Below are 203,903 nucleotides of genomic sequence, written 5' to 3' on the forward strand. Positions count from 1 at the left end.
TTCTCTCTCTCTCTCTCTCTCTCTCTCTCTCTCTCTCTCTCTCTCTCTCTCTCTCTCTCTCTCTCTCTGTCTGTCGTGCAGGTCGATGCTAGCGGCTCTGGTTGTATTAACCCTGATGACAATTGCCAACTACACTGCTTTGTTCTTCTGTTGCTCTGCCACAGATTACTATGGACTCTGGTTACAGACATACCATCGCAAAGACCTGTACTGTCTAAGAATACTGGTATGGCAGAGAGTGTGTGTGTGTGTGTGTGTGTGTGTGTGTGTGTGTGTGTGTGTGGACACTGTTGGTAGACTGTGTGCTCTTTATTCACTGTATTGCTGATGAGTCTCACTTTTTAAGAACGTCCCCTGTGAATGATGTCATTTTTGTGCTCGTAAATGCTCATATGCTCAGGTCCAGAATGGTTTGGCTCTCTACACCACATGGACTTCCATCGCTTCTCTGATCAACTTTTCATTGGTTCTCCACCTGTGGGGTGTGGCCAGGAGCACAGCAGCAACAGCTTCTCTATGCATCCTGTTTGCAGAGGTAGTGGGATGGTAAGCTTTGATTGGATGAGGCATTTGACAAGTAGAAGAGTGATCGATGTGATACTATGAGAGTATTAGCTTTAGTTCTGACACTGCTGTAATCGTGAGTCTGTCACTTAAAATGACTACAAAAATTTGAATTGATTTCGGTGGTCCCAGTGGAGAAGGGCTCGGAGCTCTCTACCTTCCGCCAGAGCTCGGCCTGCTGGTCCAAAGTGGCAGCGTAGCTGGATTTGGGTCTGTCTGCGGCAGAGGGCGGGGGGGCACTGTAAAACCATCACTGCACTCCATTACATTGTACAGGTGGCTGAGCATTGCGTTGTCTGTGTGTGCAGGTTCATCCTTGAGAACTGGGTGCTGGACCGTTGGGTGCGTAACATCCTGACCGTGTACCCCGTTGTGATCGTGGCTCTGCTTGGAAACGTCTTCAAACATTTTAACCCAGCTGATCCCACTCCAAACTCTGTGTTTATGGGTGAGTTTAACACTGGATCACTACAACTGTGACTTCACCAGCCCCACTCCCATCTTTATAGCACAGCCTCACAAGCTAAATAAGTGGCTGCTTTTCATCTGACATTCACAGTATATGAATACTGGATGAACAGATTCTGAACAGAACAGACAGGCACAAACAAATAAAGTCCACACGCACCGTATCAATGTCATTTGCCTACAGTTCTATCAACAATGTCAGAAAACAAGATTATTTTAGGAGGAGGCCAGCTCGACAGCTGCTTCCAGATATAATGTGATTTATATTTACAAAAAAATCATAGTGTGCTGCCTTCCTGTACTCGCTAAAATGATATCCATCTTTAAACTTGGAGGTTCATTTAAGTTCTGCTGGCTAACCCAATCACACACTGTTTCATTTCCTCACTTCTTTTGTGTCCGATCAGTTGCACTGCTGGTGTTGGCGTGTGTCCTGCTGGTTTCCCGACTCTGCACCGTCATCTGGAGAAACAGTAGGCGGCCTCTCCACTCCCCAGGCTCAGCACGGCTTATGGTATCGCCCCTTGATGGCAGAAAATTCATGATTTTTACTTAAACAGGAACCTTTTCAGTACTTCCTGTCCCTCTGCAGCCTTTAAACTGTCAGCCTACTCTTAGTTAGATTTTCAAGTGTTAATGTAATGGGAAGCCAGGTAATCCTCTCTCCTTCACTCCTCTTTTGTCCCTTAACTGCAATCAAGACAATGGGAAACGCTAATTACCTACTACGACTGTTAACCATTACTTACCATTAATATTGTCTGTATGTTATGTTCTTTTAAACAAATGCATGCAAGTGATTTCATTATGTTTTATAATGCTATTTTAAAGCAGTTTTATTGTTGCATTTATGGCTTTTTTTTATATTGTGTGTATCCATTCAGCGACAATAGACCATCAAACTACAGCATGTTGACCTTTTATACAATATAAGTTCAATAGAATACTAAAAAGCTTTGTTGAATTAATTCTGCTTTGCCAATTAAAGCATTGTTTTTCACATCTAGCGCATGTCTGAGTTCCTGAAAGTGTAAAATCAGTTGCAGAAAAAACAATTTAGCTGATATGCACATTATTCACATTATTCCCCACCATGAAAATGCAGCTAATGAAGACGGTTTGTTCATAAAACTTTGAACAGTATATATATACATATAATATGTATATGTATATATATGTGTATATATATATATATATATGAAAAAATATATATGTGTGTGTGTGTGTGTGTGTGTGTGTGTGTGTGTGTGTGTGTGTGTGTGTGTGTGTATATATATATATATGTGTGTGTGTATATATATATATATATATATGTATGTATATATATATATATATATATATACATACATACATACATACATACATACATACATACATACATACATACATACATACATACATACATTTCTTTGGGCTCCGGAGCTTAAAACCCCTTAAAAAATGCCTTGCCAATTCAGGGCTTCAAACTCTCACACACTGAATGTGAAACACATTCACGCTCTCTCACGACACATGCCATTTTCCCACGCAACAAACAACTGCATAACTGATAACTTCCAAGACATGGTGTCCTCTTCAGGGGTCATCGAGTGTTGTTTGTGTTGCCTTCGGCAGTGTCTACATGCTGAAGGAGACTTATTACACAAATAAATATACTGCTGTTATTTCAGTCTTCTACCCTTTGAGATCAGCTTCAGCCTCAGCTTGATCCACACAGCTATGTATTCACCCAACAGAAAGCAGTTATAGGCTCAAGTTGAAATGTATTTGCCATGCAGCCAACTATGTAACTATCACTAATGGATTAACACCTTGCTTTGACTGTCATACATCCCCTCTTAGCTTTTTGTTGAGACTGGACAGCATAACAGATGTAGAAAGCAACATAATACAAACGTTTTTGAAAACCTTTAAGATATAAACAGGCATGCATACAGCAGGGGACTCACAAAGTGCCGTAAAAAAACCTATTGTGAATGAGCTGTATACATGTCCAAACAATGCCCCTAAAACCTGAATAACACCAGCATATCCTGTATGTCTTAATCTGTAATATGATGTTTACTCAAGCCATATCAGATTTGGAATATTGTAATAATATTGTAAATGTAGTGAGACAGGACAACCAGGGGTAATAGTGGGGATAGTGGAGGTATGTCACTTTGCATGAGAGCTGCTCCATCTCAGCGGCTTTGTTCTGCTGATCAGGTGAACTAGCTTGAAGTCCTTCTTTCTGAACTCCAATAAGTCGTGAACAAGGTACATATTTTTTAACAAGACAAATCGGTATAAAGGTCTGTCAGCACTAACAGCAGCTGTGGATTTGTTTATGATCCCTTTAGCTTTGCATTCAGCTCATGCAATAGTACACGGAAGAGTAACTGGACCCTTCAGAAGATCCCAACATATACAACAAAGTGTCATCCGGCTAAATGTTGCTTACTTTACTTGCTGTTATTTCCCCTCTCAGTGATGAGTGTCAGACAATTTCACTTCCTCACAACAGATAGATAGTTATGCCATCCAAATCAAAACTCTTCCTTCTGTTCATGCTCACTTCCCGATCTGCGTCTTTTTGCAGTTCTGTGAAAGAGGAACCAGACAATATGTGGACGAGACGGATCTATCGTTGTGTTTGATTGCAGAAGTATATGGAGGACGCTATCAGGTTCTGCTTCATTAAAAGGACCTTCAACTGCCAGAGTGTGTTTAACTTTAATTTATAGAATGACGCAAAGAATGTGTCAGTTAGGGCTGGCTCAGGGTTATAGTTAGGGCTGGCTCAGGTTTATAGTTAGGGCTGGCTCAGGTTTATAGTTAGGGCTGGCTCAGGGTTATAGTTAGGGCTGGCTCAGGTTTATAGTTAGGGCTGGCTCAGGGTTATAGTTAGGGCTGGCTCAGGTATATAGTTAGGGCTGGCTCAGGTTTATAGTTAGGGCTGGCTCAGGTTTATAGTTAGGGCTGGCTCAGGTTTATAGTTAGGGCTGGCTCAGCGTTATAGTTAGGGCTGGCTCAGGTTTATAGTTAGGGCTGGCTCAGGTTTATAGTTAGGGCTGGCTCAGGTTTATAGTTAGGGCTGGCTCAGGTTTATAGTTAGGGCTGGCTCAGGTTTATAGTTAGGGCTGACTCAGGTTTATAGTTAGGGCTGGCTCAGGTTTATAGTTAGGGCTGGCTCAGGTTTATAGTTAGGGCTGGCTCAGGTTTGCCTTGGACCAGCCCCTAGATATGCTGCTATAGGCTGAGGCTGCCCGGGAGACTTCCTAGGATACACTGAGCTCCTCTCTCCTCTTCTTCTGTATGAATTCATGTCCCATTAATGCACATTACGAACTTTGCTTCTTCCCCGGAGTCTTTGCTTTCTTACCTCACAGGTTTCCATAGATCGTGGTTTTATCTGGACCCTGGTCCTGTCTGACACCCACTGCTATTATCTTTATTATTAGTAGTCACATTGCTTGCTATTGCCGATACCATTACTTATTTTATTATCATTATTATTCTACTATATCCACTGCTGCTGTTATTACTAGTAGTCGTAATTTTTCCGTCATTATTCTGCTTATTACTCTCATTATGACATCTATCACACTTTTGTCCATCCTGGGAGAGGATTCCTCCTCTGTTGCTCTCACTAAGGTTTCTTCCTTTTTTTCCACTTGGGGGAGTTTTTCCTGTACTGATGTGAGGGTCCCGGGACAGAGGATATCGTATGTGTACAGATTATAATATTATATTTGTGATTTGTGATTTTGGGCTATACAAAAATAAATAGAATTTGACTTTTCATTAAAAAAATAAACAATGTGTTATTTCCAAAATGTACATAGTCTCGGTTTAAATAAAAATAATTATGACCAAAATATGTTTGAGGTTCCTGCAAGCAATTAGATTACTTATGCCTCGAGCCAGTCAAGTTTTTAATGCATAGTGTGCACTGTGTGGTGCAGTTTACAGTTTACTAAAGAAGGTTAACAAGAACACAAAAACAATTGTAAACGAGGATTAGACAAAGTATAGAAACAGGAGTGTGTAGGTGATGGAACTTGTGACAGGGAGCAGAAATGGTTGTGACAGGGTGATATCAGGATTTCCACTGAGTTTTGATGTATATATATATATATATATATATATATATATATATATATATATATATATATATATATATATACATACATAGTATATACTATGTATATATATATAGTATATACTGTATATATAGTGCTTTGATGAGGTCAACAGTAGACTAGCATTTGTTGCAAGTTGGGGGGACGTTCCTTTTCATTATAGGCATAGGTGCATAGAAATTCATATTTAACTTTATTGTTTAAACTAGACTTTTTTGGTTCCATTTCTTTATGTAAACATAGCTTACATTAACAGTATGTAAACCCAAAACGGCCCATGCCACAGGTACATATAGAAAGTAATATATATATATATATATATATATATATACATTTTTTTGGGCTCCGGGGCCTAAACCCCTTAAAAAATGCCATGACATCCCAGTTTTGGACAATCTAATTCAGGGCTTCAAACTCTCACACTCTGACCGTGAAACACATTTCACATGCTCTCACGACACATGCCATGCATTTTCCCACGCAACAAACAACTGCATTACTGATAACTTCCAAAATCTTCTTCTAAAATCTTACAAAGAAATACTTTTAGCTTTCAGAAGAGTTAAGAGTATGCTTACATATTGGAGCAGCAGGGTAATTGCTTTGGCTAAAACAGAGAAACACAGACTGGAGTGTTGTAATCCCCCTACCCCTATTAGTAGTCTTCCCCCCTGGCTACTCCCAAGACCTGAAATAGACCTATAACATAATGGAATTAAAGAGAGAATGTACACCCTCAATGAATATTAACATAGGAAAAAGAATACCTGATCAGCTGTTTATACAGCAGAAATGATGGTGTTGATCATAGTCCTGCAGTGGGTGGAAGAAGTAAGATCACATAGAGTGGGACGCTGTGTTGACTCTGTAGCAGTCTCTCTCAGTATGCAAACTATGGAATCTAATAGGAAATAAACAACGTTTATTCAAATTTAACAGGCTTGGGGTGGAAGTGCGCTTCTGCTGCGTACCAACTCATGTAGGCATAAAAAGGAAGGAAGGAGCAGAGAAAACATGAAAGCAAAGAGGATTAAAGATGAGATAGATATACCTGCACACGACAGAAACAATGACGAAATGGCAGGACAGATGGGACAGGGATAACAATGGAAGACAATATTACACCGTGCAGAAAACCATTCATTCACAAAGTGTTTAATGGAAACAGAAGCTTTGACCACACAGGATTAAAGAAAACATTGTTGCTGCTTGGGAAAAGTTTACGAGAATGTGGAACATGTGCTCATGCACTGCCGGAAACACAGGGACAATAAAACGTGCTGGAAACATTTTTAAGGCAGGAACCATGAGGCTATTCTTGGAACAGCAGGAGATGGGTACAGGATACACAGAAAGAAGTTGTGGAATATTTCAAGGAGAAAGGAATGTATCATAGAATGTAATGTGTGTTTTTATATTTCTTAATATATAGTAGTATTAATACTGTCATTTATTATTACTTTATTTACCTAATTATATAAAGTTATCCAGGGACAAAATCTGGAGTTTAGTTCTCCAGTACAGTAGGTGGCGGTATGCACCAACGGTTGCAACCCACCATTTAAGTAGAAGAAGAAATTGTGACGCAGAAGAACAGGAAGTGAAGCTGTGTAGTACAGCTGCTAGTGTCTGCTGTCAAAAACGCTCGTCTTTAGGTTGAACAGTCTCTACTATCGTTCCAAAGATGTCTAAGAATACAGTTTCCGACCGGTTTAGAAAAGTAGACGTTGATGAATACGACGAGAATAAGTTTGTGGACGAGGAAGACGGAGGAGAGAGCCAGGGTGGTCCGGACGACGCAGAAGTAGACGCTCTGCTCAGACAATATCCTTTACCTTCAGGTGAACGTCTTCTCAAACAACTGGGACGTTAACTCCACTCAGGGCTCTCAACACACCCGTTGTGTTACAACGGCCGAGGGCTGAACGAGTTAAGTTGACGTTACACTTCCGCAGTGTATTGTGATTTTTCCTAAATATATAATTCTAAATGTCTAAATTGCACTCGTGTTCGTATATGACACATGGGTGACATTTATTTAGCATAACGTGTGCAGTTGGCAGAGCATTTCTGTGGAGGAACAGTCAAAGTAGCATTTCCGGGTGTAGGTTCCCAGGAGGGCGTGGTCAGTAAAGCGAGTTGATGGGTAACTTTAGTGTTTTTAAATCAGAAGGTAACACGTGCTCACTCCTCCATGCCTCAACTTTTTTGACATACAAATATATTGCATTAAGTTATAGGAAAATAGGAAGGATCTTAAGTATACATACATAAAGTTTAAACAGTCTTCTAAAGAAGTTATGTCAAATTCCAATATGGAGAATATATATATATATATATATATATATATATATATATATATATATATATATATATATATATATATATTAACATTTTACAAATACAATATCTGGGCTCCGGATGGGAGTCCACCCATTTCTTCTCTTACCTTACCATATCTCACCTTCAAAATATACTTATGAATATGTATTTATCTGGAAATACCTTGGCTCAGCTTCCCTTATTAAATAATGTCTAACATCCCCCCAAATAGTCTGGTATACATACAGCAATAAACCAAATGACAGGTTTCTTCTAGTTCACAGAAACTGCAGGATTATTTAATATCAATTCATAATCTCTGTAATGTCTTTTTTGTTGGGTATATTTATTTAAAGCAGACTGCTCTTTCACTATACGCTGCGGTAAACTAGGGTTGTAGTTAGTAGTGTAATGGTCGATGATGAGGTGGCTGTACTAGGTAGATGGGTAGGTTACTGATTATCTATCTATCTATCTATCTATCTATCTATCTATCTATCTATCACTGCTGATAGGTCTCATTCAGCTTGTATTGCTGTAAAGCAGCCATCATACATGAACGGTGGTGAAATGAGGAACCAAACAAGCCTAGCTCAATGTTCTCTGATTTATAAAATATTAACATTAAACCACCATCCTTGTAGTCAACAGCCTTCCTCCTCGCTCACTGTGCTACGGCCGCCCAGTTAGTTGAATGAAGTAATGCACATGTATGGGTCCTGTGGAACGGTGTAGTCCTTGACTGTTGTTTTGCAAGGGGAACATGAATGCGGCTCTCCTTGCCGTGCTGAAGAATCCTCCAATCAACACCAAGAACCAGACTGCCAAGGTAGAGTTTTCTTTGCTCAGTGCTATTGTGTTGAAGGAAGAAATGCCTCTCCACTTTTAGCGGGGACATCCTTCACCTTCTGCTTGTATCACCGGATATGGCAGTGATACAAGACAGTGAACTTATTTCAAGCATTAATCAGCTGTTTGTTTTTTTTCTGCATGTATAGATTATTTTCGTGTGGAAAGGGTGTATCCTAATGTGCCATTTATGAATCATTTTATGGAAAGTGATAGCACAAGCAAAATATCCAGTCACATAATGCATCAGCAGACGTTACAGCATGATGTATAAAGGCTGTACATGAGGAGAAGGGAATGGACGAGGGAAGAACACTCAGCAACAGTATGTGAGGAGGGAAATGGCTCTTTCTATAAATGTATTAATCGTCGGTTGCAGTGGCTCGTCTATTGATGGAAGATTGTAAAGTGGCACATTGACAATAATACAAAAAATGCTTTGAAGGAAGTTACTGCAGGGTCCATATGAGTTTCGACATTAATATAAGTCAATATGTTTCACTTGTTTTGGGCTCCAGACCCAGACGGCAACCTCCGGTTTTGAAAAGTGAAGCTGATGCTTCATGTTTTAAAGCTGCATTCTCTCACTGTCCACCAGGGGGCGAATCCTCTGGTTGTATAGAAGTCTATGAGAAAATGACTCTACTTCTCTCTTGATTTATTCCCTCAGTAAACATTGTAAACATGAGTTTATGGTCTCAATCTCTAGTTTCAAGTCTTCTTCAATACAGCATGATGTTCATTTAGTAAATGATGGTCCATTTAGAGTCAAACAGACCATAAAGCAGGTTATACTTTAGGGCGGGGCTACTGTGATTGACAGACTGCCACCACGGCGTTGTCCGGTCTGGGAGTTGCCTGTGTTTTCATCTTAGATCTCTAACCCTTTCCAATGTGTTCTTAGTGCATGAAGTTTTATTTGGTCAACATTTTGGTCGCCTTGTTCGGTTGTACTTGGCTCCACCCTCTTGTGTCAGTTCTGGTTGCAAAAAACCAAGATGGCGATGGCCAACATTCCAAAATTCAAGGCTTCAAAGCTGTGGTCCACAAACCAACGGGTAAAGTCCCGATTACTACATCCACTTCTCATGCTGCGTTCTCCACAACTCGAAAAAAATACAATTGGATGAAAAGATCGTCAGCTGACAAAATGTTTTGCATGCTGTATTGCTAAAATGACACGACTGGGCTTAATCTACAAAGAAAACACAAAATGTTGCAGATGTTTCTGGAATATCTATGTTTTGGTCCTGCAGTCTGCAGAGTTCCAACATATTTAGATCTGAAAAAGGCTTTAGCTTAGAGGGAAAGCTAAGTCATCCAGCTACTTGTTGGTCAACGTGTGTGTGTGTGTGTGTGTGTGTGTGTGTGTGTGTGTGTGTGTGTGTGTGTGTGTGTGTGTGTGTGTGTGTGTGTGTGTGTGTGTGTGTGTGTGTGTGTGTGTGTGTGTGTGTGTGTGTGTGTGTGTGTGTAGGAGAGAGCAGAGCTGCTGGTGCTCAAGGTGCTGAGCAGTTTTAAGAGCAGTGACATAGAGAAGGCTGTGGGCTCACTGGACCACGCTGGAGTGGACCTGCTGATGAAATACATCTACAGAGGCTTTGAGAACCCCAATGACAACAGCAGTGCTGTGTTGCTGCAGTGGCACGAAAAGGTATGTAGTTAGTAATAATACAATATAAACTAGTTCCAAATGAAAAGCATTTTTTAGATTAACTAAATAGCATATTGTGTCATATAAGGAAGGTTACAATACCACTCATTACAAATCTGTGTAATTGTACACATACACCTCAAATGTTTTTTTTGTTTTCATTGCTCTTGTCAACAAAGCCATGACAACGTGTCTTCCTGTTCATGGCCAGCATTACATTTTAGGACACAGAGAAAGATGAATACATATTTATATAGGCCTCTTGTGTGCAGTTTAGAGCATGGAGCACTGTGGTAAGAACAGAAGGTAAAATTTGAACGATGAACTCATTGTTCAAAACTTTTCTTTTTCCACTTAACCCTTCACCCCCAAAATGACCAGTTGTATAACCTTTTCTCACCATGCATGACCCTGAATTCTTGAGGAAAACTTGAAGTAAATGACGAGCATGAAACTCTATCAAACTGTCCGTTTACAATACATCACACAGCTCAAGCAGTATATTCCAAGCCTCATTTATGTAGTTGTATGCTCACTAGTTCACAAACGCATGCATCTTCATTAAACCTTCATTAAAGGCTCACTGATGTGTTTGTAACAACAATGGAGGAAGAAGATATGTGAGGCTTTGATACAGACACTCTTATTCTTAGTAGATCCATGAAGTGTTGAGGGGGATCTAAAGTATCCTTTAATTGTAACATGGGGGAGCTGGTTTCCCATGTTACTGTTTCCTCAAAACTCTCTTTATGGTCAGCTGTTGCCTTATGATCCGTTCAGACCAAACACGTCGGGTGTGAATGCACCTTTAGAGCTTAATTTGTAAATAGAAATATTTTGATCAGGCACTCCACCTGACGTGTGTGTGTGTGTGTGTGTGTGTGTGTGTGTGTGTGTGTGTGTGTGTGTGTGTGTGTGTGTGTGTGTGTGTGTGTGTGTGTGTGTGTGTGTGTGTGTGTGTGTGTGTGTGTGTGTGTGTGTGTGTGTGTGTGTGTGTGTGTGTGTGTCCCCACAGGCTCTGGCAGTGGGAGGAGTCGGCTCTATAGTTAGAGTCCTGACTTCCAGGAAGACCGTCTGATCCTTCCAGAACCCACAGAGTCCATCTGCAACACAAGATCACCAGACCTGAGTACAGCGTTCTGTTTTTGAACACGATTCCTGTTTATTTTTTTAAGCTGAGCGCCCTCCTCATGCAGTTCTTTCCTTGGTTTCTCTGCATTCACTGTTTTCAATCACACATCTGGAATCTGGCAGTGCTGGAAGTCGGGCAGGGAGGTGCTGGCACCTCCCACCATGCAGAGAGGAAAGACACGTTGAGACGCTTCACTCGAACACATTCACTCCTTGAAAATGCCTCGCTGCGGCTCTGATGCCTCTGCTGGCTCACTGTCACCTCCTCCTACGTGTCTGGAGCCTCAGAGTCACAAAGATTGAGGAGAAGATTGTTCTTGGATGGACCATCTTAGACTGGTGACCTGTCCAGGATGTTTCCCTGCCTTTTGCCCAGTGCATGCTGGGATTGTAGTTATCTTATTTTACCATATCATTCTAACTTTATTAACGTTTTTGTTTTTCAACTGTTTTTTTTTCTACTTGCACCACATTGTTGTGTGCAGCCTGGCTATTGTTTTTTATATCTAAAGTAAGCAACCAAATAAAGTAATGAACCTGAATATTTACTGGTTATACTTTCATGTCTTAAAATGCCGGGGCTCTAATAAGCCTTTACTGTTCACTTCAGGCAATAAATGTAACCGTGTCTTATTTTCTAATGTCTGCTTTATTAAAGACATTTCATGCCCAAGCTACCAGCTAGCCAAGATGTTGTATAACATTTTGCCTGGCGTAGAACAGCAAGATTAGTCAATTAATTCAGTCAGTTGACACAAACATTAAATGGCAGCTATATTCATAATCAATTCTAATTTTCAAGCAGAAATATCCCAAACGTTATGCTCCAGACTCTCAAACGTGTCCGCTGTTATAATAAACACAATGTTTAGGGTTTTCAACAAAAGACATTTGGGCTCATCTTGTCATGTTTTCTGATGTTTTACTGGCTAAACAATGAAGGAAATGGTTGGCCTGGTGATGCCTTTTATCTATCTAACAACAACTAATACAGCAACGCTTACCTATGGTGTCTCCTGGAATCAACCCGCCCCATCATTCCTTGTTGCATTAAATGTGTTATTCTGAACTAGCAAAGACATTGAATAGACCTGTAGATTCTGCTGCTGTTGGAATGATGACTAAAAAGACTTAATAATCTTCGGTAATAATCTTGCTCTTAGTTCACGCAATAAAATTTAATTGTTGCATTGAAGACAACTAACAAGTACCCAAAATCCCTAACTGTGGTTATGGATGGAGTATAAGATTGATTGACTCTTAGCTGGAAGTTTGTAACCAGTTTAAAAATTCTAATAGTAACTGTGAGCACGATAAGGAAATGGATTTTAGCTGACTGATGACCTGCTCTAGTTTGGTAGTCTGAAACTTTAGCCCAAACAAACACTTCTTCAGTTCCATACTGTATCTCCATGAATTGAGCATTCTGTTAATTTTCACAGTATTTATTTACAACTTAGACGTGTTTTATAATAAAGACATCTTTTTACAAGATAGGACCTTAAAACTAATTTAATTAACTAATTAATGACAAAGTCTTCCATTGAACTAGAGAATTATAACTGAAATGTCATCAGGGGACACTTTCAAAATGAAAAAAACAAAGTTGTTTACCTGTGTTTTAATGTATTGTCATTACAGCTTGTGTCCATGTACGCATTTGATGTGGAACTGTGGCAGTTTTCATGTTTGATACTGTAATTTAGTTTACTCATATGTATGCAACTGAACACACACATCACAGACTGACCTGTACATGTGTCTTGTCCAAAATATCCAGAATTAAGGACACATTGTCCAGGATGGACCTACCAGGCACACAGTAGGTCTAGTCTTAGTAGATCACCTGGGCCATCACCTCTCAGTCGGTTTGCCAGGGCTTTGAACAAGATGTTATCGTCCGATCAGAAAAGGGACTCAGGTTATTGTTGCTCTCCTGCAACTGAGAGGCAGCAACATGTTTTTAAAAAACACATTAAAAACAGTTAAAAGATCTTTAGCCATCTCGCTCCAGAACTTTTTGAAGAACTCTACAGGAATCCCGTCAATACTCCATGCCCTGCAGAGCCCATTCTTCTTCTTCTTCTTCTCCAGGCCAAAGAAGAACTTGGAGGGTGCGTCCATCAGTGCTGCACTCAGGAAACGTGACTTGACCAGCGCCCTGAGCCTTAGTGCCCAGCAGGTCTGTAAGAGCAGACTTTTTAGACTTGAGATCTTTAATGTGATCTCAATTTCCAGTGGATTCTGCTAAGCTCTGCAGCGTCACAATTGCACTCTCCAGATCCTTCATAGATTTGGTAATGTCCCGTGTGACATTGAGAGTGTACTGCTGACAGAGCTGCTTTATCTCTGTCTTCCCACAATTACACCACTGTTTTAAAGACTTGTTTTCTGCCCTTAAAACCGCTCCAAAAAAACTTTAGAACATCAATTCACTAACAAGGACCGCGGCAATAACAAAATTAGTTTTGAGAGGTTTATTGCATGATGGAATGATTGTTAGATTTAGGAAGCGGAAGAGGTAGCGGAAGGGATGTAGGGTAGGGGTTGAGGTAGAGGGATGAAGGGATGTAGGGGTCGAGGTAGAGGGATGAAGGGATGTAGGGGTCGAGGTAGAGGGATCAAGGGATGTAGGGGTCGAGGTAGAGGGATGTAGGGTAGGGATTGGGGTAGAGGGATGAAGGGATGTAGGGGTCGAGGTAGAGGGATGAAGGGATGTAGGGGTCGAGGTAGAGGGATCAAGGGATGTAGGGGTCGAGGTAGAGGGATGTAGGGTAGGGATTGGGGTAGAGGGATGAAGGGATGTAGGGGTCGAGGTAGAGGGATGAAGGGATGTAGGGGTCGAGGTAGAGGGATCAAGGGATGTAGGGGTCGAGGTAGAGGGATGTAGGGTAGGGATTGGGGTAGAGGGATGAAGGGATGTAGGGGTCGAGGTAGAGGGATGAAGGGATGTAGGGGTCGAGGTAGAGGGATGTAGGGTAGGGATTGGGGTAGAGGGATGAAGGGATGTAAGGGTGTAGGGAAGAAGAAACGAGGAGGGTAGAGAGGGTTGTAGAAAAGTGGTTGGGCGAGCGATGGGGGTTTGTTTGTGTCCGGCGGCTGGAGGGAATGGAGACGTAGAGTGGAGGCCGTCTCTTTGGAAGCTCTGGTGGTGCAGAGTCCCCCATTGTTCCTGTAAACCTGCAAGAGGGAGAGAGAAAAAAAATAGAAAGACAAAATCGGGGTTCGGAGGAAGGGATGTGAAAACTGAGTCGAAGAGGAAGTGAACAGGTTCGTTGTGCTTAAATACTTTGTGTGGTCCCTGTTCCTGAACTAAGCTTATAAAACTCAATTTAAAATTTGCATCACATAAAAGAGCCGTGTTAAAATGCCAGTATGCACTTTTACACTTTAAGTTAGTGATGAAAATGTTGCAAATAACCAGAATGTGATCAGTAAAACCAACAGGCAACATGCTGCACTTTAAAACATGTTAAAATGGTGTTTAAAACAATAAAACCTGTGAGCCGAAGTATACTGTCTCTTATCTCCACACATCGACTACATGATGTTCTTCTAACAGCTGCCTCGGTGCACGCTGTGATGGACTGTGAGGCTCCAAGTGATTCATGTCTATAGAGTCATTTTCAGTGCAGTTAAAATCTCCTCCAAAAAATAAAAAATCCTCCACATTCACTCTGCATAAAACGCTGCTTAAAACCTGTAAAAACACACTCGGTCAGGTCCAGAAACAGGAGCATAAACATTTATGAAAACCAAAATTAAAATGCTCAAACTTTGCCCTCACCGTCAGCAGTCTGCCCTCCACCACCTGCTCCACCTCCAAAGACTCTTTGAGAAGAGGATGGTTTGTAAAGAACCCCCCAAACTCCACTGTCCACATCCAGTTTCTGTTTCCAAACTGTGTCAGCTCTCCTGTTTAGTTCATTTGTTCAGCCATTTCACACAATGTGTAGTTCGGACTTCACCATGTGGGGGACACAAACAGAGAGGCCTACATGTAAAAATGTAAGCCTAAACTGTGAAACCACGCTGAACCCCCATCAAGCGTTAAAATCTCACCTGAGATTAGGTTTAAAAAAATTTTAAAAATAAAATATCACATCACCGTTGATCAAGTCATCACGTGTGTAACCTGTGTACAGTATGCTTCACATATCATGGCACCATCTTGTGGTTAAAAAAAAAATACAACAAGTTGAATCCAAACTAAATAGTAACAGTTGAACTTAACATATGAGGATTCATCTCAAGTCAGAAATCTTTGTGGACTCACACATGAAGAAGCTGCTGAACGCTTTGCCCTCCTACATACAAGACTCCACTGACAAGCTGCTGAAGAGCACTGATGTCATTGATGAGAAGGATTTACTAGTAACCATAGATGTGAATTCATTCTGTTCCTCATGAGGACGCTGTGAATGCTTTCAGATACGTTCTGTCCATTGATGTGAACCAAATGTTTTGATGAGTCCTTTTTTCATGGATTGTATTCAACACTATAACCTCTGTGGTCAATACATCAGTTTGTGATACGTTGATGATATTTGTCTTGGGTTCGGTGGTGAGTTAGAAAAGCTGGAAGAATTCAAAATGTATTTGAACAGTTTGATGCAAACTCTCCCTTTTGACACACATTTCAGTTCTGGATCGATCAAATTTTTAGATGGAAAATAAATCAAAAATGGTGAAAAACTACAAACAAGTATTCCCACTAAACCCACTGACAGAAACAATCTGATGACTGCAAGCAGTTTTAATCCAAGAGCACAGCGAGAAGGTCTTCCTTTAAGACAACTACGGATTGTGAAGAATTGAGAGAGACTTTGATATGAAATCAGTGGATCTAGTTCTAAAAAAGCAGGTTTTTCTTCTGACCGGACTGATTGCTCTTTCTCCAGAGAAAGAATGAAACCAGCAAGAAAAAAAACATCTTAAAGACGTTCTGGTTTCTTCAGATTTGGTCTCAGGTGTCGAGTTAATGCAGGAGATACATGTGATGACTTGATACCACTGATGAGATTCTCCTATAGAATGGCTTGTTATAAAGCCTAATAGATACATTATAATGTGTTACGATTGTGCTTGTAAAGCATTATAGACATGACCTTTATATAAAGTGTTACAGGATTCTTTATTTATGATTTATTAAATATTATTCTGGTTGACTGACAGGCTTTAACTGATGGCTTATGTGAAATTGAGAAACTCAAGACTGTTTATTATTGACTACTAACATTTATAACTGCTGACATGATGATTTATCTTTACAAAGTGAGACACACAAGCATTTTTAACCAATTAATAATTATTATGAAATCATTTATCAGAGAGTAAAACATAAGTAAATATATCTGCTAACAAACTGAAATAAAAAAGATTTACACAAAAAAAACCTGACTAGGATCTCTGATATGAATGTGTCTGTTAGATGTGAACTCTTGTGGACTCAAACGACTGATCTGATGACTGCAGAGAATGATGGACTTTAATGAGCAACAGAGCAAAGGCCTACCAGAGCCAACTAACTGGCTGAGGCTCTAAAGTCTCAGGTGGAGCATCATTGCATCCTTCAGACTTCCATCCATCTGGCGGTGGTGGAACTGAGACAGGGAGGGTGCTCTGAGTTTGGGAGAGGAGCAGCAGGAGTCGATGGATCGTCCTCATCGGCTCTGGATCAACTCCTGGTAAATCTGGAAGTCCGTGAAGTCAACAGGGTCTGGAGGAAACCACAAAGAAAATGAGTTGTGTTCAAATAACACGCATCGCCAGACCTCCATTAAAACAATCAGATTAAATGAAGAAGCACAGCTACACACTGAGACACTACCAAATATCTCACACTGCTGAACATCAGCCTGATCAACTGTACTTTGAGGTCAGACTAGCAGGAGGAAGAAGAGCACTCTCTGGTCCATGAAGTTCAGCATCACAGTCAGTCAACGTGTGGAAATAGCTGTGAGGAGAAAGAGATGGTGTAAACAGAATGTAAAGACAAAGGCAGCTTTACTTCATCAGTCCAGACATGTTATTATTACACAGCTATGTTTCTGTTATCTGAGAGGTGATATTTATGAGTGTGTCTCTGGTCCCTGCTCTTCCTCTTAGGTCTTCACATGGCGGTAGGAGAGGAGGCAGTGGTGCAGGTTGATGGAGGAGGCTGCAGGTGGAGCTACAGTCGTCTGGCTGAGTCTTCAGGTGGAGGTTGAGGTCGATGGCTGCAGGTGGAGGTTCAGGAGGCAGGTGTCTGCGAGGATCTACAGGTGGAGGAGACACCTCCAGGTTTCTGGTAGAGGCTGTGAAGTCAAGCGTATTAGTAATATTCCAAACATTACATTACGTTATGTTAATATAGAATTTTATTTTATAATAGTTTGGTGCAACATTCATATTAATATTTACCTTTTATATGAGAGGGTTCACTCGCCCTCCACCTCCTCTCCTCTCCTCTCCTCTTGTAGTCTCTTAATACTTACATCTAATACAACTTAATACAAACTAATACAACTTAATACAAACTAATATAACTTAATACAACTTATTACAAACTAATATAACTTAATACAATTTAAACTAAACAATTCCACACTCATGTAAATCATTTTACTCTAAATAAGTAATTTCAAAATCAGCTAAATTTAATTCAAATGAATAAAGGTGTTTAGCTGGATCATGGTGCTGAACGTTACCTGGAGGGTCTGTGTCCTTTTGCACCACCAGCCGTCAAACTGGTCTCTCCTCTCCAGATAAAGACCCACGTTCCTCGCCCACTCCGGTTCAGGGTGGTCCCATAACGGGTGACGCTCAACGGGTCCCTGAGGTGGTTTTTGGGGACTTACCTTTACAGGCTCACCGGATCCCTGAGGTGGTTTAGCGGCACTTACCTTTATGGACCCACTTTGTTCCTGGTGCTGAACCTGACCTGGAGGTCCAGTGGCCTTGTTGCTCCACCAGTTGTTGAACTGGTTCCTCCACTCCGGATTAAGCCTCCTGTTCCTCGGACTTACCTTCAAAGGCTCACTGGGTCCCTGAGGTGGATTAGAGGAGCTTTGGAAAAACAACAAAACAAGTTATCATAACTATGCAGTTGACACACAATGTTACATAACCACATCACCAGGGGACTATTGTCCAGTACGAGAAAAACTGACAAAGACAAAAGTGAGGTAGTTGTTTTGAAGCCAAGGAGGAACAATTAGAAGTCAGTGCTCTGCTTAGATTGACAATGTTGAAAACCAGAAACTCAGCCAGAAATCTAGGTGTAGCTATGGACTCTGAATTTCAACAGCCACATGAAGACAATTACAAAGTCAGCCTATTAGCACCTTAAGAATATATCAAGGATTAAAGGATTTATGTCTCAGCAGGATTCATAAAAACTTGTTTATGCACCATTTATCTGGAATAAACTCCCAGAAAACTGCAGGTCGGTGTGTTGTGGCAGAAACACTACCATCAGGTTGTGGCTGAAATGAAGAGACTCAGTTCTTGGAGTAGCAACCAGCAGGAAGTGTTTTAATGCGCACACGGCAACATCCAACAAGTCCAAAGTATTAGTTGTTACAACTTACTCTTATAGTCTAAAGTCAGCCCCCTTACGTCACCTTCCACCTATCAAACCAATCGGTTGAACCACAAACAAAGCACATCTGGCCTCCTCATTATGTCATGCTCTCATGTCTTCGTCTGGGTCAAGATAACCTTTTGGCCGAACACACGATTCATGTACGGGAAATGTTTGGAACCAAATTGGAGTGATATATTATAATTTGTCTGCTCTCTAGGAATGTTTTTTTGAAACCAAATGTGTTCAACATAACAAGTTATATAAACCATTTTAAGCATAGTTATATGATGTTTTTCTTCAACAGGTGACAACTATCACTTCTTTTAAACCAAGGCTGAAATCCGCTGAAGGTAAAAAAAAAATACTACCCAAAATTGACATATTTACTTTAAGTGTATCAGGCGAGTTTTACACTCGCAATTGAATCTACGCTGATGTGTGCATCAGCTCGGTGCAGGCCTGCGTCTCAGCTCCATCTTATGGACGTAACCGAGACTTGAAGCTCTTATTTAGGCTACAAGTCTATTTTTCTTTGACAATACGGAAGTAAACTGTTGATGCCCGATAAAATGACACAGAATAACTTTGTCTCCGTCAGCAGAGACAGTGTAGTTCTGTTAGTTGTTAGCCAAACACACTGTCCAAAAACAGTAAAAGTGAGCACACTGTTTTCCCTGTAGACATACAGTCTATGCCCCCCACCCACTGCATCTCCGGCCACAGATGGGGTTCGGGTCATTTTACACTATTATTCCAAATATGACATTATTCCTAATTTGATACGGCTCATATAAACATATTCCGATTGTATATTCTGCCTTATTCCCAATGATTCATTTTCAGATGAAAACGTGGGATATGCCGGTATTATTCGGGTTTTAGGAGCATTCTTTGGACGTATAGCACATTCGTAATATGAGTCTCAATCGGGGTTTTTACGACACTTTGCGACACACAACCTCTTTCCTTTACGACCAGCTCTGTGCATTGAACATAAACCAACTAGCCAATAGTTTGGATAGTTGGAGTAGAGATATTAACTGTTTTTTGGATTTACGCAAAAATCGCAACGCCGACCTTTTCAGGAAGGCGGTTAACAGAGTGAAGGAGGGAGGCTGTGTTCACACGGTCTAACAAGTCCTCCACTGGTGGAAAACTTTGAAATAAAACAATTTTGATGCAAAGAAGCTAAATGGCGCAAGCGTCTCCTGCCGGTCCATTCTCTCATATTTTGACGTGATAAACGACATTTTAGGGCATCGACCCCTCAAACACAGCTGAGAATGACGGCGACGTGGGATCACTGGTGATGAGGATGTGTCATGGGGTCGTTACACGTTGATCAGAATATGCACGGCTGCATGTGAACAGGAATATTGGTGAAATATTAATTTACATTAGCCATGTAAACAGCTTACTAGGATTATTATCTGATTCAGAGTAAGGGCATAAAACTGAATATTTGGTGCATGTAAACATAGTCATTGTTGTTACTGCAGGAGGCCTTCTGTAGCTCTACATGCTGCTGGTATCAAACCCATGAACACAGTCACCACTGATACAGTTTCATTGAACACAACACAGTTTACTGTCACATGATTAAAATGACACCTGACCTGATATTCACAACACCATTTTGTTTTCACAATTCATCAGCATATAAAGGATTAGGCTGTATAATGTACTGATTTCTGTCAGCTGTTTATTCTAAACAGTAGTGTGTGTGTGTGTCCACGTAAGCTCATACACTGCATCAGTATAACCTGCACATGGCACCTCTGTTAATATGTAATATGTGGGATATTCTTTAAAATACTTTGGCAACAACATGTTTTTGTTCATGTCAAGAGAGAAAAAAGAGAGAGACATATATGGGCATATCTTGCTGCCCAATATATATTAACATGCCACAACCTGAGGGACAGTGAGTGACCTACAAACACACACACACACACACACACACACACACACACACACACACACACACACACACACACTGTATATATATATATATATATATATATATATATATATTATATAATAATCAATCTGGATGTTATATTAATGTGATTGTGTATTGTATGTTTAATTTTCAATACTGTTTCTAAACTGTCATGCCATAAAGCAAAATTGAATTGAATTAAATTGAGAGAGAGAGAGAGAGACACAGAGAGAGAGAGAGAGAGAGAGATAGAGAGAGACACACACAGAGAGAGAGAGAGAGAGAGAGAGAGAGAGAGAGAGAGAGAGAGAGAGAGAGAGAGAGAGAGCATTATCCCCTATAGGACTGGCATGATTCTACCGGCCCAGAATCTATTCGTGACAACAGAGCCGAAGAACAGTTGACACAGATCACAGTACTGTGAGGGAATACAGGAAGTACAGGATCTCTGCCATGAAGACATTATGAGGATCAGACCACAGGTCAGTCTCACTCTTCTCTCTCTCACTCCGTTTACATGTTCTGGGGACCTAAATTCTGTGAAACAGAAGAAGTTTATAAACTTGGGTTCCTACGGAACAAACCAGCCGGCAGTAAGGTACTGAAGAGTCCGGCACAAATAAGGATTCAGTGTTAAGAAGCACATCGCAGCAGGACAATGGACCAACACAGGAAGAAGTTTTTCTTCTCACGGCGTCTCACTTATTTTTCAATCATAATGATCGTTGCCACTCACATTGAATTTAACCACATAACCTTCAGCACTGTAAATACAGCTGATAGAATACTTCTGTTTGGACACTTGAAAGACTAGCAGTCCTGCTAACAGTAGTTTACAATTCACCTCAATAGTGAAAGCATGACAAAAAGGCAGCTTTCACACTCTAAATAGAAAGTTGTGTGCGCATTGTGGACAGAAGGTGCCAGATAATATTATGGGTGTTATTTATTTTACTATTTCTAGTCATTTGGGGTATTTTGTGACAGTTTAACTTTAAATCAGAAACTTCATAAAAGCCTTTCTTTTTATTATTCTCACCAGTGTGGAAAGGTTCTGAAAGACCTTTTTTTATTCTTATGAACAGACCCCCATAAGACTAAACCCAACAATGCATTTGTGCGTCTCCCATTACTTTCTGTCTAACCTAATTTCCTAAAACAGCTGTAGTTTTTTGGAACCATTGTTAGCAGCAAATTATTCACATTTAGTGTGAGTATTTGGACCAGCAGGACGATGTAAGTTGGATAAAATGTATTGATTCTGGCAATAAACAGTTTCTGATTCTGATAAAATACAGTGCAGTGTGTGTGTGTGTGTGTGTGTGCGTGTGTGTGTGTGTGTTCGTGGTAATGATGTCCCCCAGTGCAAGAGTGTGGCTCACTGCTTTGTTCTTAATAGTTTTTGGAAACAATGGAGCTTTACGTCACAGAGGAATAAGATATCATGCAATAGATCAGATTAATACATTAATCAAACTGCATAATAATCATACATGTCAGAAGAGGACAACAGCACCGAAGTCCGACCTTAAACAAAAGTGCACAATAACCATCAAATTTGACAGCAAAGTGTGGATGATTATGGATGGGGATCATTATTAATTCACCACGTATTGTCAGTTTATTGATGCAAGATGTGGACTACCAGTACTCAACCTGTTTTAAACACAGAGCTTCATGTAAAGTATGTGCAATGACTGTTGATCAGCAGCATCGGTGTCCAACACAAACCCAGCATCAAACCAGAGTCCAACTTTATTATAACCTAATATCACAAAGCCTGCCTCAGACGGCTGTACATCTGTTTTTCACACCTACCGACATGTAGAACAATAGGAACATGAAAACCACATTCAGTCTTGTTGTATCTTTTTGCAAAACAGGGGTTCATATCTTCCAGCTGGCGTAAAGCCTGTCACGTTGTTGCCAGAAGGGATTTATTCATATTTGATAAATAATTAAATATAATTCGACGGTGTTCCTCCCACTTCCACACACACATTGACATTTGTCAACAATTAGCCAGGCAGTTGTACTACATTCTGCAGCCATTTTGTTGCTATTCTATCACAAAAAACACCATAGTTAACTGTAATAGCATGCTACTGTTACTGGTGCTATTATGCTAATATTATGCTAGAGTTAGCTAGACTGTATTTAGTCAGGGAGTCTCTTTGACAAGAAAGACGTGAGAGCAGGTGACATACACAGTATACAACAAGACAACCCAGTCACACAAAGCAAGTCCTCACACACACACACACACACACACACACACACACACACACACACACACACACACACACACACACACACACACACACACACAGGCCCTAATTGCAAAATGTACAAGCATGTTAAACCTAAAAGTACCAATGAGCACAGCTTTGTAGTCCCCCATAGGAAAGAGTGTCTCTTACTTCAGTTTGTGTGCAGGTACTGGACACCAGTTCATCCCAGTTCAGAGTTGGTATGAGGAACTTTTAAACCTGCAATAAGTGATTATTTTTTGGGCCACTTGGGGGCAGCAGAAACAAGCTGGGAACACAACATTGACATATCATCACCTTTTTATGTCAATAGGGTGAATTTGTTAGCAATTTGTTGCTTTCTGTATTTACTTTTCTTGTAATCGAATGGAGTCCACAACAACTGTTCCTATGGGGATATTAATAGCATGTCATGTCTTGTCTTATCTTATCTTTACTTTGCATTACTTATTTCATATTATCTTATCAGACACAGAGGAACATTGTCATTCATTAGCAGCTGGGTTTGTGTCCACCTGAGGATTTTATGTCCAATACTCACTCTCCTTTTACCTCTGTGTTTGGTCTATACCAACTCCTGCAGGAAACACGGGTCTCTCTGGCTGCTGAATGCTCCACTATGTTGTCAGTCGGGGAGCTACAGCCAATGAGAGCACAGGGGTCTCAGTTGCATTTGCAACACAAACCTAATTTGTTGCTGTTGCACGCAGGGTGTTGGATGTTTTCATGAATAAACAGTTATAAAGACATGTGGAAACAGGCTATTATGTGAACACTTGCCAACGACATCAACAAGCATGACTCCTGTGTCCCTTCTGGCTTGTGTTTCCGGGACAAAGCGTAGTTTGGAGACCTCATCAGAGACTCCTCCTGGTGAATGATCTCGTAGTATGTGACCCTGTCACCAGTTAGTCAGGTATGACTAACGATTACAAGACAGCAAGTTGTGTAGTGTGAACAGTGCAGCAGTCTGACCACCTGAAGGTCTTGTAGTGTGATCATGGCTTAAAGGTGTGGACCGGACACCTAACTCAGCAGATTTAATCAGAGATAATTCTCTTTAGGTTCATCACTTAGAGCTTCTACGTTTTTTGTACCGTGTGTTATTCTTATTTTGGGATTTTTTTACTTTTTTCATGGAAGACATTTTGACAGGTCACAGCAGGAAAAGCACATGTGTAAATAGTGAAATGAATAATGGCTGGATTCCATTTAGAAGCTTCAGGTTCAGCGACCTGCAGACGTTTTGAGTCGTCAAGCAGTAAAAGCACAGGTGTTACTGCTAACTATGCTTCTGTTCTGTTCAAGTGTTGTATTCAAGTGAAAAAGGACATAGGCAATATTTGGCAAGTCTTTGAAGTTAAGATATTATGATTTTAGAAGTGGATTTTCTCATTTCTAAGCCCTGACTTGTTTAGCTTTGAGAAAGTGAGAAAACAACTGTGACATAAGTTGTTTTCTCTACCGTCTTTATGACTTAAGGACAGGTAAAAAACTGGTTTGTTTCATTTAGAACATTGGGTAGGGCACTTTAGCCTCTTTCGGATGAAATGAGAAACGGTAAAAAAGAAACGCACATGCCAGTGACCATCGGGATGAGTGCTGGATCTATAGAGAGTGGAATCAAAAGATCTGCTCAAAAGATCTGCTCCTGCAAGGATTTTAATGCTGTGTTATGTTTCCAGCTCCAAGTTATTTATATAAATCATATACAATGGTATTATATCAAGGCACTATATATTCCATACAAAAAAGGTACGTAGAAGATTATGGTATACAAGCTAAAATACCCGTATATAAACAAAACATGTACTGCTTATGGGTAGGTACTCCATAAAAGGCCCATAGCAGGTCATGGGTATTAAATATTACAAGCATGTGATATACCTCCTCTGTTTCAAATTATTAGTCAACATGTATGTCGAAAATGCATTAAGCTCATACACAAATCTATGCAAAGGAAATTAACAAAACGCTTCAGACCTCTCAGACTTCCGTTTGTTTAAATGTAGTAATGCTGATCAAATTAGATACAGGTCAAGTAAATACATATACGTTTGTATAGATTAAAAATGAAAACACAGTGATTTATCTCTTTAAAATAAATAGTTTATAGTTTGTTTCAAGTACCTTACGCTCTCAGTTTACATCGGCCATTTTAACCTAATGACACCTCTGATGTACCTTCATGACAGTGTCGAGGTGAGGGGGGTTGATAGGACTGATCACGTGTATGGTAGCAGTCTAGCAACACACTGACAACATATTGCAGGCAGTGGCCTGAGGCCGCAACATGGCACGGTGCTTTCTGCCCGTGTGTCCTGAAGGCTGAGTGCCCCACATATCAGCACCAGTACGGCTCTGTTGTGCTAAAGGGGGGCGTTCACACACACACACACACACACACACACACACACACACACACACACACACACACACACACACACACACACATGCGCGCTACTCGTGCGGAAAATAGGTTTTTAGCACACTTGTGACATCACGCCCATCGATCGGTTTTGGTTTTCCTCCAAAGATTATATAATGAGAAGATGAATCACTCTGTCGGTGAAATCCAGGCCAAGAAACAGTAAAAACAATCTACTAGTGATATCTAGCTACGCAGGGAGTTTTGGGCTTTTTATCCACATTACAGGCTAATGGAGAATGTATATTAGTGGTTCTCAGCATGGGGGCCGGTCCAGGAAGGATCATAAAACCTTTTTCTAATACAAACACTGGATGCTATTACCGCTGCAAAAATACTTCTAAGAGAACAACAATTAATTGAATTATTCTTTTTTTGCTTAACTTTTACTAATTTAACAAAACAAAAGTTCACAAATGTTAAATGTAGCCAAATCTCAACACAAGCAACGCCACAAGAACTTTGCCGAGAACTGAAAATGGTAATAATGAAATAAAATAAATAAAATCATTATTTGACACAGTAAATATTTTATTAAAGAATAACTGAACAAGATAAACATCGGAACAAGTGTGCAACAGACACATTTCAGTTAATTCCCCAAAAAATATGTAGGTTTCTTACCTAGACTTTGTCAGCCCCCAAAAAATAGAGGTGAATGGAATTGAGGTTTTCTTTTCTTTTCTCTATGTAACAACCGTTAGTAAGGAAAGGAAGCTAGGAAACGTTATCTTGCTTGTTTTGATTAATTAGAGGACAATAGGCTACTGTGGGCCTACGTCAAAACAACAGCCAACACTGTTTAACAATCCGCTGCTGGTCCTAGACCCAACTCTCAACAGACTAGCAGGACAACAACAAAGACATCCCACCTCACTCTCTCTGACAATCAGGTACACTCACTTGTGCCACCCACCCCTATAGGTAGCTAGAATGATTCTAGCATATCTAGAATGATTAAAGATTCTACAATCCTTAATCTTTTCTTCTTTCCTTCCAAATTCCCCAGTAGCAGACCTCTGGATGAACTACTATGAACAATTTACAAAGAGAACAATTTACTTCAGCATGAATAGTTCACAGAGAGGTCTGTGGATCTTATATGGCTCAAATTACTGAAAATACAGTATGCCTAATTGGGTGCAGAGTGAGACGTCATTAAGTGCACCTCTTCTTATTTATCTCCTCCACTGCTAGTTGCCTTGGCACCTGCTGATGCGTCAAGTTGACGAAAGTGAGCCGCTATAGACCAGATGTGGTTATAATTTTTTGTAGTATATTCTACTATTAAATCTAAAGCAAAATTTCTCTGTAAATAACAGTAACATTACAAAGTTTTGCCAAAATGTTGTTTAGAATTCCAATGGCAATTATTGATTAAATAAGAAACTGTGCTGAGAAATTGTTAAATGGATTTACTCTGAAAATCCTGACAGGAAACACTATTGTTTACTGTGGATAACTTAACGACGGTCCCCTGCTGGCTGCAGCAGAGCTGGAGGAGAGTGAGTGGAGAAGCATCAGAGTAACGCGGGGGTGACAGGAGTAATCCTCTCCTCTGAACACCGTATGCATTTCCAGGATGAATTTTAATGTCAGCACACAGGGCGAACAGATTTGGGGGAGACAATGCCAGTCCTGCGCCGGCACCATTTTTGAAGCCCAAAAACCGCAATTTTAGAGGCGTCCACGGACAAATCACATTAGCAGGCATCGACACTTCCAGCTCACCTCGTCGGGCGATGGAGGTCTGCCTTTAAGGGCTTGGGGGAACCGGAGTCCGTCGGAATTTCGCCAAAATTACGACGGGAATCAAATACAGCTCCCTGTCTCCCGGCAACGGGAGAGACCACCGGCCGCTCGTTATGTCTCGTGCCAAGGAGCGACTGAAAGGCGGGAATGAGACCAAGGACAGCGTCACTCTGCTGCCGTGCTTTTATTTTGTAGAGGTGAAATATCTATCTATCTATCTATCTATCTATCTATCTATCTATCTATCTATCTATCTATCTATCTATCTATCTATCTATCTATCTATCTATCTAACAAAACCAAACAACCAGTCTGTCTGTCTGTCTACCTATCTATCTTTTTATCTATCTATCACATCAGCGGTACAACTGGAACTGACTGTTGTCAGGCTGCTGTCTGTTTGATATATTGCATGGTTCACTGACTGTTCAGCTGGTCTAAGGAAGCAAGCAACCACACTGACTACTCCAATTAGGTTATGTTGCTAATAAATATGAAGTTATCACTATAGACCATATGTATACTGTTGAGATGACACATGACAATGAGCCGGACGGTCTGTAATCCTGGTATGAAGCCCATGCAGTTTGAGAGCAGTGATACCGAGAATCTGTATTCACCTCGCTCCTGTTTACACTGTTCTTCTTCTGCAGCCAGTGACGCTGCAGTCTCAACAGGGCATCATGATTCCTCGTGTATACGTTACAGCAATGTTGTGGGGCAGGATGCAACGATTTGTACAGCTTGATTCATGCAAGATTGCTCATCATCCGTGTATCATCCATCAATACACCTTGATAGGAAAAGACTGAAGAGACCCACGGTGTTCATAGACGACTGTGAATGACATCAACTGTCCAAATATGAACATATACTTCGATATCATGCCACACTAACGCCATTTAGACAGAATTTGAACATCAGTATGATGAAATGCCCGTACCCGTCACATCACTGTGTTCCACTGTCTCTGTCACAGTCATTGTTCCTCGCCCCTACAGCCGACAGTGATGCTGCATTTAGTTCCTACGCCCTCAGACTGTGGAGCAGCCGTCCTGAAGGCTCCACAATGTGCACTTCTTTTACATTCAAAATGATTATTCACATTATTACTAGCACAGTAGTAGTTGTGGTGGTGGCCTTTAAGGATGACTTTTGTTTGGACATAACCTACATTTCGATTTTCATATTGAAATATGAACACAGGAACACTGCATTGTCTCTGACAGGCCCTGATGAATGAGGGCCAGTTACTTGTTGTGGTTTTGCAGTATTTTCCTAGTCAGAGAAAGTCATAGTTCCATTACTATTGCTCTGTGTTACTTAAAGGACCATTTAAATTAGTGTCAGCCTAATTTTGATGTACCTGCCATGGACTGAATGCTTGCACATTGTATTACAGAACATAACTCGGTGGCAGCCGTGCTCCGTTCACCACTTGAATTCTCCACCTGATGAAGCAGTTAACCACGGGCTGATCGGCAACAAGACAGTCATGTTTTGCCAGAGTCTGGCTTCTGAATTTCTGGTGTGAAAGATTGAAATGGTAGGACTGATCAAAGGTGTTGGGGCTCTATTGAGCTGCTTGCTGCTGCTGAGCCCCTGCTTGCATCTTCAGGTGTTGAATTTGGGGTCAGAGTGGCTTAATAGAGTCTTTGACCAACAGAGTGTACTGGCAGGTCATACTGCAACAAATACAGACAATATCTTTACTTACTTACAATTAACTGAATTACCAGGCAACCTAAATTGCTGTAGTATGTATAAATGAAGGCATTTATATGGTACACAGTGACCATAACTTAGTCACGTAAAAAAATAATGTTCACGTCATTAAGTATTGTATTTCCATAAAGTTCGATGACAGATAAAAAAAAAAAAAAGAATGGGCCTAGTTCAGCAGAAGCTGAGATTACCTGACATTTAGTCCTTAATATAGGGCAAGCTCCTACACGACTGGACCTTAAGTTCCCGTAATGCAACTCAATAGCACCTTTACAGAGTGCTGCAGTAATGAGTCCTAAAACCCCAAAATTAGTCAGCATTGTACACTTCCGGTTTCCTGGTCTCGAAGTCTATGGGATTTTTGAACTTTTGGTTAGATGCCTGAAATAAGGTCTGTGGTTAACACAAGCTTTGGAGATTCTAAGGTTTTCTTGTACAACGCAAAATATGTCAGAAAATATCCCACAATTTTTGAAGTTTTTACGTGTCTTTATGAAGGTGTGTGCTAGCAAGTGACCATAGGAGACTTAAAAACGTCATCATCTAGCTTAGTGGTGGTGACATGATGTCATGCGATCGTGGTGTAGTTTGCTACCATAGCCTAATGTAGTGTTCATTTGTGAAGATTATCATACTGAACAAAACTTGTAAGTATCAAACGTTTGTTTGCATAATTTTTCCAAAATCCGATGGAAAATCCCATTACCTTTTTGTCGAGGGAACCAGTTCGATGCTAACTTCCAGGTTAGCCTACACAAATACGTCATCCCTGCAGCACTCTATTTGACCATACTGTATGTAGAACACCTTGGTCTGTGTAACTTTATATCATGGATATTCATATCATTTGGAATATAGTGCATTTAGTGAAAACTCAATTGAGAGACCATTTACAGTGAAATAACCAGATGGGAATATCTGCTTTTACCTAATCCAGTAAATAAAATATGCTACAATCCAGTATATTGCATAATGCCATAAAGCAGTTTCACTCATTGATTTGCAACATTGCCCACAACTGTCCACCAGATATTAAATGAAAATCTATCTCAGTGTTAGAGATATAAAACAAATTCTGGGGGTTGACAAATTTCTATTATATCATCCAACTCTATCTTAATGCCTAGTCTTTCAGACTCCTCCCCCTTGGTTTGCAGTGTAGACTGGAAGTTGGTCTCCGAGGCCAAGCCTATTAGTCTACGAGCTAGAAAACAATAGTAAAATGGAGGGTTGATTTTCCCCTAGATGGCATTACAATGCTTCCTATCACATGCTCTATTACTTGGGGTGAAGCTGTAAAGCATTGCCACCTTTGGAGAGAGAAGGCTGTTGCCACCCTCATGAACATGCATGGCTATTATTTGCTGCTGCTGTCTGAGTGGATGATGGTTCACCTTTCTTTGGTGTGCCACCAGGAACCACCAGAAAAACAAGAGCTAATATTCCTGGATTGTATGTCCACCTCTGGACTAGTAAACAATGTGTATTATATCAGTAAGCTAAACATTCTATATTGATCGTTTCATTTGGCTAACTAGAGTTGGCTAGAATTTTGGTTTTGCCGGTCTGGTACGGTGTAGGCTTAAACCGGTTTGATTTGATTTAACCGGTATTTGTCGTTGTTCCACCTTCTGGCTAATTAAAACGTAGCCTACATCAACAACCTGTGCCATCTGTGTCACAGTTTTTTAATTTTTTCATTATTAATGAGCAATATGACGCAATAACGTGACATAATATCATGTGTATTTATAAACAGATAAAAGGAGTCATGACGATCAAAAGAGAGTAAGAGGATGTGATCGAGACGGTGAGTATTAAGTTAGCCGTAATGTTACATGCCTATGAATGTTGCTCAGTGGTACATGAAGCAAAAAGTGTTGGACTGCCAAGTACAGAATTACCCAGATCATCCAGCGATTGTCCTCATCCATTGGGCCCATAGAGCATGCACACTAGCATTTTCTTAGCCCCGCCTCCCAGCCCTCGGTCCAGCCTCGTTTATGGGCTCATTCAAACGAACGGAGGGAGGAAAGTAACTCTGCGTTCACTCATTAGTGCATTTTACAACTTTTTGGACTCTCTTTCCCAATGTAAGTTTATGGGGAAAAGTATTTTTGGGCCCAGTGGCGTCACGTGATGGACCAGGAAGTTGTAATTCCACACTTCGGCCAATATATAAAATTTGCTTCAAATCTCTGCACTCTTCTACGGGGCTGAAGGGGTTAGCCCCAAAGTTAGAAACAGCTTCGGCCCAGGCTCTCTTAAGGTAGGCTGACCTTTAAGGTGGACCGCCTATTCTCATTCTAGTGGCAGACTGCTCCTCTGAGTTTTGGTGGACTGGCTGCTGAATCAAGTGCAACACCTAGTAGTAAAATTCTGTATACCGGTCTGGTCTGGTCTGGTGTTTGACTTCATCTCAAACCGGTTTGACATTTTTTACAAGGCACAACTCTATTGCTAACACTTTCCTCTATTTTAAGCTACAACCCACTCTATGTGGCTACGTGATGAGATTAGAGTAGGTAGATTTAGCAGCAACTTGTAGAGTATGCTTCTATTGCCCTCACTGTGTGTGTAGGTGCACAGCTATGCATTGAGTGAAACACACTCAAGGTTGAAGACAGCAGATGGCCAACAAATTGAATAATGACTTTATTAAGAATCATAAAATATTCAATAAACAAGAGTTAGACCAAAGGCCTGGTAAAAATGAGTAACAAGGAAACTGAATTCAGTACAGACGAGTTGTCAAATTAGCTGCGTTGTGCTTCATGCCAGGAAGACAAAGTATCACTAGTGACGCTCAAGTCCCCATAGGAAGCACAGCACAGTAAATATTCATAAAGTGTCCACAGGAGCGAAATACATATCAGGGATTTACATATCCCAGGGATTTACAACAGTATTTCAGCAGTTACTCACTGTGTGTCAGTGGTAATCTGCTTTAGACAAACTAAATAAACGAACTGTCACTGAACAGCTGATCAGGTAAGGCTTAGACAAAGGCATGTTGGGGAGTTAAAGGTTTGTATCAATATTTGCTCGGAAACATATCTGACAAAAGGCTGTATGTATGCTAACAATTTCAGGCAAGCTGGGAGGCTCATGAGCCTAAGCATCAAGAATGTTTTTAAAATGCCTTTTTAAGAGGCGCTTTAAACTAAATGTGTTATACAAGTTGTTAACTCCTTTAAGGAATAACTCATTGTGTAGGTTGTGTGCATAATGTTAGCGAGTGTGCGGTCGAGAGAGTGTGTGTGACTGACGTCAGTATGAAGTTAGCATTAACGATATAGCAGTTTAGGCTATTTGGCTCTTTGGCATTTGAATAAATGCCACAAATGCTCAATAGCCAAACAGTGATTCATGGGTTGCGGGACGCATATTTTTTATTTATTAAAGTGAAGGAGGTTAGCCACAACTTCGGCCCGGGCTCACTGACCTAAAAACAAGACACTTGGCAGCCAGGCCTAACAACCTTTTTAGTGGAAACCCCGAACAGCAGCTGCAATAGGGGCGATCACTGTGCTAGCAACAGAACACCCAACTGAAGTCAACTGCTGGTGGCAGAATAACTGTACGTGTTTGGTTATAGTATAAGATGTACCAGTGGGGGTGAAGTTGTGCCCTACTGCCGCCTATTGAAAATGCAGAACACTGGGTGACAGGTGCAGCCGTATCAGCTCTGTTTGGAAGCACGTTTGATATTTAGATGACATGATTTAATTGTGTGGCTATCCTGAGTTGTATTCATAAATGTGCAGAAACTGCAGCAGCATGCAGGGAAGAGAAGTGGAACTGGAGTTTCTGGAAAGTTTGGAAATCAAACTCCTGCCACATACAGAGTTGTTACTTGACGTTATAGCAAATGTAGGTCAGGGACTTGTGGCTATAAGACTGCAACAACAAAACCAGTGGTCAAAGCTTGTGTAGTGGGATGGAGGGTAGAGAGAACCCTGACATTCTTCTCCCACTCCACACCACTTGGCCAGTGTGGAAACCAGTTGACGGTTGGCAGATTGGCGGTTCAATCCCGCCTCCTCTGGTCCAGTGTGAATGGGTAAAGGTTGACATGCAGTGTGCCCACCAAGCAGGCGTTGTGTGTGGACGCACATAACAGGCTGATATCTTGTCTTGTTGGCCAGACCTCCAGTGACGTCCAGCATTAGCATTAGTTGATGAATGACGTTTCGACAAAAAGATGTAGAAACGTTTAGTTAAAACTCATGTACCATTACAGAGTCCGCCTGATGTGTCGGTATGGAATGTTTCCCTGTCTACTGCCCACTGTGGGCCAGTTTCCAAACCAATCTTCGAATGGAGAATATGATCAAACTGTGCTCCGACCAAGCTATAGGCAATCCTGTATATTAAGTGTTTGGCACACTGAATAATGGATGAATGACTAATGAGGAAAAAGCCTGTTGGTACGTAGTTTTGCAGATTTTATGCTTCTCTTGAAATGTTGCCATGTTAACTGTAAACAGAGCGCGTGATCAAGGATAGTTTCAGCTTGGCCTCTTTTTGCAGAATTAACAATTTTGTGAAGTCTGTCAAGATCCCAAAATTGCACATCAGTATATATATACTGTATATGTGTTTGGTGAGAGGGCTGACATTTCTTGGCTTTTAGTTAAAAAAACAATCTGAATTTATCATAATTATTGTTCTCCTTACTCTCCCTGACAGAGCTGCTCTGTTTCTCCTACATTTTCTATCTCACACACTGTCACACCATCCTACCCACCAACTGGCTGCTAGGCAACATGGCCCTCTGAATGGGGTGTATTTTTACATCTGTGTGTTCAGGGCTAGAGACTTTAAGAGGAGAAAAACATCCCTACTGCAGCCTGGTTTCCTCTGTGTGCACAGTGGCTACTAAGGCTTTGGTTGACTATGGGTCTCAAAAATGATCATTATTGTACTCCCTTCATCAGATATGCATGATATAGTACACACTGGGGGATTTACAGCCCAAAGGTTTATAATTGCACCAGTGACAGCCGTGGCTGGGGGCATTATGTTTTCTGGTTATCTGTCCGTCTGATCCATTATCATGAACACAATATCCCGGGAACGCCTGCAGGGAATTTTTTCCAGTTGGGCACCATTTTCAGTTTTCAGTAAAAGAATCTGAAGAGGCCTTCAGAATTACAAGTGAATTATTTTGCAGTTTAAGTAAATGGGGACGATATTGTTGATTGTCATTGTCTTCAATCAATCAGATTTTTAGTTTGACATGTTGGGCGTATTCTTTGACATGACAGAGCCTTCTAGCTGGCCTACAAGTACGTCAGCATTAACGTGCGGCTTGATTGGTCAGTGGGCTAGCGTGACTGTTGTGGAATTAGCTAGCTAGTAGTAAGAGTTCAAGGTATAATATCTACTGCCTTTGTCAAGCAGACATTTTCAGCGCTGAAACGCATTAAAACATATTCAAGAAGTACAACTGGGGAGGCTCCACTGTCATCACTGGCGTCCATGAATCGAGAAGGACCTCTTACTGGAACTGAACCGCACCGATGTACTGTACAACCGTACAACCGTATCATTGAACTCTTTGTAATCAAAGAAAGGAGGATGGACTTTGTCTTTAAATAGTGAACAGCAGCTTTGGTAAGTGCACTGCTTTTGTTTTTTTACATCTGCAGTAGCGTTGATACTGTGTTCATTTTTCTATCGTGTCGTTTTTATGATATGGTTAATATTGTTCCCTCTGATGTGAATAATACATGAATGGTGCTCTTGAGTGTGTTTTGCAGTTTTGCTGAAATGTGCAGAGGCCTGTTGAATCGTGTTATTTGGGTTTTATGTTATTCTACCTGCTTTGTCGTCATATAAATATATGTGACTGGTTCTTGTGAGTTTGTTCTTGTCATTGTGTTAATTATATTGAGTTTGACTATATGCATTGTCCGTTAATGACGAAGCATCCCGTCATGCTGCATCATAGTGACAGACCTGCATCCTTTATAGTTTTGCGCGTATTCATGTATCTGCAATCTGCAGTTATTGTATTTGTAGGTGTTGAGCTTCATGTTCATTTTATTTCACTTGTCAAATGTTGCAGTGTTATGTAAATATGCGTTTTTTACACAAAACAAATAATAACTTGTAGCTGTGGCTTCATAATAAGGTTATTAAGAGGTGCTTCAACTGTAGTAGGACAGCACTGACGGTCCAGGTATAAAATACACGGCCCGCCACTGATATCACTTTTACACAACATTTAACCATGACTAGCTCCAAATCTAGTAAACCAGCCTAAAAATATTTATTTTCATTTTTATCATTCCTAAAAACAAATCACAATCCTTTGCACACTCAATATGCTCAATATGGGGTTAGATGGCCATGGCCAAGGCGATGTTTGGTTTCCGCTTCGCAACCTTTACCTTTTCTACTCGGTTCACTGGGGGATTACATCCATGCAAACCTATAGCGCCAACTACTGAGAGTATTTGCTACAAACTAGTTGACAGAAATTACTCTGAAATGACCTCATTTTGTATTTCACTTTGTTCATTTTTTGGCAACATTTCAAAAGTTTGCTTTAAAATTTGCATAACAAATGACATCAAACCTATCTTTGATAGATCTGTTAATTTCTTACTGGCTGACAGATTACAGATATATAAGTGATAATTGTCCACTATATTGGGCTCCTATGTTAAACAGTATGTAACATACTGACAATGTCACCTCTGAGGTTGATTTGGTCAGGGACAATGATGATTCAGTATTCTCAGTTCAGCTTGAGGATTCAGTGTTTGAGATATTGATGTTTTGATAAACGTATTGATAACATAGAGCAACCTGATAACAGCAGGGAAGTCTGCTGTATTAATGAATGCTTTTCTGTTGGCTTGTTGTTGGTGCACACATCTGCTGCCCCACTTCCAGGGTAGCTTCCCACGAGCTTCAGTTTTTAATGTTTTTTTCAGAAAGGGTTTTTTATCTTTCCCTGCTCTTTCTAAAAAGTTAGTTTCACATGCTAACCATGCAAAATGCTATTTAGATACAGATTTTAAGGGTGTTATATTTCCATGAAGAAATGATAAGTATGAAGTTCTTCCCCAGACTTTTCACAGCCAGAGTATTGCAAATCTCGTAGGTGGGTGAGCAGCTCCTTAGGGCAGTTAGCAGGTACTATTGACTGACACCCATGAAATTGTTTTAGTAAACCCTCCTACACTAAATGATTTGTTTCATTTCTCACCTGGAATAAATACAGAAATGATTCCTGCAGGCAGGGAATCATCAATATAATGTTTTAGAGTGGGAGTTACACTTTACAAAAAAAAATAAAAATCTGTACCAATGTACCAGCATATTATTCTAACCCTAGATTACAGATTGGGATTTTGAGAAAAGTGAGTAATTGTAATGCACTGAACTACTGAATATAATGATGGCTATCATGATGTCATATGTGATTGGTTAAATATGGTGGCAGACATTCAGGAGCATTTGGGCTTCCTTGTGATTTTTATCCTTAAAGTCAAACTCATGGCTTTATGGATGGCCATGTCTGTTGGGTCCATCACTTTGGTCCAGATTGAAATATCCCAACTATTGGATGGATTGCAATCAAATTTTGTACGTTTATGTTCCCAGGAGGATGAATCGGAATTACTTTGATGATCTCTCCTTTATAATTTTGAGTGAAATATCTGACAACTATTGAATTGATTGCCATAACATTTGGTATGGACGTGCTTGTTCCTCGCAATAATTTGTGATAACTTTAATGAACCTCCAATTTTTTATTCAGCGCCATCATGATGTCAACATTTGTCACTGAGTGTTCTCCAGCCATAAATGCACCGCAGACTTACATTTTAGATAGTTATTATTTACATAGTTTGAGACATTAGTAATTCTCCACTCCAAGAAAAAAAACAACGCATTTCTCATGGCCATAGTGTTAGAAAATGTGGGCTAGCACTTAATTGACTCGGTGAACAGCTGATTTTTCAGCAAGCTTACAAGAGGTATTCGTGTCATATCTTGTCTGACCTGTTTTCAGTTTATTTCTTCCCACAAAAGCTATCCTTCAAAAATATACAACGCAACACTATCAGCTTTGTCCATGATACAAGACAGACAACCAGGAAAGAAAAGAAGTCAACTGGTACTTAAACTTACTTAACAATTTGGCATTCTCTCTTCCAAATAATCCAGCCATTTAACAATCAATGTTAAATGGCTGTGTCATGAAATGGAATCCCACACTTTTTAGGATACTCCTTAACCCAGAAATATGTATGAACAGTAATGGTTTGTAAGAGTGGCATTTACCAATGTAACAGGATGCGCAACAGGAGGAATCCTGGTCAGTCATAAACCACAGAACAACGTATAAAAAATCCACCATCAGTAGAACATGGTTGACATTATACCTGCTAAAAATCAGCATGTTAATAAATCCTCTTGAACCCTAACCATATTTTTAGGCCTCTGCTCGAAAATTGCATACCCATACTAAAAATAGTTTATCTTTGCAACCACAAGGTCTATTTGAATACTTTCGGTGTTATAATAAAGGGAACACTTGTGAGATTTGTTCAGATGTGTAAATATCAGTATATATGTTACTGGTTAAGAGTAAATGAAGATGGCACACAGCACAAATTGAAAATGTTCAGATTCGCCTAAAAGAAAAGCACTTTCAGGATGATTATTTCTTTGGAATGATGTGGCTTGAAAGTTTAAACCTCACCCAAATCATAGCACAATATGTGAACAGTCTCTCTGCAAAGTCTGACTTTGATAAAGTGAAGCAGAACAAAATTAGGGAGGTTTTAGTACAGAGTTCAGGCGAGGTCTCCAAATTGCTCCTTTTGGCACAATGTGTGCCATTTTAATTTTCTCATGTACCAAACAATTTTTTTCACTTGTATGTCACTAATGGTGTTCAATACATTCAAATACAGCAGTTTTGGTTTTATTTGAAGGCCAGAATCCTCTCTGAGCCCTGTCTGTGTGTCTCTGAATAATGGATTTGTTTTTTTTATTTGAGCCCATTGTGTGTATTCAAGGCTGTATCTTAGCCACCCATTGGTCGATTTCAGTGATAGACAAAATCTCTCGAGTGAGACACAGGATATCCGGTGAGCATAAACTAGGCGAAAATGCAGCGGATTATTGCTTTTTCCTCTGCAAAACGACAAAAGTAAGGTGTATTTTCTGATCATAATCGATAAAGCGATTTGTGTTGCTGGTGTCTGTTGGCTCATATCTCGGTGAGGTTTGCTGTAGCGGAATAATGTGATGTGTGTAATCCTCAGATTACTGGCTTTCATTTGAGCTATCATGTGTGCGTATTGCATAAATACCACAGCGGTAGAGCCAGAAATGTGGCGAGTGGGTTGCCTAGGTGACGCTATATGGATTTTGATATTTGGTAATAACTTTAGTTGGCTGTTTGAGTTTTGTTAAGAGCATGTAAAAACGGCTTGCATAGTGTTGTAGCCCAGGCTCTGCGGTTTAACCAGAACTATAACATCATTATATTCATTATTTATAAGTGCATTCTTATTCACTCTGTACTCTTAACATTGTACGCTAAAAGGGGGACCCTCGGGTTTAACAGGTTTTAACATTGTTACTATGAGCATTTTTCCATGCTGATGTTTGCATTTAGCTCAAATCATTGCTGTGCCTTGGTACAGCCTTAGAGCTGCTAGCATGACTGTAGACTCGTTTGACTCTAATTATTAGTGAATGCAGTGACGTGCGGTGAGGTTCGTGGCTGGTGAGGCACTGACACTACATAAGTCAGATTTACAAATATATGAACCCAATAGAGAAGCTTAAATCACCATTCAATTGGCAGCTTGCACATTGACTACTGGTTGTTTTTCATATCAGCATTATTTACACACACATAGGTAAGGTACATATTTGATTCCACCGGGAGCGTGTGCGCCGCGACCTGCCCCACCGATCTGCCCCACCGGGAGCGTTTCAGAAGCGGAGCGCTCGCGGGCACCACCTGCGAAAATCGTGAGATTCCGCGATAATCTGTGTAACAACCACGGATGTAGAAAGAGAACAACAAACACATAAAAGGTTACTTTACCTGTCCGACGTTGAATTGCTGTTGATTTGTTCATATTTATCTGTTTTTTGAGACATTTTTAAGCTTGGATATAGAATCTTACATTTTTGTGGTCAAAGCAAAATATAAGAAGAAGAAGAGAAGTGTAGAAGAAGAGCAACGACAGAACAAGCATAAACCCGACCCGTGGGCTCTCGCTCGCTCTCTTCTTTGAGGCAGAGATACTGTTTGCCTCCTCTGTGCTTTTTCACTGCGGTTTCTGTCAGATCAGCAACACTAAATATGTTCTACACAGACGTGAAATACTTTACATATTCTATGTAAAGAAAGGACATACAATAAAAGTGTCTACAAATATTACAGTGGTGACAAACAATGAGAAAGCACTGGCTCAACCCAGTTTGTGAGTGATTGCGCAATCTGAGGTGAGGCACAGCTCGTCGCTGCCTCACCTCACGTGTCTCCTCTCTGTTTGAACAGGACATGCGCTAATTCAGCGATTTTGATTATAAAAATGCTTGAAATGATTGGAATCATACAGAAATTACATGTATAGCACAGATCAGTAGAGAAATATTAATATTTATTTTATTTTAGCATTATTTGTTTTTTACTTGTCATGCTCTGCCTCACTTGCCTCCCCTGACTGCATGTCCCTTGGTGAATGTGTAATTCTAGTATTCACAAACTACTGGTGGGTATCCTGGTTTGCAGGCCGTGGGAACAGAGAGCATTTCACAGCCAATGACAGGTCTTTACATAACTCTTGCAGTCAGAAATGTGTGCACCTCAGACAAAAAGGCAGATCATGGAGTTGATAATTTGAAGAGTATGGAAGCAAGGCATGATCCAGCCACTAGCTCACGTTTAGGCAGTATACATCATCTAGCAATTTTTAGTCTTGCTAGTACAAAGCAGCAAAGTGACAATGACAATTCAGGGTTGCTATGATCATCTGTGCAGGGGTCTAGGGAAGATAAAATAATCAAGTAATCAGTCTGCTTCCGTTGCAGTTGAAGCATAACCTAACAATAGTTTTCTTTATAAATGAATGTAGCAATGTTTGTTGTTTTAATTTTTACTAGTTTAGTCAATACAGTGTCAAATAGTAACTGGATTCCCGCAATATCACAAAATCACATGAGAATTGTCCCTCAATAGTGCTTTTCTAGTCCTACGATCACTCTTATGTCCTACACTTTAATACTACATGTCACACCCATCATACACTGACGGCAGGGGTTAAGTGTCTTGCCCAAGGACACATCGACATAGACTAGAGCAGAGGACCGAACCCCCGCTCCTCTGATTGCAGGACGACCCGACGAAAAATATCTTTTAAACTCACATCCTTTGCAAATGATGTCCCTTGATGAACATTTCTTGGAAAGGATAGGGAGCAGTGTTCCTATGCCAAAATTGGCTTACATTTATTTGATGCTAATGCTTTTCATCAGACTTGGCATTATCTTGAATATGTTCTGAAACACAGATTAAAGTGCAGTGAGTAAAATGATTTCTGCTCGTTTCCAGTGTGAATGATTGGCCTTGTGCAAAGAGTTGTTCCATTCTATTTGGTTTTGATAATCTTCTATCTGCAGGTTTGTGTCTTTGTGTGTGTATATGGCTTACCTGACAAGTAATGGTTAATAAAAGCAAAGAGAGGAGTGTTATTCCTCTTGACCGTCTGTCACTCACACACTTCAGTACAAAGCTTTGGTAAAAATCTCTGAGAGCAACAAACCATTTACCTCCATCTATTCCTGCATGTTTGTGTCTGTATATTTGTGCGTATTGTAGCCATAACTGGTAGTGGTGTAACGGGCCGTGGTTGATCCAGTTAAATCATAACACAAGTTACCTTGAGAAACCTTTCATGTAGAGCTGGTCTAAACCGTACTCTATAATTTACATTTCCCCATTAGCAAACATTGGGTGACAGTGGCAAGAAAAAAGGTTAATATTTGACGAAATAAATAAATACAACTCGACTATATTTTTAAAACTATTTTCTCACTTATATTATGTTGTTGTTTCTTTACTGCAGCTCCCTATTCTGGCCTCCTCTGTTGTCAGTCTTTATTTCCTGGAGCTGACGGATATATTCCAGCCGGTGCATTCTGGGTACAGTTGCAATGACCGCAGTCTGTCTCTGCCCTACATCCTGCCCAGACAGGAAGTCTGCACACTGCCTCTGCTCTTCAGCTTGGCCTTCGCCGTTCCCACCGCAACAGTAAGTAATCCCCCAACACTGGACCTCACATTAATATCTACATGTGGCTAACAGGGTCTGTGATTATACATGTAGGGAGGAGCTGTTGTGGGAGGTAAGAGAAAAACGCAACAAACATGAAAAACCTCAAATTCCATTTAAATAATTTGATGACTTCAAAGAGATTGCAGAATCTAGTATACAACTATGCCTTAAACTTAAATTGTGTTAAACAATTGCTGACTGCTAGTACAGGCCAACCAATACTATTTTTTTCTACCAGCAATATCGTATATCCGTACACAACTGGCATTAGTGTATCAGGCAATCATTGTTCTGTATACACACAGTACAAAACTGGATCAGGCTAAGGAGGCAATTTCCAATAGCTGAAAAGTGAAGCCAATGAGGAAGTGTCACTTGTATTCTCTCTACTGGCCATCAGGGGGCGACTCCTCTGGTTGCAAAAAGAAGTGAGATTGTACAGAAGTCTATGAAAAAATGACCCTACTTAAACATTGTATACATGAGTTTATGGTCTCAATCTCTAGTTTCAAGTCTTCTTCAATACAGCATGATGTTCATTTAGTACATTATGGTCCATTTAGAGTCAAATAGACCATAAAGGAGGGTATGCTTCAGGGCGAGGCTACCTTGTGATTGACAGGTCATTACCAGAGCCCTATACCTACCTCGGCGTGTCTACCGCGGCGTCACTCCTCCGCAGTCCAAATAGGTCACTTCAGTTTACTGGTTGCAAAAAACCAAGATGGCCATGGACTCGGCAACGGGTGACGTCCTGACAACTACGTCTACTTTTTATATACAGGCTATGATCAAGCTACAGTGCTAGCACAACAACCATTGCCACCTTTCCCATCATTATGACGGTGCCATAAGTCTTTTTGCCATTTTCTGGTATGTGTGTGATGAGATGACCCAGCAGTACAGACTGTAACGTTACTGCCTCTCAAAACCACATGTGTCAATGAGTGAAGAGGACATAAAGTTCACAATCTGTCACAGCTGCACGTCCAAAATAGGTTGTTGAGGAACAACCTTAAACAATTTGGAATACCTAACTTAATCAGACACTTATTATATTGTAATTTATTCCCATCATGCTGCTCAGAGTATTCACAGTGACTGGCTGATTTGCCAATAGCACTGAGCTAAACAGCTAATGAAGTTTTACTCAGTAAAAATTAGTACTGGGCCAAGGTAAATTATAACACTGTCATGATGTGTTCAAATGTCTTGTAAATTGTAAGTTTTGGTGAGAAATTTGAATAAATACAATTGTTTGAAGAACATAAATAGATACTGGAGAGGGAATAATGACCTGTTTAACACTAGCTCTAAGCAGCTTTTGATACATCATTAAAACTACTAATGACAAGTTATTTTTTTTTATCAAAGAAAGTATTTCAATTAAAATATAATAATTTATTCCTATTCATTGGAATTGCCACTATAGGGACAATAACAAAGTAAAAAGATAGCATTTTGAATTTTTGAAGGTTTACATTGACTTTGGGACGGTCAAAATGATTGATCAGTAAACTTGTTAGTGACCACTGGTAGACAGACAGTTGACTGGTAGACAGACAGTTGACTGATAGACAGACAGTTGACTGGTAGACAGACAGTTGACTGATAGACAGACAGTTGACTGGCAGACAGACAGTTGAGTGGTAGACAGACAGTTGACTGGCAGACAGACAGTTGAGTGGTAGACAGACAGTTGACTGATAGACAGACAGTTGACTGGTAGACAGACAGTTGAGTGGTAGACAGACAGTTGAGTGGCAGACAGACAGTTGACTGGTAGACAGACAGTTGACTGATAGACAGACAGTTGACTGGTAGACAGACAGTTGAGTGGTAGACAGACAGTTGAGTGGCAGACAGACAGTTGACTGATAGACAGACAGTTGACTGGTAGACAGACAGTTGACTGATAGACAGACAGTTGAGTGGTAGACAGACAGTTGACTGGTAGACAGACAGTTGAGTGGCAGACAGACAGTTGACTGGTAGACAGACAGTTGAGTGGTAGACAGACAGTTGAGTGGCAGACAGACAGTTGACTGGTAGACAGACAGTTGACTGATAGACAGACAGTTGAGTGGTAGACAGACAGTTGACTGGTAGACAGACAGTTGAGTGGTAGACAGACAGTTGACTGGTAGACAGACAGTTGAGTGGTAGACAGACAGTTGAGTGGCAGACAGACAGTTGACTGGTAGACAGACAGTTGACTGGTAGACAGACAGTTGAGTGGTACACAGACAGTTGACTGGTAGACAGACAGTTGAGTGGTAGACAGACAGTTGAGTGGTACACAGACAGTTGACTGGTAGACAGACAGTTGAGTGGTAGACAGACAGTTGAGTGGTAGACAGACAGTTGACTGGTAGACAGACAGTTGAGTGGTAGACAGACAGTTGAGTGGCAGACAGACAGTTGACTGGTAGACAGACAGTTGACTGATAGACAGACAGTTGACTGGTAGACAGACAGTTGACTGGTAGACAGACAGTTGAGTGGTAGACAGACAGTTGACTGATTGATAAATGATCTCAAACATATCTTTGACATTTCTAAACCACAATTTCATGTTGTTCTTCAGCCAACACGTGCAATAAGATATTTGCTGATGAATTCATGTACACGTACAGTATAACAGCACTGTTGATTGCTTCATTGTTGTTGCTCGTTATCTTCTCATCACAAAAGGGCAATGACCCAACTGTTTGTCCAAATCTTTTGCTGCTTCTGCTGCTTTTGATCCGTTCCACATTGCAGTGTTGCTGCTGCTGCTGCTTGCTGTGTCAATTGACAAATCTGTATCATGTCTTACATGAAAATTGTGACTTATTTGTCACTCGAGCTTCACTACTCTACTAAAAATAGAAAATATACATGAAACAAATAGAAATGATTTCCACATGGTTTTCCAGTGCATGAGGTTTGACTGGAGCTCTTTTGATGAAGTAATCTATCTTGTTGTGTTCTCTTCTTCTACCACAGTGTAATGGCATTCGACCAGAGAATTAGTGCCACCAACTGTTCATCTCGATGCGCCCAACTCTTCTCTTTTTTCAGTCTTACTTGTCTGGGATTGAAATCTCTTTTTTGCATTTCATCTTCCATTTAAAGTCTAAATAAATAAACAAAACCATAAACTCTGTCTAATTCAGGCATCAGTTATGACAGTGGGATATTAACAATAATAAATGGCCCAATAATATTTTATGTATTTGGGGATATAAAATCTGCATTGCCAACAATCTCTTCTTTGTCTTTGTCTGTGTGTAGATTCTTATAGGAGAGGCCATTCTGTACTGCTATCTCTCCAGGAGGTCATCAGCCACACAGACGGAGGCCAACATCAACGCTGCAGGCTGTAATTTCAACTCCTACATCCGCAGGGCTGTACGCTTCATAGGTGGGAGGACACATGCTTTCTGCACACAACTGATTATATGCGTGTTTTCAGTAACTGAACAACAGAAACAGAAAAAAAAAAAAAACGACAACAGCAACAGCTCGAACAGTACCATAAAGTTACATGTTCTACTAATCCTGTGTTTGCTGTTGCTTTTCCCAGGTGTCCATATTTTCGGCCTGTGTGTGACAGCACTGATAACTGATATTCTCCAGCTGTCCACTGGTCAACACACACCCTATTGGTTGGATGTGTGTAAACCCAACTTGACCCACATTAACATGTCCACCTGTGATGAAGCTTTTATTCTGGAGGATATCTGCTCTGGACAAGATGCTGGACTCATCAATGCTGGGAGGTAAGGCTTAGTTTTACCAAGCGACTGACTGTGGGAGAGTGTGGGAGTGATATAGTGAGTGTGTCAGAGGATGTGTGTGGGTGAGTGGGTCCTTTTTAATGTTTAGTTTTAGCACACTCACACATAAACAGGCTATAATCTTCTTGTAGCTGGCAGTCCTGGACTCATTTTCTCTGTTGTTATGGTTACAGATCTGCTGTTCAAACATAGAAAATATGGGCTAAATAGTAGGACTCTGTACATCATCACTGCCAAGGTCATGTGCTACAACATGGACTGGTGACAACATGGCTGTTTTACTGTGACAAAATTATAAATGACATATATTAAGCCAACATGTATCTCACTTAAAGCACCTACACACCCATCTGTACAGTGTGGTGGAAGAAAAACTATTCAATAGTACCGAGTGAGTCCAATAAACACTGAATACTGAAACAAGAAACATTGAGGAAAGAAGTTTGTCTTTAAAGTATTTATTCTCTGGCCAGAGAAGGCTTCACCGTCATACAGACTGCAGTTCAGTCTGCAGAGGATGAGCCAAGAGTTCAGTTTGTCTCCTGCTCTTAAGCATCTCAGCACACAGTATGGGGGAACCTCTGGCATTTACATTAGATACAATTGATCAACAGTTTCAAGCTCCCCATTGAACCCTCCAGTCTTCCCCTTCCTCTTCTGAGCCTTCTCACACAAAGAATGTGTCTTTATTACCTTTGCCTATCTCTGAGAATCTTCACACCTCAACATTCTCTGGTTAAACTGCAACCCCCATTTGGTCGCTCCCTCTTATCAAAGCAAAAGGCCTGAGATACCCCATATGGTCTTGTTACCACTCTCTTAGGTACACAATCATATGTCACATATATAGTTTTGTTAGTGAGTAAGGCACATAAACTAAATCACAGTAGAAATGTACTAGCACAACTACATTTTCTATCACAATAGCCCCACAGATGTTCCACTTATTGGCTGGTCCACCAAAAACTGCGGTTTGTCAATAAAATGAGAATTGCTGGTCCACCTTGAGATCAGCCAACTTAAGTGAGCCTGGGCTGTGGTTGTGTCTAACAACCCCCCTCACTTTAATCAGCAATTTGCAAACAAGATACATGAACTTGGCTTGGGGCTTGAGGAGTTGTAGCAGTTCACCGACAGCCTGCACTGCTACATTCACAGTTACTGCTAACTTCATACTCACATACTAACCTAATATTATAGGCTGATGTGATGCAGCACAACCCTATCATGGTTCACAATCACAGTTTATTGTGCAATATAAGGGGTTCTTTTGATCAAAAGGAATTATAATGGAACCTGTAGTCTTACAAAGAACCCTTGAAAAACATTTTTTTTGCTGAAGTAAATGGTTCTGGATAGGATCTCAGCCCTTCAGGAGGAACCCTTCTGGAGCCCTTATTTCTAAGTATGTATATTTTTGGTCTTTTTTCAGCATTAAACACAGCTCCTAAGTCACTGAGGAGTTAGAGGTAGTCCAGCAGACTTCTAAGACTGCCCTGTCTGCATTTTAAGTGTCCTTGAGCAAGACACTAAACCCCATATGGCTCCTAACAAGTTGTTATAAGAAATCAAAATATTTTATCAGATCATTTTTGTCAGTTCCGCAGAAAGAAAAAACACCGGTTCAACTGTTCAACCGATGTTGTATGTTGCCCAGAGGCTGCACAATGCTCTACATGCATATTCAAACTTTTATTTGTAGCAGTTGCTAGCTGCTGTCACTCATTAAGTCTCTCAAGCAATGAAGGAAGCATGAGGTGAATTGTTGGAAACACGGTGGTTAAGGATAACTGTGTTTGCTCCACGCGTTCCACCATGTCAGTTACATTGCATGTTAAAGCTGAAGGCCGCTGTCATTATGCAGCTCTCACTAGACTGCAAATACCACCTCAACTGTGGAGACCACAGTTTCTCTGCCCACTCCATCGTCAGCTTCAGCTGCAGCTCAGCAGCCCATGGCTTCTGGTCCCTTCCTCACCACATGCATACACTGAGAATGCAGGGAGCTGTGACTCACTTAATTAACATTAAACACAATAAGCGCACTCGAGTTGCCAAGTTGCAATCAGTTGATTAGCTCAGTGAATGACAGTGATGCAGGTAACGTCAGTATAGTTTTGTCATTTGTGCAGCGTTATCTTGATAGAGTTTGCCATACAATAAGAGCAGGTCTGTGCTGAGTAAACAGTTAGCTTAATGCGGGTTATTGAAGAGACAGCTGTTTGTGCTTCCCCCCAGATTCTCCATCCATTATCTATCCACAATTTTCTCTTCCAGCTATCACAGGGCTGACACGTACAGTACATACAGACAACCATTCACACTCACATTCCCAAACAGGGGCAATTGAGAGCCCCCCATTCACCTAACCTGCATGTCTTTGGGCAGTGGGAAGAAATGTGAACATATAGAGGAAACCCACACAGGCGAGGAGACAGTGTCACCCCCTCGGATCTTCTTCTTATCTGTGATAGATCAGACGTAAGCTTGTGATCATTTTGCCTAAAGCTTGAGAGCTCAGATGGAGCAAGTTGCTGGCTGGGTCTCATCTATTTTCCATTTGTGCAGAGTGGACATTTGAAGACACGGTTTGCGGCTTTGAGGAGGGCAAAGTACATGAAACGGAGGACTTTCATTTTGTTATGTATGCTTATTTTGTTCTGCACAACTATTGTTCCAGTAGAAACTAAAATGAACAAAAGCTTAAATGCTCTCCAGTACGACAGAGACTTCCAGCCACCTGGCAGATCCATGAGTGTGAGAACAGAATGAGACTTGATTTGTAACTGTTCATTTTTAAAGTAAATCTAATGTGTGTGTGAGAGACAAAGATAGAGCAAGACCTGCAGCCTTGTAATTACGTTTGAAAAATACAACTTTTTATTTTCGCAAAATTTGTCAGTTTGAGTGGGAGGATCTTAAATATCAAATAAAACCTTTTATTATAGGAAGTACAGTAACACACCGTTGTATTTTCCGTTACTAAGCAGCAACCAATTTGATAATCTGCTTCCTGTTTACATCGGTAAGCGCATGTCCAGTGTACGTGAATGGTTATGCAGTGATATGCATTTATAGGCGCGTTATTATGGACGATTATAGACAGAGATTATATAGACAGAATATCTAGTTTATCTACCACCATTTGCTTAATATTAGATCGGCAAGTTGTTGCCATGTTTTTTTAGTTTAAATTTTTTGTACAACTGACAACCATGTGACAACACAGGGCAGAGTTGTTTTCATTTGCATGTTGGCTTATTTTGTGGCTTCAGATGACCTATTTGTAATATGGTGCTACGGCTGAGTTTGTGCATCAAGTAGCACTGGGCAGTTTTGTCACCCATTGTTGCTTGTATTAGCAGCTGCTAAATGATCTCTTATCGTGAAGTGGCATTAGATGGCCGAGGCACACACACAGACCTCTCTGAAATCTCATTAATGTAACGTTTTACCAAAAGGCTGCACACTGGCGCCTCCATTAAACCTTCTGACAGCAGCAGCAGGCTTCAGCAAAATACGATACAGAATGTTCTGGCCTCTCTGAACACCACACTGGTGAGCTGTTCCACACAGATTCTTAGTTTACACAGGGAAATTATCTGGAGTATAGCAGGCGTTCTCAGGATGCATCCTGAGCTCCTTCAAAAATCTCAGGATATTTTTTTTAATTGACTCTCAAAACACCATGTCCGCTGCATAATTAAAACATTATCTTATCTGTAAACAGTATTATTATAGGGAAATGTGTTTATGCAAATGTGTCAACAGATTAAACAGACCATTGCTTTTCTCTTAATATATTTTCAGTTGTGACATTATTGTGCATACAGTATGTAGATAGATATGACTTACTGAACAAAACAATGGGCATCAAAGAAAACAATATATTATTGTGCTGCAAGTTACTAGGGCTGTGTATTGGCAAGAATCTGGCAATATGATACGTATCATGATAAAGGTTATGATTCAATATATTGCTCTATATGTACTGTAAGCAAGGAGATATGTTGTGATTCTTTAAAAAATAAAATGTTAACTTTTTTATGCAATCACAACAGTTGGATCTCTATGCATTTACTACAGTCAGTGTAACATCCAACATCCCAACACAAAATGAACCACTGTCTGCCACCAATCTTTGCATGTAAAATATTAGTTAAATCAATATTGTATCACAAAACAGTATTTGACAAATACATTAATGAAGATCTATGTATTTGGTAACATATTTGTGGAGTTATATATTTATGTAGACATCTTAAGAAATTCAAGACTACCAACAGTGTCAATGTATCAATTAATGCTTTATAATAATGAATAATTAGAAACACTTAATAACACACACTGCATCTGTGTAAATAGTTGCATGATACCAGGATTGTTTGTAATATTTAGGCGACGAAATAGCAAATCACACATCAGAGGTCTAGAGTGGTTGCCCTCCTTTTGTCCTTCATACACTGCATTTATTAAACACCTGCCGAGCTACCACCACACACACACACACACACACACACACACACACACACACACACATACACACACACACACACACACACACACACACACACACACACACGCACACACACATGTCCAAGTTTCTTTGAAAGTCACTTCCCTGTTGCAGATGAATATTCAGCATTGTCCTCAGCTGTCTGTACATGATCATTTTGTAGAAGGAACACTCTGTCTTTCTTTTGTTCTTTATAGGAAGTCTTTCCCCTCCCAGCATGCAACTCTAGCTGCCTTTGCTGCTGTCTACATCTCAGTAAGTGGTTCATCTACACTCTCTTATGTAGACTGAGACTTGTAGCTGACGATCCCACCTAAAATCTAGCCACAGAAACATTGAAAATATATCTATTGTGGGTCTTTTACAAATGGCTTGATATTTAAATAGATCTAATTTAATCACAGGTGGGAATTGAACACAGTCTCACTAATCAGAGTTGACAATCACAGGTTTGGGATTATCTGTTTTTATATTAACATTTAAAAGATCTTGATTGGCTCATGTGAAATATTTGTGTTTCAGATGTACTTTAACGCAGTGCTGACGGACTCTGCCAAGCTGCTGAAGCCTCTCCTGGTTTTCTCTTTCGTCATGCTGGCCATCCTGGCCGGGCTGACGAGGATCATCCAGTTCAGAAACCATCCTGTCGACGTCTACTGTGGATGGTTACTGGGATCTGCCATTGCTGTTTATCTGGTAACACTTTGAAGCAGTCACAACCATTTTGAGATATAGATAGAAGTTTCCTGTGTAGCTTAAAGGGTGTGTAGTATTTGTGGGCATCTAGCGGTGAGGGTGCAGATTACAACCAACTGAAACTTCTCCCGTGCACCAATTGTGTAGGAGAACTACTTTGGCCGCCGCCGTTTGGTTTGTCCGTTCTTGGCTACTGTAGAAACATGGTTCTGTGAAGAGGACCCGCTCCGATTGTAGATAGAAACGGCATGTACTAATGTAACGAAAACACGATTTCTAATTTTTAGGTGATTATACACTAAAGAATACATACTTAATTTGATTATATTCCATTTCTGCCAATAGATCCACGTAAATGCTACACACTGTATTTTAAACCTTATTTGTCTACCTTGTAGCCTAAATGATTTATTGTTTCAATATTGTTTAATAGTTTTATTTTATACTGAAGTGATAACCAACTTAAAGCCGATCAGTGCTCACCTGCCAATATTCTTTCCGAATGAACGAGCCACCAAAGCTGTTGCAACTCTTGCAGTTATCTTATAAACAAAACGATTAGGCTATTTAATAGTACCAACATCTTGAAATATGCCAATTCTGTTCACACTCAAAGCAGATCAGGTAGTAATGCGCAGGTCAGGCTTTTCTAATATCTGCGCCCACCCGACCTGTTACGCACCGCCCAACCTGCACAAATATGTGTTAAGCAACGAATCCCGAACCGCAAACCTCCAACTCAATGATTTATTTGCATGTTCCATTATTATGCATACAATCCCTAAAAATGTTTGAACTTGTCTGTATATGACGATTGTTTTAAGTATAAGTCTTAATATGATAAATACTGTATGAGAGATAGCGGGCCAGAACGAGCTTGAAAGCCATGCAAGAAGTATGGCGTGCGACTGAAGGCACCCTTTTAAGCAGAGCTGCTTCTACCCTTGTACATCACAGCCTTCAAAACAGCTCTGCCACAAGAGCAAGATGTTTGACACTGAAACGTCTTCCAACTCTCTGTGTAGGAGTGTGGACTGAACGGCCTTAATGACTAAGTGAACGTTTTTTTAGGGCTGGCTTTACAATCCTATTAAGCCTGGTTGGCCGAGGATTCCAGATGGGAAAAGACAGCTCGAGGCAAACTTACAGTAAAATCGTTCGACATCTCCAACATGAGGGAGGCCGCAATTGTAAGCCATACGCAATGGCAAAAACACAGTGGTCTTGTCACAGCATCATTCGCATCCAGAGTCACAAAATCACATAGTTTGAAAATCTACAGTGAAGTTTGGAATTTGAGTCTGAGAAAGTATGGAATTTTAAAATGTAATTGTGTTGGAACCCTGTAAAATGGAAATATGATTGCTGTGTAAAAATATACTATTTTAATGAATGCCTATCAGCCAAGAAGAGTATATTACATCCATGATGTATTTTTGGCTGATTTTGTGCTAGTTTGTATTTGAAAGAGATAGCAAGCTCCTACAGCAGGCATTTTATGCAGATTTCATGTACTGGCATTGGTTCATTGGTTCATTGCATTATTCAGTACAGTTTTATGGGCTGAAAGTAGACAATAATGTTCAACTCTTGTGCATAAACTGGTGGATATTTGCACAGTATATTTCATACCTCCCACACGGCTTCACCCTCCAGCCCACACACACTCGGATAAACATGTCCAGCATACACTCTAACAGACATGAGCGGTACTGAAGCAGTTTCACTTGTGAGCAGACACACACACACACACACACTACCCTGTTCAGCTGCCTACATCTTTGTTTTTCTGCCTTCTCCTGCAGGAAGAAACATTGGCTACCGATATGTGAGGTTGTGCTCTTGAACATCAACTCATCAGTCATTTAACACAATTCAAACTAAATATATTTCATTAGCGGAGGTCCTTTATTTTATGCAAAAAGAGAATTATTAACCTGGAAAAAGATCTTTGTAATTAACTTAAGTTGCAAGATGTTTATCCTCCCTTTATGTGGCTCTACACCTTGTAGAGATGATGATTACTCATATGTGTTCTCAAGGCAATCATTTTGCACAGTGCAGGCTTCACAGGGCTATTTTAGGGTTCTTTGTTTGGCATTGCATCATCTATCATCAGAGTAGAAATTAAAAGACAAGTAGATAAATTAAAGCTGATTGGCAGCCTCCACTTGTTTCTGTGCTGCAGTGCATCAGTACTGCACTGGGTTTTTATTCCAGTTACACAGCATGTTTTGAACTACATGTAAATCTACCTACATCAGCTGCTTTTTGAGATTTGTTGGTTTTGTCCCTGCTTTGACTGGTGAGGTAGGTGTGGTGTGGTGTGTGCCTGTGTGGTGCATTGGACGAGGGTAACTGAGTATTCAGATTCTTTACTTAAATAAAAGTACCACAATTGATGTCACATATGGTATCGCAATATGCTGCCATTTCAATCAGGAGAGACAAGGTAGATAAAGATAAGATCATTGTTTTCTTATTAACAGATGATATGTGATGATAAGTCTTGAGAGAGTCTTTGGTGCTTGGACTCTACAGGGAGATTTGTAATGGAGGGGCGTCTGCCCTGAGCAGCTCCCCCCCGTGGAGTCCAGACACTGGTGGAGGTGGTGGCTGATGAGGCCGATAGAAAGATGAGTTGATGAAGGTGATGAATCTGCGAAGACTGGGCAGAGATGGGGAGGTGGAGGGGTGCGTAACAGCACCATGAACGTATTGAAGGTAGAGAGACAATCATTTTTAAAAAGAGACAGCAGCAAGATGATAGGCTAACCATGTCATTGTTTTGTTGTGCTACTGGACTCGCCCCTTCAAAGGAGTCCCGTACGGTGGGTTTTTGTTTGCATGTTTGACTATGTGGACGCTGATGGGCGGAAACCATGCTGGAACCATGCTGTAGTAGTGAATCTTTGATACACTGCCCACTAGAGTTTGGGAGAACACCAGTTTGCCTCGAGGAGAAACCCACAACTGAGTATAAAACATCCAAAAGTTTCCTCATCACAATTCCATGTCAGCTCAAGTCTGTGCAACTTTCCGAGCAGAAAGCATAACTGGGGCTTCACCTTCCCTCTCCTGGTCTATTGGGGCAAGTGAGGGAGCTGTATGTGGAGGCTACTAGTCCTCTGCAGCTCACTTGCTCCATATCTCTCATGATATTACTAGGGATGCACCGATCCACGTTTTTCACTTCCGATACCGATACAGATATCTGAGGTTTAGTATCGGCCGATACCGATCTGATACCGATCTAATAGAGAAAAACAGTGCTGAATTGATTTAAAAAACGCAGCCGATGCTACGCGCCCCCAGGTTGTCCATCGCTTTTCTCATGTTGCTGGCGTTGTCCCTCAGAATCACGTGGATTTTGCTCAACTGAATTTGCCACTTGTCAAACATTTCCTTCAGGCTAGCTGCTATCGCTTCGCTGGTGTGTGACCCACGAAAGTTTGTTGCATTTAATATTGCACTGTGTGGCACAAAAGTTTCATCCAGCCAGTGTGCTGTTAAACTTAAAAGTGACACAGGGGAAACGTCGGAGCTCCAGATGTCTGTCGTGAAACTTATCGATTTGACATCTTTTATCTCCTTCAATATGCGTTTGCACACTTTACCGTGCAGTTCAGGTAGCGCCGTCTCCAACAAATATTTTCGGCTTACCATGTCGTAGCGTGGTTCCAGGTGGTTAACTAGCAGCCGGAATCCCTTATCCCCGACAACTGAGAACGGCTGCCCGGTTCCAGATGGCTGATCCTTTCGCTCGCTCCATTTTGAAAACAATCTATGCGGCCAGTTCGCTAGCGCATGACGTTACGCAGAGCACAACGCATATAATTGGACTGAATAGATTTGCCTTTATGGATTGGTCACATTGTCACCGATACCCGATCTAGAATTTTTTCCTATATCGGGACCGATACAGATATTGATATCGGATCGGTGCATCTCTAGATATTACTACTGGTCTGTATTGCATCGCCATATTTGCTAAGTCATTGCTTTGGAGCGATCCAGTCATTTAAGGGATTTTATTTAAATCCCTCAAGAAATTAAAGTCTAAATTAAATCACATCACATCACTGAAGATTAGGTCACTATAACTTCCTTTTCACTGTGGCTTTAGTTAAGGCTTAGGGACAGAGGAGCTGACATGGCTGCCACCTGAAACCACCTGGATTTGACAAACTCCTTTTTTATGCTTATGTCTTTACTGCATGCTCCTCTGTGTCTCACTATATGTGTCTGTTTGTATGCAGGGTGTCTATGCAGTGGGGAATTTTCAGCCCAGCGAGGATCGGTCCAGAAGTCGAGCACCTACCCCCACCCTTAGAGAGCCCCCCCTCTCCTCCCTACCCAATGTCAGTCAATCTGCGATTAGCAACAGCCACCAAGGTAAAACTATGCCTGCAACGTGTCTCTTAGAATTACAGATTACATCACCCTGTGATGGCAACTACAACCATACATTTCCATGAAAAGAAAAGAAAAGTCCCAGAAGTTTGGGCATGTTAATGAGCATAGTTACACTTAAATATGTAAATATTTGCCCGTAGCACAGACACATACAATTGTAGGAATTTGCTGTAAATCATTTATTCTGACTAAACCTAAAATCTATCATGGCAGGTATGGGCTAGCAAAGTATGTATATGTAACAGTAGTATAGTCATTGTCTCTTTAAGCATAGGGTGATGCTGGTATAGGTGAAGATGTGGACATCTCTATGGAGTTTTAATCTTGGCTCACTTACTTCACTTCAAGTGTAGAACTCATTTTTAATTATTTTAATTAGCCATTTAATTATTTTCAGTGCAGCAGGCATACTCATATGTCTTTGTTTTCATTGGAAATTATATGTTTATTGTTGATAAAATCTTATTTAGAATGCATATTTGTATTCGTTAATATAGTACTTAAGGATGGTATTGATAAACTTTGGGGACTTGCTTGAGATAGTTGTCAGTGGAGCCCCTATCCCTTCAGTGCTGGAGAAGCCGTGAAGGACCAGGGGAAGGTATTTACATGCTCCGTTGAGGATAAAGCCTCGACCCAGGAAACATGTCAGGCTCTGAAATCATGGTGAACATCTGTGGACAAATCAGATTTACCTGGCAGGTTCAAAGCATGGATCTACCAACATGACATTGCGGGCAACTGTGGCTTAGTGGAGAGCAGAGTCGTCCTTCAATCAAAGAATCGGCGGTTTCATCCCCGGCTCCACTGGTCGCATGTCAATGTGTCCTTGGGTAAGACACTTAACCCCAAAAGAGGAGCGTTAGTCACCACCTCCACAGATGGCTGGGCCTTGCCTGAAGTCTCAACAAAGGTGCCTTCTACTGCCAAAAGACCAAGCACATGCTGTCTTTCAGCAGCTTGAGCGAAGAGTTCATGGTGGCCAGAGGAGAAGTGCTCCAGTAGAGCGACTCTAACGACCCCAGAGTCTCACAAGCAAGTATTGAGGTGAGAAAGCGGAAGAAGTTAAGGGCTGGAAAGCAGTAGACCAGTCAAATTCTGCAGAACGGGGTTCTCACGCTGTGGCAAGAGTAAGATCTGGGCAAGGCAGTGGTATGACTGGGCCCAAGGCCAGGAGTGTCGAAAAATTGTACAGGAGGAGGTGCAGAAAGGAGTCAAAGAGGTACAAGCCAGCAGGACTGTTGGCATGAGTTAGCAAGAAGCATGGACTCAGTGGAAAGTAGCAATGCTGCGTAAGGTTGCATCGCCCAAACCGTTGAAAGCATGCCTCGCCACATCAGCTTACTGGTCTGTGCCACCTGTGATGTATAGCCAAGTCCATCCAACCTCTTCACCTGGAGCAAACACCTGCTAGCCCGCTGTGCCAAGGGATTGGGATGTTCAAGCGCATCCTCAGCTGCTGCCCTAAAGCCCTGGGAGAAGGCAAGGCAGACCTAGGGAAACAGCTAAAATGTCCACTGCCGATCACTGAGATCACCCTCAGACCTGACATTGTCATGTTTTCAGTGTAAAGTGATCATGCCTAAGTTCACTATTCCCTGAGAAGACCAGACAAAGAAGCCAAGTAGGAAGACATGGTGGAGGAGTGTAGCTGTTAGGGGTGAGGCGCTATACAATGGAAGAGGGATGCAGGGGATTTGCAGTCTCCTGGGAATAACAGGGTATTTAAACAAAAGCTATTAGGAATGCGACCAAGGCTGTAGAAAAATCCTCTAGATCTGTCATCAACAAAATAAGCTGCGGAGTGTAAGTCACTTGGACAGAAGCCAAGGCTTCATCAACCCTGGTTGGGTAGCCTGGGTGAAGGTGTCTGAAGACCAGAAACACAAGATTGGTTAAATTACAGATCATGTGTCCCAGTGCATCCGAAGATGCTACATAAAGAATGGTCCAAATTGAAGTTGGAGAAGCTGAGATTCCCTGATGTTAAGTCCCCCTTAAGGGTTAAGCTCAAAAACTGGTGGATTCTACACTTCCTACAAAGCATAGCAAATATTAATCAAATCAAAAAAATTCTGTGTATACCAAGAAATTCAGAATTCACTACAGAGGTTACACCTACTCCGGAAGCTTTATGACTTCTGGGTGACCCAGAATATTCTTGAAATGGTCTACAAGAATCTGGTGGAAAGCATCTTTACTTTTGACATGGTCACTTGGTAAAGATACTCGAATGTCCATTGTAAAGGGAAACTGTCAAGAGTGGTTAACACTGCCAGTAAAATTATAGGGAAATCACAGTGCAACTAAGCGGCAGGCATGTACCGAATACCAAACAAGTCCCATCCATTGTACCCAAAACTTGAATTACTTTCCTAAGGAAGTGGCCTTAGACTGCCACGAGCAACCAAAAGTGTCTTATTTTTATTTTTGTCTTTTCAAAGATGACAAATCATCCCCCTTTTAACTTTACATTAGCAGTTTGACCTCTCCCTGTTATCCATTTACAGGTCACCACACCTTGGCTCCCAGCCAACCAGAGCCCATCATCACGAGGACCTCCTCCCACACATTGTCCCCCAACCAAGCAGAGCCTATGCTGACGCGAAGCGCCTCCTACCGAGAGCCGTCTCTGTCCAATCTGAAGCGAGCCAGTGCTGAGGTGGAGGTGATAACCCCATCCAGTCCCCTGGGCAACCATGACAACATGATGACCTTTAGCAGCAGCACACTGCCAAGGTAAATGTTTTTGGTGGAGTCTTTATCCACAGGTTTGAGAAGTTGAGAATCAGATCAAACGTAAATGTCTTGTACTTCAAGAGCGACTAGCTCACTAGGCTATGAGGGTTGTCTGGGAACCGGAGGGTTGGCAGTTCGATCCTTGGCTGGGGCGTGAGCTGAGTTGAAGTGTGAGCTAAGTGATTAGGATGACTCCTTTTAGTCAACCTCCTCATTCAGCAGCAATATCCCACACAGTGACTAAGTCAACCTACATTGGCTATTGCACAGCTACAAATTGTGACTGAGCAGCTTGTTTGGTTGCAGCTGTCAGTCCTCTGTCAAATCATGAGAGAAATATCATAATGAATGTCTTTATTAAGCTATACAACCACAACATTTATCAGAGTAGCTAATTTATTGTTTCACATAATAATCAAGTCTACATATGTATTAAATCATTATATTGATCATTTGTTATTTAACACAACTGACTCAGTCTGACCATGAGGAAGTGATAGCCGTGACCAAAAGCATTTTGTTTTCAGTTCATCTCGTGAACACGATATCTCAGAAATGCCTGAAGGGAATTTCATTGCATCTGGCACAAACATTCGCTTGGACTCAAGGATTAACTGATTAGACTTTGATAGTCAAAGGTCACTGAGACCTCACAAAACCCATTTTGGGCCATAACTCAATAATTCATATTGTAATTATGACAATTTGATACAAATGTCTAATAGGATAAAATGATAACGTGATGACATTGGATGTAAACTGTAACTTGACTGGTTGGTGGAGGCATATACTCTTTTCTTGTTCTCTAAATTATATTTGGAATATAAAAACAATTTGCATGTGTTATATTTCTCCAGCTTTTTCAGCTCTTCTATTAGTATAAGTAATCTGTCTGTTCTCCTGTCATCTTTGTCTGTGGTAGAAACATTGAGGGAACAGAAAAAGTGATTATAGATGTGATAGAATTGTTCATCTGAAAAAGAAGCATAAAGGTCTCTGTGGGCGTAATTGAGAAGACAACTAATGAAATACTTGCAAAAGCACCACACTGATGGAAACACGCATGGCTCTGTGGAGCATGGCAGGATTTCTGGCATCCTGGAGCACACACAGACATTAAAGTTATCAACATAGACCTGAGTACATCCAATTCAAAAAGAGAGGGACATGTGCCATGTTACACAACTTGAGAGTTGTTGACATGGCTTTATCGTCAACTCCTGCCAGTAATTGTTTGTGGTGATTGGCGGGTGGATGCCATACCTCATGTAGGCAAACTGTCTGTAGATCTGTTTGGCTCCTCATCTATTATTTTCATTATTTGAAAGACAGAAAGAATCAGTGGAAATGGCTTTTGGTACATTTTAAAAAGAGGGCAGGAGGGGATTTGATTTGTCGTGACTGGCGTTCTGCCACACTCCAGAATCCCACTTTGTTTCCAACTGTGTTATCCTTGCCACTGACCCCAACATTTCCAAAAGTCAGTCCCAATTCATCCACTCACAGCATGAATGCTATCTACTAGCTCTGCACAGACAGTAACAAATTCAGATTTGCAACTGGACTTGACAACAGCATGTTTGTTGAAAAGATTGTGCCCAGAAATTACTTAATTTTTGCTCTCACATAAATTACTTAAACATAAATTACCTATATTTTTACCTATAAGATTGACGTATCAAAGAAAAAACAGAGGAAGAGCTATCCGGTGTCAGCCACACTATATAAGACTATGTAAGAACGGAATAAGTCAGTCATTTTCTCCAGAATGACTCGGGTTGTGTTTTTTGCTTAAAGAATAAACTCTATTGCATCAAACTGTCTGATTCCAGTGCATTCTTCAAAGATCATCAGGATATATAGGTATTTAAGTGTAGAATAAGAAGAGAGTTGGGGAACAGTAGTTTAGACTTCATCAACTGGCCTGCTCTGAACTTCTTTTCCACGACAATATGTCAAGGTCACTTTGACCTCAAATCCATCCCATTCTTGTGATCACTATATCTCTGGAACGTCTTGATGGAATTTCATTACATCTGGCACATACATTTACTCAAGAAAACTGATTAGAATTAGTTGGTCAAATGTCTAATATAAGAAAATGATGAAGCGATGACATTTTGGATAGACATGGATGTAAACTGCAACTTGACTGGTTGGCGGAGGCATATAAACACAAGGTGGTAATTCTAGTTTAGAGGTATGTTTAAGGATAAAAGTACTAAAATGTTTACTGAGATTTATTTCAGAGCACAAATCAACAACTGGTGCATTATTTCCGCAATCTTCTTTCTTGTTGTTCACAAAGTTTCTTTGCCCCTTCTTCCAGGTCCCACGGAGGCTCCTCATTGGAGGAGGGTCGCATTCCACGCCGTCACGCCTCCATCCATACATCAATGGACTCAACCCGATCCAAACAGCTGCTCAGCCAATGGAAGAATAAAAATGACAACAGGAAGCTATCCTTGCAGGTGATGGATGGAATAAGACCGGCCTCCTCCTCCTCTCCTCAGAGGAACATGGAACTGCGCTGCTCCTCTGAACCTTCTGCCATGGGCCTGGAGGAGCACCGAGGTGGAATACACCTGCCTTCACTTATTGCTTTTCAGGAAACAGAGCTCCGTGCTGGGGCCCACATCCCAGCTCAGTACATGAAACTAGCAGCAAGTTCTGTTCCTATGGCCAATCATAATCACCTGAGCCATAATGGCAGTACCGGATTGACTGGTGGGGCCAGAGTGTCTATCCAATCCCGACCTGGATCCTCCCAGCTGGTTCACATTCCTGAGGAGGAAAATCTCACCAGCAAGGATCAGGAAAGTGAATCAGAGGACAGTATTATGGATGGGGGCGGGTCAGTGAGAGAAAAGTGGCTCAGAGTGGCTGAGAAGACCACCATCCCCTGCAGGCCGCTAAGTGCTGGAGGACAGCCTCGTCTTATGCAGGTTAATCATTCTTTTTCTGCACCAACTGTACCTTTCCTGATCTATCTGTTGTGAATCTACAGCAAGTCAAGTGCTTGTTAGATTATATTACATGACATTCATTTGGAAGAGGCTTTTGTCCAAAGTGACAAAGTTTCAAACAAAGGAACAAAAACATGTTCACAGTACTAGAGTTCAAAGACTCATCTTTTCTTTTTTATTCTAAGAAAGTGTTAGAATGAGGGTGTCGAGGTGAACATGAACAGGTCTTAGCCAGGGCATCCTTTCCCCTGAAAGAACACAGGCTTGTCCAGGTTGAGCTTTAGGGGATGCCTTGACATCCACTCTGAGATTTCTGCCGTGCAGCAGTGAGTGTCAGAAGGGGGATCTGAGAAGAATAAGAATTGTCAGCAAAGCAGTGGTAGGAGAAGCCACACGAGGGATTGACAGCACCAAGAGATAACAGGAAATAAACATGGACCCAATCTGTTGTCTAGCAATGGCGTTGTAAATTCCATTGAAACAGTTTGGAACATTAAAGCGCGTAAACATGTCTAGTAGAAAGAATAAAGTACAAACCTGGAAATGAGCATATATCTCCTTTAAGTTAAAATTTGCCCAATTGAAACAAATTCCTAAACACCACTCTCCATTTTTCTCCCATAGAGGGGTTAGATGGCCAAGGCCACTTGTTTTCTTTGCAGTTTACAACCTCTACTTCGTCTACTGTTTACCACCTCCTTCTGACTAAATTACGTTGCCAATTTAAATCACTCCGGTTGATGAAAATTGCTTAATTCTTTCTTTTCCTTTTTTGCGACATGTCAAATGGAAATTTGCTTGACATTTGAATGGAAACACGGCTAATGTGCTGCAAAAGCTTCTTTAATATAATTTCAATGCAGGCTGTATGTTTTGTGGACAGCTGCAGTTATTGCCTTTATGTTAAAAAGTTCCTAGTTGTAGCAGTGGCATTCCACCTACAAGAAGAGAAGGTTGTTAGTCGCTAATGAGTATGTATCACAGCAGCCAGCCAAAAAGCTCACATGCACTGTTCTCCTATTTCAGGTGATAGCCTTATCTAAACAGCAGGGTCTGCTTCACTCTCCTCGGTCTGAGGATGGTGGCAGCACCGTCAGCTGCACCGGATCCATTCGGTACCGAGCCCTGACAGACCAGGACCCATCACCACCGGCCTCCACCACCGGAGCAATGGGAGGAGGAGGTCTGTACTGCTAATACAGTAATGTGTATATAATATATATATATATATATATATATATATATATATATATATATATATATATATATATATATACATTTCCTGCTTTTCTACATTTATGGCAGATTAAATTAGATATAGATGACAGAAATAAATTGAGATTGAAATGCCTCTTTGGGTGATTATTTTTTTCGCAAATCCACATAAGATTAAAAAAAACAACAACACTGAATGTGTCTACAAGTGTGTATTGATCCATGGTATGTATATCTTCTTCATAGAGCTCCATTGGTGTCCATAAACTATTACCTGCACATCATCGAGCCACACTGTTGCACTCAGTGACATGTTCCTTCATTACCATGAATTCATTACACTTCTGTTTTAGTCTTAACCCTACATACACAGTCCTGCTGCCCCAAATCCCAGCACCAAATGTGGATTAATCCCATGCTGAAAGGAGTCCACAAGAAATGCAATATTTCCTTTGGTTTGAGTAATGCTAGAAACTAGTGACCAGCTGTTTAAGAAAATAAATTTAAAAAATGTAACTATATGTTTGTTTGGGATAGGTCAGGAAATCAGAAAGTATTTGAGAGACACACTATGGCATTATGGCACTATGACATTTTTGATTTTTGTTTTTCATGGGATTTCTTGGCAGTAACAAAAATAAAGAATTTTGCCTACCTCAACCTTTAAGGGAATAGTTAAGCATTCAGGGAAACACATTTGTTACTTTTCCCAGAATTAGACGATTGATGAATATCAATTTCATCTCTGTGCCTCCAGCACGGTTATACATCTAGGAATTATTTACTTTGGCTTGTTGAGAAAGGATCTTGCTTAGTTCTGTACTTTATTCCCAGCATAAGACTGATTAAGGTGTCGAAAGTAAGAAGAATGGCAAGGACTGGGACCTTATGTATCAAATACTGGACTCTTTTGCTTTGTGGCAGTCACAGCAGTGTGAGCACTGTGCCTTTAGCTATATGGATTTGAACATTGAAGATGCTGATTATTATTGTTAATAGTATAATTAATTATTGATCATCTGTCTTGTTCTGTTAGGAGGTTTGGAAAGAAGTGGCAGTATAGTCCGTGTTGAGGCCCACCCAGAATCCAGATCAAACAAACCTGTGGTGAAACCTCCGAGCACCGACGGAAGTGGCTCCTGGCGATGGAAACCACCAGATCAACGCGCTTCACTCCGACAGTCAGCTTTCGCTCTCAACGACTTGAACAGACACACAGACAGCTGTGATTCGCTGAGGGATGGAGAGTCAGTGGATGGGCGGAGGAGCGTGACAGGAACCGAAAGTGAGAGCGAAGGGGGAGGAGAAGGAGGGGGAGGAGGAATAGGAATGGGTGGTGGGGGAGGTGTATACACAAACCACCCACATGTTGTACACCCTTTACATCCTTTACATCCCAATAACCCCAACAACTACCAGAACCCCAATTTTAACCCCAACAATCCCAACTTTAATAACGCCCACTTTAACTTCAACCCCAACTCTGTCAACTTCAACCCCGATTCTGCCAACTCTGCCAACTTCAACCCCAACTCTGCTAACTTCAACCCCAACTCTGCCAACTTCAACCCCAACTCTGCCAACTTCAACCCCAACTCCACCAACTTCAACCCCAACTCTGCTAACTTCAACCCCAACTCCGCCAACTTCAACCCCAACTCTGCTAACTTCAACCCCAACTCCACCAACTTTAACCCAAACTCTACCAACTTCAACCCCAATTCTACCAACTTCAACCCCAACACAACCAACTCCAACATGCCGTTTACCCCCACTGCCACCTTTGCTCCTCCCTTCCACCCCCACCCTCAGGCCATCACCACCATCAGGGTCACCCCAGTGGAGGTAACGGCAGCCAGCAGCGACGGTGGCTCTGACTGCCAGTCGGTTGCTTCGTCCAGCCGTGAGTCCACCCTGCGGAGGAAGAGTGGCTCCCAGTACGGCCACGCCCCCGATCGAGGGCCCACCCCCGACCTCCACAATAACCACCGCCTCTGTGACGACAGTAACCGCCTCGACAATGAAAGCAGCAACCGGTTCCATGAAAACCTTCGAAGTTTTCAAGAAAACCCCATCCACCCTAATCACCCCAATCACCCCAACAGGCAGTTGCAGGGGATGTTTGGCCGTCCCAGCCCAACCCCTCCCCCTACCTTACCACGCCCCATCCTGAGTCACACTCCGCCTCCTACTCTGGGGTTGGCCTATAAAGAATGACACGCCCAGTGTTAAATTGATTCATCTTTACCTGTGATAGAAAATGTGTCCATGGCCAGTACAGCATTTCAATGGTGATGCTGCATGGGCCATTCAGAACTTTAGATTGGGGCAAAAATTAAAGGAGATTTGGATACTCTGTCCATCATCATGGGTAAGCCAACAGGGGATGGCCAAAAACGTGTTGGTCCCTACCACAACATCTCACCTGGCCAATTAGAGTACATTATATAGCACCCCAGCTGGTTTAGTACCCAATCGAATAAATATTATGTCTTACAAGGAGATGTACTGTAAGCTTATTAAAACTTATTAGCAAGAGGTTCATGATCCTCCTTGGGTCAAAAGCCATTGAGAGCACTACAAATTGACCTTGCCCAAGATCTCCAACTGGTCAATAAGAAAGGACTATAGTCGGGGCCCAACATAAGAGGAGGGAGCTTGATTAAACATTCTTTCTTGTGTTTATTTTTTTATCTGGATGATTTTGTAAATGTAATATGAGTAAAATGAGTGCACTTGCTCCATAGGCACAAGGATAATGGGCTAAATAAACTGCTGAGCCTTTGACTTACTCAGAGGGAGAGACTCCAGCCCCCTCGGTCTGTCCAATTTTTGGCAGTGAGGATAGACTCAGCCTAATGACTCTCACCCTCTTTCCTCTGACTGCTAGGTCAGTTGTCATTGGGGTAACATTCTTATCACAATATTTATACATACGGTATATTCTTAGCTCTTATCTTTTATTAAAACACAGATAACAATATCGATACATAAAGTTTACAATGTAACCACATGCCATTAGATGGAAATTTGCATTCAAAGCCCATAACTGTGCTGTGTTTGTACATATGAATGTGGGTGGCCACAGTGGAAATTAAACCCACAGTCTTAATTGTGTCTGGGCTACTTGGAGTCCCTTTTGGGCAATAACAGTATCTCTTAGTTCATGGTGGAATTGTGTTTGTGTTGGATAAGAACAATATCACAGGACATACCTTTTGTTAAAATATAGTTAAACAATCATTCTATTTTTTACATGCTGTGATTTAATTGATGTACAGTATATGAATTATTCTGACTGTGTAGTAGCTGTTCTGCACACTGGCACATTTGGCATGTGAGTCATCTGAACAAACTTGGGCCGTACACAGTCCAAAGACTGAAGGCAGTAAAAACAAATGTTTTCTTTGTTTGGTTCATTTTATCAGCTCATTATGTCTCCAGTATTACAGTATGGGTGTAAGTACCAATGAGTTTTATGGCAACTGTTGGGGAAAAAGAAATCTAATATTTTTAGCATAAAGTTGTGATATTCTTTGAGAAAAAGGTTACAATATGACCAGATAAAGTTGTAGTTCTATGCGAAAAAAAGTCATGTTATCTGATGAGTATTGTCATAATTTGGCAAAATATTACAATAATAAAATATAATAGAACAAGAACTTACAATACAATACAATACAATGCAATACAATATTTGATGAATACAGTCAACATTTTACAACAAATGTTTGTAATTTTGAGAAAACAAAGGCATAATATTGAAATAATAAAAGTAAAATAAATGAAAAGGCATTACAGTACAAAAAGGTCAAAATGTAACATGAATAAAGTGTAATTTTGCAAAAATTAACAATACAATACAAATTTCCAAAAGACTATTTTTAAAGAAAAATTACAGTTATTTATTCAAATTTTTTAACAACAAAATCATATTACTACAAGAATAATGTCTTTATTTTAGTTTTTTAATACTTTAAAATGTCATATCTGGAGAAAAACTAAATGTGGCATGTATTAAGGCTCCACAATCAATCGAAATTTTATCAAAATCCCAATGTGGCCTACTATAATTTTCCGAATCCCTAGTGGTGCAATATTTAAAGGAAAAATATGAGTCAAATTACCATTTTTGAATCAAATAATGTTAACTTTTTTTTCATAATATTGTGAATTCTCTTCTGGTAAAAGTAAAACTTTCTTCAAATGTAGATCTTTTTTGTGAACAGGGACTTAATTATCATACTATAAGAACTTTTTTTCTTGTACACTTACAACTTTATTTTTAACATAATTACTTTTTGCTCACTAATTTATTCTTGAAATCAGTATTTCCCCTAAACAGACACCCTATATCTCAGCCACAGTGTAATATACCACGCTTTTACAATTTTGCTTTTGTACTTTACATGTGTGTTTGAATTCATGAAGTAGAAAATTCTGATATTTCTACACCATGAATATACCAGCATTTTAATTTGCGGCTTACTGATGACCAGAAACAACACAGTCCTGTCTGGACTTTTCATCCAACATAATTAATGATTTTCTTGCCCAGTGTTTACATTCCTTTTTAACTTAGTGCCCAAGTGCCATCAAAAGAAAAGTCATGTGGCTGTGGGCTAGTCACATAGAGTTAGTGCAGGACTGGAATGACTCTCAGCAGTGTTTTGATGGAAATCTGCCTGAAGCAAAGATCCTGAAGTTTGGATCATGTAGAATTTTAGAAAGCACAATTACTTAGCTTGATGACAGTGTCAACAGATTTATTGCTGTGTACATATTTATATATTTCTGTAAACTCCCACTTCTGGTCAGATGTCCTTTATTACATTTGTAGTTGCGGATCTGTGATTAAGATTTAGGTGATGATGTTGCTGGAGATGATGGTACTGCTGCTAACGGTCAACATTTATTATAGGGAGTATTTATTTAAACAAGCTGATATATCAAATGTATATGGTTGTATGTGACAGTCACTACTCAACTCCTTTACATTTGTCTTTTCGACCTAACAATAAAGAATGGACACAACTGAATAAGATGTAGAGTTTGCAAGCAAGTGCCCTGATTGGTCAACTATTAACACTGACTGTGATTGATGAAAGGGATTCAAGAAGGTTTCTGTGTCCATTCTGGTAATCAATGATCTTATTCTATGTTTTTTTGGTTTTGTTGCAGTCATTTTTAATTTTATCTTGAAGTTTTGAAAAAGAACAGGCAGTAGCTGTTGTGAACATATAGAGTGGTATAAAAGTTGTAGAGGGGACGAGCCACAGCACCATATTACCTGTGAACATTGTAATGAACACTGTCATTGCTGATTTCACAAGGCAGCATGATAAGATTTCCTGAAATAGATGTTGCTTAGGTTAAATTAATATAGAAATATAATCTTTGAAAGAGAAGGAGAACATTGCAATTTTTTAAGGGTTTAACAACAGCGGAGCCATTGTACATTCATATTACAGCCGAAATAGCTTAATATTGAGTTTGTTGGACAGTAACTCTCCTCTTTTAGGAAGGCACGACGAAATGGCCTTTTTATACAGTCTTGGTGAATATGTACCTGACAGTCAACATTAGTTAAGGAAGATTGTAAACAGCTATGTATTGAGTTATGGAGACAATATTTTGATATAGATGGAAGAGGATATTTTACGGCAAATAAAATTGTGGCTGTTTGCCACCATAAAAATATATACTTGCCAAAATCATAGTGATTATGCCACTATAGAGCAGCACAGTCTTATTCAAGTTTTAAGTGTAAGTTTATGTATGTACAGTAGTGGCTGAGGGCAATCTTATAGTGCTAGTACAGACCAAGAAATATTTGGGCTGAATACTAAATTAAAGTGTACACAAGACCATGAATGTTAGCCAAGTCCCTCCCCTTTTCTCTTGGCGCTCCAAGTTGAGCAAGCTTGGATGGCGGCAGAACCTCGGTCAACTTCCCCCTCTCCTGCTATGCCCCTTTCATACAGTTCTGCACCCAAAGTTCAACCGAGTTGAACATATATTGGTTATGTTCATGTAGAAACAATAAGATCATGTTTATACCTGCAATTTAAATTGTAGTGGCAATCAGAGTTTTAACTGCAGCACATATGTAGAGGAAGCACAACTAGTTTACCACAGGATACTAAGGTTAATTGGTAAATTGCCATGGCCAGGTGGATGTACATTTGCTTTCAGCCCCGAGAACCTGGCGTCACAAATGTTTTTTAGCCAAGATTTCATATACAGGACATTTTTAACAGTTTAGATTGTCTGCACATAACCCACCCCTTAACCAAAGCTGCTTTACCTGCCTAAACCTGTTGCAAATAGTTTCTCACGACAAAGGATACAGGATACAGTTGTGCTATTATTGTAACACAATCAAGAGGAATGTAATGAATAGAATACTCCCATGAAAGTTCAATATTTTTGCATACAAATCTTTGCATACACACATTTTGTGAAGCCTATTCATTTCTGTAACATGTTTCCAGCTTACTCATTTCATGAATTTACTGTGATCAAGTTAAACAGTCGGTGTAAAAAGAAATAATCGCGTACATAAATGTGTTTTCCTTTTGTATAGTCTTGGACGACAGAGAAGTATATTTTGATATGATAGATGTTGTGCAATGTGGTTTGTAATCAAACGCAAGAAATGTTATCCAATTTGATGTAAAAGGCATGTCAGTGGATTATCATTTCAGTTAGATACGCTACCCGTAAATATTTTAAAGTGAATATTGTACATTTGAGTATAGTTTTATGTGCTTCTAGCGAGAACAACAAAGTAATGTTTTGGTGGAAAAGATGAATTTAAGAGGGTGTAGTGGAAATGACAAATTGATTTGGAATACTGATGTGTGTTTGAAGGGAAACCCTTGGATTATAGTTTATTAAGAAAGGCGTACAATCAATAGTCAAAGTTTTGGCTTAATAACCTCAACTGGTTTATGTTCATAACTTAAGATATCTTTAAACTCTGAGTTATATTTGTCATGTGAATTCCTATTTTTAGTATTCTGATGTAGTATTGTTCCAATCAAGAAGCGACATTGTGACTTGATGACAGTTTCTGCATTGGTAAATTTAAAGTCATGGTTTTGCTAAGAGACTTGTTTTCTTTGAGAGCCCTGTGAGAACCGATTGAAGCCCCATACTCATTCCAGAAGGCCTGCATCTGTGCCAAAATATGGTTAGAGTAGGAGGAGGTGGTACATTGTAATCTCAGTGTCCAAGCAACTTGTAGACACCTAAATGGAATTGTTTCAAATATGTGATTACATTGTCATGGTGAGCCCAACAATTAGCATCTTACTGAAAGAATGTCAGTGGGTCCGATCATTACAGCGACAAAAGTAGAGCCAAGAGCTGAAATCAGAGACCAAACTGACCCAATACTTAGGCTTTTAACTGTAATGCGATGTTTGCAAGTCATTCTAGTTGTGGTAGGATTTAATATTACAGAAGTAAATATTCTATGAATCAGATGATATTTAGACATCTCTGAAGCCCTTCTCACAATGTGGTTACTTATTAACTTAACAAAAAGCTTGGAGCATTCAATGAAAACTTGTTTGCAGCCTTAACAATCAAATTTCTGTTTATCCCTTGATACTATTATATGAAATGATCATATGAAATCGATATGAAAACGGGTTGAACTGGCTGATGATTAAGTGTCTTTAGTTTGGGAACAATAGGCTACTGGTAATAAGCTAGTAAAAATGTGTTTATAACAGTTTATTAGCTCACTTGCATACAAAGGGTACTTGGGTTGTTGTTGGTTGTTATGCTAGCAGCTACAAAGCTAGCCTTCATACTACCTATTGTTACGCAATTACTGGCATCCTGGTTACAATACATATGTTCATAGATTTAACCAGCTGGTAAAAGTTTCTTATAAAAATTATGAATCAGATTGACTGAATGTGAATTATCCACAGATACTTAGTTAATACTTATGTCATATTTATAATGATCAGTTCTTTTTGTCTTTTTCTTTCTTTTAAACTCTATTGATATTATATATATACATATACAGATATTTTTGATTAGTGTATGTGAAAGAGAATTTTTTTATATCTGCTTGTCAAATTTGTTGCTAATTACCATGGCAACCATCTTCACTCATGTGAGTGCATGGTTGTTATACCTTACAGTTAGCCCTATAAGCAGCCAAGACGGAAATCTTATTTGAACACGTCTGAAATCTGTTGTGTTTTGCAACTGTCTCTTGAGGATCCTGAAAGCAGCCAAATATAATTGCATTTCTACTGTAAGTCAGCCAGTAAATTCATTTTCTATGACTTTCTGTGACTCACCGCTGTTGCCTCACAGCAGACGGGTCAGATCAGCATGCTCTTAAAACCTACTGATACAACAGAAAACACTGCTCATCAGACACAGGAATCCGGTACTACAAAGTGGTTTTCAATAGACTAATTGCTTGCTCAATCTTGGTTGCTGACAATACATTATATATGTATGTAAAAATAAATGTGTAGTTTAGCATTTGTGGAAATACACTTCATTTCTTTCTTTAAGAGAATAATCTGAGAAGATGTCAATCTCAGTTCTGCACATAAAGCACAGAGCTGGAGTCAGGTTAGCCTAGCTTAGCATAAAGACTTGAATCAGGAGCAACAAGCCCATCTGCTTCTGTCTGGAGTTCAAAAATACAACTAGCAACAACTCTATACACGACAAGAGAAATGTACACATGACAGTTTGTAGTTTCTTGAAGAGTTACACACTTGAACAGTTCTCTGGAAAAGAAATCAGATTAGTGTATTTCCCACGTTTCACTATTAGTTTAATATGATTAAGACAGTTGACTGTCAAAACTGTCAAGCAGGACTGTTACCATTTTACTGAAATGTAAAACAACGCTATTACGTAATATGTTATGTCAATCCAATAGGATCCAAAGTGAGTGGATGCATAATGTTATACAGGACCGATTCCTATTAGAGACTTGATGTAGGTTTTGGTTTGTTGTTGTTTTTTTTCTGTCAGATTTATAATCAGTCATATGAGCTACTAGCTATTTATAACGACCAACAACGGTGATGGTTTGCTGTTTCTATTGCTGTACATAGACATTTGTATCTTTATACTCATCAGTATATTCTGTGTGTAAACCCAGCCTGATGGTCTGGGTTGTTAGCTCGGTAAAAAATGCTAATGTTTAGCATAGACTAAAAGACGTTTTCAGCCAGGCCTGGAGCCAATCCACTTGCAAGTCCATCCATCCGCAACCTGAACAGACAAGAGTGTTCACTCTATAGCCTACTTTTTACGTAATGTTTGGTTGGCTAGAAGACAGAAATGTTACTGTCCTTTTAAAACTCCATTGCTAACTTTCAATGGATTGAACCCATGCCTCACGTCCGTTTGGTACACTACAAGAGCTCTGACATAATAATAGAAAGTGTTTGTGAAAAAGTGGCTGCCATATGAATACCTTGGAAATTCAGTGTAGGAGATCTTCCACAAACACATTTTGCGGATAATGTAGGAAGCATCTGCACCAGCTGGATTTATAGTTTAGACCCAACTATGAGACATAATGGTAGCTATCAGTTAAATGAGGTAAAGGACAGGACCTTCACCCAGGAGACCGTTGCTTATGTCTCGTGTAAAACCAAAAGGGAAAACACATTTCCCTTGAAATGAAATTGAGGAGGCAGTTTAGTCGTATTCAAACGTATTTTTGTAGGGGACAGGGAAGCAAAATGTGTGTATAAGCTAGCTAGCAGAAAAAAATCTCTAAATTTCTTTTGTTGCACATTGCAACCAACTGAATTCCTCCACCATTCACTCCTCCCTTTCCAAAACTGCAGTAACACGAGCCAGCCAACTGCAAAACGTTGTTAACGCTGTTTGCCTAGCTCAGAGGTCATCCTTACCATAATGACACTAATTTAGAGGCAACGGAAGGCGGCTGGTGGTACGTTTTTGCCTTCTATGGCTCATAATAGAGGTTAAACCGTCTAGACCTGTACTGGGATGCAAGTCTGTATCCAAATAATGTGTACATGTTAAGATAGCTACTGAAATGTCTCACACATTCTGTGACTGTAACACTCTACGCTTTACATGAATCCACAGTCCGACTCTTTTCTCTCCCTTCTCCAGAGACTGGGCACATGTGAACTGATTGATGGATTGTTTTTCTAAAACACGCTGGAAAAGTTGCCTTGCATTAGGACTATTATTTGTTGAGGGCTAATTGCAGTGTGGATGACTGAACTGTTATATTTGAAATGACTCTGTGAACATGTACAACAGTGACAGTGGACTGATAATGACAGACATCCTTAAGTTTCTGTTTTCCAGTGGTGTCTCTGTAATAAAATAAAAGTTTGATATCAAATGTGTCCGTCACAGTTTGTACCTTTTTCTTTGCCTTTTTTATCGCTGGCACCTGGTTGTGTTTCTGCCTGTATGAATAGTTGTCTGGAGAAAGAAAGTTAAGTTGAAGGATAGAAAGGTTCGGAAATGAGAGAGGCGTGCAAATTAAAGACAAGAGAAATGACAGAGTAAGCCTAGAAATGTCATTGTAGTACATTTAGTAGTATAATAGTTCACCTACATTTCCAATGTTCAATAAAGCAATAAAGCATCCATACTTCCATCCATCCATTCATTCATCCATCCATCCATCCATCCAGCCCTGCGTCCGTCCATCCATCCATCCATCCATCTATCCATTCATCCGTCCATCCATTCATCCATCATCCATCCATCCATCCATTCATCCATCCATCCATTCATCCATCCATTCGTCCATCCATCTATCCATCCACCCATTCATCCATCGTCCATCCATCCTCCAGCCATCCATCCATCCATCCATCCATCCATTCATCCATCCATTCATCCATTCGTCCATCCATCTATCCATCCATCCACCCATTCATCCATCCTCCATCCAGCCTCCATCCATCCTCCATCCATTCTCCATCCATCGTCCATCCATCCATCCGTCCATCCACACAATCACAAAAACAGATTTTTATATATTTTTTATGCAATGAAGTAATACAACCTGTATAATAGTTTCTTGCGGCCACTGGTTCCTTTCAAAGTGCAGCTTTAATGTCACTTTGAAGTTGCCAAGTCAGAAAATCATCACAAGGAAGGAGGACGATTGAGGAAAAGAAGTGGATATGTTAACAGGAACAGCAATTCAGACTATTAATAGCATATTGAGTGACAGTGGTGAGACCTAGTTATAACATTATAGGGTCATTTAAATCTGGATCACTCTTGATCACTAGAGGGAGGGATGTTTACTAAAGCTAAACACATATTTAGTCACATTGTGGGTGGAAGCAATGCAACATCATCAGGGGTTTTTTGGTAGGGGAAGAGAAGCATAAAGGGGAAAATACAACAGACAGGAAGGAACAGAGACTTATTAAAGACAGATACATGATGACCTGAATACAGAGACTCAAGAAAATATAGACACTGAAAGAAAGGGATGGAGCTGTGATGTTGTAATGATGACTAAGCTTTTCACTGGTTTGTTGATTTAATAGATATTACATACCCTTTATAATATTCGTAATAATCTCTTTTTACCCCAATTTACCTCCTCTGTCTCTACCTTGCTCATTCACCCTCTATCTCGAGCTTACCCTTCTTCCCCTCACTGCTGCTGCAACCCTGCAATCTCAGTTGAGTTTCCATGGCAATAACACGAAGGAAAGCCTAGAGACCAAGCAGACTGGGGGTGGGTGGTAGATTGAGAGGAGGGAGACAGATATGTGCTTTCTTACACATATTTGAGAAGAAACACATTATCTGTGTGTTTATGCCGTGTGTGTCTTTATTTAGTATGTGTTTGTGCACACAATGCAGACAAAGCTTTGATTGGCTGGTCAGAAATTCACCATGGCAACTATGGCAGAGAGCTCAGTATGAGTTCAGCACAGTGGAGCACGCACACACACACAAAATGGAAATGATCCAGTCAGGAGTCAGGACAGCAAAACAACCAATCAGTGTTCAGTCCTCACTGCCGAATTCAGAGGATGCTGTGCTGGCTGCACAGACCCTCTGAAGGGCAGGGGGCAAACATGAGGAAGGGGCACCTCTTTCTTAATTGAATAACTGTTTGTTTACCTTAAACATGCATTGATATATTTTTGGCCACTTGGTGGCAATGCAACAAGCTACATTGACATATTATTACCACATGGAGTTGTGGCAGAGAATGTGTTGGAAAACAAAATTATCGTTTATTTGCATCATGTTTGTATCAAACATTGACTTTTTTTTTTTAAGTTTTAAGTCACCCGGCCAGGATAGCCTGTCGCAATCTGCTGCTAACATAGCCCGGCTTGTTTTTAGCATCGGAGCTAGCTAGTCAACGGGGACTAAAGATACTATCACCGCTGTTTTTCTGCTATCTCCACCAACAATACCAACCATCACATCCATCACAGCAGGCCGAGGCTTTGGGACTGTGCTTCCAGTATGACCTCCTGTGTGTAACATTAACATTACAACTCTACACAACATTTACCCCTGTTACAACTCCTTCTACTGGCCATAGCTGCATAGCTGCATTGGACAGGACCAGACAGAGGGACCATTGGACCCAGCAATCTCCCTCTCCCTGTCTTTCCTGATTTCTTGATCAATGACGACCCAAAGTCATGCAGTTGGTTCCATATCTGAAAGAGGGGATGTTAGAATGTTACTTCAACAACACTACAAGCAGTTGTTGAAGTTGTTGTGGAATGCAGGTGGTGACTAATCAGAGACTAATGTTCTGTAGCGTGGGATAGAATTATGTTATTTAAGTTGACAGTATGCATCATAGTCCTTTTATAGTGGCTGTGTATTGCTTCCAATATCATCGTCCAGAAAGCTCCCATTGGTCCCATTGGCTCCCAAGCTTTTATTTTCCTTTGGAAATACCTCCTAGAATCTGTGTCGGTGTCCGGAAATTGTTGAGTCAAGATAGGTAATAAGGTATTCTTCATTACTTCAACTAGAGACCATCTTGTAAATTGGGACAGCTCATCCTTTCAGGTGGGAAATTAATTTGACTTGACCCAGTCATTTTTAGCCCATAGGAGATGGCAGTTGATATTAACTTATTAGCTATCACCAGTCTGACAGTCTTAAAATAGTAACATTATTAAATGAAACCAAAATTAATGCATGCTATCCATCATATTCATATAGTTTTTAATGTTTCTACATTTTGCTTTTGTGAATAAATGACAGCTTAACCTAATATAGAGGTTCAAAATAGGTATATTTTAGATAGAGGCTCAACATGTACACATTAATGATTACGTTTTGAAAGAAACTTAAATGTAAACATATTGTACTTTATATTCCTTCATAATTTGTTTCCAAGATCATAAGCTCATTTAGTGGTTAAAATAAGTGGATGAGCACTAAAATAAACATCTCAATAGATAGAAGAATTAAATGAAACTTAAATTAATCTTTATTTACTTTCATATTCAGTTCTTCTTACAGTATTTCCAAAACAAAAATGTGTTTGTAAGTGATAGGTTAATCAATGAAGTGGTCAAATTAAATGTATCTGAGCAAAAGAACGTCAAAAAGAACATGCTGTCTCTAGACAATGTGTCAAAGAAAACTCAAAAGAAATCGTGTTGTCCTTCATACTCATACACACGTTTTAATGTAGAAATGTGTTGGAGCATCTAGGTATAAACATCAGTTACAACCTAATTTAAACATTAAAAATCATTGGATTAAAATTGACCCTGTTACTTTACCCAGTACCCGCTGGTAGAAAACCACAAAAGACAAGGGTTTGTGAGTGTTACATTCACATTTTATTTATTTATATATATATATATATATATATATATATATATATACATATATATATTTGCAGTTTTGAATGCCATATGCATCATTTTGTTAGATTTGTGACCATTTTAAGGTAAAATGTACACTTTCTGTGTCTAATACTGGGTTGATTGAATGGGTTGAATTTGAGTAAATAACTAACAGTAATATAAAAGAAATACTTGGTCAAATTTAACCCAGTGATTTTAAGTGTACAGTAACAGTTAAACCATGTTTGTGCAAATTACATTGTTGATCATTTTACACATCTCTTAATTATCTTCAATTGAAGAAAATAATTTAAATGTAACTTTAAGTTTAAGTTCACATAAACAACCAAATATTGACATAAATAATAACATAAATCAGTGACATATATTGCTTTTCATGTTTAGTTTCTATTAATCCCATCTGAGGACCAACGAGTGGCATGACACAAAAAGAAAACTTACCAATAATTAACATTAAACAAAAGTTAAACAACTAAATATTAAATACAGCATCCATAGCTTTGTCCCAATCTGTATCTCTACTTTTTTTCAACAAATACATAATATATATATATATAAACATAATTGTGGTATCGGTTGAGAAGACTAAACTTCTAAACAGCTTAAGTTTCCTATTGTGGATTCTGAAGGTTGTTTAAACTTCATGTGTGTCCAGCTGATGAAGCAGCTCAGGAAGAACTTGTAGAAGCTCTGGAAAAAAAAGTGTATAAATAGAGGTGACAATAAAATCACATAAATACAACTCACACAAGGTTTGGATGCTTCTGTTGAAAACCACATTGAAGTAAATGCATTCAGTTACTCTGGATAGCACTGCCTGACAAATACAGGCCAACAATGACACAGATCGACAAAGACACAGGTTTGATTCTTTACAACACAGTTTTAGAGGTTAATAGGATCAAATGTTAAAACATCAAATCAAATTACAGACCAAACTTCTCTACCTGTTCTGCAGGAAACCATAGTATCCAGCTATAAACGAAGGAAGACACATTTCATAATAATAGTCCTCAAATCCAGAAAAAGTTTGAACCAGTGGCCATTTTGAATTCATTCAAATGCTTAACAGACCATCAATAACAATAACTGATCTATGAATGTAAAAAAACAAGCAGTAAAATCTTTGATGTTCCCGTACATTTAAAACAAATTCCCCAGCGTTCCCTTAAAGTCCTTCAACATCATCATATAATTTATCAGCTCCTTTACACTACACAGCAACAACAACACGTGTCACTCACTACCCGATCTCTACATCCTGCCTGATCGGTACTGTACATGTGCAACTCTCACCAGAGATGAGAACGAAGCAAGATGGCTGACTCCTTGGCAACTTCTGTCATCAGCTCCAGAAAAATAAAAAAGATTGCTGCGAAAATCAATGTTGGATGTTGCTAACGAGTGAGCTATCTCGCTTCTTTCTCGTCGCCCTTGAGAGTTGCACAGGCGCAGTACCGATCGGGCAGGTGCTAGCGGAGAGTGTAACATTAGCCAGAAGCGAGCAAAATGTCAGCAATCTTGCTATAATTTTACTGGAAAATAACTCCATAATAAATAAAGTTCTATGGCATTCTTTCTTTGTATGTCTTACAAAGGGTTTAACCTGAGCCAGGCCATTCACCATATCACATTCATAAAGGGTTAATAGTATACAGATGTTAAAAAAATCTAAAAAATAACAGATATTATTGTTTTTAGCACACTGTTATTGGATCAGTACTTGGTATTGACCAATACGCAAGTTCAGGTATCAGAATCAGTATCAGGAAGGAAAAAAAGCAATTTATAATTTATACTGTGTGAGGAAATAAACTAGGACCGAAGGACTAGAAACATAACTGTGCCAGTTACAGAAATTAGGAAACACATAAACCATATTAATAGAAGTTTACTAATAGTGTTACTCACTGGATCTACTCTAACACTACAGTATTTGTTTGGTATTTCTTATTTTCTAACTCCATTCACTATATTACACATGTGTTCCTTCTTCAACTCCACACCGGTGCCAAACCAGCCTGTTCTCCTAAAGAAGTGACATTCCCATACAACGAAACTGCATTGTCAATAATGATATTGTACGTATTTGTTTTTGATGTATCACAAATTGTGTCTTTTCATTTATTTCAATCATTTCCGATCATAGTCTGCGGATTCCACTAATCGTGTCCTGTGTGAAACCAAAATTCAACGTTCTCATATTTTAGATTACGTCACTGACTTCAGTAAAGTTCCAAACTGACTTATTTTAAGCCAAACCATGATGTTTTACTAAACTTAACCAATTGGTTTTGTTGCATTTCTGTTTTGTTTCAATTTCAAACACGTATTTAAAACTGCGACTGTAATCTACCGCAAAATACGTTTTCCATGAAACATAACTGAGAATGCAGCTTAGCTGTATGGGAATGTAATTTTGAAGGAGTCAGCGTTGGCCACAAATGCCTGGCAGGAGATTTGTGACCCAACTGCAAAGTCCCTACGTGCACTGCACTCAGCATAACATCTTTCAGTTCCTGTATTCTAAATTAGAGTTGTCGTTACCCCGTTAGTATGACATACAACTCTTCTAGAAAGTGAAAAAGATAGAGAAGCAGGCTTCTGACCGTAAAGTCCTTGGTCCGATTCCCAGCAATGGCAGGATCAATCCAAGTGGGAAAGTGAGTTTAACCTGTAACCCCAGGTGCTCCAGTGGAGCTGCTCAGTGACCAACAGGTCAGACTGTGGTTGTACCAGGCAGCCTCAGCTGTGAATGTGTGGGCAGAACCTTCCTGAGAAAGAGAGCAAGGCTCTCAATGAAACATTTCTGGTCAAATAAAGGTCAAGGAATAGCAGCCAGCTTTGAAAAACAATGTCAGCCAGAGAAAAATGGAAATAAATGTGTTTTTACACTGGGGTCATGAATAGAAAAATGCCTAATTTTTTGCAGGTGAACTTTATTTTATCACCAGACCAAACCACCGCTAAAAGGAGGACTATCTCAAACTAACTCTATCAAAACAAAGGGCATGTGGGTTTGATCCGTGAACCTTTTTGTTCATTCTTTGTGATCTACTATATCATGTAAATGACCTTACAGAAGCATGCTCACAAAGTTCAGCTGACTCTCTGCAGTGTGGCGACACGCCAAACCTCTTCATCACTAACCGTTAACTTCCTGGGTTTGAACTGTAGTCAGTCTGAGTCAGCTAGCTGCTGTCCAATGATCCCGGCATCGACAGGCGCCGCTGGCTCCCATGCGGCTCCGACGCTGCTTCTGTATCGGGTTGAGCAGATGAGAGCAGCGGGCCCCGTTCTGACTGGTTGATTCCACTCTGGAGGAGAAGCTCTGACTGACTGATGGTGGGAGGACAGGGACTGTCTTCTGGCTGAAGCAGTTGTTGTGTGTCAACCGATGGGCGTTTGGAGGACTGGACCTCACAATCTGAGACCAGATCCTGACATGGAGAGACATACTGTTACTTCTGGAGTCTACAGAAGACTGTGTTTCATGCGGGTTTGATTTAAATTATGAACATAACAGACATTTTTCTTTACTAAGCTATAAGAGGGACAAAATGACAGGTGTCTGGGTGGGGTCCTTCTTTACAGCATATTGGTAGACTAGCCATGACAAACAGAACCAATTAATAAAATGATGGGCACTTTGGTGACAGAAAAAATAGTAAGATAAATTAGAGAGTGATGACGGAGACTGGATGAATGGATAAGCTGGATGGATGGATCAAACGTAGGACTTTCACCAAGGAGACAACTGTTAGTGTCCCGTGTAAAACCAAAACTCAACACGTTGACATATTTGAACTACTGTATGTTACGTACTTTACTTATGTACGTAAGGAAAGGTACGTAACAAACATACTCAGATTATCACTTTCCTTTCAGCCTGTATCATTGGCATCTTTTATCACTGAGGAATTCTGAGGAAAAACAAGACTTCTGATAAGAAATCAGAATTCTGAGACTGACCTGAACATCTTTTTTACACTGTCCCATTTTCCTCTGAAAGTTAAGAGACTGTGCTACTAAAAGGTGTACCATACCTGTGGGACAGAGGCGGAGCTCTGTGTCCTAACAGGAAGGACTGGTTGATCAAGCCTCTCTGGCCACTGAGGATTCAGGGTGCTGAGGGGTGAGGGTCGGGACAACGAATGAGACACACACTGACTTCCTGTCTGAGGAAAGACAGAGGAGGAAGACTGGATAGAAGTTTGGGATCGGGGTGGGGAGGTGAAGGTGTCCTGGGGGAAGTTGGGGGAAGACAACAGTGACTGATATGAAGTGTGAAGGGGTGAGGTGTGGATGAGATGGGGGGAGGCAGCAAGATGGAAGACAGAGGAACCGAAATCCAGAGAGTTAGATTCTGGTTGTTGATCTTGGTTTTCATTGGACAGTTGCTGCTGGGGGTTGGTGATTGGTGACTTGTCAGTGGGGGAGGAGAGAGCGTTGGATGTTGGTGTCAGGGTGCTGTAGGAAGGTGGGATCATTGGCATTTGCCTCTGCAGCAGCTGCATGATGGCCCCGATGTGTGCTGACATATGAGACTCCAACCTGGAAAACATGCACACGCACGCACACACACACACACACGCACACGCACACGCACACGCACACACACACACACACACACGCACACGCACACACACACACACACACAGAGCCAAACAGAAAGAGCTACTTGTGTTACAGAAATACACCATTGAGATATACCAGACAGTCAGTTCTAGGGAAAACGTTCATTACACAAAAAAGAAGAGTTGTATGCCGCCTTTATTACACTGTGCTTTACCCAAGAAAATATTCTGTACATAAATATTGATATTGCAATGATGGATATGCTGGGACGTATAGTTACTGTATATTAAAGTAACACTTTCTATGACGACCATGTCTATAATGCATCATAAACATATAGTGAGTTACAATCTGCTTATAGCACTGTACAATTACAGTTATAAGGACACCTACCTACTCATAATGCTTTATAATATGCATAACACATTATGAAGCATATCTATAAAAATAATAACGCACAAAGCCTTGTAAAATTGTTTTTTTTACTTTACTTAAAGCAAACAATTACCACTAAGAGTAATGTATTACGATATATTGTTATAATGTATTATACAAAAGATTGTAATATATTACAATCATGGAAATGATGATACACTGGGATCCTTGCAAAGAATGTCACCAACATTTTTAAGTATTATGATCGATGACCTTGCCATCATAAAATATAATATGTTATTATTATAGTTATTAAGTATTCTGAATAGTTATGAGTGGTAATGACTATACTTATGCAGTGGTATCAAAAGATCATAACCCATTATAAGTCTGTTTAGAATGCATTATTGAAAGTGTTTCCAAAAGTATAATTTTAAACAAATAAACTTGGATTTCAAACATTTAAAAAAAAAAATTGTAAACATTTTTTAAAACATTTTTTTAAACATATAAAAAAAACAATTTGAAACATTGTTCACTTTACAGGTGTGCCGTGTAAAACACTTCATTGTTGCAAATCCCCCCATTTTTCATAACTTAGTGGGGATAAATGCATGAACCAGTTTCTCAGAATCAAACTGTAAGTAAAAAGCATGTTTATAACACAAAGTCAAATGGTTTAACTTGTCTTCTATGTAAATACCGTCATGATATAATAGTGCGGCGATCATACTGGACTGGTTATCTTATTCTTTTGACGTACCTACTCTTCTTTTACAGTAATGGACTACTGCTCCAGTCGCTGCCCCCCTCCACTCATAACGCTTTGCATGTTACTTCACTTGGATGTTTGCGCTTCACTGTGCACAATGATGGAGGCCTGTGTGCAGAGTTTGACACCAGCAGGCTGGGGGAAGTTTCTCTGGGCTTAAATCTCAGTTTAACACATGGACTCACAGTGTCAGCAGGATTTTGTGACATCAATGTGGAGCCAATCATGATCTGGTAAGTTTGATGTCAAAGTCTGAAGCCACCAGTGCACATACACTGAGCATTGTCATGTCAGTGACAGAGGTGACATTTTGGCTCTAGTTAAACGGACAATGCTTTTATATGTCTTCAAATATTTGTAGATGGTCTTTTTTTGTCAAAGAGAAAAAAAGTATTTGGCTGGCATTGTGTATTTAACCTGAAACCTGACGTACATGTAACGTTATCCCCACTACTGATGAAGACACTGACCAAGCCCTGCTGTGACCCACCTGGCTATCTGTCTCTGCAGTGCCTCCAGCCTCTTCTCTAAGTCCACCTTCTTCCTCCGAGGGATGGCGGACGAAAGAGCAGAAGTGCTGGAGGGACAGTGGGAGGAGGAGGGCAGGTCAAAGAGGTCCAGGGAGGGAGGCTGAGGAGGAGGTGAGGGGAGGCTGTGGGAGCAGGGCACCTCCTGGTATCTCTGCTCCTCTCGACTCTCTGAGCCCCAGAAGGTGAAGATGTTGGACGCTCCTGAGAACGCATCTGGTCCACACATACAGACGACAATGTGACACACGCAGAGCCAGGTGGAGCTGTCACCGCCACACACAGTCTTTTGTTTGTATCTCATGTGCCTTGAATGCATCTCTACACTTGCCTGTTAAAGGGTTACAGGTGTTCTCTCGCATATCAGTGTCGGGGCACCCCGTGGCGTTTGTGGCAGCAGCAGGACCGGCGGAGGTCTGAGCGGGGCGGGTCTCCTCAGAGTCCTCCCCTTCATCGTCACTGGAAAACACAGGGCCATATCTACAGAGGCAATGAGTTCACTCTGCTTTTGTAGTGAATGAATGTATGCTTTACAGGAGGGAAACAAAATAGCAGGTCTTACAACGTATGTTTATGATCTTCTCTGTTGCTGCCTGCACGCTGCTCACAGCTGCTGTGTTGTCTTGTACACCCGACTCTCTCTCTCCCTGCTGAGATGGCGTCACCTGACAGGGACACACAAACAATCACTGTGAGTTTGTGTGATTTCCACTAATGTGTTGCCACATTTGTGTGAATGTAACTATTTGGTTTTATTGTGCTGCTGCATTTTCTTTATTCTTTATGCGACTAATCTGGTATTTTGACCAAGTCAGTGCACTCGCTGTACTACTTTTTTGACAATAGGTGGCAGTGTGAGACTGAGGGACGTGTGATTTGACCCTGGGGTTGTAGTGAGTAAGCTCATGATCGTGGGAGAATTCACCAAAGGCAAGCCACGTCTCCCTGTCTCATAACTTCTTTCCTGTATTTCAGGTAAGTAATGTGTCAACACCAAGAGGAACAATCTTGTTTCAAGTGAGAGAGTAAAATGAACGGGGAAAGGCTTGTTTGTTTCTTATACAAATGTAACTTGGGTCACACAAGTGAAGTGTAAGAACTACTTCTGTCCTGTTAAGAACTGTGTTGGAAACTGTTTCAGGATAGCATTTTGTCAATATGTTTGTTTACTGGTACTGATACTAGAATATATATGTGTGCATCTATGATGCAATTATAGCCAAAATGTATAAAGAATGTTAAATGTGAAGACAAAATGTTTATTGTATTGTAAACCTGTTTTATGAACATAGAAAATGTGTCTAGTAATACTCAGTAAGGCTTCAATACTGAACCTTATATACAGGCTTTTTTCCATGTTGAAGCCTGGAAAAAAGGTCAATGCACACAGTAAACTGTGTGTGCTGTGTGAATGAATAGCAGTGGAGAATCCAGCGAAGGTAAACCACGTTTCCCTGCCTCATCATTTCTGTCAGGATAGCTGTTTATGAGTGCTGCAGCCTGGAACCTGGAACATTTGCACCCTCAAGAAATTAACAAATTGCACAGAGGCTGAGTATGAATAAATACAAATAATGTTGCAAGCAGCACAAAACAGACGGTAAGTCAAAGTAAATCTCTTCGCTGTAAAGTTCAAGTTCAAGTTCTAAACTTGGGGGGGGGGGGGGGGGGGGACTATAACTGTGGTAATTAGAATAAGAGTACAAAATAAGAATTAGAAAAAATCAAATGGGATGAAACATTTTGTATTAACAATTATATTTAAAAAGTAGACTGACAGAACAGAACACAGAGGTCTGTTAACTCTGTCCACCCTCATGAACTCCATCAGAGCTCATCCTTCCTTAAAGAAATGGCTGGTCAGAGGTACAGGGGGCCAATCATCTCTGTGATCTGATCAACCGTGACTTCTGTCTGTTCTTGCAAGCTGTTTGTATGTGTGAAGCTTCACCTGTGTGAGTGGAAGACAGTTTGTGTTTCCTGAGTGGTCTGCTGAATCCCTCACAGTCAGAGTCTTCTCCACTCACGTCTGCAGCTTCATCCTTCACCTGCAGACAGAGAGGGGGAGGGGAGCATGTGTGAAGGTTAAAGACAGGAAGAATTGTGTGCTATAGATGAAGTTACATTTCATTCAACATTTTTTTTCTGCCGCTGTTTGTTGTGTTGGAGTACAGAAGGCGCAGCCGTTATCGAAAATATTTTCAATGTTATTACTGAATATTAAAATGATTTAGACAATGGGGATGAGGTCTTTGAATTCAATGGCCGACTGTATTTATTTATTAGAGTCAGAGATTACTGATGAAGAGCTCCTCCTTCATATCGAAGAACAGACAAGGAGAGAGAGAGGGAGGTGCAACAGGCAGAGGAGGGTGAACCGGCTGCTGAGTGGTGGTGTTCCTGTGGGCGCTGTGACCACAGAGGAAGAATGCTGTAAAGTATCAACGTCCCTCTTTTAGGCGCCAGTATACTCCATCAGAATTGCCCCCCACACCTTTCTGTGTCCGTCGTTTTCTTTAAATATTCAACTCCAACACTCCGACATTCACACCTACTTCACGCAGTCACCGGTCAGCTGTGTGGAGGTGAGAAAGCAAGCAGGTTTTGAACGTCTCTCTCAGCTCTCTGTCTTCATTCTTTACCCATGTATTCTGCCACTTTCACATTTACAACCTGGTGCAACATGATGAAAGTCTTACAGGAGAGACTGTCTGTACATTGTCATTATTGTCATCATCCCCCTCGGCCGTCATGAGACAGCACATTGTGAGAACCAGCTTGCATAACCCAGATCTTTATTTCCAGATAGAGATACACTGGGTTCACATTCATTTTGATCAGCTATAGCTTTACAGTATTTACATAACAAACTTCATGTATTATAATTAATTTATGGAGAAAAGTAACATGTTGGTAATTGTATTTTGAAAATCAAATGTTTTCATATAAGACATCTTTAATTACATTGTGACTGTAAGGTTGAAGTTATGCTTTTGCCTTTAAAGTGTATTGAACCTCCAGTTAAAATCCCACATGAATTTTAGAAATCCCTATTTGAATTACTCAAGTCAATTCAAGTCAAAACTCAAATTCAAGATGTCGCCATTGTAGTTTTATCAAGTCATATTTTCAATAAATAGAGGAGCTGTAACATGAGTAACATACTTCTCTGAGATTGAAGGTGATCTCCAAGTTGGACCAGAAATATTCACAAAATTCAGGATACATGCCCAGAACCTGCAAACACAAATAACAGTAAATCAGCATTAAAAACATTAAAAAGTAAAAAAATATATAGCACAAATACAAAACTGATACATGTTTTGAGAAAAAAGAAAAACTGTGAATACACTTCTGGTTTTCGATTCATTTGGATTATACTGTATTTATCACATTGACTGACTAACACCTGCTCAGTTATCAGCCGTTCAATGACGCCCCCAGAACCTGGATGGTTATAAATGAAAACATAAAAACATGTGATACCTCCAGCATATCCTCTCTTTGTATCTTGTGCAGATCACAGTAAGTCAGAGCTCTGACATCCGCACTGGATTTTCCTGGCAGAGCAAACAGATTAATGGGCTCCCCAAAGATATCGTTCTTCCCTGGAGGAGAAAAAACATGTAGTCAGGATATGAATAAAGGTATCTTTATTGGTTTGTTCATTTATTCATATAGGAGACATTACTGACTCTACGTGAGTCTTCCTTGGGCCATCATGCATGCACCTTACCCAGTATAGCTATCACCACGTCTCCTTTGAGGATCTCTATGGATCCTCTAGAGATGAAGTACAGAGCTGATATCAGGTCTCCAGCGTGGACTAGGGTGTCACCAGGAGGAGCGTGGGTGTTCTTAAACCTCATGGCCAGGGCCCTGAGACAGCCCTTAGTAGATCCTAGACCACATAGCAAATACATGGTAAATGGTAAATGGTCTGTATTTGTATAGTTCTTTTCTAGTCTTCCGACCACTCAAAGCGATTTATCACTACATGTCATCATTCACCCATTCACACACTGATGTCAGGGGCTACCATGCAAGGAGCCATTAGGACTATCTAACATTCAACAAGTGCCAAAGCAGGCAGGTGTCCTTGTTAACCATTTCATGAGACATTGAGCTGCTCTTTAAAATTGTCATGAGAGTCTTTTCAGAGCTTTATTATTTTGGAAACAATGATTACTGTGTGTCAGTGTGTGTCTCCGTCTCCCTGTTCCTCCTCTGTAGCACATTCCCTATACCCCAGACACCTTCATGGACATTTTCCATTCATCCACCAGATGCCCTCAGACTTTCCTTTCTCTCTCCTGAAGCACTTATACAAGCCTCTTTTCCCCAATCAGTATCACATCATTGAAGTTTCTTTGTTGCAAAGTTGCTATGCACGTTTTGTCTTTGCATTCAAGCCACCTGTACCTGCCTGCCTGTCTACCTGCTAACCTCCAGTCTGCTAGTAACCAACCTTCCCTCTGACCAGATGGTCATCTTTTTAAATGAACTCGCCTTGCTAATTTCATGGGGTACCGTAGAGTCACCAGAGGACGGTGTGGTTCCCGTGGCTCCTGATATGGATGGCTCTCTCGGCTGCTCAGCGCCACAGAGACCCAGCTGCCCAGCTCCATGAACCTCAATCGTTTGCCAACTACTTGCCTGAATCGCAGTCAGCTGTCCCTGCCAATGGCATTCCAGATCTCCAGTCTGCTGCTGACACCCAGCCACACCACCCAGATCTCTGAGATTTTCTGATCCGCTTCGGGCCTGCTCCCAGGCTGTCCGCCTGAGGCCTCCTGCTCTACCCCCGTCTGCCTGTGGTGCCCAGCTATTCTTCAGCTCCCAGGCCACCTGCCCCTGAACTGTGACTGTAAGCTGTATTTTCTAACTTGATGGCTAAATGGAATTTTTCTGGAGCAGTGGTTCTCAACTGGTCTGGCTGCGGGACCCACCATCACCCCTTAATGACAAGCCGCGACCCAAAAGTTCAACTTCTCAAATGTATTTAATGAAAAGATGCAGTTTGAACCTGAGCTGAAAATGTCCTCTGCAGTCATAGTAGTAGGGAGCTCTCTTGTTCAGAGGAATTGTTCCCGTCAGTCCCCGTCCCACACATGAGTAAAACTGCTTTGTTTGTTATGTCTGTAGATTCGGCCATTTGTAATGCAAAATGACCACTTGCCTTAATTCGAGCTGTGGTCTGTTTGATGTCATCCGACATGTCTTCAGTCACCTAATTACAGTGTCATTTGACGGAGGTATAGTTTTCAGTTTATCCGCTGCAGATTGATCCAACAAACGCCGCTTCAGTTTTGACGGCTTCATGCTTTCTTGTGCCAGAACCTCGCTGCAGAAAACACTCTAAGGTTTTTGTCCTCAATGTAAGAAAATCCAAACCTCATGTAGTCGGTGTCCTACTTGAGCTTAGCTCATTTAGCATGAAAACAAACTGTGTAGGTGTTCTTCTATTAGTATTACCAGGCATTAACGCCAAATACTGTTAAGGAGTGTGAATAACTACGCTGCATAAAAAAATCCCCTTCAAAATAAAAGCACAAGATTTTTAATTTTTTAATTTTTATTTTTTAAAAACAAAGGTCCGCGACCCACTGAAAACGGGTGGGTCGCCACCAGTTGAGAATCACTGTTCTGGAGGATAAGTATTTTGGAAGCTGAGGATCAAATTGTAATTTTTGTGGAGGGAACCTACAGGTCTGTTTCTCCAAACAGTTTACTTCTAATTTGGTTTACACATTTAACTTTGAACAATGTTCACATTTACTCTGCTCTGTTACAGGAAGTTAGTAATACTAACAAATGAGTCACTGTATACCCTTATTAAACATAAAAGTAATTTGATCAGTGAGGCATTTTGATGTAGCCGGTGGAGGTATGGCAAATTATCAATGTAAAGTATAAAGTAAAGCATAAAAATTGTCAAAATTGTACTTTTCATGGGTAATGCAAGTAAGTAAGTATTACCTTTAAAAGCCTTAAAGTCTTGCAGCAGGGACCTGTTGAGGTGGAGACAAATATCTGCCTGGAGACACTCTGGGAAACCTTTTAAAACCTGGGGGACAAGAAGAGATTGGGACACAGAGAGAGGACACCCTGGATTACTAATTTAGCTGCAAGTAGCACGCAGACAGTAAATATATTCCATTAAAAAGGTAGATATACAAAGCCCACATACCATATAAGCCCACTTGCAACTTCATCATTTTTTGCTCTATAATGTTTCTTCCAATGAAGCTGTTTGTGAATAAATGACTTTTTACTTTTTTACTGAAAGTCAATCAGATATGTTGATATTGAGTTGTCGATGCACATGTGTGACATGTTCCTGCTGATTCCCCAAAAACGTTGATAATTTGAAAAATCGAAATATGAGTTTTAGAACGCAAGCAAACAGGCCATATGCTGCATCTATATATAAAATGGAAATATTATATATGTTGTAAGGGTCCTTTTTGACTATTTCTATAAAAGTCAACATTATAATTTTAGTATCTTTGTAAACTTTTAGTTAGTTACAAGCAAAACAAGATCCAAAGACCTGAGGACTCACAATACAGCCTAAAGTCTCCCATACTCACAGCGTTCATATCTATTCCATTAGTGTATGACCAAGCGTGTTGGAAGTATTCCTCCAGCCGCTGTCTCAAAGGGTTGGGGATCTGGTGGAAGCGGATGAACTCTCGAACTCTCATCATCTGGGCATGGTAGCGTGCCGTACCAGAGTACAGCCGCTGGATAATGGCTGACACGTTACCGAAAATACTGGCATACATCAGAGCTGGAGAGGAGAGTAAATCAGAGACCTGTATCATTGACCTTTTAACTCAAACAAAGAGTTTAATAGAATAATTAGAATGTCTAGTTCATAAGGGCACTGAGAACAAGAGACCAATGAAAACAATCATAAAAATAATTAAAGAAATTACTCAATACAAAGCACGCTGGCATGTATTCCAATATCTTATCTGTTCACATTCAAAATTCTCAGTGCATAAACACTTTGCTTTTCCACTGGGGGCCAGATTTATTAATTTATTTGCTAAATGTTTGGTATTACTTTTCCAAGCAAAAACCTTGTCGCTACTTGGATTCTTGGAGGGTGTTTTCATCTGAACTTAATATTGAACCATTCATTAAAAACTGTCATTTACTTGACATAAGTGTCTGTAACTAAACAATGTTACCATATTAAGTCAAAAATAATTCGTACTGCCATCAGAAACAGTTCTAATTTTAAACAAAACTGCTGTTATTTTAGCTTCACTAGTTTTTCTGACATTTCCAAACATGACATTTGTTGAACTCACCTCCAATAAGCATGACGCAGATGGAGAAGATCTTCTCAGAGTTGGTGTTTGGGGAGACGTTCCCGAAGCCTACGCTGGTCAGACTACTGAAGGTGAAGTACAGAGCTGTGACATATTTATCTCTGATGGAAGGACCTGAGCCGATGATGGAGTCATTGTACGGCCTCCCAAGCTGCTCACCCAGATTGTCCAACCAGCCAATCCCAGCCGAGCTGGACCGCTCCACATTCCCTATGGCATACCTGGGGTTACAAAACTAGTCAAATGCACCTTCTATACATGAGATGCAACATTTTCAACACTAGCTCCTAGGCCTGAAATAAAAGCTTTAATGTTAAAATTATCATTTTCAACATAGATTCTCTCATGATGTCATTTATAAAAGAAGTCAATGGAAGAAAACAGTATTTGAAAGTTCCCAAACCCTTTTGAATTTGTTTTTTTTCAATGGAAGCCATCAAATTAAAAATGTTATGGAACTATGATGTAATAAAAACACCACAACAGCAAAATTATGTTTTGTCCACAATGTATTTCCCCACCAAACTGTTATATGCATAATGACTATATCGTATTTGCTCGAATACTTTCCTATTACATAAAAAAAATATCAAGTTGTAATAAATATTATTCCTTGTGGAAAATGGCATTTTCAGTGACACAAATCTAAAAACCTTAACTTTTATATGGGAATGGAATAAAAGCCATTATACATTTTTTTTAAAAGGAAAATTACTCTAGTCCACCACCAGGATCTATTTTTTTCTGATATTGTCAAATATCATGGCATCCTCCATACAGATTTGTTCTACTTGACAAATTAAGAGAAGGACAGTACGCTACAAAATTGTGTATAATATACAGTTTATACCATCAACTCACATGTCAAGATTTGTAGTTGTGATTTTTTTGTTAAGATGAAGACACAAAGTTTCTGGTTTTCTGAGTGCTCATTTATAAAAAGCATTCAGGGGAAAACTACAAATCAAAGAAACCATACAGTTAGGTTTGAAGCACATTTTATTATTTTATGAAAAAAAATCTGTTAACTGCTAACTTACTTATTTTATTGTATAAGTTTCATATACACAAATCAAATCTACAGACTTTGGAAATGACATTGCGGCTGTTAAAACTATCGATCTATAATAGGAAATGTGTGCATACAATTAGTCTGCTTCAGGAATTAAGGCGATTGTTTTTTGTATATTCTTCCGTACATCAAAGTAATTAATGTGCTTACCTTTATTAAGCACATAAATAGCATTACTATATAAACTAGTATCATATTAACTGTATTATTAATGGTGCTACATATTGTGTTATAATGATTTTTCCTTTCTCTTTTTTATTTGTCTCTAGTCTTTCTTTTTTTACACTTCATGTCTTAATTTAGCTTAACATGAGGAAATGGATGTCTGTTTTTTATTTATACACAGTATAAATCTGATCAGATTCATGTCAAAAGACTTCTTTTAAGGCCAAAACCATCCATTTGTGGTGCTTCTCTTTTAACTTGATCTACTGCCTGCATAGGCTACGTAAGGTACGTTTGGACGTGATACTGCAGGATAAAGTAGAGTAACGTACCAGATGCAGGCCAGCCAGTGGGCGATGAGGGCGAAGGTGCACATGAGGAGGAAGAGGACAGCTGCACCGTACTCTGAGTACCGGTCCAACTTCCTGGCTACACGAACCAATCGCAGTAACCGAGCTGTCTTCAGTAGGCCAATCAGTGTGGTGGTCTGTTAGGAGGAGGAGACAGAGAGCAGCAATGTGACTATGTGACTGGATCAAAATATGTCAGTGAACAAATGATAAATAACAATATCAAATAAATTATATTCCTCCATGCTGTTGGAGTTTCTAGCTTCCAGATGTTATTTTTGTTCCTCCTATTTCTCTTGTGCTTCCTACCATCTACCACATTTTTACCCAAACCTCCATTCCCCCCCACCCTTATCTGTCTTCTTCTTTCCCTCCCTCCTCCCTACCTCTCCCTCTCCACCTCCCCTAACCACCTCCTCTCCTGAGCGGTAGATGAGGAGGTCAAAGGGAATGGCTGCCACCATGTCAATGAGGAACCACCCTTTGAAGTAGTGGACTGCAATCCGAGAAGACTGGCTCACCACCTGAGGAGAATAAAAACAATTAACAGCTCACAGTAGATTTAACTCAATATTCCACAACCTTGTCAAATGACAAAGATATGGATGTATTAACTTGTTTTGTTCATAACTCAAGAATTCATGTGACGATTGACCCTGAAACTACAAAATAGAGCAAGTGGGTCAATTAGTCACTCACACAAAGAAAGTTACATTACAGTCATTTAGCAGACGCTTTTATCCAAAGCAACTTACAATTCAGATTCTATCACACCGTAGGCACAGCTACGGGAGCAATTTTGGGGTTAAGTGTCTTGCTCAAGGACTCTTCGACATGCGACTAGTGGAGCCAGAGCCGAGGTTCAAACCACCAACCGTCTGATTGATGGACAGCCCTGCTCTCCACTTAGCCACAGTCCCCCAGTTAGCTAGTTAGTCGCTTAATCAGCAACCCAGTCGCCAGAATAAAATGTTGGCATTGTACTGTTCTGCAGATCACGAAAACTAAATCATCCCTCTTCTACTTTAGTTTAAAGCGTGATAGAATATTGCTCGTACAAAGTAGTTTTTGTTTATCTTTGATGGAGTCAGCTGTGAGTGAGGTCTTCCATAGCAGAAATGTATGTCTTTGCGTTTATGACTTCGGGAAGGCTAAAAAATAGCCACTCTAAAGTCTAAACTTACAAGGTTAAAAGGTTTTTAGGGTTGCACAACGAAAATAAGATTGTAGTCCCAATTTAGTACATAGGAAATAGCAAAAAAGAGGAAGGATATTGGAAAAGCGAAGCGAACCTTGACACATCACTGCCCACAGCATCTTTCAGACTACCCAGCCGGTGGACAGTGGCCATTCACTGGTCTCCTGGGATAAAGTACTGTGGTAGACACCCAACCCCACCTCCTCTCTATGCAGACTTATGTCCACTCTGATTTGATATATTTGTGATAGGTCAAATACAAACGTGATTCTGGGGGAAAAGTGTAATTGCCGATGCTGTTTTGTTGTATGGGAACATAATATTTAGACCATCAAGGCTGTAGTCAGACAATCACATCAGTTCACCTCATCATTGGAGTTAACATATGTGGTCCTGAAGTTGATGATGATGTCAACAATGAACATAATGTCCACTATAAGATCCACCACGTTGAGGGGAGAACAGGAGTAACCACAGGTCTGCATGGCTGCCTCCTCCTGGTCACTAAAGAGAAATGCATCAATAAAGGAATGAAGGGGTTTTGCTCCAAAAGAGAATGAAACATCCACTGAAAAAAAACACAACAGCAACAGTACAAATTAGTAGGACATTAGTAGGTACCTGAGACCTTAAGACACATTTACAGACTTGCACAGCAACAAATGTATAAATTCATCTTCAACATGAAAACACGTTTGCATGTTTGAGTCTCTAATCTAAGTCTAATGTTTGGACGTACAAATAATTCTGATATTCTTTGAGCTTTGTGACGCCAAAAAAGTTTGTCCTGTGTGTGGCAGAGGAAAAGTCATGGGGTCATTTCAGGTTTCATCTCCAGAGTAGAGTCGAGATTGTCTGATATCAGACAGAATTGTTAATTGTCTGACATTGCCTCCACTCTAATAGATTTCCATTGGGAGGTGCTGATTTTCGGAAAACCAATCACCAGAGGCCTGAATCTAATGTAATTTTAAGTCGACGGGTGATGTGTTGCCATGACAACATACAAGTTTAAAGACAACAACATACCTATGATGTCGGGTGATATAGATATGTCAGGGTAAAACAGTACCACGGAGGTAAATAGGCCGAATATATTTTCCCCAGACATCCGAGCCCAGTTAGATACTTTTAATCAATTTAGAACAGCCTCAATATCAGCGTCAATGCTGCTGTAGCGGCCTCCATTGTTTTTATTATTACTTCTTGGTTCCAACAAACAAATGACAACGTTCAACAACAACAACTTGAAAACGGCTTGTCAACAACGGCATTACCCCCATTGCCATATCCAAAGTTTGGTTAAGGTAACGAGTGTCATGGTCATTCTTATTTCTGCTGAGATGTTGAGACAATGTCCCTCCAAAAAAAGCCAGCTGGTTAACAGTATCAACCTTCATCAGCCCTGTTAGTTCTAGCAGTAGTAGTGGTAATAATCAACTCATGCAGGTCAGGTGAGCTGTGCTGTGTCAATTTCCACCAACCTCAGTAGAAATGTAGCGGAATAAGGAGTGAATATGGCTGTATAAATGACTAAGAGCAAAATGACCCAGTCCCACACAGCTTTGAAAGGACTGTAGTGAAGGATGGTCCACTTCTGGATCCTGGGAGTCTGCAGTTTATACTCAGGTAACACATCAGCACCCAGAGACAGCACCTAGGGGAAAGAGAGACAGAGAGATCTGTCAGTCAGTTCATCCACTCTTTCATCAGTATTTACAGCTCTGTGGCCCTGCAATGCTTTCATTTTTCTTATTTATTCAGGTTTTTCCTCAGTCCCCTCCCCTCTGTGTTGGACTGTTGAGGACTGCACACTACCATACTGTAAGCAACTGGAGAGGAGAACCTAAGCTGGTGCCAGTGAGAGTGAGCAACCGTTGTGCCCACTCTGCTCTGACTTTGCTTTACTTTTTTTTGCACAATTGTATTCCACTATTTTGCACCAATCCCTTTAGCTTTCATTATACATGATATACAGACACTTTTGGATTCAGACAACAAACACATTGATTTCCTCCGACTACCCTACTTGGCCCAGTGCAATCCGAAGGAGGGACGACAACAAAGAACATGCCCGGCTGGAAGACTCAAGGAAGCCACCAAGGGAAACGATCTGGAGTCAGGAACAGGCTGAGGACCCGGGCACATTGTCCACCCTGTCCCAATATAACACGAGCCAATGTCCAGTCTCTAGAGAACAAGCTGGATAAACTCAGGGCTGCAAAAACTATTTGACTTAGGGCACTGTAACATCCTCTGCCCCACAGAAACATGGCTGACCAACCAACGGAGACCCTCCTAGTTCACTGCATGCTCATCGGACAATGAAAAATCAAGGGGAGGGGGAGAATATCTATGACAAATAACAAGTGGTGTGATAGCAAGAATATCGTGTCTCTCATGAGCTCCTGTTCATCCAACCGGGAGCTACTGACCCCTCCTGACCGGAGCCCTATCTATCTTACCATGGAGCTCACTTATGTTGGGTGTTGCCAAACATCACATGCCTGACCAGGGGTGAACAGACTCTGGATCACCACACACAGAACAAATGGAAGATGAACTTGTACTTGTTTGTGCTTTTCTAGTCTTCCGAGCACTCAAAGAGCATTCACACCCATTCATACACTGATGGCAGGGGCCACCATCCAAAGTGCCACCTGCCCCATCAGCTGGAGTAGTTTGTGGTTAAGTGTCTGGCCCAAGTACACATCAACATGGACGAGTCTGGGATGGAACCACTGATCCTCTCATTGAACATCACTCGAACACTGAGCCCCACCCACCGTGACGCTCTGAAGGCTTCTACAGCCACATACACCAGATGAACGGCTACAAAGCTGCACAATCCAACATCCATAGCAAAGCAACACAACAAACTTTATTTTTGAAACTCTTTCTCAACGAGTGTTCAGTACTACAACTTCAAACTTGGAAGCTTTGCCACTTCATGTTGTTTCACTGTTTAAACATTTTAAAAGTCAACGTTAGCGTCTCTAACGCCTCTAGCACTGATTGTAGGCTACTGAAATAGACTGTGTGAATGTTAAGCCTCATATGGAACCAGTGAAGTAATGATAGTAGTAGATTGGGTTTGGGGCTAATCTCTAAAAACAGATTCTGCATTCATATGCAAGCTTTTGGTATTTGAAGCGTTCTGAATTCTGTTTGTAGTCTGAGAAATATTGACCAATCACATTTGAGCGGGCTTTGGTTGAATGCAGTTAAACAGTCTGTGTGGAGAGCATTACAGGCAGAACGCATTGGCCGAAATGAAATCTCAGAACCCAGTAGCTATTGTCTGATGATGATTTCAATTTGGATTGATTTACAATCAGCAGTATACCAGAATAGCATAGACGGAATTCTGAGATCCCCAAGGTGCGCCTTGGAATCCTAAAAAAACACTAAAGGATTGGCGACACGCTCACTGGAAACGTGTTTGAAACAAAACGGCATCAAAGAGCAGTGACAGGACACTATCTTCCCCCCCACTGCACCTTGGGATCCTACCATTAAAGGATTGGTGACCCTAGAGAGATCAAAACATGTTTGACTTTGGGCTGAGTATATGGGCACAGCTCTCACTTTGGTTATACAAAAAACAGATGGCTTATAGCAACAACCCCAGTATTCCCAGCATGCCTAAAATACCCCCCATAGGACTCTCTGGGGGACACAGTCAGAAGCCTTCTCCAAGTCCACAAAACACATTGGAAGGGCAAACTCCCATGACCCTTCCTATCGACTGGTCCACTGATCCACGGCCAGGACGGAATCCAAATGGCTCCTCCTGAATCTAAAGTTTTGCATAAGTCAGCGCCTCTATTCCAGCACCCTCAAATAAACTTTCCCAGAGAAGCTGAGCAGTGTGATGACTCCATAATTGGAGCACACACCATGGTCCTCCTTTTTAAAATATGGGAACCGCCACCCTTTAACTGCTACTCCACAGGCACTGACCCCACCCTCCACATGACACTGAAGAGGCATAACAGCCAAGACAGTCCAAAGTGTTTTTTTCCCTAAATGATTATCATATAAACAGTAAGTATTACTTACAGCAGTAATGCTACTTACTGGTAACTTACTAAGCAAACTCTTATCCCTGCTCACATCTATCAACCTTTGTGTCAGTAAAGTAAAGAACACTTCATTTATTTTCTCTCTTGTCCCATGACATGACATGAGGACAACTTGGCAGTAGCAAAGGTGACATTTAACCGTCACCACACTGGGATGCTTCATCCGTACACCTGCTATCTCATGACGACAGTCTCTATGGATTGTCTACAGATAAGTGACCTTGTACCTATACAGCAGTTTGTCAACTCTGATGACAGTGATGAATTACTTGATAAACCATGAAGGACATTTCTAAAAATCCTATCTAGGGCAACAACACTATTTAGGATTATGATGACAGCATTATACATATATACACATAAATGTAATACCTACATTTAGCTTTAGGTCTCTGAGAAGTTTTTAATTAATTATGGTAAAATAAATTAATAAATTGGGACTGGAAATTAATGGAGTTACTGGCAACCTAATTATTGGTGTGAACAGTTGACACAACAGAAAAACAACATTCATTATAGATGAATGCTGTTTTTTGCACCTGTGCCTATGGACCAACATGAAAGTGGGTCTGTGCTCTGTTGTGGTACATCAGATTAAATACACACACACACACACACACACACACACACACACACACACACACACACACACACATGTGGACTCTAGGGAGGGATCTGTGAACGGTGTAATTAATCAGCAGCATCTGAACTCCTCTGGGATCTAACATGAGCCTGGGGTAGGCGCTACACAGCAGCACTCTGGGCAAGCAGTCAAGGACTAGTGCTTTGACAGATGGAGGACTGGGAGGTGGAAATGACACTCTTTATAGACCTTTTTAATGCTGAAGTAATTATTCTCGTATTATCACAGCATTAGCCGGAAGGCAATTCAAAAGAGTTAAACACAAATCACCTCAGAGTAGTAGGTCAAAGTTACACATTGAAAATGTCATCTTGCTTTGTTAATTTTCTCTCTTCTGAAATGCTTCGTTGATATTGTAAAACTCTTTTTTTGACTGACTTTTTGGTTTCTTTGCACTGTCAGCAGGATAGGTCAGGACAGGATAGATCTTTAAAAGTATTATTATAAGCCCTATTTTATATTTGTTATCTCAGTTTGTCATTTATATTAGAAAACAGTGACTCTACCTACAGCAAAGGGTTTAAAGTTTGTTGCAACTTGGGTTTTGTCTTCACAGTTTTCATAGTAGATAATAACACTGTATTCGTCTTTAGTTAATTGCTGAGATGTAGGAACATGGTGACATTGCTACAGTGAAGCTGTTTGTCCAGATTATCTAAACCACTTTATATATATAAAAAATCCTAAACACACAGGGGAACTGTATACACAGAGATACAGTAAATACAGTTGAAGTAGGATATACTTTTAATTGTAAATGTATATATATATAAAGTGAATGAATATAACAGTTTTCATTATGAAAGTGTGGCTTGTGCTACTGGAATACATAAACTTGGTTAATTCCAATTACATTTTTGTATTTTTCTTTTATATGATAAATAAATAAATAAAAAAGTTTTAAATGGACTTGAATATTTTATATAAAACCTTTTCATGTTTCATCTTAGAGTTTCCGCATTGTTTTGCTTTGTTTTAATCTTTGTCCACACCTTTAAGTTACAGGGAGGAACTTTTACCTGGTTATGAAACTGTCTGAATTTAATTCTGATGCCTCTACATTACGTACACAAGTAAACGAGACTATTAACAAGAAGATTGTTTGTTTCTATGAAGTTATTGTTCATGCTTGTCATCCGTGCCACCAGGTTGGATTCCGCGCAAAAGTAGAGGAAATCGTGCAGGTTCACCAGGAACTCCTTCAGCTCAGAACCCAGCGGGTCCTCCAGCAGAAACCAGTCCTCCAGATCCGGCTTCGCTGCAGCCTTCAACCTCCAGCAGGAAGGAGAGCTCTGCACCTGGCAGCAGCATCTCCTCCTCCGGCCACGAGCAGAGATTCACCTCCCTGCTCTGCCGGTCCCTGCTCACGCCGTATTGCTGGAGGAAAGGAAGGCACGTCAGAACCAGAACCAGGACTGCACAGGGCAGACTGTCAGACCCTGGTGCAGTAGAATGAGAGGTTTCCTAAATGGACTCTGGTCCTCTGAAACACTACCACTTTCGTCCTAGCTTCTTCTTGCTTAGTTTACATAGCCAGGCCGGCTGCGCGTGCTTTTAATGCATGTTCGTGCATGTGAGAGTTTCCCACTGGTTAGCTCACGGCCCCCACCGCTCTCATATGGCGGCTACAGCTGATAACACCATCCCGATCGACAGCGTCGTCGTGGAAGTGTAGCACCCACCCTCCAGTTCCCCCTCCGGTAAGCAATGCTGTAAACGGCTCAGGAGTCGCCATGTTTACTTTAATTGTTAAATGTTACCTTTTAAATTGTTTTTCATTTTTCACTTTTTGAAATGCAAATTGAGAAATCACTTTATGCAGTCATTGCTGTATTCACTTTGATACAGTAAACTATGATAACAAACCACTGAAAACATCTGTGACTATGGCTGTACCCTCCACATATAGACACCCAAGATGATTGTATTGTTCATAAAATACCTGCTGAATAGCAGTAATTATGGTGATGGTTTTCCAATAACATACCAGGTTATATTCAATCAATTCTACTGTAAACATAGAATCAATTAAACTTCACACACACAAACACACACACACACACACACACACTGTTATACTCACCTCATGAGCTATTGAGGAGATGCGGGCAGCTCTCTTCACTCTGCTGTTTCTGCGTTCACTGTCCAAACCTGACAGGCCATCCTGAGACACACTACACACTACAGACATGGTCCACAACTGCTGCGAGTCCAATTCAATCTTCCTGTCCTCTCCTCCGTCTGTCCAGCTTGTATCCTGTCTTCTTCTTCTGTCCTTCTGTCTCAGATGTTTTACTGTTAACTTCTGTTTTCGTAAACTTCGTTTTCCTCTGTGTTTTGTAGTTTGTTCAGTTGCTCGTCTGTGAGAGCTTGTCAGCCTATCCACCCAATTCGTGTTTGCCTTGTTGTATCCTTCAACTCATTGCTATCATTATTTTGTATCTATTATAAACCATGCACTGAAGTCATCTGACTGTCAATTTAGATTCTTGTATGACAATTTAGTTTAGTTCAAGTTTGGCAAGAACAATGTTCTTATTTGGGAAAACAAGTAATGTTTCCCTTGATTCACAATAGTTGAACTCAGTAAAAAGGGTTCTGTTTTTTACTTTATCCCAAAAGGTTTTTATCGCGTTGTTTTGTGAAATTTGAGCATATTCCACAAAAAATCTTTTACTTTCACACAATCAATTGGAAGATAGTTGAGGTATAGTTTGCCTTAATCTGTTCTTGTAGCAACGCTTTCTCATTTCATGATGCAAAGATCACCAGAATAGTATTCTCAAAGTTTTTTTGTTGAGATATCCAACGCTCCCATGGGTCAGCTCACAGCCACACATTGAGAGATTTACCTTCAGAATCCCTTCAGCACTCCTTCAGTTCATCCACAACACGTCACTCTCTGAAGCATTTCAACAAAAGCCTTTGGTCTTAATAAACCTGCCAGTGATGCTTCAAAGACAAGAGTCCTGAGTGACACAAAGTAGACCCAGAAGTGCTCAATACGTCCAGTAGTCTTCAGACTCTTCCAGCAGCAGGTAAAACACTTCTCTTGGCATGTTGCAGGATTATTTCAGTTGATGGCTTCGTCTTTCTCCCACTCTCTTTTTCGCAGACAGACTTATATCTCTTCTTTTCTCCCAGCTCTTCTTCCTTTACTTTCAGTCTGTGATCTGAGCTTTAGTAGAACTCCTCAACATTTTCCGTCCCACACTGATCCACGTTGCCCCTCTCTTCCCTCTTTCTCCTCCCCCTTTTGTCTCCCTCCTTATTTCTCTCTCTTCCCTCTTTCCCCCTTCTCTCTCCACATACAGCGATGCAGCGATGCAGCATTTACATTCTACGAGACAAATGGTAGATATGCTTTCTACAAATAAAACCCCAAAAAAACTGTTCACTTTTTAGGAGGAAAGATTTTACCTCTCAAACAAGAAGATATATATTATATTGTATGACAAAGCTCCCAACAATGTGCTTGTTTGTGGTTTCCTGGTTGAAATAGAAATATTGTGTTTGTTGTAAATCATTAATCAATCACAATGAATCATAAGTCAGAGGAACAGGGGTGTGTTGGTTGAGTTTAACAACAAAACAAAACGAAAATTGTTTCTACAAGAATGATGTGGGGAATGAGGTGGACTCTGGTGGAAAGGAGCCCAGGTTTTAAGTTGTATTTTCATTAGGACTGGGTAATATTACCTCTCACAAGGAAGTATCTAAAGAGAGGTTGTTGGTTGTCAGAGCGAATATAATAGTGTGTTCAAACATGCAGCGTCACTCAGGGTCGACGTCCTGTAGAGGAGGGGGGACTGTAGACACCAACAACAACTTATGACAAATTATCACGAGCCTTTTGTGTCTGAGCTGTTAGACTCCTCCAGCTGTGCTTACAACAAGCCAATGGGATTTTTCCATGCTAGTGTTCGACGTGACAACGTTCAGTTGTCTCAGTTAGCCACTTGTTAGAAATCTTCTTTTTTAAGATATGTAAAAGCTTCAGAATTCACGAATGGGGTATTTCCGACGTAATTTATGTCGGAGAAGAAATTGTAAAAATCTCTTAAACTTGTTTTAACCACAGCTCTTATTTCAAAACCAAAAGCCCACTTAAAGAACCCATTGACTTTGAGACAAAATGCAAGAATGCTGACTCATTTTCAGGTTTTAGGACTCATAGAACCAGTGTTACAGGGTCACTTTGAGTTTTACATGAGATTGACCGCAATAGACCGTGAAGTGACTCTGCTGGTGTACATTCACTGGTATTTTTGGACAAGCTCCACTGCAGACCCTCAAGCTTCCATTTGTGCCCTCCTAAGCTAACAATAGCCTATACAATCAGCAGACACACACACACACACACACACACACATGAACAGGCACAGTGTTAAGTGCAGTCACCTACATTGTTTCCACAATGATACCGTTATCTCTGACCTTGTCCCTTCGCTCTCTAATGGAGAAACAAAGAGACATATGGTACAAGGATGAAGGATCAAACCATTAGCAATCCATTGAACAGTTCCTTATTCATGCCAGCTCACTGCACTTTTAAAGCCCTCACAGATTAAACTGCAAAAAAAATAATGTAAAATATAATTTCAGCGTTTATTGCATTTATATTTCACTGTATCATAAGGGCAGTAGATGTACTACAAAACAAAGGCCGTCAGTGGGACATATAAATGCAAAAATACCCTGGATGTCTCATGCTGCATTCAAGACAACTACTATTAGAAAGAATACAACAGAACGTCACTCAAAGAGTTCCTACTTGTGAACTCGGCACAAATCCATCTACCCCGACTTCAAGAAGCAGACACAACAATGGAGGTGCACATTGTAAATGATAAACCATCAACTAAAATGCAATGTAAAGTATATCAGCCAGTATTTAACTAAAACAATACATACTATTATATATTTAAACCTCTTCTGCATGTAAATTGATGTCAAAATATGTCGGCAATGTTATTAGGTCGTCAGTGACGATAAACAGTCTGTGAAAGTTCTTTTCTGCACAAAAGTCATTGTGGAAAATGTTTTCAAAGGACAGAAAAAATGTGGAGGCTGCACTGCTGAGAGTTCAAATGTGTGCAGAAAAATTCTGACCTCTTAGTTGTCTGGCAACATCAGCACCAGTACATAAGTGTTACGGTATTATTCAGTTACACAATCTCAAAAGTCATCAGTGATGTGATCAAAGCACTCCTGGTCACGGAAAATTAACTATACGGTTATCAGAAGTCACCCCCTCATTAATCACGTCGTCCAGAATGTGCCACAGAACAGAAGTATCTCCCATCAGAGCCCTCCAACTGAAACAGATGAGGGTTTGGGGGACAGAGAGGAAGATGGTGCCCTTTTACACCAGTCATGGAGGTGGAAAATAAATGCTGTGTGGTGTTCTCCAATTTTAAAACAACCTCAGCTGCTGTTTGACCAATTTATTTGATATTGTTGTTTTTTTTCATGTCTTTTTACTTTTCAGTGGTATGCTTAGATTAAAATCACCAACGTTAGCTGGTTATGTCACAAAAGCTAACTCTAAGACTTACGATCCAAGCTTAGTTTATACAGTATATGAAACAACTCAGTGTGTCATTTAATACTGATATTTGTCATTTATAATTTTTTGGAGTATGAATTCCTTTGTTGAGAAAAGAAACATTTCACATTGAATATGTTTCTAACAGACTTAAAGCTGTCATAATTAATAATAATAATAATGACAATGGATCAAATTTGTATTATGAGAATTATTAATTATTAATTATAAATGGACTTAATCGCCTTTCTAGTCTCTCGACCACTCAAAGGGCTTTACCAATTCATGTCAACATTCACCCATTCATACACTGATGGGTGTATGGGCCCATCATGCACAGTGGGAAGGTGGTAGAAGGCACCACCTTCCCACTAGGACTGTCTAATCATTCCCACCCATTCCCACAACGATGGCACAGCCTTTGGAGAAATTTGAGGTTAAGTGTCTTCCCCATGGACACATTGACATGAAAAGAAGGAGCTGGGGATCAAACCACCGATCTTCTGATTGAAGGATGACCTTCTGAAATAGCTTTGGTTTTGCGGCCCACAATTGTAATGTTAACTTTTTATGTTTCTGTTCACAGCTCTCATCAACCTTGTTTACAGCAGCAGCAGACAGCTGTTTTCAGTGAAAAGGCTCTAATGAACCCACTGTTAACCCTTCGTTTACCTGCCCAAAGTTAGTGACTAGCTGGTGAATATAGTGAAGCATTTAGTAGATTAAGAGCCAGATATGTTTCTTAGGAGACCAGTGTGTGAAATATGGCGGTCTCTTGAGGACCGACACTTCAGACCCCCTGAAGGCCTCAATAGCAAAAGTTTGAGGGATCACTAAAAATCATTTAAATTGTGACCAGAATGTCTTCTAAAAACATACTAAGCAGACGTACTTACAGTCAGAGACAGGTTGCGCGAAGCGAGCCTGTCTTCACTTCTGTTTGTGGACCTATAAGTTACGAACCCCAGTTCATAACTTCTTTTTGGACAAAATTGATCCAGTACCTTTAGTGAGAACCCTGATCAAAGCAGGACATAGTCTCTCCTCTGCTTGGATAACAGCAAACAGCAACTAGAAGACGCCGAGCCGCGGTCTGTGTGTCAGGTTTGAGCGTGTGCATGTGTGTCCGTGTTAATAGAGAGAGGCGAGTGTGCTGTGTGTATTCTGTTGCAGTCACCCCTGTGTCCAGGGGTGACCGTGGATAAGTGGAGAGCAGGGCCGCCTTTCAAACAGAGGGTTGGAGGTTCGATCCCCGGCTCCTACCTCTACTAGTCTCATGTCAATGTGTCCTTGAGCAAGACACTTAACCCCAAAATTGCTCCCGTAGCTGCGTCTATGGTGTGTAGATAGACACTCAATTGTAAGCCGCTTTGGATAAAAGCGTCTGCTAAATGACTGTAATGTAATGTAATGTGTTGTGTAGTTATGTGAGTGGCCTTATTGTTAACGAAATTAGTCTAAGTGATGTGTGTGCAAAGTGTGTACAGTTGCCTTGGCTTGCATCCATTAAATTGTCAATATTGCGTATTAAATTTGTCCATCCCATCAGCATAATACTGGAGCACCAGGTGGGAGGACCCCCCAATTGCCACTAGGTATTTCGCACACTGCAGGAGACCAAAACAGAGCAAAGCAGGTTCAAGGTTCAGCTTTATTGTCATTATACAATACAGGACTACAAAAAAAAGGAAGACAAAATAATATTCACAAGGAAAGTCTCCTGCCACAAAAGCTTGATTGTGTCCATTCAGATCTCTGGAGGATACTCTATGGAACTGGATCAGGGAGGATCAGCTGAATGTACTATCCTATATTTACCAGCCCCCTTTTTTATTTGTGGTTGAACCCACTTTTGCCTTCAGAACTTCCTTAGTTCCTTATAGCACAGATTCAACAAAGTGCTGGAAACGTTCCTCAGAGATCAATATTGAAACGATAGCATGATGCAGTAGCTGCAGATTTGTCTGCTGCACATACATAATGCGAGTCTCCTGTTCCACCACATCCCAAAGATGCTCTATTGCATTGAGATCTGGTGGCTGTGGAGGCCATTTGAGTGCAGTGAACTCATTCTCAGTTTGAGATGATTTGAGCTTAGTGACATGGGCCGTCATTCTGCTGCATTGTGGTCATAAAGGGATGGACATGGCTGGCAATAAGACTCAGGTACACTATTTTAGATAGATAGATATTTTTTCACTACAGCAGCATTCATGGTACAGGTAAAGCAATACAAATAACAGAGTAAAATATAAAAAAATGCAAAAATGAACAATATATACAATAAAAATAACAGTAAAAAATATTGATTATAAAAATGCACAGTATATACAATGAAATAGAATAATATAATATATGTCTCCTGGAGAGGAGGCAGCGCCTGAAGACTTGGGGGGGGGCACACCCATAACTCTGGCAGGGGCCGCTAAGCTAGTCAAAAAGCTCCTTGGTGGCAAGGCGCCAGGGGTGGATGAGATCCGCCCTGAGATGCTGAAGGCACTGGACACTGTTGAGCTGTCTTGGCTGACACGCCTCTTCAATGTCGCATGGGGGTCGGGATCAGTGCCCATGGACTGGCAGACCGGGGTGGTGGTTCCCATTTTCAAAAAGGGGGATCGGAGAGTGTGCTCGAACTATCGGGGTATCACACTATTCAGCCTCCTGAGGAAGACTTATGCCAGGGTGCTGGAAAGGAGGCTCCGACCATTTGTCGAACCTCGGATTCAAGAGGAGCATGTGCGGATTCCGTCCCGGCCGTGGAACAGTGGACCAGCTCTTTACCCTCACAAGACTACTGGAGGGGTCCTGGGAGTTTGCCCAACCAGTCTACATGTGCTTTGTGGACTTGGAGAAGGCTTTCGACCGGGTCCCTCTGGGTTTTTTGTGGGAGGTGCTGCGGGAGTATGGGGTGCCGGACCCGTTGCAACAGACTATCTGGTCTCTGTACGACTGCAGCTGGAGCTGTGTTCGTATTCTCTGCAATAAGTCAGACACGTTCCCGGTGGGTGTTGGCCTCCGCCAGGGCTGCCCTTTGTCACCGGTCCTGTTCATGACTTTCACAGACAGGATATCTAGGCGCAGCCGGGGGGTGGAGAACTTCAGGCTCGGGGGTCTCGGGATCGCCTCTCTGCTGTTTGCAGATGATGTGGTCCTGTTGGCCTCCTCGGATCTTGACCTCCAGCATTCACTGGGGCGGTTTTCAGCTGAGTGCGAAGCGGAGGGGATGAGAGTCAGCACCTCCAAATCTGAGGCCATGGTGCTCTGCCGGAAACCGGTGGATTGCTCCCTCCAGGTGGGGACGGAGTGCCTACCGCAAGCGAAGGAGTTCAAGTATCTCGGGGTCTTGTTCACGAATGAGGGTAAGATGGAGCGGGAGATCGACAGGCGGATCGGTGCGGATGCAGCAGTAAAGCAGGCGCTGCAACGGACCGTCTTGGTGAAGAGGGAGCTGAGCCGGAAGGCAAATCTCTCAGTTTACCGGTCAGTCTATGTTCCGACCCTCACCTATGGCTACGAACTCTGGGTCGTGACCGAAAGACTGAGGTCGCGGCTACAAGCGGCCGAAATTAGTTTTCTCAGTAGGGTTTCAGCCTTAGAGATAGGGTAAGGAGCTCGGACATCAGGAGGGAACTTAGAGTTGAGGCACTACTCCTTCGTGTCGAAAGGAGTCAGCTGAGGTGGTTCGGGCATCTAATCAGCATGCCTCCTGGGCGCCTCCCATTGGAGGTTTTCCGGGCACGCCCAACTGGTAGGAGACCCCGGGAAAGACCCAGCACACGCTGGAGGGATTACATCTCCTAGCTGGCCTGGGAACGCCTCGGGATCCCCCAGAATGAGCTGGAAAATGTTGCGGGGGAGAGGGAAGTCTGGGTCGGCCTGCTTGGCCTGCTGTCACCGCGACCCGATCCCGGATAAGCGGAAGACAATGGATGGATGGATAGAATAATATAAAATGAACTAACTAAACAATAGTGCAAAGATTTAACCAAATAAACAAACAACAGTGTAACGTGTTATAGTTGTGTGATTGATTCGGCCAGAGGTGATTTATTATCAAGTCTTATTGCAGTGGGCAGGAATGTTCTCCTGTATCTGTCCTTGTGACAGCGGAGTCTGTGCTCCGCTGTCCCTGTAGTAGGTGGTGGAGAGGGTGGTCTGGGTTATATGGATAATAGTTTCTTCAGTGTCCTCCTCTCCACCACCTTTTCCAAATTCTCCAGTTTGTAGCCAATGATGGAGCCGGCCTTCTTAACCAGTTTGTTAAGTCGGGGGGGAGGCAGCAGAGGTGTATGGGAGGTGTGGTGTGTGGAGGAGACAGATGAGGGCTGTGAACTAAACCTATTGAAGAAACAGTTTAGCTCACTGGCCCTCTCCAGGAAGCCCCCTGGTTGTCTCCCTCCAACCTTGAAGCCAGTTATCTGCTTCATCCCGGTCCACACTTCCCTCACATTGTTCTGCTGGAGTTTGGCCTCCAGCTTCCTCCTGTAGGAGTCCTTGCACTCCGTGAGCTTTTCCTAGTACTCTCCTGAGCTCGTCCCTGACCCCAGACCTGAAGGAGAGCTTTCAGGTCTGGAAGCAGTGTACAGTCCGGGATGGAATGGTGGTGTGTTTACAGAATTTAATGTATTCTGTAATGCAGTCCGTCATGCTGTTGATTACCTCCCCATGTGGTCCACACAGCACATCCTAGTCCGTCAACTAAAAGCAGTCCTGCAGGGCGTCTTTAGCCTCCTGTGTCCACCTCCTCACAGTCCTGGTGGTTACAGGCAGCAACTGCACTAGAGGAACATACTTTTGGGGTTAACAGGACCAGGTTGTGATCAAACCTATCAAGAAGGGGAAGGGCAGCACCATGTATACATCCATGGCATTAGCATAGAGTAGGTCCAGAGTTTTATTGTTCCGTGTGGGGCAGGCAACATACTGGTGAAAAGTTGGCAGTGCTTTATCCAGAGTGGGGTGGTTAAAGTCTCCAGTAATTGCCAAAAATGCACCATGATGTTGAATCTGCAGTTTAGACACAGTGGAGTGGATGGTGTCCACTGCTGCCTCTGCGCCAGCTGATGGAGGGACGTACACAGCGACAACAATGGCGGATGAGAACTCCCTCAAAAATAATAAGGACTACAGAAACGTTCCTTCTCACACACATGGCCGGGATTGCACCACCTCTCGTTCACATACATTGCAATCCCACCACCTTTCTTCTTACCGCTATGTACAACGCCTCTGTCCACCCGAACATATTATGCACTGTTTGAATTGCGCAAATGGAAGTGGACATACCCTAAATGCACTTGTGCCATGCACTTGCACAATGCGCTATAGATGATTTAAATAGGGCCCTTGCTGTTATTGAATCCACTAGACCCAAAAACAAATACATTTACCAGTACTACCTGTTGAACATGTATTAATTTACTGTATCCTATTCAACTTGTATACTATTTCTACATACGTGTGTGAACTGAGTGTCTCCTTGAAGCTGCAGTTGTAGTTGGTAAATCAGCAGTAATCCCAGCAGACACAGATAAACCCTCAGCTCATTACACACACACAGCTATGAAGGACTCTGAAAGCATGTAAACCAAAATATTTCCACTAATCCCAGAGGATACAGATTCAGCATAAACATTCACAAGCTAGAAAACAATCTATGACATCCAGCATTCAAACATCCAAAAATCAACAGTATTTTCAGAAATTTAGTCATTTGACTGTTGCTATGAGTCACCCCATCTTGCTTGTTTTTTGATATTCATAGATAGAATCTCAAGGCCCAATCAGGAGTTGGACAGTGACCAGCGTCTTTAAAGAAGTTGGATCTTGCGGAATAGGAGCTTTTCTGAGGGCACACACCAGAAAAGGAGTGTAAAGATTTGGATGCATGACAGTGCTGTGCTGCAGATGAATGCTGATGCATGAACACTGATGAGAGGGAATTTCATGTTTCTTACGTGACCCGAAGGCAACCGTAGTTTCCCCCGACAGGCAACTATCATAACAGGAAAGTCATGATGATTTCTGAATGAAAGCCACCATCAGTCATTCTATGCTAACAGCAAACTAGAGATGGACCTGTTTTTTTCAGATTAAAAGCCCCAGAAGGTAACTGTATCTTAATAGGGAATTCAGGATGAGGCTCTTTTTTTCAAATAAAAGCCCTATGGAGTAATTGTATTCTAACAGGAAGCTCAGGATAAACGGTCACTGTAAGCTAGCAGGGAATTAGGAATGACCTTGTTTTTCAACATAAAAGTGCTTAGAGGTTAACTCTTGTCAGGGTTTAGTCCTCAGCTGATGTTTTATCCTTATTCCAACAAAGAAAATTAAAGGAAACCTCAACTCCTTCTTAGTACACTTAAGCCCAGTCCTTGCTCTTAAACTCTCATTAGAACTTCTTTCATTGCTTACTCTACATTTTGCATCATTAATCCCTTTCCCACATTTTCGACTATTGATACTGTTTCTGCTGCCTTTTCATTTTCAACTTTTATTTACTGTTTCATACTCCATTCAAATTTTAAAATGTTCCACATATTTCATACATTAAATCCATCTTGAAGCCACCTAACTGGGTGAGTTAGGTGGAACGATAGCAGTCCAGGTATTTTTCGGCTTGCAGTGTCAACTAATCAGAGGCCACCAGAATAAATCAGAACATATCAAACACACATGGGCGGAGAAAAATACACCCTTCAACACACAGACGATGACTGTAGGCAGCACTTTTCAATTAGTCATCACACATATATCTAATAATGTATGATTTGTGTGAGAGTGACAACGTATACACACACACACACACACACACACAACACAACAATAAGAACAAATTATTTCCATTACAATATGAAGGAGGAGCAGCATCCTTAAAGGTCCACACTCCATTGGATGGACTGCTGGTCTATCTAGTTATAACAGAAACATTAGAGTGCAAAGTCATCTCTACTAACCTGGGTGAATTTCTCAGTGACATGGTGTGTCCTGTCCATCAGTTTGCAGGGAGGTCTCATTTCACCTGGAGGTAATGCCACAAAGGCCTCTGTCTTTGTGTCCTGTAGGCTCTGGGTCATCTGCTGCATATGCAAAAATGACATATAGACACACAATGAAACATTGAAAGCAACAAAAGATTAGCTTAATAACATTTACATTTTACACTGTATTTTAGGCATTTGGGTGATGATCCAACTCAGAGCAATTTACGAGTGCCTATACAGTATCTCTAACATTTCCAAACTTTTAGTATCACTGAATTTTTTATGTTTCTTTACATATGTTGAAACATCTTGTAAACTGCAAGGTATCTGCGTGTTTCTGCGCACGTTACCTGGCTGTTTGTCCGGCAGCGTGAATCGGTGTCTGATGTCCCAACTGGCACGCTGCTCTTTCTAATGGTTACCATACCAGCTGAAGGAGAGCAGGAGAGAGAATGTTTGTTGCAGAGTCACCGTATATCAAAGCCAAATAAAATGGAAAGTCAAAAAAATTAAAAATACTGATTACAACAAGCAGTAATCCTATCAACAACAGGATTGTGAGTGTGGGCGTGTGATTAATGTTTTGAATATAAAAGACTCTTGAGTTTCCAGTTTTGTCTAAAACAGCAAACAAGCAATTCAATTCAATTTGTATTCCTCACATACACACAAACTACAACTGACAATAGAAGAAACTGAAGTGGATGTGACTTCCCTGTGCAGTCCATCTACAGTTTTATTTGTTACCCATTACCCATAAAGGTATGTCCTACTCCACATTACACCAATATAAGCTACAGGTCAGTATAGCACAAGCAGCCAGGTGCACATTAATACTGAATGTTTGAGCTATATCCCTCTGCTGCTTGAGATGTATACATAAGTATGACTATTGTCAGCTCTTAGTTAAAAGGATATTTATCAGATTCTTTAGTTCTTCTTTATCTATTAGATGTTGCATAAAGGATACAAAAAGGTAAAGATGGACATGAAAGCGGGATATATATATATATATATATATATATATATATATATATATATATATATATATAAAGTAACTGTAGGCTTATAGCTATGTTGATAAACTAATGAAAATATATAACATCACCAGGCAAGCATTGAGCACTAATGTTCCTTTATTATGCACACAATCTATTAAGTAATGGACTATATTTGTATAGCATATTTCTAGTCTTTCTGACCACTCACAGCGCTTTCACTCTACTTGTCATCATTCACACACAGACTATCCACAATCATACACCGTAGGGTTAAGTGTCTTGCTCAAGGGCACATCAACATGCGACTAGCGGCACCAGGGATCGAACCTCCAATCTTCTGATTGAAGAACCACCCTGCTCTCCACTTAGCCACAGTCGCCCTTAGGGTCTTCAAAAAACATCAATCATCTGCATACGTACCATTTTTGATAAAGTTAACATATTTACCAATATATTTTTTTTTATCATCAGATGAGCTACCTCTGACCAGAAGAAAACATTTCAGTATTTTCAGAATTGAACTTTTTTGAAGTAAAAAAAAATTAAAGTTTAGCAGTATATATTTTGAGGATGACATTTAGATAAAAGTTTGAATTTTAAAGTTTCACTGCAGCTTGTGTCTGTTTGGGCTTATTGAGGCGATTTCAGACTGAGTTATGAACACAGTGTGCTGCATGCAGGAGAGAGGTTGAACTGGGTTAAGTGCAGTGCCATTCTCACCAGTACAGCTGTGTCTCAGCTGCAGCCTCTTTTCCCAGTAACTCTGCCCGCTCTTGATAGCATCCGCTGAGGAGGAGTGTCTTAATGTCCCACGCCTGCCATCTAACCTGCTGGAAGGATGTTTGCTGTGGAAAGGACAGTCATCTTCATCTGGGCCTCTTCCTCTCTCCTCTCTCCTAGACAGAATGTACATTTATAAGCTGCCCGTTGGACTTCAGTACTCTTTGACGAGCAGTGTTTTTTGTAGTTATCAAACAGCGTAGTGCCACTAATCTGACTGCTAATACCTCTACAATGTTCTTCTCAGCCATAGAATAAACCAGAGATCGTGTGCAACACTCTGGCATCAATAGCAAGGATCGGCGGCCAGAGAATGGGGTTGGTGCTGATCCATATCAAGGTTTAACCACAAACACACTGTCGCAGTCTGAGATCATACCTGATCCGGGCATTTAGGGTATCGCTCTCAGCTCTGGCCGGCTTATTGTGTAAAGCAAGATGCCTGCTTTTGCTTCCCTTTTAAAGATTTGGAGCCACCAATCTTAAAAATGTTGTGTTTATAAAAAGAGGTTTTATTCACAGGAAAGGCGGATGCATAGCCACTGTCATGCAAGCATCCACTTCATGGGTAGAGACGATGAAGAGAGAAGCAATTAGTGAATTTGAGAAAAAAGATGGACACAGCAATGACTTTTTGCCCTTAAAAATATAAGACTGTTACTGTGAGTTGTTAAAAAATCTGAATCGGAAAAGGTGACAGTAACTAATGTTGGGGATAAAGCATAAAATGAGAAAAAAAGGAGACGAACAACTGTAATTCATTGAGAACATAAATGTACTGTCCCCGCCAAAGTCCAAACCAACAACAACATGTTCTCACAGAATATGTGCATTGGGGGCCCGTGGGGCCAGAGGGCGCTGTGGTACAGAGGAAGTTATAGGCTTTTCTCTATTTCAGACACATGTCAAATAAAATGAAATACCTTTGTGGAGCATGTGAGGAGGCAAGTGGCAGGGGCAGTGTTGGAGGTGCTGAGGCTGGAGCTTGAGACAGACCTGTGTGGAGCTCCCTCCCTCTTCTCCCTCCTCCTCCCCCTGCACTTAAATCCACGAGCAGCCCACAAACATCACCTCCATCCCTTTTCTTTCTGTCGCCCTCGCTCCTTCGCCTGGTTGCCACCAAGCTGCCCTTCTCTCCTCCTCTTCGCCCTCCTCTCATTCGTTCTTCTTCTTCCGCCTCCCTTTCTTGGTCCCACAACAGTAGTCCAGCTCCTGCCTCCTCCAGCTGCTGTCTCTCAGGCAGGGACAGCAGCTTGTCCAGGGCCACAGACTCGTGTCCAAGGGGAGGGAGGTCGGCATGAGGAGCCCCCAGCTCTGTGTCCTGTGACAGGACACCCGTACCGGAGCTGAGGGATCGCAAGAGGAGGCGCAGACGCTGCCGCCGAGCTGGATGGAGACATTTTGTTTGGAAATATGCACCATTAAAGCACAACCTCATAGTCAAACAAACACAGGACTTTCACTCAGGAGACCACTGTTCGTGTACCATGTGAAAGCAAAAGTAAACGCTGACTTTACGCTTCTAACGCAATGTTGTTAGTCTTGTTGCGCAACTTTTTATAAAAAGTCAGCTAAAGGTGGTTGTTATTTATTCACCCTAGTTATTATTTCATACACACTGTGATCTTTTTTCTAACCTTGTTGCCTTAACCTAACCAATTGTTTCACAATGTTAACCAACGACAACATTCAACGTATCATTACTGTAAACAAATTATTTCTAGTGTAAAATATATCTAATTTATGTTTCCATTTGTGATGAATGTGTTTTGAGGTTCCCATCATGCTTTAGGTAATGTAAACCAAAAGTATAGTGTTAACATTGTACCTTTAGTGAGTTAGCCGTGGCAGTGACGCTGTACAATGAAAAGTACAATGGATGTAACGTCAAGCATCACCTAGTGATGATACTGAGGTCAACATTTAGTGATTATATCTGAAGTAATAGGGACGGTCTCTTGAACTCCATGCAGATTTGAAAAATCTTTAACCTCGATGGATGTCAGAAACACTGATAATAAACTCAAATTCATTGAGTTGTGACTGAGGAAGGGATACAATCAATTTAGATCAGGGGAGTCAAAGTGACCATACATATTAAATGGAGACCTTCTCCCTCCCATGCTTTTATTTAATTATTTGGTTAGTCTATTTTATTTTTATTTTATATTCATATATTTTGTATTATTACTGACAAATTTTCTAAATCAATATCTGGAAAGTGAAAGCCCTGCGTTTGACCCATTCATCCACCACATGCCCTATACATACTTTGTTGCTCTTTATTCTGCTGCTACAATTACTATGGAAAGCTTTCCGGCTAGCTAACTATTGATAAATGAGGTAGCATATCACCCCCTAAAATGTATTTAAGTTTCTTCCTATTTAGAATAAATTTGTAATAAATCAATCAAAAGCAAAACATGTGATTATCTGATAACAAAAACAACAGTTAGCTGCACCTTATTTTATAATCTTGTACATTCTTTGGAAATGTACAAAGAAACTAACTAACCACAAGTGTAAAACAAGGCTTGAGCTAATACTTAGAATGCAATCATTTTCTTTACATATCAGATAACAATTATGAGATTTATTAAAAGAAAACGCTTAAAATCGGTTGGTGTGTTTAGGAAACAGTGTGTGTATGCTGAGTGTCTGAATGTTATCATTCATACCTCAGTATGTGCGAATGAATTGAGTGTACGGTAAATGAAACATACCCAGAGTCAGCCAGGGAATATGCAGCACTCTGTTGAGCTCTCTGGCTGGTGAGCTGTTGACTGGTCTGGGGTCAGTGGGGAGCTCAAAGTTGAGAATGAACATGATGACCAGGCCGTCTTCATTCTTCACAGGAACCACGTCTATTGCACAGTGGAAACACACTCCTGCAGCGACAGAGAGACACACATGAGATCATTCCCTTAAACATGAGATGTGACAAGTTTCTGTTTGGGACAAGAAGTATGTCAGGAGACTCATGTAACTCTGAATTATTCCTCTAGATGGTGCTACCAGACAGAAACTACATTTAACCATTTTGAAACAGTTTATACCTCAGAATGCTGACTCTTAAACTCAACTTCAGCCTCCTTCTTCATTATATAAATCTGTTCCAGTCATCTGGTCGAGTGGGTCTACTGATTCTACTGACACCAAAAAGTTTACATATTTTTCAGTATATTATAATTAAATTCACAATATTGAAACAGAGCGAAAGAGTCTTCAGTAGTTTCACATGCACGGCATACCAATGAACTAATGTCCCTTTGGAGTTGCCTTCTGACAGTACACTTCCCTATGACGGAGAACAATGTTACCTTCCTTATAGATCCATTCAAGCTCTGTCAGGCTGTGTTGAAATTCAGTCAACTCTGTGATCTTGAACCTCTTCACAGATTCAAAATCGGGATATCCTAAAACTTCCCACTTTAAACTGAAACAATCTGCATGGCTTTAAAACAATTAATCACAACAAAATAATAAAATTGTATACATATATATGTAGATTATTTTAGTTAGAGAAAAGCAGGCTCATCCTGTCACACTCTGCCATGGTTGTTGCAGTACCTCTTCTCAGTTCCCCACTATCCCCCACACAGTGAAGATGGCAGAGAGCAATTCAAGTTTTAAACAGCCATTAGCCTGTGGGCTAAGTCAAGCCAATGCTAAAGTGCCTTAAACTTGCATTCTTTCTAAAGGCCCTTCTAAAGGTTGACTTGTATAGAAGTCTAACCTTGCACAGCATTCTGGATCCTAGACAGCACACAAGATCACGCAAGAATCGCAAGATCACATACCACACAAAACCCATTTTGTCAGGCATCAAGTAATGCGTTTGTGTCTGGTAAGCCTGTGCATGGACCAATCCACGTCATGTGAGAAGCTCAGGTGTGTGCGAAACACAGAGTATCGACTGTTCGTTCAAAACAACAATGGATGAAGTTAGTGTCGATACTGCAATACCATCAGTTCTGTCAGACCTGGAGGGTTTTTCTTCATTGAAAGTAGTGCAAAGAACGGCACTAAAGGAGTTTCTTGATGGAATTTTTTTTTTTTTCGCTCTTCTCCTGAGTTTGATTGACATATACTTCATCCAATCACCTGCCAAGTATCTTTTTAAAAGTGCCTGCTCTTTTCCAGATAGTTAACGGCAATAACAGCCTCTCAGACGGTTCTGCGCAACAAACCATTCTGAGGGTCAGATTAGAGAACATGACCCTCTTCTCAATTGTTAATTTCTAGTCTTCCTCAATACAGCATGATGTTCATTGAGTAAATTATGGTTCCATTTAGAGTAAAAATGATGATAAAGCAGAGTTTGCTTTAGGGCGGGCTACCTTGTGATTGACAAGTCGCTAGTTGCTTTCATCTTACAACTTTAACACTTTCACAGTGTGTTTTCAGTTAATTGTAACATTTTGGGCGCCCAAAAAAATGTCTTATTTAGCGTTCTGTTGTATTTAGCTCCACCCTCTCTTGTCACTTCTCGTTCCCAAAAAAACAAGATGGCGACAAGAAGAAAACAAGATGGCAAGAGCCAAAATGCAGAGCTTCAAAACCGCAGTCCACAAACAAATGTCCACTTCTTATATGCAGTCTACGATTGTGACACAAACTGCACAAAAACATTTGTGTTCACGCACTGGTCAATTTTGAGAGTAAGAACTGTTTTGCATCCATAACATGTCTCCTTCAGAAAAGTATAAATACACATTTGGGTGTTAATATTACTACTTTGTCTGTCCATGTGTGTAGATTACTCCTAACTTCACCAAAAGTTGCAAAGTTTTAGATATTTGCTGATTTGTGCATATTTAAACATACAATTTCATAAAACCTAAAATACAAAAAAAAAATTCTCTTAATGTAAGTAATCAACTCAGAAAGAGTGGTGATTTCATGGTGATATATACTAAGTCATTTTAAACCCTATTCCCCCGTAGTGTCATGCAAAATGTATGTCATTTTATGCGAAATATCTTTAAAAATAATTTTTTTCTCAGACTCTTTAGCCAGAAAACTCCACCTCAGTATCTCTTACATACAACAAACTCTCCAGTTTCATTCCTCTCTATATTCTGAAGGTTTTTAAGAAGGTGTTTGTTTATATATCCTTCAAAGCCTTATTTATGTAACATTTTATTCCTAAAAACATGGTGACAATTGATGTTATAATGGCTGTTGACGGTCTTGTTGAGATATCCAAAATTCCCTCTGTAAAACAGTTGACTCTCATATGTCACAAAATGACACAATCATTTTGAACCTGGCTTTATTCAATGTTCAGATTTCTGTTACGGAAATGCATGCAATGTGCACATATTTAATAAAATAATGCCTGACATTTTCAGAAAACCAAGCAAAAATATATTCATCAATATATTCATCATTGTCTTATTATTTATTAGTTAAAATATTTACCTTGATCACCTGGGGTGTCCCTTAAATATACATATTTTGGAGAAATACACTGTAAATGGAAATTATTGTTTTGCACTTTAACCTTGATGTAAATGCTCCTTTACCAATTCAACACATAGTGGAAGCTTTGAAGCTGTGATAATTACTGATGACTGATGACAAAACCATATAAACTGTACTGTGAGGCTATGTGAAAGTAATGAACGTCCTCAATGAGAATTGTGTGTGACTGATAAAAGTGCTGATAATTACACTCATGATACATGTGTTTTTAATCATTTTGACCAAATGTTTAGTGTAACATAGCACTGCAGGACATTTTATTAGATTCATGGAACTGGAGCAGAAAGCTTGGTTACTTCCAACTCCTGACAATGAAGGAAACATAGTTGTTAATCTTTGAATCAAACAGGAAATGCTACAAACAAAGACATCATAATGAATGGATAACTTTGTGTCATAATGTATTGTACATATCTTTAATTCACTTCAAAACAGAAAGGGTCATGTATACAGACTGTCCTTGGTCTTCCATTGAAACAGGATTTAATGAAGGAATAAGGCAGAACGGAGTGCACTAGGCTTTGTGTGTGTGTGTGTGTGTGTGTGTGTGTGTGTGTGTGTGTGTGTGTGTGTGTGTGTGTGTGTGTGTATGTGTGTGTGTGGTAGTATGTGAAGGACAGTGGCAGACTAGGGGAGTTAGTGTTAGGGCTAAATTGACAGCCAGGATGGATTAACGTAGCTACATGCTAACTTATTCTACCTTAATGATATCACAGTGACACAGCTGGAAGACCATCTGTTGTAGACCATGCGCACACAAACACGCTTCATAGCGAGGCATGATTCCAAAGTGATAATCCATTAAGACCAAATCTTGAACTGTACCAATCTTTTTTAGTGACCAAGAACTCTGGCGGTCATCCAGGATTCATAGAACCGTTAACTCTGTAGTGTTTGGTGAATGTGCTCGGTGGGCATGGTTTGGGTTGAAACGCTGACTGTTGGAAGGAAACATACAGTTGACTCATGTCTTAAAGTCACACAATTTGTTCACCCATCATGAACACAAATAACTGCTGTTTTAAGCCACTTGTTGAAAAGTGTTTTTTCTTGGGAGGACAGTCTCCAAAATCACATGCTTTGTTGATCAATCCAAAGCCATCCAACAGCATTTTCATGACTTCATTCATACATGTAGCAGGTTCGACAGGATCGGCATATTTCCTGGCACAAACTACATAAAAGGATTGAGAAATGAGATGCATTACTGCAGTGACTGCGGTAGTGGTGGCTCATTTATTTCCTCCCAACTACCCAGATTAATCAATTTCCACTTCAAACACATCCATTTAGTGAACGTTACAATATGTTCCTAAAGCTGTGCGTAAGCAGAAAGTGTGTGTGTGTGTGTGTGTGTGTGTGTGTGTGTGTGTGTGTGTGTGTGTGTTTGAGTCCTGGATAATCTTTTGGCTCTTTCCATTAATCTCTAATCCGTTGTTTATCATTTCTTTTGGCTGATATGGTACTTATGCTCTAATGAAAACTATGATCCTATTTCTCTCATTGTCCCTAAAGACTGGCACGACCTTCACTATGACCTCAGAGCACACAAACACAAACACACACACACACACACACACACATCATGGTCTTCGTTCAACCGCCCCTCCAGTTTCTTTCTTCCCTGTCTGCTTCTCTTCACTTTTAGAGAGCATATGTCATGTATCACATCATATATGTACCTCTTTTTTCATACTTATTCATGTATGAAAAAAGTTATGTTCATGGTACTTACAAAGTAGCAACTCCTCTGTAACTTGGATGCTTTTTTATTTCATCCAGTATGCTACAGGGAATAGAAATGTATCATACCGTGTCAGCTTTCATGTGGTGCATCTACAAACAGCTGAGATTGTGTTACACATAGAACATACTGTTTACAGCATCTCTCAGATGGTAAGTTCTTGAGAAATCTTTGAGTGTTGATGACTTTTTGGTTATTGAACATTAAACATAAAGATGCTGTTTGCCGTCTGCATATGCACTTTATTTTATGGATGATATTGTACAATTTTCTGTGAAATGTGAAGTCCCACAAAGTCTGAAGAATTCAAAAATATTATGTTTCTACTGAAGGTGTCAATTTTGATTCCAAGATATTCTAAGTCGTCCCAAACCGCCTATAATTCAAAAATTGTCTGTCCTCTGTATAACAATAATTTGTATTACATAATACCCAATATGTGATCCAAAAGATCAGAACAGCCCCAAGAAGTGAAGTGTACATTTCTAGCTTTAAATTCAATTTGCACTCACAATCAGCATGAAATTAGCATCTGATTTCCTAAGGCAGCAGCTCATTACACAATCAGTGCCTTTGTCTTTTAGGAGAATTCTGGAAGTAAATTGCTGCCGGGGTTATGTTCACTGACAACGCTTTGTTCTAACAGTGTGCCATTCTTATTCCACAGCAAAGTTGTAAGGAGACGGTCCGGGTGGGAGTACACAGCATATGGTCTTGATACCACAAACCAGTGTTCGGGGTTGGTTGGCGGGGATGTCCAGTGTGCTCAGGAGGAGGAGTGCAGTGTGACAGGAGAGGTTAACTTGATCACATTCAAGATTTAAGGTCCCTATAGTGCATAGTGAGTGTGCATTAAGGATGTATCCAACTCCACTTTTAAGCTCATAATCTGGACGAAAGAAAGGCGCAAGGGGCAAATGGGTTGTATTTAGTCTCTAAATGAATCATTGGTGTGTTTTGGGTGTAACAAGAATTAAATCAATCAACTCTCATCCCCTTAAAAAGCCAGGTGCATGCATTTCAAATGATGCATTCTGCACATTTTCAGATTCCTGCAGTTTCCTGCAGTAAAAATATTGTTTTTGAAAGGCTAAACGCCAACAAATATGGATGGAAGCAGGATATGTTGGACTTAACTACGCTTTTGTCCCGACCTGGCCTAATGACTTTTGTGTCAGTTTTTGTATCTTACCATACACCGAAAGACACTAGTAAAAACATAGATGATTGGTTTAAAACTAGAATTATTGAAATCCCTACTCCTCCACTGCAATCCATGTTCTGAATTTATCCTAATTCCTCCTTGCAATATAAAGATATATATAAAATCAATGTAATCATTGATGGCTGGCGACACAAAAAATTGGGGCAGACAGTAGGAAAACCAACCCACAGCATCATGTTATTTTACACGAGTTGGCTACTTATCTCTACTTTCTTTCTTTTCATGAAACAAAAGAACACAGATCAGTATGCAGAGGATAGTATACAAATCACAGCAACAAAAGAGCCAGGAGTGCATCACTATAGACAAACAAAAAACAGGAACTGAAAAAGAGGAATTTCTGACTTGCTGATAGTGAAAATGTTGAAAATGCCAAAAAGAAATGTAATTTATTTATTTTCTAATATATTGTATTCATATAGCTTTACAGCCAGTTGGTCACACACACATATGCTCATACATGCATGTCCTTTTAATGAGTTCTAAAGTTTGGCTGTAGTTGAGTGCAAAGGGCAACCAGCCAGGTCTCATTAATCCACTGAAACACACTGAAACACACGGGCTGGAAACAACCAGCTTGAAACATGAAGAATACTGCACAAGACTTTGTGGCTTACGATGCCTTTAATTATATAGTATTAGTGAAGCAGCACAATGGTCTCTTATTGAACAAAGAAATAATAATAATACATTTTATTTGTATCACACTTTACTTTTTTTTTTTTAAATCTCAAAGTGCTCTCTCTCTCTCTCTCTCTCTCTCTCTCTCTCTCTCTCTCTCTCTCTCTCTCTCTCTCTCTCTCTCTCTCTCTCTCTCTCTCTCACTCACTCACTCACACACACACACACACACACACACATAAATCTCTCAAAAGAAGAGTTTAAATATGACCTATTGATATTCTCAGACATTCAAGAGTTGTTTGTTAAAACCCTCATTAACCTGAGGAACAGCAGTAATATTGATTAACAAGGCCATTACACTACATTAATGAGGTCAGAGTGCCTGACTCCTGGAGATTAATTATTCATGAAATAATAGATCAAAAATGGACTCCCACACTAGAGTCTAGCACTAGGGAGCCAGACTGCAGTGAGATCTGAGAGTGGACTTCTGGACGGTTCATGGTGGAGCTTGATTCACTGAGATAGGATCTGGGTTTCATTTGTCACGTGGTTTTGGTTTCAGGCATCATGTAGGCATTTATGTTTTGTTGCATTCGGAGAAAAAAAAGAGAGAATTTAATACATCTGTTGAAGATCAAGATTCATGACCCTTAATCAATCTGGCCGGGTTTCAGCTGATTGTCCGTGATTGGCCGATCAGACTCATGTTTCGTTTTTTTGCTGGTCACAGTGCCACAGACAGCAACATCACAGCCACACACACACAACATGTCTTCAGCGCGAGTGAAGAAGATATAAGTCCAAAATAAGCCTTGGTGGAACAACCTTAAAAACATTCGGAACAACTAACTTAATTAGACACTTGTTTTATTGTAATTTTTTCCCATCATGCTGCTCAGAGTAATCGCAGTGACCAACATCATGGGGTCTCTCCCTAGCACAGTCCTGGTTATAACAGTGCTAATTATGATGCATTATTATGAGGTATTTAAGCTCTACTCAATGACTTTCCATGTATTAGGTCATTTAAAACACCGTGAAAATGTGTTCAAATGTATTCTTGTAAAATGGTCTTATAAAAAGTTTTTGGCGACAAACTTTGAAACTTTGTTTGAAAGAGATGTTTTCACAGCAACAGAAAAATATATTATATTAAAAAGGAAATAGTGACCCGTTTAACTTCCTCACAGTAGCTCTATGCAGCTTATAATACATTATTGAAACTATTAATGCCAAGAGGAATAATCAAATAAAATACAATCATTTATATCTTAATCATTTGAATTATGTGTTGTTATGCAAATAACCACTATAGATGACAATAACGAAGTGAAAGGATTACATTTCAAATTTCTGACGGTTTACACTGACCACGGTAAGATTGAAATTATTTTTCAGTATGGTGGCAAAAAAGTTTGTCTGCAGTCTTGCTGTTGATTATAGTTTGGAAAGAGTAATGGACAGACAGATGAGCAGCAGCAGGGGGGTGCAATAGGGCCGGTCGAGACAAAAATGACCAGGGCCGAATTTTGTTCCCTGATATTTCAAAAAGAGCAATATTCATAAAAAATTATATATATAAATAATGAATACAGTACATAACTTTTCTAGCATTTCTCTTTATGATTATATTAACGTAAAATCTAAATCATGTCAAAATAGGTCATATTTATATCATTGCAAAGTCCAGTCATGATGCCACTGTCCTTATTCCTCCTGCACATGGTCTTTGGTCCATTTCCTTCCTTCACCTTGTGCCATATGCTGCCATTCAAACTGTGATGCAGTCGTGTAGAGTGAAAAGAGATTTGGTCAACTGACCATTTTTCTGACAAAATATGGAAGTGATCATTCCTGACTTAAAGAGAGCGGATGATGTATTCTACATTTTGAACACAATCAAAGGAAAAATTTCCCTTACAAAGACAGCAACCAAGTGTCACATGTGAGTGTGTCACATACACATGTACACATACAGTACACTGTTTTTTTCTAAATTTTATTTTTAGTTATATTTAGTAATTGTGGACTTTTGAACTTTTTTTTTTTACTTAGTTGATATTCTTTACTGTTTATAATACTTGCTGCTCTTGTTTTTTTTACCATGTACCTTGTTTGCACAGTCCACTTTGCTGCTGTGATCCTTTAAATTTGATTATTTTAACTAAAATACTAATTTAACTAAATTATATTATAGAAATCTGAAATGTCCACCTTATTTTCAAGAAGAAATGTAATACTATTGGCCTAGCCTCACACCTGAATAATTTATTTGGGTTTTAGGTGCTCAGTCTTTTCTATGCAATTACAGAAAACCAAGAAGCTGTCAGGCCTTGCAAAGGGGACAGTCTTGTGGCTTACATCTGTGATCAATGAGGTGGGACAACTTCTCATCAGTGTGCCGACTGCTCAAGAGGGTCCTGCTATGAACATGCCAGCCAACCTCATTGCAGATACAGCAATGCTGGTGTGGCTTCTCTTCAGCTCCTTTATACGACTTCATACAGCAGCTGGCATCTGGGTGTACAAAGGATGCAAATCCTCTGTGTCCCATTTTCATGACCAAACTCTCATGCTGTATTTTCTGGTGGGACAGCAATTATGTTGCTTTGCTGCGATGAGCAAAGAGTGAACAGCTTTAAAGGGAAGGTGTCCCTGGCATCACTGAAAAACTGATGGACCAGCAGACCTGGACCTGCACTGCAGGAGGCAGACAAGAGAAAAGCAGCAGACCATTGCCATGATTGGACGCCTTCTGTGACGGTTCCCTGTCTGGGTTACTTGTTATGTTATTTTAAGCCAGCAGGTACCAGACGTGGTGATCATTAACTGGAGACACCTGGGCCCGGTGCGCCAGTATAAGGCTCCACCTTCCTGGCAACCTCTCATCACCCGTGAAGCCATGAGGACGGCTGTTTTGTCACCACCATTGCGACTTAGGTCTTGTGTTATGTATAATAAACTCTTTACTGGTGCAAACCAACTGCGTCTCCCTCACTAGTGTCACGGCTGCAGAGCCAGGTCGTGACACCTTCTTAAAGAGCTGATGGGGATTAATGACAGACCTTCTTGGCGTTCCTCTTTTGGACCACTAGAGGATGCAGAACATCTGGCAAATCCAGAAGCAACATGTTAAGTGCAAAATCCTTATTGCTCACATTAACAGCCTACTCAATCAGTCTTATTCTATTCTCTTTCTTGTAATAGGAAACATTCTAAAAATACAGAGGTCTGAAGTACTGAAGAAACTAATGATTGTCAGCAAAACAATTAACTAAAAGTGCTGTGTCAGCTACCTCCACTGCTCCTGAATCAGTAATCTTTCTGCACAGCTATATCCTCAGTCTGTTGAAGTCTTTCACAATGTTTGCCTCCTCGTCTCCAGACAAAAGCAATAAATCTGGCAATTGTTGAAATATAATAAAAACAATAACAGAGGTGAATGTCAGGAGCTGCTAAAATGACCGATTAAATGTTTATAAGGACTCTCCAATATTGTGCTGCAGCAGAGACGCTGAGTGTTATTTATTTAATGTTCTAACTGGAGCCACAAACCACCAGGAAACAAGGTTACAATCACTTTTGCCGTTTATTTAGCCAGGAAGTTATTTAAAGGTGATTGCTTCCGATTGCCCTAGTTCTATACAAAGAAAGAAAGAGATTACAACATATTGTTCAAATCATAAAGTCAGCCTTTAAATCATGCCAAATAGTTTCCATTAAAGGCAAGGCAAGTTTATTTTTATAGCACATTTCAACAACAATCACATAAAACCATTAAAAGAATCAAAACATAATGCAAAAGTAAAGGAGATTTAAAAACAAAGAACATTCATTGAAACATTAAAAACAGTCATTAAAACACTAAAAAGCTGAAAACAGAATAATAGTTGCAGTGCAGTTTAAGAAATAAAATACAGTAGTAAAATGCAGAAATTGATTAAAATCCTTGAATGTGGTTCAACTAAAGGCAGCAGCAAACAGAAAAGTCTTCAGTCTTGATTTAAAGGAGCTGAGGGTCTCGGCAGACCTGCAGCTTTCTGGGACTTTGTTCCAGATATGTGGAGCAGAAGAACTGAACGCTGCTTCTCCATGTTTAGTTCTGACTCTGGGAACAGAAAGTAGACCGGTCCCAGACGACCTAAGGGGTCGGGATGGTAGCAGCAGATCAGAGATGCATTTTGGCCCTAAACCATTCAGTGCTTTATAAACCAAGAGCAGGATTTTAAAGTCAATTCTTTGTTGGACAGGAAGTCAGTGCAAAGACCTCAGAACTGGAGTGATGTGATCCACTTTCTTGGCCTTAGTGAGGACTCAAGCTGCAGCGTTCTGAATCAGCTGCAGCTTTCTGACTGACTTTCTACAGAGACCTGTGAACACACCGTTACAGTAGTCGAGTCTACTGAAGATAAATGCATGGAGAAGTTTTTTTCAAAATCCTGTTGAGACATAAGTCCTCTAATCCTTGATCTATTCTTCAAGTGATAGTAGGATGATTTTGTGATTGTCTTGATGTGGCTGTTCAGGTTGAGGTCTGAATCCATAACTACACCTAGGTTTCTGGCTTGGTTTGTGGTTTTTAACATCAGTGATTGAAGCCGAGCGCTGGCTTTCAATCGTTCGTCCTTGGTACCAAAAACAATTACTTCCGTTTTATCTTTGTTAATTAAAGGTAACTTAAATATGGTCTATAAAATATAATTAGCTTAAAATGTACTTTATAATATAACAAACAAATTAGATCAAAGATCATCCGTTAATCATCTGAAATACATCGTAATCCCAGTAATAGAAATAAAGTGCTACTTACATCGAAAGTAATTCAAAAGAGACATGGAAAAGAGCAACAGACGCTCAATCCAGGTGAAGGTGTTTGGAGACAAAGAGGAAGTCTTCTTCTTCTTCTCTAATTTGATTAGCAGATCGCATCCAACTTGAAAAGCATACCGCCACCTACTGTACCAGAGTGTGCAGTTTCAGAGTAAAAGTTTCATCACTGTTCTAAAGGATAAAAATAATCCACTGCAAGAACTCCCTCCAAACTCTACCAAAGTCCCAACTGACAATTTTTTAGCTTCAAGATGTTCTAGTCTGTATTGTATCTTCGACACTTTAGGAAAACATGCTCCACGTTTTCAGCAACATTACAAATAGTGCACTTATCCGAGTCCATTTTTGTCATTAAATACAGCGTTGAGTTAAGTCCTGTATGTCCGAATCTTAGCCTTGATAACATGACCTCCTCTCTTCTATACTTCCCTTTGTATGTCTTCACATTTATGGATTTCTGAATGTTATAATAATGTCTTCCTTTGTTGTAATTGTCCCACTTCTTCCATAAATCCCGTACTGCCTCTCTTATTAAAGATTTAGCTTCCCCCTTTCCAAAAGGAATATTCAATATCTTTTAGTTTTAGTGCTCTTTGCAATTATATCCGTTCTCTCATTGCCCTCCACACCTACATGAGCAGGAACCCAACAAAATTGAACATTTATTCTCAGTCTTTGAAGTCTCAATATTATCAGAGATATTTCCATCACTAAATCCTCTCTTATTGTTTCTTTTGACTTTAGGCTGTTTAAAGCTGCAGTAGAATCTGAACAGATGACCACTCTCTCTGCCCACTGCAGTCTCAAGATTATTGCAGTAATTTCAGCTGCAAAGACAGACAGTCCCGTCATTAATTTGTTTGAATATGGTCACACTAAATTCTGGTATGAATACCCCTGATCCTATGTGTTCACTCCCATTGTCTTTAGATCCATCTGTATAAATATGCAGATAGTTATAATAATTATTGTTGATGTACAGTTGACTGCAAACTAGCCAAACCATCAATTATGAAGACACTTGTTTTGACTGACTTTGTATTGCTAGATTGACTGCACGCTATCCAGTAATATTGAGTTGAGGTGTTAACTTTCCTGTCAGGGTGTTGCAGCCGACCATCCTGGCAAAAGACTGAGCAGCTGCATCACACCTCTCTAAGTAGAGCAGCCTGGATAATTGGACTGTGCCATTCTGCAGCAGCAAGAGGGGTGTTGTCGGGAGCCTTTGCATCTGCGTCACAGCAGAGGAGTGTCTTCACACCCCTGCAATTGACTATGGACTGGGCAGCCTTGTATATATCCTGCAGTTAGGTGATGGAGATTTTAGTGTCTCTTGATCAGAGGAGCACTCACTATGTTGTTTAACCTGAGTTCTGTTTAATTATGTTGAACATATATTTTAGTGCAATTATGTTAAGTTTATATAGTTATTCTGATTTGTCACTTTTGCTCGATTTTGTTAACCATCCTAATTATTGTACATATTTTGGGTGAATATAATTCCTATTTTTCCCACTATACCTGCTCTCCCAGCTTTATGCGTACCCAGGTCCCTCACAGATATCCAATGTAATTCAAGTTTCTTACCATCCATTTTTTCTTCTGTTCTGTAAGTGTTAAATCCACATTGTGAACTGGTAATATCCAAGGGGGAGCATTTCCCCACATTACATTGGGCCCATACTCATTTAGATCGTATTCTTTGGCTATTGTACTGATAGTCCAACCAAACCCTTTGCATTTAAGTTGGGTGTATTCCTAACATTCACACAGCACATTTGTTGCGGGAAGTTCCTCTCCAGATCCCTTTAGCTTCACCCAATATGCCAAAGCTAGTTGTGGACATCTTAATGGCAGTTCGTCAGCTTCCACCAGAAGTGCGTTGTTTGGGATAGATTTAATTGCACCCATGCTAAGTCTTAGAACTCTGAACTGAATTCTATCTAACATTTCTAATGTACTCTTGGCAGCTGCTCCATACATCCATAATCTATACATGATCATATAATGGCCCTATAGATATCCATTAGTGACTGTTTATCTGCTCCCAAACATCTCCACAAACATCTTTCATCAAATCATAATCCTAAATATTTAAACTCTGTCACTCTCTCCATACTTTGTCCATATAATTTAAGATGAGTATTGTTTATATTTCTCTTTCTGGTAAATAGCATGTAGCAAGACTTAGCAACAGATATCTTAAACCCCCAGTCATACGACCTCTTTTCAACATTACATAGTCTTTTGGATGCTACTGATCACATGTCTAATATTTTTTTTCACTTTTCCATATCGCGCCATCATCAGCATAGAGCAAGGAGCCAATATCTCTGCTAATATCCATAAAAACATAATTTATCATAATATTAAATAATATAGGGCTAATAACACTGCCTTGAGGGATCCCATTTACAATATTGAATTCATCTGACATGGCACCTCCAACTTTTACCTTGAATGATCGACTAGGCAAGAAATCCAATATCCAGTTATACATTTCAATCAATAGGCTCTCTCTCCACATGGAGTCGTGTGCTTTCTCTATATCAAAATAATAAACTATAGCCATAATCTCCTTCATACTAATTGCTTTCTCTGCCTCGTTGCTAACTTTTATTAAAGCGTCAAGTGTCGATCTACCTTTATGAAAACAATTCTGGGATTTATTTAGCAAGCCCCTTTGTTCTATAAAATAAGTTTATCTGTGCGTCATTATCTTTTCCATCCACTTGCACAAGTGAGATGTCAGTGCTATTGGTCTGTATTGCCAGCATTAGCTAGGTCTTTACCAGGTTTACCGAACGGTAGAATCAAAGCACTCTTCAAGCTGCTTGGCATTACACCTTCCCTCCAAATCGTATTAAACAATTTTAGAATAATTTCCAAGGCTTCTTCAGGTAATTGTCTAACCATAGCGTAGCATAGTTGGTCTTGACCTGGAGCAGTATACCCATTTCCCTCCAACATTGTTTTCAGCTCCTGTATCGTAAACTCCATATGAAGAGGTGTTCCTTCATTGACCTTTTTCTTTTTAACTTCTGCATGTGCTGCCAAAATGTCATCTTTTCTTTGTCAAAGCATCTCATGTAAATGTCTTCCGCTATGTACATTTGCATACTTCTTACCCAATAACCCAGCTTTCTCCCGATTTGTAATTGCCCGATAGTCTTCATCTATCAAAACTGGGATTTTAACAGATTTTCTTTTCCCACTCATCTTTTTGATCATCGCCCAAACATCACGCAACTCTATTTCTCTTCCAATAGATGAACAGAATTGCCTCCATGCATTCCTCTTGGATGACTTAATAACTTTCTGTACTATCGCTCTCTTTCTTTGATAATCTATCAGATTATCTTGAGTCAAAAGGCTTCTTAACTTCCTGAAGGCACGATTTCTTTCTTAACGGCATTTTTACATTCATCATTCCACCATGGGACCATTTTCTTCTTCCCATTCACCTTACTCTTAGGAATGCATATTGCTGCAGCACCAATAATCATAGATGTCACTATTCTCGAACAGCTGTCAAACATATTTCCGGAGACTAAGGTAAGATCTAAGCAGGATACTGAATTTTGAGTATCATCTACTCTGCAACCTCTTCCATCATTAAGACAAATTAATGATCTCTCCTCTATAAATTCTTCAACTACCCCTCCGTTGGTATCACTTTCCCACATGAGCATTAAAATCTCCACACCAAATTTCTCTTTTTCCAATATTTCCTGATATCTTGTGAAACAATTGCATAGATAGCTTTTTACAAGGATTGTAAAGTTCACTAACTTTATATCTCCTCTGGGACTACATACTTCTATCATAAAACATTCATACTGCTCTGGAACATTAATCTTTCTATATATGCTAAGGTATCCTTAATAAATGTTACACACCCTCCACCTTGTTTTCCAATTCTATCACATCTGACAGAGCTGTATCCTGAAATGACCAATGACCAAAAGTCCAACTGGAGTTTTAACCAAGTTTCTTGAATGCAAATAATATCTGGTATAACTTTCAGATCAGCTACAACCTTCTTGAATTCTTGGATATTTGCAATTAGACTTCTGGCATTCCATTGTAGTATATGCAACACCATTAGAAGGTTAATCACCCTGAGACTGTCCATCATAATTGGGAGGGTTCAACATCTTATGAATCAGATCAGCCTTAACTTCTTTAAAGTTGTTTGAAATTGTCTCATTTTAAATCAACCAAATAATAAATAATAAACTGTATATGAACTCAATAGTGGGATAAATACAAATCAGCGCACCTAATTTGCATTGTATTTGTTGGGACATTTCACACATTGACTTAAAACTCCCTTGATTGTGGAATCTAATAATAGTACAAAATAATCACTGTCAGCACAAATAAAAGTAATCAGATAATAATATAATAGTAGAATAATTGTGACAGGCCTAAATTGTATTGGTCCATATTTAAACTGGAGGCTATGTATTCAAGAGGAGAGGCGTAGATGAAAATATAATTGATCACAAGTGTCTCTGATTAAAAATTTAAATAAATTAGAAAGCTATTGATAAAAGTTGGAAAAGCTCCCTAGGTTATTTTGCATGCACTTTTGATACGGTCTCTAATTTTAGTTTGTCAAGTCGTGTCAAGGTGATACAAAATGATCATGAGCTAAAAATATGACCTGAGCAACAGTAGTCAAGTTTTATCGCTCATTCCACAACAACTCTGGTGAAAACGTTTTACTGATAATGTAGTTATTGAGGATGTACCTCACTGAATAGCTTAATATCAACTCCCTACATGTCTTTTTTTTTTGTCTGTTTACAATTTGGCTCATCTCAACTGTTGAACGTATCACAGCAATTCTGTATCACTGTAACTGCTCTGATAAAATAGAAAAAAAGTCTGGATCTAGTGATTGCGGTCAAAGATCTGAAATAAGAAGGAGTATCTGTGTATGTCTGAGTTATGACTGAGAAGAAGGGCTGTAACTTTTGTGACTGGAAAAAGAAAATACTGTAGAAATGTGGATGCTATTTACGCTGTTGAGAGTGAATTATTTGTTTCAACAATACGACAATGAACTACCCATCGTTTTTTGGACTTATTTTCAGTACACTGTGGATTTCATGTGCAGTGTGGCTGTAATATAGATAAGCTGCTCTCACATTAGACTGTGACCCACTTCTTACTGGTCTGAGGTCTAAATTTAAAACGTGTCTCAAATCAAATCAGTCACTTGATAATTACTACCTCTCGTATACTGTCTCAAATTTGCACTGGTGCATCTTTCTTGTTCCTTTGAGAATGTATGTTATAGTAGTATACTGTATATGAACAGCCTGATTTAACTGACCAACCATGTTGACACTGAGTTAAAAAATTCACCTCATCACCTAATATTAAGATGATGGGTATCAAGAATTCAAGTTAATGGATGCAAATAAAGAGGAGCTCTGACTCCTACTCTATGCTACTTAGAGCTAGTGTTAGGAAGTTAAACAGGTCATTGTCCTTCGATCCATCCATTATCTGTAACCGCTTATCCTATTCAGGGTTGCGGGGAGGTCTTTATTACTTTATTATAATATCTCTATTTAGTAGCGCTATGATAATATCTCCTTCAAAGAACTGTATTTATGAAGTTTCTCACAAAAAATAATTTTACGAGATTACATTTAAACACCTCATGAGAAAATTAGAATTTACCTTAACCCAATACTCATTTTTACTGAATAGAGCTTGAACACATCATACAGTAACTCAACGCAACCTCCGTTAATGTTAGCTTTTAGCTCCGATATTTAGCCAATCAGGACTGTGCTGCCCACCGGCTGCTAACAGCTAGCATCCCAGCTCCTGAGGATATTAATATGGATTTATTGCTCACAAAAATGTGTTGTAGCATCATCAGGGGAAAAATAGGGTTCACAAGAGTGTTTAACCACAGGTGTGTAGTACTAGTTTGTACGAGTGCAGTATCAATCGGGCAGGAAGTACAGAAGATCCCCGATCCAGTACTTTAGGCTGTATTGGAGGCATTTCCAATAACGATCAATACACTTCTCTAATCACTCAGGACGTGTCTACACTGAATACATGTGAACCGACAGTATATAAGGCAGCCCACCCCGCTGCTAAGCTCTAAATCCTCTACAGCAGTGGTCGCCAACCCGTCGATCGCGATCTGTCGCTCTCCAAAATAAAATCTAAATAAATTCAGAAACACATTGGGCCTCATTCTCGAACATTTTCTGAAGTGTCTTCTGAAAGTTGTGGACTTTTCTCATGTAATGACACTGGTGGTCAAAGTGGTAAACTCGATTCGAGTAAATGCGCTTCAGCATCGCTTATTCAAGGCGTTTTTGGATGAGCTTGATTCCGCGTATGGAGACCTGCTTCTGCATGCTGATGTCCGGTGGTTGAGTCGCGGCAAAGTGCTGCAGCGATTTGTTGACTTGCTGCCTGAGATAAAGGCGTTTCTGTCGAAAAGGAACGAGGAGCACGAGGAACTATCAGATGATGCGTGGCTACTGGACCTGGGGTTTCTGACAGACCTAACGGCAAAACTGAACTCACTCAACAACGAGCTCCAGGGAAAAGGCCGGCACATGCCCCACATGATAAGCGCAGTGAATGCGTTCAAGGCCAAACTCTGTGTCTGGACCACACATTTTAAGAAAGGGAGGCTGACACACTTTACCAACCTGGAGAAAATGTCACAGTCCATCAAAGACAATTATGATTTTCACCCTGAGCAGTAGTGTGTGCACCTGGACAAACTGGCAGCAGAGTTCAGTCGACGTTATGGTGAGTTAGACGTCATGGAGGATATTGCTGCATTTGTTTCAAACCCATTCCTGCATATTGATACAGAGGAGGTTGCAGTCAAATTCCAGAAAGCATTTGCTTTGCCAGGTGGAGTGGACATGGAGGTGGTTGATATGCAAAATGACATAGAGCTGAAAGCCATGGGACAGTGACTTTTGGGGACTTGTCAGCAGAGAGAAGTTTCCTCTCCTCAGCGCATGTGCACTAAAAGTGAGTGCCTACTTTGGATCAACTTACATCTGTGAAATGGCATTTTCACAGATGAAAATCAGCAAATCAAAGTACAGCAGCCAGCTTACTGACAGACAAACTGCCTCAGACTGGCTGTCTGTGCTTATGAGCCGAACTAAAAGGCACTCACAGTGTTCAGTCACAGCCATCACACTGACTTGAGTCACATGACTTCTGATGGCATTGTGATGGGACACAGAGCTGAACTGCACTTATATTAGTTGCACTGACTGAGAATGTTGTCAGTGTTGTGTTGTAACTTCAGTTGATAAATACAACAGTTAATATTGGTAGTTCATCCAGCCTGCTCATTGCAAATGTGTTTTTTCTTGTTCATGTTGTGTGCGGTTAACAAATAATTTCCTTTTTATGTTGCACTGAAATTAAGTCATTTAGTGTGTTCTTGGTCACATCAATTTGAAAGCTGGACCAAAGTGTTTGATTTCATTCAATTACAATTAGGCCAAATAAAAAGCCTCAAGTTGTAAGTACAGTCTGGACAGTCTTTTTCTCTCAACACCTCAATAGGTAGATCTTGCCTGTCACCAAGGCAGAGGTCAGGGATCTTGGGCTTAAAAAGGTTGGTGACCACTGCTCTACAGCGAGCAGCCTAAGAGCTGCAGGGTCCCCGCTCCACCTGTGCTTATAGAACAAGGGATACAACCTTCGTTCAAACTCACACCTTCTACCAGACTCTATGGGTACAGAAGGTGGAGTCCGATGAATGCACATCAACCCAAGCACACCGATCCTGACCGGATAAAGGTTAGTTGCTGCAGCCCACCTTCTTCTCTATGACCTAGCCCGTCACAGTGGAGAAGCAGGGGGCCCCAGCCAACCCAGGTAGTGCGTAACTGAACTGAGCAGAGCCATGGCCTAACCCTGCAGGGGTCAGAAACATAAGCGGTAGCCATCCTACACACCCCATTACCCAGGTCATCAAGGAGCACGGGGACATGTAGGTGTATCAAGCCCAGACGGGGGTGTCAGCAACACAACTGACACACACCCACCCTTTTCACCAATCCTTTGTCACTCCAGAGAGCACAGACCCTGAAAAGAAGCCTGACACATCCAATGATGTTTTTGAAGTAGTATTGCATATATGAAAAAGTGATATAAAGCCTTTAGTGTCTCCAGAGGGAGCTGTGTGAAGTTTGAAAATGAAAAAAATCTCTACACAAAATAACTGAATATATAAAGCAAGGAATCTCTGTCTATATGTCCATCGCATATCTCAAGAACCACTTATCCAATCTACTTCACACTCACTTCTACTTTACTGCTGGGGACCCAAGATAGTGCTTAGACAAATTAGGTGCAATTTTGACATGCAACACGTTTTTTATTAATACAATTTAAATAAACAAGCAAACAGTGCTCTGTGTAGCAGCAGGACTTCAGGGCACTGCGGACTCTACAACCGTAATCTTCTTCATATGCCTGGAGTCAACACAAGCGGAGAGCCAACTGGAAGCAGAATTGAACCAGAGTGTAGTTCACCGGTGTGACAGTGAGTAAGTCTGACTTGGGTGTGTGTAAGACTGTATTTCCCCAGTGAAAGACTTGGTCAAACAAACAGCTCATATGCCGATTTGGAAATGACCTCAGCTAGGTGTATTTCACCAATGTTTCTGACTGAGTAAGCCACCTGGGTGTATTTTTTAGGGGCAAATTTAGTGATTTGGGGGCCCAACCAAACAACGTCTGGCCTTACTGGGAATGTTGGTATTGGCAGTGATATAAAAGAGGCTACTGAGACTTTTTTTTTGGGATGTAAAACTATTAACTAGTAATAGTAAAACTATTAATACCACACAGTACAGGTCCTGCTTTCATATTTTTACTTAAAGTGAAAGGTGAAAGGTCGACATTATGAGCACAATGTGCTCTGCCTGTTCTGAACAAGCAAGTATTTAACAGGCACTGCACGAGTGTATGAAAATCAGGGTTGACAGGATCCTACCATCTTTAGTGTAGAGGGAAATCTCCACCTTCCTCTCCTCGGCTCCCAGCAGCGCTTTAGCCATCTGGGCCACCGCCGGTCTCTTGGTGTGAGGGCCATAGAGGAAGCTACAGGTGCAGGGTTTCTGCATGAGCTCAGCCCGGGTGTAACCACACATCCCACAGAAGGCGTCATTACAGAAGATGATGGCGCAATTCTCCACCTGTGCGTTGGCAATGATAAACTTTCGATCTGTGGAGGAAGAGGAAAGAGAAGAAAGGAGAGATTAGGAGGACAAAAAAATCACAGCACACACACAAACACAGAATTATTCAAATTAGAATTTAGCACCTTTGACCTTATTTTCAATATCAAGCAGCACTAATGTTCCGACTTCTCATGCTCCAGTTGCAGCTGGATGACAAAGCGCAGGACTAAGCAATGACCTACACAAAACATCAAATAAAAGTGACATGTTTTTGTTTGTTTTTGTTTCGGGATTTTCCAGAATAAATAAGTTAATGTTCTATAACTGATCTTATAGTGATCTTATAGTTTTTTCTTTCTGAATACTATAACTAATAATAATACTAGCTAATTATTACTTGATTATAGACTTGTTTGTAATTGTATTTAAGCAGTTAATTTGACCCACTATGGGTATGAATATTGTATGTAAGAAAACAAACGAACAAACAAAAAACACTAGTGAAAGCAGAATCGTTTGATCCCAACAAACATAAAATACTCTAATAATCCATTTATATTGAGGTTTTGTAAATTAAGTGTATTAACTGCTGTCTTTCTAAAGGTGACGCCAGACAGTTATGACGGACCCCTGCACTTACTCTGTCCCTCGAATTTGCGGATGATGGTGTCCAGGAAAGTGTTCTGAGGCGCCACATGGCCCCGTCTCACCGGCATGGTTCGGACCCGGTGATGGAACCCCCTCCGGCTCTGATTGGCTGAAACCCGAGCTGTTCCGATCCGTCAAACACGCTCTCTTGCAAAAAAAAGTTGTCTCAGCTGTGATTGTGCCCCGGGCTTCTGTGCGGTCAGACTTCACCACATCGTCTGCTCCCCTCTTTCTCCCTCTCTCCCTCTCTCCTTCTCTCGCGCTCTCTCCATCCTCACCGCACAGGCCCGCCCATAATCCGAATCCTTTCCTCTGATTGGTCCGGGCAAAAGGTAGACTATTTCTGATGTAGTATCTTTTAACTATAACTAGCATCCATAGATGCTGTTACTGCTGCTTCTGATAATACTACTATCAATATCTAAACAACTGGTCGACCCAACACATTCTACACAGCAGAATACTGCACAATTCACAGTAAGAAATATCGTCATAGCATTATCTACACACAGGTTAAAGTACAACAACAGAACCTATAAATAAGTTTCCAAAGTAAGATCCTCTGTAAGCGAAAAGGGGAAATATATGTGACTATGCAAAATAAATGAAATTGAATTGGATTTAAATTGAATTGTTTCAGATGAATTTTGTCACAAGTGAGAAAGCAAGAAAAGCAGCGACATTATCAGTTCAAATAAATGTGGCTGTTTCACAACAGGATTAAGACAACAAGAGAGCAGTATTGTAGAAGTGGTAGTGGTCACGTCAGGAGTAGAATCACTTCTCTCAGTGCTGCAGTATTTTTAATGGAAGGGGGATGTGGGGCAGCTCCCTTACACAAAGGGACATCTACTGGATGAATGTTGTAACGACAGTATGTGTGCTGTAAGGGACTAAATAGTTGCTTTGGTTTGGGTTCATAAAAAGTGTAAAGGAAAGAGAAAACCCATAGATAGAAAGTATGTGAATGAAATGTTCCCATCTTTAGAACTAAGAGGAGACTGTGTGTGTGATGTACCCAGCTGACTATGACGATAATGGTTTTTGTTGTGGTGTTTTTACAGTTGTTAACCCACATGTCTCTATATTGAGTTCACTTTTTCTCTTCACCAAAATGCAACTCAGCACAACAGTTCAACAGTTCATCTGTTAAGTGTTAAGACGAACTTATCAAAAAGAGAGTCTTATCCATCGGCGAAGCGCCTTGAACCAGTTTATCATCTCAAATGTATGTGATATTGATTCATTCCAATCAATCAAATCCAACAACAGAGCAAATGAGAATTTTGATGTTTCACTTCAGCCTACTCTGAGGTGATTCATGGTTGCCTCCTGTCTTTGTTTTGCCTTTAGCTAACACCATGATGTAATCATGACTTGTTTTTTTTTTTTACATGGATGTTTAATTAGTCAATTTGAAGTGTGTATTTACGACCAAGAGGAAAGATGTTGTTCTGTACTAAAAGCAGAAATGAAGTTATTAAAGCTCTGCCCAGCTACTCATTAGTATATGTTTTTTTTTCCAGAACACAATTACTTTTATTGTGTCTCTGGAGCTAAAATGTTTTTGTTACTTAAGGATTCAAAAGACCTCCATGATTTTCTGCAGTCTAAAAGACAGAAAAGACAGACCCATGCGGTGTCTGTTTATGTCACATTTATTAGTATGGGCCTCTATGACATCTATGGCATCCAGTGACTCAGTAGAGTTGACAGCTCCACCTTTGCAGCAGCTCCTTACCGAGCCCCAGCTCTCGAAGAATTCAAGGAAAAACCTTGGGAAAGGCATTTCAACGAGAGATCCCCTCTCCTCGGATGGCTGGGGTCGATACAGGAGACCAAATCGCATGAGTTGAATGATTTAACGGCAATATGACTCCCTTGCTGTTTGGGAGAAAACAGTGTCATGAGCAGATGTTTAACAGAGAAGCTTGTAAAGCTCACAACACCCTGACTGCTGCACCGTCACTCAAATGGCACGTGTGTGGTTCAGATTTACCTCAGTCAGGGGTGGTGCTGGATGTTGCTCCAGCGTGGGACGCTGCTCAGCAGATCCTGACAGCCTGGACACACAGAAGGGGAACAGAGATCAGAAAGACATATTTTACTTGTGACCAAATTACAATGAAACTTTTTGTCTGTCTTCCCTCTAGTGGTATTTGGACATTTAGTCTGTTCTGAAAATTAGGTTGTAAAAAGTCAGAAATTGCTGAATAACACAGAATGCCGTTCCATTCCTGTCACGTTGACACTGAGGTCTGTCTACAATAATCTGTCTGTTTTCTTTAACTGGAGCCTCATCTTGGTGTTTGCTGGATTCCCAAACCTTCGGCATGTGTTTCTTTTCTCATTTTGTTTTTTACCTATGGAAAGCTTCTCGCTGATCTTGAGTGGGAGGAAGCTTTTGGTCTCAAAGCGATTTGGAACAGGACCACTCCCATCTGCCACACTGTGGTGGGACAGGGCCATGTAGGCCCACTGCTCAACCACTGTGGATGGACGTGAGCGGCTGCAGCCAAAGAAAAAAGGAGGATGAAGACGATGAGGGGCTTTGTTGTTAAAGGGCAACGTACATATTTTTCAGCCTGGAACATATTTTCCAACTTTTTGTGTGTCTAACTGTGTGGACTACAATTTTTGAAATTGTCAAGTGTTGAGCGATAGTGCTGTGGACGGCAGCCTGCAATATAAAAGTGCGTATTTTTGCTGCTCACAGGCTGTGATCGTTATTAGAATTGTCTGATAACATTATGGAAAGAGTCTTGACGTGTTGCAGGAAGACAACAGTGTAAACACAGCAGAGTAGAGCAGAGTCTGTTGTGTAGGAGTACAGAAAGCATAGCTCAGTGTTATCTAAATTATTTTCAACATCATGGCTGAATATTAAGATGATTTCAAGAATGTTGTAAAGAGTGGGAACTTTTGCTGCCCGATATTAAGATTTCACAACGAGACTTCTCCTTGAGCGTGACTGGGAACAGTAACAAACAGACCAGATGAAGCGAATGGTAAAGAAAAAGGTTTTAATTCTCTGTAGGGTTCTTTGCCTAAAGTTGTCGGACACTTGTTAAGTGCAGCTCTTTTTGCGCCTGCAAGCAGCAGTGTTCTCACTGAATATTGGACCAATTTAAAAAATAGTTGTCTCCATTTGCCATTTAGACCCAAAAACATGGAGTAATAGGGTCCAGGTGGAAAAATACCAAAAGTTCCATAAGTGTGAATGTAAAAGTAGAGTTCATACGAAAAATCAGAAACCATAAAACACATGATAACAAGATTGTCTTTTGAAGAAGCAGCTCAGGCCGAAGTCGATTGAGGCTGACACAAGGGACATCAGAGCCGGTCTCTATCAGGACGTTCTAAACCTTGATGTCCCGGTGGAAGATGTGTTTGGATTCAAGTTCTGTTGTTGCTTCAACCAGCTGCTTCAGTATCACCTGTGAAGGAGGGAGAGACAGAGAGAGGTGAGGCAGGCAGGGAGGTGGGATGGATGCGCTGCCACCACTAACTTTGATTGTCTGGGTATAGTTGACCAGACCATCTTTACCGTGCCGGAGGGAACAGATAGAGCTATCATGTTATCAGTGTGGCACCATCTATAAACCGCTCCACTAAAGAGATGGTACGTCCGCAGGAGTGGTATAAATATTATTCTTGAATTAGGTACTGCACACATCAACATGTTTTTTGAACTGTAAACTAAATTATATGATTGTACTGTGATGATGTACATCAATGGTGGTAGTAAAATTGACATTTCTTAAAAAATGTAGGAAAAATCGCTCAACAGGCCATCTACTGTTTTAAATCTGCCGTGAACGTCGAAAGGCCAATGCTGACGTAACGTTGACGGGTTGGGGCTAATCTATGTCTAATCTAGATTTTTAAAAAAGAAAAAAAATGTTAACGCTCATTTATCAGGGCCATGGGATGTTACTGCTTGTGGAGCCAACGTAAATTCATGCAGTGCTTGTGAGTCAAGTTCAACTTCAAGTGATCTTTGACATGCAAATTCATGACACTGACCAATTGTCCTTGGCAGTGCTGATCTTTCAGGGAAGGAAGAGAGGCAGAGAATTTGAAATGGAGGGACTGAGTTATCATTTGGCATTTATAACCCTGTAAACATCACAGTAACATCGACGGACTAACTGATAGAGGCGATGGTGGACCAGCAACTCCCTGTTGTGTGAGGTGAAATGAAAATGTTTTTGTCAATGGAGTATAGTGACTTTGAAGAGAGCATAGATAATGACTTCAGTTCCCTGTAGGAAAGAGCTTAAAATATTCTAACTACAGTGTAAACTTAAAAGTTCTCTATATAATATTCAGTGCATTAATATAGGAGCAAAAACTATTATCTATGCAAAGATATAGTGCAGTAATGTCCACCTGAGAGAGAATGAAGTCACACTTCTTCTATGTGTTGTTATCAGATCTTCTCTCTGCTTTGTTAACATAGCCGGGCCGGCCGTAGGTGCCTTTTAGTGCATGTTAGTGCATGTTAGAGCCTGTGAGTGTGCCCCACTGGTTAACTCAGGGCTGCTGCAAAGCATTGCTTTTTCTACGGTGTACACCCACCCTTCGGTTCCCCCTCAGCTAAAACTGTTAGCTCTGTCAGCACTGTTGCCATTGTTTGCTCTGTTAGCGCTGTTAACACATTAGCTACCAGCCAATGGTTCAGGTGTCGCCATGTTGAGAGCTGTGTGGAGGCAATTACATAATAAACTTTAAACTGGCTAAAATACGCTCTTCTACTTCTTACCACAGCTACTTTCCAACAGGGAACTGAAGCCGTTATATTGCTCTCATCAAAGTAATTTCAACTCACAGAATACAGACAAACGCATGACAAACTAATTTGAACTTACTCCTTCAGTTATTTCCAAACTTAGCAAAGTTAACGTTGACTCAGCTAGCGCTAGAGTTCACATTTTTCATCACCTTATTGATTGGCTTACTTTGGAAACCCTAACCCTTACCCAAACCCCGGAAAAGAACGCAGATGGAGTCGACCTTTAAGACAGTTATAAGCACCACCTGGAGAGCTCTGCTCTAAGGTTTTTTAGTAAATCTGCCAACCTTAACTCATTAACTGTCCGTTTGTGCACATGTGTAACAGAGTTAAAAATGTACTTTATTATTTCTTATTTTCGATTTGTAATATTTGAATTTTGTTTGTCATCTAACGATTCTGTTAAATATGTGAATTTTATCTTAATGAGCTATTTTTATTTAGCGTTGTTTTATTTTGTTAATGTTTCCTGCGGAAGCGGGTCCCACCTCTTCTGTACCTCCTAAGCTCCCATAGTCCCGTCTTCCCCTCACAATGGTGTTTCATATTGTTGAGGGTAAGTTGTGCGGAAGAATGTTGTTGCACTGTTTTGTTGTTTTCTTCGGGAATGTAACTGTTTACGCTACGCACTTTAGTAACTGTTAAGGCGATGACCTTATCAAGTTGTTATGTACCTTTTTGACTGTTAAAAAATATAAGTTTTGTGGCTGTTTCATTTAGCCTTTTTGGCGCCATTTACTTTTACGTCAGGCTGCCCTGTCATATAATGTAGCGACGCAGAGATTTCGGCATTCCTTTGTGTGAATTCTGTTGTTTTGCATGTTTAGGAGCGGATGTACAGAGAGAATGTGAGAGCACGAAGCAACTAATGTGTGTTATGTTGTCTTCTGCAGCAATTAAATTGCTGGAAAACTACCCTCTGAGTCGTCTCTTTCAGTGCAATTTCAAAGTCTGTTACACATGCCCAAGGCTGCCAAATATTAATATCAGTGATCTACATTTATATCTCACTGCCACCAGGTAAATCAGTTTATCAGAAAAGCCTCATCCATGAACAGATCAAAAACACAGCTCATCTCTATAGCTCATCACCTAACAGTAAAGAAAAGATAATGGTTTATTGTGAACAAATGATATGTGATGATAAAGTCTTCAGAGTCTTTGGCGCTTGGACTCTACAGGGAGATTTGTAATGGAGGGCCGTCTGCCCTGAGCAGCAGAAGATAGGACCAATAAAGTAGAATAGAAACCGTAGAGAGTATGTGCACCTTATCAGTGAAAACACTGTGATCTCTGCTCTGTAGATAAAGCTCATATAAATGACTCCCCATCTGTCACTGTGTTGTTCTGCAGCTCCTTAGAAAGACTTTTCTACAGAGAGTAGAAAAAGCAGGCAGGAGAGGCTGGGAGAAAGAGACGACAATCAGAGAGAGCACAGGATTAACAGAGGCATGGAAGAAAGGCAAGAGACATATATATATATATATATATATATATATATATATATATATATATATATATATATATATTATATATATAAACTTGGCAAAAACTAATATAAAAAAAGGTGGTGTGGGTTGTGTCGTTAAGGTCACACCGAAGGATATATATTTCTTCATAAACGCTAAATGTTGATAATATGATTGCATAGAAAGACGTCCTCTATGTTTTGCTCCAGGACGAGGCCGCAATCTAACCGTCAAGGTGTGGACACAGGACAAAAGAGAGACCTTTATCTGGGCTGTTTAACAAAACAACAGCTGATAATAATATCTGCGGCTGTTGGACTTGTCATCCTGGTGATTATCATTACTGTCACGGCCGTGCTCACCACAAAGTCAGGTAAACACAAGTCGTCATATGTGATTCATTGAAGTGTTTAGTTGATTTTGGCCATTTAGTCATGATAAACCATCAGACACCTGTTGTTTATCCAAGCTTATTAAGACAATGTACATATCTGGTACCTGATTCAGTTACATAATCATGTATAGTAGTAAAAGTAGAAATGTGGCCTGGCTGTGACTCAGATAGCAGGCGTTTGCAAAAAGAGGTTTCAACAAGTAGTTTTGTTGGCTTAACCTAACCAAGTAGTTTTGTTACCCATACCTAAGCATAACAAAGTCCTTTTATTGTCTGAACATAACAAAGTAGTTTGTTACCTAAACAGAACCATGTAGTTCAGTTTCACAATGTTAACCATGTGTTTAAAACTGTGACCGCTTCACAGCGTTAAATAGTACGGTCATACGAAAGGACAAGTAGAGATTTTATGTAAAGAATTGTTGAAGAGTCAGTCACCTATGTCCAGAAAAATGCAACTGCTTTGGGTTTGGAGGGAGTGGTATATGCGCTATATGAGTGAGTTTCAACTGTATAACTCCATCCATATTGTGTCCGGGCAGACTCCAGGAACTAAAACAGCAGCTGCGCTGTGGTGGAAAAAAAATCCTATTCCCGCTTTGCGTGAGTCTTCTAATGCTGAAATACATAATACCAAAAACCAGGTTGTCTTTTAAGTATTTATTCTCTGCGCAGAGAAGGTTCAATTATCACAACAGAATGCGTACAGTCTCAGTGAGGAAGAACCAAGAAAAAAGTGAACAAGCTTTCTTTATACAGAATGAGCAAAGGTGGGGGCCGATGGCCGATGTTACAGACGTTTCGGTCTCAGACTTTTGGTCTCAGACTGATAGGAACAACAAGTGAAAACAAACGGCCAGCAACCAAAACAAGCAGCCCAAAGGCCTTGGCATGGAACATTCTCATACAACACAGTTGGTTATCTATGCGAACAGGCAAGGGAGAATTATTCTTTTGCACAACAGAGACACAGTGAAGTTCAACAAAGTCCAGAGCAAAATGACTTCTGCATGAATACAATATACTGAGTAGAAATATATACTACGTAAAAAATTACCATTACAGTGCGCATAATATCACATAACCACTTTATAATGCCATGATCCAAAGTTTTATTTGATAAGAGCAGTCAAGGTTCTTGTGATAACACACACTAATTATTTTAGTGGGATAATGCACCATACATATATTTATTTCCAAGCAACAATTATTTTGGGCTTCATAATTTCAATGGGTATTACAGAAAGATAACTGAACCCCATCTGTAGAGTAGTTTTAATATTTTAAAGGGCCGTAGCTACCATTAGGGCCCTGAGCACTGTGGCCATGTCACTTGTATTTTTTCCGGGAATTTTGAGATCTAGCAACCTAGGGGGAGTTAAGAGTGTGCAATTTAAAATTCATACATAACAGCTGTGTTGTAGCTGTTATTTGAACAGGAGAAGAGGATGTGGAGCTCACATTGGAGTCCACCTGTCGCTGTTTTAATGTATGGCATTCCCAGGGAATAGCAGTATGGACTCACGTGTCACATTAATTTTTTAGGCTGGGTATATTTTAGGCTGATTTCAGTATTTTAAGAATCAGACAACAAAATAAGTAAAGAATAAAGGATTCAATATTTCTCCACCAGCAATCTTTCCTTTAAAACAGCATTAACACATTAATGTTGGGAAACAAAATGATGATTCTTCTTTGCAAGTCTGTTACTTCCCTGTGAGGTTTCCTAAAAACAACAACAGTGTAATCTGGTACTAATTATAGGGAAAAGTGTTTAGAGACTGTATTGTATTGTTTTGGGTGGGGAGGGGGATGACCATTATGTTGCACTTATTTAAGAAGCATGGGCCCTTCCCAGTAATATGAATGGTTCTCTATCCGATATTCAGAGCTTTAGCAGCAAACAACTATTTGCAATGTAAAAATATAGTGGAGTAATGTCATGAATTAAGCAACTCTCCCTCTGTGTGTGTTGCCCGGCCAGCCTCTCCTGCCTTTTAGTGCACGTGTGCAGACCCCTCTGGCTCGCTAATGATAACCGCTGATAACGCCATCACAACCCACAGCATAGTTGCAGAAGCGCAGCACTCAGCGGTAAAATCAGGCTTTGTGGCTTTGGTAGAGGGTGTCTTCCCTTGGGGAAAATCTTTTATAAGCAAGCTCTATTTTGATGCTTTTCAATGCAACCTGGCATCTCATTTACATTCAAAGTAATCAATAAATATGTTTATGAATTGCGATGTTAAAAATACTGTTGTCAGTAATTACTTTAATTGAGTATAAACAGAATCCTTCACAACGACAACTAGAGTTGGAAAAACATTTATGAAATGGATTTAAGTTAACAATGGTTGAAGTACATTTACTCAAGTTCTGTACTTTAGTATTTAGGATTTGAGTATTTTAATTTAATGAAACTTTCCTCTTCTTGTCCACTATATCTCAAAAGGTAAAATGTTTACTTTTCACTCCATCTGACAGCTTTAGTTACAGAGAGTAATAGAGAATTGCTACATTTACTTAAGTAGAGACCCGAGTACTTTTTCCACCACTTCAGTAAATATACAGTATATTTCAGTATATTTACATTACTGAAATATTAAAAGAGTTTCCTTTCACACAATATTTCCAGATACAGTCCCTGTAAGATAACGCTTGCACTGTTTACCTCTCTATCTGTTGCTGTCTGTCTATATGTCTCTCTCAAAAGCGTGTTCGCACACAGAGTTTTCACATAAAGTGAAATTAGTAGTCCACTGTTTTAGTTCGTTCTGGAGCCATGTCGCAACATAAAGTACCCTAATGTTATGCAACATGAGGTTTGTAAAATAAAACGGCACCTATACTCACACACAGTTTAGAGACCTGAGTTTACTTGGGGAGTCAGTTCTGTTCTATGTAGATTATCGCACATTCACACACATTATGTTTTCGAGCATCACAGCATTTATAATCATATTCACGACAGAGCTTTGGACAGCCCCAGCCAGATTTAAACAATAGTAGCGCCCACCCTCGGGTTCTCGACCCCTAGGTAAACACTGTTAGCTCTGTTGGCACTATTGTCGTTGTTTCCATTGCTTTCACTGTTAATTAAGCAGCTTAAATGTTAAATGGAGTAATACATTTCATTACATTACAGTCATTTAGCAGACGCTTTTATCCAAAGTGACTTACAATTCAGTATCTATCTACTGTAGGGAGCAATCTTGGGGTTAAGTGTCTTGCTCAAGGACACATTGACATGAGACTAGTGGAGCAGGAGTCGGGGATCGAACCATCGGCCCTGCTCTCCACTTAGTCACAGTCACCCCGTTTATTTCACATAAACACTAAACTGCACAATAGAGGTTGAATCCAAATTTGCCAAAATTATGGCAATCATAACAAAAGGATGAATCCCGTTCACCAACTATTACAGGTATTTCACATTTATTATTTCACATTTATATGACGCATTAACATTTATTTTGCTGTGCTTCTGCTTTCTGTTAAAATAAAATAAAGAGAAGGTAAGAGTTGCTATAGGATAATAACAAATAACCTGCTCTCCGGAGATATAAAGTTCAATTACTTAAGACCCTCCCCAAAAATTTGGACCAACCTCCCATCAGCGAAAAGAAAAAAAATACATAACCCTCTCCCTCTTCTCCTTTTAGAATGAATGATGTAAAGTCCCATGTTTTTAAAGTCCTACACTTACACTTACATGTGCCTGTGTTTGTCTTGCTATCCAATCAGGTTCTTCAGTTCCTCTTCCCTCGTTTTCTACTGGTGGAGACATGCTGGACTTCCTGGTTCAGTCAGGTGATATCAGCAAACCTGACGGTCTATTGGCTACCTGGTTTCACAGAGCTAATAGCAAGGAGGAAATGAACAAAGCTCTCACAAGTAAACTCACCTACACACACACAAATTGCATTTGTTTTTGATGATGTTTGTCCCTGAGGTTTACATACTGTAATGTACAATAGTAACATTACATTTCATTAAATACATAACTGTTCCCCCTTCTCTCTTCCTCTCAGGTGATGCTATGATCCTAGAGTCTGATATCACTCTGGAGGGTTATGGAACACCCGGTCAGAAGCCAATCCCCATCATGGCCCACCCTCCTGACATCTATAGTGACAACACTCTGGACCAATGGTTGGATGCTGTGCTGGCCTCTAGAAAAGGTAATGTAGAGCAGGACAGGTGTGTCTTTATCTGTACGTCTGTGTCCATCTGACGATATTAAGAAGCAAACCCGGTTTTAATGTTCTGTGTCTTTCTGCAGGCATGAAGTTGGACTTTAAGTCTCTGAGCTCAGTGGGTTTGTCATTGGACCTGCTGATTCAAAAGAACAGTAGCAGAGGAATAAACAGACCTGTGTGGCTTAATGCAGACATCCTCCAAGGTCCCAACGTACCAGACTTCCTGCCTCCAGTCAATGGAACCAGGTGAAAAGGCCTGATCTTTAGAAGTTTTGTCCATCAGTTCTTTACTATTCACTAGCTTATATTGAGAGAGAGAGATAGATAGATAGATTGATAGATTTTTTTTTGCTACAGCAGCATTTATAGGTACAGGGAAAGCAAAGCAATAAAAATAACAGAGTAAAAAATATTCAATGTATACAATAATATTAAATTAACTAACTAAACAATAGTGAAAACATGCATTGAACAAACAACAGTGGAACTGTGTTATAGTCTTGTGAATGATTTGGCCAGAGGTGATTTATTATAAAGTCTTATTGCAGTGGGCAGGAATGTTCTCCTGTATCTGTCCTTAGGCGGTGGAGAGGGTGGTCCGGGTTATCCAATATGGATAATAGTTTCTTCAGTGTCCTCCTCTCCACCACCTTTTCCAGATTGTCCAATTTGCAGCCAATGATGTAGCCGGCCTTCTTAACCAGTTTGTTAAGTCTGTTGGTGTCTCTGGCTCCAATGATGAATAGATTTGAGAAGATACAATCAGATCTGAAAAAATGTCACAGCACATAAAAGCATGACGCAAGATGCAAGAAAGATGTTATAAGTATATTGTATAGATACAGGAAAAACAACATAAACTGGGTATCACATGTCCATTAACTCACTGCCCCATCATTACATACAGTACATTGCTCTCCTCTCTTTTCATCCTTCCTTTCCAGATTTCTGCAGCTGATTCAGGAGAAGTTTCCAGATGTGACAGTGTCGCCAGGATGGAAGGTATTACTATTCACCTACTGATTAAGAATGACGTTATAGTACTTGTATATTACCCTATAGGTTTTAGACAAGCTGGTAATTTAAGTCAGGTGGTCCTTGGTCCAGAGCTGAAGTCAAAGATAGCAGGTATGCAGCTTTTTAGAAATAGCGAGGTCATGAGTCCTACAGGCATCTACTCTGCAAGAAGTGTGAGGCTGAAATGCATTTAGCTCGAAGCACTGCTGCGCCTAACATCAGCATGCTAACATGCTAACATTAGCATTGCTAACATTGTGATGTTTAGCAAGTATTGTATAATGTTTGCCATGTTGACCATTTTAGATTTGGGTGTTAGCATGCTAACATTTACTAATTAGCACAAAACACAAGTGCAGCTGAGGCTGATGGGAATGTCATTAGATTTGCAGGTCATAAACCAAAGCATTTCTCTGAGGTGGCAATCTGAATTACTTGCAAGGGCCTGATCTCTGTCCATCACACTGTTGTAGGGCCCGCTCTGTTTGGGGGCCCCTCCACCCCAATTGCACTGTCTATATTTGCACCCCGGGGCCAGGACATTGTTTAAGGATAGCAAGGTTGTCACGCCGTTTCCAAGGAGGAATCCAATGATTATTACTGTCCCATGGTAGTGCTAGCTCAGCCGTTAGTCCTGTTTTAGTCAGAATGATTGTGATTCACAGCTGACATTGCATTGTTTCTGACAGGTAACCTATCTTCCACCACTTTTGATCGCAACTTACACCAGGTCCATGGTAGAAGACATGTACAATATGATCCAAGATGTCCCCCAAAAGGTAAGCTAATAGACTTGCAAAAATAACATGTGGGAAAAAATAAATTAATGTAAATGTGTCTGAATTAGTCTTAGACCCTTGCCAGATGAGAAAGTCGCACTGCGAGATTCATCCACAAGTCCACACGAAAGCCTAGTTTGGCTGCTAACTAGCTAGCTCAGTTGCTAACTACTTGCTGACTGTAATCCTTGCTGCATCTCTTCTGTGGAAAAGTTTATAGTCTGGTAGAGCAGGGTAATGTGTAAGATTGGCTGAAGCTAATATGATAGCTTGCTCATTTTTGCCTCAAAGGTCAGCACTTTCAAAAAGGCTTGTTCAAAGGCACAAATTTGCATGTCAAAGTTTACCAAACGTTGACCTCTACTTAAAAACATGAATTTACTCGACCTGTACAAGCAGAGCGTTATTTGCAGAAATTCCATTGACTTAAAATTAATTTTGCACCAACATTTTACAGTTTTAAAATGTCTTTATGTGATCGACAGGGCTCTGTTGTTTGATATATTAGAATAATTACCATGCTGCATTTGAATGATGATTCACCAGATCCTTTAGCTGGAAACAGACAGGGTTTTGAAATCTGCAATAAAACATTAAGAATAGTTTGTGTCTTTAGGTGACGTTCCCAGTCCATGCCCTGTTGGTTCGCAGTGGCTGGCAGCACATCAGCTGGCTCCTCAGCCAGTCACCACGGTAACAACGCCAACCTCCACCTGTATTATACAATGAGGGAAATCATTTGATAATAATAATGACACACCCCTCTGTCTGTCAAAACAAGCATTCAAGTTATAATCCACAAAATATCATGACTGTGACTGTGATTTAGTTCATTTTTTTGACTTCAGTTACAAACGGTGTTGTGATTTGGTTTTCAGGTTCAGCCTGACATTGTGGCAGGGTTCAGTTCACCCAACACTCAGTGACCTGCTGTTCGTTCGTGAGAACTGCTACCCTGCCAGAGTCTACTACGATATATATGAACCAACGCTGTCTGCATTCCAACAGGCTGCAAGTAAGAAACAGTGAGCAAGTTTACAACCAAAGTCAGGCAGTGGTTAATTGCAAATATAAATCAATAAACCTGGACACATTTTGTTAGCTTTGAACAACTTTGAACAACTATAGCTGCTGTGAGGCCTTGATGTTCTTATGGAAGCAAAGAAATGCTGCCATTGATATTTGTTGAAATTCTATGAAACTATTACTGAATACTAAATGTTGAAATGACTGATCTTATAGCACAGAAATATTTGACTTTTTGAATTTATGTGGTATGAATTATCTTTTGGAATTTTCAGGAGGTCATTTTAAGTTTTTGAAACACTTTTTTTGGGGGGTGGTTCCTAAATTCAGAGACCAGGGTTTCAAATCGCTCATCTGAACTTTTCTCTATGGATCACATGACTGACAGAACTTAACCTGATAGGACAGAGGTCTTATCAGTGCCAGCTAGCCTGGATGTTCAAGTTCAAGTGTTTTATCTTTCATACATTTGAACAACTAGATTTTTTTACTTGACTTGAATTTTAGATCCAAAAATAAGCACTTGACTGTCAACAACTTGTATATATTTGTTTGCCTATTGGACACTTGTTACTAGCCTACATTTAATTGCAAGGATAGAAATGACTTGTTATTTACTTATTGATGTATTCCTTCTGTTCACAGAGCAGCAGGGCCTTCTGAGGAGATTCTATCCTGGAGGAGACCTGATGGACTTCCTCTACCCAACTCACAACTCAGACAATAACTTCCTGTTCACAGTCACCCAACGCAACAGCCTGGCAGTCCGTTGGTTCAGAGTCACTGATCGGCCCTCGCTGTTGGCTCAGCTTTCAGGTAGAGACATTCACTTTCATCATTGTCTGTTTTCACTCAATGAGTAAATGATGTACTGATAGTGGGCTGTCTGGCTAAAGCATTTTCTCCATCATCAGTAACGCTTTCTCTTCCTGTCTGAGGACAGGGGATGTCGTGCGCTCTACAGATTGTTAAGCCCTCCAAGGCAAACTTTAATTTTTGGGTTATACAAATAAATTTAAATTAACTCTACGCTTCAAAGCGTTTGATGTGTGGGATTTGTAAAAATCCCTTACTTTGGTGCCATGTAGTGGTAGTATCAAGCACGGTAACACATTGTTTTAGGTCATGTAATGTAAAATAACAAACATACTTTGTTCACATGTTGTGTCTAAAAATGCATGGACAACGCCATATGTACCACTTTCATCCTGTTATCCAAGGTTGCACGCTGCAACGACAATGATGTGTGGTAATTTAGCAGTAAGCCTCACTGAATGAACCAAACAAAGATTAATGGATTTGTCTGTCAGTTTGGCTGACCTTTCAACCGGATGTTGTGACGTCCTTCTTCAGAAAGGGTGAAGCAAGTCAAATAGTCTGTGGGACAGAGGGTAAAGCTCTGGGTAGCCCTGCACTGAAATTATTAACTTCTCCATATATATACTGTAGACTGGTATTTACAGAAGACAGAAAAGATATCTGCCCGCTGTGATTGGTTGTTCCTTGTCACATGACTTCAGGTGCTGCAGCTGCACCGTTCCAAAAGTTGATTGAAGTCAGCCTTGGGCGAAGCTGTCGCAGTATGAAAAATAGGTGTTCAGGAACGCTTGTGCACCGCAAAAAAACGCAGCATGTGAACGTCCCCTTAGCGTCACAAAAGCTATAATCTAGTCATGGTAAATAAAATGTATGAACTTGGTGTTTAAAGTCATGATGTCTTAGATTGTGTAATCACAGCTCTTAATAGAATAATACAATGCAGCAACTTTTTACGTTTTTGTTGACACAGAAATGGAATGTTTTTTGTACTTCCTCAGTGTATTCAGTCAGGACATGTTGATAGTGTCAGTGTAAACCGGAGAACACTGTTAGTCTTTTTGAATCATAAAGTCACTGTGACAGTAATAAAGCATTAAACCTGTTCACCTTTACTGTCCTGTTTATAACATCCGTGTGTGCCCAGGTGGTGATGGTGGTATGTTGGTGGTTCATGTGGCCTCTGACAGTAACCGACCTGCAGTGCCTCTTGTAGAGGGTTCTGGAAAGAGCTCAGAGGCCTTCACACTGCAGGTACAATAATCTTTCTTTTTTGTCTTTTGAAGAAAATGAGATTGAGACATTTCAGTTGGGCCATAATAACAGACTAACAGTTCCCTCCTTCCTTGAGACAACAGTATGAACTCGTTTTACAACTGAGTGTAAAAGCACGTCACTCTGCGCTGTTAGTAGTTTTTGCTTTAGATTGCCAACATAGAAAAACATGGTGGCCCCTTCTGGAAATGACAAATTGCTCTCGAGACATCCAATAAATCAGTTTGTGAATCCATCTGAGGAAAGGAATGAGCCAAGAAGCTGGTAAAAATAATAATTTTTTTTATATCTACAACTTCTTGTTTAAATATGTCTTCAGGAAATTTTAGAGGCCAGCAAGTGACATCTAAACACTCTCTGTGGCACAACGATCCATGATCCACATGTCTCATTGAGCTCAAATGACTCGTTTTCCAGATTTGAATCTCAGAGCAAAAGCTGAGCTGTCGTCTTGACATAAAGAAGGCCTTATATGTGCATGTGTTTGCAGGACATCCTGTTGCTGCTCGGACAGAGAGCCGATGTCCGCTTTGGTGTTCTCCTGCGGGTCCACACTCAGCAGCTTCTGGAAGCTTCTCTCAAACTGCTGCACTCGGCCTACAGTAGAGAGCAGCTCTACAGACCGGTCTGGGTCAGCATGGAGGCTTCACAGAGCACTGACGACACCAAGGTAAGGAGCTTCCTGTCTGGACCAACATGGGTTTCTGATACACTATTACTATGCTTCAATTTCTTTTTTTCCAGTAGTCTAATTATTGAGAATTTAATTGCAATTATTAAAATGATGATAGTAGTCTGATATCATGTAGTTTTTGTAACATTTTCTAGTTTATTCATGTTTTTTAATGTATTGACTGATTGTATATCTGATCTTTTCTTTTTTTATTCAGTAAAACACATTGCGCTGTGTTTTGTGTATGAAGTCCTTTATAAATAAAATTCATTATTATTATTACAATTATAATTATAATTATTGTTTTTATTATTATAGAATTATCAATGCGGCCATTGGTTGTCACACATTTCTATATTATGGGAAAACCATAATATCAGCAGAGTTCTCTATTCCATCTGTGTTAATGTTTTGTCACAGTTTCATTGTGTCACAGTGTTTTTCATAACAGACAGAATAGTTAGGAGGGCTGGAGTGTGTTGGACTGGTCTACGAGGGAACAAACTGGACCTGGACACTAGTACGCTTGATGAACAGACTTTTTTTTCTTTAATATTGTTTTATATACGTAGATCATTATAATAAATACTAACAAGAGTTGACGCAGACTTGAGTTTCAGTGTGACGGATTAAACAACCCAGGCAGGTTTCAAAAGTCTGCTCATGATCCCAATAAGGATTTCTGTACTGTAGTGAAATGGAAACCAATGGCTGACTGACAGATGGAAAAAAGCACATTCAATCTATTTAACTGCACAGCAGGAAACATGATGTACATGGTTTTTAGTTCATCAGTCATTCACCTGATTGTGTTTTTAAGGGGCCTCTGTTCCACTGCAGTGCAGCAGTGATGATCCTCCATTGTTACCTCCTCTCTCTTCCAGGAGTTTGTATCCACAGTAGAGAGGTTGTTTCCTTACGTCACCCTGGTCCTGACAGAGCCTCTGATCCCAGTGACCGGCTTGTCTCAGAGGGTGGCTCTACATCTGAGTGCAGCATCACTGCCAAGCGGACAGGAGGCACATGACTCTCTGATGGGAATGATGGACAGATATGACCTCATAGTGGAGGAGGACACAAAAAGTAGAGCTGGAGTTTTCTCGGTCTTCAAAGGACTTATAAGCCAGCGTGCAGGGAGAGCAAACACAAACCTGTATGTGATATCTGATGAATCCTAACTGAGGAGGGATATGACCAACCCAGAATTACAGCACTTCAATATTCATGTTACCTCTTAATTTGAAAAGAAAATTCTGTAGTCTTTGAAACTAGATCTGTATTGAGCTTTTGGTAATTTCTCTCTGTCAATGTTCATCCACTAAAAGTGCTTGTTGTTGCCACTGACAGCCTCAGATTGCTATTAGAAGTGTCTGACAACGTTAGAGGAGTGCCGGTGTTGAGTTTGTTGTGTTGGAGTACAGAAAGCGTGGCTAAGTTTTTTTCTTAAAGATTTTCAATGTCATGGCTGAATGTTAAGCTGATTTCAACAATGTGCCGACAAGAGTCCGGATCAAGCCAAAGATGATGCCAACAAACCCTACACACTCATGCCTTAATTCTGTCTTCCTTATAAGAGAATAAATCAAACTTTGGACCTTTTTTTACATCTTGTTATTTGTTTTTCTTTACAATGAGCATTACACACTCACAGAGCTGGCAGCATGGCTGTACACTGATATCACCACCATGGTCAGAACTGAAATGTCTCAGTCATTGTATTTTGTACAGAGAACCACAGTGCCCAGAGGATGTCTTACTGACGTTGGAAAGAAATACTTGAGATTTAAAGCCAAGTTTTCATGTTCATTGTATGGAAAACGTAATGTACTGACCAAACAAACAAACAAATTCCATGACAATCACTCTATAACTTTTTAACCACACCAATGGTGGGGCACTGAGGATGCCGTTTTGTGGTCACCAAGAGACCCACTACTACTGACTGATGATCTCCTGACTTTTCTCTCCAGCACCCACAGATCATTTGGGCTTTTAGTGAAATGTCTTGACAACCTCTGGCTGGATTTTGTTCAGACATTCATGTTCCCCACAAGATGAATTGTGACAAATTTGGTGATCTCTTGACTTTTCTTCTAGCTCAGGGGTGTCAAACTCATCTTCACTCTGGGCCACATCAGCATCATGGTCGCCCTCAAAGGGCCAGTTGTAACTGTAAGACTGTATAAATGTAACTACTCCCTAACATACTGTTAAATAACGCTCTCTGCATTTGATTATTGTTTATTCAAGTGTAAAAATATTGTACATGCAGTTATATAAATGTAAAAATATATTTAAGCACATTTCTGTTATAACAATTTTATGTTTTTCTTGGAGGCTAAATTTAGCAGATACTTGGCTCCGTGTATGGTGTCAAAATGCCGACATAAATTGTATTCCTTCACTGTAAAGCAGCATAGACTGTAATTTTAAGACAATCATAGGAACCCTATTTAAGGAGCAGCAGGAGCACCAGTCTTCGCCAGATCGTTTTACCATTCCCGTGGTAATCAGGCCAGCTCTTGTCTCTCGAGTTTTCTTTGACTAAAGAAGTTGTTGTGCGCTTAACCTGTCTCCTCGTTCCAGCCTCGTTCCAGTCTCATTCCTCCCGAGTCTGACGGATTCCCTGGCATACTTTCGCATCTCTCCCACATCTCTGCATTACCTGGACCTGCCTGCTCACCCGCCGCCACACTGGAAAACACCCTCCAGCCAGTCAGTCTCTGCCTCACCATCTAGTTGTGTTTTCACCAGCTCACATTGCACCTGCCGTTCGGACCCCTGCATTCTCCTGGTTTCACCAACGTTTCTCCGGCTCATGATCCAGCGTTCCTATCTCGTTCCACTTCTCTAAAAGGGAAAAATAAATCTTATTTTCATACAATTGAATCCAGCATTTGAGTCCACCTCTGTTCGGCTTACACCCTGTGACATCAGAGCTGCTTCTATGACTGTTGTGTTTAAGATTCTTAAAATTTTGACTTTCTATCTCATAATTTTGACTTTCTATCTCATAATTTCGATCATGGGGATATTTTTATTTTCACTTCTAACTTTTCATTTTTTATTTTTATTTTTTTTGCTGGCGGATTCGCGGGCCGCATAAAATGACGGCCTTGAGTTTTACACTAACTTCAGGACGGTGGAGTAAAAAGTTATTCTGGAGCCTTGAAACCCAGAATCCACTAGATGGGTTTAGTTCTGATAGCTAATATTATTGTGTGCTATTTAAACAATATAAATGTTGATTCTTCTAAAAAGAAAACCAATTAGTTCTATTTTCTCTTTTGTATATTTGCTATTGCTCCTTAATAAAGCAAACTTTTTATCTGATTACTCAATTAATCAATTAATCAGTAGAACTATGAAGGTATATTTGTGTCTTTATTACGCAAACAAAAAAAATGTTTTGAAAGCAAATTTCTCGCACTGCAATCAAAAATCAAGTTTGTAAGTGAAAATATATAAACTGAGAATAAATTATTTGTTAGTTTTGCTTATGGAACTAGAATTTTTGGCTGCAAATCAAAAACCTTTGCTTTCAAAAAACAACAACTTTGCTTTCAAAAAAAAAACCTACTTCAAAACGAAAAGCTGCGAGTTGAGTTTGGACGTAGTGGGCGGGGCATACGCTGGAGAATGAGCAAGGAGTTTCTATTGGTGGGTTTGACTTGGATCCCGGTATCTGCTTCCACTGTAAACACTGACAGGAGGTTACTGTGATGAGCGACATGGAGGTAAGTTGACATTATATTGCTCTGTTTTGTCAAAATGATTTTAAATGTTGCAGCACTTCACTTTGTTTTCATGTTGTTAGTGTCGTGGAGTCTCTTTTTTTAAAGAACGACATGGAGGGCTGCTGTGTTGACATGAAGCCTCACTTTCTCGGTCAGAGAAAACCAAGCTCAGGATTTATTTTAAATTGTGTCATACATGCGTAGCAGTGACGTGCGGTGAGGTTCGTGGCTGATGAGGCACTGACACTATAAATCAGATTTACAAATATATGAACCCAATAGAGTATCTTAAATCACCATTCAATCGGCAGCTTGCACATTGACTACTGGTTGTTTTTCATATCAGCATTATTTACACACACATAGGTAAGGTACATATTTGATTCCACCGGGAGCGTGCGCCGCGACCTGCCCCACCGATCTGCCCCACCGGGAGCGTTTCAGAAGCGGAGCGCTCGCGCGCACCACCCGCAAAAATCGGTAGAGTCCGCGATAATCCGTGTAACAACCCCGAATGTATAAAGAGAACAACAAACACGTAAAAGGTTACCTTACCTGTCCGACGTTGAATTGCTGTTAATTTGGTCATATTTCCTTGTTTTTTGAGACATTTTTAAGCTTGGATATATAATCTTACATTTTTGTGGTCAAAGCAAAATATAAGAAGAAGAAAAGTGTAGAAGAAGAGCAACAACAGAACAAGCATAAACCCGACCCGTGGGCTCTCGCTCGCTCTCTTCATTGAGGCAGAGTAGTGTTTGCCTCCTCTGTGCTTTTTCACTGCGGTTTCTGTCAGATCAGCAACACTAAATATGTTCTACACAGACGTGAAATACATTACCTATTATATGTAAAGAAAGGACATACAATAAAAGTGTCTACAAATATTAGTGGTGACAAACAATGAGAAAGCAAAAGGCACGTGCTCAAACCAGTTAGTGAGGGATTCACAATCTGAGGTGAGGCACAGCACGTTGCTGCCTCACCTCACGTGTCTCCTCTGTTTGAACAGGACATGTGCTAATTTAGCGATTTTGATTATGAAAATGCTTGAAATGATTGGAATCATACAGAAATTACATTCATAGCACAGATCAGTAGAGAAATATTAATATTTATTTTAGCATTATTTGATTTTTACTTGTCATGATGGCAGGTGAGGCTCTGCCTCTCCTGACCGCACGTCCCTGATGTGTAGCTAACCTTAGCTAACATAGTCATGCCTAACATAGTACATTACTCCCTTACCGGGAGCTTATAACATCACATGTTTGTTAAAATGGTCAGTTAAGTTATGTGACATTTGTGGTTGACAAACTACAAATGTCAAAATTAGCTGACAAGCTAGCTAACGTTAGCTGACAAGCTAACTAACGTTAGTGGCAGCTCGTCTGCCTGCATCCGACCGTAGTTGGCCTTGGAAAGTAACTTGCCTTCACTTTCAAACTTCAGATGTTGACTAATATCTTACTGAGATTGTGACGATTTTACAGATGATTTATGCTTCATATTATGTCCATAAACGGCCAAATAAGAGCTCAGGTCGACCGGTTATGAACCTGAAATATCACTTTAAGTCCGGTAACATTACAAGTGTTGAGATTAATTACACGGATAAACTGAATTTGAGTATTTTGCTCCTTTTGTTTTGTGAAATAAAACTAACTCTACATTTTGTTTTGTTACAGGGAGCCAGGAGCAAACGGCTCAGTTCATCAAGCTGAGGGGGAGAACGATGGCCTCTTCACCGGGGCCAAACATTCAGCAGCCGTAGCTTGGAATTAAGACATTAGTCCTTTTGTAATATCTCCATTTGACCATCCTGTACTTAAGGTTACAAGTACATTAGCTCTCATCCAATACAAAGCCTTTACTAATAGGACAAACAATAGAGAGGACAATACACTTCTGATGTGTTATTGTTGCTGTCACACAGATGACAGTTGTGACTGTCACTTTTTCTTTTATTTATTTAATCCCACAATAAGACATCCATGTAAATGATTTCTGTGTGGATTTGTGTATATTCTGCTGTGTAAAATGTGTCAATCTTCTAAGTTTGCATCCTTGTGTTAACATTAATGATTTCTCAATGTTTTCTGCAAGCAAAAAAAGGGACAATTTATAGAAAAAAAGTAAAGTATGTCCATATGTGTTACTGCAAGTTAATAAACACGTTTGCTGACATTTGTTTTGCTGCTGTTGTTTTTGTTAACTGTCCTCTGCCTTAGGATTGCAAGTATCCAGGCTCTTTTCTCTACTAGAAAGATTCATTGAGAAATAAATAAATATACATATATATATACATTTATGAATATACATGTATATATATACATGTATATATACACATGTATGTATACATATATATATATATGTGAATTAATTTTAAAAGTTATTGATAAATACATTATTTTATTTACAAGAACTAAATTATTGAAAATTAGTCATTTAACATTGCAACTGATTGAATTATTAACTGATTATCAATTTAGAAAAACTATTATGAAAAAACTATGAATGAATTATTGAATATATAATTGAAAAACTGATTAAAACTAAAACCTTTACAGTATAAATATATATATAAATATATATATATATATATAAATATATATATATATATTTATATATATATATATAAATATATATATATATATATATATAAATATATATATATATATATATAAATATATATATATATACACAGTATAATCATTCTGAGCAGGCATTCTAGGCACGGGAGCCTATATTGTTTCATCAACAGGCAGCATAAAGGCAAACAGGAATCCTCTGTAGCATAGGCCGTCTCATTTCAGAGGTTGCTCGGTCCGACCTTTGTGGTCCACCGAAGGATGCAGCCGCTGGATTGGGACATATGCAGTGTTTACAGTGGAAGCAGATACCGGGATCCAAGTCGAACCCACCAATAGAAACTCCTTGCTCATTCAGCAGCGTATGCCCCGCCCACAACATCCAAACTCAACTCATAGGTTTTTGTTTTGAAAGCAAAGGCTTTTTTTTTGAAAGTGTAGTTTTTTTTTTGAAAACGTATTTTTTCGTTTTGAGAGAAAAGGTTTTTGATTTCCAGCCAAAAATTCTAGTTTCATAAGCAAAACTAACAAATAATTTATTTTCAGTTGATATATTTTCACTTACAAACTTGATTTTTGATTGCAGTGTGAAAAATTTGCTTTCAAAGCTTTTTTTTGTTTGCGTAATAAAGACAAAAATATACCTTCATATAGAATACTCAATTAATAAAATAATTATTGAGAGTGAAATGATCACGAGTACTCACCAACAACAAGCTCAATGAAGAATATTTGAGGTGGCTGAAGTGGAAAGGCACAGATGTAGTTTTCACCATCAGTCTTCTTGGTATTTGTGATGATTATGGAGGCGTTGCCGTGTTTCAGTTAATCTTGAAAATGTGAGACTCGTCCTCTGAACTCCTCACTCTGACCAGTACGGCCATTGCTGTAATGGGTAGCTGCATCGTAAAAAAAAAACTTCTGACGTTCATCTTTCTGAGTTACTTTCTTCCAGTCAAAAACAGCTGCTGTGATGTCCTCCTTGGTGTCGAGGGAACAAGGTAAAATGGCATCACTCCCTTCTTTGAACGACATTTTCACACCTGTCCCTGAAAGACAAAGCAGATTTTAATCATTACGTTCAAATAGAGAAAGTCAGGTTAAGTGGAGACACTACAGGTTAATACAGGTAAAATAAATGTCACGTGTATAAAGACTGTGTGCTTATCACTGTTATACATAAGACCAAGTGAGCAAGTGACTGACTGGCCGACTGAGCGAGTGACTAAGTCATACACTCAGTCAGTCGCTTACTCACTCAGTTGTCATTGCTCAGTCCGTCACTCAGTCAGTCGCTCAGTCAGTCGCTCGCTCACTGACTTAGTCACTCACTCACTCACGAACGAGGAGGAGGAGGAGGAGGAACTCTCTCACTCACGAACGAACGAACAAGGAGGAGGAGGTACTCTCTCACTCACTCACTCACAAAGGAGGAGGAGGAACTCTTTCACTCACTCACTCACAAAGGAGGAGGAGGAACTCTTTCACTCACTCACTCACGAACGAGGAGGAGGAGGAACTCTCTAACTCACGAAAGAGGAGGAGGAACTCTCTCACTCACTCACTCACTCACTCACGAAGGAGGAGGAGGAGGAACTCTCTCACTCACACACTCACGAAGGAGGAGGAGGAGGAACTCTCTCAATCACTCACTCACGAAAGAACGAGGAGGAGGAGGAACTCTCTCACTCACTCATGAACGAGGAGGAGGAGGAACTCTCTCACTCACTCACAAACGAACGAGGAGGAGGAGGAACTCTCTCACACACAAAAGAACGAACGAGGAGGAGGAGGAGGAGGAGGAACTCACGAACGAGGAGGAGGAGGTACTCTCTCACTCACTCACTCACAAAGAAGGAGGAGGAACTCTCTCAGTCACTCACTCACGAACGAGGAGGAGGAGGAACTCTCTCACTCACTCACAAAGGAGGAGGAGGAACTCTCTCAGTCACTCACTCACGAACGAGGAGGAGGAGGAACTCTCTCACTCACTCACTCACAAAGAAGGAGGAGGAACTCTCTCAGTCACTCACTCACGAACGAGGAGGAGGAGGAACTCTCTCACTCACTCACTCACAAAGGAGGAGGAACTCTCTCAGTCACTCACTCACGAACGAGGAAGAGGAGGAACTCTCTCACTCACTCACGAAGGAGGAGGAGGAACTCTCTCACTCACGAACGAGGAGGAGGAGGAACTCTCTCACTCACTCATTCACTCACAAAGGAGGAGGAGGAGGAACTCTCTCACTCACTCACTCACTCACAAACGAACGAGGAGGAGGAGGAACTCTCTCACTCACTCACTCACAAAGGAGGAGGAGGAACTCACTCACTCACGAACGAGGAGGAGGAACTCTCTCACTCACTCACGAAGGAGGAGGAGGAGGAGGAACTCTCTCACTCACTCATGAATAAGGAGGAGGAGGAACTCTCTCACTCACTCACTCACGAACGAACAAGGAGGAGGAGAAGGAGGAACTCTCTCACTCACAAACGAACGAACGAGGAGGAGGTACTCTCTCACTCACTCACTCACAAAGGAGGAGGAGGAACTCTTTCACTCACTCACTCACAAAGGAGGAGGAGGAACTCTCTCACTCACGAACGAGGAGGAGGAAGAACTCTCTCACTCACTCATTCACTCACTCACGAAGGAGGAGGAGGAGGAACTCTCTCACTCACTCACTCACAAAAGAGGAGGAGGAGGAACTCTCTCACTCACTCACGAACGAACGAGGAGGAGGAGGAACTCTCTCACTCACAAAAAAACGAACGAGGAGGAGGAGGTACTCTCTCACTCACTCACTCACAAAGGAGGAGGAGGAACTCTCTCACTCACGAACGAGGAGGAGGAACTCTCTCACTCACTCACTCACAAAGGAGGAGGAGGAACTCTCTCACTCACGAACAAGGAGGAGGAGGAACTTTCTCACTCACTCACGAAGGAGGAGGAGGAGGAACTCTCTCACTCACTCACTCACTCACAAAGGAGGAGGAGGAACTCTTTCACTCACTCACTCACGAACGAGAAGGAGGAGGAACTCTCTCACTCACTCACTCACAAAGGAGAAGGAGGAGGAACTCTCTCACTCACTCACGAACGAGGAGGAGGAGGAGGAGGAATTCACGAACGAACGAACGAACGAGGAGGAGGAGGTACTCACTCACTCACTCACAAAGGAGGAGGAGGAACTCTTTCACTCACTCACTCACGAACGAGGAGGAGGAGGAACTCTCTCACTCACTCACTCACTCACTCACTCACATAGGAGGAGGAGGAACTCTTTCACTCACTCACTCACGAACGAGAAGGAGGAGGAACTCTCTCACTCACTCACTCACGAAGGAGGAGGAGGAGGAACTCTCTCACTCACTCACGAACGAGGAGGAGGAGGAACTCACTCACGAACGAAGGAGGAGGAGGAACTCTTTCACTCACTCACGAACGAGGAGGAGGAGGAACCCTCTCACTCACGAACGAACGAACGAGGAGGAGGAGGTACTCTCTCACTCACTCACTCACAAAGGAGGAGGAGGAACTCTTTCACTCACTCACTCACGAACGAGGAGGAGGAGGAACTCTCTCACTCACTCACTCACAAAGGAGGAGGAGGAACTCTCTCACTCACGAACGAGGAGGAGGAGGAACTCTCTCACTCACTCACTCACTCACTCACTCACAAAGGAGGAGGAGGAGGAACTCTCTCACTTACTCACTCACTCACAAAGGAGGAGGAGGAGAAACTCTCTCACTCACTCACTCACTCACGAACGAGGAGGAGGAGGAACTCTCTCACTCACTCACGAAGGAGGAGGAACTCTCTCACTCACTCATGAACGAGGAGGAGGAGGAACTCTCTCACTCACTCACTCACGAACGAGGAGGAGGAGGAACTCTCTCACTCACTCACGAACGAACGAGGAGGAGGAGGAGGAGGAACTCTCTCACTCACGAACGAACGAGGAGGAGGAGGAACTCTCTCACTCACTCACTCACAAAGGAGGAGGAGGAACTCACTCACTCACGAACGAGGAGGAGGAACTCTCTCACTCACTCACGAAGGAGGAGGAGGAGGAGGAACTCTCTCACTCACTCATGAATAAGGAGGAGGAGGAACTCTCTCACTCACTCACTCACGAACGAACAAGGAGGAGGAGAAGGAGGAACTCTCTCACTCACAAACGAACGAACGAGGAGGAGGTACTCTCTCACTCACTCACTCACAAAGGAGGAGGAGGAACTCTCTCAGTCACTCACTCACGAACGAGGAGGAGGAGGAACTCTCTCACTCACTCACTCACAAAGAAGGAGGAGGAACTCTCTCAGTCACTCACTCACGAACGAGGAGGAGGAGGAACTCTCTCACTCACTCACTCACAAAGGAGGAGGAACTCTCTCAGTCACTCACTCACGAACGAGGAAGAGGAGGAACTCTCTCACTCACTCACGAAGGAGGAGGAGGAACTCTCTCACTCACGAACGAGGAGGAGGAGGAACTCTCTCACTCACTCATTCACTCACAAAGGAGGAGGAGGAGGAACTCTCTCACTCACTCACTCACTCACAAACGAACGAGGAGGAGGAGGAACTCTCTCACTCACTCACTCACAAAGGAGGAGGAGGAACTCACTCACTCACGAACGAGGAGGAGGAACTCTCTCACTCACTCACGAAGGAGGAGGAGGAGGAGGAACTCTCTCACTCACTCATGAATAAGGAGGAGGAGGAACTCTCTCACTCACTCACTCACGAACGAACAAGGAGGAGGAGAAGGAGGAACTCTCTCACTCACAAACGAACGAACGAGGAGGAGGTACTCTCTCACTCACTCACTCACAAAGGAGGAGGAGGAACTCTTTCACTCACTCACTCACGAACGAGGAGGAGGAACTCTCTCACTCACTCACTCACAAAGGAGGAGGAGGAACTCTCTCACTCACGAACGAGGAGGAGGAAGAACTCTCTCACTCACTCATTCACTCACTCACGAAGGAGGAGGAGGAGGAACTCTCTCACTCACTCACTCACAAAAGAGGAGGAGGAGGAACTCTCTCACTCACTCACGAACGAACGAGGAGGAGGAGGAACTCTCTCACTCACAAAAAAACGAACGAGGAGGAGGAGGTACTCTCTCACTCACTCACTCACAAAGGAGGAGGAGGAACTCTCTCACTCACGAACGAGGAGGAGGAGGAACTCTCTCACTCACTCACTCACAAAGGAGGAGGAGGAACTCTCTCACTCACGAACAAGGAGGAGGAGGAACTTTCTCACTCACTCACGAAGGAGGAGGAGGAGGAACTCTCTCACTCACTCACTCACTCACAAAGGAGGAGGAGGAACTCTTTCACTCACTCACTCACGAACGAGAAGGAGGAGGAACTCTCTCACTCACTCACTCACAAAGGAGAAGGAGGAGGAACTCTCTCACTCACTCACGAACGAGGAGGAGGAGGAGGAGGAATTCACGAACGAACGAACGAACGAGGAGGAGGAGGTACTCACTCACTCACTCACAAAGGAGGAGGAGGAACTCTTTCACTCACTCACTCACGAACGAGGAGGAGGAGGAACTCTCTCACTCACTCACTCACTCACTCACTCACATAGGAGGAGGAGGAACTCTTTCACTCACTCACTCACGAACGAGAAGGAGGAGGAACTCTCTCACTCACTCACTCACGAAGGAGGAGGAGGAGGAACTCTCTCACTCACTCACGAACGAGGAGGAGGAGGAACTCACTCACGAACGAAGGAGGAGGAGGAACTCTTTCACTCACTCACGAACGAGGAGGAGGAGGAACCCTCTCACTCACGAACGAACGAACGAGGAGGAGGAGGTACTCTCTCACTCACTCACTCACAAAGGAGGAGGAGGAACTCTTTCACTCACTCACTCACGAACGAGGAGGAGGAGGAACTCTCTCACTCACTCACTCACAAAGGAGGAGGAGGAACTCTCTCACTCACGAACGAGGAGGAGGAGGAACTCTCTCACTCACTCACTCACTCACTCACTCACAAAGGAGGAGGAGGAGGAACTCTCTCACTTACTCACTCACTCACAAAGGAGGAGGAGGAGAAACTCTCTCACTCACTCACTCACTCACGAACGAGGAGGAGGAGGAACTCTCTCACTCACTCACGAAGGAGGAGGAACTCTCTCACTCACTCATGAACGAGGAGGAGGAGGAACTCTCTCACTCACTCACTCACGAACGAGGAGGAGGAGGAACTCTCTCACTCACTCACGAACGAACGAGGAGGAGGAGGAGGAGGAACTCTCTCACTCACGAACGAACGAGGAGGAGGAGGTACTCTCTCACTCACTCACTCACTCACTCACAAAGGAGGAGGAGGAACTCTTTCACTCATTCACGAACAAGGAGGAGGAGGAGGAACTCTCTCATGAACGAGGAGGAGGAACTCTCTCACTCACTCACTCACTCACTCACTCACGAACGAGGAGGAGGAGGAACTCTCTCACTCACTCATGAACGAGGAGGAGGAGGAACTCTCTCACTCACTCACTCACGAAAGAACGAGGAGGAGGAACTCTCTCACTCACTCACTCACGAAAGAACGAGGAGGAGGAGGAGGAACTCTCTCACTCACAAACGAACAAACCTTCTATAGGGTTATAGAAATCTGATCAAAGCCAATTTTTCATCAAAGGCACAGAATGTGATGAATCATTGATCACGTGGTCACATGATCATGTGATCAACCATGTGATCATGTGATGTCATCAGAATGTGATGTCATCACATTCTGATGACATCACCATCAGAATACATGACCATGACCATCAAAATACATACATGATCATGTGATGATTACATAATATATATATATTCGTTTTTTAATTGCGATATTAATCGCATGATTCATTTTGTAATAGTAGGGTATTGCGCACTTTTATTTTAAAAGTACTGCTATATGAACAAAAGTGCAATAACATTTGTTTTGCAAACACTTTAAACAAACAAGGTTATTTTTAACAGCAGTATTCCCTTTCCACAGTATCAGTTAAAATACAGTAATGATGATTCTGATAATAGATATTCAGCCGGTGTTCCCCCTAACCCTAACTTATCTACGTCATGTTTTTTCTTTTTTTTATGTTTGTTAAATTCTCAGTTGCGATAACTAAATGATATGCTTATTATACATATTCCAAACAAAAGAGGCAGCAAGAAGAGACGCCATACAAACACAGCTGTTCACCGCCCGCTGCCCGGTTCTTGTCTTAAAAATGTCCGCTTAATAATAAAAAAAAACTGCGTTAATGCGGGATAAAATAATTGTCTGCATTAATAAATGAATGCGTTACTGCGATAATAACACGTTAATATATATATATTAATACTACCTGTCTGTGTGACACACGATCATATGTTTAATACTTCCTGTCTGTGTGACACACGATCATATGTTTAATACTTCCTGTCTGTGTGACACACGATGATATGTTTAATACTTCCTGTCTGTGTGACACACGATGATATGTTTAATACTTCCTGTCTGTGTGACACACGATCATATGTTTAATACTTCCTGTCTGTGTGACACACGATCATATGTTTAATACTTCCTGTCTGTGTGACACACGATCATATGTTTAATACTTCCTGTCTGTGTGACACATGATCATATGTTTAATACTTTGCGTGTCAGACAGCACGTTGTCTGTTACATTGGGTGGGTTGCCAGGTTGGGCGCAATGGCGCCACCGAAAGAATATTATATTTCCCACAATTCGCCACAGACGCCTGTCAATCAAACCTGGCAAGGTGACATCAGCAGCACTTACTTGAGCAATTTGTCAATCAAATGAAAACAAAAATTAATATAATGGATGCTTGCCTCTAAAACAGCCTGATCGGGGGCATTCTGGAGATGATTGATATCCATTACATGTCTGTAGTAGAGAATAGTTAGAATATCTGCTCTGTAGTAAATGATAATAATATCGGTGTCTCTCTCTCTCTGGGTTATAGAAATCTGATCTCTACAGGTGAAAAGGTGACTCTCTCCATCTCCGTCCTGCTGTCTCTGACCGTCTTCCTGCTGGTCATTGTGGAGCTGATCCCCTCCACCTCCAGCGCCGTGCCTCTCATCAGGAAGTACATGCTCTTCACGATGGTGTTCGTTATTGCATCCATCATCATCACCGTCGTCGTCATCAACACGCATCACCGCTCACCCAGCACGCACACCATGCCCGCCTGGATACGCAAGGTTTAGGGTTGTTCTTTTTTTAGCATCTACACCCGTGATGATTTAAGAAAGTGTTGTGTGTGACTGAATTAAAGGAATGCATCCGTTTGTGTCTCAGGTCTTCATAGAAAAAATTCCCAACATGATGTTCTTCTCAACAATGATGCGTCCCAGTCAGAAGATCCGGCAGTAGAGGTTGTTCCCCACCGACATGGACATCTCCGACATCTCAGGCAAGGCTGCAAATAAATGAATGAGGACGATCACATCATATCGATATGATATGATATGATGATTTGCTTTATTAGTAAAAAACAAAAATGTCTTTCCACAAATTCCTCTTTTAGCGGACCATCATCTATAACTTTTTATTTCTTACTAACGGAGTGTACATCATTAGGCAAAAGTATATTTTTTCTAACCCTATCTGATAGTGGTGCAGTTAAATTTAAAGAAGCGATTCCATCTGTATTCAATGCCATGTCTCAATATAACAGAGGACTCCTGTGCTAACTTTAGTCTGTCCCAGATTGATCATCTTGTCGATAGTGCTACAGGCTCACTAAGAATGACATTAGACGCTAATGCCCCTGTAAAAAAGAAAATAAAAAAACAAAGTAAGTTCCCTCCATGGTAAACCCGCAAATTAAAGCAAACATCGCAAAAACTTGAAAAGCTATAGCGTTCCACCATTTGGAAGAATCTCGGTTAGTTTGGCGAGACAGTCTTACAACATAAAAGAAGGCCCTCCGTAATGCCAGAGCAGCCTATTACTCATCATTAATAGTGAAAACCCCAGGCTGACAGAGAGTCACAGCTCTGTTGAGCCGTGTATCCCTATAGACCTCAGTAGTAATGACTTCATGAACTTCTTCAATGATAAGATTCTAACTATTAGAGACAATATCCACAATCTCCTCTCCCTTAAACAATACCGATCTATCCTCAAATATATGTACCTTAGAAACAGCTTATACAATATAAGCTGGGGTTTTTTTTAAAAGGTTTTTATAATTATATAAAAACCTTATTTGTATTTTGACTGCTTTTCTACCTGCTTATTGACCTTCACCAATTGACTTCAACAATTGATACGTCTAAGGCTAGCTCCATCATCAGGTCAAAAATACAATATGTTTAAGACTTTGATTTATGACCAAAATACCTCCAAAACTAATGACATTGCCAGCTTTTTAGCTGTACTTTTTGTACCGTCTGTTGCTAATTTAATTTGCATGCCAACCAGTGGCGGGCCGTGTATTTTATACCTGGGCCTTCAGTGCTGTCCTTCTACAGTTGAAGCACCTCCTAATAACCTCATTATGACGCCACAGCTACAGGTTATGATTTGTTTCTAGGAGTGTAACAATTCACGTAGTCGTGTAAAACATTGTACACGTGTGTTCTGGGACGCACACTATGCTAAATTAGCTTAGCACACACGCTACAAACTCTCCCCGCAGCATTTAGCTGTTCCCTACTGATTCAAACAGGGCTAAAGCAATCGCCACACAATCCCCATTTCTCCAGACCATAATTCCTGCTTTGTAAAAGAAAACAGATACATGAATACGCGCATGACGGGATTCTCCGTCATTAACGGACAATGCATATAGTCAAAATCAACGTAATTAACACAATGACAAGAACACATTTGCAAACATGCTAAACTAAGATGGAGAACATACCTGCCACAAATCAGCATGTTAGCATGCTAATGTTTTTAAAGTGGAAAGAAAAAATGGTCGCACACTTGTAGCCACGATGCAAGAGATATACAATAATCTAATATTTTAGCAACATTTCGTCATAGCAGTCTTCTTCAGGGTTTCTGTCCCTTTTCACCCTGAAGAAGACTGGCATGTCAAAACGTTGGTCAATTATTAAATACCTTTTGCATCGTGACTATTTTTCTTTTACACAGCATTCTAATGTTATCTGGAAGCACTGCTGTGCTTCAGTCCCGCCTCACAGAGCTGCTAGCATGGCTGCAGACTAGATAATGTGTGAACATGTTACCATGCAGTCATGTATCTATATTGTTATGTTGTTCTGTAGTTTGTAGTTCAATTCTGAATGGAAGGACACAGAGAAAGCATATTCTGTTAATATATTTATTTGTTCATATTTATGAAACAAATGTTTTGTTTTTTTATCAAAAGACAGACGTTACCTTGTGCTATTTGCAGTAAGCAAATGTAGACAGTTCTCTCATCTGTTAGTGTTTGTAAAAATGTACTCCGCATTTCCTATAAACCTCACACTTGGTTGGATTTAGAATCACATGAACATTTAACTTAGATCTGCAAACATTAAAAAAACATGATCTGACCATTAGTGACACAGATTACAATATTTTATTTGTCACAATAATGAATATTAGAGTGAGCATTGACAGTTATTTCTTTACTCACTTTATTGTGATCTTTAGATTGTATATTCTAATCTCTTTGTATTAAAAAAAATCAACAAAGTATTCTTTTTTTGAATGTAAATATCACTTTTTGTTCACTGAGGACACTTGTGACTGTGTTAATAGTACCATGTTGGATAAACAGCAGCAGGACCTCACTATGCATGTAAACTGGCCTGGGGAGGACCACTGACTGACTACAGCTGGGTGCAGCAGAGGGCCACTGACAGATTGTCAGCGTCAACATCACAGACGGGATCGTTTGTATTTGTGGCCTGGTATTGGCCCGTCTGCACCTCAGAGGCGGACTGCAGTCTGTTCCTGGTCAGGTATTGGCTGCAGGAGCAGAAGTTGTGGTAGAAAGTGGAGGAGAGGCCGGCGATATCTGTGGATATGTAGGGAAGAACCTCTGGAGACGCCTGGTTATAGTAACTGATCTGGAAAAAGATACAAATAATAATGGTGAAGTTTGTTCAGATTATACGTAAATAAACACCTGTTTAATCAACTATGATCACTATTCGTCTCACCAGTGACATGTTGTTTCTGGTCTCCAGTATGGTAAATCCAGCACACAGAACCTCTCCTCTGTTGTATCCTTCAGTGGGAGGGTAAGTGGGCAGGGACACTGAGCGCAGTGCGATGACGTATGGATCTCTGAGGAGGGAAAAAAAACAAGAGACGACTAGTTAATCCTGAAGGGGTAGAGGTGTGTGACCTTTGACCTGTCCTTCCACTGACCCGCTGCCACACGGCTTCCTCTTGGAAGCCAACAAGATGAAGTCCTGCAGAATCCCTTCTCCCTGATGGGTTGAAGTCTGGGAACCTACTGCACCGTGACTCACTGATGGGGTCACCACTCGATACAGGAAGTCATCATCGTCCACCTGGTGAATCAGCTCACATTTCCTGATTCCGGAAAAGACACAGAGAGATACCGCTGATGAGAAATGTAGTTTATTTGAAAAATAATTTGTACTATATTGTCAAAGGAATCGTTCCACATTTTGGGTTATACATTTATTCACATTATTGCTAAGAGTTAGATGAGAAGACCACTCATGTCTATATGATAAACAGCCAGAGGCCAGTTAGCTTAGCTTAGCATAAAGAGTGGAAATGAGGGAAAACTCTAGCCTGGCTGTATCCAAAAGTAACAAAATCCAGCTACCAGCACTTCTGAAGCTCACTAATTAACACGCTATATCTTGATTGTTAGATCTGTGTAAAAACTACAAGTTATGGTTTTACAGGGGCTGTAAGAGCCATTATATATTACATTTATTTATTTTTTTATTTTATGTTTATTGCAAAAGTGTGTTATACCCTTCAGAATGTGTACTGTATAAAGGAGTTACGGTAACTGGTCATGTTACAAAATGTGCTTTGTATGTTTTTTGCCGTATTAAGATAAAGGCTCCTCTATTCTGTCCTGCTATTGGATCATTTTTGGTTGACTCCTTTAAGCAGGTTTCGGTGCTAGTTAGGCTTTGATGGAGCAGGATGTGGAGCAACAATTTTTCAGATTTTTCTGACCGCAGATTATAGACTTTTTAGTTATAGCCAGCAGAAGGTCCGTTTTTGGCTTTTGTCACAAACTATGACTTGGCCTGGTTCAGCCACCTCACCCTATTTTAACATTAGTATAGGAGAACATACTGTACCTCAACCCAAGCACTGAATATGTATAGAATCCTTTTCACTCCGCTTTATTACCTAAAACGTTAAAGGTGTTGTATTAACACGTGTTATTGGACTGTTGTTGTGACCTGTATTCCTATTTGGCCACACTCTAATAACTGTCTGCCAGAAACCAGAGTCCAGACTAAACTAAACAAATACGGCTATTTGGGTGTTCAACCTTCATCCCTTCATGCACCAATTATGAAATGAAACCAAAAACACACGTCTGGATTCTTCACTTCTTCAGGATCTTTTTCTGCAACAATGTGTCTTTGTGAGATGTGACGTGGCAAGTTATTGCATTTTAGGTTGCAGTGGTATGGAGTCAATCCCGCTGCTCTGAATTTTGCATTGAGAAACTTTTAAAAGCACTACAGGTTTGGGGTGAACTGTCCCTTTAACGAGTTTGTTTAATAATACAAATAATAATAATCTGTTCAGTGGCCTGTGACTAGATTCCCACTGTAGAAAACAAAGGAAGAAGTTGCTAATAATAAAATGGTGCCTACATGGCTTCCTAATGGGTTTAAGTATATGTATTACTACTGCCCAGCACTGCCTTCATTACTTTATAATCAAAAGTAACAACAGACATGTTTTACCGTCTCATGACTTCCCAACGCACCAAACCGGTGATTAAATTAAACACTTTGCCAAATGAACGGTTACAACCATGAAAAGCACATTTAAATTTGATGTGGGGGGTATTCTGGTGAACTTTCATATGTCTTACAAAGGCATATTTAGTAACACATGCATGGCCGCAAAATTGACAACTGAACATTATGGAAAAATAAGCTAGACTGCTGCCATGTCTCCCTTGTTATTTTTTTAGTTACCTGTTATTAATAGTATTCAGTATCTAAAAGTTAACTAAGCTAAGAGCGGCTAACGGCTTAGCTAGCTAACATGCATGCATACCGCATGGAGAATCATGTGCTACATGTTAGCAAACGTGTTCGAAAAATTAGCTTAAGTTGACTCTGGACTTACCATGAGGTATAGTTAGTAGTTGTCCTTCTTGTGCTTTTCATCCGGACGGGGTAGAAATACAAAAAAAGACCCAAGCTCCAGGTTTTGTGTCGACTCCACTTGCACTGGAACAGGATGGGTTTAGTGCTGCAGCGACGATGCACCGCGCAACGGTGAAAAAATAGCGCGACTTTTAAATGTTTTATCGTAATCTGGTAAAACTAAAGTGACCTACGTATTAACACAGAAGACATTATAATTCAAATAGAAAATGACAAGATTGACAGAGAGTTGCAAAACTCAGCTCTGGCTACTCATTTATGATAACTTCAAAATGAATAAACGTTACTTTCCCGAGATTCTCAGCAGTAGGCAGTAGATTACTGTGAAAAGAAACACTTGACCGTTAGGATAATGGAAGTAAGCGTTGTGACTCCCAGAATGCCTTGCTTTTACAGCATTATACAGTATTAGCAAAATACAGTAGGTAACTGTTAGAATTTCACTGTAAATTTACATCAAAGTGTTACAGTGTACTTTCTTCCAGTCAAAAACAGCTGCTGTGATGTCCTCCTTGGTGTCGAGGGAACAAGGTAAAATGGCATCACTCCCTTCTTTGAACGACATTTTCACACCTGTCCCTGAAAGACAAAGCAGATTTTAATCATTACGTTCAAATAGAGAAAGTCAGGTTAAGTGGAGACACTACAGGTTAATACAGGTAAAATAAATGTCACGTGTATAAAGACTGTGTGCTTATCACTGTTATACATAAGACCAAATGAGCAAGTGACTGACTGGCCGCTCAGTCAGTCACTCGCTCACTGACTTAGTCACTCACTCACGAACGAACGAGGAGGAGGAACTCTCTCACTCACGAACGAACGAGGAGGAGGAGGTACTCTCTCACTCACTCACTCACAAAGGAGGAGGAGGAACTCTCTCACTCACGAACGAACAAACTTTCTACTCACTCACAAAGGAGGAGGAGGAGGAACTTTCTCACTCACGAACGAGGAGGAGGAGGAACTCTCTCACTCACGAACGAACAAACTTTCTACTCACTCACAAAGGAGGAGGAGGAGGAACTCTCTCACTCACTCACTCACTCACGAAGGAGGAGGACGAGGAGGAACTCTCACTCACTCACGAAGGAGGAGGAGGAACTCTTTCACTCACTCACGAACGAGGAGGAGGAGGAACTCTCTCGCTCACTCACTCACTCACAAAGGAGGAGGAGGAGGAACTCGCTCACTCACGAACGAACGAGGAGGAGGAAGAGGAGGAACTCTCTCACTCACGAACGAACGAGGAGGAGGAAGAGGAGGAACTCTCTCACTCACGAACGAACGAGGAGGAGGAGGTACTCTCTCACTCACTCACTCACAAAGGAGGAGGAGGAACTCTCTCACTCACGAACGAACAAACTTTCTACTCACTCACAAAGGAGGAGGAGGAGGAACTTTCTCACTCACGAACGAGGAGGAGGAGGAACTCTCTCACTCACGAACGAACAAACTTTCTACTCACTCACAAAGGAGGAGGAGGAGGAACTCTCTCACTCACGAACGAGGAGGAGGAACTCTCTCACTCACGAACGAGGAGGAGGAGGAACTCTCTCACTCACTCACTCACTCACGAAGGAGGAGGACGAGGAGGAACTCTCTCACTCACTCACGAAGGAGGAGGAGGAACTCTCTCACTCACTCACTCACAAAGGAGGAGGAGGAGGAACTCTCTCACTCACTCACGAACGAGGAAGAGAAGGAACTCTCTCACTCACTCACTCATTCACGAACAAGGAGGAGGAGGAACTCTCTCACTCACTCACTCACGAAGGAGGAGGAGGAACTCTCTCACTCACGAACGAGGAGGAGGAGGAACTCTCTCGCTCACTCACTCACTCACGAAGGAGGAGGAGGAGGAACTCTCTCACTCACTCACGAAGGAGGAGGAGGAACTCTTTCACTCACAAACGAGGAGGAGGAGGAACTCTCTCACTCACTCACTCACGAACGAGGAGGAGGAGGAACTCTCTCACTCACTCACGAACGAGGAGGAGGAGGAGGAGGAATTCACGAACGAACGAACGAGGAGGAGGAGGTACTCTCTCACTCACTCACTCACAAAGGAGGAGGAGGAACTCTTTCACTCACTCACTCACGAACGAGGAGGAGGAGGAACTCTCTCACTCACGAACGAGGAGGAGGAACTCTCTCACTCACGAAGGAGGAGGAGGAGGAGGAACTCTCTCACTCACGAAGGAGGAGGAGGAGGAGGAACTCTCTCACTTACTCACTCACTCACAAAGGAGGAGGAGGAGAAACTCTCACTCACGAACGAACGAACGAGGAGGAGGAGGAACTCTCTCACTCACTCACTCACGAAGGAGGAGGAGGAGGAACTCTCTCACTCACTCATGAACGAGGAGGAGGAGGAACTCTCTCACTCACTCACTCACGAAGGAGGAGGAGGAACTCTCTCACTTACTCACTCACTCACAAAGGAGGAGGAGGAGAAACTCTCACTCACGAACGAACGAGGAGGAGGAGGAACTCTCTCACTCACTCACTCACGAAGGAGGAGGAGGAGGAACTCTCTCACTCACTCATGAACGAGGAGGAGGAGGAACTCTCTCACTCACTCACTCACGAAGGAGGAGGAGGAGGAACTCTCTCACTTACTCACTCACTCACAAAGGAGGAGGAGGAGAAACTCTCACTCACGAACGAACGAGGAGGAGGAGGAACTCTCTCACTCACTCACTCACGAAGGAGGAGGAGGAACTCTCTCACTCACTCATGAACGAGGAGGAGGAGGAACTCTCTCACTCACTCACTCACGAAGGAGGAGGAGGAGGAACTCTCTCACTCACTCACGAAGGAGGAGGAGGAGGAACTCTCTCACTCACTCACGAACGAACGAGGAGGAGGAGGAACTCTCTCACTCACTCACTCACGAAGGAGGAGGAGGAGGAACTCTCTCACTCACTCATGAACGAGGAGGAGGAGGAACTCTCTCACTCACTCACTCACGAACAAGGAGGAGGAGGAACTCTCTCACTCACGAACGAACGAGGAGGAGGAAAAACTCTCTCACTCACTCATGAACGAGGAGGAGGAGGAACTCTCTCACTCACTCACTCACGAAAGAACGAGGAGGAGGAACTCTCTCACTCACTCACTCACGAAAGAACGAGGAGGAGGAGGAGGAACTCTCTCACTCACGAACGAACAAACCTTCTATAGGGTTATAGAAATCTGATCAAAGCCAATTTTTCATCAAAGGCACAGAATGTGATGAATCATTGATCACGTGGTCACATGATCATGTGATCAACCATGTGATCATGTGATGTCATCAGAATGTGATGACATCACATTCTGATGACATCACCATCAGAATACATGACCATGACCATCAAAATACATACATGATCATGTGATGATTACATAATATATATATATTCGTTTTTTAATTGCGATATTAATCGCATGATTCATTTTGTAATAGTAGTGTATTGCGCACTTTTATTTTAAAAGTACTGCTATATGAACAAAAGTGCAATAACATTTGTTTTGCAAACACTTTAAACAAACAAGGTTATTTTTAACAGCAGTATTCCCTTTCCACAGTATCAGTTAAAATACAGTAATGATGATTCTGATAATAGATATTCAGCCGGTGTTCCCCCCTAACCCTAACTTATCTACGTCATGTTTTTTCTTTTTTTATGTTTGTTAAATTCTCAGTTGCGATAACTAAATGATATGCTTATTATACATATTCCAAACAAAAGAGGCAGCAGGAAGAGACGCCATACAAACACAGCTGTTCACCGCCCGCTGCCCGGTTCTTGTCTTAAAAATGTCCGCTTAATAATAAAAAAAAACTGCGTTAATGCGGGATAAAATAATTGTCTGCATTAATAAATTAATGCGTTACTGCGATAATAACGCGCTAATATATATATATTAATACTTCCTGTCTGTGTGACACACGATCATATGTTTAATACTTCCTGTCTGTGTGACACACGATCATATGTTTAATACTTCCTGTCTGTGTGACACACGATCATATGTTTAATACTTCCTGTCTGTGTGACACATGATCATATGTTTAATACTTTGCGTGTCAGACAGCACGTTGTCTGTTACATTGGGTGGGTTGCCAGGTTGGGCGCAATGGCGCCACCGAAAGAATATTATATTTCCCACAATTCGCCACAGACGCCTGTCAATCAAACCTGGCAAGGTGACATCAGCAGCACTTACTTGAGCAATTTGTCAATCAAATGAAAACAAAAATTAATATAATGGATGCTTGCCTCTAAAACAGCCTGATCGGGGGCATTCTGGAGATGATTGATATCCATTACATGTCTGTAGTAGAGAATAGTTAGAATATCTGCTCTGTAGTAAATGATAATAATATCGGTGTCTCTCTCTCTCTGGGTTATAGAAATCTGATCTCTACAGGTGAAAAGGTGACTCTCTCCATCTCCGTCCTGCTGTCTCTGACCGTCTTCCTGCTGGTCATTGTGGAGCTGATCCCCTCCACCTCCAGCGCCGTGCCTCTCATCAGGAAGTACATGCTCTTCACGATGGTGTTCGTTATTGCATCCATCATCATCACCGTCGTCGTCATCAACACGCATCACCGCTCACCCAGCACGCACACCATGCCCGCCTGGATACGCAAGGTTTAGGGTTGTTCTTTTTTTAGCATCTACACCCGTGATGATTTAAGAAAGTGTTGTGTGTGACTGAATTAAAGGAATGCATCCGTTTGTGTCTCAGGTCTTCATAGAAAAAATTCCCAACATGATGTTCTTCTCAACAATGATGCGTCCCAGTCAGAAGATCCGGCAGTAGAGGTTGTTCCCCACCGACATGGACATCTCCGACATCTCAGGCAAGGCTGCAAATAAATGAATGAGGACGATCACATCATATCGATATGATATGATATGATGATTTGCTTTATTAGTAAAAAACAAAAATGTCTTTCCACAAATTCCTCTTTTAGCGGACCATCATCTATAACTTTTTATTTCTTACTAACGGAGTGTACGTCATTAGGCAAAAGTATATTTTTTCTAACCCTATCTGATAGTGGTGCAGTTAAATTTAAAGAAGCGATTCCATCTGTATTCAATGCCATGTCTCAATATAACAGAGGACTCCTGTGCTAACTTTAGTCTGTCCCAGATTGATCATCTTGTCGATAGTGCTACAGGCTCACTAAGAATGACATTAGACGCTAATGCCCCTGTAAAAAAGAAAATAAAAAAACAAAGTAAGTTCCCTCCATGGTAAACCCGCAAATTAAAGCAAACATCGCAAAAACTTGAAAAGCTATAGCGTTCCACCATTTGGAAGAATCTCGGTTAGTTTGGCGAGACAGTCTTACAACATAAAAGAAGGCCCTCCGTAATGCCAGAGCAGCCTATTACTCATCATTAATAGTGAAAACCCCAGGCTGACAGAGAGTCACAGCTCTGTTGAGCCGTGTATCCCTATAGACCTCAGTAGTAATGACTTCATGAACTTCTTCAATGATAAGATTCTAACTATTAGAGACAATATCCACAATCTCCTCTCCCTTAAACAATACCGATCTATCCTCAAATATATGTACCTTAGAAACAGCTTATACAATATAAGCTGGGGTTTTTTTTAAAAGGTTTTTATAATTATATAAAAACCTTATTTGTATTTTGACTGCTTTTCTACCTGCTTATTGACCTTCACCAATTGACTTCAACAATTGATACGTCTAAGGCTAGCTCCATCATCAGGTCAAAAATACAATATGTTTAAGACTTTGATTTATGACCAAAATACCTCCAAAACTAATGACATTGCCAGCTTTTTAGCTGTACTTTTTGTACCGTCTGTTGCTAATTTAATTTGCATGCCAACCAGTGGCGGGCCGTGTATTTTATACCTGGGCCTTCAGTGCTGTCCTTCTACAGTTGAAGCACCTCCTAATAACCTCATTATGACGCCACAGCTACAGGTTATGATTTGTTTCTAGGAGTGTAACAATTCACGTATTCGTGTAAAACATTGTACACGTGTGTTCTGGGACGCACACTATGCTAAATTAGCTTAGCACACACGCTACAAACTCTCCCCGCAGCATTTAGCTGTTCCCTACTGATTCAAACAGGGCTAAAGCAATCGCCACACAATCCCCATTTCTCCAGACCATAATTCCTGCTTTGTAAAAGAAAACAGATACATGAATACGCGCATGACGGGATTCTCCGTCATTAACGGACAATGCATATAGTCAAAATCAACGTAATTAACACAATGACAAGAACACATTTGCAAACATGCTAAACTAAGATGGAGAACATACCTGCCACAAATCAGCATGTTAGCATGCTAATGTTTTTAAAGTGGAAAGAAAAAATGGTCGCACACTTGTAGCCACGATGCAAGAGATATACAATAATCTAATATTTTAGCAACATTTCGTCATAGCAGTCTTCTTCAGGGTTTCTGTCCCTTTTCACCCTGAAGAAGACTGGCATGTCAAAACGTTGGTCAATTATTAAATACCTTTTGCATCGTGACTATTTTTCTTTTACACAGCATTCTAATGTTATCTGGAAGCACTGCTGTGCTTCAGTCCCGCCTCACAGAGCTGCTAGCATGGCTGCAGACTAGATAATGTGTGAACATGTTACCATGCAGTCATGTATCTATATTGTTATGTTGTTCTGTAGTTTGTAGTTCAATTCTGAATGGAAGGACACAGAGAAAGCATATTCTGTTAATATATTTATTTGTTCATATTTATGAAACAAATGTTTTGTTTTTTTATCAAAAGACAGACGTTACCTTGTGCTATTTGCAGTAAGCAAATGTAGACAGTTCTCTCATCTGTTAGTGTTTGTAAAAATGTACTCCGCATTTCCTATAAACCTCACACTTGGTTGGATTTAGAATCACATGAACATTTAACTTAGATCTGCAAACATTAAAAAAACATGATCTGACCATTAGTGACACAGATTACAATATTTTATTTGTCACAATAATGAATATTAGAGTGAGCATTGACAGTTATTTCTTTACTCACTTTATTGTGATCTTTAGATTGTATATTCTAATCTCTTTGTATTAAAAAAAATCAACAAAGTATTCTTTTTTTGAATGTAAATATCACTTTTTGTTCACTGAGGACACTTGTGACTGTGTTAATAGTACCATGTTGGATAAACAGCAGCAGGACCTCACTATGCATGTAAACTGGCCTGGGGAGGACCACTGACTGACTACAGCTGGGTGCAGCAGAGGGCCACTGACAGATTGTCAGCGTCAACATCACAGACGGGATCGTTTGTATTTGTGGCCTGGTATTGGCCCGTCTGCACCTCAGAGGCGGACTGCAGTCTGTTCCTGGTCAGGTATTGGCTGCAGGAGCAGAAGTTGTGGTAGAAAGTGGAGGAGAGGCCGGCGATATCTGTGGATATGTAGGGAAGAACCTCTGGAGACGCCTGGTTATAGTAACTGATCTGGAAAAAGATACAAATAATAATGGTGAAGTTTGTTCAGATTATACGTAAATAAACACCTGTTTAATCAGCTATGATCACTATTCGTCTCACCAGTGACATGTTGTTTCTGGTCTCCAGTATGGTAAATCCAGCACACAGAACCTCTCCTCTGTTGTATCCTTCAGTGGGAGGGTAAGTGGGCAGGGACACTGAGCGCAGTGCGATGACGTATGGATCTCTGAGGAGGGAAAAAAAACAAGAGACGACTAGTTAATCCTGAAGGGGTAGAGGTGTGTGACCTTTGACCTGTCCTTCCACTGACCCGCTGCCACACGGCTTCCTCTTGGAAGCCAACAAGATGAAGTCCTGCAGAATCCCTTCTCCCTGATGGGTTGAAGTCTGGGAACCTACTGCACCGTGACTCACTGATGGGGTCACCACTCGATACAGGAAGTCATCATCGTCCACCTGGTGAATCAGCTCACATTTCCTGATTCCGGAAAAGACACAGAGAGATACCGCTGATGAGAAATGTAGTTTATTTGAAAAATAATTTGTACTATATTGTCAAAGGAATCGTTCCACATTTTGGGTTATACATTTATTCACATTATTGCTAAGAGTTAGATGAGAAGACCACTCATGTCTATATGATAAACAGCCAGAGGCCAGTTAGCTTAGCTTAGCATAAAGAGTGGAAATGAGGGAAAACTCTAGCCTGGCTGTATCCAAAAGTAACAAAATCCAGCTACCAGCACTTCTGAAGCTCACTAATTAACACGCTATATCTTGATTGTTAGATCTGTGTAAAAACTACAAGTTATGGTTTTACAGGGGCTGTAAGAGCCATTATATATTACATTTATTTATTTTTTTATTTTATGTTTATTGCAAAAGTGTGTTATACCCTTCAGAATGTGTACTGTATAAAGGAGTTACGGTAACTGGTCATGTTACAAAATGTGCTTTGTATGTTTTTTGCCGTATTAAGATAAAGGCTCCTCTATTCTGTCCTGCTATTGGATCATTTTTGGTTGACTCCTTTAAGCAGGTTTCGGTGCTAGTTAGGCTTTGATGGAGCAGGATGTGGAGCAACAATTTTTCAGATTTTTCTGACCGCAGATTATAGACTTTTTAGTTATAGCCAGCAGAAGGTCCGTTTTTGGCTTTTGTCACAAACTATGACTTGGCCTGGTTCAGCCACCTCACCCTATTTTAACATTAGTATAGGAGAACATACTGTACCTCAACCCAAGCACTGAATATGTATAGAATCCTTTTCACTCCGCTTTATTACCTAAAACGTTAAAGGTGTTGTATTAACACGTGTTATTGGACTGTTGTTGTGACCTGTATTCCTATTTGGCCACACTCTAATAACTGTCTGCCAGAAACCAGAGTCCAGACTAAACTAAACAAATACGGCTATTTGGGTGTTCAACCTTCATCCCTTCATGCACCAATTATGAAATGAAACCAAAAACACACGTCTGGATTCTTCACTTCTTCAGGATCTTTTTCTGCAACAATGTGTCTTTGTGAGATGTGACGTGGCAAGTTATTGCATTTTAGGTTGCAGTGGTATGGAGTCAATCCCGCTGCTCTGAATTTTGCATTGAGAAACTTTTAAAAGCACTACAGGTTTGGGGTGAACTGTCCCTTTAACGAGTTTGTTTAATAATACAAATAATAATAATCTGTTCAGTAGCCTGTGACTAGATTCCCACTGTAGAAAACAAAGGAAGAAGTTGCTAATAATAAAATGGTGCCTACATGGCTTCCTAATGGGTTTAAGTATATGTATTACTACTGCCCAGCACTGCCTTCATTACTTTATAATCAAAAGTAACAACAGACATGTTTTACCGTCTCATGACTTCCCAACGCACCAAACCGGTGATTAAATTAAACACTTTGCCAAATGAACGGTTACAACCATGAAAAGCACATTTAAATTTGATGTGGGGGGTATTCTGGTGAACTTTCATATGTCTTACAAAGGCATATTTAGTAACACATGCATGGCCGCAAAATTGACAACTGAACATTATGGAAAAATAAGCTAGACTGCTGCCATGTCTCCCTTGTTATTTTTTTAGTTACCTGTTATTAATAGTATTCAGTATCTAAAAGTTAACTAAGCTAAGAGCGGCTAACGGCTTAGCTAGCTAACATGCATGCATACCGCATGGAGAATCATGTGCTACATGTTAGCAAACGTGTTCGAAAAATTAGCTTAAGTTGACTCTGGACTTACCATGAGGTATAGTTAGTAGTTGTCCTTCTTGTGCTTTTCATCCGGACGGGGTAGAAATACAAAAAAAGACCCAAGCTCCAGGTTTTGTGTCGACTCCACTTGCACTGGAACAGGATGGGTTTAGTGCTGCAGCGACGATGCACCGCGCAACGGTGAAAAAATAGCGCGACTTTTAAATGTTTTATCGTAATCTGGTAAAACTAAAGTGACCTACGTATTAACACAGAAGACATTATAATTCAAATAGAAAATGACAAGATTGACAGAGAGTTGCAAAACTCAGCTCTGGCTACTCATTTATGATAACTTCAAAATGAATAAACGTTACTTTCCCGAGATTCTCAGCAGTAGGCAGTAGATTACTGTGAAAAGAAACACTTGACCGTTAGGATAATGGAAGTAAGCGTTGTGACTCCCAGAATGCCTTGCTTTTACAGCATTATACAGTATTAGCAAAATACAGTAGGTAACTGTTAGAATTTCACTGTAAATTTACATCAAAGTGTTACAGTGTACTTTCTTCCAGTCAAAAACAGCTGCTGTGATGTCCTCCTTGGTGTCGAGGGAACAAGGTAAAATGGCATCACTCCCTTCTTTGAACGACATTTTCACACCTGTCCCTGAAAGACAAAGCAGATTTTAATCATTACGTTCAAATAGAGAAAGTCAGGTTAAGTGGAGACACTACAGGTTAATACAGGTAAAATAAATGTCACGTGTATAAAGACTGTGTGCTTATCACTGTTATACATAAGACCAAATGAGCAAGTGACTGACTGGCCGCTCAGTCAGTCACTCGCTCACTGACTTAGTCACTCACTCACGAACGAACGAGGAGGAGGAACTCTCTCACTCACGAACGAACGAGGAGGAGGAGGTACTCTCTCACTCACTCACTCACAAAGGAGGAGGAGGAACTCTCTCACTCACGAACGAACAAACTTTCTACTCACTCACAAAGGAGGAGGAGGAGGAACTTTCTCACTCACGAACGAGGAGGAGGAGGAACTCTCTCACTCACGAACGAACAAACTTTCTACTCACTCACAAAGGAGGAGGAGGAGGAACTCTCTCACTCACGAACGAGGAGGAGGAGGAACTCTCTCACTCACTCACTCACTCACGAAGGAGGAGGACGAGGAGGAACTCTCACTCACTCACGAAGGAGGAGGAGGAACTCTTTCACTCACTCACGAACGAGGAGGAGGAGGAACTCTCTCGCTCACTCACTCACTCACAAAGGAGGAGGAGGAGGAACTCGCTCACTCACGAACGAACGAGGAGGAGGAAGAGGAGGAACTCTCTCACTCACGAACGAACGAGGAGGAGGAAGAGGAGGAACTCTCTCACTCACGAACGAACGAGGAGGAGGAGGTACTCTCTCACTCACTCACTCACAAAGGAGGAGGAGGAACTCTCTCACTCACGAACGAACAAACTTTCTACTCACTCACAAAGGAGGAGGAGGAGGAACTTTCTCACTCACGAACGAGGAGGAGGAGGAACTCTCTCACTCACGAACGAACAAACTTTCTACTCACTCACAAAGGAGGAGGAGGAGGAACTCTCTCACTCACGAACGAGGAGGAGGAACTCTCTCACTCACGAACGAGGAGGAGGAGGAACTCTCTCACTCACTCACTCACTCACGAAGGAGGAGGACGAGGAGGAACTCTCTCACTCACTCACGAAGGAGGAGGAGGAACTCTCTCACTCACTCACTCACAAAGGAGGAGGAGGAGGAACTCTCTCACTCACTCACTCACGAACGAGGAAGAGAAGGAACTCTCTCACTCACTCACTCATTCACGAACAAGGAGGAGGAGGAACTCTCTCACTCACTCACTCACGAAGGAGGAGGAGGAACTCTCTCACTCACGAACGAGGAGGAGGAGGAACTCTCTCGCTCACTCACTCACTCACGAAGGAGGAGGAGGAGGAACTCTCTCACTCACTCACGAAGGAGGAGGAGGAACTCTTTCACTCACAAACGAGGAGGAGGAGGAACTCTCTCACTCACTCACTCACGAACGAGGAGGAGGAGGAACTCTCTCACTCACTCACGAACGAGGAGGAGGAGGAGGAGGAATTCACGAACGAACGAACGAGGAGGAGGAGGTACTCTCTCACTCACTCACTCACAAAGGAGGAGGAGGAACTCTTTCACTCACTCACTCACGAACGAGGAGGAGGAGGAACTCTCTCACTCACGAACGAGGAGGAGGAACTCTCTCACTCACGAAGGAGGAGGAGGAGGAGGAACTCTCTCACTCACGAAGGAGGAGGAGGAGGAGGAACTCTCTCACTTATTCACTCACTCACAAAGGAGGAGGAGGAGAAACTCTCACTCACGAACGAACGAACGAGGAGGAGGAGGAACTCTCTCACTCACTCACTCACGAAGGAGGAGGAGGAGGAACTCTCTCACTCACTCATGAACGAGGAGGAGGAGGAACTCTCTCACTCACTCACTCACGAAGGAGGAGGAGGAACTCTCTCACTTACTCACTCACTCACAAAGGAGGAGGAGGAGAAACTCTCACTCACGAACGAACGAGGAGGAGGAGGAACTCTCTCACTCACTCACTCACGAAGGAGGAGGAGGAGGAACTCTCTCACTCACTCATGAACGAGGAGGAGGAGGAACTCTCTCACTCACTCACTCACGAAGGAGGAGGAGGAGGAACTCTCTCACTTACTCACTCACTCACAAAGGAGGAGGAGGAGAAACTCTCACTCACGAACGAACGAGGAGGAGGAGGAACTCTCTCACTCACTCACTCACGAAGGAGGAGGAGGAACTCTCTCACTCACTCATGAACGAGGAGGAGGAGGAACTCTCTCACTCACTCACTCACGAAGGAGGAGGAGGAGGAACTCTCTCACTCACTCACGAAGGAGGAGGAGGAGGAACTCTCTCACTCACTCACGAACGAACGAGGAGGAGGAGGAACTCTCTCACTCACTCACTCACGAAGGAGGAGGAGGAGGAACTCTCTCACTCACTCATGAACGAGGAGGAGGAGGAACTCTCTCACTCACTCACTCACGAACAAGGAGGAGGAGGAACTCTCTCACTCACGAACGAACGAGGAGGAGGAAAAACTCTCTCACTCACTCATGAACGAGGAGGAGGAGGAACTCTCTCACTCACTCACTCACGAAAGAACGAGGAGGAGGAACTCTCTCACTCACTCACTCACGAAAGAACGAGGAGGAGGAGGAGGAACTCTCTCACTCACGAACGAACAAACCTTCTATAGGGTTATAGAAATCTGATCAAAGCCAATTTTTCATCAAAGGCACAGAATGTGATGAATCATTGATCACGTGGTCACATGATCATGTGATCAACCATGTGATCATGTGATGTCATCAGAATGTGATGACATCACATTCTGATGACATCACCATCAGAATACATGACCATGACCATCAAAATACATACATGATCATGTGATGATTACATAATATATATATATTCGTTTTTTAATTGCGATATTAATCGCATGATTCATTTTGTAATAGTAGTGTATTGCGCACTTTTATTTTAAAAGTACTGCTATATGAACAAAAGTGCAATAACATTTGTTTTGCAAACACTTTAAACAAACAAGGTTATTTTTAACAGCAGTATTCCCTTTCCACAGTATCAGTTAAAATACAGTAATGATGATTCTGATAATAGATATTCAGCCGGTGTTCCCCCCTAACCCTAACTTATCTACGTCATGTTTTTTCTTTTTTTATGTTTGTTAAATTCTCAGTTGCGATAACTAAATGATATGCTTATTATACATATTCCAAACAAAAGAGGCAGCAGGAAGAGACGCCATACAAACACAGCTGTTCACCGCCCGCTGCCCGGTTCTTGTCTTAAAAATGTCCGCTTAATAATAAAAAAAAACTGCGTTAATGCGGGATAAAATAATTGTCTGCATTAATAAATTAATGCGTTACTGCGATAATAACGCGCTAATATATATATATTAATACTTCCTGTCTGTGTGACACACGATCATATGTTTAATACTTCCTGTCTGTGTGACACACGATCATATGTTTAATACTTCCTGTCTGTGTGACACACGATCATATGTTTAATACTTCCTGTCTGTGTGACACATGATCATATGTTTAATACTTTGCGTGTCAGACAGCACGTTGTCTGTTACATTGGGTGGGTTGCCAGGTTGGGCGCAATGGCGCCACCGAAAGAATATTATATTTCCCACAATTCGCCACAGACGCCTGTCAATCAAACCTGGCAAGGTGACATCAGCAGCACTTACTTGAGCAATTTGTCAATCAAATGAAAACAAAAATTAATATAATGGATGCTTGCCTCTAAAACAGCCTGATCGGGGGCATTCTGGAGATGATTGATATCCATTACATGTCTGTAGTAGAGAATAGTTAGAATATCTGCTCTGTAGTAAATGATAATAATATCGGTGTCTCTCTCTCTCTGGGTTATAGAAATCTGATCTCTACAGGTGAAAAGGTGACTCTCTCCATCTCCGTCCTGCTGTCTCTGACCGTCTTCCTGCTGGTCATTGTGGAGCTGATCCCCTCCACCTCCAGCGCCGTGCCTCTCATCAGGAAGTACATGCTCTTCACGATGGTGTTCGTTATTGCATCCATCATCATCACCGTCGTCGTCATCAACACGCATCACCGCTCACCCAGCACGCACACCATGCCCGCCTGGATACGCAAGGTTTAGGGTTGTTCTTTTTTTAGCATCTACACCCGTGATGATTTAAGAAAGTGTTGTGTGTGACTGAATTAAAGGAATGCATCCGTTTGTGTCTCAGGTCTTCATAGAAAAAATTCCCAACATGATGTTCTTCTCAACAATGATGCGTCCCAGTCAGAAGATCCGGCAGTAGAGGTTGTTCCCCACCGACATGGACATCTCCGACATCTCAGGCAAGGCTGCAAATAAATGAATGAGGACGATCACATCATATCGATATGATATGATATGATGATTTGCTTTATTAGTAAAAAACAAAAATGTCTTTCCACAAATTCCTCTTTTAGCGGACCATCATCTATAACTTTTTATTTCTTACTAACGGAGTGTACGTCATTAGGCAAAAGTATATTTTTTCTAACCCTATCTGATAGTGGTGCAGTTAAATTTAAAGAAGCGATTCCATCTGTATTCAATGCCATGTCTCAATATAACAGAGGACTCCTGTGCTAACTTTAGTCTGTCCCAGATTGATCATCTTGTCGATAGTGCTACAGGCTCACTAAGAATGACATTAGACGCTAATGCCCCTGTAAAAAAGAAAATAAAAAAACAAAGTAAGTTCCCTCCATGGTAAACCCGCAAATTAAAGCAAACATCGCAAAAACTTGAAAAGCTATAGCGTTCCACCATTTGGAAGAATCTCGGTTAGTTTGGCGAGACAGTCTTACAACATAAAAGAAGGCCCTCCGTAATGCCAGAGCAGCCTATTACTCATCATTAATAGTGAAAACCCCAGGCTGACAGAGAGTCACAGCTCTGTTGAGCCGTGTATCCCTATAGACCTCAGTAGTAATGACTTCATGAACTTCTTCAATGATAAGATTCTAACTATTAGAGACAATATCCACAATCTCCTCTCCCTTAAACAATACCGATCTATCCTCAAATATATGTACCTTAGAAACAGCTTATACAATATAAGCTGGGGTTTTTTTTAAAAGGTTTTTATAATTATATAAAAACCTTATTTGTATTTTGACTGCTTTTCTACCTGCTTATTGACCTTCACCAATTGACTTCAACAATTGATACGTCTAAGGCTAGCTCCATCATCAGGTCAAAAATACAATATGTTTAAGACTTTGATTTATGACCAAAATACCTCCAAAACTAATGACATTGCCAGCTTTTTAGCTGTACTTTTTGTACCGTCTGTTGCTAATTTAATTTGCATGCCAACCAGTGGCGGGCCGTGTATTTTATACCTGGGCCTTCAGTGCTGTCCTTCTACAGTTGAAGCACCTCCTAATAACCTCATTATGACGCCACAGCTACAGGTTATGATTTGTTTCTAGGAGTGTAACAATTCACGTATTCGTGTAAAACATTGTACACGTGTGTTCTGGGACGCACACTATGCTAAATTAGCTTAGCACACACGCTACAAACTCTCCCCGCAGCATTTAGCTGTTCCCTACTGATTCAAACAGGGCTAAAGCAATCGCCACACAATCCCCATTTCTCCAGACCATAATTCCTGCTTTGTAAAAGAAAACAGATACATGAATACGCGCATGACGGGATTCTCCGTCATTAACGGACAATGCATATAGTCAAAATCAACGTAATTAACACAATGACAAGAACACATTTGCAAACATGCTAAACTAAGATGGAGAACATACCTGCCACAAATCAGCATGTTAGCATGCTAATGTTTTTAAAGTGGAAAGAAAAAATGGTCGCACACTTGTAGCCACGATGCAAGAGATATACAATAATCTAATATTTTAGCAACATTTCGTCATAGCAGTCTTCTTCAGGGTTTCTGTCCCTTTTCACCCTGAAGAAGACTGGCATGTCAAAACGTTGGTCAATTATTAAATACCTTTTGCATCGTGACTATTTTTCTTTTACACAGCATTCTAATGTTATCTGGAAGCACTGCTGTGCTTCAGTCCCGCCTCACAGAGCTGCTAGCATGGCTGCAGACTAGATAATGTGTGAACATGTTACCATGCAGTCATGTATCTATATTGTTATGTTGTTCTGTAGTTTGTAGTTCAATTCTGAATGGAAGGACACAGAGAAAGCATATTCTGTTAATATATTTATTTGTTCATATTTATGAAACAAATGTTTTGTTTTTTTATCAAAAGACAGACGTTACCTTGTGCTATTTGCAGTAAGCAAATGTAGACAGTTCTCTCATCTGTTAGTGTTTGTAAAAATGTACTCCGCATTTCCTATAAACCTCACACTTGGTTGGATTTAGAATCACATGAACATTTAACTTAGATCTGCAAACATTAAAAAAACATGATCTGACCATTAGTGACACAGATTACAATATTTTATTTGTCACAATAATGAATATTAGAGTGAGCATTGACAGTTATTTCTTTACTCACTTTATTGTGATCTTTAGATTGTATATTCTAATCTCTTTGTATTAAAAAAAATCAACAAAGTATTCTTTTTTTGAATGTAAATATCACTTTTTGTTCACTGAGGACACTTGTGACTGTGTTAATAGTACCATGTTGGATAAACAGCAGCAGGACCTCACTATGCATGTAAACTGGCCTGGGGAGGACCACTGACTGACTACAGCTGGGTGCAGCAGAGGGCCACTGACAGATTGTCAGCGTCAACATCACAGACGGGATCGTTTGTATTTGTGGCCTGGTATTGGCCCGTCTGCACCTCAGAGGCGGACTGCAGTCTGTTCCTGGTCAGGTATTGGCTGCAGGAGCAGAAGTTGTGGTAGAAAGTGGAGGAGAGGCCGGCGATATCTGTGGATATGTAGGGAAGAACCTCTGGAGACGCCTGGTTATAGTAACTGATCTGGAAAAAGATACAAATAATAATGGTGAAGTTTGTTCAGATTATACGTAAATAAACACCTGTTTAATCAGCTATGATCACTATTCGTCTCACCAGTGACATGTTGTTTCTGGTCTCCAGTATGGTAAATCCAGCACACAGAACCTCTCCTCTGTTGTATCCTTCAGTGGGAGGGTAAGTGGGCAGGGACACTGAGCGCAGTGCGATGACGTATGGATCTCTGAGGAGGGAAAAAAAACAAGAGACGACTAGTTAATCCTGAAGGGGTAGAGGTGTGTGACCTTTGACCTGTCCTTCCACTGACCCGCTGCCACACGGCTTCCTCTTGGAAGCCAACAAGATGAAGTCCTGCAGAATCCCTTCTCCCTGATGGGTTGAAGTCTGGGAACCTACTGCACCGTGACTCACTGATGGGGTCACCACTCGATACAGGAAGTCATCATCGTCCACCTGGTGAATCAGCTCACATTTCCTGATTCCGGAAAAGACACAGAGAGATACCGCTAATGAGAAATGTAGTTTATTTGAAAAATAATTTGTAGTATATTGTCAAAGGAATCGTTCCACATTTTGGGTTATACATTTATTCACATTATTGCTAAGAGTTAGATGAGAAGACCACTCATGTCTATATGATAAACAGCCAGAGGCCAGTTAGCTTAGCTTAGCATAAAGAGTGGAAATGAGGGAAAACTCTAGCCTGGCTGTATCCAAAAGTAACAAAATCCAGCTACCAGCACTTCTGAAGCTCACTAATTAACACGCTATATCTTGATTGTTAGATCTGTGTAAAAACTACAAGTTATGGTTTTACAGGGGCTGTAAGAGCCATTATATATTACATTTATTTATTTTTTTATTTTATGTTTATTGCAAAAGTGTGTTATACCCTTCAGAATGTGTACTGTATAAAGGAGTTACGGTAACTGGTCATGTTACAAAATGTGCTTTGTATGTTTTTTGCCGTATTAAGATAAAGGCTCCTCTATTCTGTCCTGCTATTGGATCATTTTTGGTTGACTCCTTTAAGCAGGTTTCGGTGCTAGTTAGGCTTTGATGGAGCAGGATGTGGAGCACCAATTTTTCAGATTTTTCTGACCGCAGATTATAGACTTTTTAGTTATAGCCAGCAGAAGGTCCGTTTTTGGCTTTTGTCACAAACTATGACTTGGCCTGGTTCAGCCACCTCACCCTATTTTAACATTAGTATAGGAGAACATACTGTACCTCAACCCAAGCACTGAATATGTATAGAATCCTTTTCACTCCGCTTTATTACCTAAAACGTTAAAGGTGTTGTATTAACACGTGTTATTGGACTGTTGTTGTGACCTGTATTCCTATTTGGCCACACTCTAATAACTGTCTGCCAGAAACCAGAGTCCAGACTAAACTAAACAAATACGGCTATTTGGGCGTTCAACCTTCATCCCTTCATGCACCAATTATGAAATGAAACCAAAAACACACGTCTGGATTCTTCACTTCTTCAGGATCTTTTTCTGCAACAATGTGTCTTTGTGAGATGTGACATGGCAAGTTATTGCATTTTAGGTTGCAGTGGTATGGAGTCAATCCCGCTGCTCTGAATTTTGCATTGAGAAACTTTTAAAAGCACTACAGGTTTGGGGTGAACTGTCCCTTTAACGAGTTTGTTTAATAATACAAATAATAATAATCTGTTCAGTGGCCTGTGACTAGATTCCCACTGTAGAAAACAAAGGAAGAAGTTGCTAATAATAAAATGGTGCCTACATGGCTTCCTAATGGGTTTAAGTATATGTATTACTACTGCCCAGCACTGCCTTCATTACTTTATAATCAAAAGTAACAACAGACATGTTTTACCGTCTCATGACTTCCAAACACACCAAACCGGTGATTAAATAGGTGCCCTTTATTTACTTTTTAGGCATGTACTGTGTGTGTGTGTGTGTGTGTGTGTGTGTGTGTGTGTGTGTGTGTGTGTGTGTGTGTGTGTGTGTGTGTGTGTAAAGTATTACTGATAATGTGTGTCCCAGCTCGGCCTGTTGCTCAGCTCAGCCAGCAGACAAAAAGCTCTGTGAGCAGGAACATCCACCTCTGACTCCACCCTGAAACTCAACGTGGACTTGTGCTCCATGGTGTAAAGACGAACCTGGGAGAAAATCATCACAGTAAACATCCAACTCCTCATGGTAGTGATAAATGGAATTATACTAGTATAGCGCCTTTCTAGTCTTCCCACCACTCAAAAAAGTCATTACACTATTACTGCCATCATTCACCCATTCATACACATTCATACACTAATGGTAGCAGCTACCATGCAAGGACTAACTAACATTCACACCCATTCATACACCGCAGGCAGGGGGCAATTTGGGGTGAAGAGTCTTGCCTAAGGACACATCGACATGGACTAACGGAGCCGGGGATCGAACCACCGATCCTCTGAAGGAAAGAGAAGAAGGAAAAAAACCTCTCTTACGTAAAACACAAAACCTCTCGGCGGATACCTTGTCTTTCTCAGAGCTGAGTCGCCAGTTGTTTCTAGCAGCCAACATCTTCAGAGCAGAAACATTGTTATAGCTCAGATACACCTGGAAACACACACACACACACACACACACACACACACACACACACACAAATATGTATAAGCAAACAAACATAAGTATGCACACACTATTTCAATACTGGGCCTTACGCTACTCCTCTGGTGGTGCTCCGCTGAGACGCACACAGTGACTATGAAAACATATTCGGACAAAATTCCACCAGCCTAGTTTACATATTAGCTTGGTAGTAGGGTGAAAGTAAATAGTTCAACGTTTCATTCATAATGTTGACGTTCAAAAACTTAATCAACATTTGAATGCAGCATAGCGTCTTTTATTTTTTGCATTTATGTTTATGTGCCCAGTGGCAGAAAAATATCAGGCCACATTAATATTTTTAGTTTTATACTATTGGTAAAATGAGTTTCCAGTGGTGGTTTAAGTCGATGACATACACAGAGGAATGAATACAGGAATGAGATGTAATGAATGTGTTTTTCATCACAGCACATGTAACTTATTAAGGCTGGTCTCATCCAATAGCAATACCTACGAAAAATAATGCAGCGTAATTCGTATGAGTATGTATAAAGACAGCTACGTCACACAACGGTAGGGAGGGAGGAGAGGAGGATGGTGTCAGTCGTTCCTCATGTGAAACCAGATGTCAATGTTTTTGTTTTTGTCACGTAACTTCTTGGCACTTCTGTGGTTATTTTAATCCAAACGCGGATCTTTTCCTGAACCTAACTAAGTATTTCACCATCTTTTCCTGAACCTAACTAGGTGGTTCTGTTACCTGGTTTCTGGGGTCCCAGGGCACAGACAAAGGGCCCTCGCCGTGCTTGTGGGAAATGATGTACTTTCTGAAACAACAAAAGGAGAGCAATTAGAATAACTTTTGACAATGATGTCGTAATGTCACACCTGGGTGATAACTCTATTTATCTACATCTACTGAGACACTGTCTACTATGGGCTCAGAATGTCATACTGAGGTAGCCTCTGGCGTTTCTGACCACTAGTAGACCCATGTTTACATGTTTCATGCATGCCATTAGCATGAGGGGCGGTGTGAAACACATTTCTACTCTCTGCAGAGGACTGTACTGCATGTTGACATTTCTGTAGATTGTGCTCTTTGCTGAAAAGTTCAATCCCTCTTGTTTGCAGTGAGTGAAGTGAAAATATCGCATCACTTCTGACACACAGAAGTGGAATTAAAAGCTAAGAAAGTATGTGCTCTTCACAGCAATAGACGGATAGATTACCTGTCCAGTCTGATCTTCTTCCTGGCTATGGCCTCTTGAAACCTCCTCCCCCCTTCCTGTAAATGAAAGACAGAGAGACAGAGTTCATTAAACACCTCAATTCAGCTATCCATCTTCTTCCCCCTCCTCCAGGTAACTATTCCAGAATGTTGCTTTAATTAAAGATGCAATGTGTATGATGTGATATTGTTATATTATCGTCATAAAAAAGGTCACTTTCCAATTATCATTCTTTATTCCTATCACAGTGGGTGGTTCTCCTCAGAGAGAGACGTTCCTCTTGGTTTAACTGAAGGAGGAACATATTTTCTCACTCTAACAGTTGTATCTGTACATGAGAAGAAAAGCATGTGTTTTCTACCATAAAGTAGTTCAGCAGATTTTACTGACAAACACAACCTGGGGTATAAAGGAGTGCAAAAAAAACAGGCTTATTCCTCTTGCCGCATATGAACTGGTATTTATAAAGGAAGCATGTGTGCAGTGAGAATGTGAACACCTCAAACAGCTGCAGGAAATGTAATGAGGAAATTGAATATAAGTATAATATAATATTTAGTTATTTATTATGAAATATACTCTGGTAACAAACAAGAGAGACAACGGGAAAGGACCATGGTTCATAATTAGGGAGGAGGGTGGGTGTGGACAGTGGGACTGTCATGATTATGATTATGACATTTTTTCCAACGATTAATTGTCACACAAATAACGATTTAACTGTAATTTTCTGTTAACTGTTATTACATTACATTACAGTCATTTAGCAGACGCTTTTATCCAAAGCGACTTACAATAAGTGCATTCAACATTGGTAATCAAAAGAACTACTAGTCACCAGAAGTCATAAGTACATTTCCTTTTCCAAACAAGCATCTAAGAGCATGAAGCAGAGCATAACTCAGAGCCAAAGTACAGTGCAGAAACAAGAAAAACAGTTAGTGCTATAAGTAATACGAATACAATAAGTGCAACAAGCTAGTATGAAAACAATAAGTGCTAAGTGGAAGGCTCAGGGTAGCACTTCCTGAAGAGGTGGGTTTTCAGCCTGCGCCGAAAGATGGGCAGCGACTCTGCTGTCCTGACGTCAGTGGGAAGTTCATTCCACCACTGTGGGGAGAGGACAGAAAACAGCCATGACCGAGTCGATCGGCCTCCAGGACCTCTGAACGACGGGGCGACCAAACACCCCGAGGCAGCAGAGCGAAGTGGTCGGGCGGGGGTGTAGGGCTTGACCATGGCCTGGAGATACGAAGGAGCTGTTCCTTTCACTGCCCTGTAGGCTAGCACCAGAGTCTTAAACTGGATGCGAGCTCTTACAGGTAGCCAGTAGTTTACAGATTATAGTATATGACTAATAATAGTTCATACACATACACTTTCAGAAGAAGAACAGCCATGTATTGATATTGAACAATGGAAACATAAAAAAATTAAATTTGGTAAATGGTAAATGGACTGCACTTCTATAAAGCTTTTCTAGTCTTCTGACCATTCACAGTGCTTTAACACTGCATGTCAACATTCACCCATTCACACTGATAGGAGGGGCTACCATGCAAGGTGCCACCTGTCCATCAGAACTACCTACTCATTCATACAACATTCACACACCGTAGGCACAGCTACGGGAGCAAGAAGTGTCCTGCCCAAGGACACATGGACATGGACTAGTGGAGCCGGGGATCGAAGCGACGATCATCTGATTGAAAGACAACTCGCTCTACCACTGAGCCACAGTCGCTAATTTCTAATTGCCTTTGGCCTTGGGAACCAAAATTGCACACGTTCGGTAAGACAAAAACAATAACTTAAAGTTACTGTAAGTCTCAATTTAATCTTGATGCCTTTATGCCAGCTGATTAGTCCACAACCGTAGCAACAGTTCATGATGTTTATCAGTGAACACTGAAATGGACGGCATTTAAGACTACATCCACATAAGATATGCGTTTTTGTTTAAATACGCATATCTTATGCGTTGTGGACGGGCAGAAACGGGGACCTTTGAAAATGATGACGTAGACACCTGTGGATACAAAACGGAGCCTTATTTCGTTCTGTTTTTGTTCACTATTGTGACGTTCACAAAGAACCTGTAAATGAACAAAAGCATAAATGCTCTCCAGTACGACAGAGCTACGAGTGTGACAACAGACAACAAAGAAACCGAGAGGAAACGAGTGAGAGACGTGTTGAGCAAATTTCTTGACCCATAATCTATTAAAACTTAGATTTTTACATGTTCATTTTTAAAGTAACTTTAAGTATGTGAAGACCTACAGTGACGACCTACATCCTTGTAACTAAGTTGGAAAAAATAAACTTTTCCCAATAAATTTCTTCAGTTTGAGTGTGTATGTGGGAAACATAGAGGAAGATCTTAAGTATCAAGCACAACCATTCAGAATTAAAATAGCAGCAACTGACTATTGTCTATGTAAAGATATAGCGGAGTGATGTCTACCTGAGCTGAGTGTGTGCCTTTGATGTAACGTTAGTGTATGTGACTCACTGATTGGCTCACAGCTACCGCTCTGCACTGCTCTCATAAGGCGGTTACAGCTGACATGTCGTCCCGACCGACAGCATCATCACAGAACCGTTGTCTACTCAGTGGCTCAGAGTTGAAATACTTACTTAAGTGTCTACAAAGAGATAGATAAACTGTGATCAGCTGTGTTTCTTTGCTAAGTGGCTAAGTGGCATTAGCACAGTATTACACTCTGAGGTGTCCTGATTTAGAAAATAACTGGGTGATTGGTAGCAGATGGCCATGCAACTATGCTCTTCTTTAAAACATGGAGGATCATTATTTCTGTACCACCTTTCTCAATAATAATCTTAATGTGTTCATCAGCAGCTCATTCTGTTGGCTGACTCACCAAGGGTTCGGGTCGTATCCGTGGTAACGTACATGGCTTCCTGTGGTCGTCGAGCACCTCGAAGGTCATGAAGGCAGAGTTTATGTGTCGGTTAGGCCCTTCCTCCTGGTCGGCTTCTGCTCGCACCCCCACCTCCATGCTGCAGCACACGAAGAATCACTCTTTTTGTTTTATTCCTACTTATGTACCTGTTTTTTCCCTGCTGTACCCTTCTAACACTGAGCTGTCAGCATGGCCTGCTTTCTCCTCACAAATCAGCCAAGTTGTATCTCATCTGATCTTTCATATCTTTATGGGTGATTGTGGACACACTGATACCTGTTTTTGAAGGCGTTGTTGACTATAGCCCTCAGCAGCAGTCTGTCTCCCACCTGAGAAGGCCCTCTGAAGGTGAACATGTCGATGGTCCGCAGAGTCGGGTGAGCCTGGGAGAGACGACTGCACAGAGAAAGAGATTATACTATTAATTATTACTAAGAAAAGCAATGACAGAGACCATTATATCCGTAACCCTGGTGCATTCAAATAAAGCATTTTCAAATGTGTGTGTGTGATTGTACCTGGCAGCAATTGTAGCTACATTCACCATCCAGGCCATGATCTGTCCTCCAAATGTATTCACCTGGTATTCAGACAAACGGAAATGATGACGCAGTCAACTTACCCATAAAGACTTTGATGAAGTGCATGAGCTGGATCAGGTACTGGTGACAAATCATGTCCTAAGATAACTAGACAGAGAATCAATGAAGAACCTGGTGGTTAGCATGTGGTGGTAGAACCAGTTCAACACTCTCCACCTTGGTCTTATCTGCCTCCACCGCATTGCCTACTGCCCAGCTGTCAGCTGAAACACACACACACACATATGAAAGTTTATGCAAGGTTTAGTAGGAAATGGTTGGTGTTTTCTAAATATGTTTAACAATCTCATGAAAAGACCCAATCCAACATGTTTCTCTCAATGCTTTCTGACTTCCCTACTGTCTGTGGCCCTCAACCCCACTGGTTCCCACTGAAGACGTAGATATTTAAGGGTGCAGTGTGTCTAGCCATGAACTGACACGATCAACAGAATGTGAAGAGGTTACAGTGTGGATGTCAAAGACGTACATGTTTTGTGTTGCAGAGATCACTGTAGTGTCCAGTCTGTCATCTGTCATGAGAGCCTACTTTCTGTTTTCTTTGAATTTCCCCAACATTTTACCCAAAATGCATAGAAAATCGCACTAAAATTATTTAAGAATTTAATTCCTCAATTTCCCAATATTGGTTGTGTAAATATAGAATAAAAGACCAAAAGCACCATTATAATCACCACCAGTAAGAAGCCAATAGCCCCTCCCCCGCACAAAAATATATATTAATCTGAATAAATAATCTGTGGCTCTATTACAGAGAAACAAACTGTTGAACTGAACATCTAAGTCCAAGTAGTAATACCTAAATACATAAATCTGGAGCACTGAACATCAAACTAAGAAAGTCATAAATAGGCCTATCTAAATACATAGCCGAAATAAATCTGGAAGTGAACACCAAACTCACAGTAATCGATCTAGAAATGAGCCTCAAACTAACCATAAAAACTTCTACATGAGAGCCGCTTCTTTACTTTTTGTAAGAAGAGAGAAGTGAAAGTTTCTCATGCCACATCAGCTGGTTACATTATCATTTACCACTTTTACAAAACATTAATGTTGGTGCATATTCCCAGGTTAAGGAGGATCCTAGAGTGGGTTTCATTTCATGAATGTATATTTAGTGGCTGAATTATTTGGAAGAGAGAACGGCAAATTGGTAAATAAGTTAAGTAACAGTTGAAGGACTTCTTTTGTCTTGTAACATGGACAGAGAGCTGACATGTGAAGTTCCAAGGACAGAGGTTGGTGTTGAAATGCTCTCTGAAGACAATTTGTGATATTGGGCTATACAATTTAAAATTAAACTGAATTTATTCAAAAGATAACTTTTGTGGTGATAAATAAACTGAAAACGATTTTGATTATTATCAGGAGTTATTAGAAGATCTTCTGCAAAAGTTGACCTCAGCAGGCCTCGACTTCACTTTTGCTCCTCGATGTACGAACGTTGCAACCGATCTCTTCTTCACTTCCCTGGAGTCACCGCAGTGTCCGCTTTATCAGATGAAGCTGCTCCAGCAGTGTGCATCAAACCTACCCTGCAGGACGGACCCATGGGAGAGCAGATCTTTGATGATGTCATCGTGTAGCATCCTGACCCTCCGTCTCTCAGCGGCCACGCTGTATTCCACCTGCTCTTTCTCAGTGTGAGGTACGATGGGCTTCAAGATCACCTGTGATAGATGTCAGTAAATGTGTCTCCTTAGTGTCAGGAAGCCTTCAACAATACCCACACACACACACACACACACACACACACACACACACACACACACACACACACACACACACACACACACACACACACACACACACACACACACACACACACACACACACACACACAGATGCAGACTGATCAATTTCAACATCGCCCAACAGTATCACACGCACGCTTTACCTTTTGTCCTGTGTTTGTGCGCTGGGTAACGAAGGTGGCATAGGCGTGACAAACCCTCCAGTGCCGATCCAGGAACAGGTCCTCACAGCTCACCTTTACCCCCACCTGGGAGGGAATACATCAGGGATACTCTATGGTCAAACTCTTTGACAGCTGACATCAGGTAGGTTCTAGCTAGCAGTAGTCATTTAGTGAAGACTTATATATAAATATATTGGCAAGCGAATCAATTGAACACAGAAAAAAAATGAACTCCCCCGGTGTGTAATGACCTTTATTCTGGAAAATGCACAGACCTCACGGTGACCAGATTTCCTTGGGACTATTCCTTTGGTAGAGGGTAGTTCTTTTTTATTTATTGTGTAGAAAAGTGAGTACAAAACAAGTGCAGACAAGTACATAAACACATATACGAGCCAAGAAATTATAGAAAGTAATACAGGGACGAATGCAAAGGGGATATAAGGACAGTGAGGAAAATAACAGGTGGAGAGGCGGAGGTCAGCTAAATACATATAAGTGTGTGTGTGTGTGTGTGTGTGTGTGTGTGTGTGTGTGTGTGTGTGTGTGTGTGTGTGTGTGTGTGTGTCCATTTATGTGTGCTCCGTTTGATGAGTGAGTGAAGGGTGTCGATTGAGGTTAGGTAGTAATATGGGCTATAGTTCAATCTACACATAAATACACAAATACAGTACATATATACAAATATTCATATGTATATATATATATATATATATATATATATAGTAGAGAGTAGTTCTGAGGGCTGTTCATTGTGAGGTCTGTTTATTATCCTGAGTAACCATGGCACTGATTCTGTTGCTAAATCTTTTCGCCATCACGAACAACATTTGATTTTGTGGCTGTATTGTGGTGGCAGCGGAAAAACCAGCAACAGATCATTTAAAAGCTGAAGAAATCAAATCAATCTGTCTGTATGGCTAAATACAATTACCGTAAATGATCATATAAAAGCAGGTGGTAAAATACAAACAAATAAAGGTCAGTCACTAATGAAGGCAAGGTAAAAATTGGGGGGGTGGAACTACTGACTAGGAAGTCAGGAAGGGGCCACTTAAGGCGCTTAATATAAGCCCATGAGTCTTTCACAAGTCTCTGTGATACATAGGTAAATAAAGGCTACAATTTGACGGTTACGGTACTGTAATCTGGCATAATTCCAAATTATATTTAACCAAATCTAATTATTTTAGTTCACAAGTGATTTTGTGAATTATAAATGCATTGCATTAGAAACATTGGGTGTAGTGGTATGAATGTGAAGTAACAGAAATGATAGAATATACTGATCTGACCTCCATGCTGGTGTTAAAGGCTCTGTTGACCTTTGCCTTGATGTTCACCACCTGGCCCACGCTGAACACAGAGACAGAGAGGAAGAATGCTGGTAACTCTATGCACACACACACACACACACACACACACACACACACACCAGCAATGCAGAAGGACCCACGTCTCTGTACACACACTTCCCGTTACCTGATGGTGTGTTCAAAGTGGATGTCGTCCATGGAGGCGGTGACGCAGGGACACCCAGCATGCCGCTCAGCTGCCCATGTGAAACAACACATACATGTATGTCCTCATGTCCTGTCTGGCTAGTCAGGGGTTACGACATAGCGTGGACACTCACAGATGAAATCATTTCAATACACACCACATGACTAATATTCACTGAATCTCTCACTCACACACACACACACACACACACACACACACACACACACACACACACACACACACACACACACACACACACACACACACACACACACAGACCTCACCGGACAGGCAGGCAGAGGAGTCTATCCATTTGAGCAGCTGACCCACGCTCAGCTCCTGTCGATGGTTGCTGTGACAGGGCATCACTATCTGACTCATTTTCACCTCCGTCGGGTTGACGCTCCCTTCTTCGACTTCCTCTTCTTCCTCGTCCTCTTCCTCCTCTGCTTTCTCCAGATCACCTGACACTCTGGAACTCATCTTCAAAGCTGAGGGGAGAAACGTTTCTTAGGATGAATTCAATTTCTGTTGGTTTTTTTGGTCAGTTGTCTTGGGCAGTTTTAAGAAAAATAAAAGAGTGACACCAAAGTAATCAATATGCATCTCCATGCTCCATCTATACACCTGTAGATATCTCAAAGAGAAGTCTAAATGTGGCTGAAAGCATAATGCATGATTGTCATAAAATACCACATTATATTGATAACCAGTGAACTTGGCAATTAACATCTGAAATGTTTCCAACTTCACCAAATGTTTTAGCTCATTTTAATGATTTACAATTATTCATAGAACAAGATGTCAGCCTGTAGCAGCACGGACAGATTATGAGACAATGTGGCAAAGACACATGAAGCACCCCCTGCCATGCTGAGCTTGTACATTACATACAACCCTGTACCAGTAACGGCTCATCAGTGTGAGGTGATTGGTGCTGGATTCATAACAGCAGGCAGTGATGTGTGAGGGAAAGCTGATCATTTATCTTGGTGTTACAGCTGACTTGTTATGTTTTTTTCTAATTTATAGGAAGGCGGTACTTGTATTTTCTTTTTAACAATCAGAAGTGGGCTTTATTTTCTATTTTTTGGTCTATTTGGTTGGGACAGTGCACATTCATAAAACATTCCTGTAAATGCGCCAGAGTTAGCCAAGAGGCTTATTTTTCATCTGTAGTCCCAGGGCAGATGTTACAAAGTCAACCTAAAAACACAATATAAATATTAAATTTACAAAGTTATGCAATATTTACCCTTTACAATGCATGCAGGTAGATGATGCAGGTTTTAAGTTACAACAGGGGGAGAACATACGCAAATCCATTTTAGATAGAAGGCCCAGTCAGGCTGTCTCTGCTCTTTGTTGAGTGACAGTTAAAGGAACTTTAAAGGTAAGTTAGGTCATGAAGACTCGCTGTGAATGGTCACCCAGCTTTTGGCACTAACTAACTTCGCTGTGCAGCAGCATTATGAATTATGAACATGTCTGCAGACATTCAATATTTGAGGACAAATCTTGTTTTGACTGGATCATTTTGACTTTCCAACAAGAAACGTTAACATTTTTTATTTTTTATTTTTTTTAAAGCTAAGAGCCCCTCAACAACCCACCCATGTGTAACAGACTCCATGCCAACTGTCAGTGAGTGGCAGGCAGGACTGTTACCAGTCTGTCTGGTAAAGATCAGAGAGAGGCTCCTCTACCGGGACGTGCTCGTACTTGTTTAAACTCGGATATCTATGAAGGTAGATTTGTGTCTTTATTACGCAAACAAAAAAATATGTTTTGAAAGCAAATTTCTCGCACTGCAATCAAAAATCAAGTTTGTAAGTGAAAATATATAAACTGAGAATAAGTTATTTGTTAGTTTTGCTTATGAAACTACAATTTTTGGTTGCAAAACAAAAACCTTTGCTTTAAAAAAAACAACTTTTGCTTTAAAAAAAAAAAACCTTTGCTTTCAAAACGAAAAGCTACGGTTTCAAAACGAAAAGCTACGGTTTCAAAACCAAAACCAAAACGTAAAGCTACGAGTTGAGTTTGGACATAGTGGGCGGGGCATACGCTGCTGAATGAGCCAGGAGTTTCTATTGGTGGGTTCGACTTGGATCCCGGCATCTACTTCCACTGTAGAGGTTACTGTGATGAGCGGCATGGAGGTAAGTTGACATTATATTGCTCTGTTTTGTCACAATTATTTTAAATGTGGTAGCACTTCACGTTGTTTTCATGTTGTTAGTGTCGTAGAGTCTCTTTTTTTAAAGAACAACATGAGGTGTTGTTGACATGAAGCTTCACTTTCTGCGTGCATGTAACGTAAGTCGAACCCACCAATAGAAACTCCTTGCTCATTCAGCAGCGTATGCCCCGCCCACTACGTCCAAACTCATAAGCAAAACTAACAAATAATTTATTCTCAGTTTATATATTTTCACTTACAAACTTGATTTTTGATTGCCGTGCGAGAAATTTGCTTTCAAAACATATTTTTTTGTTTGTGTAATAAAGACACAGATCTACCTTCATATGAAGAGCCATGTTCTTCAGACACAAAGCTTTCTGACTGTAATGACACATTACCTCACTACTGAATGAGATGAAGAGCCATGTTCTTCAGACACGCCCCCTTGAGAGTCACACCTCCCAGGATTTGGCATTTCTGCTTTTTTTGCTGTATTGAAAACGTACCGAACTGTGACACCACTGTATCGTATTGAACCGAACCGAGGATTTTGTGAACCGTTACACCCCTAGAATATATCAACGTATGTGTCTTGAATTAATTAATTTGAACATTTCTCAAATTTGCCTTTATACCAGGAACATCTGGGTTTTTTGGGGGGGAGTTCTTCCTGTACCGATGTGAGGGTCCTGGGACAGAGGACTGAGGAGATTGTAACGTCCTCTAAAGCAAATTTGTGATTTTTGGCGATACAAAATAAATTGGATTGAATCGGTCTCGAGCCATTTGTGACACAGCTGAGTAGTTACACATGCAGTTAACAGCGATAAACATACAGTATTTGCACGAAGCCTAACTTTTACAGGCAATGTCCTCAATCCATGACACATCAGGTCAATGATGGCCACATCGTTCACTGCAACAGCTTCCTGTACAATGACTCATTTTCAACGGACGGCCTTTTCTTCAGAATCTGACCCAGCAGACATCCAACACACTTAGATACAAAATAAATTGAATTGACCTTAAACTCAGGGTTAAGTGAGTGCTGCATGGTGAATCAATGCACCACACACCCTTATCTTATCTCAATGGAGTCTCATTAGAACCACAGGTATGCATCAGCCACAGGGATCTAGAAGCGTCGCCTGTTCAGAGAGTTTATCAAAGGGGAGCATTGCAGGAGTTAAGTAGCCTCAACACCTGTAGAGTGAGAGGTTTAGAAGTCACTCGTTCCAGCGAATATCTAGCTAGATATAACGTAACATTACGCATTTTGTAAACGTTGGCGTTAAACGACATGACAAGACGACACGTTAACGTTACTTTAGACAACTTTTATTCCGTAAAATGGAAGTATTGCATGTGCAACTGTTTACACAGGTGACAAGAGACCTGCTAATGTAGTCACACAACGTTACTGCATATCTAACGTTAATCCTTTATTCTTAACTATAACAGCGAATCAAAAACCTTCCACAGCCTATGTATGCTATGTTATGTATAGCTTAAGTAACGATATCCAACGTATATTCTAAAGCTACAAACGTCACTGGTTATTTGAGTAAACACGGACTAAAATTAAAGTTTAACAGTTCAACTTTGACATGTTAGCTTACTTTACAGTGCACGTACCTGGCAGCGACTTGTAGAAGAGTCAAGCTAAACGTTGATAGCACGTTACGCTAGGTAACGCCATCAGCAAAGGATGTTCCGGTCATACCTTTCAAAATAAAAACCTCATTAACTAAAACAGTGTTAGACCAGCTGTTAATAACGTGACCTCACCGTGACTGGCATGCTACTTGAGTTTTCTACCCAGAGAAAATAACTATTCCCCCAATATTTTTCATAGAAAACATTCCTAAGTGAAATAATGATGATGCAGGTGGGATATATTAAAGGTTATTAAAACTGCAGCCTAATATTTTAAATGTGAGTGAGGTGGCAGTGCATCACTACAAATGAAAATGTACTACCAAGACTTAAAGACTCACTACTAGAAAACAACACACATGACTACAACACACAGCAATTGGCTTAGTTTTAGATTATTAATATTGGCTTGTAATTTTTGTGTGATGATTTTCAAAATAATGGTAATTTTTAGAAGAAAAAATTAATCATTCGTAAAAATCTATATTTAAGAGCACTATATAACACAGTATACCACTCCTTTGACAAAAAAAAAAGTAATTTGATCTTGCAGAAAACGGTAGTTGCTGATCAACCCTTTAAAACACCAAAGTCACTAAATAACAAACATAATAAAAACATACTTCAGCTTAAGGTGAACCTGCATGATTTCATCTGAATTTGTACGGAATCCGACCTGGTGGTACAGATGACAAGCATTAACAACTTAAAATCTGGAAGCCAATGAAGGAGAGCTAAAACTGGTGTAATAGGCCCTATGCCTGAAACTTGTCCAAGTTCTCAGTGTGTCTGTGCGTCTCTGAGTTTGTCAAACTGCATTAATTTAATAAGTTTGTCAAGCACCAATCAAAGGTTGCTGTGGTGATGGTAACTATATCTGTGTTGATTGTTTAATGTTATTGTTTGTTATGCAACACCCGCCATGACAAATTCCTGTATGTGCAACATACATTAGCAATAAACGGTTTCTGATTCTGATTCCGATGCGGTCAGGTCATTGCATAGAATGTAAGCTGTCATACATTGCTTCCCAAACAAACTACATAACTCCTATTGCTTAATTTATTTTTGTACGTGAGTTAGGAACCACTGATGAACAGATTGTGTGAAATTTGTGTGTATATGGTCAAAAATGGGAGTGCGGGAGCAGGTTAGAAAACTGAAACTGGTTGCTGTCCCCCAGAATTGTTTTTGGGTCTGAGTTGACACGGGTTCCTATGTGGCAGTTGTTTGGAGTCCAGCTGTTCTAGCTGTGATGTCACCCACTCTAGCTCTAGAGTGGCATTTTTACTAAGCCTCATGGGAGGTTAAATATTTCAAAAAGTTGTAATGGTATTCAAATGACAAAATGTTTCAATTCATTTGAAATAGATATTTATATTTCTCAAAGCACTTGATCTATGGGACCATGGATGCTGAAGATCGCT

General features: G+C 40.8%; 9 protein-coding genes across 15 annotated transcripts in view; 4 read left to right on the plus strand and 5 right to left on the minus strand.

Moving 5' to 3' along the window:
• Nucleotides 1-2,038, plus strand: part of si:dkey-29d8.3 (uncharacterized protein LOC556220 homolog) — a 7,256-nt gene extending 5,218 nt beyond the window's left edge. The window contains exons 4-7 of the mRNA XM_068701832.1: nucleotides 82-226; nucleotides 401-546; nucleotides 873-1,012; nucleotides 1,440-2,038. Coding sequence (XP_068557933.1) covers nucleotides 82-226; nucleotides 401-546; nucleotides 873-1,012; nucleotides 1,440-1,588 — 580 coding nt within the window. The 3' untranslated portion in view covers nucleotides 1,589-2,038. The remainder of the gene's footprint in view (nucleotides 1-81; nucleotides 227-400; nucleotides 547-872; nucleotides 1,013-1,439) is intronic.
• Nucleotides 2,039-6,741: 4,703 nt separating this feature from the next.
• On the plus strand, nucleotides 6,742-11,651 carry LOC137866010 (actin-related protein 2/3 complex subunit 5-like). Its single transcript, XM_068701635.1, has 4 exons — nucleotides 6,742-6,979; nucleotides 8,234-8,307; nucleotides 9,802-9,978; nucleotides 10,994-11,651. Exons 1-4 carry the CDS (start codon nucleotides 6,841-6,843, stop codon nucleotides 11,054-11,056), a joined length of 453 nt encoding a protein of 150 aa, XP_068557736.1. The 5' UTR covers nucleotides 6,742-6,840; the 3' UTR covers nucleotides 11,057-11,651.
• Nucleotides 11,652-26,822: 15,171 nt separating this feature from the next.
• On the plus strand, nucleotides 26,823-71,803 carry LOC137892662 (phospholipid phosphatase-related protein type 4-like). The gene is made up of 11 exons (XM_068737972.1): nucleotides 26,823-27,265; nucleotides 40,907-41,092; nucleotides 44,393-44,522; nucleotides 44,685-44,880; nucleotides 49,612-49,669; nucleotides 49,937-50,110; nucleotides 54,370-54,505; nucleotides 57,037-57,265; nucleotides 59,595-60,210; nucleotides 61,258-61,414; nucleotides 62,483-71,803. The coding sequence occupies exons 1-11, from the start codon at nucleotides 27,182-27,184 to the stop codon at nucleotides 63,661-63,663; spliced, it is 3,147 nt and encodes a 1,048-aa protein (XP_068594073.1). The 5' UTR covers nucleotides 26,823-27,181; the 3' UTR covers nucleotides 63,664-71,803.
• A 3,292-nt stretch (nucleotides 71,804-75,095) lies between these two features.
• On the minus strand, nucleotides 75,096-111,945 carry LOC137892427 (potassium voltage-gated channel subfamily H member 6-like). Of its 5 annotated transcripts, XM_068737533.1 has the most exons (21): nucleotides 111,652-111,945; nucleotides 110,669-110,844; nucleotides 109,298-109,377; nucleotides 108,921-109,043; nucleotides 93,173-93,345; nucleotides 92,054-92,192; nucleotides 90,877-91,014; nucleotides 90,473-90,627; nucleotides 88,883-89,124; nucleotides 88,154-88,353; nucleotides 87,540-87,627; nucleotides 85,297-85,461; nucleotides 85,047-85,168; nucleotides 84,726-84,797; nucleotides 83,512-83,608; nucleotides 82,123-82,225; nucleotides 81,892-82,040; nucleotides 81,524-81,776; nucleotides 79,355-79,862; nucleotides 78,459-78,748; nucleotides 75,096-75,998 (listed from the first exon to the last, which is right to left on the minus strand). In XM_068737533.1, the coding sequence occupies exons 1-20, from the start codon at nucleotides 111,885-111,887 to the stop codon at nucleotides 78,500-78,502; spliced, it is 3,468 nt and encodes a 1,155-aa protein (XP_068593634.1). In that variant the 5' UTR covers nucleotides 111,888-111,945; the 3' UTR covers nucleotides 75,096-75,998; nucleotides 78,459-78,499. The 5 variants fall into 5 exon arrangements, 1 of the variants encoding a protein (XP_068593634.1); XR_011105417.1 differs by lacking the exons at nucleotides 108,921-109,043; nucleotides 109,298-109,377; nucleotides 110,669-110,844; nucleotides 111,652-111,945 and adding exons at nucleotides 77,918-78,082; nucleotides 98,500-99,649 and having other exon boundaries at nucleotides 88,883-88,965; nucleotides 89,063-89,113; XR_011105416.1 differs by lacking the exons at nucleotides 108,921-109,043; nucleotides 109,298-109,377; nucleotides 110,669-110,844; nucleotides 111,652-111,945 and adding exons at nucleotides 77,918-78,082; nucleotides 98,500-99,649 and having other exon boundaries at nucleotides 88,883-88,968; nucleotides 89,063-89,113.
• Nucleotides 111,945-134,560, minus strand: LOC137892548 (potassium voltage-gated channel subfamily H member 2; the record flags this gene model as incomplete). Its single annotated transcript, XM_068737789.1, has 4 exons — nucleotides 134,485-134,560; nucleotides 133,658-133,888; nucleotides 113,452-113,616; nucleotides 111,945-112,114 (listed from the first exon to the last, which is right to left on the minus strand). Coding segments are annotated over exons 1-4 (642 nt in total), but the record flags the coding sequence as incomplete, so codon positions are not given.
• A 6,083-nt stretch (nucleotides 134,561-140,643) lies between these two features.
• On the plus strand, nucleotides 140,644-152,536 carry fam151a (family with sequence similarity 151 member A). Its single transcript, XM_068738231.1, has 13 exons — nucleotides 140,644-140,749; nucleotides 140,966-141,129; nucleotides 144,892-145,041; nucleotides 145,179-145,328; nucleotides 145,430-145,592; nucleotides 146,291-146,348; nucleotides 147,053-147,142; nucleotides 147,759-147,835; nucleotides 148,021-148,157; nucleotides 148,814-148,984; nucleotides 150,132-150,238; nucleotides 150,750-150,929; nucleotides 151,817-152,536. The coding sequence occupies exons 1-13, from the start codon at nucleotides 140,739-140,741 to the stop codon at nucleotides 152,108-152,110; spliced, it is 1,752 nt and encodes a 583-aa protein (XP_068594332.1). The 5' UTR covers nucleotides 140,644-140,738; the 3' UTR covers nucleotides 152,111-152,536.
• Nucleotides 152,537-167,581: 15,045 nt separating this feature from the next.
• LOC137866243 (acyl-coenzyme A thioesterase 11-like) lies at nucleotides 167,582-170,671 on the minus strand. Its single transcript, XM_068702018.1, has 4 exons — nucleotides 170,571-170,671; nucleotides 168,636-168,803; nucleotides 168,425-168,551; nucleotides 167,582-168,331 (listed from the first exon to the last, which is right to left on the minus strand). Exons 1-4 carry the CDS (start codon nucleotides 170,609-170,611, stop codon nucleotides 168,092-168,094), a joined length of 576 nt encoding a protein of 191 aa, XP_068558119.1. The 5' UTR covers nucleotides 170,612-170,671; the 3' UTR covers nucleotides 167,582-168,091.
• Nucleotides 170,672-177,333: 6,662 nt separating this feature from the next.
• Nucleotides 177,334-180,423, minus strand: LOC137892514 (acyl-coenzyme A thioesterase 11-like). The gene is made up of 4 exons (XM_068737720.1): nucleotides 180,323-180,423; nucleotides 178,388-178,555; nucleotides 178,177-178,303; nucleotides 177,334-178,083 (listed from the first exon to the last, which is right to left on the minus strand). Exons 1-4 carry the CDS (start codon nucleotides 180,361-180,363, stop codon nucleotides 177,844-177,846), a joined length of 576 nt encoding a protein of 191 aa, XP_068593821.1. The 5' UTR covers nucleotides 180,364-180,423; the 3' UTR covers nucleotides 177,334-177,843.
• Nucleotides 180,424-187,121: 6,698 nt separating this feature from the next.
• LOC137892513 (acyl-coenzyme A thioesterase 11-like) lies at nucleotides 187,122-202,527 on the minus strand. 3 transcript variants are annotated; one of them, XM_068737717.1, is made up of 17 exons: nucleotides 202,456-202,527; nucleotides 198,920-199,126; nucleotides 198,615-198,684; nucleotides 198,428-198,488; nucleotides 197,112-197,216; nucleotides 196,749-196,884; nucleotides 195,323-195,414; nucleotides 195,128-195,189; nucleotides 194,886-195,005; nucleotides 194,568-194,706; nucleotides 191,683-191,738; nucleotides 191,211-191,277; nucleotides 190,370-190,453; nucleotides 189,875-190,008; nucleotides 188,176-188,343; nucleotides 187,965-188,091; nucleotides 187,122-187,871 (listed from the first exon to the last, which is right to left on the minus strand). In XM_068737717.1, exons 2-17 carry the CDS (start codon nucleotides 199,116-199,118, stop codon nucleotides 187,632-187,634), a joined length of 1,860 nt encoding a protein of 619 aa, XP_068593818.1. In that variant the 5' UTR covers nucleotides 199,119-199,126; nucleotides 202,456-202,527; the 3' UTR covers nucleotides 187,122-187,631. The 3 variants fall into 3 exon arrangements, with proteins under 3 accessions (XP_068593818.1, XP_068593819.1, XP_068593820.1); XM_068737718.1 differs by having other exon boundaries at nucleotides 202,440-202,501; XM_068737719.1 differs by lacking the exons at nucleotides 198,615-198,684; nucleotides 202,456-202,527 and having other exon boundaries at nucleotides 198,920-199,039.
• Between the last annotated feature and the right edge of the window lie 1,376 nt (nucleotides 202,528-203,903).

Source organism: Cebidichthys violaceus, unplaced genomic scaffold (genome assembly GCF_023349555.1).
Source record: "Cebidichthys violaceus isolate CVI_PGR_0920_01 unplaced genomic scaffold, fCebVio1.0.p SCAF_8, whole genome shotgun sequence".
NCBI lineage: Eukaryota > Metazoa > Chordata > Actinopteri > Perciformes > Stichaeidae > Cebidichthys > Cebidichthys violaceus.

Bases quoted from the DNA above. Each gene is read 5' to 3' on its own strand.
- LOC137866010 (XM_068701635.1), top strand. From the start codon at position 6,841: ATGTCTAAGAATACAGTTTCCGACCGGTTTAGAAAAGTAGACGTTGAT. The intron at 6,980-8,233 runs AATATCCTTTAC...TGTTGTTTTGCA, and splicing joins AGTAGACGCTCTGCTCAGAC to AGGGGAACATGAATGCGGCT. The intron at 9,979-10,993 runs GTATGTAGTTAG...GTGTCCCCACAG, and splicing joins TGCTGCAGTGGCACGAAAAG to GCTCTGGCAGTGGGAGGAGT.
- LOC137892662 (XM_068737972.1), top strand. From the start codon at position 27,182: ATGTCTCGTGCCAAGGAGCGACTGAAAGGCGGGAATGAGACCAAGGAC. The intron at 44,881-49,611 runs GTAAGGCTTAGT...TGTTCTTTATAG, and splicing joins GGACTCATCAATGCTGGGAG to GAAGTCTTTCCCCTCCCAGC. The intron at 61,415-62,482 runs GTCTGTACTGCT...TTGTTCTGTTAG, and splicing joins CGGAGCAATGGGAGGAGGAG to GAGGTTTGGAAAGAAGTGGC.
- LOC137892514 (XM_068737720.1), bottom strand. From the start codon at position 180,363: ATGAAAAGCACAAGAAGGACAACTACTAACTATACCTCATG. The intron at 178,556-180,322 runs GTAAGTCCAGAG...TTCCGGAATCAG, and splicing joins ACTACTAACTATACCTCATG to GAAATGTGAGCTGATTCACC. The intron at 178,304-178,387 runs GTCAGTGGAAGG...TTCCCTCCTCAG, and splicing joins AGGAAGCCGTGTGGCAGCGG to AGATCCATACGTCATCGCAC.
- LOC137866243 (XM_068702018.1), bottom strand. From the start codon at position 170,611: ATGAAAAGCACAAGAAGGACAACTACTAACTATACCTCATG. The intron at 168,552-168,635 runs GTCAGTGGAAGG...TTCCCTCCTCAG, and splicing joins AGGAAGCCGTGTGGCAGCGG to AGATCCATACGTCATCGCAC. The intron at 168,332-168,424 runs GTGAGACGAATA...ATCTTTTTCCAG, and splicing joins CCAGAAACAACATGTCACTG to ATCAGTTACTATAACCAGGC.
- LOC137892427 (XM_068737533.1), bottom strand. From the start codon at position 111,887: ATGAGAGGAGGGCGAAGAGGAGGAGAGAAGGGCAGCTTGGTGGCAACC. The intron at 81,777-81,891 runs GCAAGTGTAGAG...TGTGTGGACCAG, and splicing joins CACCTGTAACCCTTTAACAG to ATGCGTTCTCAGGAGCGTCC. The intron at 79,863-81,523 runs GTGGGTCACAGC...CATGTTTTCCAG, and splicing joins CTGCAGAGACAGATAGCCAG to GTTGGAGTCTCATATGTCAG.
- fam151a (XM_068738231.1), top strand. The intron at 148,158-148,813 runs GTAAGAAACAGT...TTCTGTTCACAG, and splicing joins TGCATTCCAACAGGCTGCAA to AGCAGCAGGGCCTTCTGAGG. The intron at 150,930-151,816 runs GTAAGGAGCTTC...TCTCTCTTCCAG, and splicing joins AGAGCACTGACGACACCAAG to GAGTTTGTATCCACAGTAGA.
- LOC137892513 (XM_068737717.1), bottom strand. From the start codon at position 199,118: ATGAGTTCCAGAGTGTCAGGTGATCTGGAGAAAGCAGAGGAGGAAGAG. The intron at 190,454-191,210 runs GTAACAGAACCA...GTGTGTTTCCAG, and splicing joins CCTGGGACCCCAGAAACCAG to GTGTATCTGAGCTATAACAA. The intron at 190,009-190,369 runs GTATCCGCCGAG...ATTTTCTCCCAG, and splicing joins TCAGCTCTGAGAAAGACAAG to GTTCGTCTTTACACCATGGA.